We start from the raw sequence: 264,734 nt of genomic DNA on the forward strand, positions 1-264,734 counted from the left end.
TCAGTGTGCTAGGACTACAATGTGGAATGAAAGATGTTAAACAATTAAATTACTAAGACAACATGGAATAATCTCACTGCAGTGTATGTGTGTGTGTGAGAGAGAGAAAGAAAGATAAATGCCGAAAGCAGTAAAATTGCTAAAATAACTATTTCACTGGGAGTGAAATAGTTATTTTAGCCTTTAGCTAGCTGGTGATCTTGAATTTACTTTAGCAGGCCAAAGTTTCCCTTTATCTGTCACTAAATACATGTTGCACTGTGTTTCAGTGTTGCTGCACTGATTTCTACTTTGTGGAAAATAACTATATCTATATATACACTCAACAAAAATATAAACGCAACACCTTTGTTACTGCTCCCATTCCCCATGGGATGGACGTAGAGACCTAAAATTCATTCCAGATACATAATATAACCATCCCTCCCAAACAGTGGTCACAAATCAGTCCAAATGTGTGGTAGTGGGCACATCTGCTATATTGAGATAATCCATCCCACCTCACAGGTGTGCCACATCAGGATGCTGATCTGACATCATGAGTAGTGCACAGGTGTACCTCAGACTGCCCACAACAAAAGGCCACCCTGGAATGTGCAGTTTTGTCTCACAGCAAAATGCCACAGATGCCACAAGCAATGAGGGAGCGTGCAATTGGCATGCTGACAGCAGGAATGTCAACCAGATCTGTCGCCCGTGCATTGAATGTTCATTTCTCAAATGGTAAATGGCCTGCATTTGTATAGTGCTTTTCTAGTCCCTAAGGACCCCAAAGCGCTTCACACTACATTCAGTCATTCACCCATTCACACACACATTCACACACTGGCGATGGTAAACTACATTGTAGCCACAGCTGCCCTGGGGCGCACTGACAGAGGCGAGGCTGCCGGACACTGGTGCCACCGGGCCCTCTGACCACCACCAGTAGGCAAACATGGGGTTAGTATCTTGCCCAAGGATATTTGGCATGCAGCCAGGAGGCAGCCTGGGATCGAACCACCGACCTTCTGATTAGTGGCTGACCTGCTCTCAACCATAAGCCGTCTCCACAGGCGTTTCAGAGAATATGGCAGCACATCCAACTGGCCTCACAACCGCAGACCTCGTGTAACCACACCAGCCCAGGACCTCCACATCCAGCAGGTTCACCTCCAAGATCGTCTGAGACCAGCCACCCAGACAGCTGCTGGAACAATTGGTTTGCACAACCAAACAATTTCTGCACAAACTGTCAGAAACCGTCTCAGGGACGCTCAACTGCATGCCCGTCGTCCTCATCGGGGTCTTGACCTGACTCCAGCTCGTCGCCGTAACAGACTTGTGTGGGCAAATGCTCACATTCGATGGCGTCTGGCACGTTGGAGAGGTGTGCTCTTCACGGATGAATCATGGTTCACATTGTTCAGGGCAGATGGCAGCTGAGAATGTCCCAGTTCTTGCATGGCCAGCATACTCACCGGACATGTCACCCATTGAGCATGTTCGGGATGTGCTTGACCGGCGTATACGACAGCGTGTACCAGTTCCCACGAATATCCAACAACCTCGCACAGCCATTGAAGTGGAGTGGACCAACATTCCACAGGCCACAATTGACAATCTGATAGACTCCATGCGACGATGTGTTGCACTGCATGAGGCAAATGGTGGTCACACCAGATACTGACCGGTTCTGGGTCCCCAGACCCCCAATAGCGCAAAAAACTGCACATTCCAGGGTGGCCTTTTGTTGTGGGCAGTCTGAGGTACGCCTGTGCACTACTCATGATGTCAGATCAGCATCCTGATGTGGCACACCTGTGAGGTGGGATGGATTATCTCAATATAGCAGATGTGCCCACTACCACACATTTGGACTGATTTGTGACCACTGTTTGGGAGGGATGGTTATATTGTGTATCTGGAATGAATTTTAGGTCTCTACGTCCATCCCATGGGGAATGGGAGCAGTAACAAAGGTGTTGCGTTTATATTTTTGTTGAGTGTATGTGTGTCTTATAAATGTATGAGCACATTTAATGTTAGTGGAGAACGCTTATTGCCACCTCTGTGTGAGTTTTGTGTCACACGAGGGTTACATTCATGAGTGCAAACTGCGCCCTGGAGATACAGGCAGTCAGTGTAATCTAAGTGAAACACCAGTTACTTAAGGTTTAGACCCACCCTACTAAGTCTGATATGGCTTCTGTAACTACACTCTTGACAGTGATAATGTTTGGATCAACATTCTGGCCCCCAAACCATGCACAACCACTAAATGAAATGTATAGTCATACAAACGTGTGTACAATTATACTGTAAAAAACAGAGTAACAGGTAAACAGCCTGTTCTCTTTAATCAACAACAATGAAATTGTGTTGATTTCATGAGTCTATGAAGCTTAATACTTTCCTTTCACTTTCCTATTTGATGTGAAAATCTTTCAGCATTCTCAGCTGACAAAATGACTAAAAAGCATGTACACATTCGTGCACATGTACTAAAGTGTATATTTTCTTTGGACTAATACACTCACACTCTGACATTCTACCTAAACCCTTATAACACTGTCGCCAAGGGCTTGCTCGTTGAGGTTATATTATTGTTGGGATTTTCTTGGTATTATTGTAGGGTTATTGTAGGGTCTTACAATATAAAGAACCTTGGGTGACTGTTGTTGTGATATAGTGCTATATAAATAAAATTGAATTGAATCAAATAGTTATAACTACACATTGCCTATGTGTGTGAAAGGGATGGGGTTGGGGGCCAAGATAAGTACTTGTGCAGGGCTGACGCTGATTGGCTCCTTAAGTACAATCCAGGTGACACTCTCCAGGAGGGGAGGAGTCGTCAAAGAGCCCTCATAGGTCCAATAATCCGGGGAACCAGGAAGAAGAGTCCTTGGATCAAAGTTAGCAAAGGTTGTCTGCTTTCCCTGTAGGCATGAGGGAAGAGAAAATGGAAGAAAGGAAATACCAAAAGAAAAACCATGATAGTGGCATCATTAGTTTCCAACGCCTTTAAACTGCTCTGCACAAACAGTACGAGCACATTTGTTTTCAGCAAACCTGTATTTTACCAATTCTGAGACAGCTGATTTTACCTTGTTCTTGATGGCATCCAAAGCATCCAGAACTTTCTGAAGGCGGGGGTTGGCAGCACCAATCTGGAACACAATGTAAAGACAACAAACTTTTATATTTAACATTTTTTGTTTTTACATTATTCATTTTGAACTTTTTAGCCTCTGACGGTTCACCTTTAGAAATACCCCCACTACAGCAAGTCCATCAGGCTTTTCAGCTGCCTCTCCAAAACTGGGGTACTTAGTGTTCCAGTGCACCAAGTGAAGCTAACAGGAAAATCAAACAAAGTTGAAATATTAAAGCACAAAGCTGAAGAAAGTAAAGTAACAACTAAATAGTTGTTTACACAACAGACCCGCAAGTTGCATATTGTGTGCAACTGTTTTTAATCCTATGCAGTGTCAAGATCTTTTTACCTCACAGGGGAACTTGATGCCATTGAGAGTGTGCTCAGAGCCTCTGTTGTCACTTCCTCCCCAGTGGAAATGAAACTGCCTCAGGCGGTAGACTCCAGAAATAGGACCCCCAGTCAAGGCTAGTAATAACAGAACATCATAATCATTGGGGCCACAGTCAGGAAAGGACAGATGTTGCATGTGTTGATCTTTGTATTCAGCATTGAAAAAGCAAAAGACCCAGGATTTTCAGAGTCTGACCTGTATGAGGATAACACAGGATTTTAAGTCTTTTCTGGTTCTCAATTTTTTTGAACTTTTTGAACTGAGTAGAATGACTTAATTCTGTGTTTACTTTTACTTTTGTAATGACATGCAGTACACTGGATAAAAGGTGAACAGTAAAAGTACTAGTATAGTATAGTATAACAGGGTGGGGTACTGTAGATGTCTGTTGACCTGCAGATAATGAAATAGAGCTGATTATGATTAACTGCATGCTGACATCATCACGCTTATCTACTACAGTACATACAGCAGGGGTGGCTGCATAAACAAGACAGATAAAGCTAACTAATGCTAGGATCAACTGTAAATGTACACAATGTAGTGATGGGTCGTTCGCGAACGAAATGGCTCTTAGAGCCGGCTCTTTGACGTGAACGACGCGAGCCGGCTCCTTATCGCGAGCCGTCACGTGGTTTTTTTTTTTTTTTCTTTCTCTCAGCCTCTCTCTCGCACTTTTTTTCCGCTTCACTCTGCACGCGGGCCTTGTGCTTTACGCTGGGCAGAGGGGGGAGGGGCGGTAGTTACACTCAGTAGCACAGGAACAGAGCCAGAGAGAGAGAAAGAGAGGCAGGGACAACAACATTAGAAAGGTATAGTAATCATCCACAACTATTTTCAGTTGCAGATGATAAAGGATTGAGAAAGTTTATTCATGCAGGTCCATATGACAGAGAATATGCATGTTCTTTTAGTTTTCATATTATAATTTATATTTAATTGTGTTGTGGTTTGCAGTGTTTTGTGTTCTTTTCACTTTAAATTTGTGAAAGGAAAAAGCTGAAAATTTAAATAGTTAAAACTTGAAATGTGAATAGTTGATTTTTGTATTATATGATTTATTTATTACATTTTATGTGGAGTGAATAAATAAAAGTATATTTACGGTGGCCCCTAGAGACAAAGCACATACAAACTTCAAATCACGTACGAACTCTGAAGCATGTCCAAATTCCAAAACATGTAAAAACACGTACAAACTCCAAAACACGTAAAAACACGTACAAACTCCGAAGCACATAAAAACTCAGAAGCATATAAAAACTCAGAAGCACATAAAAACTCCGAAGCACATAAAAACTCAGAAGCATATAAAAACTCAAAACACGTACAAAAGACAACAGAAGTGCTCCAGGATGCTGGGCGCAGTGTTGAGCTTTTGTTATCTTGTGGCTACACAAGCCAGCAAGTACCAACGACCGGATTTGGTGTGTGGTAGTAACAGGTAAATGAACTTTTTTTTAAATTATTTGAATATATATATGAGTGCCTGTGTATAAATACACAAACAATACACACATGCTTTCAATTGTGTAATTTAAGTGATCTAGTAGCTCTGCTTTGGAAGTTCAGTTCATGCTAGAAATGTGTTTTGGAGTTTGTACGTGTTTTGTCTCTAGGGGCCACCGCATATATTTATATATAAACATATATAAATAAAACCACTTGTTTTTATGTTAGTAATTCCTTTTGTGCATAATTTTATATTATTGTTAATAATAAATTAATTAAAGCAACAAAACAACCTGAAGAGCCGGTTCGGAGCCGAAAGAGCCGGCTCTTTTTAGTGAGCCGAACCGAAAGAGCCGGATCTCTAAAAAGAGCCGGAAATCCCATCACTAACACAATGACATACACTTTAGAATTTTTTAATCAAAGAGTCACATTTTCTGACCCTCTTCTACACAACTGCAATATAATGAATATTATATACTCATTACACTTTTGTCCATAAGGCTTTATAACTGTACAAAACATTAAGAAGATTGCATTGGACATCTAGACATTTATTTGATGATTTAGCCACACCTTACAAGACATAAATAACTAGATGAATATCTTTTTTGTGGCTCTGTACTTACTGGAGCTGTCTGTGTCATCCACAAAGTCCACCTGGAAGGAGTGCCCATTGTTCAGAATGCCCTTGGTGTTTGAGGGGTCGTAGCTGATTTTCAGAGCCTTCAGAGATGGGTCATAATGAGCTTCTTTAGGGATTATGTTAATGGGAGACTGCCTGTTCCCATCAGCTATGGGGAAATCTGCAGCCCATGTGTCAGGTCCTGCAAATACATGCATGTGTTAACATCACACATACGTTCCACATATGACTCTCCATGCTATACATAAGTATACTGAGAATTTTAAAATGCACCATTTCTATTGGTTTTTCTAACTGAAGTTAAATGTAAATATACGATGTTTACGACTAAGAAATGTAGAACTTATATTTAATTTCTCATTTCTGTTTATCAAGTACAAGGTCTCAAGGTTAAGGTGCTCACATCCTTTATGAGAGAGTTGAAAAATTAACACGTTTAAACGATCATACTGCTACTGACCTAAATGAGAACCTTGATGTTGAAGTTGTTTAGTTAATAAAAGCAGCAGTACCACAATACATACGATACAAATGACTTTCAAAGTATCTGAGTTCTTTCCAAGGTAAATGCTAACAGTATGAACACAGTAAGTACTGGAAATCTATTACACTTGGCACATAAATTGCTAGATAATACCTCACATGTAGGTTAGATACAGAAACTTTCATACAATTTCTAATGAAAGGTTGTAATAGTCAAGTCTATTTATAATCCATAAATTGTAGTTTTAAAAGCCATTCTATCGAAATAAGTCTCTTCCAAAATGTCCTCAGCTCTAAATCTCAACTGTACAAAATATGTATATATACATATATATATATATATATATATATATATATATATATATATATATATATATATATATATATATATATATATATATATATATATATATATATATATATATATATACATATATATATATATATATACATACACACACACACACAACATTTTCCCATTTTATTCCTGTCTATAACATCCAGGTATTATAGGCAGTGAAAATATATTCTATAAATATATAATTAAATAAATATATTACTAAATAAAACATAACAGCCCGTTTTTATTTGAACATAAAATTACAGAAAATGTGTCCCAGAGAAACAGTTATCTTAACTAATAAAACTAACAACTAACTTATCAAAACAAACCAAATTACATATTTATTTTTATTTTAAAAACTGTAATAAAATCCATTCATTAAAATACAATTATGGTTTTAATGTTTAATCATAAAGGAATAAATAAATAAGAACGCTTAGCTTCTGTAAACGATCAGGGTCTCTGTAGGTCTGCTCCTACCCCAGGCTTAGCCGCAGTGGTGTATTGTTTAAGCAATGAAATTATTATAGAAAATGGACAAATTGTTGTTTGTAATATATGCCACTGTCTACACAACTATATAGAAAACGGAGTTGAGTGGGGCAACATCCTCTCCTACAGCAAACCCGGTAGGATGCTCTAAGATCCTCACCGTTGGTCGGTTCGTATCCCCATCCATGAGACATGGCTGCTCCAACTGTAAGCTACCCTGGTACTGATTAATCCACGTCAGTCTGCCGGACGACAAAAAGGCGAAGGGTGATCTGTAATTACCACTCGCTGCGTTGCTTTATATACGCTGTGTCAGTCCTCACCCCGGTGGGTTTGGCTTGCCGCTTCTTAAGAGAGAACAGGGCAGCCATTCAGAGATGTGATGGTGGCGTCCTTTACTAGCCCAGTCCTCCTGCTCGCCTCTCCTCCCCCCTGCTTTCCTCACGATATGCGGGGTCTCACTTTTGAAACGACGTGATGGCGATTTTTCAGCCCGCTCTCTCTTCCCCTGGCAGAGAAGGATTAGTACCTGATGCGCGCACATCCTCCACACATGTATCTCTTCTAGCACCCGGCAGCGTGCCGATGCTGTCTTTCGGTGCTTCCAGCGGATCTGATATTGTGAAGCCTCTTGCCAGCTCTTGTTGGTGTAGCTTTGTGCACGGGATGTTCATGCCTTTGCACGCTCAGAGGAGCTTAGTTGTGGAGTGGAGGCTTCAGCCCCGCAGTTAAACCGTTAAACACAAGCACACTTTCCTACCAAAATAGCCCTAGTTTTCAATATCCTAAGCGAAACAGGTCAAAACGCAAATAAATAATATAATACACTTTAAACCCTAATACTCAAAGTAGTTAAATACATTGTGTAAACGTAATTTCCCCTAAAAATCTATAACTTCAATATTTTGAGTTTCTCTTTTTTCAGTGTGAGTTAATTGAAGCAATTGAAGTTATTTTGCTGAATAAGTACCAGTTAAAAATATTTCTGGTTTAGATATCTGACAGCAAACATAAAATATTTTTTAATTTTTAACATAAAGATCGAGTTCATTTTGATTTTGACATTGGACAATACAACAGAACTGCTTTGATTGGTAACTTGAAGGGTCTTAGATTTTTATTATTCTTTATATATTATAGATAGTGCTTGCCTTGCTTTCTTGTTGCCTGTATGGTGGGTGAAACTGACCCAATTTCAAATGGCAGCACACCTGAGCAGGCAGGGCTCTGGTGTATAAAACGCCCATAAACTAGCTCTGCCAGAACCTCTTGGGTTTCTTCTCTGCTTATTTTTCATGGACGCTGCTTAGCTGATAAAGCATTTCAGTTTTGTTTTTAGCACATGCTCTCTCAAATACCCTCTGTGAATTCAGACATCATGTGTTGATATGCTGACAGTCGTTCAAGCTAGGTGTCTTTATTTTATTTAACTGAAATATTGTAAAATATCAGGGGTGGCTGGAGCTCAGGTGGTAGAGCAGGTCGCCTACTAACCGGAAGGTTGGTGGTTCGATTCTAGTCTGCTCCAGTGTGCATGCCAAGTATCCTTGGACAAGATACTAATCCCAGGTTGCCCTTTGATGCATCCATTGGAGTGTGAAAGAATATATGGTTGTTAGTTAGCACTAAATGGGTGTGATTGGGTGAATGAACAAATTGTGTAGAGTGCTCAGGTAGAGTAGAAAAGTGCTATAAGAACCAGTCCAATGGCCTCCAAACTCTATATGTGTTCTTGTTCTTTTTTTATCACATACTTTGAGCCTGGTTGTGACAAATGGAGACTCGTCTGCACAATTATCTTGTTCTCAAGTTTTTTTATGCTTAATTAAAAGCTTGGTGTGCTATTTTGTAAGCCTTCAGTGTTACATTTGTGTACACTAAATTGGCTAGTCGTATCTTTGGGTTTGCCTTTAGAGAAAGTCCGAGTTATTAGTCACAGTTTGGTCATTTGTGGTTGACTGATATTCTGGGGACTATATCTGCTGAGTATTAGCTTCAGGAGGCCTTTGGAGAAAAGCAAACTTTGCCACATTAACTTGTTAAAACCAAATCAATGAACTTCAGAATTTTGAGTTGTTTCTTGGGTTATTTGCCTATTGACAAACATATTGAGCTGATCTATAGAAGTTTTCCATCTTGCTTTGGGGACACACCTTCTAAAATGACTTGGATTGAACATATTTTGATGCGAGTAATGCAAAACTGATCTGGCAAAGATTTTAGTCTCTGAGTAAAAGAAAAAAATTAATCTTAAAGTTCAGTATATGGTAGGAAAATAACATTGCAGTGATGTCTTCATCAAGCTGGACTTCCCCTTGTCTATTGATCAAAAAATCAAAGTTGCCACAGTGTTTTACAGATTGGAGAAAGCACAGTGACTATATAGTAAAGGATACTAATCCTTTACCCCACATTGGAGACTGTATTGGCCAAGCTGGTGCAGTGTGAGCAAGTTTAAATGAATCTTTCACCTCAAAATATTACACACAATAGCCTACCCTATGGTAACAACAGTTTAAAATGAATCCAATTGAATTAAAAATGAAAAACAAAAGTATAACGTGTATATACATATTCACAGTTTTTGCTTAATACTTTGTTGAAGCACCTTTGACACTAATTACTACGGTGGCCCCTAGAGACAAAGCACGTACAAACTCCAAAACACTTGCAAACTCCAAAACACATGCAAATTCCAAAACACATGCAAACTCCAAAACATGTACAAACTCCAAAACACATGCAAATTCCAAAACACATGCAAATTCCAAAACACGTACAAACTCAAAAACACTTGCAAACTCAAAAACACATGCAAATTCCAAAACACAACGGAAGTCCTCCAGGACGCTAGGGGCAGTGTTGAGCCTTTGTTACCTAGTAACTACACAAGCCAGGAAGTACCAATGACCGGATTAGGAGTTTGCAGCCTTTTTTTTTTTTTTTTTTAACTTCATTTATCACATTTTAGACATACAGTCAAGTAAGGGGGTTTGCAGCCTTAAAGGCCGCATTTTAAGGCTGATTACGTCACAGCGACAAGAGAAGGCTTTCCCAATTCAAAGGCTGCTCTACATGCGGCCCTCAAATACGTCCTTAATTTCCCTGAATTTTAAGGATGGGTCGGTGTAGCCTTCATGGCCCAACATATCCCAGACTTCATAGTGCGGTGGTGGTGTGGATAATTTTGCCGAAAAAAAACGGTGGAAGCGGAGCGGAGGAAGAGTAAACTTTCAGAAGTAAGTACTGAATATTATGTCACTTATTAATGCGCAAATATTTTTTAATGAAGAACATTAAACCATTATTGTTGGCCACATGTCAGGAAAGTTATGTGACATTAGCGATGTCTATACTTTCAGAATTAACTTGGTTTTAAAGCCTTTACTTTAAAATATATATATATAGTAGGGGTGCAACGATATTCCTATCGATATTGAACCGTTCGATACAGTGCTTTCAGTTCGGTACGCATATGTATCGAACAATACAACATTTGTAATTTATTTTATCAACTTTCCTTCTGACGATGCTGTCTGTGTTGAGCGCTCAGTGAATCTGCGTTCGACTACTCCGCCTAGGCTGCACTGTCGAGCGCAGATCCACTGAGCGCTCAACACAGACAGCATAGTCAGAAGGAAGAGCGCAGGGCAAGCTAGCAAGACAGAAGTTAAGCTCTCCTTGCAACATGGACCTCCCCCACCCTCATTCAGATCTGGCGTTTGGAATTATTTTGGTTTTCATGTGACGTATGACCCTGAAGGTAAGCGAGTCATGGACTAAAGTAAAACAGTATGTTGGATGTGCCATGCAATGCTCAATTACATGGGTGGGAACTAGTGTGTTAGCGCAGTTAGCTCGTTAATGTGTTGGCCGTCTAGCCCCATGCACGGGGCGATCGGCGGTAGCTCGTTAACGGAGATTTGCCGTGTTGTGGCGTTAAGGTCATTTCAACGAGATTAACCTGAAAGCACTAGTGGGAACACAACGAATATGACTGCACATTTACGCCGACATCATCCTAGTGCAAAGACAAAAACAACAAGCATGCTACTAACTTTAGCCGAGTCATTTAGACAGCTGTTAGCACATGATTCTCCTTATATGTTTAATATGCTGCTGAGAATATAGCCCAGAAGAAGCGGATAGTATAGCTTGTATTTTGGAAAGAGACATTTCTCTGTAATAAACTCTTTTCCAAAGATGAGTGATTCCTCAATCAGATACAGGGCTCGCAAAATCGCTAGCCCGACGTCCTGGGGCTAGCGATTTTTTTCAGACGGGCTACCAAAATCTATCTCTGCCCTGCCCGTCGGCCTATCGTAGGAAGGAAAAATATATGTCAATGCTTTTTTTCTGAATCAGAATCAGAAAGGGTTTTATTGCCAAATGTTGAGCAGGTTTACAACATTAGGAAATTGCTGCGGTGCTTCAGTGCAAACATGCTGTCATAAATTGCGCTTAAATAGACATGAAAAAATAAAAGTAAGAATAAGAATTAAAAGTGCTACGTAGAAAGATATATGCATGAGATATACATGAGATATATACATGAGAATAAGAATTAAAAGTGCTACGTAGAAAGATATATACATGAGTGCAGGTGGTGATCAGTGCCAAAACATGGAATCATGCAGTGAACACAGCGTAGGGTCATGAGTTAGTGGTGGGAACAGTCATACGGTTATTGTTCATGTGTCCAACAGCAGAGGGGAAGAAACTGTTCTTATGGCGAGAGGTTCTGGTGCGAATGGACCGGAGCCTCCTGCCTGAGGGGAGCAGGTCAAACAGACTGTGTCCAGGGTGAGAAGGGTCAGCTGAGATCCGAGCTGCACGCCGCAGTGTCCTGGAGGTGTACAGGTCCTGCAGAGATGGGAGTCTGCAGCCAATCACCTTCTCAGCAGAGCGCACAACACGCTGCAGTCTCTGTTTGTCCCTGATAGTGGCTCCAGCGTACCACACGGTGATGGAGGAGGTGAGGATGGACTCGATGATTGCGGTGTAGAATTGCATCATCGTCCGTGTTGGCAGGTTGAATTTCTTCAGCTGCCTCAGGAAGTACATCCTCTGCTGGGCTTTCTTGATGACGGAGGTGATGGTGGGCTCCCACTTCAGGTCCTGAGCGATGGTGGTACCCAGGAAGCGGAATGAGTCCACAGAGGTGATGGGGGTGTCAGTCAGGATGATGGGGGGGAGTGGGGCTGTGTGCTTCCTGAAGTCCACAATAATCTCCACTGTCTTCTGGGCATTCAGCACCAGGTTGTTGTGGCTGCACCAAGACACCAGACGTTCAACCTCCCTCCTGTAGGCAGACTCATCCCCGTCCGAGATGAGCCCAATAACGGTGGTGTCATCTGCAAACTTGATTAGCTTGACAGACTGGTGGGTGGAGGTGCAGCAGTTGGTGTACAGGGAGAAGAGCAGAGGAGAAAGAACACAGCCCTGAGGGGAGCCGGTGCTGATGGTCCGAGACATTCTTTCCCAGCCTCACCTGCTGCTTCCTGTCCGTCAGGAAGTCAGTGATCCACCGGCAGATGGGATCAGGCACATTCATCTGGGAAAGCTTGTCTCGGAGATGGTCTGGAAGGATGGTGTTGAAGGCAGAGCTGAAGTCCACAAACAGGATCCTGGCGTAGGTTCCTGGGGAGTCCAGATGCATTCTTTCAGAAATGTAGCTGGGTAATTATGTCATTGGCATCGGTGAGCCACTGTCAATATGTGACATATTGAAATCGCGTTTGAATTTGCGCTTGTTTTTTGCTTTCACTTTGCAAATGTCCAGGTGCCTTATTTTGGCGCACCGGCCGGTCACGACCGGCGGGGGAAAAGTCACTCGGGTCAGAACATGGGGTGCCACCATCATCCCACTTCTGACACCAATGTGGCAAGCTCAGACAACGAGGAGACGGAGGTATCGTTTGGTCTTGCTTCCCGTGAGCTAGCCAGGGAGCACAGCCATTTATTGACATCTGCAGAAGAACACTGCCACTAGCTAACTGCTCAGCACGGCAACCGCACAGCAACAACAACAACACACAGGGCGCCCTCTGACCCCGGAAGGACACACCGTCGCAGCGAGAGGGCGTCACTCGTCACTATGGCAACATAAACAAAACATAACTGTACAAACAGAACCCCGAACAGCCCTGACCCGCTACAATATGCTGCTGAGAATATAGCCCAGAAGAAGCGTATAGTATAGCTTTTATTTTGGAAAGAGCCATTTCTCTGTAATAAACTCTCTTTTCCAAAGATGAGTGATTCCTCAATCAGATTTATTTTTTTAATTACTTTTGTTTCAGCAACATTAAATTTAAAAACTGTACTTTTGAGTTAAAATATATATTTATAATTTTAATAAATGACAAATTAAAAAGGCATGAACATTTTTTTTGTATCGAAAAAAACATCGAACCGTGACACCAAAGTATCGAACCGAACCGAACCGTGAATTTTGTGTATCGTTGCACCCCTAATATATAGGCGACCTTAATCTTACAGAGATTGTGATGATTTTGTGGATAATTCAATTCAATTCAATTTTATTTATATAGCGCCAAATCACAACAAAAGTCGCCTCAAGGCGCTTCATAGATACAGAGAAAAACCCAACAATCATATGACCCCCTATGAGCAAGCACTTTGGCGACAGTGGGAAGGAAAAACTCCCTTTTAACAGGAAGAAACCTCCGGCAGAACCAGGCTCAGGGAGGGGCGGGGCCATCTGCTGCGACCGGTTGGGGTGAGAGAAGGAAGACAGGCTAAAGACATGCTGTGGAATTAAAGTCAGTCATATATCCACAAACACAACAAGCTGAAAGTCAGTGATGCTGCTCGGTTTGCAGTCCTGAATATCACGGCACAAGCAGGATTCACTGCACTGTTAATGTTAGCTATGTTATATTGCTGCCTCTGTTCGGTGGTGTCGAGCCAAACGGACTTTAACGTGTGTTTGAACGAGCTGACGGTTCACTCGTTAAGCTGAAAGAAAGATGCTTTAATCACAGGAGTCACACATGTGTCCACTGTACCATCTGGGACTCTTCTTGTTTCGTAATAACACAAACACTAAATCCTCCTTCTTTTGTGCTGTTTTGTAGCAGTGTGTACACCTGAGACTGTCACCTGTCTGTCTGTCCTGCACTCTCTCTCTGTTTCTTTCTCTCTGATTGTGGAATAAAAGTATGAACATGTGTTTATAAGTTACACTTGTGTTTGAATCCTGCAGCTTATCACACATTTGATTTCCATGTGTGACGACTGCAAGTGTCCAGAGTGAGGACAGACTGAGGGACCCACTGCTGCACATCATCTGTGAGGCTTTGCAGCCCTGATGATCCACCAGGACAAACTCAGCAGTGTGTGAGGAAGAGGAGGAGGAAGAGCCAGCAGCAGCTGACAGATGGAGAGAATAGACAGACTGTTCCCTGTTTGTGAAGGACTGCTAGGAAAGTTTAACATACCTGTCTGTGCTGAATCAGTCTTATTAGGTAATGTTCAAATAATGTGATCATCCCAGTGTTTTCAGTGTGGGAGAAAGTACTCAGAGTACTCAGGGCCTTCAAGTTACACACTATGAAAGGCAGCAACAAGTTTAATGTTCAGAAACCTAAAGTATGTATCAGCAGCAGAATGGAGCTAAAATAAATGTTGGTTTCAGTTCTATGAAGCTTTGAGTATTTTGGATCAGTAGCACTGCTGTGTTTGTTGCATCATATTGCCGTAATTGTTTATATGCTTTATATATTCTGAGCTAAGTTGATCTATAGTGTTACGTCATATTCTATAAGGATGTTATGTGTTTGTAGACTTTCTGCCCAGTTTGACCCATTTAGCAGAAGCCAGCCTGTTTAAGGCTCTGATATCTATTCTGTAGAGCTGGGCGATAGAACGATAACGATATGTATCGCGATATAACTTTTACTCGATAGAGAAATTAAGCTATCGCGATAGACCTCGCCGCTCTTGTCCTCAAAAAAAAAGAAAGAAAAAAAAAAAAAGGTCAGCCAATCCAAATTAAGTAGCGCAGAGCCGAACCAATCACAGCCGCAGCGTCACGTCGCGTGACTTGTTACGTACAGCACAAGTGCCAAGCCGCACGTGTGTTTGTTTGGGAAGCAGCCAGCGGGTAATGGAGGAAATGAGTGTACCGACTAGAAAAATCAACCGAGCGTGACCGAAGAGAAAACAGATGATGGTTCCAACGCCGGAGAGATTGTCGAACGGAAGAGCCAAAGAAGTTCCGTAGTGTGAAGGTATTTCGGCTATTTCAAGTCTGACAAAAAACAGAGTAGCGTGCACTGTAAATTGTGCCGAAAGCAAGTCTGGAAATACAATAAACTGGTGCATGCGTCACACTGTGCGCCATGTTATTGTTTCGGTGAATGAATTTCTACAATACTGTTACTGTTAATTCTACTCTCTGCAGTGTTTAAATGCTTACATATACACACAGTTACTGTCCGTCCACACATACGACTCGGTTCTGCTTCTATGCCCCAGCTTTGTTTACTTTTTCCCACCGAGGCTTCTAGACTTCTGATTGGCCAACATTTCGGCACGGTTAGGAATCTAGCGCCACCTGCTGCTTTGGCATGTTCATAGCAGCGTTTTCCTTCATTTCTGCCTTTATGTGTGGACGGGATTATTTTTTAAAACGAAAACGGAAAATCTCCGTTTTCAAAAATACCCGTGTACGTGTGGACGTAGCCTCAGTCTCTGACTGGAAGCGCTAATTCGTCATTCGGCTTTTGTCAGACTAAAGTAACTGTTAAAACTGTTTGAAAAGCTCAGCTATACAACAAGGAGAGATTGAGAATTTCCTTTTAGTTCTCAGTTTATTTGATATTGACAAAAGTTAGTCAGTTTTGTCTGTTCTTCTGTAAGACAAACTAAGATTTATTTTTAGAATTAATATTTTGTTTCTAAGTGGAATTGACAATTTAGTCTGTTTTGTTTGTTCTATTTTGAAACTTAAACGCTTTAGCGGCTGCCTTTTGTATAGTTTGCAATATTTGCCTTTATTTATCTGAAAAAGTCTCATGTTCCTTAAGTACATCTACCCTGTTGAACTTAATATGGGAAATAAATATTTAAATAAAAACAAGCTGCTGATTATTTCACATTTTACTTGTGAGCAACGGCACATTTAAATCTTACAAATATAGTTATTTGGCTTATATCGTGATAGATATCGTTATCGCCTGAAATGAAAAAAACATATCGTGATATGAAAAAATCTCATATCACCCAGCTCTACTATTCTGTATGACTTAAAGCAGTTATGACATGGTCTGATTTTCTCACCCAATAAAGGAATATTTCATATATCAGTCTACTCTTCATTTTATCAGAAACAGTTATCACAGCTTGTACATTTTCTTTTAATAAATATATGTAAGCAATGAGCCAAATTTAGTAATGCCAACATACTGAAGGAACAACATTTGTCTCTTATATATGATACACCTATATGTGCACTGTCAAAGATACTTGTCTTTGAGTGAAGATTTAAGGTGATAAGACATGTAAATAACTGCAACTTGAATCTGTACTGAAGCTCAGTATTTGACACAGAGTTCATGTTCACTGCTGTAATAGCTAACAATGACTAATATAATAACCATAATATTGGCCATATTATATTTACATTACCAAAGTGAGATGACTTTAGTCTCATGAACAACATCAGCTAATTCTTATTTACTAACTAATCTTAAATGACTGTTCAGTACAGAAATGAAGCCCAAAAATCATGTTTTACTGTCCTGTGGTCTCAGCCTCAGATACTTATCAAATCACACAAAGCTCTTGTAGAAACAAACAAACAAATGAACAAAATATGTTCTCCTTCATTTCTGTCAAACAAAGTTGTATGACACGTTTCCAGCGGTTAGTATCATGGTTGCTAGGCAACCTGGGAAGCGCGACGGAGACTAGACCGTCCCATACAGACAAACTTGCCGTTTAATTTGAAAATCGAGCTCAACACTGCCCCTAGCGTCCTGGAGCACTTCCGTTGTGTTTTGGAGTTTGCATGTGTTTTGGAATTTGCAAGTGTTTTGGAGTTTGCATGTGTTTTTTAGTTTGCAAGTGTTTTGGAGTTTGTACGTGCTTTGGAGTTTGCAAGTGTTTTGGAGTTTGTACGTGCTTTGTCTCTAGGGGCCACCGTAAATTACAGCCTTAAGTCTTTAAGTATAATGAAACAAAGCTTGGCACTCCTATTTTTGCACAGTTTCTCACATTGATGATCTTAGCTGTAGCATGGCCTCTGACTTTATATCTATTACACGCTCTTTTAATTTTATTCAGCATGTCTCTGAACCCACTCACTTTAAAAGCCACACCTTGGCCCTTGTGTTTTCTCTTGGCTCATGGATCTCATGATCCATGAGCAGTTCATAAATCAGGATTTTGCTCAGAGGTTTTTTGATTTGCTTGAGCCAAATTTGATGAGGGGTTACAATGATGCTGATGTTGCTACACAGTGTTTTAACAATCACTGTTTGGAGTTAATAAAAAAAAAAAAAAAAGCTCATCCATGGATAAATGATGCCATACGGAAAGTTCGGTAGGAAAGTAGAACACCTTTGGCAATTCAATTCAATTGAGTTTTATTTGTACCAAATAAATAGCCGCCAATATATAAAATAGCCTCAATTTAGTTTATATTTTCTCCATTTCGGTAATGAAGCTGAGTTTGAGGTTTTTTTGCCTCCATGAGTCTGCGTTTTGGTCCTATCCTGCCTGCTTCACACAGCCATCCTCGACAGAAGATCACAAACATGATGGACCCAGCAGACATCCCAGAGGAGTTAAGCGAGGAGCTTGAGAGGCTCCCGAGAGTCGTCTCTTCGCATCATTGGGTCTATAGACTCAAAGACTGTGTCCGTTGGCTTGGCGGCTATGGACGCTATAATCCGGAGGGAACCTCCTGCAGTTTCTGCGACTCGTGAAGGCGTTGGACCTCCTGGTTCCCCTGAAACAGGGGCTCCATGCCCAGGGATTAGCTCAGGCCATAAGGACCTCCTCAGCCACGCAGTCTCCGATGCAGCAGCCACGTCAGCAGCAACCCGGTAAGCCAGCATCACATCCTCAGCGTTGGGGTCCAGAGCAGATTAAGATCGGCACCCTGAGGCTCCTCCCAGTGCGAGATTCACCAGCCTCACTTTTGCCTTCCAGCTCTCCAGTCATCATTGTGCCACAGCAGCGGGCCTGCTCTTCCTTGCCATGTTGAGATTATTATTCCCCATTGGGGAACGAATTATAGCTATGTCCAGTAGAGGTGGTTAACAATAGGAACGGGACTCCATGTAGTATGGCCAAATCTGCCGTATTTAAAGATTCTCTGGGGTCTGAGACAATTAAAAATAACATATTAATTTCTTGGAGCTTGGAGTAGCCTTTTTGGCCAGGGTGAAGGGAGTATCTGCCATCAAACAAGACAGCCGCATGTAACTATGATGATGTTTGCTAGTTCACCTTACATGCATTAATGTAATAACGTGGTTAGCCTACTCAACGTAAATTACACACGAACAACATTAAGCTACTCACGCAGAGAAGAATGGCTGCTGCTGCTGCCATCATCATCCGTCATCATTTCTGCTACACTGGCAGGGCTAGGGGCCAGGACTCTCCTCTTCCTGTTTTTGGGGATGTTGCTAACTCCGGGTCCGATAACAGGCACCACACCCGCAGTAGATGTGCTCGGTGTGAGGTCTCGCAGCAAGCTCTCAAATACAGCGCATTTCTTGGCTTTAAAAAAAAAACGGTATGCGTCGCCAGGTGTTTCATCGGATTTAAGGTGTTACCTCCTTTGACAGTATCACAGTATCAGCTTAAAGCACTTGTTGCTGCTGAGTTTGCATTTTTGCTGTGAAGTACAGCCAGACTTTTGACCGCTTCGCCTTGGGCATTTTTAATCTGTAGCTCTATTCTAAAAGAAGGTACGTACCTGGGCCCGCCTACTATCCTCGGAAACGTAAAATGATTGGCTAGAAGTGTATCACAGGTCAGGAAAAAAAAGCACCGAAATAAAGCACCGAAATGTGTGCTGCTTTTCGGTCTGGTTACTACCGTTTATGTCAGAACCGGTGCCATGATGGCACCGGACACCGGTACCCATCCCTATTCAGAAGTCATTCGTCATGTCAAATGACCAGCAGATAAAGTCTTAGGTTGGTAAGGCAAGTTTATTTATACAGGGAGTGCAGAATTATTAGGCAAGTTGTATTTTTGAGGAATAATTTTATTATTGAACAACAACCATGTTCTCAATGAACCCAAAAAACTCATTAATATCAAAGCTGAATGTTTTTGGAAGTAGTTTTTAGTCTGTTTTTAGTTTTAGCTATTTTAGGGGGATGTCTGTGTGTGCAGGTGACTATTACTGTGCATAATTATTAGGCAACTTAACAAAAACAAATATATACCCATTTCAATTATTTATTTTTACCAGTGAAACCAATATAACATCTCCACATTCACAAATACACATTTCTGACATTCAAAAACAAAACAAAAACAAATCAGCGACCAATATAGCCACCTTTCTTTGCAAGGACACTCAAAAGCCTGCCATCCATGGATTCTGTCAGTGTTTTGATCTGTTCACCATCAACATTGCGTGCAGCAGCTACCACAGCCTCCCAGACACTGTTCAGAGAGGTGTACTGTTTTCCCTCCTTGTAAATCTCACATTTGATGATGGACCACAGGTTCTCAATGGGGTTCAGATCAGGTGAACAAGGAGGCCATGTCATTAGTTTTTCTTCTTTTATACCCTTTCTTGCCAGCCACGCTGTGGAGTACTTGGACGCGTGTGATGGAGCATTGTCCTGCATGAAAATCATGTTTTTCTTGAAGGATGCAGACTTCTTCCTGTACCACTGCTTGAAGAAGGTGTCTTCCAGAAACTGGCAGTAGGACTGGGAGTTGAGCTTGACTCCATCCTCAACCCGAAAAGGCCCCACAAGCTCATCTTTGATGATACCAGCCCAAACCAGTACTCCACCTCCACCTTGCTGGCGTCTGAGTGGGACTGGAGCTCTCTGCCCTTTACCAATCCAGCCACGGGCCCATCCATCTGGCCCATGTCGAGGAGGGAAATTATTTTACTGCTATTGTTAAATAATTGTCATTGCATTAATAATATAATCTGCAGCATGGATATTGCATTCCAAGGTTTAAACAGTGTCTCTTTCAGAAAGACTGAGTTGCAGGCTGACAGGAAGTTGTATGCAGAAAGAAGCAGGAAGTTATTTTGAGCCGCAGGCTAAGACGAGGCTTTAACAATGTAACAGATAGCTTTAAGAAGGCCTTAAGCAGTTATGACTATTTTATACACAATGCATATCTGTGCTTATTAAAGAGTTGGAGCTCGGTCAATTAATTGGGGGTCGGAAGCTTTGTTCGGCGCGATGTTCGGACAATCTATTGTGCAAGTGACTTGGAGCCATAGAAGGAATCGCAATACATGCTTACAAAACACTTATATATCAGATCATTTTATATTAAGGTTTTAGTAGAGGTTCTTGATTAAAACATTCATTTAGTAGAAGACATACACATAGTCTCAGTGAGCTTCTGGTCTGGTAAAAGGTCAGAAGTGCAACAGGTGAATTGAGAAAGAGCATTTGAGGACGAGACACAGACAGTAGGCGAAGAGGTGACACAAAGAGCATGTGAGGTCAACACACACACACACACACACACTTTAAATTAGATTTATTTAGAGGAGAGGTTAGTTATGTTTGGCTGTAACTGCAAAATTGTCTTGGTAAAAGAGGAACCGTTTCTTGGTGTCTCGGCAAGAAAGAGGAACAAGATAAGAACTGAAAGGTAGACAGGAAGGGCTAGCCATGAAAATAGAAGATGATTTTCTAGGTGAAAAGTCATGATGATGTTGATCTGATCTATGTATAAAATGTATCGGTGACGTATGAAGGGGCGTCAGTAAACAAACCCTGATGCTATAAAATATCTGTTCATGCTTTGATTAAGTCGAAGACTACTTCCTGTCTGCGTACAGAGTTGTCTTCCCACGCGTGTATTCATTAAAATCATCGTTTGACTTCACCCGGCCGGATTGGTGTGGTTATTCTTCGATCACCTCTTGTACCCTTCCTCAATATTGAATCTTAACATTTGGGGGCTTCGTCCGGTTATTGAGGAGGGAGAGTTGGAGGTTTGGACGGAGAAATCCGGGGTCTTGGGTGGTCTGACGGGCAGACATGAATTCCAGTGGTCTAAGTGAGTGGGCATAAGCCGGCTTATCCAAAAGGTAAGGCACTACCTGTTGAATTATTTCCAAAGTGTGCCAAATTGGACATGATAAAATTTAAGTCTACTCACTGAAATTACTGGTGGATGTCTGTTTTGATTTTGATAAGAATCTGAGGATTTAAAGCAGTTGGACTGCTGGTAAGGATTTAATACGGTTGGACCGTGGGAAGCAGTGGACTGCTTAATGATTTTAGTATGTTAGGGAATTTGCTTATTTTTTGGTTATAAGGTTGGACCTGCTTCAGTTATACACTTGTTTCGGGTGTTGATTGTTGTTTCAAAGTATTATAAATTATTTTAGAACGGAACCGTGGGGGTTCTAGGAAGCGCAGTTCTCGGAGGTAACGCTCCCTCCCGGCCAAGGACGCTTGGCCCTGACCTATCGGCGAATAGGGTTAGTACGGTTGGCAACCGGGGAGAACTTGGGAACCTCCAAAATAGCTAGGAGCTAGAGTCTCCTTACCGTTTGCAACGGTATCTGCGCTTTTTTGGCCAGCAGAAGTGGATTTCGGGCGTGTAACTTTAACCTAAAACTTCAAAAAGTTTGGGTTGGTTGACGCTTTTAAATTGAGTTAGGGATTTTAGAAATGAGGCCAGAAACAGTTAAAGTCTTGATACTGGTTAATTGATCGCAAAAAACGGTTATGTTAAATTTGTCGAAATTTGATAGGTGTTAAAAGGTTTAAAATCTGTGCAGTTGTAAATATAAGACGTCTCTGTATTAAAAAAGATCTCTGTGGGTCGAGTCAGCAATGCACTGACTGCCTGCTGCTATTCTTAGATGAAGAGTGTGTGTGCATGCAAATGAGGCAGCTGATGCAGAGCGCATGAGAGGACTATGCTTTCGGTTTTGTGTGTCATTGAGCTCTATAACTATTGTTTGTAAATGTGGATAAATGTCTGTGATTAAAATGCTGGCTTAGTAAATAATAACATTGTAAATATATGAATGGTGACAGCGTTTCAAAATAGAATATAAGAATTGTTTGTGTTTAAAACCAACGTTTAGGTAAGAAGATTTAAGGTGGATTTGAAGGCATAAACAAAAATTAAAAGGGTTGTTAATGCATGAGCTGACTGGATGCAGAGTAAGTGGAGTGGTCATCCTGGGAGGATTGAATGATGCTCTAACTCTGTGGTCAAGTCAGACATAGGCTTTAAGCAACCATGAGCCACTAATAAGCGTGACAAATTAATGAGTATGTGTAAATTGAACTTGTTAAATAGTTTTGATAGAAGTAACTCAATGAGCACGCAATAAAGTGGACTTTTTAGGGGCAGTTTATCACTGACACCATAAAAAGCAACTTAATTAGTAGTTCAATAACAAATTGGAAAGATAACCTTTGTTATTTGAAGAGAGAGAGAAAATTCAGGTTACATATAGTGAATAAATAAGGAAATGTTAATCTCTGCGTCATTCCACACTGAAATTTCAATTGTAGGGGATCATTTGGAGGTGAATTGTGTAGGACACGGGGAGACAGAAGAATCTCCCCATGAGTTTTCAGTGTGCATAGAAATTGAGGAGGCTGAACTGGAAGCCTGCCTGGGTCGTTGTTTTTGTTTATTTGAGGGTCTGCTGGAAGTTTGTGAAAACGACCACCTTGATATGTGGGAGCCTTCTCGGGCAGCGATTTTTTTGTTAAACCTGTGGCAGGCTGTGCAACATGGAGAAAGCTTTGACATAATGTCATAAAGGTGATTTCTTGGTTTTAGACTTATTAGTACGGGACAAGTTGAGGGACCCTTGAGGGTGTGTTGCTGTAAAGTATATAAGGGACGCGCAGCGCCGTTAATGGGTTTAAAATAAATGAAAAAACACTAATCCGAGGAACTATTGGAGAGGTAAGTATACGGAGGTGAGCGCGTTGCGCATAAGGGTTGCTGGTGTCATATATTAACACTTTGAGGGCGAATAATTTTGATTGAGTGTCAACGCTTGAGAACGCGAGGACAGCGTCTAAAGTGCTGGGTTAAACTTTGTGTATCACCGAGCAGGGGAAGAGGAGCCAGTGGTTGCGAGAACAGCGAGACGAAGATTGAAACCGAAAGTTAAGCGTGTCTGGGTGACCTAGACCAAGAAGGTGGAGTCGACCAACGCCATTGGAAGAGGTAAGTCTGTGTTTCAGAGAATGGCTGACAGCTCGGGTGCAACACCTAGTGGGAAAAGGGGATGCAAACCTCTGAAGGATCAGCTTGAACAGCTTAAGAAAGCTATTCGTTTGGCTTCACCTGGAGCACTAAAATCAGCAGAGAAAGAGTGCCAAGCGATGGAGGTTGAGGTAAGCAAACTTATTACATCCCAACAGAAAGGGCTGGGTGATAAAATACCTCTGAGCTTGGTGTTAAAAACTGAAGGAGAAGTGTATGGACAAATGCATGAGGCCCTACGTGCGTCCATAGAGGCATTAACGGCATTGGAGGTTATAAAGCAGAGAGTAATGCAGGGAGGGCCAGAAGAGGAGAATGAAGACCGTGCGACGTCATCAGAAGAAGAAGACGATGAGGAGGACGAAGATGGAGGAGCTGAACCCCAACCAAGTACAAGCCTAATTTTGAGGAAAAGGAGTGTGAAGAGAGACCAAGCACAGAGACGGCCCATATTTAAGAGCTCAAAGAGTAGAAAAGTGAGTTTTGAACAAGGAGCTCCTGACCCTGGTTTAAGTCTGCCTCTAATAGCAGGTCCAAAGAACGAACCAGTTTATCGCGCCTATAAGGTGAGAGATTTGGAAGCATTGGTTAAACAACTTCCACCAATAACCAAAGGAGAACATTGGGAAGGAGAAGAATTAGCGCTGGGCGACTTTCGCACTTTGGCCGGACGTTGTATGCTGGGTGGTGGGTTAGCAGATGTAGAGCAGATAGCTCAAACAACCAGATATGCAAATGACCTGAAATATCATGAGGTGCAGAGTGACTTAGCAGATGCAGTTCGGGAGAAGGACCCAACTCCTAACTTTGGAGCCATTCCAAAAATTATTTGGGATCCTAAAAACACACCCAGAGAGTGTTTAGCTAAAGCAAAGGAACAATGGTTGTTAGGAACAGGAATACATCCGGGGAAGGAGGGCGAAAGTAGAGCGTGGTTTCGTTCGGCAGTGCTGGCAGGGCTGCCCAATCAGGTTGCAGTTGACTTGGAAAAGAACCCAGATTTTGCCGTTGCAGACTCGGTGCAGTGGGAGAGACATGTGACCCACAGACTTCAGCAGGAACAGGATTTGGCAAACAAACAAAAGAAAGAGTTAGATGAAGTACAGGCGCAGCTGCTTAGGCTGCAGCTGGGTGAGGCTCGCGAAAAATATAATGCGAAGAAAAAAGAACCGAAAGAACTAAATAAGACTATAATGGTGGCAAGGCCTCAGCCCGATCCTGTGCCTGACTGGCCAGATCAGGATCCGGGTCTCTACCCTGATGATCGTTGGCCCGCCAATGCACCAAGGCAGCGTCAACCCGTAGGGAATTGGGGGACCGGTGGACCGCAGAGAGGGCGTGGTGGATCCGTGAGGGGAGGACAAAGGGCTCGGAATCCGGGGAATCCTGGCAGGGTGTCTTGGACTGCGTGTCTGAGATGTGGAGCAGAAGGACACTGGGCCCGAGATTGCCCTGAACCGCCGCAGAACTATCAGGGGCGAGGCTATCAATCCCAGGCACGAGGAGGCCCAAGACAAAGAGTTGCTTACAGGGGAGCACATCAGGCTCCAAACCCGAATGCAGCACCAGCCCCCCAGTACCCAGTAGCCGACTGGGGCTGGGAGGGGGAGCAATACTGATGGAGCCCGGAGAAACTGAACAGCGTGGGGACGGCAGAACCTATGCTGTCAATGATGATGATCCAGCATTGACACAGCTGGGAAAACAGACTTTGAAGCACCAATATGTGGTGTCCTCACAGGTGCCTGGAAAATCTCATGGGCAGGGACCTGCTTGTGAAACTGGGATCACCTTCAAAGACTCAATATCTAGTCCAGAACTCTGAACAACCCACTGCCGAAATCTACTGGGGGAGGCTAGTGGAAGGAGGCATTCTGAGACATTATCAGCTATGGAAACCCTGGATAATGAGCCTGGCCGTCTATTCCCCTCTGCGAGATCCTTTCCACGTTACACTCTTTTATGATAGGGAAGATAATGATATCTATCGGGAACAGTTCCAGTCTGATCTTGAGGGACAGACGTGGAATGTGCAAACACATAACATTTATGTTGGACCAGAAGGTGTGGCCGCGGCTGTGAAATTTACTGATGAACAACTGCCTTGGTACAATGTGGGAGAGGATTCAGCCCCTCACATTACATTGGCGGTCCACGAGGGTCATGGGCCAAGAGATCTGGGACCAATGGTCAAGCGGGCGCTGGACAACGCATGCTGGCAAAGCACCCAAATTCCAAACGTCTGGTATGCACCAAAATGTAAAATATATCGCATAACTTGTTTGTCCAACGATGCAGTGATCTTAGAACATAAAGAAATCTCCAGAATACATGGCAGGGAAAGAATGGATCATCCTGATGCAGTAGCTGAGCTCTCAAAATTGCCTGGTACTTTGTGGTCCGCAGGGCCCACAGATGTAGGTCTAGCTAACTGTTCGCCTGTCCTGTTCCAGCTGAAGTCTGACATACCATTTAACAGACCATAATAGAAGCACAAAACTGAAGACCAAAAGTGGTTCACATGTATTGACCTAGCGAATGCATTCTTTTGTCTCCCACTGCACGAGTCACTCAGAGACATTTTCTCATTCACATACAGAGGCCGCAAATTTAGGTACACACGCCTACCACAAGGCTTTGCACTCTCACCAGGAATTTTTAATCAGGTGTTGAAAGAGACATTGTCCCCATGTCAACTGCCAGGGGGCTGTACATTAATAGAGTATGTCGATGATCTTCTTATTGCAGCCCCGTCAGCAGCGGCCTGTACGGCAGCATCGCTCGTGGTGTTGAACAGATTGGCGGAGTGTAGCTTCAAAGTGAGCAAAGACAAACTGCAGTTGGTCCGGCCAGAGGTAACATTCCTGGGCCGGGTGATCGCACACAGATCAGTGGGGTTAATGAACACACACAGAGACCAAATTCTGACACATCCAAAACCAAGAACTGTGAAGGAGTTGCTTTCCTTTCTTGGCTTGACAGGTTACAGCAGGCAGTTCATTCCGAACTATGCGGGTAAAACGGCCCCTTTAAGGGACCTGATCAAGAAAGTTGGTGTTCGAAATCTGAAGGCTGAATTGCCTTGGACGCCGGACACAGAGACAGCGTTCATTTCACTAAAACAGGATTTGTCAAGAGCCACAGATCTGGCCACACCTAACTATGATGAGGCATTTTATCTTGATGTTTCAGAAACAAAGGGAGTTGTGAATGGTGTGTTGTTTCAGAAAAAAAGGGGGAGGTAGGGATGTACTTATGTATGTCAGCATAAGATTAAATTCAACAGAAGCAAGGCATCCCACATGCACACAACACGCAGCAGGAGTAGCAAAGATAATTCAGAAAACAGCACATATAGTGAGGGAACACCCACTGAAAGTGCTTACTACACACAGTGTAGTGGCCTATGTGAACTCACAGGCATTCACAATGACTCCACTGACGCAACAAAGGTTCAGCAAAATTTTAGAGGCGCCAAATCTGATATTCACACATGAAGGAATAAATATGGCAGACCTAATGGGGTCAGGAGAACCACATGACTGTATTAAGAAAGCCCAGGTTGAAGGAAAAATCGAGGGACAACAGTCGGCCCAGAGAGCTGAAGTGATAGCCCTAACTCGAGCCCTGAGGTTGGCTAAAAACATGAGAGTGAACATCTACACTGACTCAGCATATGCGTTTGGAGCAGCTCATGTGGAACTGGCTCAGTGGAAGAGAGCCGGGTTCAGGACGGCCACTAATGCACCCATCTGTCACAAAAAGGAAATGGAGGAACTGGAAAAGGCCCTGGAGGACCCAGACGAGGTAAGTATTATAAAATGCAAAGGCCACTCACAAGCAGACAGTATGGTGGCAAGAGGAAATCAGAAAGCTGAGGAAGCCGCAAAGGAAGCAGCGGGCTACAAAGGACAGAGACAACTGGTGCAGGTAACCCCAGAAGAGGAGGTTAGCACTAACAGCATGGAAGAAGTTAGAAAGGCTCAGGAGGAGACATCCCCAGAGGAAAAGGGGGTGTGGGAAAACAAAGGAGCCTGGCAAGATGGCGGTTTGTGGAGGGGGCCAGATGGGCGTCCCGCTTTAACGGCCAAAATGGCGGAACAAAAGGTGAATGAGGCTCACGGGCTTGGTCACGTGGGAGTGAAACAGATGGAGAGAAATTTGTGCCGATGGTGGCATCCTGATTTGAGAAGGATGATACTGGAAAAGGCCAGAACGTGCCTAATTTGTGGGGCACACAACCCAAAGCCAGCAGTAAAACCTGAAGCTGGTAAGTTTCTCATGCCAGGAAGGCCAGGAGAAGAGGTCGTGATTGATTATACCGACATGATTGATACAGGCCCAGGTGGGGTGAGGTGTTTGTTGGTGTGTGTGGATGTTTTTACTGGATGGCCCGAAGCATGGGCGACTAAATGTGAAGACGCGAAAAGCGTGATTAAGTGCTTAATCAATCATTACATTCCAAGGCATGGGTTTCCCAAGAGAATTAGATCAGACAATGGTGCTCACTTCAAGAATAAAGATTTGCAAGAGGTAGAGAGGATGTTGGGAGTGCAACATAAGTTCGGGACGGTCTTTCATCCTCAATCTCAAGGAAAGGTAGAGAGGATGAACCTAAATTTGAAAAACAAGTTGGCTAAAATTTGTGCGCAGACAGGGCTAAATTGGGTCGCAGCCCTGCCCATTGCTTTGATGACCATAAGATGTTTATGATGATGTTAACTTTGTATTTCAGGTGCAGTTATAACCATTTTATACATATTGCATTTTGTGCTTTTAAAGGAGTTGTGGCTCAAATTTGTCTCTGGAGGGTCACGAGCCTTTGGCTAGCGCTATGATTAGCCAATCTACTGTGAGGATAATATGAGTTCATGAAGGATTGCACACGCTTACAGACACAGAGTTAAGAAACACACATGACAGTAGTGATTCCAGGCAAAAGGCCCTAAATTCATTTAGCTTTTAACTGAACTTAAAGAAGGACCAAAGAGGAAGGAAAGCATATATTTTGGTTAAGTCTGATACATTAGAATTAGAAGGTATTGTTACATTAAGGGAGCAAAATGAAATAAAAAGGTTATACCAAAACAGGTGATAACATAGGAAATGTGAGGTTTTAAAATGAAGTTAGTGTTAACACATAGGAGTTGTTTCAAGGCAGCATTTAGCTATGATGAAATGTATACAGGAGTAATTGCTTATATGCTTAAACTTAATTGATTAAAGTGGTTGTTTTCTTTTGGAGTAGATTAACTTGCAGCAGCGACAACTTGTGCACAGGATGTTGATGATCAGATAAGGGAAAGTAGAGCGAGCAACTGGACGTGAAACCAGCGCTTAAAAGAATTTTAAAGTGATGAGTAACGTTGAAGAGTATACATAAATACAAGTCAATAAGTTAAGAAGGTAATTAGGATCAGGCTTTTGATTAAAGAGTCCCAGATAGGATAAGTTAGGGAGATGCAAGAAAAGGTGTTTTGTTTCCTTTGCAGAAGATCGATCTCGGCGACCACAGGAGGGGCGAGGATCCTGGAGATCTCGAGGTTCGAGACCACCAGAGAAGGGTCTGCGTGAGGACACAATGTATTGTGACCTCTGGTGTTCCAGAGGTCAAAAGGGGGAGTGTCGAGGAGGGAAATTATTTTACTGCTATTGTTAAATAATTGTCATTGCATTAATAATATAATCTGCAGCATGGATATTGCATTCCAAGGTTTAAACAGTGTCTCTTTCAGAAAGACTGAGTTGCAGGCTGACAGGAAGTTGTATGCAGAAAGAAGCAGGAAGTTATTTTGAGCCGCAGGCTAAGACGAGGCTTTAACAATGTAACAGATAGCTTTAAGAAGGCCTTAAGCAGTTATGACTATTTTATACACAATGCATATCTGTGCTTATTAAAGAGTTGGAGCTCGGTCAATTAATTGGGGGTCGGAAGCTTTGTTCGGCGCGATGTTCGGACAATCTATTGTGCAAGTGACTTGGAGCCATAGAAGGAATCGCAATACATGCTTACAAAACACTTATATATCAGATCATTTTATATTAAGGTTTTAGTAGAGGTTCTTGATTAAAACATTCATTTAGTAGAAGACATACACATAGTCTCAGTGAGCTTCTGGTCTGGTAAAAGGTCAGAAGTGCAACAGGTGAATTGAGAAAGAGCATTTGAGGACGAGACACAGACAGTAGGCGAAGAGGTGACACAAAGAGCATGTGAGGTCAACACACACACACACACACACACTTTAAATTAGATTTATTTAGAGGAGAGGTTAGTTATGTTTGGCTGTAACTGCAAAATTGTCTTGGTAAAAGAGGAACCGTTTCTTGGTGTCTCGGCAAGAAAGAGGAACAAGATAAGAACTGAAAGGTAGACAGGAAGGGCTAGCCATGAAAATAGAAGATGATTTTCTAGGTGAAAAGTCATGATGATGTTGATCTGATCTATGTATAAAATGTATCGGTGACGTATGAAGGGGCGTCAGTAAACAAACCCTGATGCTATAAAATATCTGTTCATGCTTTGATTAAGTCGAAGACTACTTCCTGTCTGCGTACAGAGTTGTCTTCCCACGCGTGTATTCATTAAAATCATCGTTTGACTTCACCCGGCCGGATTGGTGTGGTTATTCTTCGATCACCTCTTGTACCCTTCCTCAATATTGAATCTTAACACCCATCAAGACTCACTCTCATTTCATCAGTCCATAAAACCTTAGAAAAACCAGTCTTGAGATATTTCTTGGCCCAGTCTTGACGTTTCAGCTTGTGTGTCTTGTTCAGTGGTGGTCGTCTTTCAGCCTTTCTTACCTTGGCCATGTCTCTGAGTATTGCACACCTTGTGCTTTTGGGCACTCCAGTGATGTTGCAGCTCTGAAATATGGCCAAACTGGTGGCAAGTGGCATCTTGGCAGCTGCACGCTTGACTTTTCTCAGTTCATGGGCAGTTATTTTGCGCCTTGGTTTTTCCACACGCTTCTTGCGACCCTGTTGACTATTTTGAATGAAACGCTTGATTGTTCGATGATCACGCTTCAGAAGCTTTGCAATTTTGAGACTGCTGCATCCCTCTGCAAGATATCTCACTATTTTTGCCTTTCTGTGCCTGTCAAGTCCTTCTTTTGACCCATTTTGCCAAAGGAAAGGACGTTGCCTAATAATTATGCACACCTGATATAGGGTGTTGATGTCATTAGACCACACCCCTTCTCATTACAGAGATGCACATCACCTAATATGCTTAATTGGTAGTAGGCTTTCGAGCCTATACATAATGTAATACATAAATAATATACATAATGAGTATTTTGTCCACATCATGTGGACAAAATACTCATTTGCCTAATAATTCTGCACTCCCTGTATAGCACAATTCAACAACAAGGTGATTCAAAGTGCTTTACAGAGACATTAAAAAACAAAAACAATAAAAAGCAAGATTTAAAATTGATTAAAAAAACAGTAGATAAAATCAGTAGTTAAATGTAAGTTTTGAAATTTAAGCTTAAAGTGTGGATTTGGTGCTTTATTCAAATGCAGCTGAGAACAGGTGAGTCTTCAACCTGGATGTAAATAAACTGAGTGTTTCAGCTGATCTGAGGCTTTCTGGGAGTTTGTTCCAGATATAAGGAGCATAAAAGCTGAATGCAGCTTCTCCGTGTCTGGTTCTGACTCTGGGAACTGATAAAAAACCGGGTTCAGATGACCTGAGGGATCTGGAAGGTTCATACTGGGTCAGGAGGTACATTTAGTATCATTATTACATCCATACAATATTGATTGTAAATAAGGTTAGCACGTTGTTCAAACAGGCCATACAAAAGGCGTCATACGTTTTGGCTCGATGGCGAACCTTTGGCTGCTCTGGTGGGGGGTTTATGGGGGACAAAAAGGGACTGGGCCGGGGAGTAGATCTGAGGGAGAAAGGGAGGGGGAGGAGGGTGATGACCTGTCAGGGGTTTGGGGGACTGGGGAAGGTCGTGGTCCCTGGTCCTGGTCGTTGTTGTTGTTGAGAGAGGTGGAGACAAATAGGGACCCCTCTTCTTGCCTCAGATGTCTCACCTTTCTGAAGCTCATCCCAGGTGGGGGCAGATGAGGCTCCTCCTCAAGGTTTCTGCTGGGCTTTGTCTGTTCTTGGAGTACTGTTTGTTCCTCTTTATGAGATAACTCCTCATTTATCTCAGCCTTGGCACCAAGCACAGATGGATGACGTATGGAATAAAACAAGTTGGAGGAAAACAGTTTCACCCCTGACTTGTTAAAATTAAATCCATTTGCTTTAAACAGATGCCTGCATTCCCAAAAAATATTAAAATTGTTGATAAAATGCACTGAGTGGTCAGTACATGCTGATATAAGCCATTTATTCAGTGCAAACAACCTCGTCTCCTCCTCTGACGGGCGGTACAGGTCCACTGATGAATACAGCTGCATTCAGAGAGTTTACAGTATTTAATAATCCAGTAAAGTCCCGTTTCAGAACCTCCGTCTAATAAATGTATTATCTGTATAAGAAAAAGCATCATGTAAACAAATAACCTAACAGTAACTGTTATGCTTATTGTAGCTGTTAGCTAAAAATATGATCTATTGTTTCCAATAGAATTCCAAAATTGTCATCCTGTACCCTGTCAGAGCCCCGTATGCTTGCAGAGACCCCTACAGTAGGGAAATATGCAAAAGAATGTCCAAAACCATTGTATTTCAGGTTTATTTATGTCTTACGCAGCATCCCAACTCTTTAGCTAACTTAATAACTTTAGCTAGCTAAGTGAATAGTTGGTGACTAGTTAGTCTTATTCATTAGTGCAGCATTACTGGCCAAATCTGGCAGGACCAGGCAGACCCAGGGTTCTCGGGGCTGGCGGAGTACTTCCGCCTGTTGGTGCCTGGGTTTGCAGACCTGACCAACCCCAAGGGCCGTCTCACTTCCTTTTTGGTCTTGGGGTGCAGGCAGGATGCGATCGCTGCTGTTTTCTCTGCCCACCCCACAAGTGGTACCCCAGATACTGTACCTCCCTCCATCCAACTGCACACTCACTGTGCATCATTGCTAACTAGCTAGCAACAAGCCTCTAATACAGTATAGTAACGACTAATAGCAAACAAATTAACAACAGAGTGATGTTAGATGTTGTAGAACTATAAGATGATTAGCAGTGTTTCTTTTTCATAATAGCATAATTTAACGAGTCGTCAGATGAAGTAAACCCATCTGCAGATAAAATGGAGTGTAAATAAAAGTGTAGGGGGGCATGTTCGTGGACATGTCCAGCAGGTTTGTGGGCAGGAGCGTGACACAGCCAGTCCACCTCAAGTCACTACTGCAGAAACTGCCTCTAAAATTATAACATGGCAGCTCCCACAAGCAAGAAATTTTAGGCTTCCTTTTTTGTACAATAGGAGCCAGGTGCAGCCAGGTCGTCCGTCTTTTCTACAGTCATTGGTCCTTGCTAAGAGCGAAAATTATGCATAATGCAGCTGTTTTCATGCAGGATGCAGTTTCCACTATACCACTGTGCTTTTGTCCTCTTGTGCAAAAAAGTGAAAAATAAAGCTATGTCCATATCCATGCTGTAGACTGTGCCACTATTATCCACACAAACTGAATTCAGCTAACTGTAGAGCAAGTGCGACTGGAAGCGATAAGCGGGTTCCAGACAAGCAGAGTAACAATTCCAAGGAATTTGATTATTGGGAACTGGTTCTCTACAAGAACGATTCCCATCCCTAACGATGTTAGAATTAACACGTTTTAGGAGAACCTGCCCTATTTAGCTTACCTCTTTCAGGTATATTTATTAATTGTTTTATTCTTTTGGTTTGTTTTTAGAAAAATAAATATGTTTTGTAAAATTCAGTCTATGACTCTTGTGATTTTTGTTCTATCCTTTATATGATGCAGGAAAGACACACAGATACTTTTCTGAGACAAGGCTTATGGAGCAAATACTGCAAATACCTCAGAAAGCCCCATCTGATTCTGCATAAGGACAGCAGACTCCAGAGCATGAAGTATAACTCTTTCACAAACATTAAACATCTCGAACAAATGAGTATCTGCATAGAAACCATTTACAAATCATAATCAAACATTCACATGTACACTGTTGTACACAAGCAGATGGAACGATTGAATTTAAGATGAGTTAGGAAATATAATATTGGACATTTTTATCCCATCTTACATATATAACATGACTGAACACAGACAACAGTGCTGCTGTAGGTAAATTAAACCGTTCTATTGCATGCCATAACATGTGATAAACTTGGTTAATAGTAAAAATTAATTAGATGTTGATTATGCAGTTACGCAATATTTCTTTAAAGTTTATTGACTATGGGTTTAATTCAAAACGCTTAAGGTTACTTGGCAAAGGTGTCTTTGTGTCATTAGCATTCATCACATAAGTTAGCACTGGTGGTGTTGATTTACATGTTAATATGTGTTTACTGTGCTAGTGTTACTTTTTTTCCTGTGTTTTTCCATTGCCAGTATAACCTGATGTTTTATATGGAAATGATGAAATAATTTGTGCCCACATCCATTTAAGGGCTAAAAATGAAGCCAAAACCAAGCTTGTCTGCGTTTAAGATTTCACCAACATGTGAATATCGCCAGCAGACTATAAACAATTGTAGCTCACCATTAGCGGTTTTGGCAAAGAAAGACAGACAACCATTTAGTTTATCACTTAAAAGAGCAGGTGAACAACTTCATTTAAATTGGTTATATGTCTGTGTGTTTACAGTAATGAACAAGAGCTCCATTGCATTATACTCAATACATGAAAATGATATACCTCACGCATAATTTTTGTGTACCTCCAAATTTATACATAAAGACATTTCTATGATAAACTGATACAGCAAAATGAGAAATTGCTGCATATAGTTTAGTAGAAGGCTGGAAATGGAGTCTCTGCTCAAAATTACATTGAATAAAAACCTTATCAACACACTAAGATTCCTGTTTTCCTTTATCTTAACCCTCAATTCTCCAAGTCCCTTTTCCCCCGGAGTTAAGTTTGTTGCAGTAACAAAATTGCACTTCCTTTCTGTTTCAAAATAAAATACACTTGATTGTATTTACATAAATGTATGCTGTATCAGTATCAGAAAAAGACTCAAATATTTTGGACTGATTTTGAATTATTGATTGCAGTAGTCACTGTTGGTGTCACATGGTTGCCAAAGGCTAGATATGCTGTTTAGGGCATTTACACGTTAAAAAAAAGCAGATCTGCATTAGCTATATATGAAACAGTTCGAACACATGTCTGCCTGGAGGCTCGTATATAACGACACCTCTGTCAAAGGATGACCTGAGGATAGTACAAATTCCAGAAAGACCCCAGTCTAATTTTGGTAGGTAAGCCATATTAATTCATTAAAACTTGCTGTAACCCGCCGGTCTTCCGGTGTCATTCTGGCTGCCTGTTGGTAATTTATCGTTTGCGGACGGCTGTCTTGCGCCACCCGTGCCCCCACATCCACGCTCACGCAAAAACGCACATCCAAGCGAGTCACACACATACACACACATTCCACCGGTGACTCTGTAGTCATCGCTTTGCTTCCAGATACCGACGTGCTTTTGGATTTAGCAGCCGGTGCGTCCTTTCAGCGATGGTGTAAGGAGCTGCCAGAGGTAAGATGTGCTCTAATTGATAGATTCAGGTTGGAGCGCGTGACAGGATACAACAGTTTATCAATACATCCGCTACCTGTTTTGGAATGAGTCACACCGGTAACAGAACGATACCCGGTGATACCTTTAGACGCGCTTCGTAATGTGACAGCTGTCATTAACAGCCGTATGCTTCACATTTATTTTGCCCTGAGCTGCAGCGGCGTTAATGGAAGATCCAGCGGCAGCCCTGAGAACGTGCCAGGCTCGCGCGTGGGAATGTATGCTGCTGTCGCCTTTCAAATTGTCGGCTGATTTGAGGTGGTATTGCTCTGTTCTTAAGCTGTCAAATCCTTAACATATTTTGACGAAAATCTTCGATGTGTTCAGCAGAAATCGGTTAAATGTCTCCACGCAACGCGTCATCAATATCAGTGCAAGTCAAAGTTTGTGGATGTGATCGGCGCCGAGCCGCTAGCAAAGAAAATAGTGCTGACAAGAAGCCAGTGGAGCTAAAGAGAAGGTGTGTCGAAATTTGAAGGATTTCCCCAAAGAGATTGTGAATAATAAGCTAGGGTATTGCGGGGGGGCTGTGGGCTTCAAAAGACACATAACGAATGACTGGACATGTAATGTGGCTTTCGCTCCGTGCCAGTCAGACATAACTGATGAAGGAATACCTCGATGCTGTTGGACTGGATGTGCCTGTGCAGACCGCACTGGCACAGCTGGATGGAGGTTTTTGTGGAGAAAAGCAGTCAAGGTTACGTTGGCCGAAAATGAGCTTATCTCGACATTAAATGCAAAGGTTGATGAGATGTCAGACGTGCTGTATGTTGCAGTCTCATGCGGGGATGTACGCACTGTATCTTCCGCTCCAGTGAGGAGTTGTGAGCTCAGAGGAGCTATGTCAGTTGTCGCCTGTGGCTGAGGATGAGAGGACATGCAGATCCAGCATGTTTCTAATTCAAGAAGACCAACTGGTAGGCTAATGATAACAGTGTGGGCAGTGTGAGTGTCAGCTCTGAAAGGATTATTTTATCGTGATTATTCTCCCACACAATGTGGAAATCTCAGTTATGCAGTACAGTCATTTCTTACAGAAGTGACTTAGACAAAACATCAGACACAAAATTTAGTTTACCCTCTCTCTATTTATACATTCAGCATAAGAAGAAAGCGTTGATATTCCACACAATAACACATTGTAAATGCATAATTATCTGATAGGGAGGGTGGAAGCAGCATTTGCTATTCATTGGCATTATTAACAAGAATCCTGTGACAGTGTTTGTAATTGTGTAATGATTTCAGTTCAAGGCGTTTTTGCAAAACTCAACACAGTATGAGGATGTGCTCCAGCTTTATGCCATTGTACATTAAACGTTAGGGTTTTATAGCGTCCAAGTCCATTAGAAAGGTTGATTTTGCACCAGAATAAAAAGCATTTCTTTTAAACATAGAGTAGCTGCAGTGGTTAGCAGTGTTGCCTCACAGGAAGATGGTTCCTGGTTCAAATCTCCTGGGGGGGGGGGTTGCTTTTCAGGTATTCCAGCTTCCTCCCACAGTTAAAAGATGTGTGTGCTTGGACAATATTTTCTTTATCAACTTCATTAGTTTAATCACATCTTGAGCCTTTAAAAATAATAATATACAAAGTGAAGACTGCTCTTTTTTAAGTTAAAACACATGTAAATGCATATTTATTGGCTGTCCCCGATCTTGTTCTCTTGACCGGTTGTCAACATATTGAAGCTAAAGAAACTGAACTTTAACACTAAAAGATGCCCTCTGCTACCCTTCGTGATTAACTATTACTCTGAGAGCCAGATGTCACCAGCACCAAGACAAATACAAGCAAGTCCTGTTACTAAGCAGCCATGTTGAAATACATCTTTGCTCATATTTGGAAGCAACATCTGAATTAACTTTTATTTCAGTGGTCAAGGAGACATAAAAACTGCATATACAGAACATCCAGCAAAATATGATCGATGCTTTCGTTTTAGAATTCTAATCTCAATTCAGATTTCTTTGAGTGACATGCCACTCTGATAACATCTCTGCTGCTACCCAGGACCTGCTCCTCTAGCAGTGGCTTGGATACACTTGGCCCTGTAACAGACATAACGGTCCACAGCATTCAATGGACACACATGCAGAAGTTGCAGTAAGCTGCAGGACCTGCAGAGAGATATTTTATTTCAAGTAAACATGAAAATAATCAGGCAGACATTACGAACACATTTACATATAAATACATATTAGCCACCTAGCTTAATCATTTCTGGCATAGAAGGACCCTGAAATGTACGTCATACCTTCCTTGCACAATAGTAACTTCTTAGCTTTAAATAAATGATCTCCCCTGTTGGTACTGCAACTTCTGTGTGTGAGTACATTTCACGCTTTGGAGAGGCAAAGTGTGAAATGGACACAGTGGACTGGCGCGTCTGACATGACATGCTTTGCTGTGATATTGTGTTGAAACTGTACCAATGTTGAATAACGTGGAATGTCATGCAGGCCATCTACTAATCAGAAGTTTAGTGTTTGGATCCCAGTCTGCATGCCGACATGCAAACCCCCCCACATAGTAAGGAGGTCTGGCCCGGATGTGGTATCAAGCCGGCACTGCTGGCTGACTTCTGACATGATAAGACGTATGCCATCCAGATATGGGCTAGGCCTGGCATAGATGGCACTGTTTATGTGATGGCATGCCACATCTGGCTTGATTGTGCTTTGGTTTATGTGGCCCAGGCTCATAGAAAACAGGTCTGGCCCGGATCCAACATCAAGCTGGCACTTCTGATTGGCTGGTGTCATGGCAGGGTGTATGTCAACCAGATGTGGGCCAGGTCTGGCAATGATATTTATGTTCCTATTTTCCTATTTTAGGTAGAAGACCAAAATGCCATGTTGCAATACTATACTGCTATGGTAGCCAACGTTTCTAATGCAGGTTTGACAGGTTTGTGAGTGTACACTTTATCCAAAACCTAGTGAGGGTTTACTCATGTGTACCACTGGTTGGCTGTAGCTCAGGAGGTAGAGCAGGTCACCCACTGATCGGAAGGTTAGTGGTTTGATCCCTGGGTCCTCTAGTCTGCGTGAATGTGTGTGAATGTAGTTAGGAAGCACTCAGTTTAGAGAAAGTGTGTGAATGTGGCATGTTGAATAGAGCACTTGGAGTAATCTGGGAGACTAGAAAAGCGCTATATAAGAGTCAGTCAATTCACTGTCTGAACAGAGTTTTTTCACGTTACTTTTGCACTGTTTTGCATGTTCTGGCGCATGTTGTTATTACATGGCTTGATTAAGGTACACATTAGACTGACATCTGATGCCAGAGCTGAAACTGTTCTGGGCCAGCACAGGGCCAGCAGTGTGTCTGCAACTGGCCCGTGGGTGCACAAAACTTACATAGGCCCACATACCGCAAAGAATGACGGCCCTTTGGTGGCCCACATTTGGTTTGCCAGATGTGGCCCACACATGGACCAGCACAGGACCACCAGTGTGCCTGCAACTGGCCTTGTGCTGGCCCATGTGTGGGCCACATCTGGCAAACCAAATGTGGGCCACCAAAGGGCCGTCATTCTTTGCGATATGTGGGCCATGTGTAAGCACATTGTGTGGGCCAGATCCAGGCCATACCAATTTTGCTATGTGGGCCAGGTTTATCTCTGACGTGTCTGCTAGAGTATGAATTTGTATGAATGTGTTTAAATTGGTGAATGAGGCATACGAAGCATGTGTGCTCAGGTAGAGTAGAAAAGTGCTTTACAAGAACCAGTCCATTTACCATTTAATTTGATATTAAAGATATTTCTCTATATAAAATGGCAAGATAACTTGAGCAACCTATCATGTAGATTTACTGTCAAAATCTAACATACTTCACACAAATTCACATTTAAGCTTTACATTTCCAGTTTATCGGCAGGTCTTGCTTTAAAAATAACCTCTCATCTTCCTCTCCTGTCTTCTCTTACTCATTTTTTTCTCCATCTCTAAGAGTGAAGTTATCACACATGGCAAAACCCCCCTCAAAAAACAGAAAACCAAAAAACAAATGACTCAAATGATTCTTTTAAGTGCCATGATCACAGTTGAAATCTGCATGCATGACTGCATGACAGTCATGCAAGCCAACGGGGCCTTGTGCTGACTTAAGTGCCTCCATGATCGAAACTCAGGCTACATCTATGGGGTGGCTGTAACTCAGGAGGTAGAGCAGGTCATCTACTGATTGGAAGGTTGGGTGGTTCCCAGTATTCAAGTAGCCAAGTGTCCTTGGGCAAGATACTAACTCCATTGGAGTATGAATGTGTGTGAATATTAGCTTAAGAGAACAAAGTGCTTGGGTGAATGCAGCATGTATAGAGTGCTCCAGGAGAGTAGAAAAGCGCTATAAGAATCAGTCCATTGGCAGCTAGAGCTCGAACAATAAAGGAATTCTAAGACTGTTATCTATGCACAATATTTTGTGATTAAAAATTATATAAATTGGTCTAAATCTTTTCAGACAAATGGAAAACAAGCAAAGTGTGTTTTCAGGTAGTATGATTTAAACATTGTTTACTGTTAAAGGTCAAGGAATACCTGTTGCCAACAGGGCTGTTGAAGAATGCCTTCTGGTGCACATCATTAATCTCAAAACATCACACAGAAACAAAATTGTGTGATGAGTAGTTTGAAAGAAAAACCCCATATTCATTTGTGTTTTGGAGATGAACTAAAACTTTTGTTTTTGGACAGGGATGGTGACAGAAAATCTTTTTCCAGTTCCCGCTAACCTAACTCACTCAGCTGTGTTTGTGGATGCAGTCAACAAATCACAGTGACACATTACATTGCAGTGTCCTTAAGCTCTTACTGCTGCGTATTAAGAGCTTAAAAATAGCTAAAATTAACAGTCTTTCTTGTGTTGATCACCTGCGAGCATTGTGCATTGACCAGTCACACAAATGCAAGACAAGTTGCTGTGGGGAGAAATCAAATACATACTGCTGTCATAAACTATAATATGCTAGCTGAGATTGACGCTGTATTCTCTTAATCTATCCTTGCTCTGGACACATGATCTGTTTTGTAAAGAATGATTTACAGTGTGGATTCTTACTAATGCAGGTTTGATTTGGGTCTGGTGAACTCAAAGCTCACGGTCAGAATCTGTTACACAGGGTAAAGTGGAAGAAGCACAGCCTTGAAATTCTTTTTCTTATATAGTCATCATCCTTTTTTCCCCTCTTGCACTCTCTGCGCCTCTCTCTTTCCCACTAATGCACAAATGGACGTAAATGTCAGAATCATTTGGTCTAACCATGTTTTTGGTCATCATTTCAAAGTCCTAGCCTGTTCCCATGTTATTTGGTATGTCTCTCATATTTATCCTTGCAGTCAATGCAGCACTCATTCGACACAATGTGTTAGAGGCAGTAAAGTGTGTAGTAATGCAGAACTTTTTCTGAGCATTATCAAGCTTCTCTGTTTTTTCCAAGTACTTCCTGTGACTCACGTTCAGATTCATTTCTCTTTTCTGTGACTCAGATGAAGTTTGGATGTTCAGTGGCCAGTTTAATAAGTAAAAGAAAAGAAATGTGATACAACACTGTAGCAAAGCTGACAAAGAGTTAGAGATCAGTTGAGACTGCTCAAAGAAGTTTCACACTCAAAAATGACCCCATGTTATTTGACTGTTATTTAAAGCCTATAGTGTATATAGTTCTGTGTTACATCTTTAGTCTTAGTTCAGTTCATTACCACAAAATCTTCTCTTCATTTTGGAATTCAATTCAATTCAATTCAATTCAATTCAATTCAATTCAATTTTATTTATATAGCGCCAAATCACAACAAAAGTCGCCTCAAGGCGATTCATAGATACAGAGAAAAACCCAACAATCATATGACCCCCTATGAGCAAGCACTTTGGCGACAGTGGGAAGGAAAAACTCCCTTTTAACAGGAAGAAACCTCCGGCAGAACCAGGCTCAGGGAGGGGCGGGGCCATCTGCTGCGACCGGTTGGGGTGAGAGAAGGAAGACAGGCTAAACACATGCTGTGGAAGAGAGACAGAGGTTAATAACAGATATGATTCAATGCAGAGAGGTCTATTAACACATAGTAAGTGAGAAAGGTGACTGGAAAGGAAAAACTCAATGCATCATGGGAATCCCCCGGCAGCCTACGTCTATTGCAGCATAACTAAGGGAGGATTCAGGGTCACCTGGTCCAGCCCTAACTATATGCTTTAGCAAAAAGGAAAGTTTGAAGCCTAATCTTGAAAGTAGAGATAGTGTCTGTCTCCTGAATCCAAACTGGAAGCTGGTTCCACAGAAGAGGGGCCTGAAAACTGAAGGCTCTGCCTCCCATTCTACTTTTAAATACTCTAGGAACAACAAGTAGGCCTGCAGTGTGAGAGCGAAGTGCTCTAATAGGGTGATATGGTACTACAAGGTCATTAAGATAAGATGGGGCCTGATTATTTAAGACTTTGTATGTGAGGAGCAGGATTTTGAATTCAATTCTGGATTTAACAGGAAGCCAATGAAGGGAAGACAAAACAGGAGAAATCTGCTCTCTCTTTCTAGTCCCTGTCAGGACTCTTGCTGCAGCATTTTGGATTAGCTGAAGGCTTTTCAGGGAGTTTTTTGGACATCCTGATAATAATGAATTACAGTAGTCCAGCCTGGAAGTAATAAATGCATGAACTAGTTTTTCAGCGTCACTCTGAGACAGGATATTTCTAACTTTAGAGATGTTGCACAAATGGAAGAAAGCAGTCTTACATATTTGTTTAATATGTGCGTTGAAGGACATCTCCTGGTCAAAAATGACTCCAAGGTTCCTCACAGTGTTACTGGAGGCCAAGGTAATGCCATCCAGAGTAAGAATCTGGTTAGATACCATATTTCTAAGATTTTCAGGGCGGAGTACAATAACCTCAGTTTGATCTGAATTAAGAAGCAGAAAGTTAGCGGCCATCCAGGTCTTTATGTCTTTAAGACATTCCTGCAGTTTAACTCATTGGTGTGTGTTATCTGGCTTCATGGACAGATAGAGCTGGGTGTCATCTGCATAGCAGTGAAAATGTATGCTATGTCTTCTAATGATACTGCCTAAGGGAAGCATGTATAATGTAAACAGAATTGGTCCTAGCACTGAACCCTGTGGAACTCCATAATTAACCTCAGTGTGTGAAGAGGACTCTCCATTTACATGCACAAACTGGAGTCTATTAGATAGATATGATACAAACCACTGGAGTGCAGTACCTGTAATACCTACAGCATGTTCTAATCGCTCTAATAGGATATTATGGTCGACAGTATCGAATGCTGCACTAAGGTCTAGCAGGACAAGCACAGAGATGAGTCCACTGTCAGAGGCCATAAGAAGATCATTTGTAACCTTCACTAAAGCTGTTTCTGTGCTGTGATGAGCTCTGAAACCTGACTGAAACTCTTCAAATAAACCTCTGCAGATGATCTGTTAGCTGTTTGACAACTACTCTTTCAAGGATGTTTGATATAAAGGAAGGTTGGAGATTGGCCTATAATTAGCTAAGACTGCTGGGTCTAGAGATGCTTTTTGAGTAAAGGTTTAACTACAGCCAGCTTGAAGGCCTGTGGTACATAGCCGATCATTAGAGATAGGTTGATCATATTTAAGATCGAAGCATTAATTAATGGCAGGACTTCTTTGAGCAGTTTTGTAGGAATGGGGTCTAAAAGACACGTTGATGGTTTGGAGGAAGTAATTATTGAAGTTAACTCAGAAAGATCAATTAGAGAAAAAGAGTCTAACTTAACATCAATGGTACTAAGAGTAGCTGTAGATAATATTACATCTGTGGGATGATTATTGGTAATTTATTCTCTAATGATAAAAATTTTATTTGTGAAGAAGTTCATGAAGTCATTACTAGTTAATGTTAAAGGGATGGTTGGCTCAAAAGAGCTCTGACTTTTTGTCAGCCTGGCTACAGTGCTGAAGAGAAACCTGGGGTTGTTCTTATTTTCTTCAATCAGTGAATTTAGGGCCAATAGAACTCGTTTCCATTAAAGTATATCACACCTCGTCCTCTAGGGTCAAAATTGGCCCCATGTGGTTTAATTGTTATTTAGAGAATAGAAAGGTGATACTTCACCCAATTCTGTTACACTTCCAATTACAGCTTGTTCAGACACATTAACACAATTTCTTTATGCCATCTGAAATTTGCCAATAAGACCTCATTCACATGACCTTTTTTGAGTAAAAATAAATAAAATCATCAAGTATTCTTATTATAGTTAACAATCAGAGTGACTTGTTTTGATAGATCATCACAGACTGATATAAGTAGATGTTGAGATAGGATGCTGGTTTTAAACCACTTCAATTTTTTTTAACGGCTGCACATTATCACACCTGTTGTCCTCCTGGGTTAAAAATGACCCCGTCTGGTTTCGCTTTGTATAAGGCATAAAGTATTATCACCCACCTCTGTGTTTCAATTTTTTGTTCAACTTTATTCCAGCTTGTTACCTGACTTATGAGATGTATGCATTGCATTTTTGGCACATTTTTGATGTTTTGAGATCACTCTGGCGAGGGCAGAATTTGCACCCTCTGCTTTTGGGTGATGAGCCAGGAGGGGCAGCTAGGCAAGGAAGGACTGGTTCTCCATAACCAGTCTGGCTGCTGCTGGTGTACGGGGAATAGCCTGTCAAGTCAAACTTTATTATAACAAATCACAGTGCAAATACAGTAGTTCAAATTCTGAGATCACTATAGAAGGAAGAGCAAAAGAAATGTAGCTTAATTGCTAACCTCCGTCGCTTGATGTGAGGTATCACCAGTTGTTGCCCAAGCTCCTCCATGAACAGTCTCCTTTGTATACCTGAATGTTATACAGAGGATTGTTGCAAATTATGCAACAATCCTCAGAACGGTGAAGAGCCAGTCCATTGTTCTGCGACCGGAACAAAAAAAATTTTTTTTCCCCTGTACATCCCAAAAGGTTGATTCTGTTCATCTGGACGAAGCGTTTTCAGTGGGAAAAACCTTTCGTCAATCATCCAGGTGACTTCTTCAGTCTCAGCTGACTGCAGGTTTCCCCAATCTTATAAACAGGACATTTGCATAATGACTGAAACCAGCCCACTGAATGAACAATGGGCTGGGAGGTCAGTTCCTGGATCATTAATATGCAAACTGTCATGGCCACTGATCAATGGCCATGAGTAGGGATGGGTATTGATAAGATTTTAACGATTCGATTCCTTATCGATTCTCTTATCGATTCTTTTTAAAAAAAAAGGAGAACACTAAAGTAGATTAGCTTAGAACTGTGTTTTATATCTTCTCTTTGAACAAGATAGAAATTTAGGAGTAACATGGCCTTACAAACCCAACAGTGAGATCTTAAGAGATCCAGCCTACGGCTCTTCAATGGGGTGTCACAGGGTCCCCAGGAAAAAAAAATGTATATGTAAAATAATAAAATAAATATTCTCCTGTAGCAATAACAAAGTTTAACATCAATTATTCTGTAGCAATTACACAAGAATATCCAGTAATGTCCTGCCTACAATTAAACACATTCACTTACCAAAGTGAAATCGGGGGCATCTGCTGTGGCAAATGGGTGCAAGCCTTTGACCACAAACTTAGACACTGCTGGGTGACATTCGTCTATCCTGGCCTGAAAGGAGACGCTACTGGTAGACTGCAGCGAGAACTGCCAGCATCTGAGCCAGCCAGACTCTGTCTCTCTCATCATGGTTATCTAAATGCAACGCACAGTAATAGCAGGTTTTGTAATAAGGTAAATCGCGCTAACATAATATGCAATGCTAATTGATTAGTTACCTGCAGTATTAACGGGAGAGGACGTGGAAACGCTACCGCTGCTGCTGGGTTGAGCTTCGCTAGTCCGGAGCGGATCAAAAACACGACATTCGTTGAAAGCAATCGCGTGGTTTTTTGAGCAAATGCTTTTGCATATTCGTAGTGTTTCCTCCCTTTGATGAAATCTCTACTTTGCAAGTATTGCAAGTTGCCCTGTTGTCATCCTTTCTCATAAAGTGTAACCAAACTTTTGAGCGTTTGTGCCGCTCAGGCGCCGTGTTTCCTACTGGGTAAAAGACGCTACTCAACGTGATGACGTCATTCGGGGCGACTGGAATCAATAAGGGAATCGTTTTTAAAAGTGGCAAACGATTCCAAGGAATTGAAACAGTGGGAACCGGTTCTCAACAAGAACCGGTTTTCGATACCCATCCCTATCCATGAGTACCATTTACAGAGAGTTGGGGAATGGCTGCAATCACAGCATTGTAAGATGGCGAAAGATGTACCCTTAGGCCCCCTCCTCGATTCAGAGATGGTCTTTCCCTTTTCACGTAAATGGCCTCCTTGACTCCGCCCTCAAACCAGCGTTCCTCCCTGTCTATCATTGAAAGAGTGTCCACTGGCCTGTAGGTGTGAATAGACTGTAGAGTCCTGGCCTGACGAGGTGGCTCTTCTGTGTTATGCCATCCTCTTCGCCAGAGGTTGTTTGGTTTCCACGATGTATAAATCATGGCAGTCCTCCTGGCACGTAACAGCGTACAGTATATTACTCTGTTTGTGTCGGGGGACCCGATCCTTGGGTGGACCAGTTTTTTGGCGCAGCGTGTTTTGGGGTTTGAAAGCCACAGAGATGCGATGTTTAGAAAAAATGTGTCTCAACTGTTCGGATACTCCTGACATATACGGGATCACTACAGGTTTTCGCTTAGGTGGCGGTTGTCCTTCTCTCCTGGATCGGCTGGACCTTTCTTTAGGCGCCTTCCCAGCTTTGACAAAAGTCCAGCTGGGATAACCACATTTACTCAGGGCCTTCTTGGTGTTCTTCTGCCTCCCTGGCCGCTGTGTCTGTGGGGATGGTGTTCGCTCTGTGTTGTAGTGTCCTAATGACACCCAGTTTATGCTCCAGTGGATGATGAGAGTCAAACCTTAAATACTGATCCGTATGCGTAGGTTTACAGTACACGTCAGCTTTTTGCATATTTGCACAGCCCATTGTTCATTCAGTGGTGCTAGTTTCAGTCATTGTGCAAATGCCCTGTTTATAAGGTTGCAAACCTGCAGTCAGCTGAGACTGAAGAAGTCACTGGATGAGTGACGAAAGGTTCCTCCCAGTGATGAACAGAATCAACCTGGGTTTTACTCACCTGGATGATCGAACATGCATCAAGACTTCCTCCTTTACAGTTTCCACGTACAATGGTTAAAATGGCTTTATTGTAACCATCGAGTATAGGTTGCCATGGAAATATTAAGCTATCTGCATGTAATTCACTGTGAGTTTTTTTTTTTTCTCACACGGTGCGAATTCATAATAAATCCTCCCCCGCACCCGAAAAACTTTCTACCCGGCACACTGCGGCAAGCATGCTTGTTTAAATGCGACCAAATATGGCAACAGCCTGAAATTCCTGCTGTGAAATTATTCCACCAGATGAAAAGTCATCCATTGCAAAATGAAGAATGTTTTAAACTCTGCATGTCGGTGTCTCCCCACACACTAAAGAAAACGTTAAATAAACCAGCTGTGATACCTGTGACTGTTCTTGGTCAGTCGTATTTTTTGTCACTGTCTAGGCTTTTGTTTCTGCAATTTGAGTTCATCACATTTTTTATTTTATAATTTTATAAACAAGAAAATGTTGAATAGTTGATTTGAATGAGTATACCAGTGCTATTTTAGCCACTATATGTTTGAAAATAACATTTGTTTTTGGACATGATTTAACATCTGAAGCACCACTGGGCTTTCTGAGCTTCCTGCTCCAAAATGAATAAAGTATTCCTCTGCAATTACAAACTCTGTGTAAACAATATTGGTATCAAAATAAAGCTAACACTTTCATCAGAGTGTAAATATTACAGCAGATGTTAAGTGACTGAGGCTGGAACATAGAAATGCTTTAACATTTTTTTCTTTGCCTAATTTAATTTCGGATTTTATTGCATATACCCACTTTGAAAATATGCATCAGAAGACAATAAACTCCAGAAAACCAGGAATGAACATGGATATTATTTGTGCAAAGACTGATGCTGCTGAAATGAAACAGTGAAAAATGAGGTTTTAAAAACAGAGCTTTAAAATGTTCTGCCAATGAACAGTGATAATAAAAACCGAGAGGGGCCGACAGTGATCACTGACTTTTCTTTTTAGGGGCTTATTCAGATTAAGTAGAACAAGATACAAAGCATTAAAACATGTTAAAAACACAACAGCATTAATAAACGCAGAGTAGGTTGGAGCCACAAGCAGGGTTCATATGTCATCACTTAACAACTAGATTGTGTCCAGTAAAGGAGCTACAGCGGCTATTGGCGAGAGAAACAGAGAAAAATAGCATGTGCAAGTTTCCATGTTATTGTTTTTCGAATTTGAAATATATTTGTAGTCTTCTTTTGCGGCTGGAATTTTGGTCGGGTATGACGAAACTTGCAGTCTTGTAATCGGTGCGATCTCTGCTTTTAGACAATGTGGCGTTTGCTTGGTTAAATGAAGCTGAGTGAGTTCATGGCTTGGTTGTTTGTGTTTAGGCATATTTTGTGAAATTATGCAACTGCTCTTTTAATTGTTTGTTGTTTTCACTGTGTTTGGTTGGTTGTTTTGTAGAAAAGGTTTATATGAGCTTTTAGTGGAGATTCAGAGGTTTCTGTGGATAACACGCATGCCAAAAGACTTGACTTCACGGAGTCGATCCGTGAAGTCAAGCTCAATCAAAAGTTCAATCTAAACTACAGCTCACCCCCTGATATGTCGGGGAATACATACATTACCAGTCAAAAGTTTTAGAACACCTTCATTTTTCCAATTATTTATTGCAGTTCAAGTCGTTCAAGTCCAATGAATAGCTTGAAATGGTACAAAGGTAAGGTGTGAACTGCCAGAGGTTAAAAAAGAAAGGTAAGGTTACCCAAAACTGAAAGATAATGTAGATTTCAGAATAACTATACCTAAAGCCTTTGGCCACAAAAAGGAAGGAAAGGCAAGTACAAGGTGTAAAAGTTTCTGATCCGGGAACCTGTGTAAAGATCGTTAACGGCTGCAGCTGATAGTTGCTGACAGCAAATCAACACACGGGTAGCGAGAGCTGTCGGCCTCACATCGCTGTGGCTGCTGTAGAGGTCTCCTGAGTCACGTGACTCCACTACAGCCTGAGCTTCTCATTGTGCCTTTCTGCCATCACAGACATCCTATGATGGAGACTGCAGGCTGATAGAGACCAATTTGTGCCTTGTGACATGGGCTTTACTTTCAAAAACACCTGTCAGTCTGGGCTTAACTCCACGACTCCACAGGACCCTGGGTCTCCTAACGTGCCCCCCGACAAATAGTCTTTTTATTGGGCTATTTAAAATTGATGAAAATCCTTGTGAAATATGACGTCGATAAGTTAATTTTACAATATTTCCCCAAAAGAGTCCATTTAAGTACTTGTCATATAGACTATAATTTAAGCCAGTTCAGTGAAAAAAGGGCCTCACACTACAGCAGCGTTCTCAAATAGTGGGGCGGTGCGATGTCAGGCGGGGTGCACGTAACCCGGTGGAACATGCTTTTTTGCCATACTAGAATAAAGTGTAATTGCACATCCACCACAGTAGGTGGCAGTGTTTTTTGCACCAAGAATAGAAGAATAGTAAACAAACCATCAAGCAAAAAGGAAAGATATTTAACAGTGAAGAAAAGAAAGGCAGAGATAATGAGACAAATGAGAAAAGGAACTATGACGAAGCATATATAGAGCTTGGCTTCACTGTGACTACAGTGCGAGACGAGGAAAGACCGCGGTGTCAAAAAATGTTTAAAGTTTGAATAAGGATTTAGGTTTTTTCTTTGTTATTTCAGGCAAATTGATGCAAATTGGAGCATATCTCAGTTGGGGCAGGGATAGCTCAGTAGTTAAAGTTGTTGCCCCATGATCACAAAGTCAGGGGTTCGAATCCACTGAACGGCTACCCTTAAGTACCCCTGAGCAAGATACCATCCCCACATACTGCACCCCGGGCGCTGCACTGGTGGCTGCCCACTGCTTCACTGGGTGAATGGGTTAAATGCAGAGGAATACCCATATGGAAAAGAAATAGTAAAAACTTATAAAAGACTTGCATAAGATGTAGCTTACTTCATATAGTGAATCATATAAGGCTTATATGATTTACTCATGAAAGTGGCCACTTTCATATATTGTTTTAGTAAGTATCCAAAACGTACAAGTTTCACACAAGACAGATACAAACTTTATAAGATTTATATATCTTTTCCATATGAGTAATTTCCCTACGGGGACTAACACATATACATTATTAAATGTAGTAGCAGTTTAGAGAGTTGCAGTACTACATGCACTTCAAATCTTTACTGTTACAGACTAAAAAACAATGTTAATAAAGTTATTCTTTGTTTTAAGCTGATCCAAATTTCTTTCTCTCTCTTTTTTTTTTATGTTTATAAGGATACAATGTTATACGGAGATGTAGTTATAATAACAATTTTATAAACAAATGATACTATTTGTAGTCACGGGGGAGAGTGGTGGGCGTTTTCCTCTTCCTAAGAGGGGGCATAACAGAAAATAATTGAGAAGCACTGCACTACAGTGAGCTGGAAGGCAGAATTTGTCCTGGGTCACTGTGTCGCATTACTGGTGCCTAGGCATGGAACTAAGCACTTTCAGCCACCAATTAGTCTGTGTTGCATTATTTGACAGAAACCTATACATACATACATCTTTGGAGAAGGTTAAAAAAAGCACAAGTGTTGTACAATAGTAAAACAGAAACAGTTAAACAGTTGCATTTAAAATCTAAAAAGTTGTAGAGTGACCCTTTTGAACTAAAATAATTAGTACATGTACAAACTAGTACATTTTTGTCAAGGTTAGGCAAGAAGGACCCAAATGGAGGACTCACAGGTGCTGTGGAAATTCAAAACAGGAGCATAAAACACACAAGGGAACAAACATGGGTATTACAAACAGACAACCTGACAAAGTCTGAAGAGAGATAAAGGTTACATATATAAACAAATACAAATAGTGAGCAAATAAAACAGGAAGTAACAAATCACAGAAACATTTAACACAGAGAGGACATACATGAATGTATGACAAGGGGAACACGGAATGAAACACAAGGAGGGGAACATGGGAACAGAAAAGGGAGATGAAATATAACGACACAACTAAGGCTACGGTCCACATGTACACACAGCTGTTTCTGTGGCTTTGGGCCTTCCGTCCACTTGTAAATGAGAATTTTAAAAAGATGATTTTCGAAAACTGTGTTTTTGTGTTTATGTGTGGACGAGGAAAACCGAGATTTCAAAGCCTTTTTTGACATCATGCTGTGCGCCACCTTATTGTTTACATGAGATGAATTTCTACAATGGCAGATAGAAACAAAATACTGTTACTGTCAATCTACTGTCTGCACTTTTTCACATTTTCTTGTGTTTTATATTCCAGTGTGATATTGAGGAATAATTCCACTGTCTGTCCATATTAGGACTCATTTCTGCTTCCATGCACCATCTTTGTTTACCTTTTCCCTCCCAGGCTTCTAGATTTCTGATTGGTCAACATTCCTACACAGTATGGATTATATCGCCACCTGTTGCTTTGGCATGTTCTTAATAGCGTTTCACTTTGTTTTTTGCGTTTACATGTGAATGTTTTTTTTTTTTTTAAACAAAAACGGAAAATTTCAGAAAAATACCCGTGCACACGTGGACGTAGTCTAAGACACACCGAGGGCGAGGGAGTGATATGCACAGAAACGTAAACACGGACGAACAGACATGGAGACAAAGACAAAGGCACAAAAGGGACCTAATAGACAAGAGAACATGAACCAGAATTTACCAATAAAATCAGTTACAGTAAAAGGGCTAAATTCAATAATAAATTATAGAAACTAAATCATTACTGCTCAAGGAACCAGAAAAACGCAGTTAACTCAAGGAGCTGGGTCCAATGACAAGTTCTATTTAAGAAACCGAACCATTGAATTTTGTTTCTGGTGTCCTTGTTTAAAAGTGTTTGTTTGTAGGTTTCTCCTTTTCTTGTAAAACTGAAAAACAACAAACATATTTGGGCAAAAGTGATTCATGGTGTCAGAGAGAATTCCTGTGGGTAGTTTAGAGCGCTTGGTTTTGGTGTGCTGCCTAGACGACACATGTCATGTGAACACAATGAGTGGCTTGACACTTAAAATGTGATGCAACATGTTCTATCTGAATGGCTTGTTACTCATCCTCTGTTATTTCTACTCAATGTGCAATGTTCATTGTCCTCAGTAGATTTAATAATAATGTTTCTTTTTGTTCTTCCAATGTGTCACGTTTGGCTGATTTTATGCATGGCTGCCATCTATTGTGGAAATTTGGAATACTGAAAATGCATTTTCAGAGTTTAACAGTTAATGAGCCACAGACCTAAATTTACTTTCAGTGAGTTATTCACTGGGATTTTATTTAAAAGAAATTCCTGTTGTTGCTGGTTTCTGCTTCCACATTCAGCAAAAACCAAAACCATTTTGTTCTGCTGTTTAAGAAATAATAAAGGTTCACCTATACCAGCGGTGTCCAAGTCCAGGCCTCAAGGGCCGGTGTCCTGCAGGTTTAACCACTTAAGCCCCACGCCCTGGGTACCGGGGGCAAAAAGACGTAGCATCGTTACTGTGATCCTATTGGCTCAAACGATTAAAATGAGGTGTCAATCATGCAAATTGACCAAAAGAAACCAAAGTTACGGCCCCTCAGAGTTTAAAGGGCCAGAGGCCAATTAAACACATGGCAGAAAAGGGCCATTGCCATGTAAATATGTGGTTAATTCTTCAATTCTCTTTGAGGCCTGGAATTGGACAACCCGACCTATACAGTTGCTTATTCTTGAGCACTCGGACTAATATGTTGGGTAATGTTCTTTAGTGTTTCCAATCTGTACATCGGTCATTTGTTGACTTTATGCACCTTTAAGGAGGAAAGAAAATTACATGCATTGACACCATGGGGAAAAAGAACACATGCTTAATCATATTTTCTTCTTTTGGCTGCTCCCTTTAAGGATCACCAAAGTGGATCATCTTCCATCTTCCTCCATATCACCTTATCTCTAGCATCCTTTGACTACATACATTCCTCAGAGGAAGCTGCCTGCTTAAGCATAAACATATATCTTCTTTTGTTTTTTTGTTTCTACATCAGTACATCAAATCTGCTTGTTTACTGACCAGCTCGTACTACATGATCAGGAGATGACCAACCAAAATTGGCACGCAGGTACATTTTGTGGTTTCTTATCTTCATTGGGTATTATGACATTCAAAAAGAAACCATTTGTAGTGTCTTATAAAAGGAATACTTCATTTTAATTTTAGTGCAGGACATGTATGAGGACAGAGAGACAGTGGTGAGATGTGTGGTAGGAGTGGGGATGGATTTTCCCTGCTCTGAGCCCCTTGTTGTTTGCAGTGCTGATGGACAGGCTGACAGGTGATGTCAGGCTGGAGTCTCTGTAGACTACGATGTTCGCATATGACACTGTGATCTATTGTGAGAGTAGGGAGGAGCTGAAGGAGAGTCTGGAGAGGCGGAGGCATGCTCTGGAGGGAACAGGAATGTAAGAAGCAAGTGTATGAATGAGAGGGAGACAGGTGTGACAGTGCTGGGAGTGAGGGTGGACGAGTTTAAACACCTCAGGTCAGCCACCCAAAACAACAAACAGTGGACAAGCAAGGTGAAGAAGAGAGTGCATGGAAGGGTGGAGGTGTTGAAGATGAGTTATTTGGGGTTATTGTGACAGAAGGATAGCAGCAAAAGTGAAAGGGGGGACTTATAAGATTATAGTGAGACCATCTATAATGTATGGTTTGAAGATGGTGGCACTGACAAAAAAGACAGGAGGCAGCTGAAGCTGTTGATTGGGAGGGAGCTGAATAAACAGGATTAGAGTACATCAGAGGGACAGGTTAGGTTTGACAAAATGTTAGAGAGGCACGGCTGAGATGGTTTGAACATGTGCAGGGAGGGAGAGTGGAGGATGAAGCTCGAGCTGCCAGGGAGGAGGGTAGGAGGAAGACCTCAGAGAGGATGGATGAAGTGAAGGAGGACACATGCCGAGGGTTAGTGTGACAGAAGAGGGTGCTAGGGTTAGGGTGAGATGGACACAGATGATGTAGTATAACTACAATGACTACTTGGCCATCGATTTTCCAGCTGTCTGTGCCTATGTCTGCAACGGAGTATAATCCAGGCTTAACAATAGGATTTGTAGAGCTTAACGTTTTGCTCTAGTTTCAGCTGAATGAGTGCATACAGCTTTTTAAATAAAGCTGAGTTGAGTTAAAAGTAGTAAAAAGTTGCAACAGCGATAATAATGGTCACAATGATATTCATAAAAATTACAGAAGAATAGATAATTTCCAGCATTGTTCTTTGTGGGTTTTTCTCATTTTTCAAGCCATTCTCCTACTATCCTATTTTATTCAGTAATCTTTACTGCGTAATTGGCTGTGGTGGCTGCTGCAGGACAAACAGGTCTGGGTGCTCTTTATCTGTAGTGAGTTTAGTCTGTCTGCTGTTGACCTCTGCTGGTATCCACGTCTGTTTACTGGAGAAGGCTGTTAAAAATTTGGGATATCTCAGGCCCTCCAAGGTATGGAGGCCTATCTCCACCCACCACCACTCCCCTGCCGGTGGCAGATGCCCTCAGACATCGGTGCATTGGTGGTTCTTTGTGTCCGGGGATGGGCGTCCAGGTACACACCGGCTCACTCCTGGTGGCTGCTTGTCGGGGCCTGGAGCCTGGGGCTCGCTCGGGCCACTTCGGAGGTGGGGTGCCCCCGGCCTCTCGGCCTGGGGCTCGGTCACTCAGGCGCAGCTGGCTGCCGGCGGAGCTCACGTCACTGCAACTCCCCCTGGCTTCTGCTCCGCGGCTGCTGAGTGACCCCTCATCTGGGACTCTCCTCAGCTCTTTCTGGGATAGTGTCACGGCTGCCCCTCTGTTGGTCTTCTTTGGTCTACTTTGCTCTTGGGGCCTCTGGATGTCTGGAGTTTTGATCTCCTCCATACCTGCTTCATGCCCTGGAGGACGGGGCTGTGGCCCCCCCACACCCTCTAGCAGATCATTACATGAAGGAACCTTTTAAAAACAAGCGCGTCCATGCTCACAGGTGTACACACGGGTGATCACACCCACAAACTACACCCTTTTTGGCTCCTACCTCAAAGCACACTGTGCGCTGTCGATCCTACACAATAATGTTTAATATTTAGTATTTACAGTTATTCCCATAGATCATCGTAATGATGTTGTTTATTATATTACTCTCTTTTTCTTTGCTTGTCTTCTCTTTTTTCTTTCTCAACAGGTGATCCAGGTGATTGATAGATGTATTTTTTGTCTGTTTGTTTTGTTGGTTTTTGCCCTTTATCACCGTCCCTCTTCCCCGCTCTTTTTCTTTCCCTCTTTCTTTCTCCCTTTTCTTTTCCCCAGTCAAGTCTATCCCGTGTTCAGCAAATGAAAATAAAATAAATAATAAAAGCAAAGGTGAATCAAATAGACCATTACGGCGAGGCTGGGATGGTCCATTTGGTAAAGTAAATCTGTTGGGCATCTTTCTTTGCCCTTAGACAACAATTCTGATGGCTAAAGATCCAAACGGGACAGGCAAAAAAACCCAAAAAACGTTGTGGAGCTGTATTTTGTCTTGCATTTTTTGTCAGTTATATCATTATCGCAAATGTTCATATATCGTATTCCTATATATCGTGATAAATATTTTTGCCCATATCGCCCTGCTCTATTGTGGATGGATTATTTCAGTTGTTCTCCTGACTGAAGTTTGGTCCGTTTACAGCATCCTGCAATGCGATTGCATTTCTCCCTAACCATCAGGAACCCTCACGTTAACTTTTATCGAGTGAAAAAAAGTTAGCGTTCATCCTCCAGCTTCACTGTGTTTATGTTATGCTAAAAAAGTCACTACTGTTTAGTTTTCTGTCTTCATTTATGTTGGAAGTGATAGCAGAGCTGTACGTTTTAATTTGTTTCAGAAATCTCTCAGACAGAACATGGTATATCATGTGTAGGTGGAAACTAGCGAGCTAACTTCCTGCTAACTTCTAACTCCGTTAAATTGAATAAATTTTGTTTTCATGGATGTCTGGACGCTGATCATTTTATTAAAGATGAAAGAATTTAGACAGTTTTTAACTCTCAGTGATGCCACAGTGTTCGTGTTAGTGTTTATATCAGTCTGTGTTTGTTCATCTCCTGTGTCTCACCAGTCAGCCTCCTTTTCAAGTCCTTGCCTGTCTCCTGTTTCCTGTTTTATTTTGATAGTCCCTGGCTGTGTCCAAATTCAGGGGCAGCATGTTTCGGAGGCCGCATTTGTAGGCAATTACATCACAGCGACGCGACAAAGGCTGTCCAAATATCTGCTCTTTTATCAAGACATCACATATTTGCAAAAGAGTTCTGATGTTTTCGGAGTTGCCTGTTGCCCTACTAGGTCGATAGCTGACCGGGAGGTCGAGGCTCATTAGAACTGTTTAACTGAGTTTTCAGTGATGAGTGTGTTATCAGTTGAAGTCAGCAACACCCCACCCCCATTATAAACAGTGTGTCTAGGGCACTAATTTCTCATCCACAGTTACCTGAGAATTTAACAGAATCTCACTGAGGTAAACTTTTCCATGGCCTCACATAAATCATCCCATGAGGTTTTGCTAGAGCTACTGCCTGGGCAACATTCCACTTGGCCTGCCAGCACTCATCAGCTGCTTCTGAAGACCCACAGGTTAACCATCTCTCATAGGACTCCTTCTTCAGCTTTGGCTCGTTTTACCTCCAGTGTCCACTCTCTAGTATTTGGATTATCACCAAACAGGCACCAACCACCCTGTAGCCGCAGCTCCTTGCAGCAGCCTTGGCAATTGAGATGCAGAACATAGTCCATTTGGACTCACTGTACCCAGCCTACTTTGGAATGTCGTTGAAGTTTTGCCAGTGATGGGAGTTGAAAATCTCATGGACCCGGGCTTCTCCACAGCATTCCCAACACACCCTCACAATACATTTAGGTGTGCCAGGTCTGTCTGGCATCCTCCCCTATCATCTGATACATCTCACCACTATGTGGTGATCAGTTGACAGCTTAGTTCCTGTCTTCACCTGAGTGTTCAGAAGATACATCCAGAACTCACCATATATCCGATGATACGATTACAAAATCAATCATCAACCTGCAACCTAGGTTGTCCTTGTGCCACATGCACTTTTGGACATCCTTATGTTCGAGTCTGTCGTTCGTTGTGGGAAAACTGCTATTTGCCCAGAAGTCCAATAACAGAACACCAGATAAGGCAGGACGTTCCTCCCAAGTATGCCCCCTTCACAAAAAACAATAAGGACCCCAACCCCAAGGTGCATGGAAACAACCCTCTCGTCCACTGGCCTAAACCTCAAAACACAGCCATGTGCAGCCTGAAACTGAGGAGATATAAAAATACCCAACAGGGCCCGCAATCTCTCACCAAGGACAACTCCAAACTGAAACAAAGTACCGCCCCTCTCCAAGACACTGGTTCAAGAACCCAAGCTGTGCATTGAGGTGAGCCCGGCTATCTCTAGCTGGTATTTCTCAACCTCACAAATTAGTTCAGACTCCTTTCCCACCAGAGAGGTGACGTTCCATGTCCCAACAGCCAGCCTTGATAACTGGGGATCAGTCTGCCAGGGCCTCCACACTAGACTGCTACCTGACACACAATGGACCTGACCCCTTTAGTGCCTCCTGCGAGTTGTGGGCCTGCAGACATTTTTTCCCTAAAAGTAGTGGCTTTGAGATGTCTGTGAGAGTAGTTTGCACAGGGTGGCAAACTGGTAGTGTTGGTAGTGTTCTGTAAAGTCTTAGTCGAATGCAATTACTTAATTAACTAATGTGTGCGTGTGTGTGTGTATTGTATGTGTAGTGTAAACAATGAGCTAATCCTACTTCAAATCCTATAATGGGAAGGTGACTGCTAGAGCAATTTTACTCATGTTGTGCAGACCTTTTTATCTTTACCTGGTTACTTAGTGGAACATCTCTTACTTGTACCATATCTAAGTCAATAAACGTTTGAGATGAAAGCTTGTATTGAAAGTTTGCGTAAGGGTTAGCGCTAGGCAAGTAGAGTTACTGTGTAGAAAATGAATGCAAGTCAGTGTTATGTTCTTTGAAATCATAGATACGCTCATGTTGTGAGAGACAGAGGATTCCCTACTAGTCAGATAATATCTGTGCTGCACAAAGACCATGTAGTAGAGAGGAATATTCCATCTGAAGAGCAGTCTATAACAGGCGCTCACATTGTGTGTGCACAGTAATCTCATTGAATATTTACAAACACTTCCACCACCTTCATGAACTAATGGAAATAGCATACATGTTCCTCTAACCGATATACATGTATGTGAATAAACAAGAAAATTATTTTTACGAAAGTGAAGTATCACACTATTTTTGTGGAAATGAGCTCCACTGCACCAGAGAGAAGTGACTGTCCCACAGGGAGGGCTGAGCCAGCAGGAGACAGAAGATGGAGTGAGGTTCAAGTTTTTCCTCAGGGATACATTCTGAGGGCTTTGTGTGTGGGTATGTGTGTGCGCAGCATTCAGTTAAAACAGCTTTAGTAGTTCCTGATTATTTTGAAGTGCAGTAGCTCACTTCTCTAAAACAATGAATCCCATACTGGGTGGGATGATTAGTGACCAAAATGATCAGGGTTATCTCTGAAAATGTCAAGTGTTCATGCACCAATTCAAATAATTTTTATTGAATGAAAGAAAATTGACATCTAAATTGTACTTACACAGATATGTATGATAGGGTTTTGCATTCTGTTTAATAACTAGTGTGTATGATACTAGGTTTTGTACGTAAAACAACACACACGTTTATCAGTGTTGCAGTAACTTACAGTATATTCAATGGCATCATGCACAATTTCATGAATAAGTTTTTAGAATACATAATAAGGAGTCTTCCATGTAGTCTATGGTTTTTCTCTGGCTGAACACTTAAAACCAAATCAACAACAGCTATTTCTTTTAATGACTCACGTATTTTGATTGGATGGCAAGCAGTATTTACAATACATTGACACCATGAGATCCCTACATGATGTACTGAGGAAAAAATAAATAAAGTAGTGGGTGATGGTTGGAAAGTGATGTTCTTTCTTTATATTCTGCAGACAGGGTGACCATGTTTGATCAAGACTCCCTCAGTACTCTTATATAATCCACACTTCAGACTTTGTCCTCTGACAGGGAGGCTGAAAATAAAACTCCAGTGTGCAACAGTAATGGAGTAAACTATCAGAACTAAAATGGCCAAACAAAACCAGGAAACGGTTATGCTAATTTCTTAGTTGATGAGAAGTTGTTGGGAACATTTATTGGGCCTCCTTTCCAAGCGCTGCATTAAAAAAAAACAATCTGTGCATAAATTATGCATACAAACAATCTGGGATTTATCAATATTTGCTTACTCAAACCTAATGATGAAGGCCTGGCTTTTTTAGAAAATTTACTCAGTGCTCCTACCTCTACTAATGTTGTTGATGTTATTATTATTTTTTATTTCTTTTTGGTCACTATTTAGTTTTCCAAAAGCCTGAAAGTCGAATATACACAGAATTGCAGTTAAATACATGACAATAATATTTAATTACCTGTCATCACTTACAATCTAAATTCTTGGCACTATCCCACAGATAATGGAAAAGCTGGATGCTTTTAATAACTGCTCTGAGATTTGTGAGATCATGTGCTCCCTGTGTACCTGTGTTCTTATGACCCTATGGGTTTTCCTCTTCCAATGTCATTAGCACTTTCTCCATGTATGTAGGTACTTAGAAAAATGAGGGCATAACTGTATGCAGATTGCAGATAGGAATCTGAGATGGTGCACGGCTTTGCTAAACTAGAAAGACCATCATGAGAAAATTTTGTCACTGCTCAGTGACAAAAATACTTATGAGCCCCTGAAAAGAGACCCAGGAAGTGGTTTTCTGTGTGTTATTGTAGGTTCTTTACCTTACAGTACAGTGTTTTGAGGCAACTTTTGTTGTAATTTGGTGCTATAGAAAGAAAATGTCAGGTTTCAGTTAACGGACTCAGGCGCAGACCGGGACTCCTTACAGGATTTACAGATTTTATTTACACAACGACACCAGGTGATGCTATTTACAAAGTGCTGGAGGGAGGGGAGGGGGGTCCAGGGTTCCGGGGTATGTGAGGGAAAAGACGGGAATCTGACGTCCTCCAAAGGCTCTCTCTCTTCACTCCCCACACTGGGGAAACACCATCCACTCACTCGTCCACGGGATGACAGGCAGGCAGGGAAAGGTCCGGGATAGATCTGTACACAGAGATTATAGTTAGAGGCGAACAGACGGAACAAACTCACAGATCCTTATTTACAATCTACTGAGCGACTGACGCTGATAACTCAACGATCCAGCGACGAGTGACACAGTGCTGCTGTCTTAAATCGGCCTTGTGATTATCCCGATCGGCAGCAGGTGCGTGGGCCAGGGGCGGGAGCCCATAATGAGCATCGCCCCGGCAGGAGAGAGAGAGAGAGAGAGAGAGAAAACATGTTGCCTAATACAGAATCAGCTGGTGAGGCACAGGGACCATGACAGAAAATTAAATTGAGTTGGGCTCTGCCTCTTAGTTCCAGTGAAAGGAATTCTCAATGCTTCAGCATACCAGCATATTTTGGACAATTACATGCTCCCAACTTTGTGGGAACAGTTTGGGTATGCCCCCTTCCTGTTTCAACAAGACTGACCCATGCACAAAACAAGGTCCATGGAGTGAACAACTTGACTGGCCTGCACAGAATCATGACCTCAACATGATAGGACACCTTTGGGGTCAATTAGAGCCATGTCTCCTTGTCCAACACAAGTACATTTCTGGAAGAATGTTCAAAGATTTTCGTAAACACCAGTTTTTGGCAAGTTACTTTGAAAAATTAATTAATTATAGTTACTAGTTACTTCTTCAAAAAAGTAACTGAGTTAGTAACTGAGTTACAAGATTCTAAAAGTAATTAATTACTTTAAAAATAACTATTGCGTTACTTTTAAAAAATGTTTAACCATGTGGTCCAGGGTATAATTGGCCTTTTGATGTTTCCTCTACATTTTACCTGTATATACATGTATATATATGTATATATTGTACTATTCTTAGTTAGCGTATTGTCTGTCTTGTCTTAATGTTGGTTTAAAATGGAGCACTGTAACAAAAAATAATTTCCCCCAGGGATCAATAAAGTATTCTGATTCTGATTCTGATTTCAGCACAACCTCACGTGTCTGAATTTACAGTTATGTTTTCATTTTGACATACTGTATTAACACAATTGATTTAAAATCAGACAAAAACCATACAATCCGAGTACATAAAGTTACATTTTTTACTGTAACAACCACAAACATGTTAACAAAATAGAGCAGGGCGATATGGCCAAAAATATTTATCATGATATATATTTGAAAATTTGCAACATTAAACTGCAGTGTGCCAAATAAAAAAGCCAAATACGTATTTTTCGGTCCATAAGGTGCTCGGGATTATAAGGCACATTAAACAAAACAAAGCAGTCAGATAAATCAAACTTTATTCAACTCATACGTCTTGCTTCCTCCATTTCTGTATCATTGATTCATTAATGCTGTATTCTATTACAGCTGCTCTATTCCCATGTTGCAGTATATTAATGACTAACCTCATATTGTGGATGGATTATCTCAGATTCTCCAGACTGAAGTTTGGTCTGTTTACAACATCCTGCCATGTGATTGTATTTGTCCCTAACCATCAGGAACCCTCACGTTAACTTTTATCGAGTGGAAAAGTGTTAGCGTTCACCCTGCAGCTTCACTGTTTATGTTATGCTAACATAGCTGTGTCGCTAGCAATCTTGTAGCACATCATTATATGCCAGCTAGCCCAACTTCAGTAACCCTACAAATGTCACTGCTGTTTAGTTTTCTGTCTTCATTTACCTTGGAAGTGCTAGCGGAGCTGTACGTTTGAATTTTTTCAGAAATTTCTCAGTCAGAACATGCTATGTTATGCTTAGGTAGCTAGCGAAACTAGCGAGCTAACTTCTGCTAACTTCCTGCTAACTTCTAACTCCGTTAAATGCAACAAATTCTGTTTTCATGGATGCCTGGATGTTAAACTTAATTGTTACACCTGGTAAAGCAGCAATGCTGATCATTTTTATTAAAGGTGAAAGAATTTAGACAGTTTTTAACTCTCAATGTGCCGCAGTGTTTGTTTGACTTTGGGACCTGAAATGGATGGAGTTTTGGACCCAGATTACTCCCAGATATACGAGCACCTTAGTCCGACAAATATGGTAATAACGACGGCCCGCTTGCATGTTCTACAAAAAAATGTCTTTTGGTGGGTATTTGACGGACAAACACCAAACCAGTTCCACATCACTGAAGTTGCACCATTTTTACAAACCAATTCTGGTTCATCCGTTTCACTCATCGATGCGCTTTCCCCCTTCTCATTCTTTGTTGCCGCCATACTTTTTCGGCCATGTGCGTATGAAAACAAAGGCACTGCGCATGCGTGTTTTACCCATATTCTATCGTGATATATAATTTTCTTATTGTTGCCTAACATTATCCTGGTATTACCGTGAACGGTATAATATGGCCCAGCCCTACAACAAAGTTATTTGCAGCCATTTACCTTTTACTCTTTTTTTTTATAACCATTTCAAACTGTTTACTTAACATTCAGGTGTTTTGCGTTTAATAAGATGTCACACAAGGGCGTAGATTTGGCATGGACGGAGGGGACATGTCCCCACCAATATCCAGCGATTATTGAATTGTCCCCACCAATAATTTGATCTCTTCAAGTAAAGAAAAACAACCCGATAGAAAGAAAAAAACGATCTGTCAGCGTCTCATTCAGCGAGCGGTGCAGAAAGAGTTAAATTTGTTCTCTACTGGAGTCCAATGTCATGTGACAAATATGACCAATGTGATTGGCTGTGCCTTTCAGGGAGCTCTGTTTAGTTTCAGCAGCGGCAAACCTGCGCTGAGAGGAGGATGGCAGCGCAAAGGAAGAACCTGGATATAAGAAAGTATTTTTCAAAGAAACCTGTAAGTCACTTAAAGTCAAGTGTGTCCGTCACAATAACGTTACAGGCTATGCTAGGACATACATGCCAACACTCCCGATTTTCCCGGGGAATCCCGAATTTCAGCGCCCCTCCTGAAAATCTCCCGTGGCGACCATTCTCCCCAATTTTTCCCGATTTTCCACCCGGACAACAAAACTGAAAACCATATCCCAGACTGGCCCAGCCAATTCCAGTTTCCAACGATGGCTACCATTACTGCAGCTACTTAGTTTTAATATTACTCTTATTACTCTTTCTGGGTTGCAAAATAAACTTTTAACACATTTTCAGGCGAGAATGTAGCTGTGTAAACGTCAAATAACTTAAACATGTTATTGTTTGGCCTTTTTCTGTATTTTATTTGTTGGTGAGTAAATCGTTTTGGCTGAGATTAAAGTTATTCGATTAAATTAGATTAAATAAAACTTTATTAATCCCTCGGGAGGATTCCTCTGGGGTTCTCACACAGCTGAATAAACTGCTGTGTGAAAACAGCACTTTATTCGACCATCTACGCCAGCGTCCGGTTATATTTTAGACAGCAAGGAGCAGACGGCAGGTGACGTAATTCTGAAGGCTAGACTAGTCCGATTTCACCGTTTTTTCACAGTCATTTCCGGTCTACCCGGCTTTTGGAGTACCGGCCCACTTAGACCACAAAGGGCAGATCCTCAGGTGGACGCAGCTTCTGAATTTGGACACCCGCGGCCTGTTTCCGGTCGGACAATAATAACGGTGACATTTAACTTATTTTATCCGATAAATAAACACTGTAAGATTCAAGTTTTTTGTATATATATGTACATGTCATTTCAGCTAACGAGAGGAGCAGGCATGTGTTTGTTGTGTGGGGCATGTAGTCCATGTCTGTTGCTGTAGTTCATGTTTAGAATAAAACATCCCAGCTCACTGATCTGATAGAGGGCAGTAGTGCCTAAAATGTTGCATAATGTTGCTGAGAGATCTTTTACTTTGTGGTAATCTTAGATGAGTAGTTTTATGGACAAAAACCACCAGGTCATTCAGTGTTGCCTTAGTGCTAATGTGTCAGAGATGTTGGTGTAACTGAAGTAATGATGTTAAGTCCTTAAAGTCATATTCTTTTATTGTCATGACTGTATTTGAAGCTATTTTTATTTTTGTATGATACCTGATTTATATGGAATATGGCTGAAGTCTAAAATACTTAGTCAGTCATTGGTTTAATAGTAATTTAACATTATATAATTCACATATAAAACTATGAATTGTAATTTTAAATGGTTTAAAAGCAGGTAGAATAGCATATGTAGGCAAGTATAGTTCTACTTTTATCAAGAAGCAAAAACAAAAAGGAAAAAATAAGAAACGGGACCGGGTTCGATGGTTGAATCATCCATCCCCACCAATGCCACAACCAAATCTACACCCTTGATGTCACACAAATTATTTGTCCCACTCCAAAAAAACATTTTCTGTCCACTATAAAGGAGAACATCACAGCCTGATACCTGCAGGTCTGACAGCAGGTGTATCACTGCTCCTGTTTTCATTCAGCATTTTTTTGACACACAACACAAAACTATCCACAACACTACACACTAACTACACAAGACACCACATTAACTACACACTCTAAACATGCTAAACATCTCAAAACTCGATGTCGCGGTCTTTTTCTGCAGTCTTTCTCTCTCTCTCTCTCGCTCTCTCGCCGTCACTCCTAAAACTTCCCCCTTTCCCTAAACAACCAAATGTCATGTTGCGATATCATTTTTTCATTGGTCAACATGGTACATTTTTCCACCAACACAAAAGGCCTGTTTTTTGTTTTGTTTTTTGGTCATAAGCAGAGAGTGCTTGCTAGCGCTGTACTTAGACAGTAAATGTGACAAAACTATTCAGGAAAAAACACTGCGTATATATTGTTTATCATGACTCTGGTTTTACGTGGCCTATCAGCACAATTTAAAAGCTGGTATATCTCACCAGTTGCTTTGTTTTTTTTGTTGCTTTGTCATCTTGAAGTGGTCATGTGATTGGCGTACCACGACTACTTTAGTGTTCCTCAGTCAAACAGCAGCACTCATGCAATGTTTTGCCCCCGAGCTCCAGGTGTTGTGCCAAAAACAGTGTTGCCAACTCCTCAGTAAGGAAAATCGCTACTGGATGTCCTAAAAGTCGCTAGAAGTCGCTAAATGACGTCATCACCTAATTTGCATAATTGGTAATGCTTATGTTATTGTAACCGACGCTGTAGGAGAGAGAAATAACATCGTGGAAGAGACACAAAGTGAGTAAAAAACACCCTAAATGCATTTAGAATATATTTATAACTACAAATTAAATTTCTTCTAGCAATTATGTTTTTTTAATGTCACAATTCCAACCCCTCGCCTTTATTCGGGCTTGCGATCAACAAAATTGACCCAAAATAGGCACTCTGGCATAGTGGCATAGTATGTGTGTGCGTGCTTTTAAGTAGTTTTAAGCCTTGTCATCCACAAAAAGTAACAGTAAAAGAAAAACTGACTGCATTACAGTCAGTGCAGGAGCAACGGCTTCGCTCATGCGCGATTTATTTGCAGTTTGGATGCATAGGTGGAAACATCTCCTGTTCTGACAGCAGCTGGAGGCGACTGCTACGTGAGGACTATCCGCAGCCTGTGAGCGCTTTGCACGGGTGAGGTGCCCACGGCAGAACCCGCTGCTTGTTGAAAGTGAAAGCAATACATGCTTTCACGTCAAAAAGCCGTCATAAGTCTTCAATAAATGGTAAATGGCCTGCATTTGTATAGCGCTTTACTTAGTCCCTAAGCTTCAATCGTCTGTTTGTTGAAAAATAGTAACGCGACCACATTTTCTTGTCAGTAACGTTGTAATGATATAAATAGTAATTAGTTAGATTACTCGTAACTGAAAAAAGTAATGCCGTTACTTGTAACGCTGTTATTCCCATCACTGGTAAACACACACCTCAACCTTCACAGAAGAGTTAAAGCTGTCAGAGCTGCAAACAGTGGTTGACATCATATTAAACCCTGTGGACTAAGAATGGGATGTCACTCAAGTTCACATGCCTGTGATGGCAGATATTGAACACTATGTTGAAAATATAGAGTACATTATGACTGTAATATAGCAACTGCAAAAATAAATCCACACTCAAAATATCCCTGGGATTCAAGAAATGTGCACACAGGAATATTTTGTTAACAAAGGTTGCATATGTTACTGAATCAGGCTCTCAGGCCCCTATTTGCAATCTACATACAGTTATGCCCCAATTTTTCTATGTAAGTAACTACATACATGCAAACAGAGAAAATGCTGATGATTGTTGGAACATGTTGGAGGGAAGCCCATAGGGCTATAAGAATAACACTGGTAGACAAGGAGCATATGGTCTCACTAATCTCACAGCAGTTTGGGATTGGAAATGTAGATCCCAATCACTTTCACTTTGTTATAATACCACTAACAGCTGATATGTAATAATTTAACGACTGGACTGGACAGGACCTATCACTGTACTATGCTGGAAATTACTGAGCTCCTGAGAGCAACCCATTACTTCACAAATGTTTGTAGAAACTGTCTACATGCCTAGGTGCTTGATTTTATACACCTGTGGCCATGGAAGTGATTAGAACACCTGAATTCAACGAACTGGATGGGTGAGTGAAAGCAAATAGTGTACAATCCATATTATTTCACAATGATAAGTTCAATAAGTTTAAGCATCAACATCACGACTAGCTCTTTCGGTACACTGCTCAGCATGTCAGGTTTAATTTCGGCAGTAATCTGTGAAACAGGTTTTCCAACTATGGTGATGAGATTTAACTATGGCGAAAGAAAGAGTACTGGTAACATAGGAAGACAGACTCCTGCTTGGTCTTTGTCAGGATGCTGAAGAAATGTTAATTTCTTGAGCAGGAGTCAGAACGCTGACAGCATGGGAAGATTTTGCCCTCTCAGCACACAGCATACAAACACCTCCCAGAGGACATGTTGGATTGACGGTAAACTCTCTGGAACACTGAGAAACACATCGGAATGTCACAGTTTCTTACAGTATGTAACAATACAAAACCGGTTGCATTCAGAAACCTTCTAGCATTTTTTGTGATAGGAAATTGAAGAAGACCTGAACATTTATCCCTGGAAAGAATAGTTTTCACAGTTTACCACGTGTACGTCCTGAAGATTGTCTGTCTGCTTGCATTGTAACACATTTGGCTCTGCATGACTGCTGTGTGGTCAGATAATGAGAGCAAGGAGTTTCAAAAGGAATGGCTACAACACAGACTGTTAGCTTTGTTCCCTCTAATGTTTTATGTGTCTGAGCAAACACACAAACTCCCTGAGCGGTCCCTCGGTGACCGCTGTGAGCAACATCAGACGTGAGCACCATGGTCACGCCAGCATCGCATCCATCCAAGTTACACGGTTAATTAAAAGAACCAAATTACAGCATTTACATTACTGTTAGAATACTTTTAATTAAGTGCTTTGTCCCACTTACAGTAAAAATGACAACAATCTTGTTCATAACCTCTGTAAAATGTTAACACTATTGGAAGTATAAATATTTAATTTTAACTATGGCAAAACATGAACTGCCAACCAAACAAAGCCAACTATAAACTCCAATTTTGAAAACACACTTGACATTTTATTATAAAGCTCTGACTTGTATTATGAGTATTAGCCAGTGTGCGAAGCTCCTGGTACTGGGTGAGACTGTCATACTGTGGTCTGGGAAAGAGTCTTGTAACTCTTTGTCTGCAATGTACAGTAGTAGAAATGTATTTAATGACAGTATTTAATGATCAATTTAATGAAAATTATAAATACGCTAGATGAGCACAAATCTGATTGAGAACCTATATTTCAACTTATTTTTCCTGTGTGTCCTTTTCCCATCTCTAATGCTTGTTCACTCCTCATCTGCCACACCGTTTTGCTAGCTAAAATACGGATGGCGGCGAATAAGTTTGATGACTAGCATAAGGACGTTGATTAGCTGCATAAAAGCGTTTGTGAATCGCATCATTGGCTGGAACAGCCAGTCACCGGTCACTCACTGGCTCACATTGCAAAATAGCACAGAACGTGTTTATTTTATTTTCAATTCATGTTGGACTTTTTTTTTTGTGCGCAGCGCAGATTGTCTGTGTGCAGAGACCCCGTCAGCAGTCTGCACACGTGCAGCTTAGAGGGAACAGTGCTGTTAGCTGCATGAGCGCAGGTTGGATAATTTGAGCAAGTGAGCTTTTGATCCTATTTAAAACATATGTCTACAAATAAAGGTGTGAAACTCAGACAAAACTACATAAGTCACTACCTCATTTCTAAACAAGAATATAATCTGATATAAAAGTCTTTTGTTAAAAAAGCAAACCTTTGTCTGACACTGTAGCAATCTGAACTATTGTCTGCAATCAAAACGCACAGGATGGGAAAGAGAAGGATGAAGTAAAGAGAAGTTGGGAAGAGACTCAACAGAAGGAAAGGGAAGGAAAAACGGAGGAGAAGAGAGAAAAGACAATAAAAATCAGTTTGATCACCTGCTGAAAAAAAACAAGCAAAAAGAGAACAACACAGTAGGGAAACCACAGCAACGACCAGCATAAGCATTAGTAAAAGTAATATAATAAATATTGAATTTTACTAAGCCTAACCCTAAACAGGCACACAGACACAAACATTACTTCCCAACCTCATGCACACATATACAAGTAATGAAATGAACGCATTACACATCCCCGTGCATGCACCCACCCACAACCACAGGGATACACCAGCCTGAACCCCAAGCCCACCCTGGACCCACCCAAGAGCAGTGCAGCTACCAAGGTAATGTATGTCAACCGGCACATACCCTCCCCCACCCCTGCTCTATGCAGCCACCAAAAGAACACCACCCAAGTGCCACCAGAGTCCCGTCCAGGTCATGACCACAGCCCTCAGATTGAGACCCCCAAGAAACCCGTCCCTAGGGAATCCCCAATACCCCGAGCCTGTACCCACCCCCACATGAACTACAATAACAAAGGCGAGACAAAACCATGACCACCAAGCCCCCACTAGGTTGTTAGAAGATGTAAAACCCATCCTGACATCTGTTGACCTGTATAGTGCACTCTGTGTAGTATTTTATGTTGTGTTAATTGTAGACTGGGGTTTCTAATCCATTTAAAGGTTTTTAAGCATATCTGAGACCAGAATTGTTGGTCTAAGCCAGTGGTTCCCAAACTTTCTTTGCTGGCCCCCCCTTTGTTTTACAAGAAAAATGTTCGCGCCCCCCGCGTGCACGCACACATCCTTCAACCGCACACGCCCATATTTTGCTCCACTGCGGTTTATTTCACACCTCAAACATTTAGTAAACAATTAAGCAAATAGAAGTAATCTGCAATAAATTACAGGTAGTAAGAAAATAAACTACTAACTCTGTTACGCTGGGTCCTCACCTACAGGGGTATTTGTGAAAACGCAGCTGTTTCGTCCACACGTAAACGGTGTTTCGAATCACCGAAAACTGAGATTTTCTAAAACTCCTTTTTTGCCTTTACGTGTGGACGAGGAATACAGAGTTCGTCACGCACCGTCAAAGGTATGTGCCTTTTTTCATGTCACGCTGTGCACCACATTATTGTTCACATGAGATGAATAGCAGAATGGCAGATAGAGACAAAATACTGTTAATCTGACTGTGCAGTTTTTACACACTTACATACATACAGTTACTGTCCCTCCATTTACAAAGGCAGAGGCGTCACGGTGTCATTATTTTACTGTAGTTGTTTTTTCCTGTGTAATAATATTCAACATTGATCTCAATACATTTTTCCAAACATGCCTCTCTGTGCAAAATGGGTTCAAAAACATAAACAGCTGTAGGATCCTGTTAGTCCGTGATTTGAACCGGGGGAACAAATCGTGGCAGGATCAGCCTGATGTTATTTGTATCCCACTGTAACTTTACTGTATAAAGAGCTAACATCTCCAAAATGTCAGGAGTAGTTAGTCATTATGAGATGTGTTTGTGAACTAAAAATCAAGAATGTGGGATACTGTTTGTCCGTGATTTGAACAGCCCAGCGCTGCTCCCGACGAAGGGAAAACCAATCCTGCAGGGGAGACCTACCTCGGCACTTGTGCAGGTGAAGCCAAAGGGCAGATTTGCTTCACCATATTTTCTAGTCTTTGGCTTAGAATGAAGTTGGTTTGGAAACATATTCAGCGATGCTTCATCTCCTGCTTTGCGTTTCTGTAGGCGCCCTGTGCTGGCAGTGTCCAAGTGTTTTGTTTTTTTCCCCCCTTTTCATCCCGCCCCACCTGCCATGGCTCTGAGCCCCACACTTTGGGAAGGTCTGATCTAAGCTGACTGATAGAGCCGCCTCCTGTTTTGCAGTAAGAAGAGACATTGATTCATCTATTTTGTCCTGTATATTTTAGACAGTAATTTGGGGTTTTGAGATTAAGGAATTGCACCACACTCAATGGAGTTCGTAATTCTACTTGATTAGGTTTAAATTTCTTTTTAATTATAGATTTAATTTGTTGATACTCTAAAAATCGATTCTTGTTAATACCATACTGTACAGCTAGTCTGTTAAACGTAATAAAGTCTGTTCCTTTGAATACATGTTCCAAGTATTTAATTCCTCTACAACTCCAATCTTGGAAGTTAATCATATTATTATTCTGTAGTATATCAGGGTTGTTCCAATTGGGTGTGAAGACTGTCATTTTTAGAAAATCCCAACATGCTGCCAGAGCGTAGCTGATGTTGATGCTTTTGAAGCATACATGTCATTTAATGTTTGAGCTAATGAATGGTAAGTCTGAAATCTCTATATTACTGCATAGTGCCTGATCGCTGTCTATCCAGGGCTCATCTAAAAGGGTGTTTTAACCACCTTGAAATGAATTGTAGCCTGTTGGCTAAGAAGTTGAAAGTTATGCAGAGCTAGTCATCCTTTATCCTTAGTCCTTTGTAGCATTTTGAAGCTAATACATGGGGGTTTATCTTTCCAAAGGAATAAAGAAATAGACAATTCCAGAAATCTAAACCAGCCTGGTGATGGTTAACTTGGGATCATTGAAAATAAATTACTGATTTTTGGCAAGAAGCTAGGCCTGAGTATTCAATTCTGATTCAGTTTTAACTCAGACAGTCAGAAATATTATAATTCTGATCATTTATCAGTACTTATCCATATATATGTATAAAAACAAAGCTGTCACTTGTGAGACTTCATCAGAGGTGTGAGCATCACAGCAGCTGCCTTTGTGTCAAAGTAACTGAGGATAAAACACAGAAAAACATGAAGGAGTAATGAAACCTGCAGCTTCAGAATCTGTGAGATGTCTGCTTTCAGCACCCGACGGCATGTCTGCAGACGTGCTGTCAGGTGAACGAACCGCGCTCTGTGTTTTCATGGTTTTTGTGGAATTCGTTTACCTGCTCTTTAATCATTTACTGTTTTAGCTGTTTGGTGGTTGTTGAAATAGTTTTGTGAGCTTTAACCTGAGATGCTGGCGTTTCTGGCAAAATAAATTTATATTTAAAAACCGATTCAGGATTTAATGAATCGATATCACATTATTCAAACTAAAATCAGTTTGAATTGGGAAACTGATTTTTTTTTAAACCCACCCCTAGTGGAAGCGACCCTTCCGAATGAGTGATATGAGTAGAGATTTCCATCTAGAAAGATCGTCTTCTATTTTCTTTTAAAGTCGGATGTGGTTTAATCTGCAAGCTTACGAGAGACATTAACACCTAAATATTTGATATTTCCATATTGCAGTGGGGTAGAAGAAGAATAATGGAAAGGAGCAATTAATCGCAATAACTGTAGATTTCAACCAGTTTATTGAATAATGGGGAAGAGTTTATTAATATAATTACCTCAGAGAGAGTGGTTTGTGAGTACTGGAGAATAGTAACACATCATTTGCATAAAGACTGATGTTATGTTCTACATTCTTGCATTTCATATCCTTCATCACTTTAGCCTGTTTAATTGCTGCTCCTGGTGGTTCAATAAAAATTGCAAACAGTAAAGGGGAGCGTGGGCGTCCCTGCCTGGTGCCCCTCTGGAGACAGACGCTGGAGGATGTTTGGTCATTTGTTCTAACACATGCTTTTGGGGAATTATAATATTAATATAAGATTTTAACCAGTTTGTGAAAGAGTTTCCAAAACCAAATTTATGGAAAGTTGCAAATAAAAATTTCCAGTTAACCCTGTCAAACACTTTTTCGGCATCTAGAGAATAGTGTGGTTTCAATTTTTTTACTACATGAATAGTCTATTAAATTAAGTAATCTACATATATTTGTTGATGACTGATTGCCTTTTATGAAACCGGTTTGGTCAGGATGTTTTATGAGGGGGTTTCTCTTCTCTAATCTGTTTTTAGAGAGCTTTCAGATAATTTTATGGTCAACATTAATGAGGGATGTTGGACAATAGCTGGTGGGAAATACAGGGTCTTTGCCTGGTCGTAGCAGGAGACTAATGTAAATATGAATTCATACTTGGTGGTAGCCAGATTTGTCCAGAATTCTTTGTAGAATTCTGATGGAAAGCCGTCTGGACCTGGAGCCTTATTATTGGGTATAGTTTTTAGGGCCTCCTGGGGTTCACCTGATGTCAGTGGTGAATCCAGTGCCTTTGCTTGACTGTCTGGTAATTTCTAAAGGGTTACGTTGTCAAGAAACTTATCATGGTAGTTTTTAGTTGGGTTTATCTGTAGTGAATATAAAGTTTTATATAAGTCCCTAAAAGTGGTGTTTATTCTTTCAGGGTCATATACCGTGTTCCCAGATAAGTCTTTAATGTCACATATAGGCATTTTTTCTTTCATCCATCCATCCATTCACGTCCACTTATCCTTTTCAGGGTCGCGGGGGGTGCTGGAGCCTATCCCAGCTGTCATAGGGCGAGAGGCAGGGTACACCCTGGACAGGTCGCCAGTCTGTCGCAGGGCCAACACACAAGGACAGACAACCATTCACACTCACATTCACTCGTACATTCACACCTAGTGTGTTTCCTTCTTTAAGATCTTTCCCAGTTTTCACGTTGCTCCAGTTGCCCGTGAGTTTAATCTACAAATAGTGTGTGAAAGTCAGTTCAGTTTTCAGAATCACCTGACACACTCCAGAGGCACTATCAGACTACAGAGCTCTACACAATATTGAATTCCTTTGAAAACCTTATAGGGCCTTTCAAGTAATAACTAGCAGCCAGGAGACATGGCAACAACTACACCCATAAAAACAAGAGGGTGGCTGTCATCACTAGAGCTGTGGTTTTGTTGTGTGTGGTATTGTTAAAGAAGTATAGATGTAAGAGTTTGTTCTGGGTGGGTGGCTGTAGCTCAGGAGGTAAAGCTGGTCATCTACTAATTGGAAGGTTTGTGGTTTGATTCCTGGTTGCTCTAGTCTTGCAGAACTGGTTCTTATATAATGCTTTTCTACTCTAACTGAGCACTCAAAGCGCTTTACACAACTTCACACAGGTACTTTTTAAAAGCTCTTTCTATGTAATGCTTCACACACACATTTTTCGTAGATGCACCTATGGTATGAATTTTAAAATTTCCGTTTGTGTTATCCCATTTTCTGTAGAAGAAAAGAAAATCAGGCTCGATCTTTGAGAAAGAGTGTATTTATTTATTTTATTTAACCTTTATTTACACACATTGAGACCCAATATCTCATTTACAAGACAGACCTGTTCCAGACAAACATGTTAAACTTACAACATTAAAAAACCTGGTAAAACTGCTAAATATGTCTATTGTACACAGTCATACTACACAGTAGGCTAAACACAGCTCTGACTCTTTGTCAGGCTGGCTACAGTGCTGAAGAGAAACCCGGAGTTTCTTGTTCCTGATCACTGATGTGTAGTAAGAAGGCCCTGCTCTATGCAGGGATTTTTTTTTAAACTAGGTTTTTCTAGAGTTGTCAGAGCTCTCATTTCAATTGGACTTTTGATTTTTTAAAAGGATTGCATTATCATTTAGACTTGTAAGTTATTTTCAGTGTGTTTTTGCTGAACAGGTGCTCTATATGAAGTATGCAATCAATTTTTTTATGATAATGTGCAGCTATGTGCTATACAAATACCTACGGATAAATTAAACTGCTTTGAAATTAATTAGTGTGTGCAGAAAAAACACACACAACAAACTGTTACATATTTCCAGAAATCTCACACTGATACTCATCGGGGAATGCCAAACACTCATGCAGGCAATAAAAAACACAGGAAGTGTGATGATGATTGCCAGCAGGTGTTTGCTGGTTTATTATATGGTGGTCATTACGTTTATCATAACTTGCACTGTAGGTTGTATTTGTACATACAATACAACCAGGCAGGTTTTATATATAAATAAGTTGTGCATGATGTATCTTTTTTGCAGTTAGCTGAGTGAAGAGTAGTAGCACTTTGATATTTCCGTCTCACAACATGTAGCATTTAGCACATACAAGCTGAACAGGACTTCAATTCAAACTCTTGGTTCAGCAAGCGCCATTTTTTGAGGAGCCTGTTTCTAGGCAACATCTTAATCAAGTTTCCACCAGAGGGGGGAAAAAAAAAGCTTAATAGGCCCTCAGGGTGCGATTTTCTATCATCAGCTGTGAGACAAATCTGAGCTGTTAACAAATTAATCAGTCAAACAGGGGAAAAAGACATTTCTTATTTGTAGACAATTAGGCAACTGCTGCTCATGTGTGTTATAAGCACACAAGCAGCTACGTTTAAGGCTGATGTCTAATGGAGAAAAACCCAAAGACAAAATGCCTTGTGAAAAATTGTGATTAATTAGAATTTATGCTTTCAAACGTCTTTACTGCCTCAGTGTCATGTGTAATGAGAAATACACTCATGGAGCTGATCACTCAGACACACACGAATCACAGTGAAAAAGTTTATTGTCACACATCTATTTACACAAATCCAACCAAGGGAGCAAGCAGACAGAGAGGGAGACGAGGGTCAGTGAACGGCTGATGCGTAAACACAGTAAGTGAAACGAAAAGGGAGGATTAGTGAAACTAAGAGCTTACTTGTTACATGGGTGGGAGTTTGGGTACAGGTGGCTGAGGCCAGGCGAAGGAGAGAAGAGAATGGATAGATGGACTGGATACTTGTACTGAACTTCAGTGCTCTAAATTATAGAGAATAAAGTCCTAAATACTACGTAACATTTCCCACATTAGTTGTTATTACAGCCTCAGAATGAAAATACACATGCAAATATTAATCCAGACATCATTCTGTTTTAGAACGGAGTCTTGTTCATGAGTGAGGGGCAATGGCAGCAGGAAATTGACAGATGGACTGGGGCTGGAGCTTCAGTCGTGCACATGCTGTGGTCATTGTGGACTTCCTTTCAACATCAAACTTAGACTCATTTTATACATCATTTTTATACTGCTGTGGTCTCATGTTTTCAAAGGGAGACATGGGAAACAGTTATGTGTGAAAGGATGCAGAGTGATCAGTGGACATCTCCAAGATGGCGTGGGGGGTCTTGACGCTAAAACAAAAGTAAGCAGCTGCACAGTGGTTTTCAAGTAGAAATGTCCCCAGCTTGCCACAGGCAGTTTGCAGCAGATAGCAGATAGTCAGTTCATACAAGCACATTTGCACAAACTTCTTGTAATTTCAACAACTTCTCTTCTCAGGTCAATAAAAACAAAGATTACCCAGTCTAAAGGTCAAATGTTGAACAACATATTGATCCAATCCAAGCTGGGTCATGGCTCGACGTCCAATCTGCAGGCCTAGTTTGGACATCATATAGATGTCCAGAATTGGTCACCAACAACCAAACATAGACATGATGTGCATGTCTATCCGAAATCCAGTGTTTAGTGGGAATATCTTCAATATCTAATAACTTGGTCTAACAATAAATGTTTATTCCAGAAGTAGTAACAAAATGTGCTGCTGACCTGTTCCACTTCACTGTCCATTCCCTGTTGTAAAGCTTGTCTTTTTCTTAAGACCTGAACTCATCTATTTTATACATATAATGCACACTTGTGCTTTCATTTATTACTAATTCTCAAACTGTTATGAGAACAAGTTAATAAAGTTCAAAACTTGATTCAAAATTGGCTGATAATTAATTGTTGTGTACCTCTAGAACATTTCCAGCATGGCTGCTATTTCTGATCTCTTACTAGAAGTCCTGCCATGTCCTCTTCTATTTGGGCCTCTACAATGGGAGGTGAACTAAGCTGAATGGAGGCGAATCTAACTTTAAATCATGTGGAAGATAGTACATTGATGAAGAGCACAGGTTGTTTCTATATTTGTTCCTCTTAATGTTCCCACTCAGACCCCTGAGGCTATCACAGCACAACTCCACTTTAATAGTCTGGCCCTTGGAAATGAATTTTCTGAGCAGAATCCAATGAATGTTGGGAGAGAAAAAAATATGCATTGTCCAGGTCAGACTGCTCACCTCACACTGCTCTAAACACAGCCTCTGAAAACTGACTAATCACATGGAAGATCATGGTAACACAGAGAATATAGAGACATTAAAATTCAATGATGATTCCCAACAGTTCTTAGAAGTTTTCTGTTGCCTAATAATTCCTATATTCCTATAGTCAATGACGTGCACTGTAAGCGACAATGATTACTAAAAAAAACAAAACAAATTACTTTCATGAAATGAATACTACTGTAAACTGCTCATATTTTTCGACAGAAATGTTCGGTCAGCAAATAACTTTCCATTTATGCTGGAGTTCTAAAGCACTTTATGCTGATGTCAGTGTCAGAAGTGTTGTCACCACTGTTGCAGATGGTGTTGAAGCCAAAGCCATGAAGGCCTAGTGGAAATGTTGTGACTTGTGCTACGGCTGTGTTGAGAGCACTTGCATACACAGTGATGATATGAGAATGTTACATCATGTAAAAATATATACCATTATTATTGTGAACAATGGAACAGTCCTACTATCAACTGAAATATTTGAAAATGCACTTTTGTAGTTCCTTGTAAAATACATTGTAACAGTTTTCTCAGTATTCAGGCATGAAGATTTAGCCCAATTATTGTTATTGTTCATGATGGTCCATGCAAGGCATAAACTCTAGTCAAATTGTAATAATTATTACATTTTTAAAGAAGACTTATGCGAATACTGCTAAATACTTGTAAAAATGAGCAGTTTGTTGATGTTTGTGAAACATTCACAGCACTCAAGCACCTCATCATTTTGCGCATGTGTACACTTGACAGTTACTTAAGCATGTTAGAAAATATTGGGTGGTCTCCGAATCTCATCTCTGCTTTTCGCGGATGATGGGTTTCTGTTGGCTTCATCAGGTGATGGCCTCCAGCTCGCACTGGAACGGTTAGAAGTGAGTGTAAAGCGGTGGGAACAAGAATCATCACCTCCAAATCTGAGGCCATGGTCCTCAACCTGAAAAGGGTGGACTGCCCACTCCGGGTCAGGGACGACTTCCTGCCCCAAGTGGAGGACTTTAATTACCTCGGGGTCTTGTTCATGAGTGACGGGAGAAGGGAGAGGGAGATCGACAGACAGGCTGATGCTGCGGCTGCAGTGATGCGGATGCTGTACCTGTCTGTCGTGGTGAAGGGAGAGCTGAGAGTAAAAGGGAAGCTTTCGATTTACTGGTCAATCTACGTCCCTACTCTCACCTATGGCCACGAGCTGTGGGTAGTGACCGAAAGGATGAGATCGCGGATACAAGCAGCAGAAATGAGCTTCCTTTGAAGGGGTGGCTGGCCTCTCCCTTAGAGATAGGGTGAGAAGTTCAGCCATCCGGGAGGGGCTCAGAGTAGAGCCGCTGTTCCTCCACATTGGAAGGAGCCAGTTGAGGTGGTTCAGGCATCTGACAAGGATGCCCCCTGGGTGAGGTGTTCCGGCATTTCCCACCGGGAGGAGGCCCCAGGCTAGACCCAGGACACACTGGAGAGATTATATCTCTCGGCCTTGGTGTTCCCCCAGACAAGCTGAAGGACGTGGCTGGGGAGGGGGAGGCCGGGGATTTTCTGGTTAGACTGCTGCCCCCAGATAAGCGGAAGAAGATGAATGGATGGAAAATACTGAATGTTGAATAAACAATTTTGTTGTTTCAAAAAGGGCACATACAGGTAGATACAAAGCTGAAAATGACTCGTAGGACTTCTGAGGAATTTATCTATTATATGTCTCTTAGGTATTTTTTGCACACATGTAACATGTAAGTATAGTGATGGTGTGTTTATGTTGGTGTGTTTTTGTGGTATTTGTCTGTTGTTTCCATCGTCCTAGGCAACTGGAGTTAATGTGAGACCACTTATACAGAGATGTTAGCATCAACTCTACAATGATGGGGATTTAAAGGAGGTGAGTAGGCATGAACCAAAACTCAATGTCTAATACTAACTATTAATAACATTTAATTATACACAACGACAGTATATGGAAGATCAAACAGTGAAGCCAAAACGTCTCTATCACCCTCTGGTGTTATAAACCCCACCTTCTGTCAAATTAAGACCAAAAAGGTCTAATCAGATCACATTTCCTGAAAGATTCATTCTGCCATTATTAGTAGTTCTCATCTTGCTGATTTGGGTTCAAGGGGTCTAAGTTCTCATCAGTTAAATTTTAATTATCAACTGTAAAATTGGGATGCAACGTCATCATGACAGCTTTGATTGTCAGCTGCAGTCACGACAAACTTCCACGTCTCTGCTCCGGGACTGCAGCTAGAACCATATCCACAGCTATCTGTTTCAAACTGACAGTGTTAGGTGTTCTACAATAAACGGGAGTAACTGACAGAAGAACCTAAGGCATCCTGACTTTATTTTGGTAAGTTAAATTTGTGTTTTGAGCTAATCAATAAATTCATGCCTTTAGCAGTCAGCAAGGGAAAACAACAGTGTTTGGTAGCTTTGTACACGAACGAATTTACACTGAGTAGAGAAATCACTTTGTTGAGCTAAGTGATTTAATGCTAATTAAAAGTCAGTGCTCTAGTTCAGACATTAGCTCTGCTGCTCTGACTGCAGCAGGCAGCTGCTCAGTCACTACCTAATGCTATTGTTATTGTACTTTTATTATGAATAGTATACTGTAAGAGCAATAGGCTGGACTCTTATGCAGAGTCGAGAAGAGTAATAAGTGACGAGTAACACTATTCTTTTTGAAAGGACATAAAAAATACCTAATAGAACATAATATTTATATTCTGAGACCAAATCATGATATTTGATGTGTTAGGTTAAAATTGTTGTTTTGATTGAAGAACAGGATGTTTTTCTGTTTTTTCCTGCAGGTGACCATAATTCAGAATCAGGACAAGAAACCTGTTCCTGGTTCATGTCATCTTTGCAACTTTCCTTTTAAAAAGCACCAATAGCTCCAATGTAAAAACATTATACTGTTGGTTAGGGCTGCCACAAACGATTATTTTGATAGTCGACTAGTCACCGATTATTTTTGCGATTAGTCGACTAATCAGATCATCATCCACTGGATGTAAAACGTACAGCTTATTGCACCAGCAGCATCTGCTCTTATATAACTATCATTAGCTTACAGCTTTAAGTGTTTAAGATATGTGCTAACTAACAATAAAGACAAGATGATAGTTTATTAAATTTTAATGAAATTTGCAGATTGTTTCGGTGAAGTTGAATAAACTCAGCCGTCTGCTCCTTGCTGTCTAAAATATAACAGGATACCGAAGTATATTCTCGAGCATCTCACACTTCTGATAATCAGCTGTCTGCTTGACGTTGATTCAGCTGTGTAAAAACTATAACTTTAATCTCAGCCAAACCGATTTACTGAGGAACAAATAAAATACTGAAAAAAGCCAAACAATAACATTTTTAAGTTATCTAAGTGACTTATCTATCATGTTTAATTTGCCTGGAGTTCTCACCGGCTCTAGTGAGCCCTGCCCCCGGCTAGCTATCGAGCTGGTGGGTAACAGACGTCTCCGAAAACGTCGGAGCGCTTTTGAAAATATGCGGTGTCTTGATAAACTGAGCAGATATTTGAGGTTTACACAGCTACATTCTCACCTGAAAATATGTTAAACGTTTATTTTGTGACCCAGAAAGAATAATAAGAGTAATATTAAAACTAACCAGCTGCCGCCATCAGTGGCAGTCCTAGCCTGTTTGGCGCCCTGGGCGAACACACCCTCTGGTGCCCCCCCTCCCCCACCACACACACACACACACACACACACACACACACACACACACATTAAGGATTGTCCATTGACATAAAACTGTTGTCGGAACCATACTGAATTTCACCAGAAAAACACACACATATGAAATTCAAATTCAAATTTTATGAAGAGAGAGAGAGTATGCATAGTATGCAAACGGCTACCAAACAGCCATCATAATTTGTCATCCAATGAGAACGGGACAAATCAACAATTGACAATGACTAATTAATATTAAAACCGCCCCGCCCTCTCCTCCCTGTGCCGCAAGCAGCAGGCGTACCTCGCAAACGGAGGGCTCCCTTACTCCCAGCAAATGGGCGATAGAAAACCGATCGGTGCCTGTACCATTCCCAGTATGCGCTGGCATGACGTCGGGGCAGCATGAATACGAGCAATTTTTATTATTTTTTATTAATTTTTTTGCCGATGCCCGTGATGCCGCCCCCCCACCACGATGCCGCCCCCGGCAACCGCCCGTGTCGCCCGTATCAAAAACCGCTACTGCCCGCCATTGTTGGAAACTGAGGATGGCCGCGCTATGAATTCTGGGATAGAATGGGCCACGAAGTATACACCCGACCCATCCTTCAAATCTGGGGAAATGAAGGACGCATTTGTCGGCCGCATTTGTCGGAGTCTTCGAATTTGGACAGTCATCGTCGTGTCGCTGTAACGTAATCGGCCTACAAATGCGGGCACAGGAGGATGCGGTTCCTGAATTTGGACACAGTTATTGCTTCTTCTTCTTCTTCGAGATTTGACGGCAGCTGGCATCTTTATACATGCAGTGCTGCCATCTTCTGTTTCAGTCCGTTATTACACTCTTAAATCCTACTACTTATTCCTGCGTCTTTTGGGATCTTATAAAGTTTTAAACTACGCGTCGTCTATTAAAATAGTCGTCGACGATTTTAATAGTCGACGTAATCGTGGCAGCCCTACTGTTGGTATATAAAGTTTTTTCTTCACTTAACAAACAGGCCACATCTTAGCTATAGACTGGAAAAAGTTAAGAAAACTTCCAAACCTGAATTCTGTCAGCTTTGAGGAGTACGTGTTTGACAGTTTGTGATGATTCTTTTCTCTTTGTGATCACAGGAGCTGATTCAAATTCAGACTTCAGCATGAGCTAGTGACAGCATCATCTTATATGTCCACACTTTATGCTGAATACACTTATTTGTTTTAATACTGGAGTAAATAAAGTACACAGGCTAAACTACCATATGATGTACTGTCAGCAAAACCTGCAGCTGTTCTGTTGAGAAAGACAAATTATGGGTTCAGGTCAAATTGTTATTACATTATAATTTTGTAATTGGTTTCATTATACATATATGTGTATGTATATATATGTGTGTATATATATATATATATATATATAAAATAATAATTATTATTATTATCATTCCCTGCTCGCCCCTGTGGACGGTCTATCCTCCAAGCTTGGGTCCTCTACCAGAGGAGCTTGAGGGTCCTGTGTAACCAGTATGTAAGAAAATATATAAACAATGGGCAAATCAGAAGACTTCAGGAACGACAGGAGCCCAGAGGATGGGTAACCACAATGAAAACACAACTGCAAATGATGAAGCAATGGTTCAACTGTATTTGAAATTTTTGCACTGTATTGCATTTACAATAATAACCAAAATTGTGTGTGCGCGCACAGATACCCAAAATAAAAAAGAAACTAATGTTAGACCCGGGTCTTTTAAAGTGTCAATAGGATCCAGATCAGGCCTGTTTGGTGATCTGGTGAGTTATTGGTGTGAGTTCAGTCCACGATCGATGTATGGTTTGCACTGTTTTGTCCTACCACAGTTCAGGCAACCACACTTCAAGATTAAATTCCAAATGGGCTGTGGCTCGCCATCTATTACAATGGAAATTTATTCCTCTTCTGCGGATTTCCACAAAGTCTGTAATCCAATGTTCTCCGGGGAGTCTCAGCTCATTCTCCAACTGAAAAAAACCTGACCTAAGAGTGAGGTCAGAATTACTTCAAATGAACATTGTTCACACTTAACTAACAACACTTCTGTTTAAAGTATAAAGCATGAACAAAATATGTTTCAATTTCTAATGTTGTACAACTAATCAAATTCTAAACATTTTCATTACATGGCAATGTAGCTATCAACAATCATTAAAGCAATTCACACTGCTCATTAAAAGCAGCAAACTCAATATACTCTGCTCACTGTCAAGTAAGATAAGATAAGATAAGATAAGATAAGATAACTCTTTATTGTCATTGCACAGTCATACATAGTACAGTAGTACAATGAAATTGGAAAACTGTCCTACGTCGGCACTACATATAACACAACACGACACGATATGACACATCACAACGCAACAAACAACACAACACAGTATATTAACTTAGTATAAAAAAGAAGAATAAGTGTATTTGTATTGCACACTGTTATTATTGCACATTAATTGTGTGACAAACCAGTGTGTGAATGTGTGTGTGAATGGGTGGATGACTGGATATGTAAAGCGCTTTGGGGTCCTTAGGGACGAGTAAAGCGCTATATAAATACAGGCCATTTACCATTAATTATTATTGCACCTTGTTATAAATATAAATATTATTATTGTTATTGTTTTAAACATTGTTACCTCCCCCTAAAAAGTCCAGGGAGGTATCCAGTCAGGTCAGCTATTTACATTGATCAGGGCTATTGCCCTGTTGTAACAGCTGTCCTTGAGTCTATTTGTTCGGGACCTCAGCAGCCTGAACCTCCTGCCAGACGGCAGCAGCTTAAACACCCAGTGTCCTGGGTGTGTGCAGTCCCGTACGATGCTGTGTGCCCTCTTGAGACAGCGAGTGCTGTACAGGTCCTTCAGGGAGGGAAGAGGATGTCCAATGATTTTTTGGGCCATATTGATGACCCTCTGGAGTGCCTTTCTGTGTGCTGTGGTGCAGCTAGAGAACCACACACCGATGCAATATGCCAGCACACTTTCAATGGAGCAGCGGTAGAAGACGGTCAGCAGCTCCTTCTTCAGGTCCATTTTTCTGAGGATTCTCAGAAAGTGGAGACGCTGTTGGGCCTTCTTTAAGACCGCAGAGGTGTTAGAGCTCCATTGGAGGTCTGTGTCTATGTGCACACCCAGAAACTTGAAACTGGAGACCCTTTCCACGCACTCCCCGTTGATGCTGACAGGCTGCAGCTCGGACTTCCTCCTTCTGAAGTTAACTACCAGTTCTTTTGTCTTGGTGGTATTGAGGTCCAGGTTGTTATCTACACACCAATCTGACAGCCTCTGAACTTCAGCTCTGTATGCAGTCTCATCTCCCCCTGAGATGAGCCCCACCACGGTGGTATCATCTGCAAACTTGATGACTGTGTTGTCTGGGTGGGAACTAACACAGTCATGTGTGTATAGAGTGTACAGTAGGGGACTCAGTACACAGCCTTGTGGAGAGCCGGTGTTGAGGTTGAGGGCTGAGGAAAGATGAGGCCCCACTCTAACTCTCTATACACGGTCTGAGAGGAAGTCTCTGATCCAGCGGCAGGTGGTGGAAGGAAGTCCAATTTCCAGCAGTTTAACTATTAGTCTGTCCGGGAGTATCGTATTGAAAGCAGAGCTAAAGTCAACAAAGAGCAGCCTGGCGTAACGGCCCTGCACTTCCAGGTGAGAGATGGTGGTGTGGAGCGTTGTAGCAATGGCATCTTCAGTTGATCTGTTAGCTCTGTATGTGAACTGGAGCAGGTCGAGTGTGGGTGGCAAGCAGGACATGATGTGACGTCGGACCAGTTTCTCGAAGCACTTCATTATAACAGGTGTTAGAGCAACTGGTCGGTAGTTGTTGAGGCTGCTAATGTTAGTACGCTTTGGCAGTGGGACAATTGTGGCTGACTTTAGGCACGGCGGGATGCAGGACTGGGACAGTGAAGTGTTGAAGATCTTGGTGAAGACCCCAGCCAGCTGGTCTGCACACTCTTTTAGGACCTTTGCGGTTACCCCATCTGGTCCGGCGGCCTTCCTGGGGTTCACTGCCCTCTGTGTGTGCCTCACCTCATATTCCTGCACTATGAGGCTTGGGCTGCTGCTGCTGCCTCTGGTCCCTTCACCTCAAAGCGTGGTTCAGCTCCTCCGCAAGCTCCGCGTTACCCTCAGTCAATGTGGTATTGCAAGGTTTGTAGTTGGTTAAATGCTGAACTCCCTGCCATACCTGTTGTGAGTTGTTCGTTGTGAAGTGGTCTTCGATCCTTCTCTTGTACGCTGCCTTGGCCTCTCTGATGCCTCTTTTCAACTCAGATCTGGCTGTACTGTACTGCATACCATCACCGGATCTAAAAGCGGCGTCACGTTGCTTCAGCAGGACCTGGACCTCTTTAGTCATCCAGGGTTTCTGGTTGGAATACACCCGGAGACGTTTGTCCACAGTGACACTGTTGACACAGAAGTTAATATATGAGAGCACTGATGTTGTGTGCTCTTCAAGGTCCTGATGTTCGAACACGCTCCGGTCCGTGTTTTCAAAACAGTCCTGCAGCTGATGTGATGCACCTTCTGGCCAGGTTTTCACAGTTTTTGTGACTGGGGGGGCTCTTCTCCTAATGGGAGTGTATGCAGGGATCAGCAGCATGGACATGTGGTCTGACAAACCTAGATGTGGTAGAGGGGTTGCTCTGTAGCCTTTTTGGATGTTGCTGTAGGCTTTATCCAATGTGTTTTTCCCTCTCGTTGCACATTTAATATGCTGTTCAAATCTGGGGAATACTGACCTTAAATCAGCATGGTTGAAGTCCCCAGCTATAATGTGCACTGCGTTTGGATGGGAGTTCTGCTGATTGCTTATTGTCTTGTGCAGCTCCTCCATGGGCGAGTTAGCATTAGCATCTGGTGGTACATACACAGCCGTTACCATGACAACAGTAAACTCGCGAGGTATGTAGACGGGTCTGCACTTCACAGTCAAATATTCCAAATCTGGGGAACAATGGCTGTCTACAGTCTTTGTGTTTTTGCACCAGCTGTCATTGGTGTAGATGCATAAACCCCCTCCTTTGATCTTACCGGAGTGGCCATTCCTGTTGTGACGGTGGACCGTGCGGCCTGCTAGCTCAATAGTCGAGTCCAGAATTGATGGCTGCAGCCAAGTCTCTGTGAGTTATAATATTATGCTGCTGTTCCGTACACATTTGTTGACTGCAATTTGTAATCTCAGTTCGTCGATTTTGTTGGTTATAGAAACTATGGAAACAAACTCAGAAGGTCCTGACGACTGTAGGTGGACTCTACTTGATGTATAATAATAAAAAACACACACATCCACACAGATACACTTAGAAAAAGTAAAAAACAAAACACTGAACATGAGGAGCAGTGAGCCGCTGCGTCTGTGCGCGCTGCCATCTCGAAAGTAACAACAGTGATGAATAAAAGTAACACAATAAAACATTTCAATGCAACAGAGAGACATACTTTTTTCCCCTAACAACAGCTAATAAGTTCTCAACTAACACTTAACAACGGGAGTGTGCGTTTAGCTAGTACCCGCTAGCTACTTGCATAGTACCGTCACCATTAGCGTTTGTTTTTTGAAGCGAACAACGTCAACATTTCAGGATGCCGATCAGCGGCTATAACAGTTTGGTTACTCACCAGTGCAAAGCACTTCGTATTCATAAAACTAGCTTCGGCTATCCAAATCTGGCGGCTAATCAAGCAGACACCAACAGCTTCACTGTTTCAACAGCTACCACGTTTTCCCCACAGGTACAGCTATGGCGCGTGTGGTCTAGGCAGCCTTAGCAGCGCAACCAAACATGAAAGCACAAGGCGGGACAAACAATCCCATTGGTTGGACCGCATTTGTATCCAGGTCAAAAAATAACCTTTGAGAAACAAAAATAAATAAATAACACAAATAATGCAATTCCGTACAAAATAATTTGGATTTTTTTTCTTTAGAGTCTCTCTCCAATTATGAGTGTTTTCAACTGAACAGAATAAAACACCTTTAATAATAATTACAATAAACAGTCTCTAATTGCATCTGTTTGCCACTGGGCTACACCTGCGCAGTATCTTAGCTGTTCCTAGGACTGCGCTCTTCTGGACAGAGATCTCCGATGTTGTTCCTGGAATTTGCCGGAGCCACTCGCCTAGTTTGGGAGTCACCACACCTAGTGCTCAGATTACCACTGGGACCACCGTTACCTTCACCCTCCACATTTTCTCAAGCTCTTCTCTGAGCCCTTGGTATTTCTCGAGCTTCTCGTGTTCCTTTTTCCTGATGTTGCTGTCATTCGGAACTGCTTCATCGATCACTACAGCCGTTTTCCTTTGTTTGTCTACCACCACTATGTCCGGTTGGTTAGCCATCAACATTTTGTCCTTCTGTATCTGGAAGTCCCACAGGATCTTAGCTCGGTCATTCTCCATCACCCTTGGGGGCGTCTCCAGTTTTGACCTCGGGACTTCCAGGTTATACTCGGCACAGATGTTCCTGTACACTATGCCGGCTACTTGGTTATGATGTTTCATGTATGCCTTGCCTGCTAGCATCTTGCACTCTGCTGTTATGTGCTGGATTGTCTCTGGAGCATCTTTACACAGCCTGTACCTGGGGTCTTGCCTGGTGTGATAGACCCAGGCCTCTATGGATCTTGTGCTCAGAGCTTGCTCCTGTGCTACCATGCATTAGTGCCTCTGTGCTGTCTTTCAGTCCAGCCACTGGTAGGATTTATGAATATCAGCCACCTGCCGGTGGTAGATACCGTGCAGGGGCCTGTCCTTCCATGATAGTGCCTCCTCTTCCTCCTCATTCTTGGGTTTCTGCTGCCTGAGGTATTCACTGAGCACTTTATAATATATAAAAAGAACATTTTATATTAAATGTTAGATTTAAAAACAAGCAAACAAAATATTGTGTAGAAATATAATTTGCTTTTTTCTTTTAACAACAGGACCCAGATTCCATATTATTATTGACAGCTACATCCACCCTGGGGGAAAGTGAGTGAGACCATCAGGATAAAGCTGGGTCTGGATTCTTCGGTCCAGTGATTTTTAGAAACTTCTCCCTTTCTTACATCAAAGCTGTCCTGTGTTAGATGTTTTGTTGCAAACGCTGTCAAACCTAAAATGAGGATGTGGGCCCAGCTAGTGAATATGCCAATTGTCATGACCATTGATCAACAACCACTGATCACAGATCATTTGCCATGAGTACCATTCACAGCGAGAGAGAGAATGGCTGCAATCACAGTATGGTGGTGACAGATGTATCCTTAGGCCCCCTCCTTGATTCAGAGATGGTCTTTCCCTTTTCATGTAAATGGCCTCCTTTTCACTTCGGCAGCGGTTGTTCTTCTCTTCTGGATCAGCTGGAGCTTTCTTTAGGCGCCTTCGCAGCTTTGACAAATGTCCAGCTGGGATAAACACAATTACTCCGGGCCTTCTTGGTGTGATGTTCTTCTGCTTCTCTGGCTGCTGTGTCTGTGGGGATGGTGTTCACTCTATGTTGTAATGTCCTGATGACACCCAGTTTATATGGATCCATATGCGTAGGTAGGCTTATGGTACACATCAGCTTTTAGATGTCCCCCATTACTGATGGAAATCTCTCAGTCTAAGATAGCTAACCTGCCACTTTTCATATCCTTCCTGGTGAATTTGATGTGTTGGTTCACTGAGTTAATGGGATCTATGAATTGTGGTACGTCCTGAGATGTGATTTTCAACCAGGTGTCATCCACATACCTGAGTCAATGACTTGGTGGTGTTTCAGGGTAGGATAGCAAAGCTCTCTTTTCCACTTCTTCCATGTACAAGTTGGCCACGATGGGTGAAACTGGGGAGCCCATGGCACACCCATGTTTCTGCCTGTAGTACTGACCCTTGTATGTGAAATAGGTGGAAATAAGACACAGTTCCAAAAGCAAACACTTGGTCGATGCTGAGAGTGGTCCTGTCACTTCAGTGACTGGAATACAAGTGAAGAACAAACCGTGCACCTACCCTTGTGTGCCGGAAGGATGATATTGTAGTTGTCATTACTTAGTGATGTGAGTGAAATTACTAAGTGTGAAATTGAACAATGACCCCGAAAAAATTCAAAGAGTAATTCTTACAGTATAAAACCAAAGAAACTGTATAGATGATGCTATATGCACACTTAATAGCATCTTCCACATTATCAGTGAATCTTTTCAATGTATGTACACTCCTTTAGGGTGTGAATAAAATGTAATCCTTGATAAACCCTTTGCACAATTAATACTTGCTCTAGTGTGAAGTGACCTTGTTAAGTGCATCTATTTACCTTTCTCTATCTAATCACCCAATCACACGGTAACAACTCAATGTATGTAGGCATGTAGAGGTGTTCAGGAAAACCTGCAGAAGTTCAAAGCTACATCAAAATTGAAAGTTTATGAGGAAAATGACAGAAGATAGGTGTTGAAGATATGATTCATGCTTCTTTTACAGTCAGCTGGTTGTTTCCGTCCCCACCTCTTTCACACATCCCACTGCTGAGCTGTTCCTTTCTGTCTGTCTATTGTAGGTTTCATAGGCAGGCACTAACCCAGGATTTAATTTCAGAAGAAAAAAGGGTAGCTTTACAGCTCTGTGCAGAAGGAAAGCAGGTAGTGAGATAAAGAGAGAAATTCAGGGAGAAACAGGGTAGGCCCACGCTCTTCTCTTCTCAACCTTGCTCTAAAGGGTGAATTGAATCATAACAGTAAGTGGGCGAAAAGAAAGAGAAAAAAATCCTTTCCACGCAGATTCTGACGTACATCTCTAGCTGACTGGGGGTCATCTGATGATGTGATGAAGTAGGATAATGGGAGTATAGGAAAGAGAGAAAGTGATGGAGAGGGAGTTGTTGATAGCTTCCAACAGCTCTGGGTGTCTCCCTCTCTCTCTCTCTATTGGATTTTAATGGCTGTCTCTTTGTAAAATCTGTCCAGCTGGGGGAAATTGTCGTGACTTTCTTCCAGAAGCTGACTTAAACATACATCATATGTCATACATATTAGACATACGTATGACTTAGAAATTAACTGTTTAAAGCAAATGTCTACACTGAGTGTTGGCAATAAAGACTCTACTCTGGTAAAGAACTGTGGAACATATTCAGGGCAATAACAGTAGTTCTTATAGATTAAAACCCCCACAAAACAAAAACAGAGAGTAAATGAACACTGATGTGTTAGCTGACATTTTATTTTAGCTGTGCAAAGCAGCAACTGCATTTTCATAGTAAACCAACAGAATGGTTTTTTTTATTAATAATGCTGTTATTGCTACGTGAAGGCTTTGTGTTATGTGTTTTTGCCTTTTATACCACTTAGCTACCACAATTAGTCAACTATTTTGACCAATTTTTTTTTTAAATAAAGATTGTAAAGTATTTCATTTGGACTTTAATAACACAATAATCAGCACATTATGTCAAACAAAGATGCACAGATGGATTAAACAGTGTAATATATATGGTGTTGCATTGACAATGCACAATGATTTGGTCCTCAGAACATCAACTTGGGGCAACCGGGCATACTGTTGTGATTCTGTGTACATTATTAGAGGAGGAGGAAGGCTATAGAGTGAGCATGTGTGTGAGCTCCTCACATTTCTTTTGAATACAGCAACAAGAGAAATAAACAAGAATAACAAGAGAAAACTGGTTATTTAGATCCCCACACTCAAAAAAAATAACAATTTGAATGAACATAAACAAAAATCATGGAAAGGATTTCCACGTGATTAAATTGCATTTCTGAATTTCATGCAGCTCTAACATGATATAATTACGTTCACCTTAGAAACAAGAAATTTTTCTGTTCCAATTACAAGTTAGACTCTTGTAAATGTAACAACCACCCAATTTACTTATTTTTTTAATGCATAAGCTATACTGTGACAGTACGGTTACTTCTTTGGTGGTTTCATATATAGCCAGGGGTTTCAGACTTTGGATGAATTGGCATGAAGTTTTTGTCCACTTCAGTACTTCAGAAGCAACAGCATTTCTTTTACTTATCCTTACTTCCTACTACAGATGTGGCTTGTGCAGGTATAAGTAACCAAACAGTGAATAGCTAGAGGTGGGACAGCAAACCTTACTGGCCTTAAAAGGCCTGGCGCTGATTTGAGATGTGGTGCTTCCATTTAGATGGTTTTGCTGTGAACAGACATCATGAAGTCAAAGAAGCTCTCCATGTAGGTGAAACAAGCCGTCCTTAAGCCATCTGAGAAACTGCAATACCGCTCCAATATTAGGAGTGACAAAATCTATAGTTTGGTACATCCTGAGAAAGAAAGCAAGCAATGTTAAACTCAGCAATGCAAAAAGACCTGAATGTCCACGGAAGATAACAGTGCCATTGAGAGCATCCTCACTGGATGCATCACCACCTGGTATGGCAACAGCACCGCCTACAACTGCAAAGCTCTCCAGCGAGTAGTGCGGTGCTCTGAACGGATAATTGGAGGTGAGCTTCCCTCCCTCCAAGACATCTACAGGAAGCGCTGCCTGAGGAAAGCGGGGAGGATCATCAAGGACTCCAGTCACCCCAGCCATAAACTATTCAGACTGCTTCCATCAGGAAGGAGGTTCTGCAGCATCCGGTCCCATACCAGCAGACTGAGAGACAGCTTCTTCCACCAGGCCATCAGACTGCTGAACACGTCATAGACACCTCAGCTTCACTACTGGAACTTCAACATTATGCACTCCACACTGTACAGTAACGCCACTGTTTTGCATGTCTCAACTCTGTATATTTTATTTTATTTATTTTATATATTCTATTTATTGTTTACTCTATTTAATTTGTAAAATATGTGTACACACACACACACACACACACACACACACACACACACACACACACACACACGTAGAAAAATATTTAGTATACACATCCAGAAATGCATATACTATTATATATTGTACATATATTTATTAGTTTCAGATGTAGCCATTCTTGTATTTTGCTTGTTTACATTATTGTATTTTGCACAACTCTGTTGCTTGTGAAGCTCGCACACAAGAATTTCACTCACATGTGCTGTACCAGTGTACCTGCACATGTGATGTGACAATAAAAGTGATTTGATTTGATTTGGTGGATGATCAAAACAGAATCGAAGAATAAAATAGAATAGCCCTTTATTTTTATTTTTTAGCCAGAATTCAGTTACACTCCTAGACAAAGAGGTTGTAGTAAAGCTCTGATTGTCGCTCCTTTGTTTTGTTTGCAAGGGATATGGTGTTGATGATAGATGGAAGCGGGTTCTTGTTTTCGCAGCTGGAAGCGATAGTCAGTCCTGCATTTTATTTTTTCTCCCTGCACCGTCTGCGTCACTTGCTGTTCCAGACAATTACCCATGGTGCACCCAGTGGTCTCGCAATCTTGGGTGGGATACTGTTGATCCAACTTGAAGTAAAGTCCGGGTTCAGGCTAAGGCTGATGTTTATCAGTTTCTGATGATCAGTGCACTTCAGGAAGATACAACAAAAAGGAAACAAAAACACAAAAAGTGCACAGTAATTAGAAGCGCTGTGGTGCATCCGTACATCCGTATGCAGCGTCATCTCATCTTCATATCCATTGTGATTAGAGCAGAGCGATATGACCAAAAATATTTATGCATTAAAGTTATATAAACTTTAACAGTGCAAATACAAATTTCTCGCTGACAGTTCAACCAAAAGGCATTTCCAGTGGAAACTGGCCGACATATCCTCAGCATAACCATGTATAATATCCACAACACTTAAAAAGAGGTTATACACACACAATACGGTAATATTATGTTGAAGCACAGTACGTGTCACTCTGCGAGGCTCCTGCCTGCGATAGCCGTAATGCTCCGACAATCCATCAAGCGGTGCGGGTTCGTAGCTTAGAAAAAGTCGTACTAAAACATTTGACAGATTTTCGAGCGCCGTGCACATAAAATCGTTTCGAGGTCAGTAAACACAACCAGAGTTCATACATAAGTCACACGGGATTATAAGGGGCTCTGTCGACTTTCAGACAAATCAAAGGATTGATTTTAAGTGCGCCGTATTTTCCAAACAACACGGTAATAACGACGGCCCGCTAGCATGCGCTACCAAAAATAGTGCTTTGTTGTGTATCTGATGGACAAAAGCCAAACCAGTTCCACACCACTGAAGTTGCAGCATTTTTACAAACCAGTTCTGGTTCATCTGTTTCATTCAACGATCCGCTTTCGCCCTTCTTATTCTCCGTCGCCGCCATGCATTTTCCGCCATGTGCGTATGAAAACAAAGGCACTGCGCATGTGCATTTTACCCAAATTCTATTGCGATATTTCATTTTCTTATTATTGCCCAACATTATACCGGTATTACTGTGAACGGTATGATATAGCCCAGCCCTAATGGTGATGAGAAACTGCTTCACAACATCCAACAAAGTGAATATAGTGGATATCCAAGTCTACCATAAAAAGAAGACTGCAGGAAAGGAAATACAAAAGGTTCACTGAAAGTTGCAAGCCACTCATAAGCCTAAAACATAGATAGAATAGACTGCACTTCCAAAAAAAGCTGAAACAATGAAACAGCTCTTCAGTGTCATTTTTATTCATTGTGGCAATGTACAGAACTAAATCCCTCCAGCCCATGGAGGAATACATTAGCTACATATTAAGACTTTGTCAGATATTTTCTCTGCTGGTCACATATTGCATACCTCAGCCCTGACGTGGGTCATGAAGAGTTAGAAGTCCCTGGGCTTTTTGCGTGAGAACCTGTATTCAGGGACAAATACTAAGGTCATGTCTTTATCCTGTCTTCCTTCTCTCACCCCAACCGGTCGCAGCAGATGGCCGCCCCTCCCTGAGCCTGGTTCTGCCGGAGGTTTCTTCCTGTTAAAAGGGAGTTTTTCCTTCCCACTGTCGCCAAAGTGCTTGCTCATAGGGGGTCATATGATTGTTGGGTTTTTCTCTGTATCTATGAAGCGCCTTGAGGCGACTTTTGTTGTGATTTGGCGCTATATAAATAAAATTGAATTGAATTGAAATTGAATTGAAATTGAATAGAGAGCCATTGGATCTCATTTTAGGGTGAGTATAGGGTCATTTGATCCTTACAACCATTGCAAGAGCTTGGTCCATGGCAATAAGTTGGACTTATTCCCGGTGGGTGTTGGATTGTGTTCATGATTGTGTTCATGGGACAGGGATAGCTCAGTAGGTAAAGTGGTCGCCCCATGATCAGAAGGTCGGCGGTTCGAATCCACGTAACGGCTACCCTGAGGTACCCCTGAGCAAGGTACCGTCCCTACACACTGCTCCCCGGGCGCCTGCTTAGTGGGCTGCCCACTGCTTCACTGAGTGAATGGGTCAAATGCAGAGGAAAAAACAAGTAATTTCCCCATGGGGATCAATAAACTATCCATTATTATTATTATTATTATTTTTATGGACAGAATTTCTAGGCATAGCCAAGTGGCAGAAAGTGTCTATTTGATCTCAGAAACTTGTCACAACTCAAAGCACCTCCAAGTTCAAGGCCATGGTCCTCAGCTGGAAAAGGGTGGAGTGCTTGCTCCTGGGAGAGGTGTTCCTGGCAGGTCCCACAAGGAGGAGACCCCTGGGGCAGACTCAGGACACACTGAAAGGTTATATCTTTTGACTTGCCTGGGAACACCTTGGTGTTCCCCTGGAAAAGCCGGAGGAGGTAGCTGGGGAGAGGGAGGCCTGGGTGTCCTTGTTTCTCTATCCAAATTTGAACTTCCTACAATTATTCAGCTATCTTCCATAATTACTAAGTTAAAGTCATCATCATGTCTTTTGGATAAAAGAACAAGCTGATGCTATGGTGCTCTGAAATTTATTCCACTGCTTCATCCAAAGCAACAAGACAGACAAAGTTTTTATATGATTTAGCATTATAGAAATGAATTCTAAAATGCTAAACGCCTATATACATTTGAATTATTATTGCAAAGTTTGCATTGCATGACTAAGTGTAATTGATTCATACTTTATGCATATTGTGGTCCCTGTATATTGCGTCTTGTATAAGGATTGTACACCAGCCCATTGTCAAAGGGAAAACTACAGAATCCTGATTATAGTTAGCTGGTTTTATCTTTATCTATATTAAAGGAAATTGAAACCTGAACAGTCCAAGCTATATCTAACAGTGAAAGCACCAAGCAACCGTGGGTTCTCCCTGGAAATGCCTCATATTAGACTGCATTCCTTATGTGAAGCATTTGTAATGCAGTCATAAAGTTATGCACAGATCATGGTCAGACCTTCTGAGAGATGGAGTAATATAAATATCTGAGATCAGCTGAAGTGGACTCACTGCTCTACATCTAGTTACAGCTTGCCACTTCCACTGGAGAGTAGTCATGGAGGCAGGTTAAATGAATAAAGGCAAACCTGTAATCACTGATAAAAAATAAAGATAAAAAAAGAGTAGAAGAAACACACAACCTCCTAAGTAAAACAAAACAGGAAGACAGACCAGAAGTAGAAAGACCAATAGAAGAACAATATGGCCAAATTTACTAACAACATCAAACCCTATTTTGGTGTTTAAAAGGCCAATTTTGCCCACAGTAAACAGTGTCTGAAATGAATGGACAATGGAGTTGCGGTGGAGGTGTGTTCTGAGGGGAGGTGCAGCGGGCTTGAGGGACAGTGCCAGGGAGGCTGTTAGGGCAGCTGACAGCACTTAAGTAATTGCGGTCATGCTACTTCAGTGACGCCGAAGAGGAGAGGGAAGTGTAGGATGTGACAGCTCGAAAGCTGCGGCAAAGCACAACACACAATAAAAGAGTTCTCACAGCTGCTGTGTGTGTTCTGGGTCCTAACTGTTCACAGTGGTGCCGCAAGATGTCTGATCCACAGACTGTGCAGCCAGTGCAGAGCTGGGGGCTATGCACCGGGAGCAGGGAGCGGCCCAGTGCAAGCAGCTAGAGGTGCTGCATGACTAGGCTGAGCGGCAGACACAAGTGTTCGAAAACCTGGTCGCTCTGGTGCCTCTTCTCCGCTGTTTTCGCACAGGATGACCAAAGGGGGGTGATCCACAATCCTTTCTGGAGGTTCTCAAGGTCACAACTGCAATCACCCTGTCGTCGATGTTGAGGTGTGACTTAAATGGTGTTTGCAAGGCTATCCCAGACCAGGCGGGTCTGTTCCTGGAGGTCCAGCAGCGCCGGGGGGGTTATATGGTGGTGCAAAACCGACCCTTTGCTTATCCCCAATTGCTGTGGGATGGAGTGATTGCAGCCTGGCCTTTCACCGGGAGAAGCACAGCTGCTCGACCTGATCATGCTGGAGCACTTTATAGATGGGGGTGGGGTGGGAGGCAACGCCAAATTCTGGCCCAGAGGAAAAGGCTTCCCAGCAGTCTCCCAACACCTCCGGCCACTGAGGAGTGCCTGCGATGTAATACTAATCCATTCCTCTCTGCTGCCTCTCCCCAGGTCCCGGCGGCTGCGGGCATTGCACCTGACTCACTGATGGTTGTACAGATGTCAGGGCATGAGTGTTGATGGTACGGGACACCTCCTCCATGAGTGTCTGTTACTGGAGGTGGGTCAGGTGTTCTGCGTCGCCGGGCCCCCAATACCTTCCCTCAGTCCAAAAGGGATGGCTTTGTTCTGTTCAGGTGCCTGGGGGGGTACACGTCAGGCTATGGTGGACTTGGGCTGTATGCAGACCCTGGTCCACCAAACTAGTGCAGAGTTACTCACCAACTAACAAGGACCCTTTGTGGTCACACGGCGAGTGGGTAATGTTGAGTATGAAGTGGCGCAGTCAGACAGGGGAGGAGCCACAAAGGGGGTATCAGCTTAACCTCCTAAAAAGCGTGGAGAGATGGTGATGCCAAATTCCACCATTCCCACCTCTACCACCATCTTACATAGGCCCAGAGAGCAGATTTTCTATGGTTTGTGACATGCCATTATTTCTTGTAGTTTGTCAGGATTTTTAATATATTTGGAATGAAAGGGGGAAGGTTTATCACAACAAGTGGTAGATGTCTCAAAGTTGTGAGCACAGTGTTAGGCTCACTCCTGTAATACTACACTGAGTCTTCAATCTGCAGAACTGAACTGAACTGAACCTGGAGTGTCAGAGTGAAGGAGGAAAATCCTGACATAGGCATCCAGACACAAGTATGTGTCTTGCTTTAGAAGCAGCCAAATTAGTTTTTACAATGCGCGATGGGTTTGCAGTGTCACACAACTATTAATGGGATTGTGTTAGAGTAATGTCTAAATTACACAATTTGTATTACTGATATTAACTAGTACCTATAGGCTCTCATATGCACCTGTATATCCGTGAAATCCTCAGGTAGAGGTTTTTTGTCTGTTCCAGGGGTCCACCTGAAAACTAAAAGGGACAGAGCCCCGAGGCTCTGGAACGACCTGCCCAAGGAAATCAGGTCGGTGGAGTCAGTGACTTTCTCCAAGTCATATCTTAAAGCACACTTTTATGATAACAAAGATTTTGATTTGCTTTGAATTGTCTTTTTATTTCCTGTATTTGATACTTTTGCTTTTTTAAGCAGTTTGTACTGTGCTTTCTATATAGAAAGAAACACGTAAACATACAGAAAAGAAAAAACTGATTTAGTGACTTGGTAGGCAGAGATTAGGATCTCTATTCAGTTCAGTTCAATTAATTTTTATTTATATATTTTACCAAATAGTCACCTTGAGACACTTTACATTGTGAGGTAAAGAGCTTACAATAATACAGTCTGACACGTCACACAAAAAGAATAAGTGTATAAGTGTACATAGTGTGCATAATTTGTTTGTCATAATCAAGTTACACTGAGCAAAGATGGAAAGAGAAAGTAAAGGGGATTCGCTCTCTTGGCACCAAGAGTTAGTGCTGTGTCATAAAAACTTTGGCTTGGATACTTAGCTGTAGAAGATTTTATCAGTGTTATTGTAGGGTCTTTACCTTATAATATGAAGCGCATTGAGGGCACTTTTGTTGTGATTAATAAATATGAATATAGATCAAATGAAATGCCTTGAATATCCCATTCTTTTGAAAGCTTTCACTCATGAACCTCTTCACCCATTAAAATATAAAACATTAAAGTGAAAAATAGATGGATACATTTTATACTGTAATCACCATAAATGAAGAACAGTGAACAGTTCTTCATTCATCCATTTCAATCTAATCTAATAAATAGATACAATATACAGAAAAAAATATTCTTGTGTATTAATTTCCACATGTGGATGTTATTTCTGAGACTGGTGGAAAATGGAAAATGTTCAGACTTCTATTTGAATTGTGAGAATGACTTACAGTTTTCGAGTACTTACACAAGTGGAGGAGTTCAAGTATCTCGGGGTGTTGTTCACTAGTGACGTTAGAAGGGAGCAGGAGATCAACAGACAGATTGGTGCTGTGGCTGCAGTGATGTAGACACTGCACCGGCCTGTTGTAAAAGCGAAACATCTCAACTTACCGGTCGAGCTACATCCCTACCCTCACCTATGGTCACGAGCTATGGGTAGTGACCGAAAAAACTATGAATTATTATATAATTGTAACCCACATAATAGCAACTATAATCCACATAATTCCCTTAGGGTTTAATAAAGTATGATGATTCTGATTCTGAAGAAAGCGATGGCGGCTACAAGCGGCATTTTTAAGTTACTCTTTGTTATAAATTCAACATCACCTCACAAAGTTGGCAGATGCCTTAACACCAATTTTAATAACATACTCTGAAATGCATACTTTAAAAAACTGGATTGTAACAGTAATTTAAGAATCAGACAAATCTTTTGTGGCATTCAATAAGAACGTTTTAGAGACAGGTAGAGATGAGGGGGGCTGCTTGTCAACAGATGTGTAAAAATCAGGCATATTGAGGATATTTGGGCCAGGATTTGGAAGTCACTGCCCTTTTGTGGGGATCGGAGAGCTGTTTGAATGGTCACCTAATGTGTGACAAAAGAATCTCCTGTGATGCTAATAACAGTCTGTGCACTCTTACCTTTGGTCTTAAAATTACTGCAGCGATTTACCAGAGATGTCCAGAGGGCAGAGTAAAAAAAAAAAAATACAGGTGTGTAAACATACACGGCAGACCCAGTGGCATTTTAATGCTTTTTATTAAAGCTTTGACGGTTGCTGTCCACAATACTCACAGAGCTGCAGCTCTCCCGCTGCCCGCTCAACACTATCACAACAACACAACCACAGGACCCAGTACAATATTTAATTCGGCGGGGCGTGATTGCGGATGCCGTGCAGGTGCGTCCGCCTCCTCTGCACGGCACCGCAGGCCACGCCCCGCCACAAGGTGATTCACAGCAGGCAATTTACTGCATTTTAAAATTATGCAATATATAAGTTACTGGTAAAACTACTGTTAAGACATTTAATTTTAAGATAGCTACATAATATATTTAATAAATTGTGTTATTAAAGAGTTTACTGTTTGCAGAGTCATTTATTAATAACTATTAATTCTCTTTCCTGTCAGCACATAGAGTTGTTGTACTTACACCTATCTAAATAACTAAATAGATACTGTAGATTGGACATTTGTGGGACATGTACGAGTTGGAATGTCCATATATGTCCCTTTTTAAAGCGCAGAATTTTTTCCAGAGTGCTGAAACAAATCACAAAAGTGATATTCTAAGATTAGCAGCAGACAACCTAAATAAGCAGACATAACTGATGTTGCCAATAATGGTGAGGGTTACCAATAGGGTCACTGACCTTGTTAATCACCTGAAATGTTTAAAATAAAGTTTCACATATTTCTGTAAAAAATACACACACATTGTTGCATAATTGGAGAGCATTTCAATTTCAGTTTTTGCATTTTGTATAAGAATACTGGCAGTGCAGTTATAATAACCACATTCTGTAGGTGAGAGTAACTTCCAGTGTTTTTGCTTTCTTTTCTGTTTGTCCATTTGTACACCATAGACGAGTTTTATTAAGCAGTGAAATTGATGCTACAAAATGAGTGTAAAGTTGATCTACTAATAATAATGTTTTTATGCTTTCATGTTCAGGAACACAAGTCAGCAATAATCACAGTGTGCAAGCATCACTTTCTGTCTTCTGTCTTGCTTATTAAATGTGCACAACATCCAGTTTATTTGCTGCAGGCAAATATCTAAATCACTATTATATAGAAAGGCACAACACTATGATTCTGTTATAATTATAGAATCCCTGAACAAAGGTCTGCCTGTAAATGAATGCGCATTCACACCGTTCCCAATGGTGAATACACAAGACATCCATCCATCCATCCATCCATCCATCTTAATCCGCTTATCCAGGGCAGGGTTGTGGGGGCAGCAGCCTAAACAGAGAATCCCAGACCTCCCTCTCCCCAGCCACCTCCTCCAGCTTGTCTGGGGGAACACCAAGGCGTTCCCAGGCCAGAGAGATATAATCTTTCCAGCATGTCCTGGTTCTGCCCCGGGGCCTCCCCCCGGTGGGACATACTCAGAACACCTCACCCAGGAGGCTCCCAGGAGGCATCCTTGTCAAGGCAAGGCAAGGCAAGGCAAGTTTATTTGTATAGCACAATTCAACAACAAGGTGATTCAAAGTGCTTTACAGAGACATTAGAAACAAGAACAAATAAAAAGCATGATTTAAAATTGAATAAAACAAGCAAATAAACTAACTAACTAATTAACAAACAAACAAACAAACAAAACAGTATATAAAATCAGAACAGATAAAATCAGAACAATAGATAAGATCAGTAGTTAAATGTAAGTTTTGAAATTTAAGCTTAAAGTGTGGATTTGGTGCTTTATTCAAATGCAGCTGAGAACAGGTGAGTCTTCAACCTGGATTTAAATAAACTGAGTGTTTCAGCTGATCTGAGGCTTTCTGGGAGTTTGTTCCAGATATAAGGAGCATAAAAGCTGAATGCAGCTTCTCCGTGTCTGGTTCTGACTCTGGGAACTGATAAAAGACCGGATCCAGATGACCTGAGGGATCTGGAAGGTTCATACTGGGTCAGGAGGTCACTGATGTATTTTGGTCCTAAACCATTCAGAGCTTTATAGACCAGCATCAGAACTTTAAAGTCTATCCTCTGACGGACAGGCAGCCAGTGTAAGGACCTCAGAGCTGGACTGATGTGGTCCACTTTTTTGGTCTTAGTGAGGACTCGAGCAGCAGAGTTCTGAATGAGCTGTAGTTGTCTGACTGATTTTTTAGGTAGACCTGTAAAGATGCTGTTACAGTAATCAAGCCTACTAAAGATGAAAGCATGGACTAGTTTTTCCAGGTCCTGTTGAGACATCAGATCTTTTATCCTTGATATATTCTTGAGGTGATAGTAAGCTGACTTTGTTATTGTCTTAATGTGTTTTTCTAAGTTTAGGTCTGCATCCATCACTACACCCAAATTTCTCGCCTGGTTTGTGGTTTTTAGATGTATAGATTGAAGTTCTCTGGTGACCTGTAATCGTTTTTCTTTGGCGCCAAAGACTATTACCTCAGTTTTGTTTTTGTTTAGCTGGAGAAAATTGTGGCACAACCAGTCATTAATTTCCTCAATGCATTTACCAAGAGCCTGTACAGGGCCTCGGTCTCCTGGTGACATTGTGATATATATTTGTGTGTCATCTGCATAGCTGTGATAGTTTATTTTGTTGTTGTTTATAATCTGTGCCAGTGGGAGCATGTAGATGTTAAACAGAAGGGGTCCCAAGATGGAACCTTGGGGAACTCCACATGTGATACTTGTCTGCTCAGATGTGAAGTTACCTATTGATACAAAGTATTTCCTGTTTTCTACGTATGTTTTGAACCAGTTTAGTACAGTTCCTGAAAGACCTGTCCAGTTCTCCAGTCGTTTGAGTAATATGTTGTGGTCAACTGTATCAAATGCTGCACTGAGATCCAGTAAAACTAAGACTGACATTTTTCCACTGTCTGTATTCAGACATATGTCATTAAACACTTTGGTCAGAGCGGTTTCAGTGCTGTGGTTCTGTCTAAAACCTGACTGGAAGGCATCGTAGCAATTATTCTGTTTTAAGAAGTAACTGAGCTGTTGAGAAACTGCTTTTTCAATGATCTTACTTAAAAATGGGAGATTTGAGATCGGCCTGTAGTTGTTCATTTGTGTCTTGTCAAGATTGTCCTTTTCAGTATAGGTTTAATTACAGCAGTTTTTAGTGATTCTGGAAACACACCTGATAATAAAGAAAAGTTGACGATCTGTAACAGGTCTGACTCTAAACTCTTTGAGACCTTTTTGAACAAACTTGTTGGCAGGACATCTAAACAGCAGGAGGAGGAGTTCAGTTGACCTAAGATGTCCTCCAGGTCTTTGCTGTTAATAGGTTGAAACTGTTTCATGGTGTTTAAACAGTTTTTTGGTGGACACAGTACATATCCTGGATCTGCTGTTGATGTACCAATTGCTTGTCTAATTTTTTGGATTTTTTCAGTGAAGAATTTGGCAAAGTCATTGCAGGCCATGGTCGAATGAAGTTCAGCTGCCACTGACACAGGAGGGTTTGTTAGCCTGTCAACTGTAGAAAATAAGACCCGAGCATTATGGCTGTTTTTAGTGATGATGTCAGAGAAGTAGGACCTTCTTGCATTCCTCAGTTGTAAATTATAATTGTGAAGTTTCTCTTTATAGATGTCATAATGAACCTGGAGGTTTGTTTTTCTCCATCTGCGCTCAGCTTTCCTACACTCTCTTTTTTCATTTTTCACCAGTGTGGAGTTTCTCCATGGAGACTTTTTCCTTCCAGAGATAACCTTCACCTTAATGGGAGCAATGGTGTCCATTACATTTAACATGTTAGCATTGAAGCTATTGACGAGCTCATTGACTGACCCTCTGGGCAGGTCAGGTGTTAATGGGAAGACCTGGTTAAAAATTGCACTACTGTGTTCAGTTATACACCGTTTTGTGATCACTGTTGTTGATATATTTGTGTGGGCTGAGATTTTACTTTCAAAGAAAACACAGTAATGATCAGACAGGCCCACATCAGACACAGTAACCTTTGAAATGCTCAGGCCTTTGGAGATCAGTAGGTCAAGAGTGTGTCCTCTATTATGTGTGGCCTCTGTTACATGCTGAGTCAGCCCAAAGTTGCCCAGAGTGTTACTCAGGTCTTTAGTCCCTTTGTCCTGAGGGTTGTCCACATGAATGTTAAAATCCCCAACAATAATTACACAGTCAAAATCAACACAGATCACAGACAGCAGTTCACTGAGGTCATTAAAAAGTCTGTGCAGTATTTGGGAGGCCTGTAAACATTAAGAAACACAACTTTGGATGGGGCCTTCAGCTGTAAAGCCACATATTCAAAAGACTGAAAACTTCCAGGAGATAGCTGCTTACATTGAAATGATTCATTAAATAAGACAGCAACCCCTCCTCCTCTCCTGCTCGCCCTGACCTCACTGATAAAACTGTAGTTAGGAGGGGTCGTCTCGATGAGAACAGCTCCACTGTTACTTTGGTCCAACCAAGTTTCAGTTAAAAACATAAAATCAAGGCTGTGCTCAGTGATTAAATCATTAATTAAAAATGTTTTCCCAGCTAGAGATCTAATGTTTAATAAAGCCAACTTAAGTGTTTTAGAGGTATTACTTGTCCCCTCGTGTTTGGGAGCAGTCTGTGGCACACAAGGTATGTTTACTATGTTTAAAGATCTTTTAGAGTGCAGCTCTCTGTGTTTTGACCAGGCCACATGTCTCCTGTCACCTAAAAGTACAGAAATTTTAAAACCTTCTAGTAAACAGGGTCCCAGCTTCTCCTGGGAAAAGTCATCACTGCCATAATCCTCACAGCCCGGACCCTTCACACATCACGCATCAGACTGTGGAGACAGAGCATGAAGAGGAACTAAGGGGGGCGAGGCTGGGCAATGTGACTTCGATTGCTCTGTTGAGGGTGGGGCTCGATGGCGAACCTTTGGCCGCTCTGGTGGGGGGTTTATGGGGGACAAAAAGGGATTGGGACGGGGGGTAGATCTGAGCCCAGCATTGACCCGCTCCATCATCTCCTCAGTGAATTTCAGGTGTGGGGAGGAGGGAGAAAGGGAGGGGGAGGAGGGTAATGGCCTGTCAGGGGTTTGGGGGACTGGGGAAGGTCGTGGTCCCTTGTCCTGGTCGTTGGTGTTGTTGAGAGAGTTGGAGGCAAATAGGGACCCCTCTTCTTGCCTTAGATGTCTCTCCTTTCTGAGGCTCTTCCTCAGATGCCATGGATGTCTCTCCTTTCTGAGGCTCTTCCCAGGTGGGGGCAAATGGAGCTCCTCCTCAAGGTTTCTGCTGGGCTTTGTCTGTTCTTGGAGTACTGTTTGTTCCTCTTTATGAGATAACTCCTCGTTTATCTCAGCCTTGGCACCAAGCACGGATGGATGACGTATGGAATAAAACAAGTTGGAGGTGAACAGTTTCACCGCTGACTTGTTAAAATTAAATCCATTTGCTTTGAACAGATGCCTGCGTTCCCAAAAAATATTAAAGTTGTCGATAAAGTGCACTGAGTGGTCAGCACATGCTGATATAAGCCATTTATTCAGTGTAAACAACCTGCTGAATCTCTCGTCTCCTCCTCTGACCGGCGGTACAGGTCCACTGATGAATACAGCTGCATTCAGAGAGTTTACAGTATTTAATAATCCAGTAAAGTCCCGTTTCAGAACCTCCGACTGTTGTTTGGACACATCGTTTGACCCTGTATGCAGAACAATGTTTGTCACAGTTGGATATTCATCTGCAATTTGAAGAATTCTCTCCTTCAGGTTGTTGACCATATCGTTAGGAAAGCAGAGGACTTTAGTGTTCTTACCGCACATCCTTTGTACATCCTTTACGGCAGAGTCACCCACAATCAGAGTTTCAGGCCTAGCCTTTAGCTTTCCCTGTGGCCTTTCACTTCTCAACAGATTTTCAGACCTTATTTCGCTGCTTTTAGATGGATGGTTGTCCGATATAGATCCAGGGTCCTTTGATAGTGGAGCAAATCTGTTCTGCAGTTTCACATTCAGTTGTTTTGGAGGTTTGTTGTTAACCTTCCTATTCACGGTTGTCCAGTCCTGTTTCCTCCCGTATACAGGGGTAGAAGAGCTTCTCTGTCTCGTAGGAAGTGAAGGCCAGTCGGTTTCAGAGATTTCAGCTCGCTGTGCCCTGCCTGTGATACGTCCTCCCCCTTCCAGGAGACATGATTTATGTCTTGGTTTTGCACCAAGACAGTCTAAGGGGGGATTATCACTTGAGGATTTATAATAATGCACAGAGTCAGAGTCAGATGCCCAAACCATCTCAACTAGCTCCTTTTGATATGAAGGAGCAGCGACTCTACTCTGAGCCCCTCCCGGATGGCTAAACTTCACACCCTATCTCTAAAGGAAAGGCCAGCCACCCTTTGGAGGAAGCCCAGTTCTGCCACTTGTATCCGAGATCTCGTTCTTTCAGTCACTACCCACAACTCGTGACCATAGGCGAGGGTAGGGAATAGAGATCTTTCTCTTTTACACTCAGCTCTTTCTTTACCACAACAGACCGGTGCAGCATCCACATCACTGCAGCCGCAGTACCAATCTGTCTGTCGATCTCCCTCTCCCTTCTCCCGTCACTCGTGAACAAGACCCCGAGATACTTAAACTCCCCTACTTGGGGCAGGAACTCGCTCAAAAACCAGAGTGGGCACTCCACCCTTTTCCGGCGGAGGACCATGTCGTCAGATTTGGAGGTGCTGATTCTCATTCCCTCTGCTTCACACTCGGTTGCAAAACTGTTCCAGTGCGAGCTGGAGGCCATCACCTGATGAAGCCAACAGAACCACATCATCTGTGAAAAGCAGAGATGAGATGCAAAGACCACCCAAGTGAAAGCCTTCCGCCACTTGGCTATGCCTAGAAATTGTGTCCATAAAAATTATGAACAGAATTGGTGACAATGGGCATCCCTGGCGGAGCCCATCACCCACCAGGAACAAGTCCGACTTATTGCCGGCTCTGCGGACCAAGTTTTTGCGATGGTTGTATAAGGATTGAATGGCCCGTAGCATTGGGCCAAACACCCCATACTCCCGGAGCACCCCCCACAGGACACTCCGAGGGACATGGTCGAATGCCAAGTCCACAAACTCATGTAGACTGGCTGGGCAAACTCCCATGCACCCTCAAGTATTCTTGAGATGATAAGAAACTGGTCCAGTGTTCCATGACCAGGACGAAAACCGCATTGTTCCTCCTGTATCTGAGGCTAGCGGACGGACTCTCCTTTCAAGCATCCTGACATAGACTTTCCCAGGGAGGCTGAGGAGTGTGATCCCCCTATAGTGGGATCACACCCTTTGGTCCCCTTTCTTAAAGCTGGGAACCACCACCCGGGTTTACCAATCCAGAGGTACCTCCCGTGATCTCCACACAACATTGTAGAGGCGTGTCAACCAGGACAGCCCTACAACATCCAGAGCCTTCAGGAACTCAGGGCGGACCTCATCCACCCCAGGGGCTCTGCCACCAAGGAGTTGTTAAACTGCCTCAGTGACGTCATCCCCGGAGATTCATCTCCTTCATCCCCAGACTCTGCTTCCACCACGGAAGATGTGACAGTGGGATTAACGAGGTCCTTGAAGTATTCCTTCCACCGTATGGCAATTTTCTCAGTGGAAGTCAGCAGCACTCCACCGGCACCCACTTTCCCCCTCCTGAGTCACCTGATGGTTTGGCAGAATCTCTTCGAGGCGGTTTTTGCTTCAGCCGCTGCCCGTGCCATGTTCCACTTGGCCTGTCAGTACCTAACAGCTGCCTCCGAAGTCCCACAGGCTAACCAAGCCCAATAGGACTCCTTCATCAGCTTAGTGCCTCCCTTGACCTCTGGTGTTCATTGTTTGGTTCATGGGTTACGACCACGACAGGCACCAACCACCTTGCGGCCGCAACTCAGTGCAGCGGCTTCGGCAATGGAGGTGCTGAGCTTGGTCCATTCGAACTCAATGCCCCCAATCTCCCTCCGAATGATGCTGAAGGACCAACACAAAGTGGTGTACACATGAGAAGTGGAACAAAAATCATACATGATTCCAAACATTTTTTACAAATAAATAACTGAAAAGTGGGGTGTGCGTAATTATTCAGCCCCCTGAGTACTTTGTAGAACCACCTTTTCCTGCAAGGACTTCATGGTGTTGTTGCTCCCAATATTCTCTTAGACAACCTCTGAGGCCGTCACAGAGCAGCTGTATTTGTACTGACATTAGATTACACACAGGTGCACTCTATTTAGTCATTAGCACTCATCAGGCAACGTCTATGGGCAACTGACTGCACTCAGACCAAAGGGGGCTGAATAATTACGCACACCCCACTTTGCAGTTATTTATTTGTAAAAAATGTTTGGAATCATGTATGATTTTTGTTCCACTTCTCACGTGTGCACCACTTTGTGTTGGTCTTTCATGTGGAATTCCAATAACATTGATTCATGTTTGTGGCTGTAATGTGACAAAATGTGGGACAGTTCACTTTTGCAAGCCACTGTAGCATGACACAGTAGCTGCAGTTCTTTCAGCTGCGCATCCATAATGTGAATCTCCCAATCTACAATATCAGAGAGGTGCTCTGTTGGAATAAGATCAGGCGACTGTGGCGGCCACTTGAGTACAGTGAACTCATTGATATGTTAAAGAAACCACTTTCAGATCATTTGACCTTTGTCAAAATTACACTTTAGTCATAAAGAAATGGGCGTGGTCAGCAAAATACTAAGGTAGGCTCTGGTGTGTAAACCAAGCTCAGTTGATACTAAGCCCTGTTTTGCTGGTACTAAGCGGCTTCTGGACCAACAAACTTACCGTGCTCAATGTCACATATATCACTTTTCTTTCCATTCTGATGCTCAGTTTCAACTTCAGCAGGTTGTCTAGAGTCTTTACGAACCTTTTTTTGTTTGTTTTGTTTTGTTTTAGATAAAAGGTTGTAGTGTTTGTATGTAAATTTAATTTGGTACATTACACAACTTCATGTGTCTCATATCTATGACAAAATATCTGTGCCCGGGTATCGACTAGAGATGGACCAATCCGATATTAGGTATCGGTATTGGTCCGATACTGACCTAAATTACTGGATCGGATATCGGAAAGATATAAAAAATGTAATCCGATCCATGAAATATCACGAAAGCACCTCACAAAACTTGCGACACGCGGTAACTCGCCTCATAACCTTAGCACAACCTTATCATCTCTGAGAAAGTTATCCCAGAGAGAAGTAAAGCAAGTGTGTAAGTTCATCTCTGAATGTTTGTAAAGCATTCAAGTGATTTATGGGGCGACTGCCTCTCTCTCTCTCTCTCTCTCTCCTGCTGCTACTTCAATCATGAAACTTCTTAATGATCAGCTGATCGGCTTTTCTGTGGCGAGTTCGTCTCTCTTCTTTGTTTTTGGCCCACTTTGCACCAGAAAGAGAAAACCAGCGGCTGAACAACAGCAGCACGTTTAAGCTTGATAATCTGTTGTTAGAATTTATTTAATATTACTTTCTACTCGAGGATCTTTTTCTACGTAGCTGACGGCTGTAACTGTGCAGGGGCGGATCTAGCAAAGTTTAGCCAGGGGGGACGATAGGGCATGAACAGGGAAAAGGGGGCACAAAGACATACTTTTCTTTCTTATTCTCATTTAAAATGTCTAGCTTTTAATAAATAATTATCTGACACCCAAAGTTTTAATTTGATGTAAAATGAATAGAAGTCCATTACTGTATATAGTAACTATTAAGTCTAATATATATACCCTAGTAAGCTATAGTACTTTTTCCTTTGGGAAGATACCATCTGTGCAGTCTGCAGTTCTGTTAAAGAAAGATGTTGAATCTATTTAATATTTCTTGAAAAATAATTTATTTCTGTGCAATAATTGATTCTCACACTGCATCAAATTAAGGTTGATTACGTTGATTAAGCATCATGAGGTGGAGCGTGAGGGGTGGTTCCCTATTTTTTTTTTTTTTTTGTTGCTGTTACCAACCTAACCCTATTAGTTAGGTTGCTTAATATTTACACTAAGTACTCTTTAAAATACCAGAATAGGGAGGATGGTGTAGGTTTAAGTTTATTAGATTGATCAGTATTGCTGAACTATGAAATATTTTTTTGCATACAGGTATAACAGAATAGCTTTAGTGTAGTTGTTTTTTTTTAAACTTGATTATGAACTTCGGCAAAATGCAGCAAGATATTAAAAAAAAACAGTTTTATTGATTAAAAAAAACTATATCGGATTCATATTGGTATCGGCAGATATCCAAATTTATGATATCGGTATCGGACATAAAAAGTGGTATTGTGCCATCTCTGGTATCGACATATATGCCCATCAGACTACATTATCCTGTCATCCTCCACTTCTGGTATCCACCCTCAGAGGGTGACTCAAAGGCTTTTTATTTGCCAGCTTCCATTTAGCCTAAAATAACTTGATCTCAGCCCTATTTTCATTTCTCCTTCTGCCTACACACACAGCAAGAACCCAGCCTGGCTGGCACATATGGCTCTTTGAAAAATGCAGCAGGAGGTGACTGCTGGTGGGGGGATTCAACTGTCAGTCTATCATATTTTATATCTAAATATGATAGATTGACGGCTGAATCCACAGTTACCAGTTTTAATACAGCTATCTATCTATCTATCTATCTATCTATCTATCTATCTATCTATCTATCTATCTATCTATCTATCTATCTATCTATCTATCTATCTATCTATCTATCTATCTATCTATCTATCTATCTATCTATCTATCAAAACACACATTATTATTAGAGTTCATATTTAGAGCTCTTTGTGGGTGTTTGGCTATCTGTTGGTTTTGATTATCGCGTTCCCACACTGGCAGTCTCAATATTAACATCATTACTCTATTCCAATCATCTTCTCGCCCTCCTTCTTTGGTCATTAGTTTAAATTTGTGCTCTCCATTACTGTCCCTTTCAGACTTTCTTTTGTGCTATCGTGCTCCAGTCAGTTGTCATTTTGTGTGCTAGCAGATGCAATGGTTAGTCACTATTTTAGCCAATTTAATTAAATAGCGCTGATCAACTTAAATATGGCTGGTATATTGTTATGTCAAACTCTCTTCACTAAACCTGGGCTCTACATGAGCTCAATACTTGCATCCACTAGGCTTGAGCAGACGACAGCAACCCAACCGAAAACAAGAGCCAGTCAACATCACAATAGAAGACAACCAACAGTGAGTCTCCAGAATAAAGAACTGAACAGCAACAGGATCTGATGCTATCCACACCTACTGGTTGAAGAACTTAACGGCACTCGATGACAGGCTGGCAGCAAAAATAAGGGGGCTCCTAATAATAAAACAATAAATTGTGATCATGAAGGATTTCCATGAAGTTATGACACCATGGTTTAGTTACACAACATGGAAAGTCCTCTTAAGCATCATAGCAACCAAGTAGAGCAGGTATACGAGTCAATAGGTGAATGCAGCTCAGAAGGGCATTGGAAATAACACCAGAGGGCCAAAGAACCTGCTACTGGTTGATAGACCAGTACACCAGGATTCTAAAACCAGACAGCCTATGACTCAATGTCCCACACATGGAAGACTTGCTTGACACATTACAAGGCTAATAGTAAAGATTGCAAGTTATTTTCTTGTGGCCTCTGACAGTGGACTCATCTCTGTGCTTGTCCTGCTACACCTCAGTGCAGCGTTCGAGGCTGTTGACCATAATATTCGATTAGAGCCATTAGAGCATGCTGTAGGTATTAGAGGTACTGCACTGTATCTGGTTTGTATCATATCTATCTAATAGACTCTAATAGATTCCAATTTATTCATTCACCAATTAGTTAAACTGCAGGAATGTCTTAAAGACATAAAGACCTGGATGACCTCTAATTTTCTGCTTCTAAATTCAGATAAAACTGAGGTTATTGCACTTGGCCCTAACAAGCATAGAATTATGGTATCTAACCAGATGCTTACTCTGGATGGCATTACCTTGGCCTCCAGTAACGCTGTGAGGAACCTTGGAGTCATTTTTGACCAGGACATGGTCAAATTATCTCAGAGGGCATTTCACTTCATGCTGAATAGCTGGTTCATGCATTTATTACTTGTAGGCTTCACTACTGTAATTCATTATTATCAGGATGTCCTAAACAGTCCCTGTAAAGCCTTCAGTTGATCCGACAGGGATGAGAAAGAAAGAGCATATTTCTCTGATATTTCATTGGCTAATGGTTAAATCCAGAATCAAATGTAAAATCCTTTTCCTCACCTACAAGATCTTGAATAATCAGGTCCCATCTTATCCTAAAGACCTCATGGTGCTCTACTCATATCACCCCAATAGAGCGCTTAACTCTCAGACTGCAGGTTTACTTGTGGTTCCAAGGATATTTAAAAATAGAATGGGTGGGCAGATCCTTCAGCTTCTAGGCCCCTCTTCTGTGATACCAGCTTTCAGTTTGGATTTGGGAGACAGACACCCTCTCTCGTATTAAGGTTTGGCTTAAAACTTTCCTTTTTGCATAGCATATACTTACTAAGCATATAGTTATAGGGTTGAACTGTCATTTGGTTGTCATTGTGCAATAAGTCAAAGTTGCTGAGGGTTTCTCACAAGTTTCTTCATCACTCACCTTTTTCACAAATTATTTACCACTTTTTATTTAATGATTAACTATTATTAATGTCTGGCTCTCTTCCACAATGTGACTTTGTCTCGTCTTCCTCCCCTCACCCTCAATCGGTTCCAGAGCCTGGTTTCTTCCTGTTAAAATGGAGTTTTTCATTCCCACTGTCTCCAAAGCCCATAGGGTGTCATCTGATTCTTGGGGTTTTTCTGTTTGCTCTGTATTATTGCAGGGTCTTTACTTTACAATATAAAACACCTTGAAGCAACTGTTATTTTGATTTGGTGCTATATAAATAAAACGCAGTTGAATTGAACTTATTTTATCCACATAGTGCTTTATCTGTCATACACTCACACATCAATGCATGCGTCCAATTGACAGTTAACCACTGACCTTCCTAATAGTGGATGACGTGTTCGACCTTGTGAGTTACAGCTGTTCCGTGATGGGTTTAAAATTTGTTTTGAATCCAAAACGCTGCTGAAAAAGTCTCACAGAGGCAGTGGAGATGCTTGACTATCTAGTCCAACTCCACTACAAAAAGGGTAATAACCATGTTGCATTGTGTTGTATGTATATGTTTATATGTGAACATACAGAGTCCTACAATGTGTGGATCTGGTGGCTCTGTTGTGAAGTGGGGCATGGTTTGGATCTTTTTGCTCCTTTAAAGGAAAAGGTCACAGCAAATCAGTGTTGTTCTGATGAAACACTTCTTTTCTGATGGGAGTGGTCCTTTTCAGGATTAATCTACTCCATCCATACTTGCTGAATAGTTTGGTGAATATGAAAAATGTTATTAATATGCTATAAACAATCAACACAAAAATTAAGGGATTATGTTTTTGGCAAATGGCATTCATCACTCCATTTAAGCTCCAGAGAATCTATTCAAAGAAACACTTTCAACTGGTGCATTACACAGACCAACTCAGTTTTATTGAACATAATTACTAAGACCATTATTTGGTTTAGAAAACCAAGATTTATTTTCATTGAACTGCAGATTTAGAGCAGGGGCTTCTACTTGAGTAGTCAGTGTGACAAGTCACAGGTCAGTGGGAGTTGTGGGAGCTTGTTAGCAGTCATTCCACCAGTGGAGCTGTCAAATTGTGTTAAGCAGTGATGTCACTGGCCAAGTAGGAGAGAGCAAACACACGCATAAACACACATTAATGCACCTCAACATCTCCACTACAAGTACAAATACACCCAGCTATGCATGCTGCCACCACTGTGTCTCTCTATTGTTCAGTATTAGCACTGCTTGGTTAGCAGTCTTAGAATTTTCCACTGTTATATAAGATCATAGTGGGGACATTTTAATTACTGTTATCTGAAGTGATAAATGAGGGATGTGTTAGTGTAGTACTAATATAGTGTAGCACTAAATAGAAATGCAAACTATGCTTCCTTTGACATTTGTGTGGCTGATATTACCCCAGATAACTGCTTCTTCTTAATTACCCACTGAGCCTTACAGAGTGTTTATGTGATGAGCTAAAGTTTATACTATATGTATGGTAACTTTATACATTTGATCTATGATTTATGCTCCATTTGACTCAAACAACAAAAAACCCAAGCTATGCATTTTCTAATTGATTCTGCAAGAAATCGCTTATAATTATTTAGCTTTGGTTGCAGTACTACTCTTCTTGAAACGCAACGTGTGTACAGTTTATTACATTTCTGTAACCAGTCACCGTTTAATCCAGTGTAAGTGACTGAATCAGCAACATTGTCACAAAAGGAAAATATTTTTTCACTATTGGTCTGTCAGTTAAACAATTTAGATATGTTACTGTTAAGATGAGAGAACAACTTAAGATTTTCACATTACAAATGTTATGAGTGAAGAAATAAATTAAATTTTGAGAATTAATTTACTAATATGTTGTTAACTTCAATTGTGACAGACTGTGGTTTGCAAAAACAAATATCTGGAATATAAGCTGACTTTCATATACAGTAGCTACATTGTGTGCCTGCCCAAAAAAATAAAACACACACTCACAAAAACCCAATTAGCCTGGTAGCATTTTCCTTTGAATAACATGTCACACTACAAATACAGTACCATGCAAAAGTATCAAACCACCTCTTATTTCTTTATATTTTATTTTCAATGAGCCGGACTTTCTTGCATATTTTTAATGGCCTTGAGCCATAGTTCTCCAGTTTTCTGAAAGTCTCTCAAAATTCTTCTTTGGACATTGGCTGCTTTTTCTCTTATTTGTAGTCCAGTCCTTGTATCACATTGTTTTCAGAGTCTTGTTTTTTTGATTGTTGACAAGATGCCAAAATGCCTGGAAACAGGAAGAAAAGCCTGTGCATCTTATATTACACAAGAACTGAACTGGAGTGGTAAATGGACTGATTCTTATACAGCGCTTTTCTACTCCCCCAGACTACTCAAAGCACACAGTATACAACGTGCCACATTCAAACAAGCACTGTTTCTATGCTGTGAAGTGCTTTCTAACTACCATTCAGACACATTCATACTCTGATGGATACATTGGAGAGCAACTTGGTTAATATCTTGCCCAAGGATATTTGGCACGCAGACTAGGGGAACCCAGGGATCGAACCACCAACCTTCCAATCAGTAGATAATCTGCTCTACCTCCTGACCTATAGCAGAGAGCAAATATCAAACTATGCATCAGGCTCTGTCATCCTCTGGGCTGCATATTAGTCAACTTTGTTGGGGATCTTAGCAAAATCGATGGAATTAGGAAAGCAAAAAACTTCCAACAGATTTTGATCCACCATACAATACTATCTGCTTCCAAGCAAAAATACTGTCAAATCCAAAGAACCGTCCAAAGAACCAATGAGCATATGCTGTGGTATCCATCTCTTCATGGTAGGTGTGCAAAATTATTTCATTTACCGTTTATTTTTTTCAGATCACAAGGCGCACTGGATTATAAGGTGCATTAAGCAAAACAAAATAGTCAGATGAGTCAAACTATACTCAACTCATTCTTCTTGCTTCCTCCACTTCCCTACCATTGATTCATTAATGTTCTTGCAGCTGCTCTATTCCCATGTTGTTGCAGTATATTAATGACTAACCTCATATTGTGGATGGATTATCTCAGTTGTTCTCCTGACTGAGGTCTTGTCTGTTTACAGCATCCTGCCACGCGATTGCATTTGTCCCTAACCATCAGGAACCCTCACGTTAACTTTTATCGAGTGAAAAAAAGTTCATCCTCCAGCTTCACTGTGTTTATGTTATGCTAACATAGCTGTGTCGCTAGCGATCACGTAGCACATCCTTATATACCAGCTAGCCCAACTTCAGTAACCCTACAAACGTCACTGCTGTTTAGTTTTGTGTCTTCATTCATGTTGGGAAGTGATAGGAGAGCTGTACGTTTTAATTTGTTTCAGAACATGCTATATCAGGTTCAGGTGGAAACTAGCGAGCTAACTTCCTGTTAACTTCTAACTCCTTTAAACTTAATAAATTTTGTTTTCATGGATGCCTGGATGTTACACCTGGTAAAGCAGCAACACTGACCATTTTATTAAAGATGAAAGAATTTAGACAGTTTTTAACTCTCAGTGATGCCGCAGTGTTCGTTAGACTTTGGGACCTGAAGCGGAGTTTGGACCCAGATTACTCCGCGAGGCTCCTGACTACGGTAGCCACAAGGCTCCGATAATCCATCAAGCAGTGCAGTGCGGCGTCATAGCTTACCAAAGTCGTACTAAAACATTTTTTGACTGATTTTTGAGTTCTGTGTACCACATAAAATCTGTTCAAGGTCAGTAAGCACAACCAGAATTAATACATAAGGTGCACCAGATTATGGTAAATGGCCTGTATTTGTATAGCACTTTACTTAGTCCCTATAGACCCCAAAGCGCTTTACACTACATTCAGTCATCCACCCATTCACACACACATTCACACACTGGTGATGAAGCTACATTTAGCCACAGCCACCCTGGGGCGCACTGACAGAGGCGAGGCTGCCGGACACTGGCGCCACCGGGCCCTCTGACCACCACCAGTAGGCAACGGGTGAAGTGTCTCGCCCAAGGACACAACGACCGAAACTGTCGGAGCCGGGGCTCGAACCGGCAACCTTCCGATTACAAGACAAACTGCCAACTCTTGAGCCACGATTTGCACTATCAATTTTTGAGAAAATTAAAGGATTTTAAGTTCACCTTGTATTGCAGAAAATGCAGTATATAGAATGAGAGGTGGAGATGTTATCAGAACAAGAGTGACATGTGGTGGATGTCTAAAAGCTGTTTGTAAAGTGCCAGTACTTGAACAGATCCAGACATATTTATGCTCTGAAATAATACTGGGATGTTATTGAAACAAGGCAGAACTGAACTTAACATAGTTCGTCAGCAGTAGGGAGCAGGAGAATCCCAACGTAAGATGCACAAACGGATACATCTTGATTTCCTTTTTCCAGTGAACAGAACAGGTTCCAGTATTTCACGCTTTTAGTCACATTTCTGCACAGAGGTTAGTAAACAATAAACACATCTCACAATAACAGTATCTTCATTAACACATGCACTGCTTGGGATATGATGGCAAATAATATTTTTTGTTCTATTACGTATTGCACAGGTCAGCTGTTACACACATATCATTTTTATATGGAGGAATAGTTTTTAAACAATGCATTTCTCCTCTAATAAGGAGAGATGCATAAATAAGCCTCACTTCTCAGAACCACACACAGTTCTAGCAGTTTCTGTCTAACCCTTACATCATGAACATAGCTTCTTCAGCCTCCTCTCGTGTATGCAGTATGAACAAGCACTTGGCTTTCAGAGAGAAATACTAGTGTAAGTGCAGGTTTTACACACACATTACTCATTCCCCTTTTCAGCTGCAAATTTTGCGACGCTCTTGGTAGAATGCTGGTCATTGCTGAAATGTATGAACTGCATCTTTGTTTGGTTATCAATTATAAATTTCCCCGTTTGATGTGGGCATTCAGTGTGGGTCATAAACTGTTTCCTAATCAAGTTGACTGTTCACGGAAAGCAAGTTACCCTCAGGTCATTGGGAAATATTCAAGTTATCTCAAGTGGCCAGTCTGCCCCCAGCTCTGGCACTACCCCTCTAATTTATAAGGCAAAGGATGTTCAAAAGACCCAATCAATTTGCTGTATTATTACAAACATTTCAGATGTAATTTTTACCTTGTCCTCTTTCAGTCACAGCGTGATAGCGGACGGACTCAGTCTTATCGTGTTTTTTAATCCCTGTTGTAGAGCCATGTTCATGCTCTACAGACAGAAGCTATGTCAAGCTCTACGTACAGGTGCGCTCAAAGTTAGAGAACAGTGCATGTATTTACAGTGAGTAAACAATAATTTCCAAATGACCAAACAGCTGAGACAGTTGACACTGCTTTTCTTCTTAGCTTCAAATTAACCAGACTTTGTTAATTTCTTAGCACATTTTTAGTTATGAACCAAAGCATACACAAATCCATATGCATTCATTGCCTTTCACACAGTGGTCTGCTACAGCTACAGTATATCGCTTTCAATTCGCTTCAGTTGTATTTATATAGCACCAAATCACAACAACAGTTGCCTCGAGCTGCTTTATATTATGAGGTAAAGACCCTACAGTAGAAAACCCCTATGAGCAAGCGCTTTGGCAATAGTGGGAAGGAAAAACTCCCTTTTAAATGGAAGAAACCTCTGGCAGAACTGGGCTCAGGGAGAAGCAGCAATTAGCCTCGACCAGCCTGGTGTGAGGGAAAGAAGACAGGACTAAAGATACACTGTGAAAGAGAGCCAGATAATAATGATAATAACTAATGTTTAAATGCAGAGTGGTGTATAAACGTAAGTGAAAGAAGGTGAGTAAAGAAGAAATGCTCAGAATCATATGAAACCCTCAGAAGCCTAGACTTAATGCAACATACACAAGGGAAGATTTAGGGTCACCTGATCCAGCCATGACTAATGCTGTGTCAGAAAAGAAAGTTTTAAGACCAATCTTAAAAGAACAGAGGGGTTTGTCTAAAAGACACATTGATGATTCAGTGCGTCTTGGCTTGTATTATGTGTGCATGTCTTAGTATTATTGTAAGGTTTTTGAATTATTGTAGGATCTTTACCTTATAACAAAAAGGAGCTTAAGGTAACTGTTGTTGTAATTTTGTGCTATATAAATAAAATAAATATGAATCGAATTCATATGACAGTTTGGCAGTCAGAAATCATGCTCCTCTTCTACTAGTAGAGCTGTGCATGTTTTTAATTGGTCATACACTGTCAATGACACCCTTATCATGAGAACATACTTGTAGCTCAGTTTGGAAATCCTCAGCTGACTTATCACGGGGATAGCTATGTTTATGTGACTGCTTAGTAGGATTACTGATGCTATGGTAAGAGAAGTTAGATAAGGAAAAGCCTGATCTAAATTTACTTTGGACTACAGTTCCCAGGGCTAAATAAAACAAATAAACAAACAAATTCAAAAACCCTATGAAGTGCAGCTACTCCAGCAAAACAAAGTGAAATACTGAAAAAATACTGAAAACAACAGAAAAACAAATTAAGATCCCAACAGAGAAAGCTAATAATGCAGGAGATGAGTAAATCTCTGATCTCAGATGAGCGAAATAAAGTAAACAGAAAGCTATGAAGCATGAGCCTATGCAGGAAATTAAACAGCTAAAGAACCCTTTAAAAAAGATTATTCTGCTAGATATGATAACCTTATGTGATATGATGCGTGCTTAACACCAAACTTATGCAACTACTAAAGCTAGAGACTGAGAGGATCTGTGACCTAGAAGCTACAAATACTAGAATAGCAAATGGTAAAAGGACTGGTTCCTATATAGTGCTTTTCTCTGACCACTCAAAACACTTTACACAACTTGCCTCATTCATCCATTCACACCAGCACTTTTTTCTATGCTCTTTCTATGTAAGTGCTTTCTATCTAAGATTCACACACATTTATACTCCAATGGATGCATCGCAGAGGCTTAGTATCTTGCCCTGTTTGGCATGCAGACTGGATCAGATGGGGACAGAACCACCAAACCTCCAATTAATAGATGACTTGGCTGTTTGTCTTAACATCTTGGAATACTTTCATCAAAAAAGGAATACTTTCATCTGAAAATGTGGATCTATGTGGATTGTATAGACAGGAAAAAAACAAAAAACAAACAAATCTTGTCTGGTCTGGTGTCTATTGATTTCTGCAACATTTGGATCATGCAGTGAGAATCTAGTGTAAACGACTTGGAAACATGGATGTACCTTGCTTTGTATCAATGGTTTGAGATGCTGGTGGTATAATTCCGATTATTCAGAAACGGAAGAAATATAAAATGACATCAATCACCCTCATTTTGAAGCTCCAGGGAGATTTTGCCTCATGGGGTGAGGATGAAGGTGGCACATCAACCCAAAACTACACAGGATGGCAGTTGGGATCACAGTCACCAAGAACACCATTGGTAACATCTCTGAACATCAAAATGATTCAAAGAAGGCTTGGGAGAAAATGGGGCTTTTCAGCATCAACTCAACCTGTTTGGAGGAAGAGAAATGCTGAGCATGGCCCAAGGAACATCATCCTCACAGTCAAGATTAACATAAATCAGTTTACAGCTTTTATGTAATGTGGTGTTTTTGTGTTGTTGATATTTTGTCTCTGTCCATAAAAAAAATATAATTCCTTTGAAAGTGAGCAACCTTACAAATTCAGCAGATGATCAAATAATTATTACCCCAGCGTATCTGTACAGTCATATGACACAGAACACCAGAAACCATCACTGCCCATAAGACAGATCTAATGAAATAAACCTGTAACCTGTTTATATTAATGATGAGCCTATGGGGCTTTGTTGTCCTCATTAACAATGTCTCAAGATTAAAAAAAAAAAAAAAGAGGAAAAAATCTGTCCAGTAAGAAAACTCAGAAGGAAACAGTCATGTGTGGAAAAGTCATGGATCACAATTGAAAAGAGGATATATGTAAAAAGAAAAATGTACTTTATAAGGTTCTAAAACAGAACTAAAGTAACAGTGGCAGGATCAGGTAACCCTGCATTCTCCTTTATTTGCGCTGCAATAGGCACAGGCTGCTAGGGATTTCCCATGATGCACGTAATGTTTCTTCCTCCAAACACCAAGGATTTTGGACCCTAAACTGTATATTGCTCTGGAAAATGTTCAAATGGTTTCTAAATGCAGTGGAACGGGAATTGAATGGTTTGATGTAAATCAAATATCACTACATTACAGCAAAATAAAGTAACAGGGAAATAAAAAAATAAAGTCAAAATTATGATGAATGATATTCAGAGTATGAAACCAAATTTCTGTGTGTTAATTGAATATATATTATGTTGGAAGGCTCAATGTAAACAGGTGTAAAAGCAAAAATGTCCAAAGCCATATCATATAAAACTAAAGAGATGTTTGATCTAAATAGTTATTTATATATACAATGTTGGTCCCTAGTCCCATATATAACCTACTCTGTGGCATTATAGAGAAACAGAATTACAAAATTAACAAGAAACTAACAAACATAAAACCCCCACAAATACAGCTTAAATGGTACAGAGGAAATTTACAACAATTATAAATGGACTGGATTATTATGAGCCCACCGTCTTGCTACAAAACTTAAACTTACTTGTCTTCAACATTGCACTGGTAATGTACAAAGAAAAACAATCTTCTTTCAAACTTAAAGTATAATTATCATTGTTCATGAAAAATTAGTTTTGTCTTTTTTTTCTTTTTTTTGGTCATGTCTGCTGGTAAAGTTTAGAACTGTCTGAAACTGCTGACATTTGCAATATGTTGTATATAAAAAGGGTAGGTTTAATAAGCTATAGTAAGGTGTATTAAGGTGAACTCAGCCCTTACCTTTTCTATCAGTAATTCTATATATGCAAACTCTGTACATATAAAGCTTTGAGAGTTTGCTATAAAAATTAGACTCACTTTAAACGTGATCAATTTTAGCTCAGAGTATCTTTTTGAAAACCCTTAAAATGTGTTCTTCCAACAGGGACTTATGAGTTCTGGTGGCTTAAACAGCAATAATTTATGTTGGATTTCTTCTTGAGCCCCAAGGCCACCGGGGAGCAAAGGGGATGAACTGCAGTTTAACCCTCCGTCAGGTCTTTTATGCAGATATCGACCTGTGTGGTATCCACAGAAACCTCAGAATCTCAGCTAAAAGCTCATATAAACCATTTCTACAACGACCAAACGCTAAAGAGCAGTTACATAATTTCGCAAAAGTTCACTAAACACAAACAATGGAGGTAAGAACTCACTCGACTTCGTGTAACCGGATAGACATTGCCTAGTTAGCAACCAGAGATCTCACAGATTCGAAATCTGCAAGTTTCACCACGCTCCGACCAAAGTTCATTGAACCAGTGGCAAAGAAGACCACAAATATGCATAACTTTCCATATGTGCTAAAGCAGAAAGCCGTTTAGCTGAGCGTTTTCCTGCGCTGTTCCCCACCAATAGCCGATAGCTGTAGAAACTGATAATGGCGGTGCTAACACAATGCATCAGAGCCACATCAACAATCCCCATTTTCAGCCAAGTTACAGTCACATTACTGGATTGTGTCTTACTTTTAGGGTCATGTGGAGTTTTCGACTTGCAACTTCTGATTGGAACTGATGTGAACATGGCATAATTACAGTGATTCTATTGGCTCAAACTATTAAAAAGAGGTGTCAATCATGCAAATCAGCCAATAGAAGCTGAAGTTACAGCCCCTCAGAATTTAAGGCACCAAAACCTATTTAAACTGTCTATGGCGCACGGCAGAATAGGCCGTTGGATGTGAGTGTGTGGGTAATTCTTCAAAAATATTCAAAAAACAAGCATTTTTAGACATGCAATTGAGTTTAAATAGTGTCTGCTGTTCAATACCTCAAAATTTTAAATTCACACGTGGTGTCAGAGTGTGCCAAAATTGGACAAACTAGACAACGTCTGAACATTTATTTATTTATTAAAAGCGCAAAAATTTTTCACTGTTTCACTTCAGAAGCATAAATCTTTGCACTTTTCATATGTTGATTACTGGTTTTATGAATTTAAATGTGAACCAAAGTATATTTTCAAAGTGGTTATATGCTAAAAAAAAATAACAAATAACTTGAGGAAAAAAATCTACTTACTTTTTCTGTGTTCCAGCCTCAGTAACTTTGACACAGTAACATCCGTTGTAGTATTTACACCTCTGATGAAATCTCACAAATGTTAACTTTGTTTTGATACCAAGATTGTTTACACAGAGTTTGTAATTGCAGAGAAACACTCCACTCATTTTGGGCATGTCTTTTTTGAGCAGGAAGCTCAGAAAGCCCCTGGTGGCTTAACTGGTTATTAACTGATCTTTTGTTGCTTCTTCTCTCCCTTTCTTTCAGAGTCTGTAGCTCTCTGCTCAGGGACAGTCTTCTGCAGCCCTTCTGTGATCACAGGCCTACCTGGCATTTCTCATCCATATCCTTCTTCTTTCCATTCACCCATCTTTCCCCGTTATGAAAGGCCTGTCCAGTAGCCGGGGTCACCATCATGTGGTCTCCTATGAACCATCATATGATCCACTGGGTCACCATGTTGACCGCAAGCCATATTTGATCAGTCAGATGGACATGCCTGTGCCCATTCCCATGCCACATCCAGCTGAGCTGCCCTACTACAATGCTCAGCGTACCTCATACCCCTCTGACAGCAACAGCATCGTCCCATATGGAACCTTCCCCAGGAGGTGCCACTCTACCTCCTCATCTCACCATCCTGAGGTAAAGGATGAGTGTATGGCCATGGTACCATATGTAGGAGGAGGAGGAGGAGGTGGTGGTGGAGGAGGAGGAGGTGGAGGAGGCTATGGGGGTAAAACACCCACTCGGGTACCAGCAAACTTTGTGGACCCGTTTGAACGTCAGCCATCATTTTCCAGAGATGGCTACCATACATTGCAATACAAACGAGGGGTGCAGGCCCACAGTGGGGGGATGGGGGCCAACAACAACAATGACAGTCCAGGGAGAATTCGCCATCTTGTCCACTCAGTCCAGAAACTCTTCACCAAGTCACATTCATTGGAAGGGCCACACCACACACAGTCCTCCAAGGGGGCCAATAATGGGAGTGTTAATGGTGGTGGTGGTGGCGGTGGAGGAGGTGGTGGTGGTGGCTCGAGGGCCAGCCCAGAAGGTGAAACTCCACCAGTGGGAGTGCGCCATCGGAAACGCAGTAAGAGCCGTGAGCGCTGTAGATCAGCAGAGCCCAAGCATCGAAGCCACCACCACCACCACCACCAGCTCCACGGCTCAGCATCTGCTCCAGGCTCTGGATACTGGAGCTCAGATGACAACCTGGAACGGGAGCTGTGTCTCTACCACCCTCACCACCACCAACCTCCACCCTCACCCTCCCCCTCCATTTCCCCCTCGCCTATTGCCATGACAATAAGCCGGTATCCCGGCAACAACCCAGACAAGTTCCCCCAGACTCCCCTCCCCAGTCTCTCCTCCTCGCAGTCCCAGCAGTACTTCATGATGGACCCTTACGGCACACTAAACGAGCACACACACACCCACGCACACCATGGCCACACACACCACCATTCTGCACTCAAAGCCTCCTGGAGCAACAACGATGTGAAGTATGCAGCGTCGACAGCATGTGTGCCAATTAGTGGTAGCAGCAATAACAGCGGTGGCGGTATCGGTGGAGGAAGTGGCTCCTTGCTTCCAGTGGGTCTTGTGGACGGGCCCCTTGTGAAGAAAGGGCCATGGTCATCAAGCCTAACGGTGAGCAGGGCCCGAGAGGTCTACACCAACAACAGCAGCCACAACCAGCCACGAGCCAGCGCAGGATCCGGTAACCTAAACCTAGATAGAGCTCTAGTCAAATCTAAGGGCAGTCAGCAGCAGGAGCGCGCTTGCCATTTCTTACAGGTAAATAATTCCTCCCCAACCCCCATTCAAATCCAGTCAATTCACCTTCTCCCCCCTCTGTTGATTCCCTTTTCTCCACAACTTACTTTTTTCCATCAATGCTTCCTCTAAGTCAGTGGTGTCCAGTCCTACAGTTCCAGGTAGACAAGGGCAAACCAAGTGGAGTCCATAAGTTTGTTTTTAGTTTAGCAGATATGTGACAGGTTTTTGCTCTATCAATGCCAAAACAACTGGGCACTTGACAGCCCTTTTGAGAAAAATCACTACAAAGACTTCATGAACTCTTAAAAGATTAACACACAAGTCATAAACACTTCTCTTAGATATCTAACTTAATAATAAATAATGTAATTAATTATCATAATATGTGCTCTGTCAATCAGGCACTGTATGACTGATTATTTGTATTCAAAAGTGGGAGAGCAGTAGAGTGATCAAAGACTGAAACTAACTTAAATAAACTGGAAAATAGATTTAATGACAGATATTTCTGGACAGTTTAAGAATGCTCCTACCATGGGAAACCCAGTCATCACAAAATGATGAATAGACGGCAGTGATGGAGGACTTCAGCAAGGGCCTTTCATGCAGGTTAGCTGAAAGAAACATGACCCAGGATGAAATATGTTTCAGTTTAGGAGACAGGGTTTAGTAAGCGATTGCTTAGGTGCTTTGAGAGTTTGTATGTTCCTATGTTGTTTGGTGTTCTGTTGGAGTGAAAACTGCAGATTTACATGACTGGAAAGTACTACTGAATATCACTGACTATAACTGATGGCACACTAGAATAATGAAGGCTTCGCCACATTCATCAGTTTACAACTCTGAGAACCTTTTGACAATGTAAAAAAATATCATATTTATACCACTTATACTATTATATTTAGATAACCCTGGTATTTTCTTCTTTTAAATCAATGACTTAAATACAAATAATTAAATCATTTTATTGAATTAAAACTGATTTCTTACAAATACGATTAGGTGTTTTAGAACATATTATTTGTAAATTGAGAAATCTGACTTCATGAGTGTTTGCACAGAAATGCAAGTAGTGGTGATAACTGCATCGTCATACTGATAAGTTCAGGACACATAAGAGCTATAGTTACTTGCTTCTTTCACATTGAAAGCAATAACAAGTGGAAGCTAGAAACTCCCCCCATAAGCTACACCAAACACCACCCATTTACATGCTGGGCTTTAAAAGTAAATAAACAAGCAAACCAATGAAAAAGCAACAAGGATTTCAAAATCAGACTGAAAACTGTGAAGATCTACTGCTAAAAAGACAAAAAGTACTCTGGCATTGATGTTTATTTTTTGTCCCAACCAATATTCTATCAAACATGTGTTGCAGACCGGGACAGCAATATACAACATAACACTTTAGAAAGTTTACTTCAGGAAAATGTTCATTAAAAGAAAATCAAAAGAGCACACATGCGTATGTGAGTATTGGGAAGATAGGGAACACCACCAAAGACAAATCAACCGCAGGTCACTGCTTTAGTACTTCATTAGCAGTCTTAATTTGGGTTTGGGCCTGGTTATCTTTGCACATAATAGGAGCACTTAAAAACAATCTGTTAAACAACATTAAGAAAAACCCCACACTCACTAGTAACAGTGCAGTATGTACTCAGAGTCAGGTGATATGGATTTGTTCTAGTGTGTCCAGACCCTTAGAGGGAACATTACTCCCTACCACCAGTCTACTACTCTTGTCTCCCAAGAACCCCACTGCCACCTACTCCTCTTCTCTACCACTTCCCTCTCTGCCTTTCCTCCACTCACCCAACCCACTCCCACGCTTCCACCTACCTTCTTGCCACCCACCAACCCACCTCTACTTCCTTTACTTCCTCTTGGTTTGGAGAGCCTCCCTCTTCCTTCTCCTCTTCCTCCTCTATCCTCCTTTTGCGTTGAAGAGAGAAGTAAGTGCAGAGCCAATAGCAGCCTTACTCTCTGAATGCTAGGTAATGACATGAACTCATGAAGAACAACATCCTTTCCTGTTTGTAGAGTTCATTTTTAATTTAGTAGTGTTTCCCTTCCTGCCTCGCTACCAGTTACCCTGACTTTCTCAATATTTTTTGTTGGATGAATAAATTAATTTTGCTGTTATTTGAAGTGTCGTGTTAAACTAAGTGTTGGGGAGGTATTTAACGCCACACAGGGAGTAGAAGTGTCTGGCAGTTACCTAATGGTGCTGCAAGAAAATGTTTTAATGTAATTACTTGATATATACAGTACATTCTAAAAAAAAAACGTATGTAGCAGGATTTGTGCTGCTGGAAAATCTGACACCATCCAAGAAGCACTTGGTTTGGTGCAATTTTCACTTTCTATTATTTGCATCGAATATACGATCATATTTCCGATCATTTTTACTATACTAGTTGTGTACTCAGATTTCTTGGTGGCAGTCATTCTCCAAAGTGTATGAACTGGGATATTCAAGTGATAAACAAACATAGCATTCAGTGTACCTGTCTACAGACACGTCTACATCAAAGACCCACAATGGCCAGAGAACAATGTTGCAGATGACTTTTCTATATGCTGTTCAGTGTCAAGTTGGATATCATTAGCTATTTGCGCCTTCATTTCATTTCATGTTGAAGAGCAGAACAAATGACATCTTATGGCAGGATGAAGACATCAGAAACAGACAAAAGATGATCTAACCACAACACAAGCCTAGTCATTAATTAATCGTGTTGCTGCATGACTGGGACCTCCAAAGTTGTGATCGTAAGCATAACGTGCACATCAAAATCTTAGTTAACCAGACAGCAATCTTTTTTGAAGCATTCAAATACTCACAGCCCACAGCTTATAGTGTACGCCACGAGTTTTTAAAAATTTGGCTTAAGGACATGTTACATATGAATATTGCTAACAAAAAGCTTGAGAAGCAAACTATGATAACTGAATAGTCTTGATGCATGCTCAATCATCCAGGTAAGTAAATCTCCAAAAGTTGATTCTGTTCATCTGGACGTAGCGTTTTGTGGGAGAGACGTACAAGCTTTAGGCAGTCCTTGCCAAAGTGGGTTAAAACATCTAAAACGTCTTTGGCCAACCCACTTTTAGTCATTGTGCAAATGTACAGTTTATAAGGTTGGAAACCTGCAGTCAGCTGAGACTGAAGAAGTCACCTGGATGAGTGACGAAATGTTTCTCCCAGTGAAAACGCTACGTCCAGATGAACAGAATCAACTTTTTGGGATTTCCTTACTTGGATGGTTGAGCATGCAAGGCATTTCATACCTGGCATTAAAACACTGGACACAGTGTCCACCAGTGTTAACAGAAATATGTCTATTACAATTTCCATCTGCACAGACTAAATGTCAGAGTGCAACATGAGTTGAATTTAGCTACCCGGCATATGGCTAAGTAAATTTAGGGTTAGGCTAACCCTAACCATAGACATTGTTTGACAACGAAAAATCTAAAATGTTGATGTGATTGGCACTGGGCTGCTTTTTGTAATTCAAAGGGACAGAGATGAGTGACCTGTAAAACCTCAGGTGACTGTGTTATGCCTGTCTCAGTAATTCCCTCTCAACATCAGTAAAAGGTCTGACTGCCACTGCTTAATATGAAAAATAAGGTATGCAGAAGTAGACCCACTTCAAAGTTCCACTGTGTAACTGATAGTTAGTTAAATAACCTCCCCAGTACCTGCTTGTGTTTATGTGTTATTCTGTTTTGCAATGTGGTATAATCTGCAAGTGTGTTTGTGTGTGTGTGTGTTGATGCAAGCTCTTTGTGAGCATTCACGCTGCTAAATACAATACTAAACCCCACAATCACAAACTTTATTTTTAGAGCTTTCTAGATTTGTAATCCTTTGTGAGGTTGCCCATTACCTTTTCAAGAAACCAGTGAATAATTCCTGGCAACACAATGTATCTTAGTTCTCTAGAGGAACAATCGTGACCCAAGCTGAGGAGACAAATGTGGAGACAAATCACCGTTTTAAAACCATTATGCAAAGATAGAGGTCAGCTCATAGCCAAACCCACTGTGGACACATGCCATTCATTTCTGGTTAATCAACATGAAGATTAGTAGTAAAGAAAATACTGAAACATCAGTAGGCTAAACAGGTGCATTTTGAAGTATTGCAGCATTATTACATTAGATGCAATTTTCTAGATGTAGATATTCCACATAGCTTTGTGTGCTGGCTCACTTTTATCAACAGGAACAGACCTTAAATAAGGACTGGCCAATCAGCTCCGTAGTCAGGATGGTCCTATCATCCCCCGGTAGGACTATAGATAACCAGTATTGTTGGGTGGCAGAGGAGGCTGTAGCAAGAAGGACCTGATGCTTAGCAGTTTGATGACAGTCATTTTTATTTGCAATGCTTTCTGCTCTTTAATCTACATGCAACTTTTAAGCTGTCCCCTACAGCTCACTCACACCACACAGCTCTCTCCTCCAGGCCCGGCGGCTACTGAAATAGGTAAGGTGTAGTTAGTGTGATGAATAACAGGTGAACCCACTGCTCAGAGGGTGAAAGGGCAGACCAGGAGGTAATAACGAACGGAGTCAGCCATCCACTGGATTTTCTCCAACTGGTGCCCCAGATGCTGTACCTCCCTCCATCCAACTGCACTTGTCTTCAGGTTGACTGTAAGCCCCATCTGCCTGAGGGACTCCAGGACCACAGCCACCCACTGCATATGCTCCACTCAGGTGTCACAGTGGATGAATAGAATAGAATAGCTTTATTGTCATTATATGACATAATGAAATCACAATTGCATGTCCCTTTAAAAATCCATATGAACCCTCACCCTCCCCCCTCCCAAAAAAAATGTAAAAGTAAGATGGCTGATGATGATCAAATCACCCAGATAGGCACCAGCATATGCACTGTGTGGATGCTGCACCCAGTCCATGAAGTGCTGGAAAGTGGCTGGGGCTCCAAACAAGCCGAACAAGTGTGATGAATTGATACAAATCATACAGAGTAGAGAAGGTCATCTTTTCCTTGGGCTGTGGAGGCAAGGAAATCTGTCATTATCCCACAGTTAAATCTAGTGTTGCGAAAAGGCGAGCAGTGCTAACTGGTCCAGGAGCTCATCGACCTGGGGCATTGGGTAGGCGTCAAACTTTAATAGGGTGCTCTACGAGATTGGTACTTGTAGGGGCTAGAACACATCTGCAAAATGCTGTTGCAATTGTTTAATAATAATAATAATGGATTGGATTTATATAGCACTTTTCAAGGCACCCAAAGCGCTTTACAATGCCACTATTCATTCACTCTCACATTCACACACTGCTACGGTTGTAGCCACAGCTGCCCTGGGGCAGACTGACAGAAGCGAGGCTGCCATATCGCGCCATCGGCCCCTCTGGCCAACACCAGTAGGCGGTAGGTGAAGTGTATTGCCCAAGGACACAACGACCAGGACAGAGAGCACGAGGATCGAACTGGCGACCTTCCGGTTACAGATACGCTTCCCAACCCCCTGAGCCACGGTCGCCCATGGCATGGTTTGACATGGTCATCGCAATAGCGTCACAAGACCGCTCCATTGGAAAATCCTCCAGGGAATTATCAGAACTGGTGGGTTCTCCCATGAAGGCCCCGCTGTTTCCTCCTCCCCGGAGTCAGCGTTAGATGACCTCACATCACTGCTGAGCACAGCAACAGACCCTGCATGTCCCTACTGGCCACATTCGCACTGCCCCATTAACCTACTGAACTCGATCCAATCTGTTCCAAAATTCAAAGGGTGCATCAGGCTTGAGCTAACTACAGCCTTCAGTCTATGTGTTGTGCCTGACATAATTAATTTCAACCGGTCCCATGGGATATTTATGAATGTCCACATGCACACACCTAACCACCACCCACTCTGCCTCCAGTAATGCCCCTGGACTAACTAGGGTTTGGTGGACCACAAGGCCACCAAGGCCTGGCATATACTCCCTTGGCACCTTACCAGTATGCAGTCTGTCTCTCTTGGGACCGGAGGACGGTGTCAGAAGGAACATCTGTCCCACCTCCATTACTGGGCAATCCTGGCAAATGTGTCCTGTCATGAAATCTTTTCCTCAGGGGCGGGACTGGTCGACTTCCACTGGCCACAGCTACTCTCGGGACTGCCCCAGCTGCACCACCAAGTGATCTTCAGCTAGGGTCACGGCAGTTTCAAGGCTCGCTGGCCAGTGATAGCCGACCCACTCCGCTCTGCTGAGAGCCCCTTCACGAACTGTTCATGCACTACCACATCCAGCAGTCACACCTCTTTCAGCATGGGGTTGGGCTGCAGCCTGCAGTGTGTGGCATCGTGCAGCCACCCGGCGTAGGTGAGGGGCCTGTCTCCCAACCCCAGATGTTCTCAAACGAGGCCCTTGCCTGGGTGGAGAGGCTGAGGGTGGCCACCTGGGCCTCGCCTGACAGCAGCTGCATCTAATGTCTGTCACTCGGCCTGGACCCGCAGTTTATTCAGCACCACCTCCAGCTCCTGGTGCATCACTGCCAACTCTCCCACCATCTGTGCCAATGCCTCCACTGCCCGGACTGGCTGCTGATCCATCATACTGAGCTGGGTTTCGGCACAACTGTAGCAAGAAGGACCCGATGCTTGGGAGTTTGATGTCAGTGATTTTTATTTACAATGAAGCACACGCAGCTTTGCAGCTGCCCTCTCCAGCTTACACACACCATACAGCTCCCTTCTCTGAGCCCTGGCGACTACCGAAATAGAGAAGGCATAGTTAGTGTAATGGATAAAGCTGTGCCAGCCAGCCTTCCCTGGCACTGTCCCCAGAGCCCGCTGTTCCACCCCTCCCCTGCAGCTGAACCACAAACCACACCCTGCTGTAGAGGTTAACGTGTAGCCATTAGTGTAGCACTATCCACACTCCCTAAAGCCACATTGTGCTTTATGGAGTGTGGAGAAAAGAAATAAATAAAATATGAGCACATGTATGTGAGAGAGGAACACAAACAGTGGGAGTTTATTTCTCATTTCCAGCATGAAGTTTACTCATCGACATGCAACAATGAAAGACTTAGCTGACCATAATTAGGTAGCATACCTGGATAAATAACAGCTAAAACTGTACTCAATTATAAGATGTTTATGGTGCTTTATTTTTTTGTACCTTAAGTTCTAACAACTTGTCCAGATGCCTCACTGGTTTGTTCTGCACTCTTCACTGTGCCCTCCCCACACCCTCACATTTGAACTAAAGAGCATGTTCCTAGCATGATCACATTATGGTCTAATAAAAAAACAACAAAAAACCCCAAAACAACAATTAGAAAGATTCTCCTATTTTCCAAATTGATAATGACGATGGATGCCCACAAATGGATCCAACACAAAAGTGCAAGCTTGTACACGGCTAGACACGTGTTTGTTGCAAGTGTCAATATTTGTGGAAATACAACATGAAATTCTAGAGAGGCAGATTTAATTCATTATGAATCCGAATGAAATGATGCTACTAATTTAACCTGTGGAAATGGGCTAAACATCACCTTGATTGTTGAGCTACTGCTGATCACTTGGCTATTGTCAGCCTCCCTGAGCTCATTGTCCATCTCTTCTATTCATAAAAAGGGCCACTATCCAGTGCTGTGTGCTATGCACTTTAAACAGTATATGACCTCAGTGCACCATCTTCCTATAGGTTTGTTAGAAAGGGGAGCAGTTTTCATGAAAGTTCTGCTTGTGTCTTTTTAAAAAATATAATTTTGTGTAGTGCAATACCCAGACCTAGTCCACACGGGTGACATTTCCTGCTGAGCTAGATTTCACAGATAATAAGTGGGATTTTACAGGAACTCCTGTTTGAACTTTGGACTAAGTCAGCTTGAATTTAATATTCGTGCATAGCTACAATACTTTCACATAAGGAAGATTACAAATGTGCTTCATGAGCGTAGACAAGCCGAATCAAGTCAAAACCAAACTAGAGACAAGGGCAAAAGATTAGCATGACTGGGAAACTGAGGAAAAGCTACGTTTGTCTTACATGCAAAGTCTTGCTGTTAAGTATCAGCTACAAACAGCTTATCAGAGCTGCTCAGTTAGTTGTGTCAAAAGAGCACATTAAAGCTGTCTCCATTCCTCTTGGCTGTATGTTCTGTTCAGCTTGGGTGCTGCTTGCACTGTTACAGTACCTGTTATTTCTAATACTGCTGTCTTAATCTATCAAAACAGTGTTGCCAAGGAAACAGTCTACATTTCGCAGTAAAAAAAAAACCCCACAGTCGATGCTTAGGACACGCAGTACATATTGAGTCACGGAATCACATGAACAGGGACTTCTTTATTCATTTATTATGTTAGTGATTTCATTGTAAATGCTTAGAGACGCATCACATTTCTGACAAGCAGCATCTGCATTAAGCGCAGTCTAAACTATCAACTGCAGCAATTCACTATTCCTCAGCCATTACAGCAGAATGAGTGTTGAGCTGCACTGGAAGTGAAGTCTGTGCGTGGGTGAGAAGCACTGCTGCTGCTGACTGCAGCTGGTTCTTTCCTCGCATTCTCTTTTTTTAGCCAAACTGCTCATTTGTGTGTCTTTGACGTCACACACATACAGAGAGAGAGAGAGATATTTAGCTCAGCAGATCTGTTCAGCCTCTTTCCCTGTGTGATTCATATATAATTAGTCAGAGTAGCAGTACATTTCTCCTGCTGTCTGTCTCTGTTATTGTCTTTCAAATTCTCACACTCTGGTCTTAAATGTGAAGGTGGTAAACACAAGTTTCATGCAGCGCCACACTACATCTACACTGGCCAGCCATAATATTAAAACCACCTACCTAATATTGTGTAGCTCCCGCTTGCGCCACCAAAAGATTTGTTGACAACATTTGGGGCACACATTCTGGATGTCCTCTGACCTCTGGCACAGGGACATTGGTGGGTGTCACCAGGTCAGTGCTTTGAACTCTAAGTCATGTGCACATTTCCTTGATACAGCAGGCGCTTGTGCAATGCAGAGGTATGCTGGGTCTGCACACCCCTACTTCAGATGTCATCGCATTTTAATGCAACAATCAATGTTATTCACTTTGCCTGAGACATTTTGGTGCTATATCTTTCCTTAACATAGTGTTATTATCAGTTCAGGCCCAGGTTAATAATGACCACCTCCGGTGCTGTTGGCCAACAATGTGCTGGTGGAAACTGTCCTACTGTTGGCTAAAGACTAAGGTTGAATGAATGAAGTGGTAGAGAGTAGTAGAGAGAGTCCCAAGGGCAGAGAGAGTGGTAATTGGAGCAGATTCCAATGAACTTGTTAAAATGAAGTAGTTAAAATGTAACCCAGTTAATGTAGTTGAAATGAATAGAGGTCTGAGGAGGTGTTTGGAAGGTATAGTGTTAATAAGAGAGATGCTAGGGACAGATGGTATTGGATTTTGTAAATGTTGTGGAGATGACTGTGGTGAACACTTACAGAAGAGGGATGAACAGAGGGTGGTGCACGAAGGTAAATTACAGCTGCAAGAGTTAGGAGACCGCAAGGTCGTGTCAGGGGAGAATGTAGGTGTGCAACATCAGATGGTAGACTTTAGGATGACTTTGGACATCACGAAGAGGAAGAAAGTAAAGGTAGAATCAAGGATGAAATGGTGGAAGTCAAAGAAAGAAGAATGTTTCACAGAGTTCAGGGAGGAGTTGAGACCGACTCTGGGTGGTAGGGAAGAGTTATCAGAAACTAAACAGGTCGGGGAAGTCTGTTTCGTACATCCTCTGGACAGAAGAATGAGGACAAGGAGATTTAGTGGAGGAATGAGGAAGTACAAGAAAGTATTCAAAGGAAGAGGTTAGCAAAGAAAACGTGGGATATTAAGGAAGCTGAAGAAAGTACAAAGGAGTACTGAAAGGCTAGGTGTACGGCAAAGAAAGAGGTAACAAAGGCAAAGAAAATGGTTTATGTTGAGTTGTATGTGAGACTGAGTATTAAATAAGGACAAAAGGACTTGTTTCGACTGGCTAGGCCAGGAGTGTCAAACTCCAGTCCCCAAGGGCCGGTGTCCTGAAACTTTTACGTGTGTCCCAGCTGAATAAAATTAGTAGATCATTAGCAAGACCTACTCATGTTACAGCAGCTCATGAGTGATGAACATGGTGCTAGAGAGGTACATTTTTCCAAACACTTACATTTATTTAAATTTACTTGAACAGGGTTAGGGGTTGCCACCTCAGCATGCAGTCAAGTTCTACTGCATCCTCAGCACTTTTAAAACAATATTACAAACCATTGTTAATATTTTGATTTCAGAAAGATTCTTTCTTTTTTGTAAATTTGCATATTTTGCCCAGTTATTTTTTTGTGTTACAGTTTCTTCTCAGTGAGCAAGCAGGCCCTCAGGTCAGGCACATACAAACACACATGCACTTAAAGGCACATATACACTCTGTTATGTTATGCATTAGCACACTTCTGTGTTGACAGATGCGTGGTTTGGCCAAAGAGAAATGCCAGACCAGTCTCTACACATATTGTCCCATGTTGATTACCCAACAGACTGTACTACTGCAGTGAGAGAAATCTGTATGGATGATGTGTGTTAGAGAGAGATATAAAAAGGAAATGCTATCCATCAGTGTAGTACAACTGTGTTTTTGGTCAATATGTTTTGTTCTTTATTGTATTAAATGTTGTTCTGCATGCTAGCTTGGTTTCATGTACCATCAGGACAGTTTAGTTAGTCAGTGTAGTGGCTGGGACTTGAACAGCAGTGGAGCAGATCCTCCTAACACTGTTCTTTGTCCTCTTGGTGTGGTCATCAGGTACCTCAGGATGAATGGAGCAGCTTCTCTCCTCTAGGGAAGGAAGATGACATCCCCTGTCGGAGGATGAGAAGCGGCAGCTATGTGAAAGCCATGGCTGAGGATGACAGCGGAGATTCTGATGGAAGTCCCAAGCCCTCTCCCAAGATCCAAGCTCGGCGGGCCAGCTACCTGAAAGCCACACAGCCATCACTGACTGAGATGACCACTCTACAGTAAGCCCCTCCATTCCTCATTGGTTTATGGGTGACATACTATAAGAAACAGAAGGACCTGTACTTGCAAAGGCTTCCATTAGTAAGAGTTGCACATAGTGAGAACAAGAAATCGTCGAATTTCACCTGAAAATTAAGAACAAATTGTGGTAATGATAAAGCATCTTGCTTCGAAAGCACGGGTGTCAAACTCCAGCCCTCGAGGGCCGGTGTGCTAAAACTTTTAACTGTGTCCCGGCTGCGACACACCTGAATAAAATTAGTAGGTCATTAGCAAAACTCTATAGAACTTGACTGCATGCTGAGGTGGCAATTCAGCCATTCACTTACAATTACTTAAATTCGCTTGAGTAGAGTTAGGGGTTGCCCTCGAGGACTGGAGTTTGACACCCCTGGAAAAAGGTAAAACAAACAAAGAGACAAAAAATGTTAGGAGTGGGGAAGAGTATTTTTAAGCAGCTTAGGAGTTTCTTAAGTAGAGTTCAGGTTGCACCCCTCAAGGACAGCAGCTTATACCCCAGATGTGTCTATAGTTTGTGATGGTGATTTCCTAGACAATTGTTTCTCTACAAGGGCACACCTGTTCCAATCATTTAATTCAATAAAATGTTTACAAAACTCCAAATACGAAGTGTCTTGATGCATGCTCAACCATCCAAGTAAGGAAATCCACAAAAGTTGGTTCTGTTTATCTGGATGTAGCGTTTTCAGTGGGAGAAACGTCTTGTCACTCATCCAAGTGACTTCTTCTGTCTCAGCTGACTGCAGGTTTCCCCAACCTTTTAAACAACATATTTGCATAATGACTGAAACTCGCACTACTGGCAAACAGCTGTGAAGTGAACGTGGCATGTCTGTTATTGCCAGATGGGCTGGCCTGAGTATTTCAGAAACTACTGGGATAGAGTTTACAAAGAATGATCCAAAATTGAAACTATCCAGTGAGCACCATGGTTTGCTCATGGCCTGTTGAAAACTGTTTCTGCATCAGTAATATGTCTTCTTTGACTGTTAATCATGTGAAACTGCACATGATTATTTGCAGCTAGCGGCTTGTTAATGCTCTCCATCAAATCCAAAAACAGCATGTTGATATATGAAGATCATAAAGGCTCCAAAATTGATCAGATTATATTTTAAATATTAGTTCAGTTCTCTTGTAAACCCCAGCTGTCGATTGTAAGTTTAGAGTGTTTATTAAGATAAAAATAAAAGCGTTCCAACATCTCACCTGTTTGTTTTTATTCAGGCATACATGTAAACTATTTTTATTAAGAGAGAGATGAAGCTTGTGTTTCTGTCATGTAGTGATTATGCTCAACTGTATGAAGCTCATTAGACATTATGAAACAGGTGATAACAGTGCTTAAGATACTTTTTGAAATTTCTTTCTTAAAGAAATCTACTACATCATGTGTAATTTTTCTTATATCATCTGTCATTTTGTATTGCAAATAAATTGCATAATATTAGCTTAGGGTGACTGGCTTGGAGGGAAAGTTAGGCTGTGATGGTTTGAAAGTATGCTGAGAAGGGATAGTTGATAAAAATGCTGAAAATGGAGCTGCTAGGCAGGAGTCAAAGACAGAGACTACACAGATAGACGGATGCAGTGAAGGAGGACATGCAGAGCGTTGGTTTGACAGAAGAGGATGTTGGGGATGGGTGAGATGGAGGCAGATCATCTGCCAAAGCCACGTCTAAAGGGAGTGGCATGATGGTGGTTTAGACAATGAAGATTATTCCAAGGTGGTTTGAGATATTTATTCACGCATACGTCTTCTCTTTCCCATGCTACAGAGTCAGACAAAGACACAGCTTCTCTACCTTTACATTTATACCTGTTGGTTCTCCGCATCTGATGCCACATATGGTTATATTTAAGAGAGCCTCCTCTTGCTGGGGGTCTCCTGACCTCGACTCCCCTCAGACCTGCTGTCTCCTTTCCAAAAATATTCCAAGTCGCAGGGTCCACATATGTCTCACATGCTCCCCTATCCTAACCTTGACATGTGTACGTTAGGCTCAGTTCTATTTACAGAAAACAGAAAGATTTCTTAAGCCTCTAAACGTGTCCAAAGACAGAAGTTTGTTATGTGTCCATTGGTATGTGCTTGTCTCTCGTGTGCGTCTCCCTAAGGCCTGTGTCTATATCGTGTGTTTGCATGCTTACACCTATATGAGGTTATCTGTGTACATAGGTGTGTGTATCTAGTGTAGTTGGTGAAAGGAAACAAGTCAACCTATAACAGTCAGACATTGTATATAACACCTGTGTTTGCAGGATTTCAGCTGAGCACTCCCCCAAACTGCAGATCAGGAGCCACAGTTACCTGCGTGCGGTGAGTGAGGTTTCAATCAATAGAAGCCTGGACACCCTGGACCCCAAAACCCTCCTCGACCCCAAATCACTGCTGTCCTCACCCCAATACCGCTCACGCAATGAAAGCTACATGAGAGCCATGAGCACCATCAGTCAGGTTGGTTGGCATCACTGCTGTCTTTTCTATTTACTGTATACCCTATTCAGTCATTTCACATCAAACAGTTTTGATGTCAAACCATCAAAGACTCATCTTTGAAGGTTGACACATCCTAATTCCATTACTGTATACCATTGCGGTTTCCTAGGATCTCACTGTTGCTGTTACAAAAACATCACGGACACGTGGACATATTTTTCCACTGGCTGACTTTTCATAGGTTCAAAAGTTGTCTTGAGCAATAGTTCTTCAGGCTTTCTGGAGATCTTTTAATGTTTATCATTGGACATTGTCTGCTTTTTCACTCGTTTATACTCAAATAGTTCAAACAAAACAAGGCACCTAACCCAAGAGATGAACTGATGTTTTGTCTAAACTTAGCAAAGAATCTGTGTTTTTGTATCATTAGGCACTTGGTGTCAAGACTGGCTACATGGCCGACAGGAGTAGGACCCAAATGCAGTACTCGAAATGAGAGTGTGAAAAAGTACCCGACAGCTCTAGGGATTCTGCAGATGATCCATGTTTTATTTCCCCTTGCAGTTGATGCACACATGCTTGCACACACACATGTGCGCACACATACATGTCTTTCATGTTGCTTCCATTGTTTCCTTTTCAGCATACTTCAGCCTGCTGTTTCTGCAACTCTCCTCTGCTTCTGGTTCACATCTTCACGAAAGTCATGCTCATAGTTCACAAACTGTATATCATGTTAAGGATCTAATACCCTAAATTTTCTTTAGAGCCCCATCGTTAAACCTTGAAGGAGTATCTTTTGCCATGGATGTCAAATGCACCATATGGTGGGAAGATTCCCTACCCAGTGGTAGCATGTGGTAAAAGACCCATTGCTCCACAAGCAATGGTGATCACAGTCATCATTAGGTCCTAAACCCACACCTAACCTCCCAGAGGTTAGATGTTTCCTTTAGAGGAAAGGAAAACAGATTTTTTTTATTGCTATAGTTTTGATGTAAATCGGTTAACATGGTTATTTTGGTTTTTGTGATTAACTAGTTTAAGACTTTAGACTAGGTTATGGTTGGGTTCATCACAAGTGATGACTTAGATCTCACATGGTTAAACAGTAATGGTGTTAAACATCCAATCAATCGCTGCACCCATGGCAACTGTTCTACTGATTGCACTGCCATTTAAAAGTGGCAGCAAATAAACTTTTCTGCAGGATCAACAATACTACCCTGAACCATGCGATACTTTAATAATTTCAGTGATTTGAAATTGATTTGTATAGAGGTTTCCTCATTGTCCTCTAAATCTAAACTCTAAATTATTCCCTCTGTTTGTCCTTTTCTTCATTTGATTTCCATCAGCTGAGTGAGGTGGAAGTAAATGGGCAGATTGAGCAGGTGTGTGAGCAGGTGTACAGTGAGATGCAGTCTCAGGCCATGGAGGCTGCCATGGACAGCATGGACACCATGGACACACTGCCTATGCCGGGATGCTTCCGGATGCGGAGCCACAGCTATGTAAGAGCGATTGACCAGGGCTGTGGGGAGGAGGAAGGAGAAGGAGGGAGACCACTGCTTCTGTTACCGTCCTCCCCACCACGTACATCTGCAACCACCGTCAGGACCATCCAGAGCAGCACGGGTAGGGAATTTTTTACCTTTTTTTTTCCATACAAGGGACCACTGGGAGAAAACCCTACAGTCCTTGGCTTTGAGCCTTTATGTTAATGAAAAAGTGTGAATCTCTTTGTACTGTTTGTTGAAATCTGTTGTGATATGATTCAATCACTTCAAATGCTGCTGAAGAGTAAATATCACTCATAAAGGGAAAATGGATGCTGAAGAATTGCTTTAAGGTCAGTGGTGTCTTGTGGTGAAGCTTTGAAGTGCATCACTGAGGTGACCTTTGTTTGACCAAGGTAATATATTTTCCCATTTTCACAAAAATCCTGGCTTGGAGGAAACTAGAGGGAATTTTGTGCAGCGTTGAAAATTGTTCTGCATTGCTGTGGAAGTGTCACACAATTTACTTATTGTTATTTTTTTTGCTATCACAAAAATATAAAAGATTTTGATTTCAAGACTGGTAGAAAAAATAGCTAATAGGATTTATTTTGTAATCAGTCTGTTGTGGTTAGTTATGTGGGGTGACATGCTGGCAAGGCAGGCAACTTAATAGCTTTATTGTGGTCTTTTATTTGTCAACCTCACTGTAGCTTCTAGTACAAGGGTGTTACTTTAAAAAAGTAATTAATTACTATTTACTTAATCAATATTGTATTTAAAATACTTATCTAATTACTGTGTCTGAAAAGTAACTTAATTACTCAATAAGTAATTTAACTAAATGTAGGGGGTCATATGATTGTTGGGTTTTTCTCTGTATCTATGAAGCGCCTTGAGGCGACTTTTGTTGTGATTTGGTGCTATATAAATAAAATTGAATTGAACTGAATTAACTGCAATGTTCAAATAAGTTCTTTTAAAAGCAAAACATGATTTAATATGAAGGTAACATGAGCAGAGAGTACAAACATGCTGAGGGATTGTCTGTGTTAGTTGAGTGAGACGGTCCAAAACTAATGTGTTCACTTATGTCTGCATTTTGATTTTGTTACATACGAACAAAATGATAGCAGAAGTGCTGCCACGTGTGTGGGCAGAAAGAGAGGACCGATGTGTTTTCAGTTTGGTAGTTCAATGAAAGACTTCAGTTAGTTAAGAGTAAGGCAAAAACAATGCGTTCACGTTTGCAGTTTTGTCTTGTTATACAATATTTGAAATAAAAACAAACAAACAAAGAAAACACTACATTTTTGGAAATGTTTGTGATTGTTTTCTTGTTTGTTTGGGTTTTTTGTACTACTTGAACACTGAAGTAGCCCTCACATGAGATGACAGTGCCAGCAGTGGCCCACAGTTCATTTAAGTTTGAGACCCCTGGTCTAGGAGGTCCTAACAGTTTACACACTGTGTGTTTGTTGTGTTTGTTTGGACATGAAAAAGTCCAAAGCAGACAGAGATTGGAGAGTTTAGTTTCACTTCCAGCATTAGCGCCCTTTCCCCTACTGTCACTAAATTTCATTAAATAATTATTAGGCATTGTTCCATGTAACTCTTAAGTGTTTTGCAAAAACACAAATAAACAAACAAATTAATAGTCCTCTCATTTCAAAGAGGGGATGTTCATAACATTGATCAATGACAAAGCATTTATGTGGGGCTGCTGCTGATCAATATTAAAAAGCTGGTGGGGGGGGCGATGATACTCCCTTGTAACAGACCTTCAGCCTGATTTTCAGCATACAGGGTTTATGGAGACATCTTTGGGCCTGAAACACGGCTTCAGTTGGGGAAAATGTGGGCATCTGAAAACCCCACGTATAGACCGCTGAACCCACAGAAGCAACTGCAGACTTCTGGGAATGTTAATGCTTGAGAAGAGGCAGGTAGTCTACTCCCAACCATGATTTTAGAGCTTATCGAACTGACAGATAAATATGTTATTAATGCAATAATTCAAAAAAATTTAACTAAATAATTCAAAATCTGCGAAGACTGTGAGGTTGCCCATCCCAAACAAAAATGCCATTCTTATTTTTTTTCTTTGGAAAAATAAAGTTTTGTCCACTATTATGGTCATTTATGTAAAAGATTCTGGTAAGTACATTTTATAACAGCTTTCCTAGAAATTCTGGGATTGGAGGGATTTTTCCCAGATCCATGAGCAGCCAAAGTTCATATATTTAGGTTTAGAGAAGCCAAAGACTTAGTGCCAGCCCTTTTTGATTTTGAGCCTAACATTATAGATGTGAGCAAATGTGTTTAATGTTTTGGAGAAGTACAACAATTTTTACACAAACCTTTACTAGAAGTTTGTTTTAGTTTAGGTTAATAAACATTTAAAAGTTTTTTTTAAATAAAAACCTTCTTAGTTTGCTGAGGTTTTCATTGTTTCTCATTGTTTTGTTTTTTTATAAACAAGTGTTTTTAAATTGGGTTTTTCTACCGGTGTGCTGTTCAGTAAAATTAAAAAGTAAAGTAACATTTTAACAAGCATTCATTTTCTTGAATAAACTGATGGTTTGATAATGATTTGTTTACATAGTTAGAGCAACTTTTCTTGAAAAAGCTTATTATGATCATCTTGGTAGTTATGAAGGGGCACAGAAGCTTCTTAGGGGTGTACATACATGTAATAAGTTAAACGTGGAAATGGTTAAAGACATTTGAATCAATTTCAAGTAAACCTTTGTGTTTTGCAACCCTTAGTAGAAGATAATGGTGGTTTTAAGTAACTGTTTTTGATTTGTTTTCCAAGGAAAAGTGAAAAACACGTGTGGCTTCTCCTCAGCCAGTTGTAATCTGGAAAAGCTCACCTTATATTTGCTGTCCCGAAAATTTTTTCAGCGCTGTTAATTCAATCTTGCAGGCCTGCTTACAAAAAATGAGAAAAAAGAGAGCTGATTATTAGCTCATCAAGTGCACTGTTACAATTTCAAAGGGCCCAATTCTAGACATGTCCATGTTTAAACTCCCTCTATTAAAATAAGAAAACAACCCAAACCGCACTGACACAATCACCCCATCACTCAAACAACAACCCCAAAGATCTTAAACACAGAACAACTTTGCTTATTAATGTATAAATATGTTGTTGGGATTAGAACTTCAGGGCCACAAAGCTTTGCCCTACTCTTGGTTTAATTAATACTTACATAGTCTGAGATCAGACTTAAAATCACTCCCTCTGTTCATTTTTCTCCACATCATATCTCAGCGGCCTCAGACTCCACAGCGTCCTGAGAGTCTGAGGTCACTGACATAATTTCACCTGCTAAATACACAAAAAAATCTTGTTAAAAGCCACAGTTTGCACACAGTAATGTTCCCCTTTAAGCGCTTTAACATACTTAGATTTAGCATAACATGTAAACCCGTTATAACAATGTGTCCTCACTAAATTATACATTTCTTGTCCAAATCTGCCCTTCTGAACAGACCTGACCACCTTATTTAGTTATCCTGTTACTTTACCATTATATCTTTCACCAAATAATCCTCCTCAGTCACTGCTCTGTTTCCTCCATTCAAAGCCTCAGTCACACAGACACACAGGAAGCTTCTTTCTCACCACTCATTTCAGCTAATTTGCATACTGAGTCATATCTCAAGGAGTTACCATGACAAGAGAAAGACAGATTTAAATCTTACCACATTATTAAATTATTTTATTTCCTTCCTAGAGTAATCACTTGTTTTGTTCACTCGACACAAGAGCACTTCCAATTCACTGTTTTAAAACAACTTTAAGCTTTTAATCACTTTTCATTTTCATCAATGTCACTCTCTTGTCATGAAACTTTCCTGAGTTATTCCTCAACTTCAGGGTTTAAGTGTGTTCACACTATTTTAACACTGATAAACAGACTCACAGGCTCAACATGCCGTCTAATCCTCATGAGCTCTCTCGTAGTTGTAAGGTTAATGCATCTTCTGTGTGTGTGTGATTTTGTATGTTTCTTTTTGCAGTGTTTCAGACTCCTTCATAATTTTCCCACTTAACCAGTCAGTTTTCTCTTCCCCAAGTTTGCAAACCCAAATTTTGATTTCCCACCTTAAATAACAGCATTCCTTGTCTTCAGCCAATTCAACCAGAAACTTGGCCTGAAGGTTTCCAGTGATGTTAACCTATAACTTTCTTCTGACCACTGCATGTGGAAAATTGATCCAGGTCTGCTTTACACCTAAAAATGACAAACTGAGACATTTTCATTATTATCATGAGTGCTTAAACGACTCACTTCTCTCTCTCCTGCAAAAAAACCAATTTATTTCATGTATTCACCTTGATAAATGTAAGCGTGTTCTTCCTTGCGTTCATGTTATGTGGTCATGTTAATGGAGTGTAAGCTGCTTCTTCATTGCATACGTATTTTATCATCAGGTTTAACTCATGCCTCTTTGCACTGAGCTGTGGATTCAAACTATCTCAATTCTGCTTCTCCCCAAAAATAATCTCAAATGTAACCATTTGTATATGTGTTTTTTTTTACCTTTTTAACCCTTTACAGCCGTAACTATTGCGTAACTATTTTTAAATCCCAGTAGCTCTGCAACCACGTAAGCTAGCGCAATAATTTTTTTTGCATATGAAACTGGAGGAGTTGTACTTACATCTTATGCCATCAGCTTGTCCTCGGTCACAGTTTCCTTCCACATAAAGCTTTGCAAAAACTGCATAAAAATCACTTGCAGCAACAAAAACATGATATTCCAGAAACACGCTTCGCCGATCTGATCAGCTGTTCATAACACTTCCTACGTCCATCAGCGCGAACTATCACATGACCGCATGACCTGCCCGAAACCGGAAGTGACGTCATTTTGCGGAAATGTAGTTTTTTATGATCAGGGCCTTATGAGCTTGTGTTTTACTTGTTATGTGTTTTAAAAAGTTATGTTTGAGTTTATGACTTTATGTGTCGTTTCTGGGATGCTTAGGACTCATATTGCACTGCTGGAAATAGTTTATTTTGATGCATATGCTGTTATTTTGCAAATTTGCACTATAATATTTATTTTCGTTTTTCCTGCAGTATATAAAAATTGGTGTATTTCAAAAATAAAACTATGAAGACACTCAAATTAAATTTCCTGTGGTGGGAAACTAGTTTGTGTAACTTTTTTGTATTTACAGTTTTGAGGGATAAGCCTCTTAAATTTCTCTAACTAGAAATATATGTTAAAAAACAAAAACGATTTTCAATTTTTTTGTAGTTTATTGCACTTTTTTGCAATTTATGTAATTACTATGCACCTAATGCAGACGTATTATTAAAGTTTGGGCTATAATGGTTGTATTGATGTATAGCAACTTGAAATGCTCTCAAAAATGGCTCCACAGCATGTAAAAATATAATATAAGCTCTGGCGAACTTGGTTCTATGGTAGGTCTTAAAGGGTTAACCTCATTGTTGTGATGTGGTGAACATTTCTAAACCTTCATAAGTTCAGCCTTCAATCCAATTTTCCCATATACATTCACTATATCACGTCCAGGTTCACCTCTCACTGTTCTCACAGTTTCCTGTGGGGCCTCGCAGATCAACACAGGCCCAAATCAGCTGTTTCTTCTCTCCATTCCTTCTCTCTTGATCTTTTCAGTCTTTCCTTTGAGGATTACTCCCAGCATGGCAAATCTTAAAATCAGTGTCTAGTGCTTCCACACAGTTGTTTAGAGTTCAGAGTGCATGTTCCATCAAATGTTTTCTTACATGCCTCTGCTTGAGTCGTCAGTGTTATAGTTCAGTTGCACTGTCTTTTTGCCTGCTGTTAACTCTTCAAGTACACGATGTTCTTCTCAGGATAAGGAGACAATGAGAGGTGAAGCTGTCAAATGTTAAGCCAAAGTCTGGCCTGTTTTCCTCCCAATTCTGTTAATCTATCATTTTGCCGCTGTACTCATGTTTTCAGGTTGAGTAGAGTCCACCTGTATTGACACACTAAAACCTTCAATTAATATCCTTTTCATTTCTTTTCTTAAAACATCCATTAGCTTCCTCTGCCTGGATTTTAACTCGTCTGTTTCTCTCTGGGTGCACACTTCACACACCAGCCAGTTTCCTTTTATGGGCATGCAAAGTTCCTGTCACACACACAGCTTCCTGTCACACACACAGCCGCGCAGACTCATATTTTCCTGTTTGTATTTACAGTCTACACACCCTCTAAGTCTTGATCTAAAAACAATGCACCCTTATTACACGCACACACACTTAAATATACTAAACTCTTTGGTTTTGCAAGCATTCACATCACAGTCTTCAACGTGCTCAGCAGAGCTCTTTCAGACATCAGGACCATTCTTTCAGCTCAGTTTGTAGCATCATCCACACAATACTTTCATCAGCATGTTACACTCCTCCCTGAACTTCCTTAAAAAATAAAATAAAATAAAATAAAATAAATTGTCTCACACACACACACACCATGCCCTTTTTCTCTCAACACAATGTGCACCTTTAATCTTTCATCCAAATAACAATTTTACTCTTCACTTATACATTCACACATTTATATAGAACAAAAATTGCCACTGCCTGCCAAGATAAATTATTTCCATTACCATATCACAACTTCGCTTCATCTTCCTCTAGTACTAGTCATCCTACCATTTCGACTAATTTAAAAGCATCTAAGCAGAGGTTCGCCCACCTTGCTGGTCAATTGTAGCCGTTATCTGTCCGGGACAGCGGCCCGATTACTAAGTCCTATCTTAATCTATAAGCGCTTCCCGCAGCTCGACATGTACCTCATGAACGCCCAGCGTCCTGCTGGTGCCTGAAGCTTTACGTAAAGCTTACATGTGAGCCACGTTTAAAATGGTCATGCCCGGGGGCCCCACCCCTGTCGGTCAAACAGTGCAAGAAAAGTGGTGCTTGACCACTGATTAACCCTACCTGTCGCGGGTATCACCCGAATTAAGCCTGACACCTGCAGGAAATTGCAGCGCGTCCGCCGCAAGATGGAGTCATAACACTCAGAACATTTTGCACCCCTAGGAAGTCCAACTTCCCGTCCTAAGTACTTTAAATAATTCTGGAAGCATCACTGTGGACTCTAACTGCCAGTTTATTATCTGATGCTCGGGTCGCACCCTATAATCAATGTGGGAATAAAATTCCCTGACCAAATGTCCTAATCTAATCTCTTTTCTTGGCTGACGTAACACACACATAACACACCAATTTAGAATTCATCCAATGTGCACAATTTTCTACAGGCTTGCGCTTACATATACTCCTTTAGACCGGTCTGTTGTCCGCCTCATATCAGATCGTACCTTAAGGTCCATATTAGTCCCCTCAGCCGCACAAGAATCCGGGTCACTGGCACCAAGTATTAAATTTGGTTCTTTTGGATTCTTTAGGGCCAAGAAAGACACGGCTCAAAAGTGGTCTTTTTACTTTAAAAAAATGATCCTTATTATACATATCTGGGATATGGAGACCTGAACACAAAACACACAACCCCAGGTCTGAAGCACAAACGGAAGCCTAGTCATTTATATACTTGCTCTCTACGTCACACTTCAAGTTTCAATCAAACAGCCGAGTTGGTTTCACTTTCTAGCTGCAAAAGCACGCTCTGCAAAAGCATGTAATTTCCTGTCAGCCTGCAACCTAGTTTTACACTGAAGTCTGGGCCTCTCTTATATAAATCAGCATATAAGCATTTAAGATCATATATTTATTACCTAACAAGCCCCTTGGCCTGCGCACTCACAACAATGACTGATCGTAAATCGAGTCATGTGTGGACGTATTTTACCTCCACAAACAGCCGAGACATGGTTTGCGATACATGTGGCAAGACAGTGAGGTGTTGTGGCCACACCACTAACCTCATCAAGCACCTCAGAGTAAATCATATCACAGAATATGACGAGCGTATGTTGAGGTGAACTGAAGAGGAGGACAGGTGCTGCTAGGGCGAGACAGACGTCTCTCACGGAGTCCTTTAGTGCTGCAGGCAGGCAAGGTGTTCAAATAGCACAACTTCAGGTTCTTATTTCTATATGATAATTCTGCATTGTCAAGCGATAAGAACAAGTAATCTGATGTCCTGTAATCGTTATGAAGCTATAATTTGAGATACAAGAAACGATACAATAAATAAAATACGTTTTGTACAAAGTATCGGTATTGGATCAGTATCGTCGATACAACCCTGAATTTTACTTGGAAAATCAGTGGTATCGCACATCACTAGTGATCTTGCCTTCCAGTCCAGTCTAGAACTATGGGAGGTGGCTTTAACCATCTCAGCTGGTAGGTGACACTTGTGCCCCTCTCCCATGTACAGTTAAATCTGAAGGAACTTACGGTGAAATATCACACAAAGCTTTAAGAAGCCCAATTATGATATCTATAAAATATTCATATTAAAGTCAAAATGGATCAGAACAAGACCAAATTTTGCCTACAATAAAGCTATAGTGAAGCTACATTTGTGACCACTAAAGGCTCTGTCATAAAACTATAAAGATGTTAGACAATGCCATATCTTTCATAACCAAACAGGAATTTTCAGGATCACTTGAATCTTTGGTCATGGGTTAGCATCTGTTTCTCACTTTTCAGATTTGTCACACCTTTTGTAAAAAGAGGCATATTATTGCAAAACCACACCTGAAGAGTGCTGTGATGAACATAGCCTTTCAATATTCTGACCAAGGTTGTCAGTAAGTTTAACCAACCTGACACTGAGGGACAGAAAGGGTCCACGAGAACCATAGTTTCTCGTTGGCATTTAAAAGGTCCCCCTGGACAAAGATTGCCATAGCATAAAATCCCCAGAAACAGAAAGACATCACTATTCATCGACAGAGATGATTTCATGAAGGATATATATTGTTTCTTTTTAATTTTCCCCCCAGAAGTTATTCACGCTTTGTCACAAGTCACAAATGAGAATTTTAGGAAGATTAGAAATAGTGGAACCCCAATTTACAAAATAAATTCGTTCCAGAGGGTCTTTCGTAAGTCAAAGTGTTCATGAGTCGAGGCACCTTTTTCCATCGCCTTTTGAGTGAGGCGATGCTGGCTGAAGATGAAGTTCTTGGTGGAGGACCTCGCTCATATTTATCTATAATTTCTCTCTTTGTTTCCATCGAGAGCACTTTACGCTTCTTCTTTTCACTCGAATCACTTGCATGAAGTTTTTTTGGCCCCATTATGAATGAACGATAGGCTAATTGCAAACGAAAAGCACACAAAATAGCACTGCAACAACAATACGTCTTTCACGTGGAGCAGCAAAACGCAAGTACGAAAGCCAAGGAGTTATCACATGATTCAGAAGGCATTCTGGGCATTCTGGGCTCAGCCAGCGGATTTCGTTACACGGACATTTGGCCGAACCACGGGCAGAAATATTGCCGTTAAGTGGGGTCTTCGTAAGCCGGGGTTCCACTGTACATTTCTACAGATGCAGTGCACCTAACAATCATTGTCTACACTTGTTATGACTATCCTGGAAATAAAGTCCAATCGTCAACTTTTGGTTGATTACTTAGGTTTTTGTTTCATATTGTGTTTGGTTCCATAAAATAAACACTCATCGGTTGAAAAGCCTTATGAAGGGGAGATACATTTTGTGGAGTATGGGCTTTAGATGAGCTACCTCTACTGGGCCGATCATGTTTTTCTTTTGTTTAAACTGTCCTGCCCGGCAGTTTCATCAAGCAGAATCATGATCTGAATGCTCTGTTGTGCCAAGCACATTCACTTTGTCAAGAGAAGCATTATGGGACTCTGTAGGTTCCTCTTGTTAATCTTTGTTTTGTTTATTTATTTTATTTTATTATCGACCTTATTATCAGAGTGGGTATTATGCTGGAGCAGACAAGGTGAAGGCCAGGTTGGTTCCCCAGGTGTATGAGCATTTGTCATAAAACATGGTTCAAAATGAGGGTGAGAGACTGCAACAACAACAATTGCCAGGGATGAGTTGTTCAGTTGTTCAGAACTTAGTGTGCACTAAATACCACAAATGTGCATCTGATTGGGCACACATGAATATGGTATGATATATGAAAGTAAAATAACATTTCATGGACTTACACCCTGTTATTTTAGACCTTCTCACTTTTCTTTTTTCTCCATTCTTTAATCATCGCGTGTTTCTTTTTGTTTACGTGTTAATTACTTGGCTGGTACATTATGAGAAATAGCCACACTGCTTTCATATGGGAATACTGTTCAGATGTATGATAAAATTCTGAGCAAAATGAATCAGCTCCTCTGTCTTCTCTGCAGACATGACAGTTATCTGACCTCCATTTTCACATAACTTTCTGTGGAGTTGTAGGACAAGCTTCCATTTACCACAGCCATGTTATTCTGAACATGACAATTCCATCTTAAATTAAGTTTCAGAGGCACTTCCACATTAATCAGTCCAAAAGCTGTTGTAGATAATGCTTGTGTAGAGGGGGTATAGTTAATAAACTAAGACACAAACACACACACACACAGTTCCTCTAGAAACAATGTAGGCTATTGGTTTAACAGGGATCAGTCAGGGAAAAGAACTTTTTATTACCACTGTTATTAAACAACGTTGTGTATAATTTAACAAATAAAAAGATAAATGCTTTATCATGAAAATGAGAAAATGAAAAACTCCAAATTGTGTCATGGAATAAATTGTTAAAATTGCTCAGTTAAGGAGCTGTTTCCATCATGTGCTCTGGTTTAGTCGCTGTCCTGGTCTGTTTTCAGAGGCAGTCCACTGAAAACAAGAACCCACAGTCTAATAAACCGTAGTGCAATCTAACACACACACACACACACACACACACACACACACACACACACACACACACACACACACACACACACACACACACACACGAAAATGCTTTGAGATATAGTTATGTGCACAACTGCAGTTTTTTATGAACTGCAGCAATGAAACAATGAACCAGAAATCCCACAAGGATAACACTGTAAAAGGCTGTGTTCATGTGTGTTTTATTTTTATGTTTAACTGGAGTTAACCTACATTTGAATCTGCTCTGGGATTTCCCATAGTTAACAGAGAGGATGCATGGACACAAACACAGACATGCAAAAGTGTGTATGTAAATATTTTCCCTAAAGTACATTTTAATGCATTTCTCTAAATTCAGTACAGTGGATGATCAGCATCACTTCCACATGGCTGGGGTGGTTATGATAAAAGTTACTCTAGCATTTGAACTCATAAACTCTAGTGGCTTTCTTGTTGTAATATTGAATTCTCACGCATGCATTCTTACATGGGCTCTTTTCCATTCAATTTTATTTATACACCGCCAGATCACAACAACAGTCGCCTCAAGGCATTTTATATTGTAAGGTAGTGTCATGATATGCAATGGCAGATCGTGTGGAAAAAAGAGGAGGACCCAAAAGTCATAGTCTCTCTGTTTGTCTCCCTTGGGAGAAATTTGCTTTGGAGAGAGGGGTTTAGACCACACAGACCCATTGCACTCCTCCTCACCACCACAAAATAATAAATACATACATGGATTAATAAAAACATTATTTAGAATGAGTAAAAAACAAAAAAACACAATAGAACCTAACACATACATCTGTAACCACAAGATAAAAAAAACACCAAGATAACTAATTAGACAGTTTAGTTCTTTAATGATTTTATTTTTCTGGACCTTTTCATCTCGTGCTCTGTGTTCATTGATAATCTTAACCGGGAGTATACTTCACTTAGAAGGAAAAACTACGACTAACTAAACTACATAATCTTTTTGATTTTGAATTCTGGATTTAACAGGAAGCCAAAACAGGAGAAATCTGCTCTCTCTTTCTAGTCCCTGTCAGGACTCTTGCTGCAGCATTTTGGATTAACTGAAGGCTTTTCAGGGAGCTTTTAGGACTTCCTGATAATAATGAATTACAGTCGTCCAGCCTGGAAGTAATAAATGCATGAACTAGTTTTTTAGCGTCACTGAGACGGTACATTTCAAATTTTAGAGACTGTTTAAATGGAAGAGCCTCTACTGAATAATGTCTAGACAAGTTTAGGACTGCAGCACATGTATGATGTGTTATATCACTAATATATTACTAGTCAGCATGGCTTAGATAATTAGGCAGAAAGCTCAAGCAAAGCGAAAATGTCGGGATACAATGACCAGGTCAGGTGTTTTTTTTTTTAAAAATTCCTGAAACCTAATGTTAAGCAAATAGCATTTTAAAATCGGATGATATCACTTCAGTGCTGACAGTTCAGATGATTAGAGTTGTCACTAGTCTACATTTTAAAGGTTTTGTGCTGTAGTTCCCTGATGCTGTCTTTTAAGCAAGAGAGCAATATGACAGCTGAAGCACGATAATGTTTGTAGTAAATAAGACAGTGAAATAAGACAAAGAAGAAGTTCAAGTAAGTATCATTGTGGTTGAATGAATGAGAACAGAAGACTGAGAGGCCTGATTGAAAAAAATTAAATGAGGTCAGTTTGAGTTAAGCAGAGGAGGCTGATGTGCTGTGTAAGCCCAGCTAATCACCTCCTCTCTTTGTACTTCCTCCCATAGCCAAACTTTCCCATTAGCCTTCTCTGTGTTCTCTTTTGAGCTACTGAGGTTACACATGACATCAATGATATAATATTTATTTCAGAAAGAAAAAAGCCCATTGTTCCTTCAGTGGGCTGGTTTCAGTCATTATAAGAGTGGGGAAACCTGCAGTCAGCTGAGACTGAAGAAGTCACTTGGATGAGTGACGAAACGTTTCTCCCACTGAAAACGCTACGTCCAGATGAACAGAATCAACTTTTGGAAATGAACATGGATGTCCATGAACTAACTATGGAGCTGACTGCTTTTGCTCTTCAACACATTTATAGCTGACAAAGTAATTCATAGACAACAATTGCAAAGATTAGGAACTTCAGGCATTTGCATTCTTAACATCAAACTATTCACTTTAAGGAACAGTCCTAAAAAGTTAAGAAAAAAGTGCATTTGCATTCAAGTGTGATAATTGGATGACAAGTTCTTTTAAAACAATGCAAACACCTTCATGAAGGATGGAAGGTTGAGTTTGTAAAGATACAGTGGTGTAAAAAAGTGTTTGCCCCCTTCCTTGTATGTTTCTCACACTTAAATTTGTTTGATGATCTGAAACATTTACGTATTAGACTAAGATGACACAAGTACATGGACACCAGCCACTCCCACCCGAGGAGTTGGTAAGGGTGCAAGGAAAAGCTGGGTCATGGCTGCCCTTATCCTGGAAGCTGGGACAGGCACAGGTGACGACTGGGTGCCCGTTGTCCCCACCTGAGGAACAGGTACAAGTGCGAGTCCCTGTTCCCGATCCCAGACCAGTTGAGTCCCAGCCACCCTCACTCGAGGCACTGGTACGGTTGCAGGGTAGATTATATCTCCGAGAGATATAATCTCTCCAGCGTGTCCTGGGTCTGCCCGGGGCCTCCTCCTGGTGGGACATGCCCAGAACACCTCACCCAGGAGGTGCCCAGGAGGCATCCTTGTCAGATGCCCAAACCACCTCAATTCAATTTCAATTCAATTTTATTTATATAGCGCCAAATCACAACAACAGTCACCTCAAGGCGCTTTATATTGTACAGTAGATCATACAATAATAGATACAGAGAAAAACCCAACAATCATATGACCCGCTATGAGCAAGCACTTTGGCGACAGTGGGAAGGAAAAATCTCAGCTGTCTCCTTTCGATGTGAAGGAGAATTGGCTCTACTCTGAGCCGTTCCCAGATGGCTGAACTTCTCACTCTATCTCTAAGGGAGACCCAGCCACCCTTAAGAGGAAGCCCATTTCTGCTGCTTGTATCTGCAATCTGATTCTTTTGGTCACTAGTGTGAGTGGAGTAACATACACAAACCCCCACACAAAAACTGAGTAAAATAACAGGTTTTATTACAAACTTTAAATGGAAAACCAACAGGGCTGTTTAACAGACCACTGGGCAAAATACATAAAGAAAAAAACAGTCAAGAGTAAAAGCTAAGGGTTAACAAAGGCAAGCCAGCATCACAAAATTCTAATGAAACTAAGTTCAGCTATTTACCAGGCAATGTTCCCTCTAATTTTTCATGTGTCTGAGTGAACGTAGACGTATGCACTGTGGTCACACCAGCATCGAATCCATCCAAGTTACATGGTTTAATAAAATAATCAAATTGGAGCATTTACATTTATGTTAAACTACTTTTAATTAACTGCTTTAGCCCACGTACAGTGAAAATTAAAAAGAAGACCTCAAATCATGACCTGTGTAGTATGTTAACACTATTGGAAGTAAAAATAACTTGAACTCCAATTTTGAAAATACAACTTTCTTTTTTTTTTTTTTTTTTTTTTTTTTTTTATAAAGCTCTGACTGGTATAATGAGTATGAGTCTGTGGTCTGGGAGAGAGTCCTGTAACTCAGTAAATAAATAGTAAATAATGACCAATGTTGGGCAGTTAATTATATAGTCACTTCTTCAAAAAAGTAACTGAGTTATGCAAACAACAAAGTTTTTTGCAGCTGTTTACCTAAAAATGCAGCCAAGGCATTTTTTAAATAAACATTTCAAACTATTTACTGAACAATCAGCTGTTCTGCATCAAATTTGATGCCACACAAATTATTTGTGCCACTCCAAAAAAAAAAATTCTGTCCACTATGAGATAAAGGAGAACAACAGCCTGATACCTGCAGGCCTGACAACAGGAGATGTATCACTACTGTAACACCTGTAACATTCAGCAGTCGCCTCATTGTTCTGACACAAAACAAAACTATTGACTACACTACACACTAACTACACAAGATTTGCGCTAAACGTCGCAAATCTCCCACATCTCAAAACACCGCCGTCACTCCTAAAACTTCTTCCCTTCCTAAACAACTACATGCCATGTTGCCATATCATTTTTTGATTGGTCGACATTGTACATTTTTCGACCAATAGGAAAGGCTGGGGTTTTTTTGGTTTTGTTTTTGCTCACAGGCGGAGCTTTTGAGCATTTTCCTCATAAAACAGTTTTTACCACTTCTTCCCACAGTAAATATAAACAACTATAGTATTCAGGAAAAAAACAAACATTTTTATCATAACTCTGGTTTTACGTGGTCTATCAACACAATTTAAAAACTGGTATAAAGTCCACAGTTTTTCCGTCAATTGTTCCGTCTGTCCTGCTCACATCTCCAATGGTTGTACACGTTGTCATTAACGTGGCTTCACTCCTCATCAGCCGCTTTGCTAGCTAAAACAGTGTCGACACATAAGGACGTTGTCATAGCCTGTCAACGACGTTGATTAGCAGCATTTATACGAGTGTGAATCGCATCATTGGCTGGACTATGGGATAAGGTGACATCATTCTAATCCCATACAGGAGCAGCCAGTCACTTACTGACTAACACTGCAAAACAGAATTGTTAAAGTATTAATTTTCATTTCAATTCGGGTGAGGTTTTTGGGTTTTTTTGTGCGCAACGCAGATTTTCTCTGCGCAGAGACCGTGCCAGCAGTGCACAATTGGTATCAGCTTAGAGGGAACATTGATACCAGGTTTAACAGACAAAGTGCAACACAGCGAACAGGTTTGACAAACAAAGTTGAAACGCGAGGCAGACAAGGACACTGCAAGTTCACTTCTGAGCAGCAGTCCCCGTAGTGTGAAGGATCTTCAGCCTTTTATACCCACAGGTGCACACAAACAGCCAGTCATTTTCTCTTGGAGTGTCATGGGATCTCCAGGCAGCCAATCGTCCGCGTGGTCTGGCACACTTCATTCTGCATAAAAGAGGGCTGGCATGGGTCTCCCAGAAACCAATCACCCACGAGTCATAGCACACTTGGATTTGCATGAAAAAAAAAAAGGCAGTCTCACTCCCTCCAAGGCCCAGTGCCATAACACTAGCCACAGCTTGTGACCATAGGTGAGGGTAGGGACGTAGATCAACCAAGATACTTAAACTCTTCCACTTGGAGCAGGAACTTGTCCCTGACCCCGAGTGGGCAATCCCCCTTATTCCGAGAGCCATGGCTTCATTCCCTCCGCTTCACAATCGGTTACAAAACTGTTCCAGTGCGAGCTTGAGGCCATCACCCGATGAAGCCAACAGAACCACATCATCTGTGAAAAGCAGAGAAAAGATTCTAAGGTCGCCCAAGTGAAAGCCTTTCACCACTTGGCTATGCCTACAAATTCTGTCCATAAAAATTACGAACAGAATCAGGGACAAAGGGCACCCCTGGCAGAGCCCATCACCCACCAGGAACAAGTCCGACTTATTGCCGGCTATGCGGATCAAGCTCTTGCAACGGTTGTATAACAAGTGAATGGCCCGTAGCAATGGGCCAAACACTCCATACTCCTGGAGCACCCCCACAGGACACTCCAAGGGACACAGTCAAAGTCCACAAACACATGTAGACTAACACACTAGGCAAACTCCCATGCACCCTCAAGTATCCCTGAGATGATAAAGAGCTGGTCCAGTGTTCCATGACCAGGACGAAAACCGCATTGTTCCTCCTGTACCTGAGGCCAACGGACGGACTCTCCTTTCCAGGATCCTGGCATTGACTTTCCCAGGGAGGCTCAGGAGTGTGATTTCCCTATAGTTGGAACACACCCTCCGGTCCCCTTTCTTAAAGATGGGAATCACCAAGAGGTACCTCCCGTGATCTCCACGCAACATTGTAGAGGCGTGTCAACCAGAACAGCCCTACAACATTCAGAGCCTTCAGGGCGGACCTCATCCACCGTAGGGGTCTGCCATCAAGGAGTTGTTTAACTCCCTCAGTGACCTCGCCCCAGCGGGTCATCTTCTTCGTTCCCAGACTCTGCTTCCTCCACGGATGACTTGCCAGTGGAATTAAGGAGGTCCTCAAAGTATTCCTTCCACTGCCCAACAATTTTCTCAGTCGAAGTCAGCAGTCCACCACCTCCACTATACACTATGCAGGTAGCGCACTTTCCCCTCCTGAGTCGCCTGACGGTTTGCCAGAATCTCTTCGAGGCGGTCCGAAATTCTTTTTCCATGGCCTCTCCAAACATCTCCACCACCCAAGTTTTTGCTTCAGCCACTGGCCGCACCTGTCGGTACCTAGCAGCTGCCTCCAAAGTCCCACAGGCTAACCAAGCCCGATAGGACTCCTTCTTCAGCTCACTTCTGGTGTTCACCATTTGGTTCGGGGGTTGCCACCATGACAGGCACCAACCATCTTGTGGCAATGCAGATGCTGAACATGGTCCATTCAGACTCAATGTCCCTAGCCTCCCTCGAAATGCTGTTGAAGCTCTGCCGCAGGTGTGCGCTGAAGATCTTGCGGACCTGCGGCCCCTGCTAGGCGTTCCCTGCACACCCTCACTGTACTTTTAGGCGCGCCAGGTGTGTCCAGCATCCTCCCCCGCCACCTGATCCAACTCACCACCAGGTCATGATCAATTGACAGCTCAGCCCCTCTCTTTACCCAAGTGTCCAAAACATATGGTCTCAGGTCTGGTGATACGATTACAAAATCAATCATCGACCTGTAGCCTAGAGTGTCCTAGTGCCACATGCACTTATATTCAAACATGGTGTTCGTTATGGTCAAATTGTGGTTTGCACAGAAGTCCAATAACAAAACACAGCTCAGGTTCAGATCCCGGATGCCGTTCCTCCCAATCACGCCCCTCCAGGTCTCGCTGTTGTTGCCCACATGAGCACTGAAGTCTCCCAGTAGGACAACAGAGTCCTCAGGCGGAGCACCCTCCAGTACCCCACCCAGGGACTCGAAGAAGGCTGGGTACTCTGAACTGCCACTAAGCGCAGACGACAGTCAGGATCCGTTCCCCAACCCGGAGGTGTGCTGCCTCAGGCTCCTTCCTCACCAGAGAGGTGACATTCCATGTCCCAATTGCCAGTCTCTGTGGCTGGGGATCAGTCCGCCAGGACCACAATGCACCTGACCCCTACGTTGCCTCCTGTGGGTGGTGGGCCTGCAGAAAGATGGGCCCATGTCCCTTTTTCGGGCTGTGCCTGGCCGGGCCCCATGGACTAAGGCCCCCCCACCAGATGCTCACCCTCGGGCACCCTCCCCGGGCTGGCTCCAGAGCGGGCTCTGGTAACCCTTTCCCGGGTAGGGTAAACTTTTCCCTCGATCGTCTTCTCATAGGGGTCTTCTGAATCGCTCTTTGTCTGGTCCCTCACCCGGGATCAATTTGCCATGGGAGACCCTACCAGGGGGCAAAAAGGCCCAAGATAACATAACAATAAGAACCTGGGATCCTTGGGACGATCCTTGGGACAATCTTTGGGACGATCCTTGGGATGATAAGGTACCGATTAGCTACCTCATCGTGGGGGATAAGGTCCCATTGTCTCTTGTCTCTAAGGGGACTAAGAACTCCGTCTCTGTTTTTATAGACTTGTTACTCAATCTCATGCCTAACAAGGTCATAACAATCACCTTGAAAATGATCTAGTCCTGAGATGCAATAACCTCACTGGTTTCATTATCAGACTCAAAAATAAACTTAGAAAGTTGTAAAAACAAAAATTCATTGAATTATAATCACACTCAGAAACACAGTCACAATAAACATCCTGTTCAAAAACAAAAAAATCTGTCCAACACTGTCCAGCTCAGAAGTTAAACATTTCTGAGAAATTCTGTTTGACGTGAACATACAAGAGTCACACGCTGTACAGGTTGAATAGCAGTGGTGTTCACCTTAGAGTGTCCGTCAGAACCACAGGAATAAGGTTATTTCTTCTTTACTGTAATTTTTTAACACAACAGATAATGTTGTGTTAATGCAAGTAATGCAACCACAGGCTTACAGGTTTGGCATACAAGAACTCGTAGGTGTGGGAGTGGGTGTGTGTATGGTCTGTAAACAAAACATGTACAAAGGGCTGAGTATAATCAACATTCAAGTCATGAATTATGCTTCATTAACTGTCTTCCAGTATAACCAGAAATACAAATGAAAATTCCTGTACAGTGGAGCCCCAAGTTATGAAATTTATTTGTTCCAAAGCGTCTTTCGTAAGTCAAAATTTTCGTAAGTCGACTGAGGCGATGCTGGCTGAAGACGAAGTTCTTGGTGGAGGAGGAGGTGGCGGAGGTGGTGGAGGCTGAAGAAAGTATACATACGTACGTGTACATGTACATATTATTAAGGAATTTAATTCTAAACATTAAAACTAAAACTTACATTTACGTTAATTAATGTACGGGCATTTTCGTTACGCGGGCATTTTGCAGGGCAGAAATATTGCCGTTAAGTGCCTTCGTAACTTGAATTTTTCGTTAAATGGGGTCTTCGTATCATTTTTTTGTTATTTTATTTTATCATTTTTGTGCACAACTTTCCTAGTCTACTCACCAAACCAAACGGTGCCTTATATATTTTGTAAATACACCCAATACATCGCAGAACACCAAACTCATTTTAGCTTACAGCTTACAAGTGTGTAGCATAACAGCTAGCCTTAGCAGCACGCACTAGCCACATAGTGAGCAGATTAATGAACATTGCAATTCTACACAAGCCGATTCCCTAAATGACAAAAGGTTCAAGACTGTCCTTTCCAGGCAGGAATTAATGTGTACTCATGGTAAGTGACGCATACAACTTAAACCATGCCTAGACGTCCACTGTCGAGTCAGTTTGCAAGGTGCCTCTTGCTACGTGTTAGCTTACCCTCCATGCTCTGGATCATGTGCCCAATAGCTAGTGATGGCACATTTGAAGCTGCTTCAGAAACACTGTGTTGTGGCTTGGTTTGTCTGAACAGAGTCACGTGACCAGTGACGTCCAAATTTTCATTCGGCATGTCACTGCTTCAGTACCTGATTTAATGGTTTATAAGGAAGTAAATGTATAAGGAAGTTTATAAGGAAGTGAATCATTGGCAGGATTTGTGCAACACACACACACACATAATACATGTTAAAAGCACCATATCAGCCTGATATCAGACAGAACTGTGACATGATATCAAACATGAGTTGTAAATAATTCAGCTCTATAAAGTGGGCAATTATAATGAAGCAGTTTATTTTAAGTTGTAGATTTAAGCTGCTCTTCATATTTTTGGCCATCAGATGTCCCCAAAAAGTACTGTGTTGAAAGCTTTATGTAATGAACCGTTTTTCAATACAAGCTTCAATGCTTCAGAAAGCTTCATTTGGCCATCACTACCAATACTGCAACTGCGCTCTCTTGAAAAACCTGAAGTAGGAAAACTAAATGTATAACAACTGAAACGTGGAGTATGTAGAAGAACCATGGAAACAGAGCTACGTTAACAGATGTTAACAGACAAGCTGACGAAGAACAAATGACAGCTCACACCATAAATACACACAAGGGTGACAAGGAAAGAGGGAACACACGGAGAACAGAGCTGGGGTGAATAAACATAATGACCCAGGAGGAAGCAAAACTGAACACACTGAACACAGGACAAAATACTGTCAAAGTAAAACAGGAAACCCTGAGACATAGACCTAAGACACGTGGGTTTGACAGGGATGAGTGAGCAAGAGAGAGGGACACAGAGAGATACAAACGTGGATACAAGACACAGAGGGGCGAGAGACACACGTGTGACATGACAGACTATTACACTCAACCCATGGGCGAGAGAGAGAGAGACATGACGGGCTGGGGAGAACATACATGAACGCACAACACAGAAAGGGGAGACATGGAATGAAACATGGGAACGGGAGGTTTTAGGACTTCTTGATAACAATGAATTTCAAGCCCAGTCCAGCCTAGAAGAAATAAATGCATGAACTAGTTTTTCAGCGTCACTCTGAGACAGGATGTTTCATATTTTAGAGATATTGTGCAAATGGAAGAAAGCGGTCCTACATATTTGTTTAATATGCACATTGAAGGACATATGTAACTCCGAAATGACAACACAGGCACAGCTTCTTCAAGACGGGTGCTTCGCTGCATTTATTGAACGCCGTGAAAACTACAAACATAAAACACAAAGGCTTTAAGCGCTTCAGTCTATCAAAAGTAACTCTTGTGTTTTAACAACAAAAAAAATTACCTAGTGGCCGCCTGCCACTTCAGAGGTCCTGGAACAATAACTTTACAGTCCTGTGCATTCTAATTGAAAACATTTTTATGTTTTCAATTAGAATGTACAGGATAATTAGAACACCATACATTACAAATTTTCACAGTATTACAATACAATTATATCAACTACCTTGAACAGCTGGTAGACTAACCAGGCTTTTGCAGATAGCTCGCTGAACTCCTTAGCATGATTATTAAACGTGGGCTCACAGCCTATATTATCACACCCCAAACCTCGCGATAATAGCGGTGTAACAAAAACTTGTTCTTTGTGACAAGATAAACATGTCGCTTGTACAAGAAGACGCACCTTTACAATATTGTCCACAGAAATGTACAAGCAAGAACATTTTAACTGCTGGAACTATCTATTAAACTTCTTTATACATAAGCCATCTCTGTGACACTTACAACATATCCTGGTCAAAAATTAAGATTCCTCACAGTGTTACTGGAGGGCAAAATAACACTATCCAAAGTAAACATCTGGTTAAATAACATATTTCTAAGATTATATTAGAAGTGGTTAATAAAAAGGATGGCTAAATTGATGTTTTGTACTAGTAAAAGAAAATTTTGTTACAAATGTTTTTGCTTTGTTTTGCTCTTAGCTATAAAAGAGCTTTTACAGTATTACCCATTTCCAGTACCAGAGATAGGATTTTGTTTAGGGTATCCTTTAATTTGATTGCATTGCATTGTATTGATTGCATTGTATACTACTGTAGATTTTAATACCTCGCAAAACACCAGATCTGTCAATACAACATTCACTATGTATATTTTGAAGTGCAGAGGAGAAATAAATATCCACGTATTTTATCCCCTACTAGCCCTAATCTACATTTTCTTTTTTATATGCAACGTTGTTTGTTGTATCCCTAAACATGTAGAAGAAAGAAATCCAGATTATCCGAAGTCATGGATCAACCAAAAGAACTGGCTTCTAACAGCAAGAGGCTAAAGATAAGAAATAAGAGAGATAACTCTTTATTGTCATTGCACAGTCACACCTAGTACAATAGTGCAACGAAATTGGAAAACTGTCCTACGTTGGCACTACGTACAACACAAGTAACTTAATAAATAAAAAGAAATAAAATGAATGAGTGTATGTATAGAAAGAATGAGAGTATGCTTCTAAAAACAAACATCAGTGAACGTTTAGCATTCTGCTGATACATTGAAAACCATCTGATGAAGTGCCCTGACCCCATCTAAAAGCAACCCGAAAAATCTGTGCTGAAATACGCTATATCCAAACAGAAGTGGAAGAGCGGAGACAGGCTCATTGCTCTGAAAAGCTGACCCAACAAAGTCAGGGAAGAGGAGGGAGGCTTTTCTTTCTGTAAATTTACATGTTCCATTTTTGTAGTGATCAAACAAATAAGACTACACATACAAGTAGCAGAAACTAATTTCTTCTGCTTCTTGTATCTGGATTCAACCTTAGAAAGAGAATCAGGAGCTTGGTCATTTGGGAGGGGCTCAATCTTCAATGAAACCTGCAGCTTCAGAATCTGTGAGGTGTTGGCTTTCAGCACCCAATGGTGTGTCCATGTGCATGCCATCAGGTAAATGGGGGGATCCGTGCTTTGTGTGTACTTCTTTGTGTGGAATCCGTTTATCTGCCCTCATTTACTGTTTTAGCTGTTTGGCGACTAAAATCCAGAAATCGATTTTTTAAACCCAGCCCTACTAGAGACTGTGCTGGCCATTCTATGTTTTCAAGCTTACCATCTTGTTCTTTTTTCCTGAGGTTGTTCTGGCATAGCTTGGACTTGTGTTTTGGGTCATTATCTTGGTGTAAGTTGAACCCCTGACCAACTGGTGCACACCAGAGGATACTGTATGGTGTTGCAGAATGCTGTGGTAGCTGTTTTGGTTCAGGGTGCCTCTCACTCTGTACAAGTCACCAACACTGGATCCAGTAAAACAGCCCCACACCATAACACTTCTTCCTCCATGTTTGACAGTTGATGCCATACAGTGTGAAACCTTCCTTTCGCCTACTCGACGGTGTACAAAGATCCTGCATGATGAACCAAAGATTTTAAACTTTGATTCATCAGTCCATAATACCTTCTTCCAGTCTTCAGTAGTCCAATAGCAGTGTTTCATGGCCCTGCCAAGCCTCTTTGTCTTATTCTGACATCTTACCAATGGCTTTCTTGCTGGAACTTGTTTTGTCAAACCTGCAGCTCGAAATTCCAAGTCAAGCTTTAACATGCAACAAGAAGAAAGAGGAGTGAGACAAAACATTTTGTCAAAACAGCCTGTTTCAGTTTAAGCGTTGTTTTCAATAAATTGCATGCTCAAAAAATCTTTTGTCTCACTCCCATTTCTTCTTGTTGCATGTTGAAGCTCTACGTGGAACCTTTTTAAGATCCAACCATGCAAAATATGATTTTTTGCCATTTTTCTAGTGGTCTTAAATTTTTGATCGGGACTGTATGATGGTCTGTCTTTCTTCCATTGTTAATTACCTTTTTTATGCCATTTTTGCAGTGTAATACTGCTTTACTGATGCTTACGGGGGTATGGTATCTATGTTTTTTCCAACACTGTTTTTATGCAGAAAGAGGAGGTTGTAAGTAATCTGGAAAAGTCGCTTTGTCTATCATTACGGCTGTCTTTCTCTTTGGCCTTTCCAAGCTTTGCCATGATCCTATCTTTCAGGTCAGTTCCTCTCGCACTCAACGATCATTCTTCCATTGCACTTGGGGCTTGGTACCCAATCTTGGGTGGGGACGATGGTGACGAGTCCCCCCTGACCTGCAGTCCTGGCTCACCATAGCATATGTGCTGTACCTCGTCAATCTCTAGTGAGAGCAGTTCTTTTTTCTGAATGTTGGAACACTGAGCTACTACTTCAATCTGGATGCTGGGTATCAAAGATTCCATTGGTCCCTTATCCTAGTCATGTAACCCCTTCCACTGGGATTACTTGCGTAGTAGCATTCCAGCAGCACCCTATATTCATCTCTTGCCCACGTATGCCTTCCTGTTCTAGTAGCCCACTTCTCAGCCCATTTCGAGGTTAGCCAGGCGGCTAATTCTAATGACTGCCTGACAACTGAGGTCAGTGATGTCATCAGAGAGGGACCGGCGATCAGCATTGCAGAGCATGACGTTCAAGCAGCGCTCATGAGAGTGAGCACAAGGAAAGCGGCTGGGCCAGACGGCATCACTGTCTGCTGCGGTGCTGTGCTAACCAGCTAGCAGGTGTGTTCACTTCGATTGTCAACGAGTACCTGGCTAAGTCTGTGGTCCCCACATGCTTCAAGAGATCAACTATCATCCCTGTCCCCAAGAACAACAAGCCCTCATGCCTGAATGACTACCGGCCAGTTGCACTGACCTCGGTGGTTATGAAGGTGTTCGAGAGGCTGTTGAAGAAAACCATCTCCTCTTTCATCCCAGACACCACAGATCCCTTCCAGTTCGCCTACTGACCCAACAGATCCATGGAGGACGCCATCGCCCACGTCCTGCACACTACCCTCAGCCACGTGGACAAGAAACAGGGTAACTATGTGAGAATGCTGTTTGTTGATTACAGCTCAACACAATAGTGCCCGGTAGACTGTTCACAAAGCTGAGGGATCTAGGACTCAACAGCTGTCTGTGTGCATGGGTGTTGGACTTTCTCACTGGCAGAACTCAGGTGGTGAGGGTGGGTAGGTGCATCTCCAACAGCATCACCATCAGCACGGGAGCGCCACAGGGGTGTGTCCTCTCGCCAATGCTCTATTCCCTCTACACTTCAGACTGTGTGGCCACCCACGACTCCAAAACCATTGTGAAATTTGCTGACGACACATTGGTGTTGGGCGCCATCTCCAACAACAATGAGGTGGCCTACATGGATGAAGTGAAGAATCCGGCATCGTGGTGCCGGGACAACTACCTCCAGCTGAACGTCGGGAAGACCAAGGAGCTGGTGGTGGACTTCAGAAGTAGTCAGCACAGAGACTACAAGCCCATTGTAATTAATGGAGCTCCAGTGGAGAGTGTGCAGTCCTTCAAGTATCTCAGTGTCCACATCTCAGATCTGACATGGTCTGCCCACATTCAGGTCCAGACAAAAAAGGCTAGGCAGCGCCTGTACCACCTACGACAACTGAGGAAGTTCAGAGTCTCTCCAGTGATCCTCAGGACTTTCTATACAGGCGCTGTGGAGAGCATCCTCACACAGAACATCACATCCTGGTATGGAAATAGCTGTGTCAAGGATACAGATTTTGAAGGACCCGTCCCATCCCAGCAACGAACTGTTCCAGCTTCTGAAATCAGGCAGAAGGTTCGACACCATCCGAACAAGAACAGAGAGGCTCAAGAGGAGTTTTTATCCTCAGGCCATTCGTGTGTTCAATCAGCCCCCCCATCATCCTTAAGTGACTGAGACAGGACTCATTACCACATTCTCATATCATCCTGAATCCTTCTGGCCTCGCTATAGCACAAGACACTTTAACACCCTCCTCACGCAATGTACACAAGCTGTAAATTTCCAGATTGTTTTATTTTGTTCTATTTCTATTTATATAACGTACATAACTTACCCACTTGCAGCACATAATGTCCTCCTTATATATACTCGTGTTGGTTCCTCAACACGTGACGTGGACCTTGTTAATCTGGGCAACGTCCAAGCGAGTATGGTTTCATTTTTCTGTCTCTCACTCATGTCCAAGGTAGGTTTGGTGAGCATGGAAGATCTGGCCTAGGGACCCTTACTGGATGCAGACGCTAGCTGGGAGTTGAACCCACGACCCACCCAAAAGGCTTGTAGTCTTACCACTGCGCTATCTATCAGTATTTGTTTGTTTGTTTTTTGTTCTTTTTTGTTTTTACACCTAAGTAACATGGATAAAAGGAAGATAGGTACGAATTATACTGGACCAAATAGCTGTGAACCGGTCCATCTTTTACAGTAAAAAAGTTCCAGGGTCTTTTTGGCTTCAGGCTTGGAACATTGGTTTGTACTTATGTTTGCAAGTCACCAAAATTGTGGCTTTCCTGTTGTGTTTAGAGTATTGCTGCTGATAATCATGTGGCTACCGGCGAAAATAATGCGGAAAATCGGTACGGTAAGCCAATTTCTGTCTTAGCGCATTTGCGCAGCTATGTGTTTTTGTGGTTGTGGCTCATTCACTGAACTTTGGTCAGAGCATGATGAAACTTGGTGTTTGGAGTCAGTAATAGCTCTGCATGATAACTAGCCTTTCTTTAGCCGGTTACATGAAGTTTGAAGAATTTCTTGTTTGGTTTTGTTTGTTTAGCGGACTTGTGCGCATTTACGCAACTGCTCGTTTAATCATGGCTTGTTTTCGCTGTGTTTGGTGGTTGTAGAAATAGTTTATATGAGATTTTGGCTGAGATTCAGAGGTCTCTGTGGATACCACACGTGGGACTTAAATTTCTCACCCCACATTATAACCGATTAAACTTGATCTCCTCCTTTTTGCCCCTGGTACCGGGGCGTGGGGCTTAAGTGGCTAACAGAGCCAACTGGATCCCCTAAATTGAGGTCAAAAGTTCAAATTTTCTTATTTTTTTCCCTGAATGCTTGCAGCAAAGTTATAAGTCTTAAGGCAGAGAATTAAGTACACAAATAGTAGGCTAGTGTTGTTTTCTGAGCCCAAGACCAATATATCCAGACCCACAGGTCATCATCTATGTGTATTATGTCCTTCATTAGCCAGTTCTTTGACTTAGTGTTGCAGAATTCCCTCCTTTTGATCCAAGGATCAAATATTATTGTTAAATATTATTTTTGCACAATTTCTATGTGCTTTATATATCCAGGTTAAATTCTTACTGAGATAAAAGATGTATTTTTCAAGATCGACCACAGATTTCTAAGAGCAAATATTGTCGACTGTAGTGAAGTGCAGAAGATAGTGATAAGGGTTTCATTTCAATTCAGTGACCATGAGAACTTTTACCATGTGAACATGTAGTTGAAGATTTGACATTTTGGAGGATTTTAAATTTTTTTAAATTATAAATAAAATATGTCTTCACAGTTAAACTTGTTCCTTTAAATTGGCTGCATTTTCCATCCAGTCTACCAGTCTCCAACGGGAAATGTTAAGGTTATTTTGTCAGTAACATACAAGGATGTATAAAAGGACTACATTCCTTATACTACCTATAAACTACAAGGCATAATCTCAAGATTTTGCCTTCAGTTAATGACTGATCAACATGAAAAACTAACCAGAGAAAGGCAACAACTTAACTTGGTCATACTTTAAGCTTTTCCAATAATTTCAAAGAGAACACAGACTGAGGACAGTCGTATTGCTATAATCCTGACCACTGTTATTAAAGTTGCTATTTTAAGGTTGTTGCTCATGCTCACAGCACTCCAGCTGAGACCAGTATATTGGTGCTGTTAAAATTTATTCTGACATAAACCTGATTAGCATGCTGTGGACTAACAGTATGAAGCATCTGAGACTATCTGAAAAAAATATGTCAATAGAGTTGCCAATTTAACCAAGGCAAATTTCTGACATTTTGAAACTATTCCAAATTAAATGAAATCAAAAACAGATTAAATCAATGAATGAACCACACAAAATGAAATGAAGGCGTTTTTAACTCTATTCTTGGCAGTGATTGTTTCCATGCTTGACACTATTGCAACGCAACAAAGCAGCTGTTACAAATAGTTGAAATGACAAAAGGTTTTGATGAGTGACAGGGTGGGAGTCATAGAAAATTTCAAGGTTTTACGAGGCTTCATCTGGTCATCAAAAAACCCAAAGGGCACACAGCAAGAGGGAGAACACAACAAAAAGCAATAAAAAACGAAGAAAATTTATACACACACAGGATAATCAGGGAATAGGCAACAGGCACGAACACAGCTGAAACTATCACAGATAATGAAACTGGGGAAAATGGAACTAAACCCAAAGCACACAGGACAAGAGATATAAGACAGGAAATAACTAACATTGAAATCGAGATTAAGACACACATGCTTGACACAAACAGACGTCAAGACTCAGTGAGAAGACAAATTAGAAGGAACCGAATGAAAATACAAAAGAAATAAATAAACCTATCAACTAAACCAAGAACAGAACAAATGGCACAGAATAAATGGATCACAAGCAGAACAGAAGCCTACGATCTGAGCAAGAGCAAATGCCAACAACTGAGCAACATGTTATTGTGTGTGTATATGGATAATAGCAAACAGTGAAATACATTTCTTGCACACCTCAATGAATTTTTTTCACTCAAATTAAACTTTTTGCTCAAAATAATTCTCCAGTCCGAATGATATTCCGATGTCAGGGATATGCTGGTAGTGTGGATCAGTGAATCAATGTCTCAATCACTCTTGGCATACAGCTTGATGTCATCCATGTACAGGAGGTGGCTGAAAACTGCTCCATTGCGTAGTCAGTATCCATAGTCAGTCTTATTAATGATGTCACTGAGAGGGTTCAGGCTTATGCAGAACAGCAGTGGAGACAGAGCATCTCCTTGGTCGATCCCGCACTTAATGGTGACTTGTGCTATGGACTTGACGTTGGTTTCAAGTGTTGTACGCCACATCCCCATTGTATTCCTGATGAAGGCTCTTAGGGTCCTGTTGATCTTGTACAGTTCTAGGCATTCCAGGATCCAGGTGTGGGGCATTGAGTCATAGGCCTTCCTGTAGTCAATCCAGGCAGTGGCAGTGGCTGGCCGCTATGATGCCTGACAGGAGCTTCCATGCAGTCCTGAGGCAGGTTATTGGGCAGTTGTTGGATTGGACCAGTCCCTTCTGGGGATCCTTGGGGAACAGGACTGTCTGGCCTTCAGTCAGACATTCTGGGTGTCTCTTGTTGATTAAAAGCTGGTTCTTTTGTGCTGTCAGATGCTCATGGAGTGCAGTCAGCTTCTTTTACCAGCAGGTGTGAATCAGGGCCTGGTGCTGTCCAACTCTTCAAACTGGAGACCCTTTCTTGGATGTCTGCCACTGTGATAATTTCTGTTTAGGGAGGTTGCTGTGGTGTACTCTAGTCTCCTTCTCCATGGAGGGTACTGCTCCTTGTGGCGATTTATCTTGTAGCCAAGCATCTCACTGATCACTGCTGCCGTGGTATAGATCAGCTGATTGGTTTTGGTGATGGTCACAGTAGGGATTGTCCATAGTGCTGCATTCACACATTCTAGTAGACCTTCAGAGGGTACTTCACATAGTCTTGGTAACCTGCTCCATATTGCCATCTTTGCAATCATCCTCTCTTTCAGGTCAGTTTCTCTCACACTCAATTCTCCTTCTTCCATCGTACTTGTCGCTTTGGTACCCAATCTCGGGTGGGGGTGATGATATCCCCCCCCCCCCCCCCCCCCATCCTACCTCCCCCTTGCCATAGTATTTGTTTTGTACCTTGTCGATCTCCAGCTGTGATAGCAGTCCCTTCTTCTGAATTTTGGAACACTGAGCTAGTAGTTGTTTCGTCGTCAGACATGATACTGTGTATCAAAGATTCCACAGGTCCCCTGTCCTCTTCATGTAACCCCTTCCGCTGGTGTTACTTGTGTAGTGACATTCCGACAGTGCCCTGATTTTATCTCTTGCCCACCTATGCCTTCTTGTTCCAGTAGTCACAGTTAGAGCAGGGCGATATGACCAAAAATATTTGTCACGATATACATTTGAAAATTTGCGATAATGATATAACTGATGATATAATTGACACTAGACAAAATACTTTACAACTCCACAACTTTATTAGTGCAAAAAAAAAACCCAACATCAATGTATTTTCACTTAAGGGAAGAGCAGCTTATTTCTTCTGCGCAACACTTTTGTACCAGGTCATCCTTTCTCCTCTCTCTCTGGATGTAACATCTTCTGAGATGACATCAGAAGATATCACGACTTATCATCCTCTTTCTTTCTGACTTTTCTACATACACAATTTAAAACAAACTTTAAAATGACTGTATAACATCTTCTTTTCCATGTTATTCTTAGCATGACTTTTCAGTAATTCCATCACATTTGAACTTTCAGTCACATGTGTATATCCTTCTGTTTTATTCAGTTTATGCAATCTTACTTCAGTTGCATGTATCATTACCTTATTTTCACATGAACATGAGAAAACACTCAGGTAACACACCAAAAGGTCTCTAAAGATGGGCACCGCCCTGAACTCTTAAATACGACCTGACCAAACTCAGACAAAGGAAATTCCACAGCACATCACGTAGCTCTATACCTCCCAGTTCAGCTCATCCTCAAACCCTTCCTCCAAAAGGGAAATTAACAACCACCCGTCACCTCCCTTACATGTGGCACCTGGATGTCTCTAACCTACATACAATGGCCCCACTGTGAAAGTGTAATCAGCACAAGGCCCACTTGTGATAACATCCTACATATCTATAACTTTGAGACAAAGTGATTTTACTATTACTAAAGTGATATTGTTCAAACATGTGATCAATGCATAGAGTATGGAAATCTGCCACTACAACACACACCCACACACATACAGACACACATACCTAGCCTCCATGGTCAGACTATCAGTAAGAGTAAGAATCATTTTATACATGATATTTTCTTATTTGTTCTATTGGTTAAACTTACAGCTGATTGTATTTTATCATTATATTTTTATTTCCAAGACCTATTCCACCAACTTACAAGTGTGAGATCTTATTGGGGTGGCTGTAGCTCAGGTGGTAGAGCAAGTCACCTACTAACCGGAAGTTGATTTGATCGTCTTCTACAGACAATCCAGTATGCATGCCAAATAGCCTTGGGCATGATACTAACCCCAAGTTGCTCACTGATGCATCCATTGGAGTATGAATCCATGCAAATGTTAGATAGAAAGCACTTGCATAGAAAAAAAGAGGCAAGTTGTGTAAAGCCCTTCGATTGCTCAAATAGAGTAGAAAATTCCTATATAAGAACCAGTCCATTTACCATCTACTGTGATGGAAGAGTCTGATAATTCTGGCTAAAATATACTAAGGCAATATTTTCTCAGTTATAACTAGAATAGGTATAACACAGTATGAAATGGTGTTCTATGTTCTAAAACCTAGTTTCAGTTGTTGGGGATTAGACTGTTGTGCCCCCACCCTAACTGCTCCCCTAGTGTGTGTCAAGCATAAATATCTACCACTGCATGTTTTTAAGGAAACGTTGTTCTTACATAAACTAACTTAAGATGACTGGTCATTTAATTATCCCTTGTGATTACATAATTATTGGTCAATTACATATTTTGGAGGCCTATTCACAATGCATATCTCCCTGCACACTATTTATATTTAATTAAAAACTAAACTGATAGCTCTAGATCAGTACCCTTGCGAAACTGTCTACCTGTCTGTTGTTTTGTCACCCAGCATTGAACCTGTGACATTAAATCCATTGTGTGGAACGTGTAATAAAGCAGAGGCTTATTTATACATCACTTAAACAAATCTGTTTCACACAGTTATAAGGACACATGTTCCTGTCCACAAGTCCACAACATGTCCTTAGGTTTTATATTCATCTACCCCAGCCACTTTCAGTTGGCTACACCGGCTTTGTTCTTTCATTTTTCTTTTAATTTTTACTTCCGAGTATATAGGATTATAGTTTTTCGTTGCATTATTGAACTTGCACCTTTCAGCATCATAAAAAATAGCTTTCACTTTTGTGAAAATGTGGCTTAATATTGTGTCATAGTTCTGATATATCCACATCCATTTTTAGAATTAAATAAATAAAAGATGTCCTTAAAGATGATGTAGGTTTTCTGGTATCGAAAATGTGATCAGTTATCTTCTGTGGGTATTGTATCTGGGTACAAATGTAAAAATACAACTTTGGTTGTAGGCATAGTTACCTCAAATCTTGTCATTCTGGTGCAGTATTTGTATATCAAACTAATTTATAACATATCCTGTCTCCTCATCTTCCCGTTTTCTTTTCTTCTTTCTTGTTCCTTTAGTTTCATCTTGCATCACCACTTACAAGAAAACTCCTCCTCCAGTGCCACCCAGAACTTCAACCTGCTCCACAGCCTCCAAGCCATACATCTCCATTACAGCCCAGAGCAGCACAGAGTCTGCACAGGTACTGCACAAAGAATTTGTCCATCATATTAATCTGCTCTTTGTGTGGTTACATCCTTATGTGTACCATGGAGGTGTCATTCATAGCAACATAAAGGAAGCATACGTACTTTCATTGTTTCCTGAGTAATAGTGCTTGCATTCACACTAGGTCTTGTGCAGTTTCGTCCATAATTTGGAATTTAGTAAAAAAAAAGAAAAAACCTGCATTAACTGTTTTTATACGCAGTCCATCATTTTCAACACAATTTAAAACATAGGAATTAATTTTAATATTTGGATGAAAGTCCTTTCAGGTCATTGACTCCCTGAAGTCTAGATCCCATGGATATCATCATGTGCTGTATTTTTTTCCTTGAGATGCTCTGCCAGACCTTTGTGCAGTGACCTTCAGTTGTTGCTTGTTGTGGGTCTCGTCTGCCTTCAGTTTTGTCCTCTTTGGTTGAGATCAGATGACTGATTTGTCACTGAAGAATATTCTATTTCTTTGCTTTGAGGGTCATTATTAATTTCCACTGTGAAAAATCATCCAATCCGTTTTGTACCATTAGTCTAAATCTGACTATACCCCTGCTCAGCAGTCACATAATTCATCAATATACACTATTTATTCAGTTCCACTGGCAGACATACATCTTCATGTCATAACATTGCCTGGTTGACAGATGATGTTATCTTCTTTAGCTTATGACTTGAGGCGACTGTTGCTGTGAATTGACCCAGTAAAAATAGAACTGAATCAATGAGTTGTTCATGAGTTTCATCTGTCTAAAGATTTTATTTTTACAGAACTGCACTTTTAGATGTTTTCTGGATAATCTGGTCATCCTGGTTACAGAGTTGGGCAGTGCATTACTTGTTCCAGCAGACCATCTGACACCCCTGATTTATACATTCCTAAACTTTGTGGTATCTCTCTGATAGGTTTATTTTGTTTTTTCAGCCTAGTGATGGCCTCCTTTATGTGCATGAACCTCATGTTGAGAGTTCCTGCACATAAATGATTGCTATTGAGTGCAATCATTTCCAGATCTCTTATCTTCTGAATTGGTTATAAACTAATGAGGGAGTAGGTCTCACTTGAACATGCTTGTCCAATTATTTTCGGGTATCTGAAAATAGGGGAATGTAGTTTCTAATCTGTTAATACAATACTTTTGGTAAATCCCCTGAGTTAAAGCTAAGGGTCTTGTTTAAAATTCACTGTGGTGATGCACAGAGGCACAAATACTAAGAACCTGTTCCCAATAACAGATAAATAATTTGATGATCGATGAACTTCATGTAATGAAGGAGGCCCTGCAGTCCAATCCCCAACAATCAAGGCTGGCTATTGGTACATGGAATGTCACCTCACTGGTGGGAAAGGAGCACGTGCTAGTGCATGAGGTTGAGCGATACCAGCTAGATATAGTCAGGTTTAGCTTAACACATGGCTTGGGCTCTGAAACTAGTTTCCTGGACAAGGGCTGGACTCTGTTCCAGACTGGACTTGGCCTTTGTGGGTACATTGGGATGCTCTTGGGAGTATCCCCTCTGATGGTGACTCCCTTGTGCTACTGGGAGACTTCAACGCTCACATGGGCAACAACAGCGAGATGTGGAGTGGTGTGATTGAGAGAACTAATCTGAATCTTGGTGGTGTTTTATTACTGGTCTTTTGTGCAGTTTATCCATAACGAAGACCATGTTCGAACATAAGGATGTCCATAAGTGCATGGGGTACCAGGATTGGGGATGGGTATAAAAAATGGATTTTCCTGGTTCAAATCGATTTTAGTTTGAATAAAGCGATTTCAATTCATTAAATCCTGAATAATTTTTTAAATATAAATGTATTTTGCCAGAAACGCCAGAATCTCAGGCTAAAGCTTACAAAACTATTTCAACAACTGCCAAACAGCTAAAACAGCAAATGCGAGCAGGTAACGGATTCCACTAAAAAGATGTAAACACAGAGCACGGTCACCCCGTTCACCCAACGGCGTGTACACGGGCACGTCGGGTGCTAAAGGGCGACATCTCACAGATTTTGCAGGTTTTGTCACTCTCTGACCAAAATTCACTGGACCAGCACAAAAGAATATAAAAACTGCGCTTTTAAAAACTTTTGCCGTTTCGCTTCCACCACCAGCTTCTTGTACTTCAAGAACAGTTGACCATCTCAAATCTCTGTTTTCTGCATTATTCGCCTGCTTATTAAGCACCAGTCTACTGTTGTGTATGGTGCTGTTGGCTGCTGGTTTTTTCCCCCAAAATGACCTCCAACAAGAATGCCTAATTTCTGCTGTTCAATACCGAAGAAATTTAAACTTTTACAAATTCTACCAAATTGCAAAATGCTTAACTGTGTCTCTAATAAGACCTCTGTAACTTTACTCTGCTTCACTTCAGCAGCATCAGGTAATGTTCATCAGCTCATTCATGGTTTTATTCATGGATGGATGGATGAAGGTGTGTGATATAACTTGTCTTAAAATGACTGTGTATTCTAAAACTAACCAGGATGCCTACATGGAAGAAGAGGGACCTAGAGGTGACATGACCATCCAATCAGGGCTCAGTAACTCCACAGAAAGCATTGACAGCATGAAGGCCTTGACAGCTGCCATAGAGGCTGCTAATGCTCAGGTCAGTGCTTTAGTGCTTTAGTTTTTACTGTAAGCATCGTCGTAATAAACACCCACAAATATTTTCCAATTTCAGCTAGAATACACTGTATTTTTATTGTCTTACTGAATATTGTATTTACAGTGTTCTCAATATTCTTGCATAGGTCCACGGACCAGCCAGTCAGCATGTCAACAATAGCACCATGACAGTCAACACCACCATCCCCTCAATCCTGAGCAGGGGGCAAGTAGTTGAAGACCACCGGGATGATTATAGGAAAGATGCGTTCAGGAAGGGAAAATGTCTCTCCATAGGCATCCAGGTATACGTGAGATCACGGTCAACGAAACATTGAGCTTCAGTTACTTATAAATTATGTGGAGCTTGTTTATCTGTGTTTTCATTTCTGCTAAGAACCACATGTTACCCTGCTGGATAAAGAATATTTAACAAGCTTCACACAAAGTAGGGGTCTGTTTCACCTCTTTGTTACGATGACTATTACTATTTTTCTAAAAATTCTAGATCTGCTATTAATCTGTAATCTGTCTTGGGTCTCCTTTACATAAAGAAATGCATATTCATTTTTATGAAGCTTATTGTTGTGATTATTTTTAGTTTTGCTCTTTTTGCCTCCTCTAGGTTGACGGACCAGAGGATGTTCCGGATCCAGAGGACCCCTCCAAGTTCACCTCTGTAGGTGTGCAAGTGGAAGATGACAGAGGGTGAGACTTTTTTTGTTGGATTTAGCCTAATGTATCTAAACACAATAACACAATAGCCCTCTTTTCTACTTCTTTTGTCATTTATACATTTCTTTGAAGCTATTACTGGGAAGCACATTTCAAACAGTTGACTGTTTTAAATGTTCTCTTTTGTTTTCTCCAGCATGTTTTTTTCTGTGTGCTTTTCCTCTGAGAGTGCAAGCAAGGGAAGCAGTACTTACACAAGTTATTTCATTCATTCATCCTCTGTCTTTTGAGTCTGGAAGAATCCTTCATAATCCAGGTTTTCAGCATCCTAACATCCCATCTACTAGTGGACATGGGTTGTGTATTTGTAGCCATTTAATGTGCTAGTTTGATACCCCTTAAGACCATTTAAGCATGTGTTATCTGCTTCAGGGTCTCCAGGTTGGATGTGACCAAGATACAAACATTCAGCTGTATCTAAACAGTTTGGAAAAGCATAACTTTTTCTGTCATGATGGTGGAGAAAGACTGTTGATTTAGCAAAACTGACCGTGTCAAACTGTAAGCCAGCCCAGATTATGATGCATCTAATTTACAAGCAGCTACTTCATCCTTATTTTGCGCTACTTGCAACTTTTTTATTTCTTTTATTGGAGCACTGAACAGTTAAGCTCAGATGGCACTAATGCATTTAGAAAATCTTTTATAACCTCTGGTAGCATTCATTTTACACCTCTTCTCACAACTGACATCCTAGAGTCACAGGGAACCTCAAATCTCCAAACAAAAAAGTAGTAATTGTTAGATGGAAAAAGAATAGACTAGTGCAAATGTAAACTTACAACATTTTAAAGATGTGTATGTGAAGACGTATGTTCTCTGAAAGCAGAGGGCAGAAATTTTATTCTAGTATTTATTCTTTTTTCCCCCTCTGATGCTCAGGTATCGTCGGTTCCAGCGCTCCAATAGTGTGACAGCAGCTGTGCAGGTAAGTTTTGGTACCGACTGCACCCATACAAAATAATGCTTGCAGCTTCCTTGAGACACACTGGTCGCTTTGAGTTTAAAGCAGTGCTAAAGAAAAACCTGCACCAGAGCTGCAAGGTAAAAGAAATGCACTGGCTATATTTTAACAAAACACCCATATTTTAAAAACATGAGAAATACTATACTGAACCAGAACATGGTCCAAGAGTTGGCAGTTTGCTTGAGATCAATGATGCCTCTTAGCTTATGAGATATTTACATTTAAAAAGGCACATATGTCTTTTGTTTGTTTGTCACTATTTCTGTTATAATCAGAAAATATATATATTTACAGTTTAATTCGCATAGTATTCACTTGCAGCCAATTATGGAGCTTTATGAATGCTACATTTTTTGTGCTGGATTACCTACTCTGAGAGCCTTTTTTTCATCTATTAGTATTCAAAGGATAACAGTCTTTTACTGAAGTCCTTGTAGTCGAGGAATACCCAAACAAAACCCTTTCTTTCGTTTCTTACTTTCTGGATACTTGCAGGATGGCGTTACCTTGCCCTCCAGAAACACTGTGAGGAATTTCGGAGTAATTTTTGACCAGTACATTCCCTTCAGTGCATATAATAAACACATATGTAGGACTGCTTTCTTGTATTTGTGCAATATTTGAAGGCGCTCAACCTTCAAACAATCAATCAATCACAGCTTGAAGATGAGCCTGGCAACAAAATGTAAAACAAGAATATAGGCACCGAACTCAAATGGTGATATCGTTCTTTAAAAGTTTATCCAAAATGCAGTTTTGGGTTTTTTTAAGATGAAATGTCATAAAATAATTAATTATTGAGGGCATCAGTGCTTTTTTCTGTTAGTTGACATGACAGACATTCGGTTGGTGCAGTTTTGGTATTGAAACTATGACATAGCACATGATGCTACACTGATTATTGATGCTCAAAGCTACTTAAGAACAAATGTTGAGCTTTAAAAAGATCAATTTTGGCTTGAGATTGCGGTGGTATTTGGTTGCAGTTTTAATCGAGTAGAAATCGTCTTTTCATTTGAAAATTTCCTCAAAAGTAAAGTAAAAAAAGCCAAAAAACTAATAAAAATAACCAAATTTGGGCCTACTCCGTTATACTCATTAAACATATTACACTTGTAAAAAACATCATCTGTTTCTGAGGAAGTCAGTTGATTTTTTTTTTATGGCCCCTTCACTTCATCTCTAAATGAGGGTGAACATCATTTAGCAACAAATGCAAACAGGTATAACAGACCTGCACTGCTCACAAATCCACTGATTTCTGTACTCATTATTCCATCCAGGCAGATCTGGACATGCCAGACCTACTAGACACACCTATAAACTCCCCGGACACTGACATGGAAATACTGTCATCTCGTGCCATCCCTCGGCAATATTCCCGCGATGCCACCACTTCCACCGTCAGCATCCAGGGCTCAGGGAACCACTACCATGCCTGTGCCTCTGATGACTATGAGGATGTGGGCTTTGACCCATCCATCCTTCCCCCTCCAGACCCATGGATAGACAGTGTAACAGATGACCAACTTGATGTCAGTTTCAACAGTTCTGCTATACTGGAGGTATGTGGGAGAATATTCAGTGATACTATTTGGTTAACTTTAGTTTTACATTACATTTACAGTTGCGCTCATAAGTTTTGCCTATTTTCTAGATCAGGGGTAGGCAACCTTTCTGATGATGAGTGCCATCTAAAATTCCCTCAGAAGTCAATGTGCCATATGATTGCATTAGCAATAGATGTAATAACGCTGTATATTAACAGTTACACAATATATAGAAAAACCTAGAATAGAATTATATTTGTTGGCAGATGTTGGCAGATGTTGGCAGCTATCAGCGAATAGTTATCAGCTATTTTGAAAAAAAAAAAGACTTTTTATGTTTTTTTATGTTTATGGCCTCCTCACAACAATGATAAGAAAAATAAACTGGGCCAATATGGCATGTTTGTTAATACAGAGACACACATGTTAATGTGATCTCTGGTCTCCCACTCAGAGACACAGGTCTCCGAGTGTCCAGCATTCAGACGGCGACCTGAGGACTCATGTGAGAGAAAATCTGCTCACACAGATATGTAGAGCCAAATACTGTCAATAAAGCCTCTGCAATGTTCTGAAGACAGTTAACCTTGTCAGGTAGTGATGAACATGCAGCTCCATGAACACGCACAGCTGTGGATTCCAGCTGCTTTCATAGTTCTGCAAACTTTGACCCCCACAGAGTCGAGCTTTTCAGTTCAATCAGCTGCATTTCGATGTCCTCTGTGTCCAACCAGTTAATGCGAGACAAACCCAGCTGCTCATTAAAGCTTTTTGATTTGATTAGAAAAGAAAACATTGGTCCATACACCTAATACACCTGTTGTGCCGAGGGCTGGACTGGGACAAAACATCGGCCCGGGGATTTTGACTAGAGACCGGCCCACCAGGTATTACAGGAAAAGCCACGAACCCTTTGAATGAAAACAAACGCTGTTGTGACAGTAATGCACACAGTCTTGTTGGTCTATGTATGATTTCTATACATTTTACATCTAATAAAAACTTTGGTTGTAAGCTTCAGATAATTATTTAATAAAAGCGAGACATTTTAAATGAGAATAAGAAAGTGTTTCTTTGTGCCCCCCTTTCCCTGTTAATGCCCTACCTGCCCCCCTGGCAACACTTTGCTAGGCCCGCCCCTGCACAGTTACCAGCTGTCAGCTGCTTAGAAAAGGATCCTGGTGTTATTTGTCTCTCAGAAACAGTTCATAACTTCCCTTCAACTCATTCATGTCACCTAAAAGGTAAACCTGTTTCTCCATCACCTGTTCAGCTCTGATGATTCAGTAAGGACATCTCCTGGTTTCATCTTCATGTTTCCCTCTCACCACATATCCAAACCGACATCATGACCAGCAGCTTTACAGCTGTGGCTCCAGCAAACATCAGCTGATACTAGAAATTAATATTAAATACATTCTAACAACAGCTGATCAAGCTTAAACGTGCTGCTGTTGTTTAGCGCGACATCCGCTGGTTTCCTCTTTCTGGAGCAAAGTGGGCGATAAATAAACAAGAGAGAAAAGCCGATCAGCTGATCATTGATCAGTTTCATGATTAAAGTAGCAACAGGAGAGAGAGGGGAGAGAATGAGAGGAAGAAGAGGCAGCTGTGCAGCGTAAACACAGAGTAACTCCAGCTTTGTGTCTTTTTCATTGTAGCTGAAGTCCGGGACAAACTGTTCTTTTTCAGCTCAACATGAAACGCGTAATATTTTCTCTGAATACGAGACGATAACGTCTTTTTACAGAACATTTGGCAACTCTACTAACTAACCTTATGAATAAAATAAAGTTCACTATCAGTAACATTATCGCACCCACCCAGCTGTATGGAAACTCCGTCATGCTAGCTAGCACGCAGTACGAGTTATTGTAACTGACTGTAAAAAGTCAGCACAACGAAAATAAACTCCACCTAAACTTGGTTTATATCTGACCCAGATAGACTGCAGGTCATAACTTCTTACCTGAAGTTCAGTTCACCTGACACTCGGACCGGCGGCCGCCTCGGGTCTCTCCTCCTCCTGCCTCCCCTTTCCCTCATCCACCTGCTGCCTCTGTGGAAGCCATAGTCACCACCAAACAACTGAACAATGGACTGGCCACCGGTATGCCCGATGGCCAATCCAGCTATTGTCGTGCCATCAGTTAACCCTTAGCTGGCACACGTGCCCAGGGTTGCCGACCCCTCCTCTAGAGAATATGGATGCTAATACAAAAGCTTTTCTTTCACTAATGGTTAGTGGTTGGATGACACCATTGTCAAAAAAACTACCCGACTACCCCAATGACCCTGATCAAAAGTTTACATACCCTAGTTCTTAATAGTGTGTATTGCCTCCTTTAACTTCAATGACTGCTTGAAGTATTTTGTGGTTGTTGTGGATGATGCATTTTATTTTCGCAGATGGTAAAGCTGTCCATTCTTCTTGGCAAAATGCCTCCAGGTCCTGTAAATCCTTGGGCTGTCTTACATGACCTACATGTTTGGGATATCCCAAAAGTGGCTCAATGACATTGTAATCAGGAGACTGGGATGGCAACTCTAGAATATTTACTTTTTATCCTGTAAGAATTTAAGGTGGATTTAGTCTTGTGTTTTGGATTATTGTCATGTTGGAATGTACATGTGCATCCCATTGACAGCTTGCGGGCTGAGGAGTGCAAATTTTCCTCCAGTATTTTCTGATAACATGCTGGATTAATCTTGAAATCAATTTTGGACAGGTTCCCTGTGCCTGTGTAGCTCATACATCCCCAAATCCCCAATGTAAGTAATCCATCCCGGTAATGAGGCTTGCTTCCGAGTTATTTAGCATATTGTAAATAGGCTGCTTTGGGGCATTAGTGAAGTTGTGGTTTTCATCTGGGGACCATGTAGCCCATTGTTCTTCAAGTGCCCCTCTTTTTTTTTTTTCAGCGAGTCCTGTATGTCCGCTGTGGATATTTGTGGGTTTTTCTTTGCAATTTTCTGGCAGTTTTGGCTGAAGCTTTTGTTGGTGTACCTGTCCGTGGCTTGGTTTCACCATAATTCTACTTCTTAATTAGAGTTTGAACACTACAATTGTCTGGATACCTTTTTACGTCCTTTTCCTGTTTTATAAAGTTCAAGTTATCTTCTCCCACAGCTCCTTTGATAAATCTTTTTCTTTCTCTATGGCATCAGGGGAGGAAGACAGGACAAAGACATGCTGTGGAAGAGAGCAAGAGATTAATAATAACTAATGATTAAACACAGAATTGTGTGCAAACACATAGTGAGTGAAAAAAGTTGAGCAAATAAGAAATACTCAGTGCATCATGGGAAACCCTGAGCAGACTACACCTATTGCACCATAACTCTATGCTTTATCAAAAAGGAACGTTTTAAGCCTAATTTGAGTCTTTTAGATTGAATAGAATGAATAATTTATTCATGTTTAATCTGTTGATTTAACACACAGATCGATAAAAGTATTATTTTTATTAAACTTCAGTATTTTCTGGCTCAGACTGACTCACAGTGGTGCTGTTTCAATCTAAGGAGACTGCTGCAAATTAGAGTTTTGAAACTTTAAACTTGATTGGCAGATGGCCCCGCCCCTCCCTGTGCCTGGTTCTGCTGGATGTTTCTTGTTGTTAATAAAATGTTTCCTCCCCACTGTCGCCAAAGTGCGTGATCATAGGGGGTCATATGATTGTTGGGTTTTTCTCTGTATGTATTATTGTAGGGTCTACCTTACAATGTAAAGCGCATTGAGGCGACTGTTGTTGTGATTTGGCACTTTATAAATAAAATTGAATTTAATTAAGATAACCTTTATTAAGATAAGAATCCATCAATGGGTCCCTGCATGGCATGTACCACCAGCAGGTAGAAGTGGTTGATATAAAATATCCTACTAATTCCTGGACAAAGCTGGACTAAAAGACAGCAGACACCCTGGTAAAACAGCAACAACCTATAAGTGTAGAGGCTGGGGTCTGCCACACCAGGCAAGACCCTAGGTGCTAGCTGTGCAAAGACCCTGACACAATCCAGCACATAACGGCAAGATTCTAGCAGGCAAGGCATACATGTAACACCATAACCACGTGGCTTGGATATTATACAGAAACATCTGTGTCGAGTATGACCTGGAAGTCCTGAGGCAAAAATGGGAGACGTCCCCCAGGGTGGTTGAGAATGACCGAGTCCTGTGGGACTTCTAGATACGGATGGACAAACTGGTGATGGATTAGCCATCTGACATAGTGGTAGTGGACAAGCAGAGGAAGATGGCCATAGTGATAGTTGTATCTATACTAAGTGATAGCATTAGGAAGAAGGATCCTGAGAAGCTCGCTACCAAATACTAAGGGCAGAGAGAAACGCTAGAGAAGATGTGGCGGGTCAAGGCAACTGGAGTCCCCGTGGTAATCTTAGCACTTGAGGGAGTGACCCCCAAACTGGGCAAGTGGGAAATTATTATTGTTTGCGTATTTATTTGTGTATGTATGTAGATGCACTTTCTCTGATTTTATATGTTATATATTTATTTAACATAGCACAATAAAACAGCACTTTCTCTATCGTGCACATACAGATGGGGGCAGCTTGGGTTTCAGGAGTGTCCTCATGGCCAAGGCTAAATTCTTGTGACGTGAATTACAACTAACTTATCAACCCTGTAGAAAGTACAGTATACAGTTTTCTGTAGTGAGTTTCATTATTTAAATGGCAGGTGGTGCAGAGATCAGTTTGCCAGAGAGACGGACGGTGGTTTCTGAAGCTGCTGCAGGCTGAAACCGACCGCATGGAAGGCTGGTGTCGACAGATGGAACTCGACCAGCGGGAGAATGACCTGCCTGAGGACAGTACGTCTTTGTGTGTGTGTGTTGTTGTTGTTCTTCATGTCAAAAAATCTCTCTCAGACCCCATCCTTCGTGTGTGTGTGCTTTCCTAATGCTTGAATCCTCTTCCAGAGGTTTAGGAGGCAACATATAAATTTGATTGTTTCCTAGAATCTCATTCAATAAGTTGCGTTTGAGTCAACTGCTACTGAAATACTATAAATACAGTGTATTACCTCCATTGTGATGATATATCAGTTCAATTAAATCTTATTTATATAGCGCACAGAGTGTGAAACAGTTTGATAAGATTAGGCTTTCTGGAAAAGTACTTTTGCCCTCAGTGCTCGATAAATGGTAACATGACCAATATAGCGAGTATATTGGGTCCTAAAGCTGCAGAAGGTCACTGCTGAAAAGATTGGTTGTTAACAAAGTGCTGTATGGAAGCATACTAATGGAAGGGAAAAGTCTGCTAGCAAATGGTGCACAAGTAATAGAGACATCTGCAGCCTTAGGAAGATTGCCAAGAAAAGTGTCAATTACTTGAGAGAGATTCACAAGAGGTGGACTGAGGTTGCTTAATAACAGCTTAATAGTGTTCGTAATAAGCAAGTCTCAGTTTCAACTGTGAAGAGAAGGATCCGAGCTGCAGGTTTAACAGGACGAGTTGCAGCAAGAAAACCATCGCTAAGACATCAGAATAAGACAAAGAGACGTGCCTGGGCCATGAAACACCGCCATTACACTACTGAAGACTGGATTACGGAGTGATGAAGCAAAATTTGAAATCTTCGGTTCACCACGCAGGATTTTTGTACGCCAACAAGGAGGTGAAGGGATGGTTCAACAGCGTGTGGCATCAACTGTCAAACATGGAGGGGGAAGTGGGATGGTCTGGGGCTGTTTGCTGGATCCAGGGTCAGCAGCTTGTACAGAGTGAGAGGCTCCCTGAACCAAAACAGCTACCACAGCATTCTGCAGGCCCATGCAGGACCCTCTGGTATGCACCTATAGTTGGTCAGGGGTTCATCCTACAACAAGATAAGGACCAAAACATAAGTCCAAGCTATGCCAGAGCTACCTCAGGAAAAAAGAAGATGGTAAGCTTGAAAACACGGAGTGTCTCAGTCTCCGGACTTAAACCCCATCGAGCTGATTTGGGATGAACAGAAGTGTGAAAGCAAAGCAACCTACAAGGTCCACATTTATGGGAACTTCTGCAGCAGATATGGGAAGAACTTTCTGAAGAATATCTGATTTCTGTTGTAGAAAGAATGCCACGGGTGTGTACAGCTGTTATATCTACTAAAGGAGGCTACTTTGATGAGTCAAAAGTTTAGAATACACTTTGATCTATAAATTGATTCCATGATTATTTTTAACTCCAATTGCTTATTTGTGATTTGCTTTCATTTCAGAGTGCAATTAGACGCTAAACTGCATAATTTACAAGAAAAAAATTGGAAAAGTATTCCAAAACTTTTGACTGGTAGTGTAAATATATTGTATATATATTATATTTATTATAGTTATTGTTAGCCATTGATGCAATGACTATATTGTACTTTGTGTGTAATGAATGTAGTTTATGTGACAGTTTACTTTTCTGCGTTAAAATCAGAAAAATACGAATGGTTCCAAGATATTCTAATTTTACACTACTGTAAATAATAATATAGTCCTCAGGATTGTGTGTGACCAGGTAGTCAGCTCTGGTATGTAAAACAAATTCAAACAGTCATAAAATTGAGCATCAAGAGCAATGGCATTTAATGGGACAGGGTTACACCCACAATCAGAGTAGGTTCAAATGTCAAGCTCTCAGAAAAGCTCCTGAGGCTTAAACAAATTTGTTAGTTGCCAATCAGTGATGTTGTAGTATGTGCATGTTAAGAACAGATCAATATGTAGAAGAGTCTCTTTCTAAGCTCTGTGTCTGTGCTTATAGTCCTAGAGAAGATGAGAAGTGCTATGGGAAGTGCTCAGCTTCTGATGTCCCAGAAGTTTGAGCAGTTCAGGGAGCTGTGTGAGGAGAACCTGGTGAGTCTGAAGCAGTGGAAAGCGTTTTGTTTCTGTGTAACAGACTTAAGCCTAACTAAAAAAAAATTTTTTTTAAATTTCATTTCTTCCTTTTCCTTTTAATGAGCTTTTTAATTTCAAATTTTCCAATATTTTTCTTGTGTTTTCTAATGTTTAACCTTTTAAATTGTTTCATTTACTGAAGAAAAAACCTTTACTTTGATTATACAGTGAATATTTGATTGACTGATCAACTGAATGTAATAAAATATTAGTAATGGCAAATGGTAATTAATGCCAAGCTTATCATACAAAATGTCATCATATATTTCTATAACTGCATACCAGTATCTTTTACTATTTCAAGTCAAGTCAAGTAGTGTTTTATTGTCAGCCCAACAATATATACGCTCAAGTATGCGGTGGGACGAAATATTGTCCTCCTGGATCAAATGTGTGTAAAAATAATAAAATGAAAATGAAAAAATTCAAATATACATTTAAACAACCATACAGAAATAAGATAAACTAAGAATAAGTACGGGAGTGTTGTACTTGAATAGAAATAGAGTAAGAATAGAAAAGAATGAGAATATTTACAATACACAGACAGAATTCACAGACAAGTTTTTTGAGATACTATATATACAAAGTTTAACATGAGAGTGTGTATAACAACTTTTTATTCATTTTCTTGTTTTTTTTCTATTCTTCCTGCTTATCTACTGTCATAGAACCCCAAAGCCCACCCTCGTCCAGTAGCCTCAGATCTGGCCGGTTTTTGGGATATGCTTCAGTTGTCAATCGAGAACATAAGCCTCAAATTTGATGAGCTTCACCAGCTCAGAGCCAACAACTGGCGGCCCTTGGATCCCCCAGACAGAAAGGTACATTCACAACTTCCATCATCCATTGGCTACATGATTGCTGATCCAGCTCTTTCACTGCATTACTTGCCAAAAGATGACCTCTGTCGGTTCCTTCAAACCTTTTTAAGCATTCACTGCTGACACATTAGAGGTCAAAGATTCCTGCTCAAAACATTCCTAAAACTAATATGTGTGGCTACACATCATGATTTTGACTTATAATATTAATAATAATAATAATAATAATAATGCATTTATTATATTTATTTATATATTTAAATACTATTTAAGTCAGTTTTACACAAGTTCAGTTGATATATACACAATACACTAGACTTGACATGGTACCTGCATTTAATTAAAACAATTAACCTTAAGCTAAGTGTAAATATTGAAAATAAAGGTTTGAGTCATGACAGCACAGAATCTTAGAGCAAGCAGTTTTCCATAACTCTCAAATGACTGAAAGCTACAGATAACCTTCTAGTGACGTGCCTCTGTTACAGCCTAAAGCAAACCTCATGTGACTCTGTCAGACTTCATGTCCGACTTAATGATTTAAAAAAATAAAAATAATATAAAAACTTGGTTCACTGTGTTGACATCAGAGAAAAGTAAGCAACACTAAAACAATTGTCTCCCCCAGGACTGTAATCAGAAAAAACCATCTGGCTCTATGATAGTACAGTCCTTGTTATTGTCATGTTCTGTAAAAAAGTCATGATGATTGTTGAAGATCCAAAAAGTTAAATGTTGCTGGATCTGTTTGTTTTAAGCATCTAACTGTTGAACTCACAGGGGTCTGAGTGTGATGATGTCAGACTGCTTAGTGACATAAATGTGCCTGCAAAGTTGTTGGAAGGCTTAAATACTGAACATGAGCAAACACAGTCAGATAAAAATGAAAAAATATTCAGTGTGACAACCAGGATCTGTTTCTTATACTTGATTTAATCTGTCCAGGGTTTACAAGATTGCAAACTGAAAGCACTTTGCCTTTTTTAACAGTTACTATTACACAAACTGTTCATTTTAAGGTCCTTATTCATGTGTGTTCTTAAGCCCCTCTCAGACGTGCATCCACTGATGTTAATTGTATGACATATTAATATGTTTGATCGTGAGTAACAAAAGAAACCAGTCCATTTATTTCATATATGTTTACCAACCAATTTATTAGGTATACTTGTTCAACTCCTTGCAAATATCTAACCGGATAATCACATAGGAGCAGCTCAGTTCATGTAGACATGTCAACATGGTCAAGATGTCCTGCTGAGCATCGGAATGTGGACGAAAGGTGATTTGAATGTATTCTCAAATGGCCTTCTCAGTCACCAGATCTCAATCTAATATAGGATGTGGTAGAATGGGACCCACATATCGTGAGGAATGTTTCCGGCAACTTGTTGAATCTATGCCATGAAGAATTGAGGCAATTCTGAAGGCAACAGAGAGTCCAACCTGGAACCTACACATTAAACAGCCAGTGTACAAATTGCAAATTGCATTCATACCAGTCATGAAGTTATAAGTTATGCTGACACTCTCACACCTTTAACTCAGATGTAAGGTGAGCCTACACTAATGTTTCACTGTTAGCAGAATAAAATGAACACAGTCTTTGAGTGTCAGACTCAGTGAAGGCAGCAGTAGGGGAAATAGGAGCGTCTACTCATTACTTTGGATGGTGACCTACTTTGGAACATCCCTTAAGGTTCACAGGTTGTGTAAGGGTTTTTCTGTGTAGAGATTATCTAAATAACAATAACAGCATAATTACTGTACTTTCACCAAAGAGTGTAGGTGTGGAATTATTTTTGCAATCACTCTGGTATCATGTTTTGATTTTCCTTGTTTACAAAAACTGAGAAAATGTCAGGAAAAAAAATCATGTTTTGGCTTAAAATCTCTATCCATGTAAAGTTGGCAGGGTGTCCTAACAAAAGTCACAAAAAACAAAAGCATCTGACAATTTTGCCCCCTTCCCCACTTGAAAAAAAAGAACAAGAAAAAAACTTTTATCATTAATGTGAATGACAGCTGAGGTTTCTGTGGTTATACAGATACTGTTGCCTGTGCATACGTGTGAGTGGATCTGTAAATGTTGCAGATGTTCAGCATCATTGTGAATATTAACTGGCTTTTTAATTTGCTCTCATTGTTGTCTTTTTCTTTCTTGTGTGTGTTTTTTTGTGTGTGTATTGACAGTGAAGGTGCTTGCAAACATCAGTCAACATAAGAGCAATGCCAACAGCACAAGGCCTTGACCCCTGTGGGCCTCCTAGGATTCATCATGTCTGTCTTTCCATCCATCTATCCATGCTGCTCTCTGCTCTTGCTTCCTTCTTTCACTTACAGCCACCTTCCTGTCTGTGGCTTTTTGCTTTGTTTGTTGTGTGGCTAAAACATTTTACAGGACATCAAACTGCTACACACCAGTTCACAGTAGGTGCATTTATAAGGAAATGAAGCTCAGGCTAACCCTTTATGATTGAAGTATAATTCAAATATTTTATTTCCAATGTACACAGCAAGTCTTCTCATTCTTCTGTTACTTCAATCAATAGCAGATTTTTATTTGCATATCTTTCCATTTAGTTAGTACAGTCCCGATCAAAAGTTTAAGACCACTTAAGAAATGGCCAAAAATCATATTTTGCATGGTTGGATCTTAACAAGGTTCCAAGTAGAGCTTCAACATGCAACAAGAAGAAATGGGAGCAAAACATTTTTTGAGCCTGCAATTTATTGAAAACAACACTAAAACTGGAACAGGCTGTTTTACAGCTGATCAAAAGGTTAGGCCCACACCTCCAAAAAACCTGTAAGGCCCCCCCCCCAAACAGAAATCAAAGTTCCAAACATGAACTCTGTAATGAGTAGCTCCACCGTTATTGTTGAGCACTTGGAAGTTTGTTGCGGCATGCTTGATGCAAGCTTTTCCATGAAGTGAGTGGTGAAGACGGCCGCACGAAGGGCATCTACTGTTCTCAATTGGATTTAGATCAGGGGAACATGCAGGGTGATATTATTCTCCTGAAAGAAGTCCCTTGTCCAGCGGGGATTGTGCACTGTAGCACTGTCCTTTTGAAAAACCCAGTTGTTACCACACAGACGAGGGCCCTCAGTCATGAGGGATGCTCTGCAACATCTGGACATAGCCAGTGGCCGTTTGACGCCCCTGCACCCCTGAACTCCATTGCTCCACTGAAGGAAAAGCACCCCAGACCATTATGGCACCCCCGTCCACTGTGGCGTGTAGAAAACATCTCAGGTGGGATCTGCTTGTCGTCCCAGTAACGTTGGAAACCATCAGGACCATCAAGGTTACGTTTTTTCTCATCAGAGAATAAAACTTTCCTCCACCTTTCAGTGTCCCATGTTTGGTGCAAAGGGTCAGTTGTGTGGCGTTCAGGGAGACGAGGCCTTGTTTTGTTTTTGAAGCCCTTCAGTCTCAAATGCAGTCTGATGGTTATGGGGCTGCACCAGTAACGGCCTTAATTTGGGTCGAGGATCGTCCAATGCCTTGATGGACAGCCAATTATATTGTCTGGCTCAGTGCTGAGACATTTTTTGGGGTCTTCCACTTGACTTTTTAGCCACCAGGATCATTTAAGAAAGTCCAAATGACTGTCTTACTGCGTCCCACCTCACTGCTTATGCAGTTCAACAACCCGACCACGTTCAAAAAGGGAACGTTTTTTGCCTTTGCCATCATTAATTGTATCATTTCAATTATATGATTTTTGTAATTTAGCTAGCTTAAAGAGCAGCAATAATTTTAGCAAAATTGTCGAAAGTTTTGTTTTCAAGCCCACCTTCAGTTCATATTTTTAGCAATTAAAATGAGACGGTACTCGCATTTTAATAGCTGGGATCAGCAGGAAGTGTAAAAATGAAGAGAAAAGACTGAAGCACGGAGCTATAAAATAATTATTTCAGGACATTTATGGTGCCATAGAGTGGAATCTAAATATTGAATAAATTGGAGCTATATCAGTCCTGCAAGGAAATAAAGAAAATGTCATATGTGCAGGAGCAGTCCTTGCCACATGATAGATAGGAAAGATGCATGCACACAGACAAAAGGACCCTTTCTCACTTGAACATATCTAGCTTACAATCATGCCAAAGCCTTGTTTGTTCAGACAAATACATGTCTCTGTCAGAGGTATGACTTCAGCTGTCTTCAAGCATATAGATTGTTACACAGCAACCAAAAAACCTTATTTGAAAGAGAAAATGGAAAGATTCTGATAATCAGTGGGTGACTCATGCAGAATTCTACAGAATGGAAGTCATCTTAACTCATTCTCATTCCTAGGCATACATTAGCACGCACACACACACACACACACAAACACACGCACACACACACACACACACACACGCACGCACGCACACACACACGCACGCGCGCACACACACACACACACACACACACACACACACAAATAAGTATGTCTTTTTCCTGAAATGTTCTGCCCTTCCCTCCTACCATCCCCCTCCCAGGAGAGGCGGCTCCCACCTCCAGTGCCAAAAAAGCCACCCAAGGGGCCCCATCATCACCCCCCTCTGGCCAGAGACCGCTCACTGGAAAGCTCAGAGAAACAGCGGCAGGAGGCCAGGAAGCGCCTGATGGCCGCCAAGAGAGCAGCATCTGTACGACAAAACTCAGCTACAGAGAGCGCTGACAGCATCGAGATCTACATCCCTGAGGCTCAGACAAGGCTATGAGGACACTGCCAGAGCCACACAGGGTTGACACGCAGTACACACCATTCACACAGAACACAACAAATGTATGGTTGTCCACACAAAGGAAAAGGGTTTAGACGCATCTGGATATATTATTTCATTATGCACAATGCACTCTGAGGATAAATAGAGCTGGAACATTGATGGAACATGTGCCCTTTCCCAATGCTCACCTGTCTCCTGACTGATTTAGTTACCTGTAAATGTAACCATGCTTCCTCTGGATCCAAACTCATGGTCTACATGGTCCAAACTCGGTCATGTTTAAACATTCTTTACAGCAGCTACATGGCAGACACCCCAAAATTGGTTTTAAAATTTCAGTTTATATTCATCAGTTTTCACAGAGTGAGTGTATAGTAGGGAACACTCTCCTGACTGGAGTTTCACAGGTGGGATCTATCTCATAATCAGGTGTTGAACCATAACACGAGTTTGACTTAACAAGTTTACATATCTACAGAGGAAGCAGGTCTTCTTCCACGGGGTATAGCACGTTCATGCACTGTCTATAAATGAGTGGCTGTGCTTTCCAGGTCACAAAAATGAAATCAGCCAACCTAATCTTTAGCTCCACTAGACTCGTGTTCAAAATGTGTCAACTCCTCTCATTAAATCCCTTAAATAAATTTCTCCAAAAGTTATCATGGTATATTAGCTAATTTTATCACTTTTGAAAGGACTTGCTGAATCAGGTAGTTCATATTAGGCCTCACACAGACACTTGCTCAAATACAATCACTCCTGACTCCAAAGTAACAAAGGTGGTGATTGGTTTCATAAGGGTAGCCCAAAATCCAGTGGGTGAAGTAACTGTGGTTATGCTGTTTGTTGCCATGTTGCATTGCAATAGTAACCAGGGACAGAAAAACTCATTCTAGCACCTTTTATGTTTTTTACTTGTGTTTTTGTAGCCTCTGTAGATCCCACACAGGAGACGGGAAGGCATGGGGTCAGATCCCTGAAATCTGCACCGCTGAATGGTGACGCTATGAAATCCAAACATTCATTCTTTTAATTGTTTGGGGTTATCAGCTGAACAGATTTGGTCAGATCATACAGGTGTCTTTTAAATGCCTTTTTAACTTGTACAAATGAGTACTGCACAGAAGTGATGGACAATCTTACATAAACACACAGAAGTAATAATAATCTTGTGTGACATGAAAATACTTCACATGCCACTCATACATAATGAACACATGAGTGCTCACAGGCAATTTCTTTGGTCTTGTGGCTGAATGAACACTGCAGACTGGTGTCGTATAAAACAGCGTATCACTCCCCCCTCTGGAGAATGCCGTGATCACGATTGTTCATCTTCCTCTCCATCTCCACGTAATTATCAACTAGTATTTCCTTCCTCTAGATGAACCCTCTTAAAAATGACTGAAATGGTTTAAGAAGATCTCTGTTATTTTGCAAATTTCAATACAATTTTATAGTTTGGACATCCTTCAGTGGACAAACAGAGACAGAGACACTGCTAACACAAGCCTTCAGACAACTTCACTGGAGCTTTTCCATATTTGAGTAGTTTCAAGCCTGTCTGACATGGTTGCTCTGTCTCTGCAGTTCAATGCTGTGCTGACCAAAACAACAACAAAAAAACCAACTTATAAATAAACAGAATTTTATTTTAATGCTTCTTGTGTAAGCAGAAAGCCTTCACATGAATTATTAAGTGCTCATACTGTCAGAAAGGCAGCAGTGTGTCATAAAAGTGTTTGTATCACCACCTGTGCACAGGTTTGCAAATCCTCCCTTTCTTTGGTTTGACTTTAGTTTGTTTCTCCTTGTTGGCTTTCAAGGTGATTTGTCTTTTACCAGGTACTGAAACAGTGTTGGGCAGAGTGCATTGATGGTGCTGAGAGAGATACAGTACATACAGTTGTGGTCAGACGTTTACTGACACTCATCATGGGCATGAATATCACAGTAATTTGGGGCTTTTACTCATTTCTTTTAACTGTTCTTTTTCCAGGGTGGCCCGTGCCACATACATCTTTAATGGACTTAAAAAACAAGTTTGAGTTTATTTTGGATTTTCTTTCATCCACACAGGGTCAAAATTATACATGCAACCTCAAACGCGTACTCCTACGTGTTATTTGGTTAAATGTCCCCTTAGCAAGCTGCACCTCGACCAGACGCTTTTGGTACGCATAAACAATGTTTGATGATGTTTGAGTACTGCTCTTGGCAGAATTGGAAAAGTTCATTTAAATGAGTTAATCAGTTAGTCCACACATTTACAGTAGGGTTCGAGTCCAGGGATTTGGGAAGACCATTCCAGAATCTTAATGTTTTCCTGCTTTATCTATTCCAAAAAGTTTTGATTTGTGTTTGGGATCATTGTCTTTTTTTCACCCATCTAGCTGTTGGTTCGAGTTGAAGTTGAGGTTTGGAGGTTGTCCTCCATTATTCCATCCACTTTGTGCAATGTACCACTGGCAGCATGATGCTGCCACCACCACCAAATCAAATCAAATCAAATCACTTTTTATTGTCACATCACATGTGCAGGCACACTGGCACAGCACATGCGAGTGAAATTCTTGTGTGCGAGCCCCACAAGCAACAGAGATGTGCAAACACAACAACACAAACGAGCAAAATACAAGAATGGCCAACCTGAAACTAATAAATATATGTACAATATATAATAGTGTATGCATTTCTGGATGTGTATACTAAATATTTTCCTACGTGTGTGTGTGTGTGTGTGTGTGTGTGTGTGTGTGTGTGTGTGTGTGTGTGTGTGTGTGTGTGTATACACATTTTTACAAATTAAATAGTAAATAAATAAAATAAAATAATAATAATAATAATAATAATAAAATATATAAAATATACAGAGTTGAATATGTGCAAAACAGTGGCATTACTGTACAGTATGGAGTGCATAATGTTGAAGTTCCAGTAGTGAAGCTGAGGTGTCTATGACGTGTTCAGCAGTCTGATGGCCTGGTGGAAAAAGCTGTCTCTCAGTCTGCTGGTACGGGACCGGATGCTGCAGAACCTCCTTCCTGATGGAAGCAGTCTGAACAGTTTATGGCTGGGGTGACTGGAGTCCTTGATGATCCTCCCCGCTTTCCTCAGGCAGCGCTTCCTGTAGATGTCTTGGAGGGAGGGAAGCTCACCTCCAATTATCCGTTCAGAGCACCGCACTACTCGCTGGAGAGCTTTGCAGTTGTAGGCGGTGCTGTTGCCATACCAGGTGGTGATGCATCCAGTGAGGATGCTCTCAATGGCACAGTGATAGAAGGTCCTGAGGATGCGGGGGCTCATGCCGAATCTTTTCAGTCTCCTGAGAAAGAAGAGGCGCTGCTGCGCCTTCTTCACTGTTTTGTTTGTGTGTACTGACCACGTAAGATCCTCAGCCAGATGTACACCAAGGAACCGGAAGCTGCTCACTCTCTCCACAGCAGCGCCGTTGATGGTGATGGGGGTGTGTACTTCTCTGCACCTCCAGAAGTCCACTATCAACTCCTTTGTCTTTGCGACGTTGAGGGTGAGATGGTTGTCTTGACACCAGTGGGTCAGGGCGCTGACCTCCTCCCTGTAAGCCGTCTCATCACCGTTGGTGATAAGACCCACCACTGTAGTGTCGTCCGCAAACTTCACAATGATGTTGGAAGTCACCATGCTTAACAGCTGGTACAGTGTTATTAACGCTGCAAGCATCACCTTTACTCCTCCAAGCATAGCTCTCGTTATTGTGGCCAGATTGCTCAGCTAATGTCTTCCTGGCCACGTTCACCAGAAGGTTTTCCATTTGGGCAACTGCAAATTTCAGTCAAGCTTGAAGGTTTCAATTTTGGAGAGTAGACTTTTTGCTTGGTCAGTAGCCTTTGATCCCCAGCTATTTAAAACACACTTTACCATGGACAGTGACGCTGGTGTTCCAGCAGTTTACAGCTCATGCCAGGCTTGAGCCTGAGTGGTTCCTGGGTTGTTCCTGAACATCCTGAGTAATTTCCTCTCATTTGAGGGTGAAGGTGGTAACACATCTGAATAACTTGTACTCGTGTACAGTTGTTTGAACTGATGATTTGGAAACTGTAGTGGTTTAGAAATAGTTTTAACAGATTTTCCAACTTGTATAAATTTATAATTCTCCTTAGATCTTCACTGAGTTCCTTAGACTTTACCATTGCTCTAACTATTCATCAATCCAGTAGGTGCTGGAAAATAATGTTTATGCTTCAAAGAACAACTACCACTGTCAGACATGATCACTAATGAGAAGTTGATATGTAAGTGGACGGGTTCTTAGCACTTTTCTACTCTACTTGAACACTTAAAGCACTTTATACAACTTACCACATCATCTACGTCTACATACAAGTGATTTCTATGTTACATTCATACACACATTAGACAGCATCAGACAGCATCCTGCCCAAGGATGCTTAGACATGAGACTGGAGTAGCCAGGGATTGAACCACCAACCTTCCAATCAGTACCATGACCCTGTCTGGATTAGAGAAAACAAAAAAATCAAAATAAATTCAAACTTGTGCACTCAATTCTTTTTTTAGTTTTCTAAAATAATTCCGGAAAAGAAAGAACAGTAGAAAAAAGAAAGAATTGTGATCATGAAAAGCTCAAAATTTCCATTACATTTATGCCCATGAGGAGTTTATGCAAACTTCTAACCTCAACTGTAACAGATGACCTTGCCATGATTTGAAGCTGAAGTAAAGCCACAGTAGTTATGCACTAAAAGTGTTCAGCTGATCACCCTTTACATTTGTTTACATTCACTGAGGTAAAATACTGAAATTTATTTGGGTTAAAACCAATAATGACATTGATATAAGCTTACCTGAGCTGTTCAAAAATGTATCATACGTTTTTGGACAGAAGGGGCTCAAAATTTAGTTTTCAGTAGCCATCCAGTGATAGCCATATATATTTTATTTTAACCACAACTATTATCTTTTCCTAAAATAGCCAAGTAGCTAAGTAGGTTTAGTGCCTGGTCAAACAGTGAGTGAAAACAAAGTTCAAGTGTATGACTAATAGAAAAATTTGACAGCCAGTGATCTTGTGTGGGATGTTAACGCTCTAGCTTGTGTTACCAGGCCATAAAGTAAACTTTATTGCATGTGATTCTGACTACAAAACACAACAAATTCATGCCAGAAGCAGAAATTATGATTCGGTTGGTTAATAATCTACAATGTAAAATATTCTTGTTGGATTATAGTTGCAAAACTAAAATAGAAGTTTGTAATTTGAGGGTTGAAGAGAGGTGGTAAGCCATTTGATTCTGTCATGAAACTCTCAGAAGCAGCTAGCAGCTACTTCATTCATGAAAAGCTGTTTGCTCACCTTTTGGTGCCCCAAGTTGAGTTCAATGGGGCATTTGCACCATATGCAAAGTGAAAGTACTTGTGAATTCAGCTGCATTAGCAACTCAAATATTAGCCCTTGTTAGCCAACAGGATGAGGAAAAGTACAGACAATAGTTGGAATCAAGAGAAAGAAACATATTTTCACACCTTATCATGAAGCCCTCTATGCCCTTTTTTAAATTTGCTATCTTTACATCAGATATTTGAAACAGATGGTTCCAGCTGCGCTCAATAAATTTGTCTTCTACGTCTGGAAGCTTCGGGAGAGAATTCACAGTCAGCGGTTGAATTCCATCTAATGGGTTTTGCCAAATGCATTTCAGTTTGCCTGATTACAGAGACTTTGTGTGTAATTGCACCTTATGAATACTTTTCTTAAAGTTTGGTGAAATGCATCATAACCCTGATGATGTCATCAGGTTTATCGTAGTTTGGGCTCGTTAAAAACACATCGTTTGGTGGTGTTAACAAAGAGACACTGTCTGATACTAATGGGTAAAGGTTTGAATCCACGTTGCTTTGATTCTGATTTTGTCTCTTTGGAATTAAAATATGTCAGTGTGCCAAAGTCTTGGAGTACCCAGAAAAACCAGATTGAAGCTTATTAAGTTCAGTATGTTTGGGCTGATCACATTTTTGCAGACTTCTCCTTCAACAGAAATAACTCAGTACTGACGTGAAGTTGCTGCCTGTTACTGCTTACACATAATGAGACATTTTGACCTGGGTACTAAAATGAGAAGACATTCCAATTTCATCTGGGTCTTAGATTTGACTTCTTGGCTAAGAAGCTGCTTCATCAGTGACAAAGGAAAATGTTTAGGGCCAAGCTGATTCTCTCTGAGCCACTTCATGTTGTTAAACTGTGATAATGACATTTATACTACTACAACTGCTATGTATACCAACATGTATCTATTAACAAACTGCCATTCATTTCTTCAACAATCTGGAAATCATCAGTAGGATTCAGAGAATTCTGCAGATGATTCTAAGATAATAATGATGAAGTGTTGTTAATGAAAGTATTCTGTATTATTTTCTTCTTTTGTAATGATGAGGTGTGTGTGTTAGCGTGTGTGGTGAAGGAACGTAATTTTGTACAGGATTTGATTACCTCTGTGTTTTAATGATAATGACAGTGAGCCATATTCAGCGTAAAACACCTTTCTTATCAAGATGAAAGGGCCATACCACTGCAGATTGAATATGCTTTGGATTTTTGGTTTTTGCATTTACAGAATCATTTCTTTTGTATTCCAGTAGCAAGCTTACTGTCTGTGAGTTTGGGGAGACGTGTTGAGTGCGGACAACATGACACAAATGTGAGCAGGAAGCAGGGAGACATACATTTTTAATGTCCTGTATTAAAATTTGCACGTTTCTCAAATTAAAGTGTTGGTTGGACATGCAGAAATGACTGCTAAATAAAAGCTAAACTAAGATTATTAAAAGTGATAAAAACAAAAATGTTAAAGAGCTGTGGAAGATCAGGGCTGCCAGAGAAAATGTAAAGAAAATATCTCTGTTTTGTTGTATCTGTGACAAACAGACATGACAAACAAGAGGAGAATGTTCTGTGACTGATTTGCTAACATTGCACTAACTCACTGGCAGTACAAGTTAATTTCAATAATGACAACCACTCGAGAGCAGTGCAAATTAGCAGGTCAAAGCTATATATTAAAATTCACAAGAAGATCCAATGATTTTAATGATTCTCTAACAGGAAAGAAAGCGTGCTGGAGTTGCTCAGGCAGGTCATTCTACAACTGAGGAGTGCAGCAAATTGTCTTTAAGCGTGAAGTGGGAGCAGCTCCCTGGTTGCTGGTGAGGAGCGCTCGCTGCACTCTGGTTTGTATGCACAGCAGTTCCAAAATGCATTGTGGAGCCAGACATTCTGAACAGTTTAGAATCTATTTATTGATTTGTGGTTGATATCTGGTAAAGGGTTTTATATTTAACGTACTAAAAACTGAAAATAGATCTGCAAAAAATGAATGAACTAAAATGGAATAAATAATACAGAAGAAGTATTAATATTTGTTAGTTTGGTCAAATGATATCACAGCTTGCCTGATGAGACTTTGATGGATGTGTTTGCTAAGACTCTATAAGAGTGAGTCACCACTTTAAAAATTCTCTGTGTTTTTATTGTAACACCTGTTTTGATTTTCTAAAATCTTGTTTCTGATATGTGCCTGGCATACAATAATAACTAGGAAGACTAAAATTAAGACCCAGACAAATAGAAACAATAAACCCAAATATTTTCAAGCAATTAAGACAAACTGGGAACTAAGTTAGAATGAAATAAACGTTAATTAGAAAAAACCCTCAGATATAATAATTCTGGTTTGTTAAAAGAATGAAATAAACCCATGAATCATAAATGTAAAGAAAGTGATATTCCTCAGGTGGTAGGAGCAGGACCGAGTGACCTGAAAAGTCAGATTAGAATCAAATAGGACTGATGACTCCTATTCTGTAAATATTTAGTTGAATTTTACTAAAGAAATTGAAAATACCTTTATTTTTAAAAGAGTTTAAAGAGTTGATTGTCATTGAATTTTTTTCTCTATACAGTGTGGCCAAGTAGCAGAATATAGAATTAAATGGGAAAAGAAATAAAGATTTAGCAATTTCTGTTTTATGTATCTTTTTAGTTTTTTAATAGTTCTGGACATTCATTCAACTTTAGATATACTGATGCTGAACATCTCTGCAACTCCAACCAGTGGCGGATTTGAGCTCCCTGATTCTCTGCGTTTTTCCTCAGGAAGGAACGGGAAAGAACAGGTCATTTTTAAAATCAGGGTCTCCCAGACATGTTGATCTGTTAATCACAGTCTGTGTGTGTGTGTGTGTGTGTGTGTGTGTGTGTGTGTGTGTGTGTGTGTGTGTGTGTGTGTGTGTGTGTGTGCATTCGAAATTTGGATGTGTATCATTTGTATATATATAAAACCATGTCGAAGATACATTGGATGCAAGGTCTCTATAAAGTGCTTCCTGAGTCTCTTGTTTTCTATGTTGGGCCTTCCCTCTGTACGGTCTGGTAGCCTCATTGGGTCATTCTGTAAATTAACTCTCTACTTATCCCTGCAACCGATTTCTGGTGTTTGTACAGAAAATGATAAGGGTGTTTCATAACGCATGCAGACACAATATTAGTACTTACGAATCTATATCTAAGTTGAAAACATGTATTTGGTTTATTTATGATCTTATTTATTGATTTTCTAAAATATGAAATTCTGTTGAAGTGGTCTGTCATGCTCTTATGATCTTATGTTGTATTGTAGAGAGATGATTATATGTCCATAACTATTGATCAGCCCATAATAAAATAACTATTGACTCTTCCATGACTGATCTCTATTTACAACAAATCATCATCATGGTTGTGTTGATATCTTTTGTAGACATCAGAGGACTGGAAAATCAAGCCCAGTGAGCTTTATTAGTAAAGTATCTCCACAGGTGATCCAGCCTGCTTTATTAGCGAAGACATAAGACATAATTCACACACACACAGTGAATACAACTTAATTTTGTTCAGTTCAATTGAATTTTATTCATACAGCGCCAAATCACAACAACAGAGTTGCCTCAAGGCACTTTATATTCTAAGGAAAAGACCCCACACAATAGACAAAGCACCACCAGTCACATGACCCCTTTTGAGCAAGCACATTGGCAACGGTAGGAAGGAAAAACTCGCTTTTAACAGGAAGATGCCTCCGGCAGAACCAGGCTCAGGTAGGGGCGGGGCCATCTGCCATAACTGGGTGAGGTGAAGACGGGAAAAAGACATTCTGTAGAAGAGATCCAGAGATGAATAATAAATAATGACTGTATGCAGTGTGGTATAGTGTCTTTTTCTTGTCAGTACTCCAGGAGGATTTCTCAAAGCTTTAGTGACAGCAGAGATACTCAGAGGCTGTGGCAAGGAATACGAACCATCACAGACTACAAGCGCACACTGCAGACCGCTGTCAGTTCCACCTCTTTACCGGATGAGCTAAACAAATTCTTCACTCGCTTTGAAGACTCCCCATAATGGTAGTAGTGGTGACACTATCCCCAGACAGTGTGTGGAGATCCCTTGCCAAGATCAATACATACAAAGCCCCAGGTCCTGATAACATCCCTGGATGAGCACCAAGGGACTGTGCTGCAGAACTCACAGATGTCTTCACGGACATCTTTAATACATCACTGAGCCAGACTGTTGTCCCCACATGCCTCAGAGCCTCCACCATCATTCCTGTACCGAAGAAGTCATCTCCCCCCTGCTTTCTTGACTAACGTCCGGTCACACTCACCCCCATCATTTTGAAGGGCTTTGAACGGTTAGCCATGCATCAAATCAAAACATCTCTTGCCCCCAACCTGGATCCACTTCAGTTTGCATACCGGTCAAACCGCTCGACCAATGATGACATTTCAACTGCCCTTCACTCAGCCTCATCTGGACACTAGAGGCTCATACCTTAGAATGCTGTTCATAGACTTCAGCTCAGCATTCAACATGATCATTCCCCAGCAACTCAGACATAAACTGGATCTGCTGGGGATCAGCACCTCGCTGGCTGCTGGTTTTCCTGACAGGAAGACAGCAGGCAGTACGGGTCAGCAGCAACACCTCCAGCACAAGAGCACTGAATACAGGGGCTCCCCAAGGATGTGTGTTGAGGTCACCTCTCTTCACCCTGCTAACCCACGACTGCACACCATCACACAGCTCCAACCTCTTCATCTAATTTGCAGACAACACAACTGTGGTAGGTCACATCAGCAACAACGATGAGACCTACTACAGGAGCGAAGTCAGGCGGAGTGGTGCAGCAACAACAACCTGTATGTGGAGAAGACTAAGGAGATCATCATAGACTTCAGGAGAGCTCACACCATGTATGCTCCACTAACCATCAATGGTGCTGCTGTGGAGAGGGCAAGCTGCACCAACTCCCTGTGTGTGCACATCTCAGAAGATCTCTCCTGATCTCCTGATTTATTTTATTTTTATCTGTTTATCTTTATATTGTCTTAGTGTACACTGAGGGCCATGGGAGCATTGCAGTTTCCAGTTCCTGTGTATGACTGCACATATGGTCTTTGACAATAAAGCTGACTTAGATTTTGATAATGAATAAAAAGGGTGAGTGAAGAAGAGACACTGAATGCATCATCAGCAGTCTACACCTTTTGCAGCATAACTAAGGGACAATTCAAGGTCATCCAATCCAGCCCCAACTATACGCTCTGTCAAAAAGGAACATTTTCAGCCTAACGGATGTCTGTCTCCTGAACTGAAACTGGGAGCTGAGTTTTCATCACCTCATCGACACTCTTTGTTATGATGTTTGAACTCTGCTGATTCGAGTGATTTTGATGGGGGTGGAAAATAGGATTCTGGATTTAACAGGGAGCCAATGAAGAGAAGCCGCTAGGTTAGTCATTAATATGCTACTGCATGGCTTGTATGAAAAATTCCTGATCCTCAGCTTCATCTACCCACTGAAGTCGTTGCTAGCCCGATAGTGAGTTTTTCCTGAACCATTCATGTATTTGGTGTCTGGTGAACCCTGAGCCAATGACCTGTAGTTATATTGTAAGGTCTGAAAAACTGAACTTAAAGATGCACTGCAGATGTGTCAATAAAAAGCCAGAGAGGCTGACAATGACCACTGTTTACTTTTAAGGCTTTGTTGTAATAAATGAAACAAGATCCAAAGCATTTGCCAAGAGAGGTGGAAAGATAAGAAATGTATCACCAACCCATCATTGTACATGATTCTGAATGAGAGAAACTGTGTTTTGTACTTGTTAGACACAGAATTATAATCAACATGTGATTTTGCTGATAGTTGGTCGTGCTTAATTTCTTAAATATAATCAGGTGGAGTTTAATCAACATAAGGAATAAGAAAATATATTAACGATTGTCTCACTGAGAGTCTGGCCTTTGTTCATGTGACACTTGACCTATTGATAAATCTAAAGGTGACAATGCATAAACTGAATGATGCACAAAGTGAAGTACCTTCATATGTGGTTGAATGATTAGGTCATAACAAAGTACAACATAAAAAAGAAGAAAATGTAATGAAGTGAAGTAGTGAAGTTTAACCTTCATTTTAAATCATGTTTGTGGAAAAGTTGAGTAGATAGAGAGAGGATGGTAAGGTGGCTGGACATCAGGTGACTAAATGTAAACAACATTGATTTGATATCACAGGAGTTATGAGGCCAGATGTTATCTCGGAAGCGGGGGGGGGGGGGGGGGGGGGGGGATGTCTTCTGTGAGATGAGCAGTTGAGAAGATCAACCACTGCCCAAACTGTGAATTTGCAAATATTTTCTTTGTAATTTTGTTTTTTCTCCTGGTTTTTGCCGTGTTACCTTATAGATTCAAGAGGATTTGGCTTTCCATTGTTTTCCTGGGGGACTGGATTTCCAAGGGATGCTGCTTTCCTGTTGGACTATTATTGTCAGCAAGGGACACAGGGATAAGTGCATCTTCAGATTAGGTTGTGCTCAATCCTTTGCGTCACAAAGATCAGAACAAAGTCAACATTAGCTCAGAGTAGGTTCAATAGATTTTTTAACCAGGGAGCCATTCCCAATTTCCTGCACTAAAAAAACATGTTGGATTTAATTCAATAGTGGACATTAGTTGCACACAGATGTTTTGCTTTTGCAGCAACTTAAACGATTTAATAAACCTGTGCATTTTTGTTGATAAAACATGACTAATGAAGTAATTTGAGCTCTTGGAATATTTTAGTCCTTCACAATTTCTTTTCATTTTATTCCAACACTATTCAGTAACTTTTACCCCAATACTACTTGGTCACTTAAACATTATATGTTATCTTCATATTGCATAACGTTCAACAAAGTCTAGAGTCTGGTCAGCATAAAAGGTTAATGGATTTACAAAAGCTTCTGCTCCATCCATCTTCTTATCTTTATCGGGGTTGGGAGGCCTGTGCCAGATGTGATAAGAGACAGGGTACACCCTGGACAGGTTGCAGGTCTATCACAGAGAGACAAACAACCATTTAACTTGCATTCACACTTATGGGCAGTTTTGAATCACAGATGAACCTAACTCTAACAACTGTATGACTTTTAACTGTGGAAGGAAACCACAATACCCAGAGAGAACCTACTATAAACTAGCTGCATTGTGGATTTGAACCCAGACTCTTCTGAGTGTGAGGTAACAGTGCAAACCACCGCGCCACCGAGTTGTCGATCCCAACTGAACAAAATTAGGAAAGCTATGATTTCAACCCATATGGAATAAAGTTTGTATCTGTCTTGTGTGAAACTTGTATGAAAAGCATATAAGAGTGAAAACAGATATAAGATCCCTTGAAAAATTATATAATGAAACTTGTATGTTTTGGATACTTACTAAAACAATGTATGAAAGTAATGAGAAAGTGTCCACTTTCATGATCACATATAAGTTTTTACTATTTCTTTTCCATATGGTAAGCCTTGATGCAGAATTTTCTTTACGTGTTGTCCTTGACATGTTAAACCACAATTAATAGCAGTAGCAGACACGCGGTGTGTGTGTGGTTGTCTGCCTCTTAGAACTCCAATGATTTTCCTGTGGTTTGAAATCTCATGTGATCTTGTCAGTTTTGTCCAGGCCACTGTAACCACTGTTACTAGATTGTATCATGTCATTTTAACAAGAACAAATGAAGTTGTTGAATTTCATGCAGATCCCACATGAGTTCATTATGTTCACCATAGAAACATGAAAGTGTTTTGTTCAAATAACAAGTTAGACTTTTGTAAATGTAACAACCACCCAATTTCCTTTTTTTGAGTGTGTATTGGGGTGCTGGTACCACAGATCACGCATTACAACACATTAATGAATGCAGTAAGAGCTTGGACCTGGAAGCAGGGTCTGTACACCATCAGTGAAAATGATAAAACAAACTATAAGGTATTGTAAGTGCAAAGTACAAAGAGCTCATTTTAGGTGTTAGTAGGACGTTGCTAGGCAACATGTCCTAATGCCTGATATATATAAGAACGTTAAGGATACCTGTGAACCAGTTTTGGTTGTTCAACCCTTTATTGTTCAGGAGTAATTTGAAACCAGAGATGTCATGTGTTGGATTAATATTCATCTGTGATGCATATTCAGCTTCATCTGTCCATTTTCTCCTGGCATGCTCATTTTTGATTTTCCTGTTTGTGTTTTGATATTAATGTCTAAATTGAGAAAGTTCTATGTTCCAAAAAATAATCTGACTTGACTTAGTTCCTGTTGCTATGCGCCTCGCTGTACCACTGTCACAGTGCTGGTCAGTCCTCCGTGTGGCATGTACACCCAGGTGCCCTGAGATTCTAAGCAGAGCCATATTTCTAACAAATGAACACTGGCTGCAGGTTTCAATTGGAAACAAAACGTCATACCATTTGTAGCAGGTTAATAATCCTGATCATTTTTTAATTTTAAACTACTTCCTGCATTTATGCATGTTTCAAAATAATCTAACTTTCTGGTTGCAGATTTACATGAACATAGGAGATGTTATTGCCACACACTGTCACACTGTTGGGCATCAGTACATATTTGGTGAGACAAGGGAGAGAAAATGCAGCCATCAGCCTGCATACTGGAATTGCGTTTTCCCCAGTAACCACATGATGGCAGTAGACCACTGAGTGTTAAATAACTCCGCTCTGCTGCAGCGTTACCCTGACTGTCCTCCAGAGGGATTAGCACAACACAGCAAACACTACACCTCGTGTCCATTGGGAGTACATGGGTTACAGAAATGATCGAATACAAACGCATATGTTGAGCTCTGTATTTGTACAAAGTGCAGGCTGCACTAAATGTTGCAGATATCGAAATGTATCTATTTGTTTAGATATTAAAGAATATGACATCCATGTATTGTAACATTTAGTTATATCAAGTTAATCAGATATGCATCGTTTGCATTTCTCTGCATTTAAAGCATTGATTTAAAGAAAAATGATTAAGGTGTGCTTTTGCCTTCTGTATGCTATTTACATTAAATGCAATGTGTGCATTTAATGGTACAATTTTTAAACATGTGGCGTTACAGGGAAATTACCCTGGAAACCTGCAATTTTCTCAATAAATAAATAAATAAATAATGTCATTAATGTCATCTTTAATGTCTTCACGTGTGCATTTAGAAGTAGGACTGAGCCTGGAAGGCTGCTTTGACAGACAAACACACAAACCATTCAGCCCAGTTGTTTCTGAATAACACTCAGAAATCTTTTTTAATCTTCTCCAATCCTTCTTGTCGTCATCAACAGCCTCCAGGCAGACTTGTACTCTCTCTCTCCAGTCTCCTGACATATTAGTCTGCCTCTAACATCAGATTAATGCCCAAATCAATTAGAGCTACAGTAGATGAATACCCCACCCCCCCCCCCGCAACCCCACCCTGAAGGACTTTTTTGGATTATAATAAAGTTGCCATGCACTTGATATTGTCTGGAAGCGAGACAGTGTATACTTAAACACAGACTTGAACTTTCATTACAAAAGCAATGTCATGTTTAGTCATTTGGTCAAGCAAAACAAACAGGGCCACCCCAGATTTGTTTGATGCTACTCAATTAAGTTCCAAAGTAAGTTTTACTTTGAATCATGATAAGTTGTTTAATCTAAGTGACCGTAAAGGAGGTATGTAGTGTTCTAGGAAGGTATTTGCAGCAGTGGAAATGGCACCGTTAATCACAGTTAAAAAGCAACTTGGTTAGGTTTAAGAAAAGGGATCTAATAATACTCACATAATAATAATCCCAATCATAATCATAATAACTTTTATTAGGTTTGACCATTAAAAGGATAAAGTCAAACATAAAGCCAAAAATGAAAGCCCAAACAATAAAGATACATTTGAGTTATGATTGAATCAAACAAAGCTGGAGATGTAATTCAAAACACTGACTGGTATCCACTCAGACAAATTGTTCCAAATATGGAGGTCACCTTTAGATTGCTGCCTTTGGTACAGCCAGTCCTACCTGAGCTTCAAACTGACTCTTATACTGTCACATTTCTCTCCAGAGCTCCACTTTTCAGCAACTAGCTGAAATAGAATTTATGTTAAAATCAGTCACATAAAGTATCGTAATCTGCCTACTCTTCCTTCTTTAAGTGCTATCGTTGTCTGTCCACCTCTTCCAGTCCCAGAAGAAATGAGCCTTAGGATTGTGAAGAACAACCAATGCAGCTTGGTCGGGCTCACCGCTCACCTACTGCGAGGAGGAGGTGGATGGTCTCTGATGAGTGTCTATCCTGTGGTAAGGACACTTTGTTTACTCCTGTACCTGGCAGGCGTGATCTTTTGCCCGCCAGTAACTGGAGGAATATTGGTAGGCAAGATAAGTAATATCTTCCTAGCACAACTTATGTGTTCAGCTAAACTCATTGTAAGCGCTCACACTCACTCTTGTCAAGAACCTATTGACTCAGAACAAAACATGATCGATCATTGGTTAAAGAGCTCAGCATTTCTCTTATCCCCCTCTCAGAATCCCTGCAAGTTTCCACCTTGAATGGCACCAGGCTCCCAGGAAAAATAGTCTGTTTTTGTTCGATGCACCCAACACTCCCCTGGTCCTTGGGTTCCTTTGGTTGAATACACACAATCCCAACATAGACTTGTTGAAGGGCAGGATATCTGGCTGGAGTTTGTGGCCAAAAGAATTGGCTATAACTCAGTCCTCCCCTGCTGAGCTGCCTAATCTAACCTCTGTCCCTGACCTTGCTGAAGTATTCAAGGATTTAGCCCTCTCTCTTCAGCCATACAGTTTTTATGACTGTGGCATTGACTTTCTGCCTGGGGCTCTATTACCCACGAGCCATCTGTACAGCCTGGTGATGCCTGCAAGGGCCTTGATGGAGAAGTACTTTATGAATTTTTTTGAATGTTTGGGTACCTTGATGATATCCTCTTCTTTAGGTCTGTTTTAGAGCATGAGGTCCACTTCCCCCCAGTCTTGAATTATGTAAGAGGCAAGAAATGAGTTCTATGTTCAGTCTCTTTCCTCTGATAGATCATGGATAAAGGTCAGTTGTGAGCAGATCCTGCCAAGATAAAGGCAGTGGTGTAATGGCTGGAGCTGGGAAAAATGACTTTCTAGGGTTTGCAAACTTTCACTGGCACTTTATCTGTGACTTCAGACGCATTGAAGTCTTGTTAATACTGTGACATCCAAATAGAAAACATCAAACCAGAGATGCTTGACTTCTTGGTGTAACTCATATACATATGCCTTAAAGCTCATAAACTGGAGATGAAACGGCTCTGCAATACCTCATCAGGTCCCCATTTAGCCTGGAAAAATACTTTCCCATGTGTTTATACCCCACTAATGTCATTCAATTTCTCCCATCGTTTGTCCTCCCTCCTCTCCTTTGTCTCTTTGTCTGCTTATTCCCCTCACCCCCAACCAGTTGCAGTAGATGGCTGTCTCTCCCTGGGAATGGTTGTATTGGAGGTTTCTTCCTGTTAAAAAGGAGATTTTCCTTCCCACTCTTGCCAAGTGCTGCTCACATGGCAATGTTAGGTTATTATTATTTTAGAGTTGTCTGTCCATGCACTACTTCCATTCTGATTACATGTGGCGAGACTCTCAGGCCTCCTTGGTGCTTATGCAGCAGCTCACATGCTGATACCCTGTGACCTGCTTTTATCACTGTGCACATATATGTATGCTTGAGCCTGTGGGATGGAAAGAGAGACAGAATGGCGGTAATAAGGATGCATCATAGACTGTAACATGTGTTTGGTTTGCAGATGTGTAAGAATGCTGCTGCTTCACATAGCTTTTCTTTTTCACTGTCCTCTCTGAAAGATGTTGTTTGGTCAAATGACTTAAAACTGATTTTACCATAAATGCCAATTAATACAGTATCTCATTGAGCACGAAGAAATCTGACTTTTCTATTCCAGCCATCCTCACTTCTTCTTGTCAGGGTTGGGGGGGGGGGGGGGGGGGGGTGTATAGCCTATCCCACCTTTGACTGACTGTCCTATCATTTCAGTAAGTTACTCTCTGGATTCAATTACTTCTCATACTTTGTAATAGCTACAGGTTTCTTGCTGATTTCACCTGTGTGAGAAGGACTGCATGAACAAATAAGTACATCTCAACTGAAATTGAATTTATTTTTCAAAGACGAATGAAGCAAAGGTTCTTCTAGATCCACGCCACACAGTGCTCAGTGCTGAAAAAGTATTTGCCCTCTTCCTTACAATATTTTTTCTTTCTTTTCACATATTCGTCACACTTTTGTCTTTATGGCAATGACTTTTTCCACACACAATTAGATGTTTGGATAACTATTTTTTACCTCTTAAAAAACAAAATCATTTATAAAGTGCATACTTGGCTTATCTTTGACGAAGGCTAAAATTTGTTTGATGATCTCACATTCAGTAATAAATAAAAAAGCACTTAGATGTATATTACAGGTGCTTGTGTGGATGGGATGTGTTTATAAGGAGCAGTCCATTTCTCATTGCTTTGAAAGGTTAGAAGTCCAAATTCTTGCAGTAGAAAAACCTTCAATAATACAAAACAAATGTTATAAATTGGTGTATAGTTGTATTTGAAAAGTGGTGCACTGACAATGTTCACTTAAACTTTCTGTTTATTAGAACACACACATTGTGGTCTCTGCATTTCTTGATCAAATGCCAAGTCATGGGTTAATATTTTACTCAAACTTTAATCTTCTGTTAAACAGATATTTAGCCAAACAACTTACTGTCAGTATCAGCTTGTATAAATGCTTAACCGCTTTAAAAATACTAAAATCCTCTAACATGTTGCAGAGGACATCGCCCATGTCCCATGAATGATGTTTCAAAAACATCTAAATGTCACATTGAGATTAATATACTCTGAAAGCTAATTGAGTTTTATATTTGCAACAAATGATTTTGATGAGGTAATAACTCCAAACAAAATAGATTTCCAAATCGAGTAAGCCAGGGAGAGATGAAAGCAGTTGCCTTCAAGTGGGTACTAAAGCAAAGGTCACTGATGGTTGAAGATACTGATCAAGTTGTTAAATTACTGCTCAGTAAATCCCATTAATTTGCTTTAGTCATCCAGATGGATAATCCCCTGTAGGAAGAGATTACAAGGATTAAGCACTGAATCATTGTGCGGCAGGATTAGCTCCACACATTCATCTGCCACAGCTCACTTTCTGGATTTCTTTTTCACCTTCAGAACGCTGCTCATTGGCACTGCGGCACCAAGACTAGGGCAACACATGTACCGTCTGACAAGAGACTCAGAGGATGAGTTTGATTAGGCCTGATATAATTTAACTTGAAAAATTATTAAAATTATAATTACAATTTTTTTATTACTTAAAACAAAATTATTTTAAGATTGTCATTTTTTTAATGTAACAATGATTGAAATTATTTCCTGACAGCTGATACTCACAGAATGGATGAAATCATGTGATGTATGAATGGATCCAGCTGAAAGTGATTCCTCTTAATAACGAATGATTTCCTGTCATGTCCTAAATTGTGTCTGTCTTGGAAACTTAAAAGTGTTAGAAAATAAAATTAGAAAACAACAATACCCCCCCCCCCCCCCAAATATAACAATAATAATGATGAATAAATAGAGAGTTAACCGTTTATTCATTTTTCATATTTTTAAGGCTAGAAATCCGTTTTTAATGCTGTTTTTATTTAAGCTGACTTAAAGGACGTTTAATAATAATAAAGAAGTTTGACTCATAATAATCAGATGTAAACGCTAGAAAAGCAGGCGAGTCATTTATTTAATTTGGTTTCTATTTTAGATTCTGTTAGGTTTACGTCACGAGCAGGTGCGCGTTTTTTTTGTTTTTGTACACCCACTACTCCTCGCATGCACATCGTGATCGGTGTGGCCGGTTTTTAATGCACCGTCCAGTCTGCTGCATGCTGCAGACCGAGGGACCGCATGGGAACTTGAACACTTGCTGCGCTCGCGCAGGTCGGCCCGTTCAGAGCCACTCTGCGTTTATCAATGACGTTGCGTGGAGCGCGCGGTCACGGCGCGTTAAAAACCTGCACGGTTCATCATTTGGTTTTCAGCAATGGGAGGGGTGACACACACACACACACACAAACACACACGCACACACACGCTTTTGTAGTATGTCAGTGCAAACACACAGGCACTGTTGTCTTACTGACAAAGTGGTAATCGTGGGGTGTCCGAGAGGGAGGACTGTTTTTTCTTTGCTAGCGAGACACAAGCAAATTCCAGAAGCCGAAACTCGCCAACGTCAACAGCCTTAAAGCACAAAGTAGAAATTTCGTTTCGATTTCATATCTAACTGCAGTCAATCCACGCTCGTCACGTGGATTTCCACACAGGATCCAGCTAAATGAAGAAAGATGAAAGTTGTGCTTAGAGAACAGCCGGAATGCCTGGTTGCAGGTCTTCGTTTGTTCACACATTTTCACAAACAGACTTCGCGTAAAGGAGCTGTGCGGCTTTCGGCTCAGCAGGCCCACGTTCAGTCCAGAAGCGAGCGCGCGCGTCCTGCAGACGACTTTAGAGGATGCGCGTGCGGAAGTGTCGGGCCCACAGCTTCATCACGCAGACAGCAACACAGTCTCATTTACAACGCGACGTGTTGCATTGAAGGCGATGAGGACGCAAGTGGCCTTCTTCCCACGGCCGCGGCTTTCCATCTCTCCGCCGATGTCCACACACGCAGTGCGCGCGCACGTAGCCTGCCTGCAGAAGGTCCCTTCTGTCCGCAGAACAAAGTCAGTGTTTGCAGTGAATGGCGTGAATAGACGCGCATTTACAGACCGGCGGGCAGTCTTCTTCGGTACACCGGGGTGCGCTCATTTGTCGCGTGTGTCAATGAGGCGCGCGCTCCGGGGCCCACCACTGTGCTTTTATTTGTCAACCAGTCCTCCCAGTCAAACCCGCACTGGCTGGCACAAGTGGCGCATCGACCGCTCTGCTGGTGCACTTATTTACTGCGGCAGCGCTGCCCACTTACTGTTGGATAAATGACACAGCCGCACTCGCGCGCGCACGGTTTCCCCTCATTGTTAGAGCGGGAATAGAAAAGCGACTGAAACCTGCCAGAGTTCCATTTGTGAAAAAGCTCACCAAGTACAAGCCAAGCGTGTGTGACCGTCTCCCTGCAGCTCCGTCCAAAAAGGAAGACTAAAAGTGACTTTCAGCTGGGGCCATAAATGGAGCGTGACGGAAAAAAGATATTATTATGATTATCATCGCTGTCGCGTGCTGCCTGTGATACGCTGCCTGCCTGTCTGTTTTAATTGAAATTTAAGTGAAATTCATTCAATTGAAACTGACTGTTAAGAAAAGGAAATTGTGACTGTAACAACAACAACAACAACAACAACAACAACAACAATAGGTTGTTTGTTTCTCTGTGTTAGCCTTGCAATAGACTGGCCACCTGTACAGGGGTTACCCCCCACCCTCCCCACGACCCTGATAAGGTTAGTGGAAAAAAACTGATTGATGGATAATAATAATAATAATAATAATAATAATAATAATAATAATAATAATAATAATAATAATAATAATAATAATAATTTAGATATCTTTTTGTCATTCGTGGCGTTACCACAGCGCGCGCCTGTTGCACAGTAACCAGTCACGGAGCTCATGAATGTTGGATTGTACAGACTGTTGCTCATCATCTTCTAATACTTGTTTTTATTTATTTTATTTTTTATTTTTGCTAATTGTGATTCTTTAATTAGACAACGAACAAACAAATTAAGGAATGGAGACACCTCTCTCTGTAACTGCTTAATTGTGACGGGTTTAAGATGTCAATTTGCGCATTTTATGAAACATGTTGTAGCAAATGGAGTGTTCATGGAACATGTGCCAAAAAAAAGATTTCGTTGCACTGTATAAACGTTCTTTGTCGTGCACAGGTGACAGCGTGGGGCTGTTGAGCACGGTCCAGCTGGTGGAGCTCAGTTAAGACGTCAGAGCAAGCTCGGACAGCGGGGACAAGGGGCGTGGTTTGGGGGACTATCTCGAGGTGCGCCTCACGGACCGAGCTGTGATTGGTTGGCCCGCCTTGCAAACGGCACGCGACTATGGATGTCGCTATAAAGAACCCTCGCGTGCCTGTTCTTCAGCTAAAAGTTCAGCTAGTCCAGAGCGCGAGCACAGTGTCAAAGGAAAGACGGGTGTGATTGTTTCCGCAGTAACAGCAGGAAGAAAACAAACATGGATGGGGTGCTGGACCCTTTCTCTGGACTCGACTCTTTCTCCTCCCCTCCTTATTTCGACGATGACGAGTTTTTCACCGACCAGTCCTCTCGAGATGGACACTTGGAGACGGATGACTTTCTGGATGACGAAGTGGACTTCCTCTCGGGTAATTTTCAAGACTATTACAGCAAAGACGGCAGCGGCAGAGCACCGCCTCACGATGGAGACTACGACATCGGCAACCTGTCCTTCTCCTCTTCGTCCTCCGTCTTCTCCTACGGCTGCGCAGACAGCACGCCGGAGCTGTCTCCTCGGATGGGCCATCACGGCGGGCCGTTGCTGAAGCGCAGGAGGCGGATGAGGTCTGAGATGGAGATGCAGCAGCTGAGGCAGGCGGCCAACGTCAGGGAGCGGCGGAGGATGCAGTCCATCAATGACGCGTTCGAGGGCCTACGCTCCCACATCCCCACTCTGCCCTACGAGAAGAGACTCTCTAAAGTGGACACTCTGCGGCTGGCCATCGGCTACATCAACTTCCTGGCTGAGCTCGTGCAGTCTGACCTTCCTATTAGAAACTCCAGCAGCGACATGCACGCGCAGCCCAAGAAAGTAATCATCTGCCACAGAGGAACAAGTGAGTGCGCCTTTGTTTTTACAGTGGTCGTAATGGAACCAAGCCTGCCTTTATGCGTAATAAGAGACTCGTGGGAGCATCTAATTTGAATCAGACAATCGTCAGAGTCAGATTTATGGTGTCATGGTGCGAAAAAAGCAAAATAAAACAAAGCCAAAAAAGTGGTGCGGAAATTAAAATAAACAATTGTGAAAATTTTATTAATTTTTGCTTTTCCCCCTCCAGGGTCCCCCTCGCCAAGCGACCCCGACTACGGCCTGCCTCCGCTGGCCGGTCACTCGCTGTCTTGGTCGGATGAAAAGCAGCTCCGGGAGCAGAACATCATCCGTACAGCAAAAGTCTGGACACCGGAGGACCCCCGAAAACTGCACAGTAAACCGGGCCTCACAGACATCGAAAACGAGCCTCCCTTCAACCTGGTGGCCTGAACAGCAGCACAAGCCTTGCGCCATGGAAATGTGACGACTGTAAAGTGTATCACGCTATTGTCTGTTAATGTGAAAAGGAGCAGCATGTGAGCTGATTTTACAGTTTTACATACTGGCCTCAGTGCTGTACATAGTTTTATCATGTTGATAATTTTATTTTTGTAATTCAAGCAGCTGGCAATCATGTATTTATTTTGTTTCACAGGTGATAATATATGTTTTAATTTAAATGTACTGTAAGACAAAATGTATTTTTATATCGGTCCACAATGATTTCTATTTATATGCTCTCTTCAAATAAAAGAACCAACTGATAAGAAGACTATTATTATTATTATTATTATTATTATTATTATTATTATTATTGTTATTATTATTATTATTATTATTGTTATTATTATTGTTATTATTATTATTATTATTGTTATTATTATTATTATTATTATTATTATTATTATTATTATTATTATTATTATTATTATTATTATTATTATTATTATTATTATTATTGCTGTGTGCGTTAAACATTTCTGTGTTCACAGAAGATGAAACTATTGAATGTAAATGTTTAGCGCCAGTCTTACTGAAAACGGCTTGCTGCGCATAAGTGTGAGCTCTGTGAGCTGTGCCTTTGGATTATCACACTAACGATGTGTTTTGTAGAGAGCAGCACAAATGTGTCCGTTCTTGAACCAGTTAACAATCCAACCAGTCGCAGTTTTATTGCTTGTTTGCCCAAACTTTTTATCGTCAGATTTTAAAAATCACCGTGAATTCGGAACTCTCAGATAACAATAACACATCTTTAAAATACACACATGCGTGTTAGTCGATGAATGGGTGAGGGGAGCATCCTCCTTGCCGTGGAATTGCGCAGTGGCCGCTGGAAGCTGACGCGCTTTGACCTGAAAGTGTGATTGAGTGAATGAAAGAAGAAAGCGCTCTAATGCTGTGACATAAATATGCAAATGAATGCTAATGAGGCGCACTGTACACCCACAGACAGCTGAAGGTGTTTAAAGCGCACGCGGGCGTGCAACAGTATGGTGGGAAAGCAGTCAATACTCTCTGTGCTGCCAGGTGCTGTCGGGACAGATTTTCCCGTGGTAGCGGCATCCCAGGAACATGTGTCCCCACGGCCTTCTCTGCGGCCGCCCCCTCTGCCGACACGCTGGCGTATATATGAAGCATGAGTGGCTAAAAGCTGCCGCACACAGGCTGAGGAGGACCCGCTGCACCTGCAGCAGAGCAGGTATGCTTGTTTCTTCTTCAGCTGCACAACTCGTCTTTCCTTCGTTTTTCCTCTTTTAATGACAGTTACGTTGTTTCTCTCAGCCTCTGTTTAGCCGATTTTCCACTTCCTCTGTGCCTCCGACAGCAGCATGTAATCCTGCTGCAGCCATTAGAAAGTCAAATGTTAGAGAGTTAATGCAACTTCACCTCCTTGGAAAGAGCTGCAGGTCCGTTCAGACGTTGTAGTGTCGCACTCGCGCTTTTTAGTGTCGCAACGCAAAGCGCGTCTCAGCGTCGTTTGGTGCGGTCGCGGCCAGGCTTAAATCCTCCCAGCTATCTTGTCATTCCGACTACAGGCTTGGCGCGGAAAGTTTGATTTCCTTTAGTTCTGCGCAGGCCTGAACTTTCTGAGCCACAGATAGCGATTTGGTTGAGAAACGATCTGCAGACTGAGCGCAGGCACGCGGCGCGCTCTTACATCCTGCTGCAGTACAAACGAGTGCGAGTCGTCCGAGGTAGAAGCGAGCTGTCTGACAAACTGATTTCTAAGAATAGCACAGAATTCAGAAAATAACCAGATGCTTTCCAGAGTTCCAACATTTAAATCAGTCACAAAAATCTGATTTTCTGGGACGAAAGCCATAAAGCTGCAAAGACGGTTCACTAAAACTTTTGAACGTGTTCATCACTGCTGAGATAGGTCGCCATAAACAACAGATCCATATTTCTATTGTACGCTAACTCATACTTTTAGTTATGATTTGATAGCTCGTTTTCTTTGCATCTGTAAGTGGATTGTTGAAGGTTTGCAGGGTAATTCTAATGAACACAGTCTCTGCTGTAATAGATGGCACAATGCTACAGAGCACTGTTTTCGCCAGGACATTTATGAGTGAGCCGTTATCCTCCTGGCTTTGCGTCTGCTAAGATCATGCAATGGCTTCATGCATCGGACACTTGCACTGTTACGCACGGGTGACTTTGAATATTTATTTCATGGCACCGAAGGTTGAAAGTGAATTAACAATTAATAAAGAAGTCTGCTGCCAGTTTATGGCGCCGTTTTAAAAAGACACCAGTGCGGAGCTTTAGTTTACCAGCACCGACCGACACAGAGTAATGGGTCCAATACGCTGTATTTTTTTCACATCCGGTTTGAACCCGCATGTGAGCGCCAAAGAAGAACCACAGATCGGCTTGATCTGCAGATTATCTCGCTCGGGGAATGAAGCCCCAGGACTCATTCTAATACACCGGATTATGAGCTTTTGTGCTTTCAGCATGGCATCAGAGTGCCGGCTGTGGAGCTTTTCCACTGGTATAGATTCGCCAAGGTGGCCGATCAGCGCGCAAGGTAAGTCAAAGGTGCTCAGTGGATTTGTGCTGGCTCGGCTCTGAATGCGGAGATGAGGGGAGGTAGCTGAGATCGTTCTCCGGTGCTTCTTCTTTTCAGACGTGACCTTTCGGTCTAAATGGCATCTTTTATGAGGCTTTCTTTGTCACGCTGGCAGAGACTTGTCTGCGCCGTTTTCTCCGAGGATGCACCTGGTAGCTGAAACTTTGTCTCTTTTGATTTCCTCCTTGCTAGTCCCTGAACAGCAGCTGCTTTAAAACAAGCAAAAAGAGAGGCCCTTGCACTGTTCGAGACGGCGTTGGCACCGTTTTCCACGTCTTTAATGTTCCATCGCCCTTTGTCCACGATACAATATGGCCACTGTAAAGCATGACGTTTTGCAATAATAAAGCACAAGTTCAATGACGTGACACTGGGCTAAAAGCGCAGCGCGGGCCGGACGAGCCAAACACATCCCTGCGTTTGTTTTGTGCACCCGCAGTCAATTAACAGCGAGGCCTGGTCGCCGCGCCTTGATAAGCCAATTAAATTTATGTCTTCTATTTTTTCTATGGAGAGAAAAGAGCTGCGTTCTCTACTCGTCCGACGATTTTCTTACCATCACCTGGTGCTTTCCCCACAAGAGAGTAAACCAAGTGGGCCTGAATCATGCGGCTGTCATAGTCCCGCACCATTGTTTCTCGCTTCGATCACTCATTACCGGGATGTAACAAATCCTCGATTAGCTATGTTTTGTGTCATATTTTCATCCCCCGAGATTAAGCAGATGCTGCGATTGTAAAATCCAAACTGTAGGGCTACTCAAGACTGAAAGAGAGACGGACACTTGGTTGCAAGAGAGGGGAAGAAAAAAGCTTTGGGCACATCTTCAGAGGAATAAAACATCTAGGAGCCATAAACAGACTTCAACCTGCTCTATTTCAGCCTTTGTGTTGTTTGTGAATAATTAATGTTAATAGGGACAGGTTTGTATACTTTGAATGCAGGACCACAGGTGCGGAATGACAGGATGAATAACCGGCCCTGATTTTTGCCAGAGCTCGAGGGCTCTTGTCCAGGGTCTCCAAGCTGATGGAAAATATTGTCATGTCTTTGATTCGCAGCATTACTTTCACCGAGAACAAAGCCTGGTGATGAAAAGCTTATGTTGGAGTGAAACGGGCGATGACGGTGGCCGCTTCAGAGTCCTGAAAGAAAGAGAAAGGGGCCGAGTCAATGGCAATGCGCGCTTCTGGTTTTGTGCGCAAGTGCTCCATCTAACTCAAATAAAGGAGCCTTTCCAACTTTTAAAGGACCACTTTTTGCCTTTAATAAAGGCTAGACGGCTGTAGCCATTAAGCATATGGTGCTAAGGCGCTGGTCTTTTGTCCCCGTAAAGCCCTTGAGATACTAACTTGTGTTCCTTCCTGGATATTTAACTTCTCAAAAGCTCTAACTTTATGCGCTGGCAACAAGTGGCTCCGGGGCGCACGAACAGCTTTCCCAATTGAGAAAGCAGGGTGGCAAATACAGAAGACCGAGTGGATAAATTATTACCTCTGGACTGTATTTCTTTGTGGCGGCGCCTGGTGTACATTTAAGAAAACTTATTTTCCATTTTTGACCGCAGAGTGGAGAATTTAAAGGGGTCGAAGTGTTATTTTGGCGCATGAATATTACTAACAGTACACGCAGAGACTGGAGCTGAAACGAGCGGAGTAATTTCAACTGTCTTACAGCGCTAGAGTCAAATAAGACGAGTCACACAGAAATGGCACTTTAGCAGCCGCCTGTGATAAACTGTATTTGTCAGAGTAGTGCATTAGATGGCGCTGTACAATGAGCCGCCAATTCCAGTTAGAAGCTGTAACTAAATAAACTCGAATCCAAAAACCTCCTTGCGAACGTCCCGTTTAACTCACACTTTAGGTATTAACCCTGCAGTTGGTTTCGTCGGGTTCGTGCGTAAAAGGGTACCTTTGCTGTTTGGTTTTACTGCGCAATGGTGCGTTTACTGCTCAGCCGAAAAGGACAATGCTCATGTAAGTCCATGAAAATATTTACGAGAAGTATCTGAATAATAAACTGTAGCGATCCGCCTGGTGGAGGCAGCTGATATTGACCTCGGTGTGATTTCAGGTGTCTTTCGTAAGACGATGCATCACACAACGTACTTGGAATGCAGTCACCAACCGAAGAGACACAATGTACACATTTTAGGAAGAGTTTTTAAAGTGACCTTTTGCTTGATTTTTTATGTTCTACAAACTCACGTGTCTAATCTGAAGCAAAGCGCGTGTTCATTTTTTTTTTGCATTTTGATGGGAGCTGTGGGTATCTCCATATGATACACGCATTTGTTGAAAACGAGACATTTATTCATTAATTTACTTATCACTATTTCACCTCCTGCTCGGGGGAAATATCACTCAAAATGTCAGCTGTCACTAAAACTCGATCTTGTTTGGTTTTATGGGCATTTGTCGTCCAGTCAATAAATAAATAAATAAATAAATAAGTGTGTGTGTGTGTGTGTGTGTGTGTGTGTGTGTGTGCGCGCGCGCGCGTGATGGAGCCAGCTGGCCGTCTCTGGCCTCTGAAAACCCCCCTGGTGGACGGAACACGGCGGCCTGACCTCCGCGCCGGAGGACGGGAGATGCGCCTTTGACTGAATTAGCCATAAAGACGTCTTGCTATGATCTTTGTTGCTCCTGAAAGCAAAGTGGATATGAGCGGCATTGTGCACAGCTTTTGCGTGCCCCATCATGAAATATTACAGTCTATTCACAAGGAAGCTCCTTTGAAAAGATATGGAAATGAAGCAGACTGGACTGACTTGGAAGAAAATGTCATGGCGACGATGAATCGAAACTTATAAACGGACAAGAAGGCACCAACTTCTTGCGTTTTCGGAGAAATCTAAAAGTCTTCGAATTCAGTTGGGATGCTGGAGGCTGTGTGATGTCCAGAGGAAAAGCTGTAATTGCTCAGCCTACATGAGCTGACAAATGATCGTAAATTATCATTTTTTTTTCTTAAAAAATCCCCGAATAACTCAACAAAAAGTGATAAATTACAAATATGCTAATTTCAGTCATGGCCGTTTATACGTGTGCGTCTCCATCCATCTCCTACATTCTGAGCTGCTGATCCCCGTCGCGCGCTAGAGGACACTCAACCCGTTTAGTCCGAGATTCTTTGTTCACTTTCAGCCTCCAGGGAAGGTTTTTTTCTTTTAGTTTTTATACCCCGGACCCTCCACCCCATCCCTTACTCTGTCAGTTGCCAGGATTCAGAGGTGCAAAAGCATGCATCATTTTTCACCAGCTCTCCGTTTTGATATCGACAAAAGCTGCTGCTATGGAACAGCCTCTCCGCTTGTTCGCTGGCTTGAACTTCACTGATGTCCGACTGCTCTCTTTTCCTCGCCTGAACGCGACGCAGCGGGGATGGATTTGCAAGACAAATGCAGCTGTGTGTGAGAGAGAAAGTCAAGTGGCACAAAAAGGCCGTTTCAGTCAGCCGATGGGATGGAGAAAGTCAGCATTATGCGAACGTCAAATCAATCAAAAACAAAAGCCTGCATGCAGAAAATAATGAGTTTATGGTGCTGAAATGGCAGCTTATTTTTGGTCGGATTGGAAAGACTGGAGGTAAAGTATTGGTAGTGGTGATAAAAAAAAAATCAGTTTCATCCACAGCTTGTCAAGTGGCATTGCTCTGGCGTCGACGGACACATTCAGATATTCTTTCCGCATTTCTTTCTGTATGAAAAGGGGAAGCAGTGGGGGTGAAAGTGTAGTACCGGTGATTTTTGAATACTTGGATAAGCTGAAGAGGTGAAATAAAAGCACCAACACTGTAAATACCCATAACTGAGAGTGTGAGGTAACTAAGTTTTTTAGTCTCTAAATGATCTGCAGAGTTATCAGCGAAAAAGAGAAAATTATATCAAAACAGCTAGGTTACAGTTTGGTTGTTTTTTGTAAAAAACAACAACAACAACAACAACAACAACAACCCCAAAATCCCCCAGTCTTGTGCTGTGCTGCGCTGTGCCGTTCACGGAGTACAGAAACCAGACTCATATCTCAAAGTGTACATTGATGTAATCAGAGGCTGCACAAAACCTATGGAAATATATATATGTATTCACCGCGCGTAATCCTGTGTTTTATTGTCTCGTAATCAATTCCAAGAATCACTGACTCAAACTGCAAAGAGTAATGTGAAAGAAGTTTCTCCGGTTATAAAGGAAAATGAACTTCTGCGCTGTGCAAGTTAAAAAGTAGAAATATTAAAGTAAAAGTGCACCAAGAATATGTTTCCCGAACCCTATGTGAGGCAATAAAAAACTTTGTCATCATCAATGGGTTTAAATGTAGTCATCAGACATTTTCTTTTTCGTTTGCCTGCAGCTGAACCCAGCTATGATGTAAGTCAGATCTTCGGTGGCTGGTGGCCAGTGCCGACTGGGACAGCTTCCAGCCTCAGAGGACTGCGATTAACCCAGGAGCGGTCAAACTCGGCAGGACGCCCTCCACAACCAGCCACAGCTATTTATCCACTTTCCAATGAAACCAATTACTTTTACAGAAAGCCCCAGCGCCAACATTATATGTGTTGTTCTTGCAGACCAAAAGAGTATGGCTTTGAAAAGAGAGCCAGCCATGAAGTAGGAAACCCTCCTGAGCTGCTCCAGCAGGCTGTAAAATATACCTAAAGTCAGTATCCATGGAGACTACTTGGTGTGTGAGAGCCGCCTGGACGATACACGTGGATATTATTACTACTGCTATTTACTGTTCTTTGTCTTTTACTTGTTATTGTACAGAGTTAGTTTTTACACTGTTCCCCTGGGATTAATACACGATTCAGATTCTGATATCAGAACAGTAAAAGTGTTGGAGTTGCCACGAATTTCCTTCACGGAGCTACCAGAAGAAATGTTCTTAATGTAAATCTGCTTACACCTTGTTTTTATTTATTTATTTATTTTACAATGTGCTTGTTGCAGGACATCACAGCTTTTAACAAATTCAGGCATTTTAGCTTCTTTTTAAAAAAAAATCAATTGAAGTATTTAAACAGTTGTAAAAGTCACAGCACGTTAACTTCACAGAACCTTCTCAGTCATTTTCATCTTCATTTCACTATGAAGGTGATCTTGCAGAAACAGGGAAATGCAAGCGCAAGCGCTTTTCCACACAAACTGTGTAAGAAAAATCTAGAAAACACATCCAGTTATTGTTTGACACATTAAGGACGCACTACTTCTTCCATTAACACTGAGCTGTGTAAGTGTAAATGTTCTTTTTTTTTACTGCTACTCGAGTAAGTTTCAGTCTGATTTTCACAGATGCAAGACCTCGAGCCAATTAACTTTAATTTATCATTATTATAATTTAATATTAATAAAAATATAATTTTATCATTTTCTAATGGTTATTTGTTGTGTTAAAATTTCAAGTGATTATATGACTCATAAACGCACAGAAAATGCTGCAACCAACACTGCAAAGTGCTGACAAACACAGGAAACCAAATAACTTAAATAACACAAACCAACCACAGTGGTTGCCCCGGGTAACATGTTCAAATTGCTTTTGGCAACTGACTTGCTCTGAAAAACACCCAAAGACGTTGAGTGCACTGAAGTCTTACAAATGTTAACTTCTCAGACTGTGTGACTAAAGATCATTTCTACTTTGTTTGGTGCTGATTAGCATTTTCCTTTACTGCTGAACTAAACTCTATGACACTCCATTTAAGGCCTTTCTTGACATTAGAATCCACAGGTAGCAGTAAAATGAGGGGGCATATTTTTTAAATTATGTTGACAAGGTGGTTTTTTTCTGCATCTGTCCAATCAATGTCATGTTAAAGTGTTGTTATTAGGTTACTAGTCGTAAGTAAGGAAAGGATGAGGACAGCAGACTCGGCTAATAAAGCAGTCATATCACTGATCTCTGGCCGGGCTAATTGACAGACACATGAAGAGAAAACTACTAATTGATTATAGGCTTGTCCTATTCTAGCGCAGGAGGTGACTGATGGAAAATGTGAACTGGCCTGAAAGGCGTTTTGTGCCTAGGTCTAGGTTTGGATTTCTGTTTTGATGAAATATTTTCCGCACAGTGAGTTCCTGCTTGAAATTTCTACGTACTTTAAGGCACAATAACAAAAGTGGTGTTTTTTATAGTTATTTGTGTGTCTTGACAGTTGCGCTGTCACTTAGCAGAGGGTCTCCAGGCCCATTGAGCTTATATCCAATTATAGAAGTATTTACTTTTAACCAAGTGAAGCCTGAACCATGAAATGTTTCTTTGAAACTGGGATGTTTACTGAACCTTCTGACCGATAAAAAATAAATAAATAAATGAAATATCAGTTTGCATGTATGAGCATTGATTTGCATAAATTCTGCTACATCTGACTGTATACGTCAGGCTTTTCAGGAACAATTATACTAAGTAGGGGTCCCACAAACCCATGTATTAAACACAATACTCTCGGCTTTACTGGATCAGCTTTTCTATTCTAATCTGGTTTGAATGTACAGATGAGTGTAACTGCACAGTGTGCCCATCACTGCCTGTTGTTGTCTGCCTCTGAGCTGAACCAGTTTAGTTGCACTTGATAGACTTTAAACAACAATAAAGCTCAAATACTGTGAGGACAATCCCTAAGAAAATGTTAAGGATTGTGACATTTAACTTGTGCTTTTGTTTTCTTATAGCCTAAATTATTGTTAACAAGCTGATCTTTGCTAGATAGCTCAGGCAGTGTCCAGCCCAGTGTCACAGACATCGAACTGATGGCCAAGAAACATTACAGACATTAACACAATTTTCCATTTAGCAATATTTTGCTCACTGTGACGCAATGTTTTGGAAGGATGTTCAAACAATAGTCATTCAATCACACAAACGACTATGATTTACATTTCAGGAACGTCTCGCACATTTAAAACACTTTAATTCTTTTTTTCTATTAAATTATTGCAATTCATAAAGATTTCAGGTACATATTTGCTTTGTTTACACTGGTTATCTCTCTTGAAGAATTTAGCATGCTATGACCCACAGGCCACCACACCGAGCATATATGCAATGGTCTTAGTTAGCATGAAACAATGCACCATGTAGAGTTGTATTTGCAGTTCTGGGGACCTTCACTACTTATTTAGAAATGAGAAACGTGTGTTTTACTAGGCTTGTTTCCAAATCGTTCAATCAGTCAGCTAGTGCAGGGCTGTGAGCGAACATGGAATTTTCCTTTTGATGTCACTCCTCATCTTAAACCTCATGCTGGAAACTTTTCAAACTAGGGAGAACTCTTTCTCATTATCCTCACTGCACTTTGTTCATGATATGATACGTAACAGAAAAAAACAAATATTCACTTTAGGGGTTTCCAAAAATCAGAGTTCATCCTTTCCAAAATTCTTTGGATGCCAAAAAAAATGATGGCCTGCTAATGGACAACATTCTGAAGCAAAAGGCAACTCATCATCACCACGTCACCATCATCTTCTCTCAGCTTTACCAAGCAAAGCAAATTGATTTCACCATCATCTAGAGTAACAAGCACTGTGCTGTTCAGCAGTCCCAAGGCTCCCACTGTGTCCTTAAACTATTCATTGAGCTTTCATTGACTTCCGGGTTGATTAACATTGTTTTTCCACTCCAGTTGAGCTGAAAACATCTATTGCAATGAATGAGTAAAAGTGCCTTCTGCTGTACTCGTAGCAAACAGCAAACAGCCAGTTCTTTGATGTCTGACTGAAAGAACTGGTCTAACTTCCCAACTTGTGCAACATAAAATATCTCTTCTTCACATAATTTGCATTCTTGTGTTTCTCCATTTTACTTCTTAAATGTCACATCATCTATTTTGCTGTTTGTATTGCAAAGTTAATCTCTATAGATCCACTTTTAACTCCACCACATTTGTGATTTTTGAAACGTAGGTCAAATAGTTTTTTGCTGTTCTAAGAAAACAATGTTAATATATAGAAAATGTCCTTGTTTTTGCAGCACAGGGTAGCTTCTAGTGAACGCCCTGTAGATTTATTGTGCAGTGTTATTCTTAATACAAAACTTTTTAGTGAATGCCCCATCAGTGCTCATCTTACAACTCCAAGACCATGCTGTTCCACTTAACCACAATTCGTTTTACTTAAAAAAAAAAAAAACCCATTGGTTCAACCCCATCACAAGTGATTTTTTTGTTACCTATCAAAGCGAATGTTGGGTTCAACCCATGGGAGGGGCAACATGACATTTCCACGGAGGCGTCTAAACAGGTCAGCCTAGGAAACCATATAGTCCAAAGCAGTGGGAGGAGGACACTTTGAACCAACACCGTGTAACTGAATCTAAACCATTGGTTAAACCCTTTCAGCAGTGCAGGAACAGGGAGAGATTTAACAATGCAATACCATTCATGGGCTAACACAGCCCCAGCAGAATGACCAGGGAGGGGTTTTAATCAGGCAGAAAGGCTCTTAGTGAGCCGGCCAGTTCGTCAGTCAGTCAGTCAGTGAGTCAGACTACACAGGCTCTTGCTCCCAGATCTACACACCTACATCTATCCCTCTGTGTTTGTTTTGGATTGTGTGATGCTTGAATCTGTCATTCTTTCAGAGAGCTTGAAGAATAAAAAAAATGTATAGGCGCTTCAGAGATGTGATAAAGTGAAAGGAGATGGAGAAAGGGGAACTGAGAGCCAGTCTGCCCTCAGCTTGACCTGCAGCTTTCAGGGGGCTTGAACACATCAGAAATCCTATTGTGGGTGGTGATTAATTGAGAGTGATAACTTACCATGAACAGAGATTGTTATGGGCTTTAATGCGGTAGGCCTGGCTTTTTAAACGCTGCTTTCACATAGCTTTGTAGTCCAGCATATGGGCCCAGACGTATTCACTGACAAAAGACGAATGGAAATTTATCACGCTTGTACGTCCTGCTAACAACGTGTTCTCTCTTTTTATTTAAATCCTGATTCTCTTTAAGACTTACTTGCTTTTAAACTGAAACTCCTGATGGGAAAACACATTCATATGGCAGTGATAACATATATTGGTTACAACTATGGTTAAATCTAGGATACTTTGTTCAAGATGTATTAATATGTTACAAAGTTTTCCTTTAACTGATCTGCTAATAAAATGTCATACATGAAAAAAACATCTCAGGTTCGAAGTGCTCTCAAGCTGCCTCTGTGGTCGAATCACTAGTTAAACAAAGAAATTGCAGATTTTTGGTGTTTCCACTTATAGTTTGAGTTACTTGAGCTTGAACTAGACAAAAAACATTTTTCAATTCAATTTCATTTATATAGCACCAAACCACAACAGCAGTCATCACAAGGTGCTTCATATTGTAAGGTGGAGAGAAAACCCTAACAATCAAATGAGCCCTTTTGAGCAAGCATTTGGCAACACTGGGAATGAAAAACTACTTTTTAACAGGAAGAAACTGCAGAACCAGGCTCAAAGAGATAAGCTAAAGGCTTTTCAGGGAGTTTTTGGGACAAGCTGATAGCAATGAATTGCAATAGTCGAGCCTAGTAATACATTTATTAGTAATAAATCCATGTTAGTTTTTCAGCACTACTCTGAGACAGGATGTGTCTAATTTTTTTGAAAATGCACAAATGGAATATATGAGAACTTCTTATTCTTTGCTCAATCGAGCATGAACATTGTCACAAATTATTTTTTGTGACTAAGAATTAGATTTTTATAGTCTTTTATAGTATTGTGAAATTCAACTAGAAACCATTGAGAAGTTGTCACAAGTTATCTTTAGCAATGTTAAGTTTTTATTAGTGTGTGCTCAAATATCCGACTTTAGGTGACAGTTTTCAAATTCTTTTCATACATTTCCTCCCCAGTACTAACTTTTTTATTAATGTATATGTCCCAAGTTACAGATCCTGAATAATTGTGATGTTAACAAAGGCTCAAGCTTTTAATTTTAGTAGTTTAGTTTCTGAGACATTCATATTCAAACATTGCTACAGATTTTAATGTGTGGGTCCTGAAGGTGAGTGGACAGATCAGTTTTCAGAAAATGATATATTTGAAAAGTCTTTGATATATCAAACTAAAGTTTCACAGCAATCATAACAAGGTGGTCGAGAGGAAGAAGGCCTGTGCAGATTTGAAAATGAATGACCTTTACCTCTTTTGAGTGTTACTATGTTAACCTTACCATTTTCAGCACTTGGTCCCGTTTTTATTCATTTTACATCTTAATTGTTTGCCACATATAAATCAAAACTTTTAAACATAATTTAGTGAGTGGTTTGAACAACCTGTTCTCAAACAACTTGTTCAAAGAAGCATTTCTTAAGCAGTCTGAGTCTTTCATTTAACAATTTGGCATAAAAGGCACTTTTTCTGCTGTGCCCCTCTGTCCAAACTGATGACTACATGCAAAAATAGAAATCAATTTTGGCTTAAACAAGATTGTCATAAGTTTAAAAAAAGAGCCTCAAAATAAAGTTGTAATCACACAGCAGTGAAGTGCTGTGTCTTAGCTGTTTCACTGGAGTACCACCACTGTAGATATGATTACATTTAATTTAATTTGATTTATATAGCGCCTATTCACAACACCTGTTGCCTCAAGGTGCTTTATTATTGTAAGTTAAAGACGTTACAATAATAGAGAGGAACCCTAACATTAAAAAAAGCACCTATGGCGACAGTGGGAAGGAAAAACTCCCTTTTAACAGGAAGAAACCTCCTGCAGAACCAGGCTCAGGGAGGGGCGGGGCCATCTGCTGTGATTGGTTGGGAATGAGGGGAAAAGAAGAGAGAAGAGAGACAGGACAGAAAACACAATGGAAAAAAGACGGAGTTTAATAACTGATTGACTGATTAATTAAATACAGTATGCGGTGTATAAATGCTCTTGGAATGAAAAGTGGAAGCCCCCCCCCCCGAGCAGTTTAGGGTCACTCATGCTCCTGGGTCAGCTGGTAGATTTTTAGGGAGTGTTTGGAGCAATCTGATAATAATGCAATAAATGTTTGAAATCATCACTCTGAGACAGCAACGTTGCTCAAAGTCTTGCTGGAGGCCAAGGTGATGCCAACTAAAGCAAACATGAGTTTAGATTACAACAACATCAGCTTTACCTGAATTTAGAAGTAGGAAACATCCAGGCCTATATGTCTTTTACACATGCCTGTACTTGTACTACAGTGATATCAGCCGTGGCTCAGACCAAAGTCCTGTCAGGGATTAAACAGACTGAATGATAGAAGAACAGGAAGACAAGCAGCAGCAGAGTAAAGTGGACCTTTTTCTGGAAACATACATACAATGTTTGAATGTTTGTTCTTGGCTTTTCAGCTTTTCAGCAGTGTCAGGACCTTGGAGTCTTGTCTGCTGGCTCTTATCTATTCCAGCTCAATTACTGATGTGTCAGCAGTGATCTATGACCTGAGAAGGGAGGGGGAAGGAAAGATTGAGACCTGGCTGGAGCTGGCCTAGGACCACATGGTTGGGTCATTGTGGGTGAGCGTGTGACTCCCTGCGTATATGGACTGGGGTAATGAGAGGTGACCTAAAACTGGTGGTGGAGGTGGTGTGTATGTGGAGGGGGTGGGTAAAGTTGTGGGCAGCAAGCCCAATGGGTCACATCTTTTAGGTCATTAAAAGCTGGAGGCCAGTTGCTTTCTCAATGGTGATTGCCCTCTAGCATGCTCCTCTTGACTTCGACTTGACTGCAGCCCTGGGTAAAAAGTAGAGCAAACAAGCAGAGTCACACAGCTTTGTTCACAGGCAGAACAAATACAGTGATAGATGGCTTGCTATATGCTGAGCAGTTTGTTTTTTCAATGTCTGTGCTTGTGCCTAGAATCAAGGGTTAGTGCAAAACATTTTCACACTTACACTAAAAACACAGAAAGAGGTAGCAAGTGAAGGTAGAGGCAAGGATGGAAACTAAAGCAGGAAGATTGTTGCACAGAGTTCAGGGAGTCAAGTCATCTTTATTTATACAGCACATTTAAAAGACATCAAGTGTCGGCCAAAGTGCTGAACAGAGGGATAATATAATAAAAAGAATTAAAATAGATAAGATGAAAACATTATAGAAAACATTGTAAGACATCCATATGTTTGTAAAAAAATCTGTGTACATGCAAACATGCACATACATATACAAAAGTGTACACATTCACACACAAGCACACATACGTGAACATAAAATACGTGTATAAGTATACACATGCAAACATCATCCAATGAGACCAGAATAGCTAAAACAGAATAAAAGAGGTGTCAGAGAGCTCCGAAAGCCTTGGAAAATTTGAAAGGCCTTCAGATTCGATTTGAAGACTTCCAAGGTTGAGGAGGATTTTATAAAAAGGGGAAGACTGTTCCAGAGTCTCGGGGCGGCAATGGAGAAAGCCCTGTCACCTTTAGATTTGAACTGGGAGCGTGGAACTAAAAGCATCTGACTGGAGGAGCGCAGAGTTCGAGTGGGTAAGTGCAGGCTAAGGAGATCTGAAATGTAATCTAGAGAGCTTTAAAAACAAATAATAAAACCTCAAAATCAATTCTATATTTAACTGGTAGCCAATGTGTATCGGAGTAATACTCTCTCTCTTTCTGGTACCCGTCAACAGTCTTGCAGCTGCATTTTGAACAAGTTGCAGGCGGGACAGGCTTGAGTGACAGATGCCTAAATAGAGAGAGTTCCAACGTCAAGGACAAAAGGTTTCAAACTTGTTCAGGTTATAAACCTCGTGTTTATTCTCCCTAGCAGTAGCAAATGCTTAAAAAAACACTTTTATGAAAACACTGAATAAAGAATTATTTTCTTGAAAAAGGCTAAATTGTACATCAGTATTGAATATTACATAAAATAAACTATATATAATGACAGTGATGCAGAAATGTCTGCATGTGTCACAGAGCCACGGCTCAGTGTCTAAATGAGTCTCACAGGCCTGAATGTGTGTTTGAAGCCATTTATAATTGTTAACGTGTTTGATCTGCTGCTCACCACAAATAAGCACAAGCAGAAACTTTGGACTTTTAACGGTATTTTCATAAGTTTTACAGCTTTTCCTAATGATAAAAACCTCCTTATGGCCGTTCATAAAACACTAGGTAACTAAGCCATAAACAATGAAATGGCAGAAAAGTTTCTGTTTTTCAGTTTCTGCTACAGAAATCATGTATAAAAACAGTTAAAATGTAACTTCTTTACACTGACAGAAAGAGGAGTTTCAGTGGCCCGGCCTACTCAAGATCACAGTGGGCTGTATGTGGCCCATAATGTAAAATAAGTTTGACACCCCTACTCTAGACAGAGGAAGGATGACAAGGGTGGTGGCGGAACGAGGAAGTAGAGAATATTCCAGTGATGACAAGAAAAAGTGGGATCGCTGAATAAAGGAGACAGGAGTACTGAAAGGCTAGGTGTGAAAATGAGTGACCAAACAAAAAGGCTTATAATGAGTTGTAGGTAAGGCTGGACACTGAGCAAGGAGAGACTGGTTTTTATTGACTTGTATATGAGTAGGCAGAGAAAATGAGCTGGAAAAGATGCACCGCAGAGCTGCTGAGAAGATGAGAGGTGCACTTTGAGGACAGGATGAATGTAGAACATTAGAGTGCTGCCAGGCAGGAGGAGAAGAGGAAGACCTTAGTGAAGATTAATGGATAAAGTGAAGGAGGACATGCTGAGGGTTGGTGTGAGGTTCAGGCATAAGATGTGCTGTGGCAACCCCTAATGGGAGCAGCCGAGGGGAAAAAAAAGCCTGTTGACCCACTTCCAGCACGCTTTTTCAGACATTGATATCTGAGAAATACTTCAACATGAATATCCCCAAAACAGTTCAATTTGATTCAGTTTTATTTAAATAGCACCAAATGACAACAACAGTTGCCTCGAGGTACTTTTTATTGTAAGTTAAGACCCTACAATCACTGGATCAGGATCCGTAATGTGGGACAGATAAATCAAAAACATTTTTCACAAATTGGTTCAATAAATACATTTAAAAAATCAACTTGTCTTGTGTGTCTGAGTACACACTTTTTGGGCTGGCGTTTTCTCTGACAGCTTCAATCAAAATTAGAAACGATGCTCAGAGACTGAGAGAACTAATAGTGCTGCCTGTTGAGCAGTTAGTTTCCAAAACACGTTATTCATGGTTGCATACAATTTTAGACTGACGTGGGTCAAAGCCTGGCATAGCCTGTAATGACGGACACATTTTATGAGTGAGCTTGGCTTTAAGTGACTTACAGGCTTCTTTGAAAAATACCTTCTTATATCCAGGTTCTTCCTTTTTGCTGCCATCCTCCTCTCTTCCCTGCAGGTCCTCACAGCGCAGGCTTGTTGCTGCTAAAACTAAACAGGGCTCCCTGAAAGGCTCAGCCAATCACATTGGCCATATTTGTCACATGAGGTAGGACTCCAGTAGAGAACGTAATTGAACTTGGGTTGGTTTTTCTTTGCTCAAAGAGATCAAATTATTGGTGGGGACAATTCAATAATCGCTGGATATTGGTGGGGACATGTCCCTTCTGTCCATGCCAAATCTACGCCCTTGGGATAAACCTATATATGGTGTGTCGTAATGAATTGCTCCACAACACTGCACAGGAAAAATGATTCCCCAGGCTTCCTCTGGGGCTGTCTCTTCACACAGGATCTTCTTGTAGACATTTTTAAGAGTCTTGATAACAGATAATAATCTAATCTGCTCCAATTAATCAGCTGGCTTCTGTGCATCGGATAGCTAGGTTTAAGGTGTTAACTTCCATATTGACCGGTGGGGGGTGGGCTTAAACATTTATCTGCCTGAGTCATGTAAGCTAACTCATTAAGCCCACAAACCAATTATCACTAAGTCAATATCAGGCGTGCAGATTATTGCAGTTAACTAAGTTAACAAGTCAGTGTGAGTATCAGGAGGATATAGTGATGAACTTTGCTTGTTTCTCAGTTCACAAGCCCAAGAAAAGCAGAAACAAACAGAAACAAACAGAAAATAAACACTGCTCAAAAATTATAGCAAAATGTTTAAAATTCTGGGATAGTGATCTGGTCATGAGGACTGCAGTTTGACACCCTTGGGCTAGGGTCACTGTCACTAATCGTAGCATAAGGTGATTCTTGGACCATACAGAGGTTGCACAGGTAGGTCAACCCCCCAGGGATGCCACAGCAATACCTGCCATTGCCACAAGGTTTGATGTGTCTCAAGAACATGGAAGAGATTCCAGGAGAAAACCAGTAATACTAGGAGAGCCGGACAAGGCCGTAGAAAGTCCTCATTTTGCAAAGTAGAAACAGGATCAGCACTGCCAGAGCAACAGAATGACCTCCAGGAGGCCTTATTACAACAGTCTAATCAAACCTCCAACTCAGAAAATAACAGCAACTATATCAAATTTGGCACAGCAAACATAGCAGCAAGGACTCATCCAATGTGCTATGCTTAGTGTTAAAAACTGTCTGTGGCCAGAGCAGTCTGAAATCTGAGCTCATAGTAACTGTATGAACATTCCTTTAGAAATAAAATACAACAACTTTGGAATATTTCACACCAGTATACAGGAAATAAGGAACTGTTTAATGTTGTGGTTGGAGAACCTTGCACTGGGACCAGAGTAGAAAGTGTCCACAAAAAGAGAACATGATTCCAGTGTTTCTCTTTCTGAATGACTGCAGAGAAATCCAGGCAGAAGAAATAATCTCAATGCATACATGTTTTGTGTGGCTGCATGCAGTCAGTGTGAATGCATTTTTCTGTGTGGCCAAGAAGACAAATGAAAGCTTAAGTGAATCAGTGTGGTGCCGGTAGTATGAATATTCATTGGCTGAGTGAAAAGCTGGATGAGATGAGTAGGGCTTAATGGAACCTGCACCTGGCAAATCTGTTTATATCAAAATGTCCTGCAGTGAAAAGAAAGTGGAAGAAACCGGTTTGCATAGAAGTGTGGACATGCGTGTGGTACAGTACAGCCACTGCTGGAGAATTGAATGTCTATCAGAATCAGAATCAGAATCAGAATCAGAATCGCATTTCTTGGCCATGTATGTGCGCAAACACATACAAGGAATTTGGTTCCGGTAGGTGGTGACTCTCAAGCACAGCAATGTAAATCACAACAATATGTAAACAAACACAATGCACACACACACACACACACACACACACACACACACACACACACACACACACACACACACACACACACACACACACACACACACACACACGTCTATCTCTCTCTCTCTCTCTCTCTCTCTCTCCCTACATATATATATATCTGGACTGGGCTAAAAACACCACAGCACTTTACAGGAAGGGCCAGAGTCGTCTCTATTTTTTGAGGCGACTGAGGTCCTTCAACATCTGCCAGAAAATGCTGAGGATTTTCTATGAGTCTGTGGTGGCCAGTGCGATCCTCTATGCTGTTGCATGCTGGGGGAGCAGGCTGAGGGTCGCAGATACCAACAGACTTAATAAACTGATCCGTAAGGCCAGCAATGTTGTGGGGATGGAGCTGGACTCCCTCAAGGTGGTGTCAGAGAGGCGGATGCTGTCCAAGATAAAGACAATGTTGGATAACACCTCCCACCTACTCCATGACATGCTGGTCAGTCACAGGAGCTCGTTCAGTGAGAGACTGAGATTACCCATGATGCACCACTGAACGACACAGGAAATCATTCCTGCCTGTGGCCATCTCCCTGTACAACGCATCCACTTAACACACTGTTTGCTGCTACAACTACACATGTTTCTTTTCCAAATATTTATTTATAAGTGACTTATGTATGTATGTATGTATATATATGTATATATTGTACTATTCTTAGTTAGCGTATTGTCTGTCTTGTCTTAATGTTGGTTTAAAATGGAGCACTGTAACAAAAAATAATTTCCCCCAGGGATCAATAAAGTATTCTGATTCTGATTCTGATATGTGTGTGTGTGTGTGTGTGTGTGTGTAATGTATATATATATATATATATACACGTACACATGCACACGTATAAACCAACTGAAATAATCTAAATCTTATACACATAAAATACATGATGACATAAGTGAATGAATACTACAGAATGTACATAAGGTGCAGTTGCAGTCTGGCAGTGGGAGCAGTGTGATAGTTCAACCGTTTAGGAGGGAGCTGGCGAGGGGAAAGAAACTGTTCCTATGTCGGGTGGTCCTGGTCTGCAGCCTTCTATACTGTCTGCCAGAGGGCAGCAGGTCAAAAAGTCTGTGTCCAGGGTGTGAGGGGTCTGTGATGGTTTTCCCTGCCCTGAACCTCCCTGGTTTTTGGGAGGTACAGGTCCTGGATGGAGGGCAGGGGAGCGCTGATGATCCTTTCTGCTGCCCGTACAGTCCGCTGCAGTCTGCTCCTGTCCTGTTTAGTGGCTGCACCACACCAGACTGTGATGGAGGAGCACAGGACAGACTCAATGACTGCAGGTTAGAACTGGATCAGCAGCTCCTGTGGAAGACTGTACTTCCCCAGTTGTCTCAGGAAGTACATCCTCTGCTGGGTCTTTTTGAGGATGGAGGAGATGTTGGTCTCCCACTTCAGGTCCTGGGAGATGGTGGTACCCAGGAACTTGAAGATCTCCACAGTTAATACCAGGCTGTCTGATATGGTGAGGGGGAGCAGTGTTGAGGGATGTCTCCTGAAGTCCACTGTCATCTCTACAGTCTTAAGCATGTTCAGCTCCAGACTGTGCTGACTGCACCAGAGTACCAGCCGCTCAACTTCCTGCCGGTATGCAGACTCTTCATCATCCTGAATGAGGCCAATGACAGTGGTGTCATCTGCAAACTTTAGGAGTTTAACAGGCGAGTTCTTGGAGGTGCAGTCGTTAGTGTAGAGGGAGAACAGTAGTGGTGAGAGGACACATCCTTGAGGGGCACCAATACTGAGGGACCAGGTTTCAGAGGTGATCTCCCCCAGCCTCACTTGCTGCTTCCTGTCTGTCAGGAAGCTGGTGATCCACTGGCAGGTAGCTGGTGACACACTGAGCTGGGAGAGTTTGGAGGAGAGAAGTTCAGGCACGATGGTGTTAAAAGCTGAAGTCCACAAACAGGACCCTGGTATAAGTTCCCGGGTGGTCGAGGTGTTGCAGGATGTAATGCAGCCCCATGTTCACTGCATCATCCACCGACCCGTTTGCCCGTTTATTAATTATTGGTCATGATTAAGCTTACCCAACACTATCCTTCAGTGTGGCATGTGACAGCTTCATTCCACATAGTCCATTCTCTATCCAATATGAGGCGGCTACATTAGGATACGACCACCGGGGGTCTGGGTGTCCACGCTGTCAATCTCAATACTGTCTAGTCCAATCACCCCCCCCCCCCCCTCTTGTTTAAATCTGTGCTCTTCATCATTCTCCCTTTCAGACTCCCACAGACAGACACCTCAGTCCAAGCTCAATCTAAGTCTCGGTCTTCATCTTCACCCACACCACTGTCTACACTTCTGGAGGGGCCAAACCTAAATCCTATCAATAATGCCATTGTGTTCTGCCACAATGGGTCATCGAGGTCTAATTGCCAAATAAATAAATTTCTCTATCTCGAATAAATCATGTTAAAATTCTTCCAAATGATCTTATTGAGCTGATGGCAGCAGTTTCTAACGAGATGGAAGCATTTGATGCACGCACCGCTAAAAGCAGACATAAAAAAACAAAAGCTCCCGTTTACTTTTTAAGGCAATTACAAACTAAAGGATGAGATTTTTAATGAAGTATTTGTTTTGGTGAATACCAACACTACTATTTTGGCTTACTTTGCTGCAGCTACTGCACTGATTACAATGACCGATTTGTTTGTTTGTTTGAAGAGAATCTGAAGCAACATGGAAATATACAGTGAGCGTCACTGTAGAGAATAAATGTGGTGATGTTGATCCTAAGGTCCAATCCCATGTCACTTTCAGCATAGCTTGTAGCACACTGCAGAAATAAACTTTTTCAGACAACCCACTGGAGTGGAAACATCTAACAAGTCCATTTGTAGAAATGTGCCTATGTGCAGCGGATTGACAAATAGGCAGGACACAGCTTTGTCCGTGTCTGTCAACACTGATATTGGCCTGCACCTCATAAGAGAATTTTCAAAACCTTTGTGGGGAAAAACCCTCCAAATGGCATGCCTTCCATTGAAGTGTAAATTTATTTATCATAACCTTTAAGTATTTAGTCATTCAAAAGTCAAACAGTGCAAACATGATTTTGAATAAAGCCTAATGATCCCTGAGTATTTAACTTAAGTGAATACATCACATCTGACCATGTAAAGACGTCATTCACAACATGTTCAGTCTACTTCCTGATTAAGGAGGCGTTACCCTGTATGTTCTTTAAATCTATTGTGTTTTCTGCCTTTCTTAGCCTCCACCCATAGAATAGCAGCATTTGTGTTTTAATGCTTGCTGTGCTTTTAGCTACAGCTTCTACAAAGAGCCAAGGTTGACCTGGCTAGTGCTGTCCTTTCTGATGCCCCATGGGCCTGTATTACCAATGGGCTTGCTGCCTATTCTTCTGAACCTTCAGCCAGTATTGTGAATGGGTTGTGGTGGCTGATTTAAAGCTTGTGGTCAGAAGAGCAGATGAAGGTCAGGGCAGCAGAGGTCAACCCCGGAACAGCCGATTTACCCAGCTTTCAATATGCCAGCAGTCACATCGATGGGGCTGTAATGACCATTAGGACTGAAGCTATCCACCAGCGTAGCTGGTGCACTGTCACACAGGCGCAGAGGGTTATTATTATTTTGCATACTGACGAGTGAAGGCACCCATTATATTACAGTTTGCTTGTGACTCATGAGTCTGGTATCGTGGAGAACGGAGTCTCTGAGAAACTTCTTGCAGCTGGATCTAGCAGATGGGCACCTTTGGTAATGGTTTATGTGTTTATATGTGCTTCACAGGTGTGTAGCTGACAGCTGTGTTCTGAGAAGTCGCTTGTGGTAGAGTGAATGTGATTGTATGACAAATCAATAGTTTTGATTTTGACTGTTAAAAGACGAATACTCAAGGACAAAGGTGGAGTATTCTAGATAATCCAGTGATTTCACTGTGAAACAGATAAATATATACAAACGATTTCTTCCCCTACTTCAGGCCCGTATACGGACGTGAAGAAATGTAATGTAATTTGGCCCTTCAAGGTACTTTTTCTGTTAGGGAGGATTTGTTTGTTGTTGAGTGCAATGTTAAAATAAGTTCTTTAAAAAGCCGAAAGTATTTAATATGAAGGCAATATGAACAGAGAGCACAAACATGTCGAGGCTGTGTTAGTTCAGTGAGGGAGTCAAAAACTAATGTGTACACTTATGTCTGCACTTTGATTCGGGTTTATAAAATGATTTGCATTATTAGATGGAGTAATGAATGCTGACTCAGGACCAGAGCTCCTCAGAGCTTGTTGTACTTTTATTTGCTTTATATACTAGAACAAACTGCTTTTACTGCACAGTACAATTTTTGTCTGCTCTTAATTATCTTTCTATAATGCAGTGTTACTAATCTTTGAATAACTATAGTTCTAGATTTGTTTTGATACCACCCTGAGCATGATCTCGTCTGATCTCAGACACTAAGCAGGGCTGGGCCTAGTTAATACTTGGATGACAGGCCCCCTGGGATTATAGTAGAAAAGAACCATTTACCATTTATGAACTGTAGCACTGTTAGCAGAATGAGAATATTATGGATGGCCACTGTACAAAGACTGTAACAAGATTCTTTTCCTGTGGTTTTTACACAGCAAAAGTATGAAAAGAAAAAAAGAGTTACTTCAAGAACAATGTTAAAAAAAATGATATAAAGGGAAGTTGGCAGTAATGACCCAATGAACATGACGTATCAATGCATACATAGTCACATCATGCTTTCGGGACTTGCATGAAAGCTTTATGTGAGAGTAAGGTTATTATTCATAGAATTGGAGTGAATACACAGAGCTAAGAACTGTCTCAACATGCTATCGACTAATCAAACATCCACTCATCAATGAGTAATGTCCCAGTAAAGAGTCAGGGTATGGGATGGATTCCCATAATCTTCCTCTTCCTTTTTCAATTATACTGAAAGCATGTGTTTAAAAGGCTTTGGCTGCCACTGGGGTCTTAACTGTGTGTGACTCCATTTGTATATACTTGTGCATCCACGGAAGTGTGATCGTGGGTGTGTGTATGTGTTTCTTAGTGAGTGAATGAATAGCAGCTTTGAGTGTCACATTAGCCACGGTCAGGAGTGTTAGTGGGCGTTTTTCTGTTGCTAAGTATTTGGTGTGGCTGAGAGAAGCTTATCAGAGTGAATGTCTCAGTTTGAGAGGCCAAAAAAGAGAAGTTGAAGTAAAGGAAAGATGAAGTGACAGACCTTCTCTGTCCCCGATGTGCTTAAAGAGGCAGTGCATGTGTAGGTGTTTGTCAATGACAATAGAACAGCATCATCTGCCCATTCAGTTACAAACCCACTGCTTAGCCCATGAAACACCATAAGGGGGCATTTCTGATCAAGTTATTTCTTTTCTGTAATGAAGAAGTGTGCAGAGCACCAAACATAAGCAGAAAAATTGGACTGCCTGCCCTCCCTTGGACAAAAGTGGTGGTGTGGGTGTGGGGGACAGGACGTTCAAGCATGAAACAAAAACTGAGAACACACTGACATTCGCACTCATCTGAGCACTCACAGCATTTTTTTTTTAAATTTTTAATTTTAATTTTATTTTTTTTATGAATCACTCACACATTCATACAAGTGTTCTTTTTTTCTGTGCCTAAGCACTTTCTTCACACTTCAACTGATGCGACGTAGGATTCAACAGCCTTTCAATGGTAACTGACCAGTCTCCTACAATATCCTGGATGTCTTTGCCTACACAGCATCTGTGCTATGAATAGCTGTGGATTAGTCATGGAACTAGGACAAGATCTTCAAGTGGAGGCTGTTCATGGAGAGAAATGCTAATGGCACACCAACTGCTAAAGCGGCAGAGCCTCCACTATACACTAGCTGCTGACTCTATAGTGAAGCATCTACAGCACTGTAGTGAAATTCAAGTGGAAAGCAGTGACTCAGGCATCGCCATTAATAAAAGAAAGAGAAAGAGAATTACTGTAGTATATCCATACTGATCCATGGACTGTTAAAATTCATGTAAGTAATAATTTAAAAGAACAGATCCTGATCTAGATGTTACAATTGTGTCAAACTGTTTTAAAGGCATTTCCCCTGACACAAACCAGATGTGCTCCAAAATCAGAGAAACCTGACTAATGAGAGTATGCAACAATACCATGAAGGTGTTTGTGTTCAACAACTTAAAATCCTTCTCCTTGCATGCAAGGTCTTGAATATTCAGGCCCCATCTTGTCTTAAAGATCTCATAATGTTACCCTAATGAGCACGCCGCTCTCAGACTATGGGCTTACTTGTGCACTATAAAATATAACTTGTTGTTTCAACATAAATATTTAGTTAAATTATAAAGGTTACTGGACTTCTCAAATCTTACATTTAAATTTGTGCATTCATTTCAATTGATTTTCAGTTATTCTTACTTCAGATTTTATTTAAAAAATAAATAAATGAATAAAACTGATTCAATTATATCTGATTATTTCAAGCATAAAGTTTGTTATAAGGAAGTGACAATTACCCATGGACCTCCAATATCAAAGATTTACTGCTCCATATTACTCTTGTGAGAAACATCAGTGACATTGCTTAGTGGGTTCACAATCTATCACAATTTCATATAATACTGCCTGTAAAATGATAAATGTGAACTCGGCATTGAGCGCATTTTGAGTGAAGAACGATAAGGTGATCATTCTGACCTTGCCCAGTGATTGATCACCGGGCAAGAAGAAAGTCACCTAGGTCTTTGAAATTGATACCATAAGTACATCTATTAAAAGTCTCAGATTACTTCAAATCCTAGTGATCTTGACCAGTTGTTGTAGTCTCAAACTGCAACAACAGTCTGTGAGCAGAGACAATGAGCAGCAGTGTATTTTGTAAGAAGCTGGGATAAATAATATGGGGCCTGGGCATCTGTTAAAACAAGAATTTTTAAACAAATTCTAAATTCTATTGGGAGCCAATGTAAAGAATATAAAATAGGAGTAATGTGAGCTCGTTAGCTAGACCATGTTAGTAGTCTGGCTGTTGCATTTTGTATAGCTTGAAGGCAAGAAAGTGATGATTCGTCCAAGCTGGTTGACAGGGCATTGCAATAATCTAAATGTGATGACACACATGCATAGGAAAATTTTTCCAGTTCAGCTAAGTAGACCATATGTCAGTTTAGAAAAGTTCCTCAAATGAAAGAAACAGGAACGAGACAAAGATTTGACATGTGAGTCAAGGCCTAGAGAAGAATCAGATATTAGGTCTGAACATTTTCGTTTCGGAGCCTGCTGTGGACACTTTAATTCATTCAGAGTGGGACTATAAAAACTCACAATTTGATCATACTGTCCACAAGAGTTAAAAAATAAGTCAAAGTGGAGCTGTTCTTCATCAACTGTTTCAAGTTACGTTGAAACCAAGCACACCATCGTTTTTCTTGTGACATTACCAATAAGTTTGATGTGTCACATGACCCTCTTCCTATTGAAAAAACAAAAGTTGTATCCAAGATGGCCAACTTGTAAATGGCCACCATGGTCACCACCCATCTTGAGGAGTTTGCCCCCTCACATATACTAATGTGCCACAAACAGGACTTTAATATCACCAACCATTCCCATGTTATTACGGTGTATCCATATAAATGGCTCACCCTGTAGATCAGAGCACCTTTAAAAGCACCATTTATTTAAAAATAATAATGCACACAAACATTTCAAATGTGTTCTGTAGAAAATGAAACTGTAGTCTTGTTATATGTGTGAGAGCAGCATGTTGACAGACTGCAGTAGACAAGAAACTGGTAATGCAAAGTGCATCTGCGGATATGCATGGTCTCTAGGGTAGAGCAAAAAAACCAAACGTTTCATTCACAAGGTCAAGTTCACAGTTGGCTTCACATGTTTCCTCTTGAAAACACCACAAGTTTTTGCAGATATTACAAATGTCTATTATGATCAGAAATTGTGTTTGCTGAAAGGTTTTGAAATGGAAGTTGAAGGTTCACCCAAAACATCTGCTGATAATAACTCACGACTTTTCTTTCTAAGCTCCTTAGACTAACATGATCCAGATGACTGAGAACCTACACAGACATGATTACCCTATCATGCATTTAAGCATGTATGCGTTTGTACATCTGTAATTATACCTACCTAATGTCATAGACACTGAAACTGAGGATCCAACGGCAGGATACATGAAGAACAAAGTTAAATACTGGTAGTAGGCTGCCGGGAATTCCCATGATGCATTGAGTTTTTCCAACCCAGTCACCTTTCTCACTCACTATCTGTTAATAGACTTGTCTCTGTCTCTCTTCCACAGCATGTCTTTATCCTGTCTTCCTTCTCTCACCCCAACCGGTTGCAGCAGATGGCCGCCCCTGCCTGAGCCTGGTTCTGCCGGAGGTTTCTTCCTGTTAAAAGGAAGTTTTTCCTTCCCACTGTCGCCAAAGTGCTGCTCATAGAGGGTCATATGATTGTTGGGTTTTTCTCTGTATCTATGAAGCGCCTTGAGGCGACTTTTGTTGTGATTTGGCGCTATATAAATAAAATTGAATTGAATTGAATTGAAAATTGTATAGTCGAAATCTGTTAAGGGTAGGCAAAAGGTAAAAACACACTACAAACTATCTCTTGTCTCATAAGAGACAAGCACTTCTGGACTGAGAGGACGCTGGCGTGAACGCTACTTTTTACATAACAGCTGGATTATGCTACTAATGCCGCTGCGGCTCATTGAACGGACAGCATGCTAATGCTAAGCTAGCCAAGAAGCCAGAGTGAAAGCTGAGTAATGCTGACCCCATGCCCAGCAGCCAGACCCCGAACTTCAACAGGTCACAAACTGATGAGCAATCAGGCTGCAGCCTCCGTTCCTGCCTGTTAATGTTTCTGTTAACGATCTCAACAAACAAAAGGTGACATACCTTCTCATGTCATGTACATTTCCTTATTTCTTCTTACATGGCAGCTTCTGTGTTGCTTCCTTTGAATTATAAAAACACTTTTTATGCATATCAGCACTGACTGTAATAGTGAATAATGTGTGTACAAAACTGTGTATGCACCACCACAGGTGCTTAAACGTTGTGCTGAGGCTCTAAGATATTCAGGCATACATCTACATTGCTGATATTTTAAATGAATGTTACTTTGGAAACACTGATGAATGCACTTTATTGTTAACTCTGTGCTGAGCCTGCAGTTGCATATTAACTAAAATCAATCATGGCAGGAGCTGCATGTGTGTAATCCCTGTCTGTTTCCTCTCCTTCTGATAGCAGTCATGCTGTGGTCAGAAGCTGCAAGGTGTTGTTGATCCAGCATTTAAGGACTGATAGACGTTCCTGTCATGGGCCCCAGTGGTAACACGATAATACTTGACTCAACATATTTCTCTGCTTTATCCTGAACTTGGCACCCTTTAGTGATAAAAGAAAGTCCAGGTGAAATACTCCTAATAGAAACTATATGAAATGGACATATTTCTGTCCCAGTTCATATCAAAATTACGAGGAGACAGCTGGTCTTTGCAGATGAAATAATGTAGGCAACATGCTTGTTTGCACACAGTGCAAACCCCCCACGAGCAGCACTTTGGCAACAGTGGGAAGGAAAAACTCCCTTTTAACAGGAAGAAACCTCCAGCAGAACCAGCTTAGCCTAGCCAAGACTTGGCTAGGCTAAGCTGAATATATTCAGCATACTATTCTAACATAACTCCTAAATGTAATTCTTCTCAACATCCATATTATCATAAATGTCATACCATAAAAATAACTACACAGTGGGCAAAAACTCTCAGAATTATTTATGAATGCAGAATTTTTCCATTGTTAATATCACCAAAATGTGTTTAGGATAGGTTTACAAAGTGGGAGAGGAAAATAAGAGGGGTCTCATAACACTTGTGAGCCAAATTTTGTTTGTTTCTGAGTGAAGTATTATAGGCCTTTTTTGTGGGACACAAAACTTCCCACACAAAATCATCCCAACCCATCTACTTTGTCTGTTGATCATTGTACCTAGATTATACACCAGGGGAAATATGCTTCCTCCACCATATCATCTTAGCATGTGCAAGTAGCAAAATATGAAGTGAGCACAGCTGATAACTGTCCAGAGACCAACAAGAGGTCCTAGTGTTTGGTTTTCAGTCATTTTCTTGCACCAAAGTAAGAGTAAAATTGTATCAGCTAACTGTATGTGTGTTATAACACGACATATATTTCTAAATAAAGCGTCACTTTATTTGTTGTGACACACTGACAGCCTATCCAGGGTCTTCCCCTACCTCTCACCCACTGACAGGTCCACACCAGAAATGTTTGTCCTTTGAAACCCACATGACAAGCAGTTACATTGTTAAAATGAACATTCTTAAAGATGCGTAAGCTTTTACTTGCTACTGTTTCTGTTTCTCATGGTCTCTCAGTATTGTACAATTAAAACAGCACATTTAAAGCTCAGCTTATCATATTTTACTTGAAGCTCACTTAAGTCATTGTAATCTTGTATTTTATTTCTGAATTATTTTATTTTAACATCCACATTTAAATGATCTGCCTTTATCACTAGATGCAACACATAATGCCAATCTTGTACCCGATCTTCTTTTAGCATTGGCCAGAAAACAGTATTCACATCCAGCTGTGTGCTGCAGTTCTCACAAAGCTGTGTTTTGAGGCTTGCACAGATTGACCACTTCTTAGCACCCAAGCCTGTATTGTTCTTCAGAAGGTCATTACAGAGATCTTTAAGACTGTGCATTAGGAAAGAGCTACTTGAGATTCAAAAAGGAGGTTTCTATTTGAACTCAAGGAAAGGTTAGGGTTCATTCTTGTAAAAGTTTTAGTGGCTAGCCTGAAGATGTATCTGTTCATGCAAAGGGTCTGAGAGGCCCATCATTAAGAGTGGACACAAAAGTGTAACAGAATACTCTGTGGAAATACAGCTCTGAGATTAGACCAGAACTAGCAGACTGCACCTGCTCAGGTTCCTGCACCTAGTGAAAGGTGGAACTTTGCTATGTGTGATGTTTTCATTTTCATAATTAATAATTAATTAAAATAATTTCATTAGGTCTAGGGTTAAGCCAAGGCTTTTATTTTGTAGCCTACGTGTTGAACACTACCCTCTTTTGTTCTGTGTATCTAATATACTGGTGGCAGGAAGTGGCTTTCTTTGATCATTTTATTTTACAAGCTACTCTATACCTGTTACATTTCTATAACCTTTCTTCCTGTTGTTGTATCGTTATCTCAGCAATGTATTTTTTGTTGCTCTTCTTTATGATTATTAGTTTTAACAAATTGCATTTCATTCCTAATAAATGACCTAATACAGGTAACTCTAGCACTCTGTGTACCTGCTATGGTCAGCTCTACTTTGGGAACACCACATTAACACATTACATCTAACAAATGCTCAGTAGCTATACCTGTAGGTAGGTGCAGAGCGCATGTCATATTAGGCATGCTACAGTAATCCAGCTCATCTAAGAATTTGAATACATACACAGAAAGGTCATTGTGTTTTCACAATTCCATGCTGAGGAAAAATTCTAATTGTCCAAAAAATAATGTGGAAATAACAGAATTCCTTTATAATCCTGAGTAACAATTTTTTTCTTGCTTTAGAGATGCCAGCTGATCCTGCTAAGCAGGAACCTGCATGGTTGGTAAATTACCTGTTAATGTGCATACACGGGGTGGCTGTAGCTCAGGTGGCAGAGCAGGTCAGCCACTAACCAGAAGGTTGGTGGTTAGATCGCAGGCTGCTCCAGTCTGCATGCCAAATACCCTTGGGCAAGATACTAACCCCATGTTGCTCTCCGATGCATCCGTCGGAGTGTGGATGGATGCTTAGAAGAAGTGATTGGGTGAATGAATTAGTTGTTTATAGCGCTTTGAGTGCTCAGACAGAGTTATATAAGAACCAGTCCATTTACCCACTGGAAGTGATTCATGGTGACTAGAGATCATATTTAGTGACTTCAAGAGAATACAAGTGACATTATTGCTGGTTACATGAAGAGGGGAGGACCCAAGATAAGCTGTTATCAATTTCCAGGCAAGTGACTGAAGCGACTGACATATGACCTGTTAATACAGTTAGATCTATATATTAGGACACTGACACAAGTTTAGTTTCTTAACCTGTTTGCTGAAACATATTCCAATTATAGTTCTATAATGGACGTGGACATAATGTGTAGACTCTCAGCTTTTATTTGAGGGAATCCACATTTAAATTGGATGAAGAGTTTGGCAGTTTGAGCTCCTTAACATTTGCCACCCTCTTTTTAAAGGGACCAAAAGTAATTGGACAGTTGACTCAAAGGCTGTTTCATGGGCAGGTGTGGGCAGTTCCTCTGTTATCACATAAGAGATAAAGCAGATAAAAGGTCTGGAGTGGATTTGAAATGTGGTGCTTGCATTTGGAGGATTTTGCTGTGACCAGACAACATGCAGTCAAAGGAGCTCTCTGTGCAGGTGAAACAAGCTGCAAAAACAGAAACAAACATCCAAGAAATTGTTAAGATATTAGCAAAATCTACAGTTTGTTTGAATGTTAGATAGAAAGCATAGAAACAAGTGCTTGTGTAAAGTCTCAGAGTAGAAAAGCGCTATATAAGAACCAGTCCATTTACCATTTTACCGTAAAGAGAAGACTGCAAGAAAGAGTGTTAACTGCAAGGTACGAGCCACTCATAAGGTTCAAGAATAGAAAAGCTAGATTGGACTTTGCTAAAAAAAAAAAAAGAAAAGAAAAAACACACACATCAATAAAAGCCAGCTCAGTTCTGGAAAAACATTCTTTGGACAGATGAAACCAAGATCAACCTCTACCAGAAGGCTGGCATGAAAAAAGTATGAGAAGGCGTGGAACAGCTCATGATCCAAAACAGACCACATCATCTGTAAAACACAGTGGAGGCAATGTAATGGCCTGGATGTGCATGGCTGCCAGTGGCACTGAGACACAGGACAGAAGCAGCCCCGTGAATTCTGACGTGTTCAGAAACAAACTGTCTGCTCAGATCAAGCTACATGCAGTCAAACTGATTGGGCAAAGTTTCATAATACAGATGGACAATGACCCAAAACATACAGCCAAAGCAACCCAGGAGTTTATTAAAGCAAAGAAGTGGAATATTCTTGAATGACAAGTCAGTCACCTGATCTTAACCCAACTGAGCATTTCACATGTTGAAGACAGACAGGCCTACAAACAAACAGCAACTGAAAGCTGCTGCAGTAAAGGCCTGGGAGAGTCAGGAGGAAACTCAGCATCTGCTGATGTCCATGAGTTCATGACTTCAGGCTGTCATTGTCAGCAAAGGGTTTTCATCCCAGTATTAGAAATGAACATTTTATTTTTAGTTATTTAATTTGTCCAATTACTTTTGAGCCCCTGAAATGGAGAGATAAATGCTTTAGTTCCTGACAATTTAATGCAAGCTTTGTGTTAAACCCACTGAATTAAAGCAGAGGTCTGCACTTATAAGCACGTGAGCTGTTTCATTTAAAATGATGTACAGAACCAAAATGAGAAAAAAGTTATCTCTGTTCAAATATTTATTGACCTAACTGTATGTCAGAAGGTCATCTCGGCAACCAAAGCCTGGCATGTCCACAAGCTACTCAGCATCAGGCCTCAAATCATGTGTCACTTCCAGTGTGGACCCAGCTTTAGTATTGTGCTGGTTCAATACATACTACCAAATTCAACTTAGATTAACTGAGGTTTAGACTATAAAGTGTTCTCGCTCTTATATATTCACTTATGTTTCACAATCACGCTAAGCCTCCTGAAATAGGTTGCTTTTGTTCGGGTTTTCTTAAAGGTGCCTCTGAGGAGGTGCTATGAATCAGCAGTTCAGCAAACACGGTCACTCATAGAATTAACAACAGTTAGATGAACATTTCTCACAGGGAAAATCTCATAGGAACTAATTAATGCCTGTTTACACTTAACAGGAGGCAATTTGAGTAACTGCAGAAACCATGAAAAGTTTTGCTTTATTAAAGATTAAATCAGCACACTGGTACCAGATTATTCCACATCAGTCAAAATAGGATCATAAAGCTTCCAGGTGTTAAGCTTTGGGAATATTTATATTTATCATATAAATAAATAATTATACAAATTCTCATACTGGAGAAGTGATATTAGAAAATCCAAGGAAAATCCCAACAATCATATTATCCTCTATGAGGACCTATTAGCAACACTGACTATAGGAAAACATGCCTTTTTCTTGTTTCTCTGCAGAAATTAAATAAATGTACACGTGTCCTACAAGGTAAGTGATAAAAATGACCCCAAAGGTACTTGAAGCCGCAGCCTGTGGTAATGTTTTAAAATCAACTCCCCAAGTCACCTTACATGTACACATGGCCACATGTTGCCTTACTCCTCACCAGTCTGTAAATCGGTCTATTTTAGACTTTTACAATTATTGGTTATCAGTAAACATCAATCAGCAAGTTGTTTGGGGGTTTCTTTTATTCTTTTGCAGCTTTGCAATTCAACACCATTCTTACTGAGATGGTGTTGAAGATATTTCAGTTACCAAATGTCTCTGACTAATGCCAACATAACAATTAACAACTTTTGCTCAACAGAAATGGGAAAAAAGTGATTGATGCAACTGAATTATTTTAAAAAAACATTTTTTTGAATTGCATTAACCATCCATCCATTCTCTTCTGTTTATCCTCATCTAGATGAGCTGTAATTACTGGGTTTTATCAAGCGCAGCGGTTTTTAGTAGATAAAGGCGAATGGCTTAAACGTGAATTGAGCTGCGGTTTGGGGAAGGCCTCGGAGGGGGCTGGTGGCGGCTCCTGGGCCAGGCAGATCCCCATGCACTAATGAGAAGTGACGGAGTGAAAGAACTGAAAAAGGGCAGGGAGGGTGGAGCACAAAAACGAGAACGAACATCTTGTAGAAATGGGAGGGTCATATATAGATGAGCACTGGAGGAGGCGTGTTTGGAGGCGTGGTCCCGCTCCTGAAGTTCAGATAACACAGGTCTGCAGCCAAAAAGCTGCATCGGATTTTTTCCCTTTTTTTGGTTTCCTGGTATTCTAAACTTGAGTCAAAAAAACACATCCAGTCATGATTTCTTAAATTAATTTAATATTTCTAAGAGTGAGACTCAAGAGAAATACAAATAGAAAATGCGAGGAATTGAGGGGGGCCAGTAGTAGAGGGAGGGTATGGTGGGTTTGGCAGTGCACAGAGCTCAGATGATCGTGTCCCGGCAGGTTTATTTTGTTCACAGCGAAAGGTAAGGGATTTCAGAAAAATTTTGCATAGTTGTAATAAAATATTGTTTTTTTTTTTTCATCACTGTTTTAATCTAAAACTCTTCATGTTTTGAAAAAAAAAACTATACGTGATGGAGGGAAATGGAGATCATTTTTTTCAGCACACTAAAAACCATAACATTTACCAAAAATATCCCACGCAGCTTTTTTGCAGACCTGTGTTATTTATCTCCAGTTTGAAGTGGCAAATTCTGGTGCACAGGATGGGTAAAATAATAATAATGGATTGGATTTATATAGCGCTTTTCAAGGCACCCAAAGCGCTTTACAATACCACTATTCATTCACTCTCACATTCACACACTGGTGGAGGCAGCTACAGTTGTAGCCACAGCTGCCCTGGGGCAGACTGACAGAAGCGAGGCTGCCATATCGCGCCATCGGCCTCTCTGGCCAACACCAGTAGGCAAGTAGGGTAAAGTGTCTTGCCCAGGGACACAACGACCAGGACAAAGAGCCCGGGGATCGAACCTCAAAGAAGACGATTTTCAAGTTGTTATTAATTAAACTTCGGACAATGTTCTTCATGTAACAGAGTCAGAGGCCTTAGAAATCAGAATAAAATGTCCAGGATGAATTAACTGGCAGGGCAGAAAACTTGTGGTTTACACAAACCAATAAAGATATTAATACTGTCAAAAACACCAACTTCAAAAATCTGCACTTACTATGTAGCCACAGTGTTTTTGCCAGAAACTCATTCCTGGGTTTGACCATACTCAACATGTCCCCAACAAGTCACTCTCTCATCTAATGTAAATGTAATCTGACCTTTACCATTTAGTTGTCTAAACTTTAAACTCTAGACTGCAGCACATATTTAGTTATAAATATGCAAATACGGCAGTTGCAGAGAATTTAGTCAAAGCAATTGGCAATTGACTTGGTGCACGTCCTCAGAGTGGACACCATACCAAAGAGTGCTCTATGAAGGACGCCACCTGGAAAACAAAACAAGGCAGACCTAACACCTGGCATGCATCTGTGCAGACACACATACATAGTTGTAAATAAATATACATATACCTGATTTGTCATAATTCTTATAACATCATTCTTATTCTTAAAAGAAAATGAAATAAAAATAAACAGATAAATTGCATGTCAGTTCTGGCAGAATCATCATCATCTTACTTTTAACTCATTATCATTATTTCATGTTGGCTTGCTGGGGACTCATAAAACTACCGCTCACCATGTGTTTCAACCATTCCTAGTTTGCAAGTGTGTTAATGATTAACTGGATTTGTATTGCCTTAGGAAAAGCTGATAACATCCAATAAAGCCATTTAGTATGTCTCCATAACTCACCTGTTGGTTTACAGTAACACACCACCTCAGATCTATTGGCATCTATTGTCTTTGGTGAAAGGTTGTACAAATATAAGTGAATGAGACAAGTTTACCCCATCCAATCTAAAGTATGGCCACTGTAAAATGTTGCCATATGCTCTTGAAGTCTTTGTTTCCCATTATTTGTCAGCCAAGGTACAGTATAGCAAAAACTGAGGACAACCTGCAATATCAATAAAATGTTAATGATTCAAAATTGTAACCTCTTAAAACTGCAGTAATTGTATGCTAAACTGGCACTAGTTACCACAGCGATTGTACTGCTGTGACTGCAGTTTCCCACATGGAAAAGAAATAGAAAAAACTTATAAAAGACTTGCATCAGATGTGGCCTACTTCATATAGTGAATCATATCAGGCTTATATGATTTACTCATGAAAGTGGCCACTTTCTCATTACTTTCATATATTGTTTTAGGAAGTATCCAAAACATACAAGTTTCATTTATATAATTTTTCACTCTTGTATGCTTTTCATACAAGTTTCAAGACAGAAAACTTTATAAGATTTATATCTATCTTTTCCATATGAGTTATCACAGTGTGGAGACTATATATCCTCCTGTCAATCATGTTAGTCTGTTCCTGTTAATCTGAGAGAGGGAGGGGGACTTCGTTTTTTGATGTTCCACTTTCGAACTGTGAAGTCTGTTCATATTTCTGACGGCTCTTCAGGTTCTGACTTTTAGACCACTCAGTTCAAAGTTCAAATGCGTATTTGCATCCAACACTTCTAAGTTAGGCTAACAGAGTCTGCACTGAAGCTGGGAATTTAATGCCTTTGATGACAACTATAATGAAATGCTAACAAAGTTTAGCCCAGTCAAATCTGCTAGCAAGTTTTACATTACATGAAATTAACACACTGACCACAGCATTTCATTTCACAGTGAACCTGCTAACTTCCCAAATCACTGCTGCTAGCTGAGAGAGAACACCATCAGAACACTGGAAAACATTTCCGGAAAATTTAATTTTTTGATTAAAGCACGACAGCCAAAATATCTTCAATGCATTTCAAGGTTGAATGACTGAACAGCAATGTTGGCACATTCCACGTTTTTATTCTAGAAGGTAATTACACTTTAGCTGCATTACCCACAGCAACAATGAGCAATACAAAAGAAGTAATAATAATAATAATAATCTTGCCTGTACATCCTTAGCGAGAGTGTCATGCACCAGAACTTACTGCTAAACCATAGATTTGGCTAGATCCCATGGGGAACGTGATGCTCCAAACGGTTTAAATTAGGCCAAAAAGCCATATGTGTCATTGTCTTCTCTCTCTGTTACTTTTCTATAATTTCATGTTAGGTTTGGTTCCTTTTCCTTGATCAGGCAAAACCTACAGACCCCATGGTCCCTACAGCGTGTCTCTTTTTCTTGTTAAGTCATCTTATGATTCCCATATATTGTGTTTTAACAGCATGCAACAGGGCTGCATTTGCTTCACTCTGAGAAATTATTTTACAAACGTGGAAACATCAGTTTTAACTTGATCACACTTGCTAACAAATCCCCCAACATTTGGATGAATAACGACATGAATTCATACATGTCACACAGTCATCAACTTTTATCCTAACACGTCCTTGGTCAGTCTGGGAAAAAAAACATTAAAGGGGATAATGTATTATTGTATTTACCTTACAATATAAAGCACACTGTTGCGGTGATATGGCACTATATAAATACAATTTAATTGAACTGAAATTAAATTAATCCCTGCCGCTGAAGTGAACAACACATCAATCACCGACAGTATATTATGTATATTAGCATTTTGCCTGGAGCCCTTGAGGTGGCTATCCAAGTTACATAAGCATGGTGAATGGTAGCAAACATTTGTGCTAGATAAAGAAGCCCTTGAAAGCTGTGAATCCACCTGTATACTGTTTGTCTTCTCTCAGAGAGCTCCCACTCGCTGTCTGACAGTGTTCAAATATACAAGTGTTGCCAAATACTGCTGGGTGTTTGAAGTCTACCCCAAGTACTTTGCTTCCCTCAATATGTATTTGTACATGAACATACAAATACAAGCAGGCAGTCACTACATGAAGCTAGAGGAAAAACAGTTAAATAATTAAATAGCATTGGAATCCCTTGAAAAAACATTTGCACCCATTTCATGTTCTGATCTGTCACTGCAGAAAGTACACAGTCCTGGGACTTTTAATCTTTTTTTAAATGTGATTAATAAAGGTGTAGTCCTTCCTGTAATGTTCTGCTCTCTGCACATAAGTATTTGGAGAGTTCATTTAATAAAGACGTCAAGTTGTGATTGAAATATAGACTTTTGACTGCCATTGTTCAGAGTGACTCAAATTATGCCATGACTGCATAATATAAAGTAGTATACTATTTCCCTCCTATATCAGCATTCATGTCTGATATTTAATAATGGAAAATGTAATACTTGAAAATTACAGGTGACGTGCACATGTATTCATCCATATTGTCATTTTCTTGGAACTGTAACCGTTGGAAACGTTATGCTAAAACGTTACTATATTACTGTTTTTGAAACTTATTAGAAATCTTCCATTTGTCTCAGCAGTGACATTGCTGCCATTGTCCCCGATGGCCGTCCCTCCCTGAGCCTGGTTCTGCCTGCTGTTCAAAATGAAATTTGTCTTCCTGCTATCCTATCATGTCCTTGCTCATAGGTCATGTGATTGTAGGATCTTTACCTTACAATATAAACCACCTTGAGGTGACTGTTATTGTGATTTGGTATAGAAATGCAACTGAACTGTGTCCTGCATTTACAGGCAGCTGTATGGTGTAGAGACACTCTGGTTTGATCTGCTCTCTCAATTAGGATTTGACACGGCTCAGTGCTAGGACCAATTCTGTTTACATTATGCATGTTTTTAGTTAAACTGCAGGAATGTCTTAAAGACATAAAGACCTGGATGGCCGCTAACTTTCTGCTTCTTAGTTCAGATAAAACTGAGGTTATTGTACTCGGCCCTGAAAATCTTAGAAATATGGTATCTAAGCAGATTCTTACTCTGGATGGCATTACCTTGGCCTCCAGTAACACTGTGAGGAACCTTGGAGTCATTTTTGACCAGGACATGTCCTTCAACGCACATATTAAACAAATATGTAAGACTGCTTTCTTCCATTTGTGCAACATCTCTAAAGTTAGAAACATGCTGTATCAGAGTGAAACTAGTTCATTATTACTTCTTTCATTATTATCAGGAAGTCCTAAAAACTCCCTGAAAAGCCTTCAGTTAATCCAAAATGCTGCAGCAAGAGTCCTGACAGGGACTAGAAAGAGAGAGCAGATTTCTCCTGTTTTGGCTTCCTGTTAAATCCAGAATTGAATTCAAAATCCTGCTCCTCACATACAAGGTCTTAAATAATCAGGCCCCATCTTATCTTAATGACCTTGTAGTACCATATCACCCTATTAGAGCACTTCGCTCTCGCTCTGCAGGCCTACTTGTTGTTCCTAGAGTATTTAAAAGAAGGGTGGGAGGCAGAGCCTTCAGTTTTCAGGCCCCTGTTCTTGGAACCAGCACCCAGTTTGGATTTGGAAGACAGACACTATCTCTACTTTTAAGATTAGGCTTAAAACTTTCCTTTTTGATTAAGTTTATAGTTAGGGCTGGACCTGATCCAACCCTGATTCTAAGCTCCTGGGGTTCATGATGCACTGTGTTTCTTCTTCAGCTACCTTTTTCACTCACTATGTGTTTATACACCTCTGACTCACTGCAGCTGACAGGTTCTCTTTTCCAGCGTAAAAAGGAGAGCGCATCACTGAATTGTCCAATACTCAGCAACATGAGAAAGTACAAGGAACTCAGTGAAGAAGGAATTAAAAATGTAAAAGTAAAATGATGGATTTAATTACAGCAGATATCGTTCTAAAGTGCTGTAACTAAATTTAAGGATATAATTCATTCACTCTCTTCAATACTATGTGCCAACACAGTACAGAGCAGGAACCTAAACTCTACTCCCAAAGAGGTCAATCATCTCCTTAATAATGTACCACCATCAGTGTATACGACTCTCTTGGTGAATGAGGCATTTTGAAAGTGCTATCTAAGAAAAAGTCTATTTACTAGAAGCTTGTTGATGGCTTCCTACAGTGATTCTTATGTGGACTATTGTTATGAAGGTCTCACACACATTCGGTTGGACCGCTGTTGCCTTAATTCTTCATGAAACAGATTCAATAAAGTTTTGGAAACATTCCTCAGAGACCTTGGTCCATTTTGATGTGATAGCATCACACAGCCACAGTAGAATATTTTTGGCTGCACATCCATGTGAATCTATTTCCTCTTTCTTAAAAACTCAGACCAGCCTGTCTGGGATCATTGACCGTGCGCTTTGAGTCACTTAAATGACCGGAACCATTACAATGCTTTGAATTTTAATTTAATGTCCTTGCTGTTGTTCACACATACGGCTGGCAAAGTCTGTGTAGGCTGTTATTTTCTGAGGGGTCTGACTTTACTTTTGTGTAAGTAGTAATTTCAACTTACTCGTTCATCTCCTTCACCAAGGAACTTTTTTTTTTTTGCAGCAAATGCTTCTGGTCCTTCCAAAAAGTTAAAAAGTTTACCGCTGATGCTGTAAGTGGCACACTGGCATTTGCTTCAAGCACACACAAAGACCTATACCCAAATGCACCCCATCTATTCTTTTAATATAGCCCACAAAAGGCATGACTCTCCAGCTGTGTAGCAAATATGAGCTCCATTGTGGGAGAAAGAAAAGAACAACTTTTTGCCTTCAGCTCCACCTAATATGAATAATAAAAAGCTCAGGGCAGTACATTAGAATGAGTATAATTCAGAGGGCCTGTTTGTTGAGGTGGATAATGTGCCTCATACTGGTGCCTGCTGTCAAGGCCAGTATTGGCAGTTGAGAATACACACGCATGTGCACACACACACAGGGTTATGAATTTCTCTTTATTTCCACTTTAGACTCGTGATCTAGAGGCCATTAACCTATTACACTCCTGCTGCTTGTTATTCTTTTGCTGTTCATATTTATATCCTTGTTTATGACCACTGGACTTTTATACATGGCACTGCTTTTGCTTGATCCTCATGTAGATTGTTTGCTACACTGTTTCATTTCCATGTACAATCTGCCTGTCATTCCGATCAAAGATTTGGATTTTGGACTTTTATTCTTCCTACTGCTGTCCTGCATTTGGCTCCTCTTCCTATTAAATTTGTTACAGTCACATTTGTCCAATAATCTCTGGAGTGATGAAAATGTGCTTATGTTTGGCTTGCTTATATTCAATCTGAAAGACACTGAGTAGAAGACGTTTCCACTTTTCTTGAAAACTGAAAAAGAGCTTTTCTTCCCCTACTGGAATGAGTCCAGGAGCTTTTCATTAAAGCAGACTCAACACAGGCCTTCATAACACTTTCTTTCATTCAGGGTGGCAAAATGACACAGTGAAACTCAAAGAAAAGGAAATACAGGCAGGGGAGCAAAATTCAGTTCAGCCAGTGTCAGAAGTCACACTTCACGAAGCTATGTGTGTAAATGGTAACTGCACACAGTCAGAGACAAGACAGGGCATCATAAACAGCCTCAACAAAAGATATAAAACAATCACTCGGGAATTAGTGCTTAGCATCTGGACTTCGGTGCATATGGGTCTATGTGGTTGTGTTGTCCGCTATGCTTGGTTAGCCAGTTATAGTAGTTGCCTTATGTATTAGCATCTTGCTGGCTCAGTGGCCCTGGCTAATTGCCAGCCTGCTTAATCCATGTGGGCACAGAGCCATTAACCTTGGTTTCAGCAGATAACAACTGCTGCATATACTAGGACCACTGATGTAGCTTGGGGGTCACTGCACCAAACGCTCCGATTAACACTGGGACCACTGTGGTAATCTGTGCGCATCTATATATATAGATCTATAGATATATATATAAGCTTTTATCCTGGCAGCAGTGTAAGGGGAGGGATTCCCGACACGATACAGAGTGATGTAGATATCACTGAACCGGAGCTCTGGGATTGATGTCACCACTTTCAGTGAAGTTAAGTAGAATGGGAGACAGACACCATCTTTTAAGCTTAGACTTCAAACTTTGCTATTTCAGTTCAATTCAGTTTTATTCGTTTAGCGCCAAATCACAACAACAGTTGGCTTAATGTCTTTGACCAAGCATATAGTTAGAGATGCTTCATTTACTTATGGTGCAATAGGTCAAGGCTGCTGGGGGTTTCCCATGATGTCTTTTCTTCATGTGTTTATACACCACTGATTAGCAATAACCATTAGTAAATGCCCCGCAGTAATAAATGCAATTGATATTAAATGTAAAGGTTTTCATTTATGAGGAAGAATATGCCAGGTAAATTAAACGGGACTCAGTGAATTCCTCTACTAAAGAATAGGAAAATACAAAACTATACTTCCAGGTTCCAGAAACCCAGCCGACTCCTACTTTCCAACATCCACTATAGACTGCGAATACGTTTGGAGATTTGAGGCTGTGCTGTGTTTTGTAACAACTATTGGTGTGTATGTTTGAAGACTAAACTAATGCCCCATTATGATTTCTCTGAGTCCGCCTCAAGCCTAGCCTTTCACCCTGTTCTCTGCAGCATTTTCTGAGCTCTGTGTTGAATGAATGAGGAATGAATGAGGACCACAGTGTCTGGAACTGGCTGCCATTAGCCTGCCAATCAATTTGTTTAACTCCCCAGGCGAGGGCAGTGATTGGTGGACCCTGCACACACACTCCCTTCCTGCCAACAAAGCAACCCATATGCCCTCCCAGCAGGGGCCAGCCCTGATATGGGGCCCATGCATTTACAGAGCCAGTTATTGGAATCTGAAGCTAACAGGATGAAAGGACAACCATCAGTGAATTGAATCTCTGAGCAAATCAAGTGGAATGCACATTCAGGGTGTCACTCATGCTCCAAGTCTGAACCTCTATTCCACAACTCACAGCCACACCAGTCTGCTGACAAGAAACACTCATAAACACTCTCAGCAGCATGGTGGGTCACATAATGACTCAAAACATATACACAACTGTCAGTAATCAAAAACTAGTTTTTTGATGACAGTTTAAAAGGAAATGACAAAAAGGGATGTATATTTTCAAATGAAAACTTAAACTGACCCCATGCATTTCTACAAGTTATTCCTCACATAGCTTAGATTGTAATATTTGGCCTTTTGTTGTCTCAGATTTGGTAATCTTGAAAAGTCTGTATCTGAATCAGAGTAATCCAATCCAATGGACCTTTGAAAAAAAAGCCAGTTTTTCTGGACAGCAAAAACTCTAATTCCCAAATCTATTATTATGATTATTACATTTTTTTAAGCTGGGCCCAGACTAATCATTTTTTAAGTTTTCCACATAGAAAAGGTCAAGGTAAGTACATTTTTATCAAACCTTGTTAACTACAAGTTCATATTACTTCTTTTCTGAATTTTCTCATTTGTCATATTATTCTGTCTGGTTTTTGAGTTAATTGAGAGCAACGGCTATATGTGGATTTCTATGTTAGACGTGCTGTTGTTTCATTAAAATGGTGTTCCTTAAATCTGTGTAACCTCTTTCCATTTGTTTTAAATTCGAACCTCAATTTACTTTTATATAGTAGGAACATTGGGCTCTTGAGATTCCGACTTTTTTCTGGAGTCCTGACTGAAACAAATATTAGTTCAAATCAGTATAGACTGGATAACAATTTACAATTCATACACACCAAAAATACAAAATAAATACACACATATACATAAGGATGACAGACGATTAAAGAAATAGAGTAAGTAATTTCCACAGTCCCTTTAAAACAGACCATAATATTTCTGTAACCACACCAAACATAAACATAAAAGTTAAGTTTCTACATGTCGGTATTTTGGCAGAAAACAAACAGTAAAGTGTGAACTGACTAAAAAGAAACTTAACCCTTAGCTGGTGCATGACACCACCTTATCTAAGATCCTTTGAGGGGACAATTCTATATAAGTTAACACTATAAAAGTCCTGGGTTGAACTTCCTTGTCATTTGGGACTTTTCTGTGTGTAGTCTGCACGTTCTCCCTATCTCTGAAATGACTGTCTATAAATCTTTCTAGTACACAACTAGAGGTTAACAAATGAGCTAAAAAAAGACAAGGAGAAATAGACATAAGTGAGGAACAGAGACAGCTGAAACTATTCAAGACAATGAGACAACATAAGCAACACTAAATGCAATAAAACAAGAAACAAATGACTACCAAAATAAAACAGTAAGTGAGAAACAATCATTTGCAACAGGCAAGAACTTTCCAACACTAAAGGGCCCCACAGGTGGAACGCTGAGAGAATAACCTAAACTCTATAATTACAACTACATTAACTTTAACCAAATTTTCACCTGGATCCTTAAAGTACTGAATCAACTTCTTTACTCAAGTAAAACATAAAAAGTACCTGCTCTAAAATGTACTCAAAGTGAGAAAGTAAAATAAGTCCTTAAAGAAGGTTTCTACCAGATATTTTTGTGTAAGACGAAGTGAACATTGTGCTATATTCAAGTAATAACAAAATGATATTAGTAGATAGGAATACAAACTTTATTGTAGTCTAATATTTAATTCTAATTATACTCAGCTTGAACCAGTTAACTAGAACATGACCGGAGACAAAAGAAGGAAAGATAGCTCTATTTTCTGTTGCCTACATTTTAAAGACAAAAATGAGTAAAGTCAGGGGTTTAAGTGGGACTCAGCAGGTGGAGGAACCCTGAAATCAGTTGTAGTGGCTCAGCGAGGGAAAAAGAATCACAACTAAAGATAATAACTATTGAGTGGCCTAGTAGATTTTCTTAATTCAGTCTGTGATCAGCTGACCTGTGCTACTGAGGTTTACTGCTCTTTGTGGGTTTACACAACTGAATTCAATAAGATATGATGATTTATGAATTGTCCTGGCTGATTTCCGTCCTCTACACTGACAGTAGATTTTTCATGCTGTCTTTGTACTAGACTGAATAAAGTTGGTATGAAGGTGGAATTCAGTGAATGAAGTTTCATCAGTTTCATTTCAAACTTATCTCATCTTGATGTAACCATGAAGCCACAGCCACTGTGCACCACACACTGTTCTTTACTTCAGATCCATCACAGTACAGCAAGCTAACCTGTTTATCCTGCACTAACTTGCTGTATTTTTATGCAACCTAGAATAACATAGTCTGCCTCTGTTTGTTTTGCTGAATGTTTCACAATATGAAAAAAACATAGTGTCACATGTTCAAAGCCAAAATTTGATTCAAAAGGGCTTTGAACATGTAAGCTTTTATCAGTTGTCACTGAACAGTCCTTACCTTTGAATTTAACTCTGTTCTTCCTCTCCTGGCCTGTCTTTCTTATCTTTCTCCATCTCTGAGTGAAGTTATCTTGCATTTTTCTCTCCCTGTAAAATACAGCAGCTTGACCTTTAGCTAGCAACACACTGTGCGACAAACTGCACACAGTTTGTGTGTTTGCTGATGTTTGCTGAGCTGATAAACAAAGTTCCCTCTAATGTTTCATGTGTCTGAGCGAACACACAAACTCCCTGAGCGTCCCTTGGACCACTGTGAGCAACAGCAGACGTGTGCACTGTGGTCACGCCAGCATCCAAGTTACATGTTTATTAAAATAATCAAATTACAGCATTTACATTTCTGTTAGACTACTTTTAATTACCTGCTTTAGCCCACGTACAGTGAAAATTAAAAAGAATCTTGACCTCAAATCATGACCTGTGTAGCATGTTAACACTATTGGAAGTAAAAATAACTTGAACTCCAATTTTGAAAACACAACTTTCTTGTTTTTTTGTTGTTGTTTTTTTAAATAAAGCTCTGACTTATATTATGAGTCTGTGGTCTGGGAGAGAGTCTGTAACTCTCTGTCTGCAAAATACAGGATATACTGACCAATGTTGGGCAATTAATTATATAGTCACTTCTTCAAAAAAAAGTAAACGAGTTTTGCAAACAACAAAGTTTTGCAGCTGTTTACCTAAAAATGCAGCCAAGGCATTTTTTAAATAAACATTTCAAACTATTTACAGAACAATCAGCTGTTCTGCATCAAATCTGATGCCACACAAATTATTTGCGCCGCTCCAAAAAATAATTTCTGTCCACTATGAGATGAAGGAGAACAACAGCCTGATACCTGCAGGCCTGACAGCAGCAGATGTGTCACTGCTGTAACACCTGTAACACTCAGCAGTCGCCTCATTGTTCTGACACACAACAAAACTATTGACTACACTACACACTAACTACACGAGATTTGCGCTAAACCTCACAAATCTCTCACATCTCAAAACACGCCGTCACTCCTAAAACTTCCCCCCTTCCTAAACAACTACATGCCATGTTGCCATATCATTTTCTGATTGGTCGACATTGTACATTTTTCGACCAATAGGAAAGGCTGGGGATTTTTTCGAGCGTTTTCCTTATAAAAAGCCGTTTTTACCGTTTCTTCCCGCAGTAAATATAAACAACGACAGTATTCAGGAAGAAAACCAAACATTGCAGATATTTTTATCATAACTCTGGTTTTACGTGGCCGATCAACATAATTTAAAAACTGGTATAAAGTCCACACTTTTTCCGTCAGTTGCTCCGTCTGTCCTGCTCACATCTCCAATGGTTGTCCACGTTGTCATTAACGTGGCTTCACTCCACATCACAGCAAAAAAAAATTTCTGGCACAACTTCACCTGCTTCCAAGGTGCATGGAGAGGATGAAAGAATTCACAAAGCAGGAACTCCTCCACATCAGCCACGCAGCTTTGCTCGCTAAAACACCGGTGTGGGCACATAAGGACGCTGTGTAGCCTGTCAACGACGTTGATTAGCTGCGTATATGCGAATGTGAATCGCATCATTGGCTGGACTACAGGATAAGGTGGCATCGTTCTAACCCCAAAGTATTAATTTTAATTTCAATGCAGGTGAGGTTGTTTTTTTTTTTGCATGCAACGCAGATTTTCTGTGAGCAGAGACCATGCAAGCAGTGCGCAATTGCGCACGCGCGCAGTTTAGAGGAAACACTGCACTACTAAACACTACTAAGAACACTGAATTTAAAATTACCTGCCGCAAAATGTTACTCCCTTCATGTTCGCTCTTCTTCTGTATCACTGGCTAGATGCCGAAGTATGAAGACCGCAACTTATCGACACCACATCTCTTATTATGCGACATCACCTGGTGATTAATACAGCAAACAGGCCGGGCTTTCATGTGTTACTATTTAGGCTCAAATGGGTTTGGTCATGTTATGTCTATGTGTTCTCTTTACCTGAGTCAAACTATTTCTCCCCACATTTTTAGCTTCTTGCTGACTTGTTGATAAGTCTTTTCCAAAAGATCTAAAACTCTAACCCCAACCCGTGGAAGTGTCCCATAATCCACAATGGTTTTTCTGTGTAAAGTCGGTTTCCTTTCCACATCTTTGTTGATTTCAGAGTTAAACTTTGTTTCTTTTTAAAAAAGGAAACATGCAAAATTTTAGAGGTTGAAGAATGGTTCCTGATTTGACTCTTTCACTTCTTATTGATCTTTTCATATTATAAAACCTAATAAAATAATAAGGACTTAAGGTGTTACAAGGTGTTACAAGCTTCATTTACAAAGGATTTATATTTAAACGATTTTGAATGATAAGGATTGTATTTGATTGAAAATACTATAATTATAGAGATATTTAACATTTGTTTTTCAGACTTATTAAATAACTTGTGGATATGTATATAATGTGCATTTTTTTAAATTTATTTTTACATTTTTGTAATTTTACCAATTTTGGTCAATAATTTTAAAAGAAATGTAATAAACATATGAAACACTATTGTCCTTATACCTTTTAACAGTTTACTAATACTTGTTATATAATAAGTATAATGTTATATACAAAAATTAATATTTATTTATTTATATATACACCATTTTTCACCATTTTAGTAGGGAACACTTTCATAACAAATCCCCTTAAAATTGCAGTCTATTTTTTCCTGTCATTTTTGTGTCTTTTTTTACTCAGTGCATCAAGTTTTATCTTTTAAATGAACATTGTATTTTTTATGTTAATTTTGATTTTTACAAGCTTTTTAAGTCCAAAAACATTTTCCTAATACAAAATTTTAAATTCATATTTTTCTGTCAGTTACATGCTTTATTAGTCATTAATTAGTTAATGGTAATTCACCGGCTATTTTTGGATTATTTTCTTGATAGCTCATTCATTTCAAAATTTAAAAAAAAATCAGTTAAAATTTTTTTCTTTTCTTCATATAATGAACTTCACAGCTGATACTGTCAAAGTGGCAACAATACAGTATTGTTATTAATTCAGCAATTATTTTATTAATGCCATACAATGTTTTTTTTAATCTATGCATTAGGAATAATCTCATCATTTGGTCAGTTCAGCTTGGATTAAGGTTCATGATAGTGTTAGGACTTCTAATTATACCCCACAGACATATTTTCAGCCATTCTAATTGGGTGCTGAAAGCTTTCTGTTAATATTTTTTGGATTAGTAAAGTCAAGCCAATTACAATCTAACCTCCAAAACATATTGAAACCAATGGATCTAAGGGGATTTACAGGGCAGATTTATCTTCCAGTACCGTCGCTTTTACATCTGTGTGCCATTTAATGCCTGTACCTCATCACAAAGCTGATTGTTTTCACCCAACAAAACTATTTGGAAATAGTTATTAATCTCCCTCCACAGTGGAGTCTGTTTTGCTGAGACATAATCTGCCAGAGTCTGATTGAGCTACATAATCCCAGCCCCTCGAGTCTCTATTGGATGTCTCTGTTGGTGGCTGGAGATGTGACCCCACCCCCGCGTCCTCTGGCGTAGCTTCTCTACTGTATGAGTCTGCCCTGGGGGCTAAACAATATGCTCCTATTTTTTTTTTTCATTTTTTAATTAATCAGAACCTAAATCTGTGTGTCTGAGAACAGAGCTGCACCGTCTGACGGATGATGATTCTCACACATTCTGTTAGCTTTTCTACATTGATTTCTTACCTTCTTCTTTCTCCCTTCTTCCTCTGGTTCTTTCCTTCTTTATCATTAACCACCTCACCCCGTGTTTGTTTCTTTTTCTATCTCGCTTTTTAATCCTGCAAATCCACACTGCTATCTTTTTCCCCCTTTGGCCCCGACCCTCACCACCACTTCATTGCTCCTTCCTCAACTCACACCCGTACCTTCTTTCAACCTTGTTGTCCTGTCTACCTCCTTTTCTGCAACCAAGTGTCCCAACAGGAGCAGATTCAGGGTCAGTAGTTTTTATCCTGGATCATTTGTATCAGTGAGTGTGCAAAGTGCATAACTGAGCTTAAATCATCACTTGCTGTGACACTGCGCAGCCGTTGGAGATGCACTGACGTGGAAGTGAGTGACAGCTGGGCTGGTCTAGGAATGAATGGAGGATCAATGACACATATCAACAGACAACTCTGAGCTGCGGGAGGGGAGGAGGTCTGTGTGTGTGTGTGTGTGTGTGTGTGTGTGTGTGTGTGTGTGTGTGTGTGTGTGTGTGTGTGTGTGTGTCTGGGAGGGGAGGAGGTGTCTGTGTGTGAGAGGGAGACAGAGAGAAACATTTGTACACACTTCCATTACACAGTTAAAATGTTACTAACGACAAAACTTCCTAATATGACGTTTTTATGATCTAAGAAGGGCAAGTTAAAAGTTAGAGTGAACATAAAATGCTGGACCTATACTGCTATATGTAATAAACTATTGAATGCAAAGAAGATGTTAATTAATAAAGTATGTATTTGTGTTGTCTCAAACTTAAAATCAAAATTCAAATTTACCTTTAATGTACCTTGTTTCATAATGAGGATATACATTATATATTGTTAATATTTATTCTCCAACCAGCGGTCAAAAACAAATACTGTTTAAATTGCAAAACGACCAAAAACTAAATATGTAATGAAAATAAAGCTAACAACTTTCTTTGTTTTGTTTTTGATGGAGGTTTCTTTTTCTGTTACTGATTACTATACAGCTTCTATATTTAAAGACTTCGTTTTTTTCATTAAAAAAAAAAACCCTGCATACTGCACAGTAGTATATTGAAAAAGCTCACTCTAGCATGAACTTTGTATCCTTTTACAAATGTTTACCTAGTAACAGCAGTTCTTCATTCTGTGAGTCTATTATAGCCAATCGATGAGCTCCCTCTGCTGGTAAGAGTGGAGCAGCACTCCTTGGTCATATGACCAAGGAGCCCACAAAAAGTGAGTGGTATGTATGTATATTTATCTTTTGGTTTATATTTTTGAACCAGTGGTGAGGTATCTTTTGAAGATCAACTGGTTTTTGAGAAGTTCATGTTGACATTATGATTTAAAAAGCAAACACAATTGTTTGATAATAATTCTGAACCTCGTCAACTGAAAACTCAAACAGTTTGTTTGTTCTTCATCCATCTGGGCCTTACTCTTTCTGTCTAAATTTCTCAGACTTTTTATCTGATTTAATGCCCACCTCAGATAAAATAATTATTCTGGATAATTGTGACATCCATGTAGATAATGAAAATGGCAGCTTCAATGTTAATCTATTATCAGACTCAACTGGCTTCTATCAAAATGTGAAAAAGCCACCCACCACTTTAATATCGCTGGAGATCTTGGTTTGACACATAGCATAGAAACTGAACGTTTGACAATATTCCCTGAAATCCCCTCTCATTTCCTAACAACATTTAAAATCACAATAATGGATTACACAACAGTGGGGAATAGATTTCATTACAGTACGTGTCTTTCTGAAAGTGCTGTCACTAAATTTAAGAATATAGTTCATCCACTGTTGTCTTTTTCACTGCCATATGCCATCATAGTGCAGAGCAGCTACCTGAAGGCACCTCGATTATTGAGATCAATTATCTTGTTAATAATTTTACATCTTCACTGTGTATGACGCTGGAGACTGTAGCTCCTCTAAAGAAATTCTGTGTAATCCTCAAATTCAGACTTAAAGCAGATGATGCATAAGCTGGATTGGAAATGGCATCTTGATGATTTCAAAGATCATCATTTAGCCTGGAAAAATAATTTGTTGTTCTCTTAAAAGCCCTCTTACAGCTAGAACATTTTATTATTATCACTGATTCTTCAGCACTGTAGCCAGACTTCCAACAGCTCATAGCACTGTTGAGTGAAGCATTACTTTAAATTTAACTAGTAAAGACTTCCTGAATTTCTTCACAAATAAAATTTTAACCATTACAGAAAAAATTGCTCATATCCATCTCACAGACATAACATTATGTACAACTACTTTCAATACCATTTATTATTCTACAGAGTCCTTCTCCGATTGATTTTTCCAAGTTTGTCCCATGGTTCAGTTTGTTTTCACACAGAGAAAAATCCAAGTAAACTCCCAGCAAACCAAACTGCTTCACTACAAAGCACGTGAGACTGTTTAGTCCACTCATTAGCCAAATGTGTCCGAGGCAGGAGCAACAAAAGGAAATACAGGAAGAAGGTGCTGTCTGAGAAAACTGAGACTTTACAGTTTGTGACAAAGTGTTCACATCTTCCTGATTTCTTTTTTTTTTTTTTTTGTATGACTTAAAGGTTTCAGATCATCAAACAAATTTAAATAATACAAAAAGATAACATGAGTAAACACAAAATGCAGTTTCTACATGAAACTCTAAGACAACACTAAACCACCTGCAGGTTTAGTGTTGATCCAGTCTGATAAATGAACCAAATACAAATTAATGTTGAACTGCTTATGAAGACTTTCAATTTACTTGGTCAAATGCCCGCATCTAAAGAGACAACTGTGGTTTCTAATTTGCTGATAGAGCAAAAGTCTGTTATATTTATTAGTCTATATTATTAGCTGAGTATCTAAAACCTGTCTTATCAGGATGTGTTATAAATGGAGTGATTTTTATTTTTGTTGTCTTATGACAAGGACTTTGATTACATTTTTTGTTCTATTTCCAATAGATTTTCTAAACCATTTTTTCCTTTTTTTCTCTTACGTGAAGAGCAAGATTTTATTTTGCCTTTCCTGTTTCCTATAGAACACATGGTCATTGTTATCTAAATACAGTGCCCATTCATTTTTTTTTAACTCTTGTTCTTTAATTCTTGTTCTAATTGTTGGTGTGACTCTTTTTCTGTTAATTAATATGGCTACGCCTCTTTGTTTTGAGTTGTAACCAGCTGAGAACGTGAGACTTGTGTGTACAGATGTTTTGGACATTAGAGTGCACTGCAGAAAAGCAACATCTGCCTGTAAGTTATTAAATCGATTAGTAATTTTAAGATTCTATTCCCTGCAACCATCCACACATATATTCCATGTGACAAACCTCAGTATGTTCATGTTTAAACTGACTGGTGAAGTGTTGAATGTTCACTAAAGTTTTGTGTGTGTGTATCTTGTATGGCTGTATATTGGTGTGTGTATGTGTGTTTGGGATGGATGTATGTTTATGTGGTAAAATGCAGCACTGAAGGCAGAGCACACATAACGCTGAGTGCAGAAGGAGAACAGAAAAGATGTGAAAGGTGAATAAGGCAGTGCAACCACCCAAGAGCCACTCTGAGTGACCTAACAGTGTTTCCCAACCGTGGAAGATTATCTGGTTCCACCAGGGAGAACAATTACATTCTCCTCCACTAGGGGACGACGACTACTTGCTCTAATTAAATGGGTTGCCAACTGCCAGTAAAAGAGAAGAAGACAAAGAAGCAATTACATAATAGTCATGCTGCGAGATGACGCAGTGCGTAATAGCAATAGATAAGTAAGTAGTCAGTCTGGCCCTGCCCTGGAGAAAATCCAACCCAGATGAAGACCCTAGCATGAGTAGTGGTCAGAAGAAAGCAAAAAAGGTATACTGGGATCAAACCGAGTCAATTCCTCTACACCTGGTGTGCGGGGGAAAATGATCAATGTCCTTTTTGTGACGTTTTTGTTTGGTGGAGTGTGCTGTGCCTCCAAAATGTTGGGAAACAGTAATAACAACAACAAAAACATGGAGAAAAACCCTAACAGGGTATGGCAGATAGACAGAGACGTCTGTCAGTGGGAAATGTAAGGTGGGAAGAAAAAAACAGAAGGAGGTGTTTGTGTGTAGAGCTTCAACCAACTGAGTTGATTCCAGAGTATCTAAAGAGGGCAGCTAAGCTTTGGAAGGTTGATCCGGGCGGGAGGCCAGATATTTCAGGACTTGCAGGAAACCCTAGAAGGAGGTGTGGGATTGGACAACTTGTGGATGATCACCTCCAGCATCGTGTGCATCGAAACAGGAAAAAGGAAGATCAAGAGAAAGAAGAAATTTTAAAAAAAAAACGAATAAAAATGTCTGAACTACCACATGGTAGAGACGGAAAAGAAAATGAACAAAACAAAGGAAAAGGCCAAGCAGATTCAATTTTATTAATACAGCGCTCGATCACAACAACAGTTGCCTCAAGGTGCTCGGTTGGGACCAAGCAGATGGTGGCAACACCTACAGATTTGAAGCCTGAGATATGTTAAAGAGAAATATTTTCATATATGGTTAAGATGTCTTTTATATATAAGCTGGCTCCCGTGCATGTCCAGGGCGGGTTTACTTCGGGGATGGCGTTCCTTTGCTGCTGGAGGGAGTTGCCAGAACTTCACCGCTCTGGTCCTCCAGGCTGAAGCTGGTTGGAATGTAAGCATAATTCCTGCTGTAACCGTAAAAGCTGTCATAGAATAAACTGGCAGATAAATTTAGTGGCTGAAATGTTTTCAGTGGTGCGCAATGTTAACTGTTAATGAGATTTTGCTTTGTCTCACATTACTCCAGCAAAGCTCTCCTCACTTACCTGAAACTTCCTCTGCAGCCTGCTCATTCGGCCCGGTTCTCCCGGATCCATTTCTGTCTGCTTTTGGCTCCTGGGGGGTTATTTCGACTTCCACCTTCATTTTCAAAGAGAAAGACACTCACACCCGACATTCCCTCTCTTTCTCTTTCTCACGCTCACACACTCCACAAGAAGATTGTTGATTTATGTGTCTGTGCATTTTTGCATGTTTGCTTTTCTTACAGGTGCGGCAGTTGGTGATTTCAGACCATAATTCTGATCACAAAAGCTGACAGATAGGGCAGGATTTTAAAAAATAAATAAATAAAAATGATGATGACGATGAAGCTGTGACGGATTATTAGAGATCCTTCTGGACTGTGTGACCTCTGTGTGTCTGATTCAGCAGTTGTGCTAGTCTCATCTGTCACACACCCCGTCTTCTAAGGTAAGGTTAACTTACATAGAGGAGAACGGGGGTCTAGACAGGGGAAGGTGAGACTGGGACACCGAGGAACACACAATGGGACAAATCGGGATTATCAAGACGCGCAAATTAAACTCAATACCATCAAAATAAATTGGTAACTAAGACAAACAGACACACAATTTCACATCAGCTATCAAGGATTATTTTTACTGAGTTTATACTTTTGCTGCATTCAATTTGAGAAAAATTGTCCATCATTTTCTGTGGAATAAAGGACAATTTTGCTCATTTGATTTTAAACTATGGTAAATGGCCTGTATTTATATAGCGCTTTACTAGTCACTAAGGACCCCAAAGCGCTTTACATATCCAGTCATCCACCCATTCACACACACATTCACACACAGGTGATGGCAAGCTACCAGAGGCGAGGCTGCCGGACACTGGCGCCACCAGGCCCTCTGACCACCACCAGTAGGCAACGGGTGAAGCGTCTTGCCCAAGGACACAACGACCGAGACTGTCCAAGCCGGGGCTTGAACCGGCAACCTTCCGATTACAAGGCGAAC

At 40.9% G+C, this 264,734-nt stretch overlaps 3 protein-coding genes across 9 annotated transcripts in view; 2 read left to right on the forward strand and 1 right to left on the reverse strand.

The window, feature by feature from the left end:
* cahz (carbonic anhydrase) overlaps positions 1 to 7,528 on the reverse strand; it is a 9,603-nt gene extending 2,075 nt beyond the window's left edge. The window contains exons 1-6 of the mRNA XM_026150266.1: positions 7,110 to 7,528; positions 5,615 to 5,812; positions 3,489 to 3,607; positions 3,246 to 3,338; positions 3,090 to 3,152; positions 2,766 to 2,921 (exon numbers count right to left, since the gene is read on the reverse strand). Of these exons, the coding sequence (XP_026006051.1) occupies positions 2,766 to 2,921; positions 3,090 to 3,152; positions 3,246 to 3,338; positions 3,489 to 3,607; positions 5,615 to 5,812; positions 7,110 to 7,143 (663 nt within the window). The 5' untranslated portion in view covers positions 7,144 to 7,528. The remainder of the gene's footprint in view (positions 1 to 2,765; positions 2,922 to 3,089; positions 3,153 to 3,245; positions 3,339 to 3,488; positions 3,608 to 5,614; positions 5,813 to 7,109) is intronic.
* A 27,286-nt stretch (positions 7,529 to 34,814) lies between these two features.
* Positions 34,815 to 189,676, forward strand: LOC113011304 (disks large-associated protein 1-like). 7 transcript variants are annotated; one of them, XM_026150785.1, is made up of 17 exons: positions 34,815 to 35,042; positions 77,616 to 77,690; positions 95,896 to 95,962; positions 120,636 to 122,174; positions 132,971 to 133,185; positions 135,470 to 135,665; positions 137,006 to 137,285; positions 169,272 to 169,396; positions 171,901 to 172,026; positions 172,172 to 172,330; positions 172,651 to 172,733; positions 173,643 to 173,688; positions 175,011 to 175,292; positions 179,983 to 180,115; positions 182,043 to 182,134; positions 182,848 to 183,000; positions 187,498 to 189,676. In XM_026150785.1, the coding sequence occupies exons 4-17, from the start codon at positions 120,750 to 120,752 to the stop codon at positions 187,720 to 187,722; spliced, it is 3,540 nt and encodes a 1,179-aa protein (XP_026006570.1). In that variant the 5' UTR covers positions 34,815 to 35,042; positions 77,616 to 77,690; positions 95,896 to 95,962; positions 120,636 to 120,749; the 3' UTR covers positions 187,723 to 189,676. The 7 variants fall into 7 exon arrangements, with proteins under 7 accessions (XP_026006570.1, XP_026006568.1, XP_026006574.1 ...); XM_026150783.1 differs by lacking the exon at positions 95,896 to 95,962; XM_026150789.1 differs by lacking the exon at positions 95,896 to 95,962 and having other exon boundaries at positions 120,636 to 121,013.
* Positions 189,677 to 209,324: 19,648 nt separating this feature from the next.
* On the forward strand, positions 209,325 to 210,621 carry ptf1a (pancreas associated transcription factor 1a). Its single transcript, XM_026150512.1, has 2 exons — positions 209,325 to 210,016; positions 210,242 to 210,621. Exons 1-2 carry the CDS (start codon positions 209,398 to 209,400, stop codon positions 210,442 to 210,444), a joined length of 822 nt encoding a protein of 273 aa, XP_026006297.1. The 5' UTR covers positions 209,325 to 209,397; the 3' UTR covers positions 210,445 to 210,621.
* The last annotated feature ends 54,113 nt before the right edge of the window (positions 210,622 to 264,734 follow it).

The sequence above is a fragment of the Astatotilapia calliptera genome, chromosome 18, assembly GCF_900246225.1.
Source record: "Astatotilapia calliptera chromosome 18, fAstCal1.2, whole genome shotgun sequence".
Taxonomy (NCBI): Eukaryota; Metazoa; Chordata; class Actinopteri; order Cichliformes; family Cichlidae; genus Astatotilapia; species Astatotilapia calliptera.

Bases quoted from the DNA above. Each gene is read 5' to 3' on its own strand.
- LOC113011304 (XM_026150785.1), top strand. From the start codon at position 120,750: ATGAAAGGCCTGTCCAGTAGCCGGGGTCACCATCATGTGGTCTCCTAT. The intron at 133,186-135,469 runs GTAAGCCCCTCC...CTGTGTTTGCAG, and splicing joins ACTGAGATGACCACTCTACA to GATTTCAGCTGAGCACTCCC. The intron at 169,397-171,900 runs GTACTGCACAAA...AAAACTAACCAG, and splicing joins GCAGCACAGAGTCTGCACAG to GATGCCTACATGGAAGAAGA.
- ptf1a (XM_026150512.1), top strand. From the start codon at position 209,398: ATGGATGGGGTGCTGGACCCTTTCTCTGGACTCGACTCTTTCTCCTCC. The intron at 210,017-210,241 runs GTGAGTGCGCCT...TTCCCCCTCCAG, and splicing joins CATCTGCCACAGAGGAACAA to GGTCCCCCTCGCCAAGCGAC.